Source organism: Hylobates moloch, unplaced genomic scaffold (assembly GCF_009828535.3).
Source record: "Hylobates moloch isolate HMO894 unplaced genomic scaffold, HMol_V3 SCAFFOLD_13, whole genome shotgun sequence".
In the NCBI taxonomy this organism is placed as follows: Eukaryota; Metazoa; Chordata; class Mammalia; order Primates; family Hylobatidae; genus Hylobates; species Hylobates moloch.
In genome coordinates this window covers 78,231,933-78,485,013 of record NW_026652288.1, presented here as the reverse complement: position 1 = coordinate 78,485,013, position 253,081 = coordinate 78,231,933, and the positions used below count along the sequence as shown (strand labels likewise).

Genomic DNA, 253,081 nt, shown 5'->3' with positions numbered 1-253,081 from the left:
GATTTTAAAGTAACAACTGTTCTTTCGCAAATTAAATCTTTTAATGTAAAGACACGTTTTATTTTGCCTATCTGTGTTTTCTGCTTTTTTTTTTTACAATAAACATATTTCAAGGGTCATAAAATATAATGAAATAAATAAGTTATTCTAAAATATTAAAGGATACACCTCACCTGGCATCAAATAAGTTCAAATCCCATTTCTGCAAGTCACCAGTTGTGTGAACTTGGGCAAGTTGATTAATCTACCCAATAACATTGTGAATATTATAGAAGATAAAATGTAATAAAGTGGTTGATACTATGCCTGGAATGTAGAAGTTGGACGAATAGATTATATTCATCGTTCTTCTTATTAATGTGAAAGACAATCTTAGTTGAAGTCTAGAAAAAAACAAAACCTAGAAACAGGTGGTAACTGACCCAGTTTATTCTTTCCCAATATTTGCTCAAGTATGAATTCTCTAGGCTGTCAGCTTTATACTGAACTCACTCAGAAAGCACCTTAGAGTTCACTGTCAGGGGGTGTCCAGGGCTTGGGTTGCTGTTGCCTCATGTTTTATCTCTAGTAGCAGGAGCTGGCTAAAACTTCAGCCCTGTTTCTAATTAGAGCTTTAGAACTAAGTGACATTTGCCATCATGTGAGTCCAACCTTGGGATTACTGTGGTCTATATGTTTCCCTCTAATTCAATCTCAAGGAGGGAATAAAATAGTAGTTTTTCTTTTTCTCCTTGTTTTGGCAACTTTATTTTTCAATTAAAGGTTATTCAGGGTAGAAGTGGTGAATAGTGACAGCTTCTTGTTTGCCTCTCCTCTGTTCTTCCCTCCCACACACCTAATTCTGGATGGGCTTTTGGCAGTTTCTTCCACACAATGGGGAAGTTAACTGCTGATTCTCCCCAATGTTCGCTGACTGCTAAACCAGGCTTTCTTTTGAGAGGAACCTCTTTATTTCTTTCTCATGACCAAAATCTATTTATACAAACAAAATACATCTATTTTTATCCAACTTAAATGTTCTCAGCCAGTTTTGTCAAACTCTTTTGACTTAAGTTTGTTTTCCCCAGGCTGACTATTTGAATAGTTTTAGAGACAGAAGTTACATCCTTGTATATAGCAATGCAATTGTTGGGGGGGTGGGGGGGAAACACACAGCACAATTCTCACTAATGGAGCTATTGGAAAACAGAATTGATGGCTCTCTAAATATGGAAGCTACTACTACTGGTTCTTAATACAGTTCTACAACTGGTTCATTTAATAAGGGCTTATTGTGTGCCAGACAGGGCACATGAATAATTTATGCATTCCTCTTAACAACCCTATGAGTTGTTATTATTTTCCATCCCATTTTACAGATGAGGAAACTGTGGTTTAGAGTGGTTAACTAATTGGGCCAATTCTACCCAGCTAGTGAGTGATTACGCCTGGGACATGCTAATTAAATTGTTAAGGTTAATAGATTCTATAATTTCCTCATGTCAGGCAGAAACATAACCATTGAATCAAATATTTTCAATGTGTACCAAAGTTTATTCACAAAAGTGTGAATTGAGCTCTAAAACCTATTTGCATTAAATGAACAACAAAAGGGGTTTATCAATCAATTGAAAGTATGTTGCTTTTTAAGCGTAATAAATGTAAACATAGATTACACTTAAAACTTATAACTGCTGTTACAAGTTTGTGGGCTTCTCAGATCTCTATAGCATTTTAGAACTCAAAGGGATTTAGAATCCATTTACTTCAGTGTCTGTTCCTACAATGCTCAGACGCTGTCTAGTTTCTCAATGAGGGTCTTGGAGGAAGGGATTGGGTTATTTGGCGCACCTGGGGTTGTCTGGCAGAAAAATTAATCCCATTTATAATACAACGTATAGATCATTTTCAGCCGTGACTGTTCTGTAACTAGTTGGTAAGAAACTGGTAGTTCAGTAAACTTAATGAAGCATTGACTAAACTGAGTGTCTGAATGTTTAAATGTTAGACCAGTTTTAGTGATAGCATTGGTTTTATGACTTGACAAGGAAGGAAAATAAGTCAGTCTTCCTGAGATTTATGTCCAGGATGTACAAACAACTTGGATTTTCTCAGATGCTCTTAATTTCCAATTTTCAGTTATTTTCTCTTCATAGTCCATTAAAATGTCCCCTAAATTCTAGTTTATAGAAATTAATACTGAATGAATTAAGTCAGCAAACACTACAATATTAACTAGCTACAAAAGATGATACAACACAAAATGTGGAATCATAAACCTGGGGCTATCTGGCTGCATAAAACTTATAATTACTAATAAAAATGCATGAATGTCTAACATATATGAGGCACAACTCTTTATGAATATGGTACTTTCCAGTCATAAAGTTTTATAAAACCATGACAATAAAAATGCAAGTGTAATTGAGATTGCAAAGAAAACTAATACAGTACAAGGTGTATGATGGGATAATCATTATGTCCATTATAGGCCATTACTTTGTCTATGGTAGGAAGAAGTTTGAATTATATTCAGAAGGATTTAGTGATGCTTTAATATATCATGCACCTAGGCAGAAATAAGTTTCAATTATTTCTGCAAATATATACGTGTATAAATACATACATAGCCACTAGAGGCAGTAGTTGTTGGAGTGTAAATTGACTGCCTGGCTTCAAATCCTGACTCTGCCACTTATTAGTGCATAGCTTGGACAAATTACTTAATTTCTCTGTTCCTCACTTTCCTCGTCTGTAGAATGGAGATAACAATAGAGCCTAAATCCTGTAATTGATATGAGGATTAAGGGACTCAAAATAGTATGAATATTTATTGAGTTCCTGCTGTGTGCCAAGCACTATTCTATATCCTGGGGATATGGAGCTGAATAAGACAGGGCCCATGCCCTCATCTGTTAAGACAACCAGTAAGCACACAGTATGAATAAGATAACTGAAGATTCTGAGCAAGTGCCAAGAAGACAATGGAAGCATCTTTTTAGAATGACTGAACTCATAATATAGCTTGAAGATATGACTGTTTAAAATATAAGTAATATAAGCATGCATATATACAAGTATCTAGGATTTACAGTTGGCTTTTGGCACCTACTCTCTAATGAACTTGTGGAATGGCTTTGCTAGATATATCTAATTAATAGTTTGGTTTCTGTTCAATACAGGCTGCTCATCTCTTCTTTTCTGTGCTCTCCAAGTCTGTTGCACCTTCTTCCCTGTAAGCAGCCCATTGATTTTTAGGGCTGTGACTTTCCTAACCCCTTGCCTTCACTGTGAATTACCCTACATTATCCTACCAAGAAGACATCAGAGTACTGCTAAGGAAGCTTTGCTTCACTCTCAATACGTTCTGTAAAAAACGCCTAGAATTAAGAGCTGTATTAACGGAGAATGTCTTTTCTCAGTATTTGCATCATGCTGCAGCTCTTACAGTCTATCTCTGCCTTTCTCTCCCTGGCCTCCACTGAGATTTTGTACATTGTCTTTTCAGCTGACATGACGGGTTATTTAGCTTAATTTGTCTGGAAGAGTGGCTTTCTTATGGGGGTTTGTATTGAAAGCAGATTTCCCTCATTAAACAGAAATGAGAATGCCATGACACTTCATAGGTGACACCTGTAGTCTTCCCTTGGCTGGCATGAGTCAGGAAGTTTACTGTTCAATCTTTTCATGCCCACTTTTATGTAGGCAACAAGAAAATATAGGATAGTTTCTAGTGTAAATTGGGTATAACAGATTGGACCATAATAGCCAATTACTGAAAAAATAGTTCTTTGTTAGGTCATTTATAATAAATTTTAGGTTGAAAATATCTTCTCATGGGATAGAAGTTTCTGATATTGAAATATTGTTATGCATGTAGCACTTATAAGAGCTTTTTACTGAAATAACTTCTAATTATTTTTCAGAATTGGTGGTGAGTTATAAAGACTGAGTCAGTGAGAATGGAAGTACATTTGCTAGGCCTATTTTAATGTCAATAGAATTGATGCATGGGGCAAGCAGAGGGAACATTCAAGAATTTTCCTTTGCTATACAACCCTTCTCAAGAGAATAAATTATTATAGTTTTCTTTTTAATGTAAGCTGGACCTTCAATGAGGAATATTTCTTCAGGTTTTTGTTTGCTTTGTTGCTTTTTTTTCAACTTTAACACACTTTTATAAAGACCATTCATTGCCTGTGAGTTTGCAGCATAGGAACTATGTATCTCAAAAGGCCGTATTAAGCACCTAGTTACAAATACTTGTCCATATTGAGCCTCAGAAAATGATACCCTGAAGTGAAGGATTCAGATGTCTCTTGCCCCTCATTCTCCCTCAAGGTGAACCATAGAAACTAGAATTCCTCTTCCCTAAGGTGGGTCATACAAACCATATCCACTTTTCCTCAAAGCCAAAAATAAAAGCTAGAATTCTTACTCTAACCTTGTACTGCCTTTCTATCTAGGAGCTGGCCATAAAGACATTCTCTGACCTCCCCTTATTTGATAGTAGGTCATCAAACCCTAATTCCAGAAGGAGTCTTGCCCCATATCCAGGAGGAAGAAATGCCACACAGAGAGGCCAAGAAGAATCAGAATATATAGTTCTTACTGGGTTTCCACACACAGTCCATTACTATTAGATAATTCCTCCTTTGTCCAATCACATTTCTACACAACTGTCCACTCCATTGAATCTAAGCATAAAGATGGATAGTTTTCCCTGGTTCTTTGAGCCTTCTTTCAGAAGTCTTCTCTGTCATGTAAAAGTATGATTAAATACATTTGTCATGCTTTTTTCTCGTTAGCCTATCTTTTGTTATAGGAGTGTTGGCCATGACCCTTATGACGGGTGGGGAAAGGCATCACATCCTTCCTCTCCTACTTGCAGAAATGTGAATACTCAAGGTTAATGTCAAGGCAAGAAAACTATTTATCAATTATTTAAAGTAACACAAATTGTATCTTTAAACCATGATTTAAAAATTTAGCTAGCATTTATTTGGCATGTTCTGTTGTAATCACACTTGTGGTGTTATTTTATTATCACAATTTCTATCAATTAAGTATTATCAATTTTTAACATGGTTAAACTGAGGCATAGAGAGGTTTCAGCAACAAAATTCTTAATCATTATGTTCATCATTAGCGCCATAAGGATTTCTAAGCAGGTGAAATTCAGGAAAAAGGTGCAAATTTGAATTAATAATTATGTAAGTGGGAGATTTTATTGTAATTAGCATTACCTTCAATGTCAAGTAATTCAAGGTTTAAAATAGAGCCTTCTAATTTTGTAAAGATATGATTTAGTAGGAAAGAAATTTGTCATTTGGGTAAAAGACTATTGCAGATGTTCATTGTATTTTGAAGGAATAGTTACTATGAAAACATCTTTATTGACAACCACCACAGTCAGCAGTAACATATCCTTTTTCATTTCGGATTGGTTTTGTTACTAAAGGATGTTTGTTCCACTTCAAAACTGATGATGTATTATACTCTGCATCTGAATTGACAAGGAATGGACTCTTCAGCTCTGACAGGCAAGTGAGAAACCATTGGCTGACAGGATCAACAAAGAGACAAGATAAAAACAAAACAAAACAAAAAAACCCACAGGAGTGGAGCTTAAAAATATATTTGTTTGAAACCCAGTCTCAGTAATGTCTTTATTTTACAATAGGAACTCAACTCTTAAGGGTTGCTACTGTTTTTCTTCCATAGCATATTATATCTATCTTTGCTGAAATAATGGCAAAGGGATGCTGGAATGCATGTCAGAACGGTGAGGGAATGAGGAGTCGTTGACTAGAGTCATTTTCCAACTAAAGTAATAACAAAATGTAGGCTTCAGGGAAAAAAAAGATACTTGAAAAGTTTAGAAGAGCTTTTTAAACCTAGAGCAGATAATTAGCAATGACTTTTTATTGCCTTTATTTCCTGGCAAGGCCTGTAATCCCAGTTACTCGGGAGGCTGAGGCAGGAGAATCCCTTGAATCCGAGATCATGCCACTGCACTCCAGCCTGGGAGACCGAATGAGACTCTGTCTCAAAAAAAAAAAAAAAAGTTTCCTTTGTTTTTATTAATTCAAAATTTCCTAAATTATAAATTTTTAAAACTTCATAATTGGGTGTTATATGTTCTACATGACTGTATTCAAGAATAATTTAGGAAAACATTATTGAGAAGATTGGTTAAAGCTTAATTTGGGTAAGCTGGGAATAGTGACATATACCTGTAATCCCAGCTACTCAGGAGGCTTAGGCAGGAGGATTGCTTGAGGAGTCCAGGAGTTCAAGGCCAGCCTGGGCAACACAGCAAAACTCCATCTCTTTAAAAAAAAAAAAAAGTTTAATATGGGTAGATATATTCAATATCTATCCCCTAAGGGCAACATAAATATTTTGGCTCCTTATGACAAGGAATTCTGCATCAAATCTGCTTTGTCTTCATTGCTAAAATAATACATTAGAATCATTCTATACAATCACCATAGACTTACAACTAAAAACACAGTTTTATCATTTACTAAATATTTACTTTTAGAAACCAGATGAAAGGTGGAAATCTCACTCCTGAAAGCCTGGCTACTACTACACCTCAATTCAAAGGACCAATTGTGTCCTGACCTACAGGGAAGAGGAGGGCATTGTAAGACTCAGGCAGGAATTGTAATATTCATGGAAGAGAAAGAAGACTTTATGTAACGAAGTAGAAAGAAGGAGGCAGACCTTATATTTGAAAAGGTTCAGAGGATGTCACCCCAAAATATGTCACTTTGGCCTAAGGACTATTTTGGGTCAAAGGTAATTAAACAAAACAAAACAAAGCAAAACAAAAAAAAAAAGAAGACACGAGAAAAACTCTCTGTTATCCCCCATCCCATCAGGAAGGGCAGGATGATTCTACATCACCAGAAACAGCTATAAAGTCTACCAGCCCAAGGAAGGCACCAGAGAGGAATCTACATAATATATAAAACAAATCTACTAACTAGACCTCATCCTCCATTAACTTTCTTTTCTTTTTTTTTTTTTTTTTTTTTTCTTTCTTTCTTCTTTTGTTTTCTTCTTCTTCTTCTTCTTCTTCTTTTCTTCTTCTTCCCTTCTCCTCCTTCTTTCTTTCTTTCTTTCTTTCTTTCTTTCTTTCTTTCTTTCTTTCTTTCTTCTTTTTCTTTCTTTCTTTTTCTTTCTTTTTGAGACACAGTCTCACTCTGTCACCCAGGCTGGAGTGTAGTGGCATGATCTTGGCTCACTGCAACCTGCGCCTCCCAGGTTCAAGCAATTCTCCCACCTCATCCTTCGGAGTAGCTGGTATACAGGTGCACCCCACCATGCCCAGCTAATATTTTGTATTTTTAGTAGAGACAGGCTTTCACCATGTTGGCTGGAGTGGTCTTGAACTCCTGACCACAGGTGATCCACCCGCCTCGGCCTCCCGAAGTGCTGGGATTACAGGAGTGAGACATTGTGCCCGACATCTTCCATTAACTTTTCCCAAAAATTTACCTTCCCACAATTTGCTGCCCTTGAAGCCCAAAGTTCCTTTCCTTTGTCCTGACACTTCTCAACATATTTATTATTCCTTGTTCAGATTGTTATATAACCCTAAGGTCTAACCACTCATTTGAGTTATACATTAGTGACAGTTCCCATTCTTATGTATTGTGCCTATGTTAATAAACTTCTGTTTTTCTCTTGTTTAATCCATCTTTTGTCAGTCTAAATTGCAGAGCTCCAGCCAATAGATGTAAGATGGGTGGAGAAACAAAGAATTTTTTCTTCCCCTATATAATCATAAATTCACAAATTTCAAAAATGCGATTTGAAATGCATGCTGAGAACATGCTTAAAAAAGGTTTCATTTTTGGTTTTTGTGCAGCAAAATATTAAGGATCTATCATTTATTAAATGGCTAACAATTTTTCTCTAACCTGTGGGTTTTATGAATCATTTCTCCATCTAATATTGGCTGTCTTCTTTATCATTAACCTATTGTAAAGCTCAAGAGTTTTTGTTTGTCACTAATATTTTAATTTATTAATAATTTAAAAAATAAAACTGTGGCTTAGATGCTAAATGTTAGTTTAATAGAAAGAGATATGTAAAATGAATAGTTTTTATATGAATAAATTGGAACTAATGCAATTACAGAAGTTTTTATTGAATATTACATCCTGCTTATTAATATGTGTTGAATCAATATATGTAGCCAGAAAAATGAAGAAAAGAGATTACATTTAAAATATCAAAATGTCAAAAATATTTGCCTTCTGTTTTTGTGAGCTCTTCCTCTCCTTCCCATTACTGGAAGGAGTTAAATGTTTCTACTGTATTTCTTTCATACTACTGTGAAGAAACACTACCGATAAGGTTTTATACTTTGTCCTTGCAGATATGTTTCCATGTATTCATAGGTGGGTATGTAGACATCTTTATATAGACATAGGGATATTTTTCTATATATTTATGCCTTTTAAATTGATTGTTGACATTATTTGATGTCAATACACCAGAGATTTAAGTGACCATTTTTAATGACTAAACATACGGAGGTAAAATAAATTATTTAACCAAGTCTTTCTTAATAGATGTTTATGGAATTTCATCCTTTTTTTGTATTGAGAACAATTAGTGAACTTAGTTTACATACATCTTTGCATAATTACCTAAATACTTTCTTGTAATAAATTGTAAATAAATTGGGATTAAAAAGATAGATTTTAAAAAGTGTACTCTTTAGAAACCAAGTGTGTACCTTTAAATTGTCTTCTAGAAAATCCACACCAATTTATACCTTTACTATTAATGAGGAGAATTTGTTTGCACATACCTTCAGCATCACCGAAATTTATACATCTTTTTATTTCTCCTAGCAAATCTCCCTTTAGAAGTCTGGAAAAGCAGAAAGAGAAGAGTGAAGAAATGTCCACAAAACTGCTCCTATCCTTTAGACCACATAGGACCAAACTCTTGCCTTTCATCAGTTTTCGGTTTGTACATTAACGTATCCTGGTGAAGTTCCTCAACCACTTCTGCAACATTCAATTTTAATTTATATTTGCCCACATTCTTTCATCTGTGATTTGGACACATGCAGGCTATTGAATATAATGGATACAAATCTCTGATTCCCTTGAGCTATTTCATAGTTCTGCTTTCACAGGGAGGAGAGAGTCAATAAATAATGATTCAGTTATTTCTTAATGATTTCACAATTCTACATTCAATAAAGAAAATGTGAATTCCTGGAAGTTATGGTATTTGTGAAATATTTAATGTCAGTTCCCATGGAAAGCGTGGACACATCAACAAGCCCAAGTCTCTTAGAATTTCTTTCTGCTAGTTCACTGAATTCCCAAATGGGATTTAAGCATCACCATGGGAGTTGCAGGTAACGTTAGCAGAAAAGGTATAAAAATATTTTAAAATAAAGTTTAACTGCTGACTAAAATGGCAGCTATGTTTTTCAGTTTGGAAGATCAATAAAGAGGAGGCTTGGTGGATACAATCTTGCTTATCTCTCTATCTGGATTATGAATGTGAAAGGATATTACTAAAATCAAAAGCATAAAAAGGCAATATGATGTGACACCTTGAATTTGTTTACTTACTGAATCATAGTGATGGATTTCCTAATGTTGAACCATGAGATGCCATAGATTTTAAGATATAGAGAAAAAAATGAATTAATAAAATGATACGACTGGAATATATTTAAATTTTAAGAACTTATTGCTAAACAGAAGAAATTTTTATCTCAAAAATGTTAGCCAGGATATGAAACGCTGAAAATCTGAAACCATTGCTGTAAACCCAAGTGTTGGCTACTGTGGAGGTGGGGAGTTTGCTCAGGATGGAAGAGCCGGGGCCAGTGGAAATGTCTCCTTTTTAAAGGGGCGGGAGGAATGGCAAATTAAATACTCCAGTGGTTACACTTATTATTAATTTTTATGTGTTAATAAATACACATAAATACACATAAATTATATATGATTTTTAGAATAGTTTATATTGTTAGAATAAGTTTATAGTTAGGGCTATGGGGAATCATAAAATAACATTAATTCAAAAACTAGGATGAGGGGATAAAAGAGAAACAATAGGACTAGCAAAAAGCTTAATATTATTAGCAAGAATAGAAAGAAAGGCAAAAATTGAAAAAAGGAATAAATAGTAAATAGCAAATAAAATGAGAACAACACAAAAATATGAATCTTCACACTGAATTCAAATGAACCAAATTTTCCTGTTATGAAACAAGGAATATCGAATTGGGTTTTTAAAAAATACAGACATGTGCTGTCTATAAGAAACACACTTGAAAAATGAAGGCAAATGTTGAAAAGACTGGGATGTGCAGAATTATAAAGTCAAATCCAAATTTTAAAAAGTAAGGAGGACTGACAATATCAATATATATAAAATGAATAAAAATTTATAACAAATGCATGGTAGAAGCTGTGGTTCAAGGAGTTTATAACTCACCAGGGACACAGCATCAAATATACATATACAAAACAATCCTCCAGAAAGAAAAGTAACTTAACCAAGTGAGGATGCAATGTATTAATAATGGAATCAGCAGACCCCCCTTTTCATATATTTAAAAACGTATATTTTTAAGTATTTGTATTCTACTAACAGAATATGTTATTTTCTTATGTTATCAGAACATATACAATTGTGAGTCATGTGCTGTACCTCAAAGAGGCCCACAGAAATAATTTTCTCCAGTACAGCAAATAAAAGTAGGAATCAACAACAAAATCATGAAGAAAAAAACCAAAACCACTCTTCTTAACAACCACTAGATCGAAGTAGAAATCAGATAACTATTAATGGCAAATTACCTTGCAATTAATTTTATGATCACTTTACTTCAAATATGGAGTTGCGGCCTTGAAAATCTTACACAAACAACAAGAAAAGAAGCCTGAAATTTAGCAATTAAGAATTCAACTTACGGAAGTGGGAGGGGACCAAATTCTGTTATTCGTAGAGCTGAGCTATTTTAGGCTTCTGACTTATCTAGTATATTTAAGGTCATACTACACAGAAATCAGCCTGGCAAGGATTCAGGTCTATTTTTGACAATTTCCATGTCATAGGCAGGAGCATTAATCAGGCAGCTCTTGCTCTGTGGGGCTCATGGGTAGATTCTCAGCCACAAATGCAGAAGAAGGTAGAAACTATTAGGCATCAGCCTACCACATTGGCTGCTCATGAACAACTAGGAGCATCAGCCTCCTTCTTGGTTCTTCTCAAGGCTTCCTGCAAGCCTTGCAGGTGGGTAGGCAGGGATCTGGAAGAAGCACCCTCACCCAAGAGTGGAGCTCCGGGCTCAGTGATTCTCAGCAAGCTGATGGCTCTCATTTTCAGCAGCAACCACCATGGTGCAGATTACACCTTGCCAAAGCCCACGAGGAGCCAGTCCAGTCCCACTTTACTGGCCAGGTCACGGCCTGGTTTGTCCCTGTCCTCCATCCCCACAAAAGGGTCACCTTCTCCCAATTTGCAGCAGAGGTGCAGCAGGGCCATAAATAGAATGGGGATGGTGATAGTCAAAGACTGCAGGTCATAAGCCGTTTCCTTTCTGGGCCCAGGTGGGAGCTTAGGGAAGCCATCCAGATGATGCAATGATGAGCTGAGGCGATGGTCAGGGGTCTGATCTGTCCTTCCACAGGAAGGTGGGAATGGAAGGAACGCATGTCTTCTAGAGAGTTAGACGCTAGGAAACCACAAAAGCAAGGTGTTAGCACTTCCTCCTGTTCTCCCCCTTGCTCTCCCTGAAGCAAGAACACCGTCTTTATAGGTCATGATGCTGTGCCAGGAAGGTGTGAATTCAAGCTCCACCATCTGAGCTGTGCCTCTGAGAACCCTTGGCCTCCAGCCACAGAAGGGGTAGAGCTGCCCTCTTTTTGAGCATGGCTTGTATCAAATGTGGCCCAAGCATGTGCCAGGTACCCAAAAACAGGATGGAGCCCTAATTCGGGCCTGAAGCCTCCTTTCAACTCCCTCCACCTCAAGGGCTGCTCACACCTGTTCATCTGCCATTGATTTAAAAAGTTGACTTTGAAGAAGCACAGGGATTTCCCAATACTTTGAAGCCCTATGCAAGCTCGTCCAACCTGTGGCCTGCGGATCGCAGGGAGACCGGGATGGCTTTTAATGTGGCCCGATACAAACTGGTAAATTTTCTTAAAATATTATGAGATTTTTTTTTGCGATTTGTTTTTAGGTCAGCAGCTATTATTAGTGTTAGTGTATTTTATGTGTGGCCCAAGACAATTCTTCTTCCAGTGTAGCCCAGGGAAGCCAAAAGATTGAACATTCCTGCTACAGATTCAATACACAACGTGGTGCCCCATGGTACTCCTGAAACTTGCTACTCAGTCCTAAAACCAGCAGTGCCAGCATCCCCTGGAAGACAAGACCACCAGGCGATGGGTGTGCACACTCAAATTTGAGAAGCACTGCCCTACCAGACCATTTTCTCTCTGCCCCAGTCAGAATTAGGCCGTGAGGCCAGGCGTGGTGGCTCAGGCCTGTAATCCCAGCACTTTGGGAGGCCGAGGTGGGCGGATCACGAGGTCAGGAGATCAAGACCATCCTGGCTAACACGGTGAAACCCTGTCTCTACTAAAAATAAAAAAAATTAGCCGGGCGTGGTGGCGGGCCGCTGTAGTCCCAGCTACTCGGGAGGCTGAGGCAGGAGAATGGCGTGAACCCGGGAGGCGGAGCTTGCAGTGAGTCGAGGTTGCGCCACTGCACTCCAGCCTGGGTGACAGAGCGAGACTCCGTTTGTAAGAAACAAAACAAAACAAAAACAGAATTAGGCCATGAGAAGGTAGAAAAGTGTCTTAAAGCTGAAATCTTTGAGTGGTGTGTGGTTTTACCAGTGTTTGCCTTTTCCTTAGGTTTAAGTTCCTGGAAAAGTGAAGAGTCTTTTAACATTTCATCTGTATACAGGACTGAGAATTGCTGTGGAGACACTTGGTTTGTTTAATCCATGCCTGGAGCCTGGAATCTGATTGTAACTTCTTCGTTCTCAAGGTTCTTTCGGGGGGGGGCTCTGCTGTTTGAAGAATGTAATGTGAATGCCACTCAGTTGGAAAGCAAGTGAGGACTTGCTCATGATGAATTTATTCTTTTCAGGACCCTGAACTAATTAGCTCTCATCTTACAAAATGTCATGGCATCATATTTTAAATTCATTAGGAAACACCGCCTTACAGTAGCTCTGTTTCCTGCAAGACAGTGACCTGTCAGATAAACAATGTGTTCCTCTCACTTCTTGCAAAGGAAACAATTCTTTGTGAGCAAGCCAAGATTTACCAAAAATGCTGAAATTAACTGCTCAGGAAGGGGCATTTTTGTTTCTTTTCTTACATTTCTGTGTTTTAGACATAGTCTATTATGTTTCTATGGCATGATTTCAACATTAACAGCAAACACTTAATCACCATTTTGTTTACAATGAAGTATAGGTTGACGAGTACTCCATTCATCATGATGAAGATTTCCAAACGCCTATTGTATATACATGCTTTGTTAGACCATTTTTTAAAAGAACTCAAAATGTATCTTTTAAAATACGGTATTTTCAAATTCCCCAGGTTACTCAGCTTTCTGTGTTACCATATAACTGAGGAAGTAAATAGGGCATTTTGCTTAACCAGCTTCAGTCTGATCTCTGTAGGGGTACAAAAAGGAAAAGAAAAGCCTTCTCTTAAAGAGTTTACAGTCTAAAGTAACATCCACAAGCCAGAGAAAATTGTATATTATGTTATGGTTGCTATCGCCTAAATTGAAGGTCAAAGAAAGGAGAAGCTGTTGCTTGGTGTAGGAGGCTGGGAAGCCTGCATGCAGAATGTGTGGCTTAGAAATTTCCACATAAAGAAAGTCAGGCTTTTCAAGGAATGTGGGTGTGGTAATAAAAAAAAATCAGCCAGTACTTGTGTGCAAATAAACTACAAGATGCCTTTCCCAGCAATTCTAATTTCAAATATCCTCTTTCTTTTATAGCTTAAATTTGTCACGAGGATGCCCTGCATGTGACAAATGGGAGCAGAGAGAAACTTGCAGGACATACCAGGACACACACCACATACACACAGCATGAGAAAGGCTAGAATTAGAACTTTAATAGTATAATAGATCTTCTGATTATCAATGTCATGCATATTTATTCCAAAATATTTGAAAACAGTGTGGAGAGTTGGGTAATTTTTGAGGGTGTGGAAGTAGGGTTATTACGTGAAGACTCTTAGAAAAGTCATAAAGAAGCGATTTTATTCTAATATTGCTTATCAGACGTAATTGCTGTAAGCATTTAGGACCACATTTTACCAGAATTTTTGGTGCATTTATTAATTACTAAAAATAGAACCATATGATATACTCTCTGTGTAACCCAGGTTTTTAAAAAATAGCAATGTATTCTAGATATATTTCTATACCAGTACTATAGATTTGTATGATAAAATTTTTAATATTTATACAGATTTTTAGAAGTAGAATTGCTGTTAAGGAAATGTATTTTTAGGGTTATATATAATATTCATGTTGTTCTCTAAAAATACATCAATTTACACCTCTACAAGCTGTATTTAAGAGTGCATATTTTTACATACTTACCAGCACCGAGTATTATCAATATTTTTAAATTACTGCTGTGAACCCTTAAAACTAACTTCGGAGGTGGGAGGAGAGGGATAAAGGAAGCTACAATTCAGTCTGTTTAGTCTCTTGAAATTGCTTTGTCTTGCATCAATTTTCAATGCTATCACTTTGATGTACAGTATGAGAAGTTATCCTCTTTAGCACCATTCAGTATTCACTTGTGTTATCTACACTGTTCTTTGTGAGGTTTGACAAATGCACATGATGAACAAAATGGAAATGATTCCCTTTGAGCTGTTCATGGCCTTTGCTTTAGTAAGCAAATAAAAGTTGAGAGTTTTTCAGCTTTTCCTTAAAAGGTTTCGAATGTCTTTATCTGCTTCAATATGAGAAAAATTTCAGCTCTTGCATGATGTATTTCTGGTGTAATTAGAAGAAACCTTTATGCTTGACTTGTAGGTCTCTTAATCCCGTCACCTGTGTGTTGCAGAATGAGCCTGCTTGACTCAGAGTTTCTAGATCCTGTGCAAGAGAGAAATTTGTATCAAACATGGGCCTCGACTCATAGAACTCACTATCTAGAATGGGAGCTATGAAGTATATGGAATACAGTATACTAATGATGAGCTTCATGATAGGTATGAATTCCAGCAAAAGACAGGGACGATTTGCCTTCACATCGTATCCTCTCTGAGGAATCCCAATTTCTCTTTTGAATTCTCTTGGGCACCATGTTCACCAGGAACCCTCTGAGTTCCCAATCTGGGTTAGAGACCCTTTTAGGATGCTTCTGTTAGACTCTGTGCATGTCTCTATCACAGTAAACAATCCCATTCTTTCTTGTATCTCTCTTCCTTGCTATACTGTGAGTAATATAGAGCAGGCAATAACACTCATTTTTACATTTCTGGGAAATGACACCTAGAACATAATTTTTGTTTTTTGTTTTGGAGACTGAGTCTCCCTCTGTCGCCCAGGCTGGAGTGCAGTGGGGCGATCTTGGCTCACTGCAGTCTCTGCCTCCCAGGTTCAAGTGATTCTCATGCCTCAGCCTCCTGAGTAGCTGGGATTACAGGCACCCGCCAACACTCCCAGCTAATTTTTGTATTTCTAGTAGAGATGGGGTTTTGCCATGTAGGCCAGGCTAGTCTCAAACTCCCAATCTTAAGTGTTGGGATTACAGGCATGAGCCTCCGCACCCAGACACCTGGCACATGAAATTATTTAATAAATGTTATTGAAATGTGTGTAATGAAGAGACAAAGGAAGTTCAGAAAGGGAACTCGTAGGTATCATTTTGATTCTGAGGCACCTGCAGCTTCCTGAAAAAGCCAACATTTAGGAAGCAATTATAAAGGTAGAGTGCAACTGAGAAGATGGTCTAGGGGCTCTGAATGTTGTGGCACGGAGAGTATTCACTTTCATCTGCAAGTGGGCTGCCTTGACTTGCCTCAGTAGACAGCAAATTAGATTGATGATTTAAGAGATAATAGTTTTAATTAATTTTTAAAAAGTATGCAAATTTCAAAGACAAATTAATTCTAGAAGACAGCCTTTATTTAAATGAGGCAGGGAGCTGGAACAATAAAATTTCCTTTAGAATTTTAAAACAAGTAATCTTCTAAATCATGGATGGCTTTTGATTATTTAAGGGATTGTCTTGCCCAGACCCCTTCCTGTCTCCCACATTACCTGCTCTCTTTACCACGCTTTTAGTCAACATTTTAAAAAGTAAATATATTAGTAATAGGCATTCAAGAGACATATGAAGCAATTTAGCTGTGAGGGGCTCCCCGAGGAAAGGAGAAGACCATATTATTTGATGAGGTTAAAATGCTTTTATAATATAGATATATAGAATGTAACTTATAAGAAAACAAGCAGTTACTTTTTAAGCTTACTTTTTGTTTATTTTAATTGACAAAAATTGCATGTATTTATCATGTATATGTTGTTTTGAAATAGGAATACATTGTGGAATGGCTAAATAGAGCTCATTAACATAGGCATTACTTTACATACTTCTCTTTTTTGTGGTAAGAACATTTAAAATCTACTGTCAGCAATTTTCAAAAATGCAATACATTGTTACTAACTATAATCTCCATGCCTATTCTTCCTATCTAACTGAAATTTGTTATCCTTTAAGCAGTTTATCCTCAACACCTGCCCCCAGCCGCTGATAACCACTCTTCTACCCTCAAACAAGCAGCTCTTAATTATCCTGAGAAACACATTTCAGAGCAAGTCTGAAAGAATGGCGGTTAATATATTTGAATATAAAATAGAAGAGTTTCAACTCACCATACAATTTCTGTCGTCTTAATACAATCTATAAGGATATGATTATTCTTTATTTTTATTCTCAAGGTTTTCATAAACCTTCTTTGTAGAACCCTTTAGGAAAGAGTTACATCGTCAGTACTATCTTTAGCCTTATTATCTTCATTTTCAAATTAAGACTCAATTTTCTGGAGGTTATCTTTGGATTAGAACATTTTATTACAAAATCAGAAAAAAGACAGTCTTAGAGCTAGAAGGGATCTTATGGCTTTCCTGAACAAATTGAATTGAAAGACAAATACCAGTCACACTGCTATGAAAAGAACATAAATTTCATAATCAAAAGACCTTGATTGGCGCCATAGTTCCAACATCTACCTTGTGGATTTTCTATCAAACAAAAATGGAATTAAAAGCAATAAATGCCTGAATTAAAGTAAAATATTTGATTAAATTAAATGTTTTAAATATTTTGATTGAGTAACTGTTGAAATAAATACTCTAATAGAATGTAGGCTCCATTAAAGCTAGAATTTTTCAGTTTTCCAGAGCCTAGAACCATGCCTGGAACATAGTAGGTGCTCTGTACTATACTCAATTGCTGTTTAAATGATTGAATCTGATAAATGAATAGTTTTGAAGAAATTAAACCTAGTTAGCACTAAAATAGTATTGAATATAATTCAATTTGAATAATTCAGAGTTAATATTTTAACTATTGTATATTCTGGTATTATTAAAGTTTTTTGAATTTGAGGTGCCAGAAGGTTATTTTAGGGGTTCTACTTTTATGGATTGATGATAATAGGGGCTACTGGACTTTAACCTCTGCTTTAAAACTTCCAGGGACAAAGGGCTACTATGTATTTGTTTAAACTTAGAATTGTTACTAATGTGAGACTATTTTCCTTGGATTCATAGGAGAAGACAAGGAAATATTATTTAATTATAAGTACCAATATTTTGGCAGTGAACTATCAAGTAAATTCACTCATTATTCTATCCAACTACTCATCTATTCATGATGGATCTGCACTGGAAGTTGGTAAAACAGATGAACCAGGAAGTGTATGGTGTTTAGTGGTTCAATAAACTCTTCCTGTTTAATATTTATTGGGCATTCTCAACGTGTTAAGTAACCCATAGAATACAGATTAGATCACAGTTCTCACCTTCAAAAAATAAGACATAAGCGCCTCATAAAGTCTGCGTGGAATGAGGCAACTTGCCAAACCAAAAAAATAAAAAATAAAATTTGAAAAGTAATGACCAGTATTTTACTCTATCTTTTCTACCTTGATTCTTTCTTGCTCAGTCTGAAGGAATAAATCTGAAACAGAGCAGATGGGGCACATCCAGCCTGTGTTCAGTTACCAGGCCATTGAAGTAGACCCATCAGTCTGCAAAGCTCTGTACTGAATTGCCTTTGTGGAAGGAAAGTTTGATTTGTGCTTTAAGAGGAAAAAATTCATCAGTTTTTAAAAGCTGTGATGCAAAGTTCAAAGAAAAGTTACTCTAGAATTTCAGCTGTATTTAATTAAGGCAGTGACCTGAGTCAGGAAAAACTATTCCTTTCAGAGTTTTAAAAACAATTAAGTTTCCTCTTTGTGAGCCAAGATGGCCGAATAGGAACAGCTCCGGTCTCCAGCTCCCAGCCTGAGCGACACAGAAGACGGGTGATTTCTGCATTTCTGCTTGAGGTACCTGTTTCATCCCACTAGGGAGTGCCAAACAGTGGGTGCAGGACAGTTGGTGAAGCGCACTGTGCGCGAGCCGAAGCAGGGCGAGGCATTGCCTCACTCGGGAAGCGCAGGGGGTCAGGGAGTTCCCTTTCCTAGTCAAAGAAAGGGGAAACAGACGGCACCTGGAATATCGGGTCAGCCCCACCCTAATACTGTGCTTTTCCAACGGGCCTGGAAAACGGCACACTAGGAGATTGTGTCCCGCACCTGGCTCGGAGGGTCCTATGCCCACAGAATCTCACTGATTGCTAGCACAGCAGTCTGAGATCAAGCTGCAAGGCGGCAGCGAGGCTGGGGGAGGGGCGCCCGCCATTGCCCAGGCTTGCTTAGGTAAACAAAGCAGCCAGGAAGCTCGAACTGGGTGGAGCCCACCACAGCTCAAGGAGGCCTGCCTGCCTCTGTAGGCTCCACCTCTGGGGGCAGGGCACAGACAAACAAAAAGTCAACGGGAACCTCCTCAGAATTAAATGTCCCTGTCTGACTGACAGCTTTCAAGAGAGTAGTGGTTCTCCCAGCACGCAGCTGCAGATCTGAGAACGGACAGACTGCCTCCTAAAGTGGGTCCCTCACCCCTGAGCAGCCTAACTGGGAGGCACCCCCCCAGTAGGGACAGACTGACACCTCAGTCGGCCGGGTTCTCCTCTGAGACAAAACTTCCAGAGGAACTATCAGACAGCTGAATTTGTGGTCTCACAAAAATCTGCTGTTCTGCAGCCACTGCTGCTGACACCCAGCCAAACAGGGTCTGGAGTGGACCTCTAGTAAACTCCAACAGACCTGCAGCTGAGGGTCCTGTCTGGTAGAAGGAAAACTAACAATCAGAAAGGACATCCACACCAAAAACCCATCTGCACATCACCATCATCAAAGACCAAAAGTAGATAAAACCACAAAGATGGGGAAAAAAAAGAGCAGAAAAACTGGAAACTCTAAAAAGCAGAGCACCTCTCCTCCTCCAAAGGAACGCAGTTCCTCACCAGCAACGGAACAAAGCTGGATGGAGGATGACTTTGATGAGTTGAGAGAAGAAGGCTTCAGACGATCAAACTACTCTGAGCTACGGGAGGAAATTCAAAACAATAGCAAAGAAGTTAAAAACTTTGAAAAAAATTAGAAGAATGGATAACTAGAATAACCAATGGAGAGAAGGGCTTAAAGGAGCTGATGGAGCTGAAAGCCAAGTTTCGAGAACTACGCGAAGATTGCAGAAGCCTCAGTAGCAGATGCGATCAACTGGAAGAAAGGGTATCGCTGATGGAAGATGAAATGAATGAAATGAAGTGAGAAGGGAAGTTTAGAGAAAAAAGAATAAAAAGAAATGAACAAAGCATCCAAGAAACTTGGGACTACGTGAAAAGACCAAACCTACGTCTGATTGGTGTACCTGAAAATGATGGGGAGAATGGAACCAAGTTGGAAAACACTCTGCAAGATATTATTCAGGAGAACTTCCCCAATCTAGCAAGGCAGGCCAACATTCAGATTCAGGAAATACAGAGAACGCCACAAAGATACTCCTCGAGAAGAGCAACTCCAAGACACATAATTGTCAGATTCACCAAAGTTGAAATGAAGGAAAAAATGTTAAGGGCAGCCAGAGAGAAAGGTCAGGTTACCCACAAAGGGAAGCCCATCAGACTAACAGCTGATCTCTCAGAAGAAACTCTACAAGCCAGAAGAGAGTGGGGGCCGATATTCAACATTCTTAAAGAAAAGAATTTTCAACCCAGAATTTCATATCCAGCCAAACTAAGCTTCATAAGTGAAGGAGAAATAAAATACTTTACAGACAAGCAAACGCTGAGTGATTTTGTCACCACCAGGCCTGCCCTAAAAGAGCTCCTGAAGGAAGCACTAAACATGGAAAGGAACAACTGGTACCAGCCACTGCAAAAACATGCCAAATTGTAAAGACCATCGAGGCTAGGAAGAAACTGCATCAACTAATGAGCAAAATAACCAACTATCATCATAATGACAGGATCAGATTCACACATAACAATATTAACGTTAAATGTAAATGGGCTAAGTGCTCCAATGAAAAGACACAGACTGGCAAACTCGATAAGTCAGGATCCATCAGTGTGCTGTATTCAGGACACCCATCTCACGTGCAGAGACACACATAGACTCAAAATAAAGGGATGGAGGAAGATCTATCAAGCAAATGGAAAACAAAAAAAGGCAGCGGTTGCAATCCTAGTCTCTGATAAAATAGACTTTAAACCAACAAAGATCAAAAGAGACAAAGAAGGCCATTACATAATGGTAAAGGGATCAATTCAACAAGAGGAACTAACTATCCTAAATATATATGCACCCAACACAGGAGCACCCAGATTCATAAAGCAAGTCCTTAGTGACCTACAAAGGGACTTAAACTGCCACACAATAATAATGGGAGATTTTAACACCCCACTATCAACATTAGACAGATCAACGAGACAGAAAGTTAACAAGGATATCCAGGATTGAACTCAGCTCTGCACAAAGTGGACCTAATAGACATCTACAGAACTCTCCACCCCAAATCAACAGAATATACATTTTTTTCAGCACCACACCACACCTATTCCAAAATTGACCACATAGTTGGAAGTAAAGCTCTCCTCAGCAAATGTAAAAGAACAGCAATTATAACAAACTGTCTCTCAGACCACAGTGCAATCAAACTAGAAATCAGGATTAACAGACTCACTCAAAACCGCTCAACTACATGGAAACTGAACAACCTGCTCCTGAATGACTATTGAATACATAATGAAATGAAGGTAGAAATAAAGATGTTCTTTGAAACCAACGAGAACAAAGACACAACATACCAGATCTCTGGGACACATTCAAAGCAGTGTGTAGAGGGAAATTTATAGCACTAAATGCCCACAAGAGAAAGCAGGAAAGATCCAAAATTGACACCCTAACATCACAATTAAAAGAACTAGAAAAGCAAGAGCAAACACATTCAAAAGCTAGCAGAAGGCAAGAAATAACTAAGATCAGAGCAGAAGTGAAGGAAATACAGACACAAAAAACTCTTCAAAAAATTAATGAATCCAGGAGCTGGTTTTTTGAAAAGATCAACAAAATTGATAGACCACTAGCAAGACTAATAAAGAAGAAAAGAGAGAAGAATCAAATAGACGCAATAAAAAATGAAAAAGGGGATATTACCACCGATCCCACAGAAATACAATCTACCATCAGAGAATACTACAAACACCTCTATGCAAATAAACTAGAAAATCTAGAAGAAATGGATAAATTCCTTGACAAATACACCCTCCCAAGACTAAATCAGGAAGAAGTTGAATCTCTGAATAGACCAATAACAGGTTCTGAAATTGTGGCAATAATCAATAGCTTACCAACCAAAAAGAGTCCAGGACCTGATGGATTCACAGCCGAATTCTACCAGAGGTACAAGGAGGAACTGGTACCATTCCTTCTGAAACTATTCCAATCGATAGAAAAAGAGGGAATCCTCCCTAACACAGTCTATGAAGCCAGCATCGTCCTGATACCAAAGCCTGGCAGAGACATAACCAAAAAAGAGAATTTCAGACCAATATCCTTGATGAACATTGATGCAAAAATCCTCAATAAAATACTGGCAAACCGAATCCAGCAGCACATCAAAAAGCTTATACACCATGATCAAGTGGGCTTCATCCCTGGGATGCAAGGCTGGTTCAACATACACAAATCAATAAATGTAATCCAGCATATAAACAGAACCAAAGACAAAAACCACATGATTATCTCAATAGATGCAGAAAAGGCCTTTGACAAAATTCAACAACCCTTCATGCTAAAAACTCTCAATAAATTAGGTATTGACGGGACGTATCTCAAAATAATAAGAGCTATCTACGACAAACCCACAGCCAATATCATACTGAATGGGCAAAAACTGGAAGCATTCCCTCTGAAAACTGGCACAAGACAGGGATGCCCCCTCTCACCGCTCCTATTCAACATAGTGCTGGAAGTTCTGGCCAGAGCAATCAGGCAGGAGAAGGAAATAAAGGGTATTCAATTAGGAAAAGAGGAAGTCAAATTGTCCCTGTTTGCAGATGACATGATTGTATATCTAGAGAACCCCATTGTCTCAGACCAAAATCTCCTTAAGCTGATTAGCAACTTCAGCAAAGTCTCAGGATACAAAATCAATGTACAAAAATCACAAGCATTCTTGTACACCAATCACAGACAAACAGAGAGCCAAATCATGAGTGAACTCCCATTCACAATTGCTTCAAAGAGAATAAAATACCTAGGAATCCAACTTACAAGGGATGTGAAGGACCTCTTCAAGGAGAACTACAAACCACTGCTCAATGAAATAAAAGAGGATACAAACAAATGGAAGAACATTCCATGCTCATGGGTTGGAAGAATCAATATCGTGAAAATGGCCATACTGCCCAAGGTCATTTATAGATTCAATGCCATCCCCATCAAGCTACCAATGACTTTCTTCATAGAATTGGAAAAAACTACTTTAAAGTTCATATGGAACCAAAAAAGAGCCCACATGGCCAAGTCAATCCTAAGCCAAAAGAACAAAGCTGGAGGCATCACGCTACCTGACTTCAAACTATACTACAAGGCTACAGTAACCAAAACAGCATGGTACTGGTACCACAACAGAGACATAGATCAATGGAACAGAACAGAGCCCTCAGAAATGATGCCACATATCTACAACTATCTGATCTTTGACAAACCTGACAAAAACAAGCAATGGGGAAAGAATTCCCTATTTAATAAATGGTGCTGGGAAAACTGGCTAGCCATATGTAGAAAGCTGAAACTGGATCCCTTCCTTACACCTTATACAAAAATTAATTCAAGATTGATTAAAGACTTAAATGTTAGACCTAAAACCATTAAAATCCTACAAGAAAACCTAGGCAATACCATTCAGGACATAGGCGTGGCAAGGACTTCATGTCTAAAACACCAAAAGCAATGGCAACAAAAGCCAAAATTGACAAATGGGATCTAATTAAACTAAAGAGCTTCTGCACAGCAAAAGAAACTATCATCAGAGTGAACAGGTAACCTACAGAATGGGAGAAAATTTTTGCAACCTACTCATCTGACAAAGGGCTAATATCCAGAATCTACAATGAACTCAAACAAATTTACAAGAAAAAAAAACCCCATCAAAAAGTGGGCAAAGGACATGAACAGACACTTCTCAAAAGAAGACTATGCAGCCAAAAAACACATGAAGAAATGCTCATCATCACTGGCCATCAGAGAAATGCAAATCAAAACCACAGTGAGATACCATCTCACACCAGTTAGAATGGCCATCATTAAAAAATCAGGAAACAACAGGTGCTGGAGAGGATGTGGAGAAATAGGAACACTTTTACACTGTTGGTGGGACTGTAAACTAGTTCAACCATTATGGAAGTCAGTGTGGCGATTCCTCAGGGATCTAGAACTAGAAATACCATTTGACCCAGCCATCCCATTACTGGGTATATACCCAAAGGACTATAAATCATGCTGCTATAAAGACACATGCACACGTATGTTTATTGCGGCACTATTCACAATAACAAAGTCTTGGAACCAACCCAAATGTCCAACAACGATAGACTGGATTAAGAAAATGTGACACATATACACCATGGAATACTATGCAGCCATAAAAAATGATGAGTTCGTGTCCTTTGTAGGGACATGGATGAAACTGGAAAACATCATTCTCAGTAAACTATCGCAAGGACAAAAAACCAAACACCGCATGTTCTCACTCATAGGTGGGAATTGAACAATGAGAACTCATGGACACAGGAAGGGGAACATCACACTCCGGGGACTGTTGCGGGGTTGGGGGAGGGGGGAGGGACAGCATTAGGAGATATACCTAATGCTAAATGACGAGTTAATGGGTGCAGGAAATCAACATGGCACATGGATACATATGTAACTAACCTGCACATTGTGCACATGTACCCTAAAACCTAAAGTATAATAAAAAAAAATTAAGTTTCTAAATAATCAATTAGAAATCAAGGCCATATTAAATAGGGTGGTCTTCTATGGTAAGAAGAGACCTGCGTCAGGTGACCTCCCCACTACCCTTGAAGACAGCTCCCTAAAAACAAATATATTTGTAATAGGAATTTGAACTTACCCTGTGATCAATAAGGAACCATTGCTAGCTTTGGTCACAAGTTTATCTACATCTGTATTATTCAAAAAAAATCTACTAGGCACTTAAAATGAGGCTAGTCCAAATTGAGATGTGCTGTAAGGACAGAACACACACAAGATTTTGAAGACTTAGTGTCAAAAAAGAATGCAATTATCTTATTATAATGTTTATACTGATCACTACTTATAATTGGCTACATTGGGTTGAAGCATATTTTAAAATTAATTCTACATATTTCATTTTACCTTATTTAATGTGGCTACTAAAGAAATTGTAATTGCATAATGTGGCTCACATTCTATTTCTATTGGAAACCAATATTGAATGTTGAGAGAAATTTTTTCTGTTGCCCTGACTTTGGCTTCTCGGATCTCTAGATGAGGACAAGAAGTGCTCATTGGCTCCACATTCCAAAGCGAGCAGCCAGCGATTTGGTTACCAACTCTCAAAACTAAGAGGTAAGGAGCTATTCCATCTACCATCCCAAATTCAACAAAACAATAACTTTTCTGGACAATGTTTGTGGAGAGAGGCTTTCCTGCTCACCTGTCTGTGTTCACATTCTATCCACCACCATGCCCAGTGATGACGCCTGGAGGTTAGGGATCAGGAACAAGAGCTTGAGGATCCCTGCAAGAGGTGAAGCTATGCATTTTGGTTCCATCCCTAGCTAAATGCTTGATCAGCTGCAAAGTCTGGGGACTGCACTGCATGAAATTGCAGTGGAGAGTGTGATGAGAGAGTCACTGGGAATGCTTGATGTGTGTACCTTGTAGGTGGCTATTGAACTGGAACTTGGAGACAGGTCCTTTCTTCTAGTCTAGGAATATATGAAGGCAGGTGATTTGCTGTAATAGTTTTGCTATAATAGTTCGGTAGTTTTCCTGTGAATAAAAGCCAAAGGGAGGGAGAGATCATCACACCAAGTCCTGTGGCCCTCAGGGAAAAAAGCGGAGGACCACTTTGACTCCCATGGCTCCCTGTGAAGGGGTATTGAGACTAGGGAGCAGAGGCTGCAGGGTTGTTCAGGCACCCTGGCTAAATGAAGGAACATTTCACCTCACCAAGAATGCCATACTTCCACAGGGCTGCGTGCATGTGTGTGTGCGTGTGTATGTGTGTGTGTGTGTTTGTGTGTGTGTGTTTGTGTGTTGGGGGCGGCAGGGGAAGTACAGACGAAGCGAAGGTAAAGCCTGTGATGTGATAATTGAGTGTTTTCTTCGTAATATGAGGTACTTATCATTGGTCCTTACCTATAAACCCTAGTTCCAAGCACTTGGAAAGATCCACTTAACATTTTACTAAATCCTCACCTGGGTCTCTGCCCTACTCAAATGCTATTAATGGCATGCCATTGTCTGCAAGACAAAATCCTAACTTCTCAGAAGGTAATAGTCATGGCATTTGGTCCTTACATACTTTTCTAGCTTTTCTCATCTGTTAATCCCACTCTTTCTGTGTTTCATCAGATAGAATAACCTTGAACCACCCACCTTTGCCTGAAATCATGCTTCCACTCATTCAGCAAATACATATTTATTACATCTTATGTATCAGGCATTCTTCTAGGCATTAAATGCATAGAAGGTCAATCAGACATTCTTCCTCCTATCACCAAGCTTATAGTCTAATGAATAGGATCTCTTGGTAAATTCTGCCCTTGAATCTTGAATATACTTCCTTTCCTCTTTCACCACAGATTAAATGTTACCTCCACCACGAAGCCTTTCTGCAGGTAGAATAAATGCTCTCTGGCTCTGTACTTTGTGTTTACTGTTGTCACTATTATTTGATTATCTCCTCACCTACCTGGAGATCTCAACAACAGGAGCTGTGCCCCATTTATCTTCGTATTCACAACACCTGGTACATTATGGGTTCTTAAAAAATGAACACTGAAATGCCTCAACCTCATTGTCTTTTGTGTAATTCTGTCTTTATTTCTTATTTTTGTATTTTCTCTGAGGTTATATAACATCCAGAGCTTAGCAAGCCAAGTTTAGTTCAGAACAGTTACACAATCCAAATATGTTTTAAAGAAGCCTATTCCAAGCAGCATTGGTTAGATGATTTAACATATTTCTTCCTGTATCTAAACAATGAAGTCATTTCTATTTTTTGGGCAAAAAGTAAAGTACATAACTCCCCAAATTATTCTCAAAATTAAGGATAAACAGCTGCTATCATTTTGAAAATTAAAAAAAACTATTTTGACCATCAGAGGCTCATTTTAATGCATACAAAAATAGTGCTATATATAGTTAACACAGACTTGCATGTTGCTAAGTTATAATCACTGAGTCACTGATTAAGAAGGAGCTTACATCTGGGACTTGTCTTGAAAACAAGATTTTTTTGCCATCGAAATGGTTATTTTCTTTTCTTTAGTATCTGATAAAAACTAAAGTAATACAAGGTTCAAAATGGAAACCCGTGACACTTTCAAAGCTAGTAGTTGAACTTTATTGATCTGCTTTATTCGTAGGGCTAAAATAAATAAGTACTTAATTGATTAGAGTTCCACACAAGCTCAGAATTTACAAGACATGGAAACAGCAGAATAATCCTAAGCATCTGAAAGTGTCAAAGGAATAAGAGTCTCAGCCTCCCATGGTATCTGGCAGCCCACGATAGTATGGGGACAATAGAAGCAGCAGGTGATGAGGATGAAGCAGACAGGATGGGACTGTGAGGAGAAAATCATGCAATGAGGCAGCAGCAGTCTGTATATAAAATCTATCAAGTACCAACCGAATGATGGCCAAGTCAGCAGATGACAGCATTAATGGGTTAAAGGCCAAATACTCTACACACACACATACACACACACATACACACACACACCCACACACACACCCCTCTGCTCTGTATGTGCCTCCTGGTTTTCAGATGCAACTGCAGAAAAAATATCAGGGAATGAATCCTGAAATAAATGAGATTTATTTTTACCACCTGGTGCAATGGGCTTGAAATATAAATCAAGTTGACTTATGGAAAAAAATTATATTTCTTGCATTCTTGAGTTTAGGAGCTGCTATGCAAATATGTTGCACTATATCCCTGTTTATTTGTGTTTATTTCTCAAAAATATAGTTCTAGAAGTGAAATTGCTGGGTCACATTTTGGTGGGTACTACCAAATTGCTCTCCAAAATTATGTATATGTTTATTTTTTCTGCTAACAGTATATAGGCCTTCCCTTTGCCTGATGCCTTTACTAGTGCCAGTCATTAGCTTCAAATGTTCATTTATCCAAAATATTCCCTTTCATTTACTTCCTCAGAAATACTCTTTTGGTTTACTGCCAGAAAAGCTTGTCCAACAATAATTACATTTAGCTTAGTTACATTTAAATCCAATGTCATCAATTTATTTTTGTCATCTATTTCCTTTCCTTTGAGGAGACGTGGAATAGAAGTGGAAAACAGAGGACTAATAGTTATTAGGCGGATACTTGGAATTGGGAACATTGCACATAGTGTTTCTAATCCTAGTAACATTATGCCAGTGATTCTCAATGTGTGGTCTCTAAACAAGCAGCATCTGCCATCACCTGAGACCTTTTTAGAAATGCCAATTATTGGGCCACGTCATAGACCCATTGAATCAGAAATTCTGTGGAGGGCCCAGCAGTCTACTTGTATTTATTTATTTATTTATTGAGACAGAGTCTCACTCTGTCACCCAGGCTGGAGTGCAGTGGTGTGTTCTTGCCTCACTGCAACCACTGCCTCCCAAGTTCAAGTGATTCTCCTGCCTCAGCCTCTCAAGTAGCTGGGATTACAGGAGCCTGCCACCATGCCCAGCTAATTTTTGTATTTTTAGTAGAGATGGGGTTTCACCATATTGTCCAGGCTATTCTCGAACTCCTGACCTTGTGATCTGCCCACCTTGGCCTCCAAAAGTGCTGGGATTACAGGCATGAGCCACTGCACCTGGCCTGCTTTCTCTTTTTACGTGACCTCCAGGTAATAATGCCAATGTACCCTAGAATTTGAGAACTACTGAATTATACCCATTTTATAGATGGTGAACTGAACACAGAAGTAAGCAGCTTGCTCAGGTCATCAGCCATAGAGTTTGGCCTGACTTCAAAGTCAGCACAATGCTTTCTCCTTGTGTGTAAGCAAATTTTATTAGGAAATAATATGTCCAATGTAAGATTTGCTCCTGGGGGACAACAATATAGTAAAGTGTGACTATAGAACTCTGAGAAAACCAAGAAGCAGAAAGATCTGTAGTTATCCAGCAGGTTACTGACTGAGAATGCCAGGTTCCCAAAACTGGGAGAGACAGACGTTGCTGATGTATCAGCCTGAAATTGGGCCTGAAATGAACCTTGGGTCTATTAATCCTTTCATTCTCACAAAGAGGGCAGAAATGTGGAAAACAGACAGTATGCAGGGATAGGCCCATTATTTATGGGTTAGAATTACTGTAGTACTGAAAACGTAGTAAAAGAATCAAATTTGAAAGAAGACAAATGTATTATATGCTAAAATTAGAGCATCTTTGTCAGAGATATTTATTAGTCAGTGAAATTTTTTGTTTATTTTTTCAGAAAGGAGAAAATACTGAAGGTTTTGTGGTAAAACATTTGGATCACAGAAGTATATGAGAAAAAGAGAGCAAAGGGCTCTCATTTTGGCAGAGGAGAGAGTACAGTGTGACTCGTTGTTAAGTATATAAAAATAAATTCTTGAGTTGCAGATTCACCGTATCTCCTTTTGTGTACTCAGGCTGTATATAGGAATAACTGGCCACTGCTCGTTTGATTCAAGAATGTAACCTTGAAAATAGGGCCCAATGCATGGATCCCAAAATTCAAGGGCCCTTTGAATCTGGAAGTAAGGCAAAGACAACTTTGACTTTTTGTGATGTTCCCAAATGGCCAAAAGGGACTCCTGAGTTGAACTTCAGCAAAACGCAATACTTTGCTTTTTCTGCTGAACCATATAACAACTGGAAAAAAAAATGTGATCAATTTAGCAGAAAGGATTGTGGACAGTAGTGTGTAATGCAGCAGTTCTCAAGCTTTAGTGTGCAAAAGAATCACCTAGAGGGCTTGTTAAACACAGGTTACCGGGCAAACTCCCAGAGAGTCTAATTTATTAAGTCTGAGGTGGTGCCTGAGAATTTGCTTTTCTCTAATAAGCTCCCAGGTGATGCCGATACTCTTAAGTACCACTCGTGAAGGGAAAAGAGTTTTGATTTGGAAATCAGAACACATACGTCCTTCTGCAAATCCTATGATTACCAAGTGCCTTTGGACAAAATCACTTAACCTTTCTGATTTGTGATTTCTCCTTTGTCAATTACGGCTGATGATAGTAACACCAACCTAGTGAGGTTGTCAGGATTGTTGGGAAAGCCAAATGAGTTGGTACAGGACTGTTTGTGAATCCTGGTTAATAATGGTTCCTCTCCTTTACTTTTATAGTTAAAAACAAAACTCCTTCATCCACAAGTGTATCTCCAGATGGTTCTGCCTTGCTTTTCTTGGGGCTGAGGTAAGTCCAAGTAGATAAGCAGTCTATCGCAGTGATAAATTGGAAATTCTGGTAGACAATGTTAGTGGCCTACACAATAGCCACGTCTTCCCCGTGTTTCTTGCTAACACAACATTAATTTTGTGGAAGAATGAGGTAGTTTTGTGCTCAAACATAGAGTCCCTTGCCTAGCCCAGGCCCATGACTCATGATTGGTCTATGCCTATCTTGGTAACCTTGGCTTTTTCTCATGTGAATAATGATGAGAGGACCAAATTCATCCATTCAGTAAATATTTATTTAATATCAAACACTGTTCTTTGTGTAGATGAACAAGAGTTACTAACAGTCTGGAATGGTAGGCCCACATTAAATAATTAATAACTCAAATAATTTCTCCTATGAAGAAAAAGCAGTCTGTGCAGTAATACTAAGTAATTGGAATCGTAACCTGCTCTGGGATAGAAGAGTGGAAATGGTTCTCCAGGAAACATTTAAGTGGTACTTAAGCTAAGAATAAGGATGGGTGGGAACAAAAATATTTTAAGCTTGTACAAAAGCTGTGAGATGAGAATAAGCCTTGTGTATTATACAAATTGGAGAGATAAAGTGCAGTCAGGTCACAAAAGGTTATGTACAGGATTTAGCCAAAGAGAAAAGTGAAAAATCACTAAAAGATTTTAGCCGGTAGCCATTAGAGCACATTGGGATTGAAAAAAAATTACTCTAGCTGCCTGGGAAGAATGAATTGAAACTGGACCAGGTGGGGATGTGTGAAACCCATTAACAGACACAACAACAAGAGGTGGTTGCAACTTGGACTAGAGCTGCTCTGTCCAATATTGTAGACACTAGCTACCTGTGGCTACTGAGTCCTTAAAATGTGTCCTGCCAAATAAAGTTGTGCTTTAAGTATAAAATACATACCAGATTCCAAAGATTTAGTAAGAAAAAAGTAAAATATCTAATTACTAACTTTTTTCATTGATGACATGTTAAAATGACAATATTTTGGATATACTGATATCTTAATAAGATGTTAAATTTGATTTTACCTGCTTTTCACTTTTTAAAATGTAATTATTGGAAACTTTAAGATTATATGTGCTACTCTCATGTATGGATTGCATGGTATTTATTGGACAATGTTGATCTAGAGTTTGACAATACAGATGGAAGGACGTAGGCACATTTTAAAAGGGTTAAGGACACTAAGACTAAATTGACTAACTTGATGATTTATTGTGAAATACAGGACCATCAAGGATAATATGTCTAATTCTCTGTAAAAAATTGAATGATAGATCATTTCTTGATATAGTGAAAGCAGAGCTGGGTTGAAGAGAATATGAAAGCTAATGTGTTCTTGTTTCGTCATATTGAGTTTGATATTCCTCAGAAAAGCTATCTGAGCAGTATATGAGAATTTAGGAGTTGGCCAAAGATGGTAGATAAAGCCATGGCAGTGGTTGAGTTCAAGGGGAAAATGACAATTTAAAGACAAGAGAAGGAGCTCATGAAGGAGCAGACAGAGGGTAGTAAGCAAACTAGGAAGAGGAATGTGTTATCAGAAGAACAGGAAAGAGAGACCATCATATCAAAGGCTATTGAGACAAAAGCAATAAAATGCGGATAATTATTGTAAATGAAATTTAGTAATGGACACATGGTAGTTCATTACTACTCTTCTCTCTATGTTTGTGCATATTAAAATTCCTATAATGTGAAGTTGCCGTTGAATTTTCTAGAGACTTAAAAAGATAGGGGCTGAAACATGTTCTTTGGGAAAAATTAAATGAAATCACCCATAAATTTCTATCAGCTTCACATTGTATACATTTACAGCTCAATTAATTAAATAATACAATAGATGCAAATCTTAAGACTCAAGGAGGCTTATCTAATAAAATATACGTTATATATATTCATTCTCCTATGGCAGTAACTGTTTTTTTCATGTAATTTGAGAAGGGGAAATGTAAGAAATGCAAGTACTCATTATACATAGATGAGCAAGAGGATAAGAATAAGTTATGATCATGTTGAATTTTTATTCATTTTCACTGACCCAAGGAGGAATAAGACATGTAGACATAAAACTGACATTTTAATAACTTGGATAATAACACGCAGAAGCTTAAATCAAAAATAATACATTCCAGTCTCATGGTTTCCTATTAAGATTTTAGCCAGCGAAGGGTAAGAATTGGCTAATTCTTTGTGCATGGTATCATGTAATTATTTTGCTTATAAATTCAAATTCCTGGAATTGTAAGTAAAATAATTTTAAATGACAGGAATGAATATATCATGTCCCAGTATGCTTTTCTTCGCTAGGCTTAAGTAGATTAGGATTTTTAAGAGAGTAAAAATAAGAAAAATCAACAGCTCCTCTTAGATTGCATTGAAATTTCTAATACAATGTAAATGCTAGGAAAACTTATTCTTAAGATCTGTTTAAAATGTACTAGAAATATATTTTTGTGGAAAAATAAATTCTTTTATTTGAGTTTGGAAAGAGAATAGAACATCTATATCCAAAATATATAAGAAACTAAAACTACTGTATAACAACAAAAAACAAATAACCCAATTAAAAAATGAGCAAAAGACCTGAATAGACATTTCTTAAAAGAAGACAAATGGCCAAGAGATATATGAAAAAATGCTCAACATCACTAATCATCAGGAAAATGCAAATCAAAATTACAATGAGATAACACCTCACTCCAATCAGAATGGTTACTATCAAAAACTCAAATGATAACAAGTGTTGATGAGGTTCTGGAAAAAAGAGAACCCTTACACACTGCTGGTGGGAATGTAAATTACTACGTCCATTATAAAAAAACAGTATGGGCCGGGTGCAGTGGCTCACACCTGTGGTCCCAGCACTTTGGGAGGCCGAGACGGGAGGATAACAAGGTCAGGAGATCGAGACCATCCTGGCTAACACGGTGAAACCCCTACTAAAAATACAAAAAAAAATTAGCCAGGTGTAGTGGTGGGAGCCTGCAGTCCCAGCTACTTGGGAGGCTGAGGCAGGAGAATGGCATGGACCCAGGAGGCGGAGATTGCAGTGAGCCAAGATTATGCCACTGCACTCCAGCCTGGGTGACAAAGCGAGACTCTGTCTCACAAAAAAAAAAAAAAAAAGGAAAAAAAACAGTATGATGATTTCCTATAAAAATTAAAAATAGTACATCCATGTGATCTGGCTATCCCAGCATTCCTTTGGGTATGTATACAAAGCATGGGGGGGAAATGTACATTCAAGGGATATCTGCCTCTGTTTATTGCAGCACTATTCACAATAGCCAAGATATGGAATCAACCTAAATATTTATCAACAGATGAAGAAAGAAAATGTGGCATAATACAAAATGGAATACTATTCAGCCACAAAAAAGAATGAAATCCTGTCATTTGTGGCAGCGTGGATAAACCTGGGGGATATTAAGTAGAGTAAAATAAGCCAAGCAAATACCATATGATCACATTCACAAGTGGAATATAAAAAGTTGTTCTGATAAAAGTAGAGGTAGAATAGTGGTTACCAGAGGATGTGGACGGTTAGGAGGCGGGAGATAGTGAAAAACTGGTCGAAGGGTATGAAGCCTCAGTTAGATCGAAATAAGTTCTGTTTTTTATTGAATAGTAGAATGACTTATAGTTAATAATAATGTATATTTCAAAATAGTTATGAGAAGCTTTGTTTTTGTATGTTTGTTTTGCTTGCTTGTTTGTTTTTTGGGAGACAGGATCTTGCTCTGTTGTCCAGGCTGGAGTGCAGTGATGTGATCATAGCTCACTGCAACCTTGAACTTCTGGGCTCAAGCAATCCTCCTGCCTCTGCCTCTGGAGTAGCAGTGACAGGGACTACAGGCATGTGCCACCATGCCCAGCCCAGTCTTTTTTTTTTTTTTTTTTTAGAGACAAGGTCTTACTTTGTTGACTAGACTGGTCTCAAACTCCTTGCCTGGTCTTGAACTTCTGGCCTCAAGTGACTCTGCCTTGACCTCCTAAAGTGCTGGAGTTACAGGCATGAGCCACCGTGCCCAACCTAGAAGAGAGGTTTTATAATGTTCTCGTGACAAAGAACTAATAAATGTTTAAAATGATAGGTATGCTAATTACCCTGTTTTATTACACAATGAATACATGTACAGAAACATGTTATACCTTATAAATATATACAATTATCATGGGTCAGTCTTAAATATTTTTAAAGTTAAATATTGAAAAAAATTTAATGTATTTTAGGCTATCTGGATTATTCAATAAATGCCCTTGAAACAGCTGATCAACTATTTGTAATAATTCATAATAAAAATGGAATTTGATTTCTAGAACCATATGTCCAAATATTCTAAAATAAACTCCATATGGGCTGAATATCCAAATGCAAAATGAAACAGAAATGCTAAAGATTGTATAAGTGATTATACATATTCAGCAGAAAACATAAAGAAAAATATTGATAGATTTAATTTTTTTTAATACAGGACATCAAAAACATCCTAAACTAAATTTAAAGGCAAACCAGAACCCAGAAGAAATTTTCACAATACATAAGAAAAGGCTGATATAATTCATATAAAAATCCTAAAGAACTATAGGGAAAAAAGACAAAGAGCTAGTTAAGATATAGGGGAAGGCATGAAAGAGAAATTTCCAAAAATGAAATTAGTAAAATCTATTTCATATAACTAGCAAAGATTTTTTTAAATAATAGATGCTACTCTGAAGCATGGGGTCTCTCATATTCTGCTGGTAGAATTTAATATAATCTTTTTGGATTATGTTATTTGAAATTTAGCGATTTCAAAACGTACTTTAAACCTAAAAAACTATATAAAGTTTTTGACCCAGAAAGTTTACTTTATAGATTATATTTCAAGAAATTCTAGGAAAGAAGGATTGATTGAATAAAACATGTTACAGATGTACAATGAAATTTCATTTGGGAAATATGTGAAAATAAATGGTTAATATTATGAAAATATTTTTAGAATACAATTTTTAAATATGGTAAGAGGAAGTATCATCTCATTTTCCCCCATATAACTGTAAAATACACAAAAAAATATAAAAGTGGTTATTTCTGAGTAGCAAAATAATGATAATTTTTTTCTCCTTTTGGCTTTTCAGAATTTTGCATTTTTTTCTCATTTCTACTTTTAAAAATTTACTTTTAAAATTGTGAAATAATTCAAAAATACAGAAACTTATAAAATATGAGAAATATCCCAGAATGGAAAACTCAACAGTGTCCAATATCAACAACATTTACTATGTTAATTTCAAGATTTTTTCTTTTTCCTTTTTTATTGGTTATTTTTCAAAATTAAAAGAGTACAGTAAGATTTGCACTTCATAAGGAAGTAAGAGAATAAGTCATTACTTTCTTACCTTAACTTAAAAAATGTTAAATTATAGGAAACAATCATTTTCTGACGTTGGACTAAGATAGTTAGTACTGTGATTCTTTAGAAAAGGCAAACAAAGCAGGTGAATACTAGAATCACCTGTACTTTCTGCCTGGAGATAATTGTTGGACTGCAAGACAGACACATTTGACATATTCTCCCTTGAATACCCTTTCTTGATTCCATTTCTAGTCTTTTTTCTCCACCTTCACTCTCCTGGATTTTTTTTTATTTAATCAATCCACACAGTTTTAAAAATACTTTTACTATCTATACATTTGGGGCTGCCATAACAAAGTACCATAGATTAGGTGGCTTATAAACAGCAAGAATTTATTTCTTACAGTTTGAGAGGCTAGAAGTCCAAGATAAGAATGGTCGCTTCTGGTGAAGGCCCTCTTCCAGGTTGCAGACTTCCATATTCTTGTTGTATCTTCATGTGGTAGAAAGAAAGTAAGCTCTCTGGGGCTCCTTCTATAAGAGCATTTATCCTATTAATGAGGGTTCCCTCTTCATGACCTAATCACCTCCCAAAGTCCCCACCTTTTAATATCATCACACTCAGAGTTAAAATTTAAACATATGAGTGGGCAGAGGAACACAAACAGTCTATAAAAGTACTTCTATAAAAATAGTATCACACCCTCTAGATAGATCAATAGATGATAGATAGATAGATGATGATAGATGATAGATAGATAGATAGATAGATAGATAGATAGATAGATAGATAGATAGATATACACACACCACCTAATCTATGGTACTTTGTTATGGCAGCACCAACGAAGAAATAATGTATAGATAGTAAAAGAATTTTTAAAACCTGTATATATATATATATTTTTTTTTTGCTCAATACTATTTTTGAGATTTTATTCATATTAATCCCTGAAACTTTAGTTGACTCTGTTTAACTAATACAGTGTTCTATTGTGCAAATCTATGATAATTATTCATTCATCTCTGTTTTGATGGACATTTAGTTCATATTTTATACAGTGAGTCAATATTACTTTTAAAAAATTACAAACATTATTGGGTTGGTGATGAAAAAATATTAAATGAAGGGATTCAATATATTTGAATATATTTGACTGCAGTAGCTTACAGGAATTATCTGACTTTGCCATCAAAATGCAAATATTCATTGATAAGTTCTGTTTATATAGATATAAACTCTTTATAACTCGTAACTTAAAATTCTTTTGTCTCCCATTTTTAAAAACCCTTTACTATATAAAAGACTAAAAAGAATTTAAAAGAAAAAACAGAAACCTATTTTTACCTGTTTGTAATGGAAGTTTCCTAGGTAATCACATATCCAGCAAAAAGAGACAGTTTTAGCCTTGTTTAAAGGTCAACTGATTATTAATGTGCAATTCACCATTAATTTGACATAAAGTTACTTATTTTTTTGAACCCAAATTTGGGAATCATGCTCATCCCTCTATCCCAGGGGTCTAGCAAATAATGGACAGCCAGTAAATATTTGTGGAATAAATTGATGTTGAATGTATTGATTTTTGGCTTTGAGAGAAAGTCTGGGAGAGGGCATATTGGTGTCAAATGTGGACATTTCAGACTGTTTTATAATGAAATTTCAGAGTGTTTTATAATGAAAATTTTGGGCAGATTACATTCTTTAAATGGGTATTATCCTAGAAAATCTGAGACTTGGTTTTGGTAAATTATAATAGATTCTTGTCTGCCTTGATGACCCCTTTACTCAATACCTACAAGACGACCTTAAGACCTTAATGAAGAAGAACCAGATAGCAATATGATGGCTTATAAATCAACCCTCATTTAGGGAAATATATATACAACATATGTGTATATACAGATCATATATATCATCCTTTTACTAGAAATTTCAAAAAGTTGATATATATTGATTCTTTTAAAATGTTATAGTTTTTGTTTGTCATTAGTTATTTTCTGTTTATACTTATTCTGATTTTTTCAATATACACACCTATGTAATTCAGCCATGTTCTGTTTTCAAGTTACAACATTTTTGTAGATAAGGTACATTTCCCCTCTTAACTGTCATATTTTATTTCCTGTTAAAAAAGTGATTTATATAGTCAGGTAATTTGGAAAGGAAGTGAAACTGATGTCTAACTACCGTATGGTTGGAGCCATTCTTTTAAATGTGCTGGTGAAAATTGTTTGCTGATCAATTTTTAAGGATTATGTTCCATGCATTTAGTTTTCATTCAGTGATTTGCTCAGCAATATTTTTGAGTGCCTAAAATATGACAAATTAATTGTAATAGTTTGGTGCAAAAGTAACTGTGGGTTTTGCCATTAAAAGTAATGTGCTGACATTACTGAATAATAACGGTGCTGACAATGCTTGGTAGTACCGAGCTTTGTGTTCTATGGTACCACAACTAACATGCAGTTTAGTGTAGTGATTAAGAACAGTGGCTCTGAAGAAGTGCCAGGACTTAAATTTTAGCTGTGTGACCCTGAGCACAACATACAACTTCTTTGAGCTTCAGTTTCCTCATTTTTAAGTGGAGACGGCGGTTATGTTGGGCCAGAGCTACATCTCTTCGGGTCTCGGTTTCCTCAATTATAAAATAGAAGGTTGAACTAGGTTCTCATTAAGAGCAAACAAATGATTATTTGTGGAATGAGGAGGGACTTCTAGCAGAAAGCAATTGTACCTGTATTGCCTTAGAATAAGTTAGACATGCTAGGAGATCTCTAAGGGCTAGTCAGAAGTGTAAATATTGTGCACTGAGATAGCTATTCTGTTCCTGAGATGTGCACAGGTTAAGCTTCTGTAGCGTTTATATTGCTATACCTGGGACTTATGCCAATTACTAACAATGATTATTCAGCCATTCTTTCTTTAACATAGTCAATAAAAAGTTATCTTTGTCAGGGCTGAAGCTGAACAGTCACTGCTGAAGGAATCATTGATTATATTTCTTCCCACTTTTAAAACTGTTAAGGAATGTCTTATAGACAGTCATAACACCAGATAAATTACTACTGCATATGTTACTCATAGAATTGTATTAGTCCATTCTCATGCTGCTATAAAGACGTACCCAAGACTGGGTAATTTATAAAGGAAAAAGGCTTAATTGACTCAGTTCAGCATGGCTGAGGAGGCCTCAGGAAACATAATCATGGCAGAAGGCAAAGGGGAAGCAAGGCATCTATTTTGCAGGGTGACAGGACAGAGTGATTGCAAGCAGGTGAAATGCCAGACGCTTATGAAACCATCAGATTCTGTGAGACATGCACGATCACAAGAACAGCATGGAGGAAACTGCCCCATGAACCAATCACCTCCACCGGGTGCCACGCTTGACACATGGGGATTATGACCCAATTGCCTCCACCTGGTCCCACCCTTGACACATGGGGATTATGGGTAATGTGGATTACAATTCAAGATGAGATTTTGAGTCAAGACACAGCCAAATCATATTAAATGTTTACTGAGTGTGTCAGAATTTTGATACTTAAAAATTAGAACTATTTCTTTTTGAAAACCACTTCCAAGTGTTTATTTCAAAGATCACATTTGATGGCTTGTTATTTTTCTATACTTTTATTTAAAATTGTTCTATTTTCATCACTGCCATTATAGTATTTGGAGTAGGTACTTTGTTTTAGACTATTGCTTTTGTTTCTTTGGTTTTGTTTGACATTTTGGGTTTTGGAGTTTTATCTGTTCTGTTGGATTTTGAAACTTATTTTCAGAACTAAGTTCTTAGAATGAATAACTTGAACTCAGTTTGTTTCCCAGGAGGAAAAATGTACACAAAACTGTTAAATTTGTCTGCAATTCTTCCCTCACCTGCACTGATATAATTTAGAACTTCCAAGGTGCTTTGTATTTTCAAAGTATTTTAGTGCTATTTTAATTTGTGTTATGCTTGTGAAATAAGAATGCCAAAAATACCCTAAAAGTAGGTTAGTTTATAAGGGATCTGTAAACATCTTGATTTTCCAAAAGAAAATAAAGGCCTAAACTAAAAATCAGAAATAATAGGTACAAGTATTTAAATAAATGGCGTATGAAAAAGAAAAGTCCTGTGACAGAAGAAGAGGAAGGCTATTAACAAATGCTTTTTTTTTTTTTTTTTTTTTAAGAGAAAGGGTCTCGTTATGTTGCCCAGATTGAACTTGAACTCCTGGGCTCAAGTGATCTATCACCTAAGGCTTCCAAATAGCTGGGACTATAGGCATATACCACTCACTGCACCTGGCTAATAAATGCTATTTTAAAAAAAGTAAGTTTAATGGGTTTCTTTTTAAACAGTACTTTAAAAATGTATTATATTGCATACAATAAGATGCACAAACACTCCATTTGCACTGCTCAATTAATTTTGACAAATACCCGCCTTTAGCATCCCTCCATCACACAACTTGCATTAAGATCCTAGCTGCCTACAGACACATCTGTCTCTCTCTCCCATCCCCTTCCGCTAGAGTGTAAATTCTCTCAAGGTAGAGGCTTAGGCTCACTTGCTTCCCTATGCCTTCACAGATCCTGGTGGGTACTCAATAAGTGGTGAATAAATTAATGAATAAGTACACATTCATTGATAGTGTATCCTATTAATAAGCCTAGTTACTTTTCTTAGTAGCTCAGACCTGGGAGGAGATGATAAGGTTGTATGTCCTCAATATCTTTAGCAGCCTCAGCCTGAGGGTGTTGGAGGGCAGTCAGTCAGGTCTCTTCTTCACTGCAGTTCAGAGCTCCTCAAAGAGAGGCAATTAGGCAAAGCATGCAAAATCATGGGGCAGACTTCTCCAGGAAACAAAAGGTTGTTTCCGATATTTGGTTTTCAGAGTCAGAAACAGAGAGGTGGTAAAAAACCTAATCAATACCTGCCAGTTGGCCTATGGGGGCTACTCAAGGGGCTACTTGAGATGTCAGGGCTTGAAAATCCTTCTTAGGACTTACTCTTCATTATTCAACAACGTTTAACGAGAGCAACCTCATAAAGATCAAGCATTAATTTAAAGTAAATTTGGGCCAGGTGCAGTGGCTCATGCCTGTAATTCTAACGCTTTGGAAGGTCAAGGTGGGAGGTTGGCTTGAGCCCAGAAGTTTGAGACCAGCCTGGGCAACATAGTGGGACCCTGTCTCTACTAAAAAATAATTAGCTGGATGTGGTGGCATGTGCCTATAGACCCAGATATTCAGAAGGCTGAGGTGGGAGGATCCCTTGAGCCCAAGAGGTGGAGGTTGCAGTGATCCATGGTCACATGACTGTACTCCAGCCTGGGCAACAAAGTAAGACCTTATCTCAAAAAAAAATAATAAAATAAAATAAATTTGTATTACTGATTGGAGACCACATTGTTATCTTGGGAAAGTATATTACATAGTATACTATTTGGTAAAAGGTAAAGGAAAAGAAAAATAGAAAAAAGTGAAAAGGTATAAACCATGCTTATGAGAATAAATTAGTTATATGCATGCTTGGAAAGGTCAAAATAGGCTGACATAATAAACAAACAGACTCAAATTTAGTGGCTTAACTGTACAAGCTGTAGGTTTTGCTAATGCGCAGGCCAACTAGGTATTCCTGGTTCCATGGCTCTTCTGGGCATTTCTCCTACAAGTGGCAACTCGGAGCCAGGCTCCTTCCCTCTTGGGGTTCTTCCAAATCCTAGGGCCCAGGCGTCTCTCTCTGGGCATGCTGCACCCAGCCAGCAGGTGATGGGAGAGAAAGAGCTGGAGGACACAGAAGTGACATATATATGTCTGCTCACATACCTTTGGCTAGACTTTGGTTCCTTGGCTGCATCCAGCAGCAAGGCAAGTTAGGACATGAAGCCACTGTGTGCCCAGGAGAAACGGGACCTGGTGGTGGAATGTTAGCTGTTTTTTTTTTTTTTTGCCGAAGGTCCACTCTTATTTTTCCTCATTCTATAAACTGTCAAGTTCCTTTTTATTTAAAAACTAATTATTTTTAAATTAAAGAAATAAAGTTATCTGAAGAAAATATGTTGTTTGAGCAGTCTCGAATTTTTACTTTAAGAGAAAGCTATAGCAGGTGCAAAACCAGAGTAAAGAAGCTGGTCAGAGTTGCAAGTAAGTGTGGAAGTCATTTGGACATAATTTAAGGTGCCAGCACTTGCGTTTATTTCCCAAACAGCAAAGAAGCAGTGCAAAGGGCATAAACGAGACCTGATGTGGGTGGGTGGATGCAGGATTCCCTTGCCTGTCTTATAGAGGTTGCCAAGGTTACTGGCATGGTAGCATTCGCGGAATGAGAACTCCCTGTAAGCTTGTCCTATCTCTAGCCATGTCAGTACTCCAAAACAGCTTATACATCTGTGCATGGTATAAATCTACTGCTTAGGAACTCTGTCATGCTGGAATAATATCCATGTTCAACCTTAAAGTTTTTTTCTGTTCCAGACCTGGAGAAATTGCCTTTACCCAGGCCTGAAAGTCAGGGCCAAGGAGTCTACCATTGATGTTTACACTGGGATTTCCCACAGGCAGGCAGAGATATGACTCACCAGAGATGAGAAATCATTTTCCCAACTTCAGAGACTAGGTTTTGGGGACCTAATAATGCTCTACTAATGTGGAGAGAACTTCTAGCCTCTAAGATAAGCTCACAGGCTTTGCTACATCTTTGCTGTCCATTAAAGTGATTTTCATTAAACCTTTTCCTTTGTTAAAGACTAGTAGATCAATAGATAAGCTTCTTTTTGCAAATAGCTATGTGCAGAAGCAAACAAGTGTGGAATTCAATAGAATTATGCAGCCACATGAGTATTACTTTAGAAAACATCTCTTTAGAAATGTTTTTATCTTCAAGTGAGCAATTTCTTACATTTCTTTCTTTTTAGCAATGTTGTGCAAATTAGAAATGGTTGGTCTTATTAAGTAAACTTGTCAAACTGAAAAGAAAACTGAAATCATGTGTTTTGACAGGTTTTCCTCCAGTAAAGAGGGAAATAAATGAGCATAACAAATGAAAAAACCACAATTGTCTGAAGATGTTTGTTGTCTCCTATTTGGGATTTTTATAGAATTAGACCTCCTTAACCAGCCTCCTGAGTTAACTCCCTATTTCAATGTCTTGGCTACACCCAATACTAGCTTCTCTCCTAATTTTATCTGCTAATACAGTTGCCTCCTTCAGCTAGATTCTAAGGAGGCAGGTAGATCTGTATTTAATCCATGTATTTCTAGTGCATAACAAATTAGTAATAGTCAAGTGAGTAAGTATGGGGAAAAGTCCAGTAAAAGGAAAAGTGATCATTAAAGTTACTAGTGGCAAAGGCTCTCATGTACATAGTCAACAATATTTGCTTTTGGAAATGTTTCACTAAGCCCTTTCTATTTGAAAAATGAGACAAAACTTAGAAAAAGAAAGTTTCCTCCAAATCAATGTGTGCCAACCACTTAGCCCCTTGTAACTAAAACCCAGGAACATTGTGAATATAACATTATTTTACGTGTTCAAAGACACAGAAGAGCTTAAATAAATGGTGTCCTATTAGCTCTTCTAATAGTGGTACAAGTGATCTTGGAAGAACCAAATAAACTCACTTTTCCCACCAGTTTGTCACTGTAGTCAAAACAGGTTTATAGATTCTGCTTTAATCTGTGTGCTTTGACTGTAAGATGTGAATCAGAAGACTTTCAACAGGGACATTAACAAGAACACTTAGTCTGGGCAGGGCGTGGTGGCTCATGCCTGTAATCCCAGCATTTTGGGAGGCCAAGACGGAAGGATCACTTGAGGTCAGGAGTTGAAGACCAGCCTGGCCAACACGGTGAAATCCCATCTCTACCAAAAAGCACAAAAATTAGTGGGGCGTGGTGACAGGCGCTTGTTATCCTAGCTACTCGGGAGGCTGAGGCAGGAGAATCGCTTGAACCTGGGAGGTGGAGTTTGCAGTGAGCTGAGATTGCGCCACTGTACTCCAGCCTGGGCAACAGAGCAAGATTCTGTCTTAAAAAAAAAAACCCCAAAAAACAAAAAAACAAAACAAAGAAAACACAGTTAACCTGTTTACAATACGTGTCACAGAGTATCTTACCAAGAGATAATTTTTTCTTCTTCTTTTTTTTTATTTGATAGCCCAAGCTGTGTTTTCTCTTCCTCACAATTTTATCTCCCTTCTGGCTGGCAATGGACTCTTTCATGTTCATCAAAGACATTATAGAATGTTTATAAGGAGCTGGTTCTTAAACCTTGGGTTTTATTTCCAATGAGTCAAAATTATTATGCCACTTTGAATCTTAATCAGAAATAGGCCAGATAGCACTGTGCCATGAAAATGAAGATTATTTACATCAAAAAAGTGAAAGATTCATATTCTGTTCTCTAAAAGTTGCCACTGAATGCAAGAGGCTCATTCTAAGGAGCATTTTTTATAGCTTGTGTACATCTGGATAGACTAATATTACCAACTGCTTTTGTGTTTGTCGTGAGGACACTTTTTTTTTCACCCAACTTCTTTAAATGTTGAAATAAAAGTGGTTACCACCCTTATCAGTTTTTAAAGATTACAGTGACATCTTGTGGCATATAATTTTCCCTTTTAAAATTCCTGACCAGGTAAAAGTTGAACGTGTCAGTTCTTGCCAAATAATTTTGGCTTTATTAATATAATATACATTGACCAAAAAAAAATCTGATTACTGATTACAGTAGAAGCCAAATGAACAAAATCCATTCTACTTTATTTGGTTCAAATAAATATTTCCGAATAATTTAAATTATAAAATAGATTTTTTAAATCTACCATTTATTTTAAATTTTCATCTATCAGCCTCATTATAACATAGGAAATGCCCTGGAAATCTGTTGTAATTTAATCCATGTAAAGACAGTGAAATTAAAAATTAAAAGTTTTCTGTTAAGGAAGTATTGTGTCATCATAACGTCTAAGAATTGTTATAATTCAGCTAATTAAAATAATCTTATTTGAGGAAAGATTTTTATTGAAAGAAAAATATTTTCTATAACAGAATCAAACTGCCATTTAAGTCTGATAATCATTAGCCTCTTCAAGGACTACCTCTAATTAGCAAGTGTAGTGTGTAAAGTGAGACTCCTTTAAGGTATAATAAAATATATAATTTTTTTAAAGACACGGTAGACTAGAATTAATACTTCCACCCTCCCACTCTGCAAACACACATTTCGGTCATTAATGTTCACTTCCAAATCATGATTTAGGGATGACCAATTTGAGTCTTGTTCAGGTAACACAGAGTCATTCTGCTGAAAATCATTACCATTTGCAGGGATCTTTTCTCCTTCCTTCTTCCCTTCACTCACTCTCCCACCTACTTCCTCTCCTTTTGATTTTGAACTTTAAAATGACCCGTCTCATGGCCAACAAAAGCAATCCTTTTTTGAAATTTTAGGTGATAATGTTTCTTCTTGCTATGTACTTTGATAAATATGATTCCTAGTAAGTCTTGTCGTAAATAATATACTATTTCATCTGATTTGAGACATCAATTGTTAGATACTCCTTTGTTTTATGTGCTACCAAGAAAGAAGAAAATCACTGTCAGCTAAATTGTGACCATTGACTAGAATAATTATTTTTAACTCATTCAAAATGCATTACATGTCTGTTAGACTTATTTAAATAAATTTTATTTATATAATGCTTATGCATATTTTAAAATAAAAATATAAACAAAATATAATATTTCTGAAACACAGAGCCCAGATCCAAGTCACTCTCCATGCAGTGACTGCTGTCTGGTTTTGCCCACTCCATTGCCCTCTATGCTAGTAAGGACATTGGTGATTCAGCTGTGCCCAAAGAGAGCCCCAACTTTTGTCTCAAGGACTTTCTTTCAAGCTATTGACACACATTCTGAATATTTTGAAACTAGCACTTTATCTTACAGAAAAAACAATGGAAGTTCTTTTTACAATGACTAAGATTTACAATTCTTCCTCAAATGGTCATTAGGATTCTTCCTCAAGTGGTTTGTAGACTGACATGCAAGAGATTACAGTTAGAAATGGTGATGCAACAAGATTACAACATGCACAGGTGATGGCAGCTAAGTCATGGCTGCCACCTGGCCACCACTGATTGTCAACACAACTGGCCTTTCCATTTTCATAAATGTTAAAGTGTGAACAATGATTTGCCTGAAAAGAGCTGAAATCTGGTAACATTAATGATAATAGGTAGCCTTTCCTGAATGACCGCTCTACTTATATTCTTCATAGGCATTATATCATTTAAACCTTAGTATAATTCTATGAAGTAGATGGTATTATTTGAATATATAGGTGGAAATAAACAACTTGCTCCAAGGACAGACATCTGGCAAGTGGAAAATCTGGGGTTTAAACTCAATTTTATCTCACTCCCAAACCAATATTTTTTTCCATAGTCATCTGGTTAAAAATAGTTAAACAAAAATACCAGGAGAGAGAGAGTCACTCAATCATATATAAAAGGATAATCTTTCCATCAGCAATTTTCCTTGAATAACAGAGCAAAGAGCAATTGTGTGAACAAATGTCAGCTTTATATATGCATGAATTATGAAAAAACTTCCAGAAAAGAGAGATGAAACATTGTCTCCTATTCGAGGAGGGGAAAAAACTGCTGCATCAGCTAGAAGCTGTGATTACTGCTGAAGAAACATTTTCTGGCACATGCCATATGTCACAAATAACCACTTTACTTTTCCTCAAGGAAACAAAAATTCTGCAATTTTCGAAGAGAAGAGAATGCATCTATATTTAATATATATAATTAAGAGTGAATTTGGGCCAGGCGCAGTGGCTCACACCTGTAATCCCAGCACTTTAGGAGGCCGAGGCGTGCAGATTGCTGGAGCCCAGGGGTTGGAGACCACCATGGGCAACATGGCAAAACCCTGTGTCTACAAAAAAAAAAAAAAAAAAAAAAAGAAAGAAAGAAAGAAAGAAAAGAAAAAATTAGCAGGGCATGGTGGCACGCACCTGTGGTCCCAGCTACTAGGGAAGCCGAGATGGAAGGATCACTTGAGCCCAGGAAGTAGTCTGGCCCTTGGAAGAGCCAAAATCATACCACTGCACTCCAGCTTGGGTGACAGATTGAGACCCTGCCTAAAAAAATAAAAAATAAAAAAAGGTGAATTTGGACCAAGAGCAGTATGTTTTTGGTTTGGGTCAGTTTTGTCTATTAAGTAAATGTACTTTGCACAAATCTTTATCTCACCAAAATCAGAAATCAACATGACTATGATCCAATTTTAAGTTCTTAGCTTACTAAAGTTAAATCATCTTCTATACTTTGAACCAAAGCAGTTAATAAAAAATTAAACTAATTCTTCTGTGGAAATCTCTCTGTTTTTCTTTATAAGACAGATTTTTAAAAGCTATTTTTATGTGCATATGGAGGCTTCTGCGTTCCCTCAAGAATAGCATTGCTGGCAGACATAAAACAAAGTGGCTATGCTAAACATCATGTTCTCTATGTTTGCACAAATAAAAAAAAATTTCAAAATTTGTGTACAGTTTGAAATAGGCATAGATAATCTAAAACTTACATTTCTTGTAAAAAATGTTTTTATCTAACAATATTAGAAATGGCTATATACTTGAAAAGCAAACAAATAATTATTCACAAATTGGAGATTTTGAGAACTGAGTTTTAGAAATCCTTGCGTCTTATTTTCCTATTTTATAGTGCAAATACTATCCTAAATGAAAGGGCAGAAGATTAATATTTTCCTCAATTCTTCCTAGGGAGAAATTTTATGATGGAATCTATAACAACATAGGATGTATCTAGCATAATCAAAATCATCTTAACATTAAGGTAAAAGTAGAAAGTTGAATTAACAAATAATCGGTCAGAAAATCTGAGCATTACATGACATGTTCTTTCCATAAAAAATGCAAAGCATTTTGCCCTAATTGCTTTTACTTATTTCCAATTCTAACAAAGTGTGTGAGCTTCTGGCCCACAGATAAAAAGAAGCATATTTAAATGTTCAGGGAAATACATTCCATAAAAAGAAGAGACAATTAAGAAGAAATAGACCAAAAAAGGAAATAAAGTGCTTGCATATATACATAGAAAGCATAAAACTCAACAAGCAACCAATCTTTCACCATTTTGAACAGACAGCATCGAACATCTCAGTAATCATGTGTGCACATTTACATGACAGCAGGTGCAATAACAGATGCTCATAATGATGACATGGAATTACTGGAAAGGTTTTTAAGTTCAGAATATTAAAAAATACTCAATAATGAATATAAGACATTTTGGGAAGCTTTTCATAAAAAATGGTCAAAGTGAGGCATGTTAAAGCTTAAAGGGAGACTGACACCTGAAAAATTTACTTTTTGGAATCAGATAAATTCCTGATGATACTAAATAAAAATCAAGAAATATTGACATTATACTTTCTTTAACTATGTTAAGAAAAAATGGGTGAGACATATTATTCAGGTTTATAGCAGTAACTTAGAGCTTTTCTACTCAGAGTATGACACATAGAGATACAGAATCCCAGTATTGACCCCTGGACCTATTTAATCAAAATCTAAATTTTACCAAGATTTCCACATTATTCTTGTACACACTAAAATTTGAGAATCACTGGTTTAGAAAACTTTAAAAAATCCATTGCAAAAAAATCAACAGATTCCGAAAGTTGAGTATACAGTGTTGGACAATCCCTAAACTGCTATGCATGTAACTGACTTTAAACAGGAGACCAAAGGCTTTGAATATGAAACTCTGATGACTTTATTTTTTAGGATCAACTCAAAGAAAACCTCACCCAAAATGAAAAGCTTCCCAAAATGTCACCCAAATACATCATAAAGAAAGTGTTGAAGACCAAAGAGAAAATCTTCAAAGAATAAAGATACAAATGACATATTACATACATGGCACACTAATTCAAATGACTGTGGAATTCTCACCAAAATTTGTGGAGGCTAGAAGACAATGAAACTTTTTTAAAGTGCTGAAGTTAAACAACTATCAACCCAGAATTCTATATTCACTGAAAATATCTTTCAGGAATAAAAGTGAAAGAAATACATTCTAAGATTTTAAAAAAAGACTAAAATATATTCTTGATAGTATTCTCATCCCAAGAGAAATGCTAAAGAAATTTCTCTAGGGTGAAGGGAAATGATAACAGAAGGAAAACTCCAGACTTTACAAAGGAAGAGCAACCAAAGTGGTCAATATTTATGTAAATATAATAGACTATATTTCTCCTTTGAAGTTCATTAAAATATGTATGACAATTAAAAGCAAAAATTATAATTTCTGTCTGATGGGATTTCTCCATTGCATATACATATAATGCATATAACAACAACCAGATAAGGGGACAGGGTAAGGGAATTACATGGTTATAAGGTTTCTACATTCTGCATGAAGTAGTGAAATAGTAACACTAAGTGGAATAAAAATTTAAGTTATAATCCCTAGAGACATCACTAAAAATTATCCAGAGAGAAACAGTGAAAAGCCAATAGGTAAACTGAAATGGAATAGTAGGAAAAAAATCAAGTATTCTCAAAGAAGACAAAAAAGTGGAAGCAGAGGAATAAAAAACAAAGTAGAAATGGAAACAAGTAATAAGATGGTAGATCTAAATTCAACCATATCAGTAATTACACTATATGTAAATGATCCAAACATACCAAGTAAAGATAGTCTAATTTGATATAAAGAACAAGACCAAACTAAATGCTGTCTACAAGAAACACGTTTTAAATGTTATTTTAAATGACCACATGATGCAAAAACTGATATAACTGAAAGGAGAAATAGAAAACTATGCAATTACAATTGGAGACTTAACACTCATGTCTCAGTAATTGGTAGGACAAGTAGCCAGAAAATCAACAAAAATATAGATGACCTGAACAATATAATCAACTTCCTTGACCTAACAATATAATCAACTTCCTTGACCTAATTGAACACTCAAACTACCTAATTTCAAGGTTTATTGGAAAACTACAGCAATCGAGACGGTGTGATATTGGAGAAAGGATAGACACATAGATTAATAGAACAGAATGGAGAGACCAGAAATACATCTACACAATATGGTAAAAATTAACTTTTTTCTATTAAAAATGGTTTTTACTGTAAAAGATTGTTTTTACTATCCTATAAAAACCAGTTTTTTACAGTAAAAAACTAATTTTTTACAAAGTAGCAAAGACAAATTGAGAAAGAATAGTCTCTTCAATTAATAACGTTGGAAAAACTGAACATCTGTATGCCAAAAAACAAGCTATATTCCACACCTTATACAAAAATTAACTCAAAATGAACCATATACTTAATTAAAAGCCATCAAACTATTATGAGAAAAAACAAGACATATTCTTCATGACTTTACGTTAGGTACAGTTCTTTGATACAACATCGACAACACAATCTTAAAAAAATTATTTCACTTTTGAAGTAAAAAATGTTTTAGTATCAGTATCTGTGAAAGACATTGTGAAGACAATGAAAAGACAAGCTATCGACTGAAAGAATATATTTGCAAGTCACATATTTGACCAAGAACTCCTATCTAGAAGATGAAAGAACTCCCAAATCTCAAAGACAAGAAAACAAATAACCTAATAAAAAATGGGCCACAAATTTTAACAGATTACCAAAGAAGATATACATATGAAAAATAAGCACATGAAAATATTCCCAACTTTAGGGAATTCAAATCAAATCATTAGGAATATACAGATTTAAAGTATGATTAGATACCACTACACAAGTATTAGAATGGCTAAAACATGCACACATATACAACCTGATACTAGCAAGTACTAGTAAGGATTTTTGGAATTATCTCATTTGGCTCATATATTGCTACTAGGAATGCAAAATGGTACACAATCATTTTGGACAACATTTAGGCAGTTTCCTGTAAAGTTAAACATACAGTTGTTATATAATGCAGCAATCTCAATCTTGGGTTTTTATCATACAGAAATGAAAACAAAAATGTTTCATACAAATTCACACAAAACCTTGTATGTAAATATTTATAAAACAGCATTATTTATAATCACCAGCAATTAGAAATAACCCAAATATCTTTCACGGGTGAGTGGATAAACAAATTGAACTACTGATACACATAACTTGGATGAATCGCAAAAGCATTATTGCTTAACAAAACAGTGTCTGGAAAGTATACATACTGTATCATTCTGTTTATATGATATTCTGAAAAAGACAAAATCATAAAAAGGGACAACAGATGAATGGTGCCTAGAGGTTGCAGGTAGGGAGAGGCTGTGACTAAAAAAAGAACAAAAGAGTTTATGCTAGGGAGGGAACTGTTCTGTATTTTGTTTGTGGTGAAGATTACATCAATCTACACATTTTAAAACGCATTGAAGAGTGCAGTAAGAATAGTGAATTTTGGTGTAGGTAAATTTTAAAAATCATAGCAATTTAAGATACTTTAGAGGCAGTACAATTTCGTTAGGAACTTAGTGTCATTATGTATCCTTACTTAAAAATAGAAGAACTGCAGAACTACCAATACGTTCTAAAAAGGAACTCCCAATGTACAAATGCTGGTGCAAGAGTCTAATCATTTTCCTTAAAGTACAAGTTTACAACAAGTTTGCCTTTTTCAGTGTTTCTTTCCTGGGTCATATTATGTAGACATAATACAAAATGTAATCTTTGTTAAATAGTACTGAGAGGGGAAAAATGAACATTTCAGATACTTTAATTGGCTTATGGTCTACTGGGACTTCTTTTGAAGGTTATTTCCCTTTATGGTCTTACTACAGACAGAAGCACCTGGTATGAATCTTTTTTTTTTGTGGCTGTTGTTGAGACAGGGTCATGCTCTCTTTCCCAGGCTGGAGTGCTGTGGCATGATCACAGCTCACTGTAGCCTCAAACTCCCAGGCTCAGGTGATCCTCTCAGCTCAGCCCCTCGAGTAGCTGGGACTACAGGCATGCGCCACCACACCCAGCGTGGTAGTTTTTGTAGAGACAGGGTTTCACCACGTTCTCCAGGCTGGTCTCGAACTCCTGAGCTCAAGTAGTCCACCCATCTTGGCCTCCCAAAGTGTTGGGATATCAGGCATGAGCTACCCAGTCCAGCCTGGTATGAATCTTGTTAGCAAGTCTGGCTTAATGGAAAAGCCATTTTAAAAATACATTTTTACTGGCAAAGGAACCATTACATTCATTCACTCACATATAAACTGGACATTTGGTAGGTAAAAGGCTGATAAATTCAATATGTGTGTCAAATAGAGTAATATAATTTAATAAACTATTAGTCTCTTTTCAGTTACCTAATTGCATATCATTTTTGATTAGTCATTTAATTTATCTAGATCTCAGTTTATACATTTTTAAAATGGCAAGAATATTTTTTGCTCTATCTTAAAGACTGTGGAATTTGAATGGAAAATTCAACAGGAAAGCACGTTACAGAGCAGAGAGTCTCTGTGTGAATGAGTTTCATGGTGTAAACAAATTTCTTCCTCTTTTTCTCTAAAGGGGCTTCCTCAAGTTTTGGGGGGAAAAATGACATCAAGCATCCTTGGGGGAGGGTAGATTGCTTCCCAGTAAATAATGATGGATGTGGAAGGACTTCTCTCATCTATTGTCAGACTGAGGATAAAAATCTTCAGTGCAGAGTAAGCCACTCAAATAAACATTTAAAAAAATAAGGAAAAATGCAGACACAAGCATGTGCATGCACACACACACACACACACACACACACACACACACAGAGAGAGAGAGAGAGAGAGAGAGAGAGAACCTAAAATGGAATGGAACAGTGTGATTTTCTGGTTCAGTTTTCAGGCAGAAAAACATACAAAGTTCTTCTAAATAATATATGATCTGGAAGTGGGCCAGAAGTTGCTGGTATGTGTGTTCCACTTATCAAATGGTGAAAACTTGTGGGATGCTGGTTTTAGATTTGCCCACGCAACTGCACTCCTTTATACAATCCTTTTCCCTGTCCTGATACATCATCCCTAGTGATTCTAGCATTTTTTTTGGAGAACAAGAACAGAATTAAAACAATGTATTTTGGGTCCCTGCTCATATGGGTCTGGGATTTCTTTTTAATGATGCCCTTTAGTCAAGCTGGAGATTTGTTTTTAGTTTAGTCCAATATATTTTTTAAAATGTGTTAAAGTATTAACAGGCAGTCTAGCTTTCCTGAAAGGAAACAGCTACATGGGAACCTTGTTCGGGTATTTTTTATTGAGCCTATACCTTGGGGCAGTCTTATAATGAAGCCGTTTAACTAAAGAAACTTGCCCTCTGTCTAAGGCATGCTTCTCTAAATGAATCCTCTCCGTAACAGACAGTGTTGTAGTGAGCCTCTGAGAATATGGTAAGGTTATTGATTTTTTTAGCAGCCATTTTTTTTGTATTACAAATATTCATCTTATTTTCTCAACATTGCAGCAAAGACCTATACTTAACAAAGATGCATTTCAAGTAATCTTTGGCCAATAACTAAAATGCCCCAAGCCATTTTGGTTAACAAAAAAAGAATTTTTTTTTCAGATAAGAAAAATGTCCATCATTATAAATCAAGACGCTGATTATATACCAAAGGCAGTGAGTTATAATATGTATAATGCACACATACTTAATGAGAATAAAATGTTTTCACCATATTTTCTTTATTCTAATTACTTTTATAACACACAACTTTTTCTGGTGCTCAAATAATCATCTCTATTTAAGACTGATTTTAACAATTATTCGGTTACTATGATGTTGTCAAAATTTATAGGATTATATTGTCTGTAACTATTCAGTCTAGTCTAGTGAATACATAAAAAGTAAAATCAAGATTTGAAATAAAAGCAAAATCTACATAATTATGTTGATTTTCTCTAAGAAAAAGGTTCAAAGAGCAAAAAGTTTTGGCAGACTGTACACTGTGTGTGTATTAATTTATTCGTTTAAAGGAAATTGAACTTGACTATGTTGCTTTTTCAAAGCAAACAAAAATACTGAAGATATTATAAACCAAGTCAAACAAAATGAAAAACTTCGTTTATCAAGTACTCTATTCCTAAGCATTCCACAAGCATACTAACAACACAGGAGAATCTTTTCTTATTTAAAGGATATCTCAATGGTATTGAAATATTTTAAGGTAAACCTTCTGAAGAGTAGAATTTAATCTTATATCAGCTAATAAAAGTTGCATTTTGGGCTTTATAAAATCCACATGATTGACCGGGCATTGTGGCTCAGGCCTGTAATCCCAGCACTTTGGGAGGCCGAGGCAGGTGGATCGCCTGAGGTCAGGGGTTTGGGACCAGCCTGGCCAACATGGCGAAACACCGTCTCTATTAAAAAATACAAAAACCAGCTGGGCGTGGTGGCAGGTGCCTGTAACTCCAGCCACTCAGGAGGCTGAGGCAGGAGAATCGCTTGAACCCAGGAGTCGGTGGTTGCAGTGAGCCAATATCGAGCCATTGCACTCCAGCCTGGGCAACAAGAGTGAAACTCCGTCTCAAAAAATAAAAAATAAAAAAAATCCACATGATTGCCTAATGACATTTACTCTTCCTTGTAGGTAATTCATTTCATTGACTGATGGCCATACAAATGTAGAAATAATGTTTAACAAGTAGTGATATGGTAATGAAGAATACCACAAACTCATAATACCAATACTGAAACAACATCAGTTAACCCAACCTGTATACATTATACATGAAAACAAGAGCACTTTTCTATAATAACCTATGAATAAACTATAAGTCTTCTGAAAATATAAGCTGTAAAAGATTGTGCTAGGTACTATGTCCTTGGGCATCCATAAATTCTTTTGTGAATAATACCTATAAATATCTTCATATTTTTAAAAAATATATTTCAAGTGTTCTAATATGCAGAGGAATTATGCATTTGTCCATAGCATGTAATAGAAAAAAAAACTTTAGAGTAAAACTATTTTTCCCCATTTTGGACAAGTATATTGCATTTTTTCATGCATACTGTCACCCCACACCCCCAAATCCCTCCAAACTCTATAAAGATTATACATTCTATTCCATTTATAAAAATATCAAACATGCAAATATTAAGTAGAGTTTTGCTAACAAAGTGGGAAACAGCAAAGTCTGTGGACAAACATGAAAGGCCTTACTAGGGAGTTTGTTAGAAACACACTCCAGGCTATTCAGACCACACCCTAGACCTACTGAATGATAAAGTGAATTTTTAATAAGATCCCCAGGTGATTCCATTACACAATAAAGTTTGAGAAGCATTGATTTAATACACTTGCTGATTGATCTAAGTTTCTATAAATTAACCATATCTAAAAAACTGGTTGTAAGTGAGTATTCCATATGTACCCTTTACTTTAGCATGTAACCGAATCACCAAGAAAGCTTGGGGAAAAAAGTGGATTTTCAAGTTTTTGAATTTAGTAGGTCTAAGATCAGGCCTGGTTTTCCCAAACTCTCATGAACTGAATTAAAGTTAATGATAATTGATAATAATAATTCTTGTAAACAGCTCCAAATCAGCACAATACCTAATACACAAGAAAGTAACACGCAAACTGTTTGTTAAATTTTGAAATATGTCAAACTTTTTCTGAAACTGTTCACCATAGAATTAAAAATTTGGCATTAAACAGAAATAGTTCCATTCATGAGATCTTATCAAATATTTTTTCCAAGAAATTTTAAAAGATAAAGTAATTTACTGGAGACTTTGAAGTTGACACTTTTGGAATCAACTATTTATTGTATTAGAAAATAAGACCAATATATTCTGCAGAGAGCTACTTATAACTCTCTCCACATCTCAAACACAAATGTGTCCAGTAGCCACTCAGGTAATTAACGGGAGAAACAAGGAACGTGATACTCCAATTACAGACATTCAAAATGTAAAAGCCCCATGCAGAGCAAACATGAACACTTGTGTGGGCAGCGCTCAGTCCCGTGACTTGCCATTTTCCAGTATACGTGCTAGCATGGTTTTCTAATTAACTCTCCTGTGACGTGCCAAAGTGCATATTTTTATTGTTAGTTTGCTCATGTGGTTCATTTTGGGTTTTTTGGGAAATTGTAGCTTGGATTTTACTAACAGCAACAAAACACAGTGATACACCAGACATGTAAACTCCTTTAGGCATATGAAGCCAAATGAATTTTTAATGATTTGGAAAAATAAGCTAGAGGTATCTGAGATTTGCATAGCTCTGTTTTTTTCTAAGAGGTCTTGTCATGAAGCAATACGGAAGATGTCCAGTTTGTATGCTTTTGCCTACACTATACACTTATTTCCAAGAAATGACAGTGAGAATTTTTGTGGAGTACCTGTCTTCACCTCACTTGTTATTGCTTGTTATGTATATGTATATAGTGCTATCTTACTATGATGTTTTGATCCTGCATAATTATAAGAGATTTAAATGTGCAGAAACATTGTTTCCAAAGTTCACTTAGAGATATCTTTATATTACAACTTCTAAAATAAAAAAATAGATCTAGTCACATGTTCAATAGGTACTTTTATTTTAAACAACAGCACACAAACACAATGACATAACAGGACCATTACCTTAATACTGATAACATTCCTTGACAAGTTACTTATAATTTACATATATTGTTTTTATCTGGAGCTATTTTAAATATTATCTTAAGATATACTGTAAAACACAAATCCTAAATATATACCAGTTGCAAACACAATGTGCTTAGTTACTGTTTTCCTTGTTATTCAAATAAAGTAACTTAAAGTTCTTCAAAGTCATGTCCACTTGTGTTCATTGTTTCAGGATGCATGACTCGTCCCATGAATAGAATTGTACCTGTATTGGTTTGGAAGTAAACAAAAGAGGGGGTGAACAAAATAATAAAATATTTATCTTCCTTCTTGCTTACAATTAATGAAAATATGTTATTTTCTCCTTCCTTCCTTCCTTCCTTCCTTCCTTCCTTCCTTCCTTCCTTCCTTCCCTCTGTCCTTCCTTCCTTCCTCTCTCTCTTCCCCCTTTCCCTTTCCTTTCCTTTCTTCTTTCCTTCTAGAGAAAGGCTCTTGCCCTGATGCCCAGGCTGGAGTGCAGTGGCTCCATCAGAGCTTACTGTAACCATGAACTCCTGAGCTCAAGCATTCCTCCCACCCCCAACACTTCTAGTAGCCAGGATAACAGGCATGTGCCACCATGCCTGGCTAATTTTTAAAAATTTTTATTTATGTAGAAATGGGGTCTCACTATGTTACCCAGGCTGGGCTTGAATTCCTGGCCTCAAGTGATCCTCCCTGTCTGGAACTCCTGAAGTGCTGAGATTAAAGTCTGAGCCACCTCACCAGCCTTATTTTCATTAAAAAAAATCATTTCAACATTATAAATTATCTGATAATTCAGTTGGTCAATCTCTGGAAAAAGAATAAATAAATAAAATTGTGAAAAGAAATTATATGATGAGTACTGAGAAAAAAAATCTCCATTTAAAAAAGAGGTTCTTTGTGACCTATTAAATAAAATTTTGTTTTCATAATAAACTTACCAGTTTTCCTGTTTCTGATAAGAAAGAAAAATGGATGGTCGACAATAACTTGAGGATACAGCACAGCCATCCTACTAATTGCAATCATTCCTACAGTGCAGAGAAAAAGTAATTATATGTCTGTGGATATGCAGAGACTAATGAGTAATTCCTCAAAACCCTCTATGCCTATCCACCTAAGACAAAGACAACAATTCACAGGAAACAAGATTTTAAAGACAACTGGAGAAAAATTATAAAGGTGTTAACATTTCTACTTGATCTTTTTAAAAAACAAAACGAAACAAACAAACACACACCACAAACAAAACAAACAAGCAATTTCTTCCCTCTACTCCACTAAAAATAATAGGACAATTTATTCTTCTTGTTACGAAATGTTTATTCTCAGCCTCACATAAATATGTGTGTCTTTACTAAAATGACTTTTGAGTAAAAGGAAGTAAAAAGAATAAAAAAAAATCCCCAAACAAAAACTGAAGAGAGTTTCTCTATATTTTCAAATCATTATTTCTTTCATCCGAAGTGGGTATTTTTACATAGGAAGTCACCAGGTTTCTAGTAAGTGGTCAGGATGGCAGTGATTAAAGGGAAAATATAACAGTGAGAGATACAACGAGGTATCCTATGACTGGGCTACTAAATTCCCCTGAGATCCTCATTATAAGATGATATATACTTGCTGCAGTTAATTGTCAAAAGAAAGTCCAGATTACATGTAAGATTTCAAGCTGTCTTGATGCCTGAGGATACTATGCTCTTATTTCCTTCTGAAAATACTATCCTAACATGAAAGTGATAGAGGTGGGGTATGTTGGGATAGTTAGTGGGTACGAAAATACAGTTAAATAGAATGAAGATCTAGTATTCGATAGCACATCAAAGTGATTATAAGTCAACAATAATTTGTTGTACATTTAAAAATAACTAGAAAAGTATGATTGAAATGTTTGTAATAAAAAGAAATGATAAATGCTTGAGATGATGAATACCCCATTTACCCTGATGTGATTATTATGCATTATATACCTGTATCAAAAATATCCCATATTCTCCATAAATATATACATTTGCTATGTAACCACAAAAATAAAAAATAACAACTTTTTGCTGACAAAATTAAGAATAAACTTCAGCAAATAATTTGGTAGGAAGAAAAATGTTTAAATGGGTAGCAGGAAAATATTTAAAATATTTAAACAGGCAGCACAGCAGAAAAATCTATTTTCGCAGAACTGCCAATGTCCTCCTGTCTCTCATTAGAGAGAAAATGAAGATGAGAGTTACCTGTAAAGGGGCACTGGAGTGAGTTCACACTTCACATTCTATTTAGAAAATTTCGGCTGGTTCAGCATTTGCTTGACTTCTAAGTTAGAGCAGAGTGACTTTTTTGGCTGCATTTTGAAAATGACCCCACTCCCCACTCAAGATTGCTCTAAAAATACAAATCTAGAAGAGGGGAGAAGATTTTAGCAAACAGTACCTGAGACAGCAGCAGCTTCTGAGCCTTCTTCATTAACCTCTAGGAAGGACTTGTGAATTGCTTTGGAAAGAAAAATCTCCTTGTTATCTGCAAAAAGAGAATCAATGTTTTGTTGTTTTTTTTTTTTTTTGTCATTCAGAGATAGGAAAATATTTTGCCCTTTTGTTAAATGGATTTTAGAGATCTAAGAGACTGGGATACTGAAGAAAACCTAGGAGATAATGTTACAAGATTTCATTTATGAGATGACCATTGAAGATGTGGTTTTTAATTTGCCCTCATTTTATATTTTTTGCTAATTTTCTTTTCCATTTTTATTGATGGCTTTCCCATATGTATGTCTTATATTTTCAGAAAAAGTGGAAATATTTTTAAATAGTGACTTCAAATTATTTCATAAGTCAAGATTAAAATATCTCACACATTGCTCTTTAATTTTAAATATTAAAAGTATGAAATGGAAACAGGTAAAAAAGCCAGAATAAAAAAAGTTTTTTTCCTTTTTTAACCTAATATTTAATTACTATGATAATGTAAATATCCTTGGCAAAGAAAAATGAAATTGACTTCTAGATTCATAATGTAAATTTATGAAAAAGTTACTTTCCATTACAATTAATTGGTTTATCTGAGGATTCACAAACATGCTTTATCCTAAGATAAGAGGAAGTAACACATTTTTTGCATTAGGAGGACTATTTTTCCCTTCCTATTTATGCCTGTTTTAAGATAATGGCTGTTATAGGCTATATTATGTTCTACCCAAATTTATACGTTGAAGTCATAACCCCCAGTACTTCAGAGATTGACTATATTTGGAGACAGAATTTTAAATTTAAATGAGGTCATTAGGGTGGGTCCTAATCCAATATGAGTAGTGTTCTTATAAGGAGAGGAAATTCGGACACAGACAGGTACAGAAGGAAGGCCTTGTGTAATGGTTAATTAACCGTATGTGTCAGCATGGCTGAGCCATGGTGCTCAGATATTTAGTCAAATTGTCTGGGTGTTTCTATAACAGTGCTTTTAGATGAGATTGACATTGGTAGACTTTGAGTAAAGCAGATTACCCTCACAATGTGGGTAAGCCTCATCCAGTCAGCTGAGGGCTTTAATAAAACAAAGATTGGCCCTTCCCAAGCAAGGAAGAATTCTGCCAGCAGGCTGCCTTTGGGCTGCAATTTTTTTCCAGGTCTCCACCTGAAGATTTTGAGCATCCAAAGCCTCCATAATCATGAGCCAAGTCTTTAAAAATTTTTCTCTCTTCATAAATATGTATATAATGACTAATTATGTATGTATATATGTTTGTATATTTACACATACATATGTTACAGGATCCTTGGGGTGTCACTTCACCAGCCAGAAACCTCTGTTGCCAGCGGTGCCTTTGCCTGAGTTTTGCTTAGGCCTGCTGGGTTCATTGTGCCCACTCGTCCTGGCAGGCTGCACTTGGCTTGTGCTACCAGCCCGGATCCCACACCTGCCAAGGGCGAGCCAGGTGTGGAGTGGTGAGAGGCATGTGAGTGAGCGAGCATGGGGTCTGTCTGCTGCACACAGTCAGGCACTCTGGCTACGGTGGGGCAGGCAGCTCCAGGCACTGGCATGGGGGCTGGCTCACTGCTAGGCTGCAGCTGGACCAGAAGTACCACAAGCAGCTTCCACTACTGGCACCAGGAAATGTGGTGGCGTTTGGAAGCTTGGAGACACCAGGAACTGCAGAGCTTCAAAGAGGGTGTCACAGTCCTGGCTCGGGAGCTACTAGGTCTGGGCTCCCTGAAGGGCCACAGCACTTCTCTCCTCTATTCTCTCCTTCTTGCTGCCTACAACATGGCGAGCAAGGGGCATGTTTCAGCCCTATTTGTGTTACAGCTCTTTCAGTCCCGCCATTTGGTGGGTCCTAGGTTCTTGTCCCACATCCAGGAAGAATGAGGCATGTAGACAAGTGGAGGGTGAGCAAGGCAAAGAGGTGCTTTATAGAGTGACAGAACAGCTCAGAGGAGAACTGCAGTAAGGAGCTCCTCTCTGCAGGCGGGTTGTCCCAATGAGTATCCAACTCTTAGCAGAGAGGAGACCCACAGTAGGTAGCTCCTCTCTGCAGGCAGGTCATCCTGTCATCTGCTCGAGTCTGACTGAGTTTGGGGGTTTTATAGGCTTCAGAGGGGAGGAAGTATGTGCTGATTGGTCCATGGGTGGCCACAGGTGGCCTGGAAAAAGCACCGTATAAGTTCTCATTCTGGTCTGCAGAACTGGCAGCCTGGACCCCAGTCCTCAGGTCATCCCTGGCCTGAAGGTGGGGTTTCAATGGGGACGCTCCCCTTTCCACCCAGGAGCCTGTCTGCCTCCTGCCACCATTGGCCTGCCCTCCACAGTACCCATGGCATCCAGGCTGTCCGTGCTGAGGGGTGCCTGCAGGCCTGCACTGAGCTGCGTTTAGCCCCCTCTTGGCCTCCCTCCCATGCTCATCAGTGCCCAAAGTCTGGAGGGGGCCCAGTCAGCAGGGGGTTGATGTGTCAGCACTGCCCCAGGCATGTACACAGCCAGCCAGCTCATGACAGCACCTAGACTCGGCCACAACTTTGCTCAGAAATCAGAGTGGTCTCCGGCATCAGGGAGAGGCCAGGCAGTAGGAGCAGGCACTTCTGAGCCTGCAGTGGGCGGCGGCTTCCTGGGCCTGGAGAGTGCAGAGATGCCCAGGTCCACAGCAGCTGTGCCCAGGTTGGCTGGGCTCCCACCTTTCCAACTCAGAAGGGGGCAGGCTTCCACTTGTTCCCAGCTCCTGCTGGCTCCATGGAGCATGAAGCCCTGGCTGCTCCTCCCTCCCTTACTGCAGCCGGGGTCATGGCAGTGGCCACTCCAGACAGGCCACCACTGCCATCACGTAAATATGACTAATATACCACGTGAAGATAGAGGGGACAGATGGCCATCTATACACCAAGAAGGGAGGCCTCAGAAGAAACCAACTTGCTGACACTTTTATTTCAGACTTACAGCCTCTAGAGCTGTGAGAAAATAAATTTCTGTTTTTTAAGCCACTCAGTCTGTTACTTGTTACAGTAGCCCTAGCAAACCATAAAATGGCATTCAATCTTGGGGTTTCAACTTTTCCCTAAGAAAGAAACAAAACAAACAAAACATGCCTCAAATACATTTTTTGAAAGAGCACAGGAGAGTAAGAAAAAGAATTACTCAAATTTATAACCCCCCTTTCAATTCCAGGAGATCTAATTCAGATTTCAGATAAATAATTTTGTTGCTGATGTCCAGCGCCATTAAAAGCACAATTGATTTCCCATTAGGTTGCTTAGTTAGACTTTGTAAGTATCAAGTCCTACCCACAAAATACATTTTCCTTCAAGCTTTGAAAAGCACATAATTATCTTGTATGTATATGGAAGGGTTTTCAACATTTTGGTACATCTGTTACAGAGGACCTGATTACTTTGAATAAGCCCCAAGACAACTAACAATGGCATCTCTGAATATACTTTTAATGGGAATATTACTTCCTCAGATCTTATTTGGTATTAAGATATAAGTACTGCATTATTAAATAGTCCATTTCACATATTATGATGTTTACTTCTAGAATGTATTTGTTGACTAGAAGAAAAATAAAAAAGCAATCAGGTTTTCACATTTAGTAATAAAGTATAATTAGCTCCCTCAAATCCAAAAGAGTAGTGTTTTTTTAAGAAAAATTTAAATTGTGTTAAGTAACTGAATATATTTAGTTGGTAAAATCAGCACATAAATTTCAAGACAGTAGCTGGGCGCAGTGGCTCATGCCTGTTATCCCAGCAGTCTGAGAAGCTGAGACAGGAGGATCACTTGAGCCCAGGAACTCAAGACCAGCTTAGACAATATAGTGAGTCTTCATCTCTGTGTAAAATAAAATATTAATTTTAATTTTAAAATAGTAATAATAAAAAATAAAATATTTAAAAAATAAATTTTAAGACAGTAAAATATATTAACTAGCAGCTATTTGATGCTGTATTATTTTCAGATTCTGCTACCCATTTTCATCAGTCTGTGAGTTAAGCATCAAGAGCCAATATTATGACCTTGAATACAAAGGTGCTAGAACCCAGTTCCTACAGGGTAATGAGTATCCACATTGTCAGCTAAGCCCTTCTGAAGAATTCTAAAAGGGGCTCTCCTCAAAGACACCACATAATATTCCAACTACATCAATTTGCACAAAGGAAACTGCCTCCAATAGCTACTAGGCTTGACCAGCTGGCTGCAGTAGGCACTTTGAAACAAGAAAAATCATCCCTTTATTTCTAGCCTCTGTCCCAAATGTTGTAATATCCTCTAGTCACCTATTTTCTTGCCTGTTCCCACTTGCCCCACCAAAATGATGGTGGTGGTAGTTGTGGCAGGGATATTGCAACGTACTTATGGCAGAAAGAGAAAGAAAACAAAGATGCTAAGGGTTATTCTCAGAGAGCTAGTTATTTAAAAGATAATGAAATGGACAAACTTTTCAACAAAATTCATTAAAAAAAAGAGATTGTCCACATAAACGACATTAAGAGCAAAAAAAGAACATACCCAAGAATACAGAAAATAATTTTTATCACAAAAAATACTATGTATAATTTTCTGCAGATAAATGTTAATTAACTTTATGAGATTATAAGTTATTTACTATGAATATCTATTTATTATACATGATTTGATAAGTTTTGATAGATATACATATATCTGTGAACCTTTCTCCACAAAAAAAATACAAAATATTTGGCTGGGCGTGGTAGCTCACACCTGTAATCCCAGCACTTTGGGAGGCTAAGGCAGGCAGATAACCTGAGGTCAGGAGTTTGAGACCAGCCTGGCCAACATGGTCAAACCCCGTCTCTACTAAAAATACAAAAAAATTAGCCAGGCGTGATGGTGGGTGCCTGTGATCCTAGCTGCTAGGGAGGCTGAGGCAGGAGAATCTCTTGAACCCGAGAGGCAGAGGTTGTGGTGAGCCGAGAACGTGCCATTGCACTCCAGTCTGGGTGACAAGAGTGAAACTCCATCTCAAAAACAAACAAACAAAAAAACAAAATATTTCCATCTACCCTAAAAAAGTATTTGTTCTTTTTTATGCAAATAATTTTGAAAATGAAGAGATTTGCCATGAGCTAGACTTTTTTTTGTTTGTTTGTTTTTTGTTTTTTTTTTTTTTTTTTGAGGCGGAGTCTCGCTCTGCCGCCCAGGCTGGAGTGCAGTGGCGCGATCTTGGCTCACTGCAAGCTCCGCCTCCCGGGTTCACGCCATTCTCCTGCCTCAGCCTCTCCGAGTAGCTGGGACTACAGGCGCCCGCCACCACGCCCGGCTGATTTTTTTAAATATTTTTAGTAGAGACAGGGTTTCACCGTGGTCTCGATCTCCTGACCTCGTGATCCGCCCCCCTCGGCCTCCCAAAGTGCTGGGATTACAAGCGTGAGCCACCGCGCCCGGCCGAGCTAGACTTTTATAGAAATGTATAAATTATAAAGTTGAGTCAAGGAAAGAAAATAGAATATTTGGATAATCCAGTAACCATTAAAGTAATTGAATCAGTATACGAAAACTTTCTCCACCCTTGAAATTAAAGACTCCAAGCCTAGATGGTTTTCTAGGTGATTTTAACCAAATCTTCAAGGAACAGATAGGATTGCCTGTTGTAAAACCGTTCTAGACATTAGAAAGAGAATAAAAGCTATCTAACTCATCCGTAGATATTTTACTTTGCTGCAAAAATTGAAAAAAAAAAAACAATATAAGAAAGAAAATCATAGACCAAACTCACCTATTAGCATGAAGATAAAATTCTTTAAAAATCAGAAAATTAAACTCAGCAACATACACAAATGATCTTTTTGAATGAGTTTCAATGGATGTTACAGTATGTCATGACTCAGCAGTAGAGAACTGCTCTCCTGACTGCCTCCAGTTCACCTTAAAGCTTCCTCCAGGATGATCTTATCAAAATACAAATCAAATTATGCCACTAATCCACTTAAAACACTTCATCCCCTCTCCTGCTTGCTCTCCCTCTCACCTCACCTTCAGTATATTGCAAACCTGCATACCTGCACAGTATAAACTATAAGGACCTCCATCAGGCTGCCTTTGCTTCCTTCAATTAGCATTCTTTACCCTATATGCTGTGTTTCAAATTATATGAACTGAAACAGCCTCATCATAGCATGCTTTGTCATTTCTGTATCTTTGTTTCCCTAGAACCTCCCTCAACTTTTGTTGTACAGTAAGACACCTAATCTAGTTTAGAAGCTCAGCATCTAGCTCTGTGAGGCTTTTTCTGCTCTCCTCTAATTCCTAAATCACTAAAGTAGATCTGATCACTCTCCTATTGAACCCAGAAACTAATTCTATTGAAGCCTTTCTAATGTCATATTTGCATTGATGCTTCCCTCTTCCTGGACAGTCTACTTCCTTAAGGCAAGGATTGTGTTATTTTTCTTAGTAACCTTGTCTTCTGGCATATAGTAGGGCCTAAAGAATGAACTAACCTCTAGGAAACCCTAGAGGGAGTTTCCTGGTAATGTTCAATTTTCCTGTCTTTAACCCAGTATAATGTCATAGACAGGATTTCAGTAATTGTTGAATGAAAGTGGTTAACTATTTCATATTATAAGACTTTGGGTATATAAAGTCTTTCAGTGTCATCTGATGTGCACTATGACCACAACTCTGTTCATAATTATGGCTACAAAGTTTATTCTTGTAATAGGCCAGGCATGGTGGCCCATGCCTGTAGTCCCAGCACTATGGGAGGCCAAGGCAGGCCAATCGCTTGGGGCCAATTGCTTGAGCCCAGGAGTTGGACACCAGCTTGGGCAACATGGCAAAACCCCATCTGTACAAAAAATTACAAAAACTAGCTGGGCGTAGTCCCAGCTACTCAGGAGGCTGAGGTGGGAGGATCACCTGAGCCCAAGAAGGTTGAGGTTGCAGTGAGCCAAGATCATACCACTGTACTCCAGCCTGGACAGAGTGAGACCATATCTCAAAAAAAAATTGTTTTTAAGTTTATTCTTGTAATAAATGAAACATAAGACAATAATCTAAAGTAGATGTTCCAAGAAAATTGACAACAGCAGCAGAGAGGGAAAAAGTGCAAAGGCCACAAACATGCTAAAAGACTTCAAAATCTGATTGAGTAAAAGAGTAAGGAGAATGGGATCCAGCAGACTAGTGCTGTTGTATTTATTTCAGAGAAAGCAAAACAAAGATTGAATGCAACCTTTGGATTCCCGTATCATGATTAATTGCTACATGAGGGATAGCAAATGTCTGCACCTGTAAATGAGACCTTATGACAATCAACCTTCAGAAAAACACCATCCCATTGGATACATAAGTAGAAGAAAATGGACAAATAAGAAGGCCGGGCATGGTGGCTCATACCTGCAATCCCAGCACTTTGGGAGGTTGAGGCGGGTGGATCACTTGAGGTTAGGAGTTCAAGAGCAGCCTGGCCCACATGGTGAAACCCAGTCTCTAAGAAAAGTATAAGAATTAGCCTGGTGTGGTGGCGTGCACCTGTAATAGCAGCTACTAAGGAGGCTGAGGCCAGAGAATTGCTTGAACCCAGGAGGTGGAGGTTGCAGTGAGCCAAGATTGTGCCACTGCACTCCAGCCTGTGTGACAGAGTAAGACTCCATCTCACAAAAAAGAAATCACATCACAGGTACTAAGGGGAAAAAAAGAAAATGAGGCCTTTTTTTCTTGAGACAAACTTCAAGCAGTCTCATTAAAATAAAATATAAGCAGAAAGTGGTCTAAGCAAGCATGTGTCTGCAGCCACAAAATCTTAGAAGTAGATCAGGTCATGCAGAGAAACAGGCAATGTCACGCAGTAGACAATCAAGACCATCTTTCCTGCTAGGCCATACACTCTTCAAGGCCTGGACTTTGCCTCTTCTACTTATCTCATCCACAATACCTTGCACACTGCCAGGTACCAGGTATGCACTCAGATATTTGATGAATTGAATCAGAATGCAAAGGGGTATTAAGGAGATTTACACTGATGAGCTTGTCTTGTTGGTTAGAGAAAAGTTAGCTATTCTCTCAATCAATCAAGCAAAGGCAAATAGTTTTTTGTTTTTAAATCTGCTGGCACCAAGCAGCCTTCTCCTTCTGGCCACAGCAGACAGTGCTGCCAAATGACTGGTCCTACTTTCCTCCAGGCAGCATGAGGCCAGGATTTTTACAATGGATGAGATGGGAACAGGGCCAGTAAACCCTAGGTTCCCCCAGAGAAAAACTGGGCAATAATTCAAGCTCTTCTGAAAAAAGCAGGGCAAGACTACAAAGGCATTCATTCAGTCACTTAGTAAATATTTATTCAGTACCCACTACATATGAGGTATTGTGCAGGGCTGCAAAGGCTCTAAGTATCTGAGATTAACATCATGCTTTCAGGATGGCCATCATGCAAGTGTAGGCCACTACTTCCTCTGTGGCACTGTTCCTAAATTCAGCCAATTTAAATAGATTTCTGCGTCATCAACGGCATGCTCAAAATAACAAAATGACGAGAGTATTATAACAGAACCCTAGCATACCAAAAGTGTCTCTGTGCTTTAGTTGCCAAAATATTTTTAGCTTCAGCCCCACCCATGAAATTTATAAAAGTTCCTAGAATTTGAGTTCTCTTACGATAGGAATAATGTTTCTTTGTTTGCTTTTCTGGATAGATTTGTTACAAAACCAGCAAACATTCATTTATTGGTTCATTCATTCATTCATTCATTCGTTCATTCATGTGCTGAGCACCTACTATGAGCCAGATGCACCAGGTATACTATGATGAACTAAATAGTTCCTTCCTAATGAGAGGAAAGCAGACATCAAATAAGAGAACAATAAAAAAGCGAATCAATAAATGACTACAATTTCAGGGTATCGTAAGTATAACTAAGCTAACAAGATAAGGTGATATGTTGCTTAGTGACTGAGGCAGCAAAGAGGAGCTACTTGACACAGGTTATTCAGAAAGGTGGGTCTGAGAGGGCAAATCTTAGCTGAGACTGAAGGAATACAAAGGAGCCAGCCACTGGAAGAAATAAAGGGAGAGTATTTCAGATGGAGGGAAAAGCTAGTGCAGAGGCAGATACAAACTGGGCATGTTTAAGGACCCAAAGAAGGGGCTGTGTGGCTGCAGTGGGGAGGGCAGGAAGTATGAGGGAAGTCCCCAATGCTTGTAGCCAGGTGGGGTACAGTGACATTTACTCACAGCACTCACCCACTCAGTATCTACACTGTCCCCCACCCCCCAAATTCTCTTCTGTGTTCTGGGGACAGAAAGATTTCTATGCTTTTGAATAGCTCTGAGCTCAGAGACAAGTATGTAAACAAATAGTCTAGGAGAAAATGAAACATGTGCTAACAGAGGTGTGTGCAAAGTGCTACCAGATTCCAGATAAGGAAAAGTAAACGATTTAGGAAGGAAGAGGAATGTCAGGTCAAGCTTCTCTGATGTGTCGACCTTTCAGCTTGCTCTTAAACAATTAGTAAGAGTGAAAAGTCAGAGAAGGCAAGAAGGACATTCCAAGCAGAAGATTCTATTTGTAAAGTGAGAGAAACTTTACATCCCCAGTGGGGATCTCTTGAAGGTCCAGTTGGAGCCTGAGCTATGAGGAGGTTGGGGAGTAGGAGAGGACATAATTTTAAGAGCTTTGACGATGATGCTAGAGAGCCTGGATTTGTCCAGAAGTAATGGGACGCAATGCTTTGATTTTAGAAGATAGCTGTGGCAGCTGCTGTGCAGGGTGAATTAGATAAGCAAACAGCTGGGGGCAGGAAGATGAACTTTGTTAGCTGCTGCAATAATCCAGGCAAGAAAGTAGAATTGGAATTATGGCAATGAGAGAAATAGAGCCTTGTAGTTTACAGGTGCAAGGAGAAAGAACAAACAAGGGCAGGGGGTAAGAGTAGGTCCAGCATAAATCAACAGCACTTGAGTCTGACCTGAATATGGCTTTTGGTGTGTCTTCTTAATTCCTTTATTTTATTGGCTCCTTTATTAAAGCTTGTACTTGATGCTGAAGGATTTAGTACTCTCTTTCTTCTTCCCCTTACACCTTCCAAGAGGATTATCTATTAATCCAAATGCTGACAGTCATCCATTTCCATTACAAAAATAGACCTTCTCTATAACAGGATCCTCACTGCAAGTAGATGAGCATTTTAAATAGAGCCTGAGAAGAAAATGATTCTCAGTATTTTCTATAATCCATGTTTATTGTATGAGGCTTTACTGTGTTTTATGTTAATGGAATTTACCAACAAAAGCAATGGACATCAAATTAAAATAAAAAATAAATGCAGTAAATATTGAGCATCTCATTTTATTCATTTCTTCATTCAGTAGGTGCTAAGAAGAAAGCACACTGCTGGGCACCATAGGACACACATGTAAGAATCAATCTTGGAGGGTTTAAATTCTGGCAGGGAATATTAGACACATAAATAACAATAATATGAGATAAAATGAGATATGTGCCATAAAGAAAGGCACAAGGTATCATGAATTTAAGAAGGAATGATTACTTCTGGTTGGTGTAGTCATGATGCCTTGATGAAATTGGGGATATTAAAGCTGAGGTTCAGTACAGGAGATTTTTCTTGTGGAAGAGACTTCACAAAGGCAGAGAGCTGAGGACAGGAGACACAGAATGAGTATTTAGTTTGGCTGGTCAGGAGTTGTGTATATGGAATCAACTAGAGTGAAGCCTGGTCTCAATGCCCCGCTGAGCAGCGGATGTGGCACAGCCGACTGAAGGCCGGCTTTGAACAGGAACTGGAACAATCTAAGAGTAAGTTTTTAAGGCGATTAATCTTGGCAGTGGTAGATGAAATAGATTAGATTGGAGAGAGATTGGAAACTGTTTAGAAGGCTATTGAAATAGTCTACAGCAGCAGTAATGAGAGTCTCAAATAAGAGTGGATGCCATGGAATAAAAAATGAAAGAGTGGACTTGAGAGGTCTTAGCAAAAGATCTCAAGTCACTCCGTTTTTCCAGAAGCAAAAGAAAGCAAAGCAGGTTTTATTTTTCCATACTGCTAAATCACAGTATGCTATTTTTGAAGAAAGATACAATTTTATCACATAATTTAAGAAAGTAACAGTATGACAATACTACTGAATTATTCTCTGGGTGATTTCAAATTTACTAATTAATTCTATTACTAATGACTTTTTTTTTTTTTTAATAAGAAACAAGGTCTCATTATGTTGCCCAGGCTGGTTTTGAACTCCTGGACTGTCCTGCCTAGGCCTCTCAAAGTGTTGGAATTAAGGCATGAACCACTGTGCCTGGCCTATTAATGATATTCTTAAAAAGTTTTTTCTAATTTTTAAGTAACAATTTTAATTAAAAAAGCAATACATATACAAGGTAAAATTCCAAACACTACAGAGCAGTATATGAAACGAAAACTGCTCTTTCATCTAAAGTCTCTGTCCCGTATTCCAGAGGCAACTGCTGTTATCACTTTCTAAGATATTGTTCAAATATTTTCTAGCCATTTAAAAGCCTATATACATACATATATTGTTCTCTATCTTTTCATTTCTCTTCTTTTTCTTTTTTTTAGCCATTTCATATGCTTGACTCCTCTGTCTTTTGACCTAATATGTTCCCATTCTGCCTTTTAATTTTTTTTTCTTCTCTGTTTCCACATGCTTTCTCCAGTATAGGATTTCTCAGCCTTTTCACTACTGACATTTTTGGCTGAATAATCCTTTGTTGTGGAGGAGCTCTCCTGGGCATTGCAGATGTTAGGAAGAATTCCTGGCCTCTTTGCCCAGATCCAAAATCTGGGCAAAGAAAATTTTTCTGGAAAGAATTCAGCATTCTAGATGCCAATAAAAACACTGATGTTTCATGGAAGGAGATCAAAATAGCAACATTAACAGGGGTCTGGAAGAAGTTGATTCTGACTTTTATAACTGACAGTTTCAAAATTTCCTTGAAGGAAGTAACTGTGGATGTGGTAGAAACAGCAAGAGAACTTGAATTAGAAGTGAACCCTGAAGATGTGACTAGATTGCTGCTATCTCATGATCAAATTTAAATGGATGAGGAGTTGCTTCACAGGGATGAACAAAGAAAGTGGTTTCTTGAGATGAGATCTACTCCTGGTGAAGATGCTGTGAACATTGTTGAAATGACAACAAAGGACTTAAACTCTTACAGAAACTTAGTTGATAAAGCAGTGGTAGGGTTTGAGAGGACTGACTCCAATTTTGAAAGAAGTTGTACTGTGGGTAAAATGCTATCAACAGCATTGCATGACACAGAGAAATTGTTCATGGAAAGAAGAGTACATGGATACAGCAAACTTCATTGTTGTCTTATTTTAAGAAATTGCCACAGCCACTCCATCCTTCAGCAACCACCACCCTGGTCTATTCGAAACCATCAATATCAAGGCATGATTCTCCACCAACAAAAAGCTTATGATTCACTGATGGCTCAGATGATCATTAGCATTCTTCAGCAATAAAGTATTTTTACATTAAGGTATGTGCCTTACTTTTTCAGACATAATGTCTTTGTACCTTTAATAGACTATGGTATAGTGTAAACGTAACTTTTATATGCACTGAGAAACAAAAAATTCATGTGACTCATTTTATTGGAATATTCACTTTAGTGCAGTGGTATGGAGCCAAACCTGTAATATACTGAGGTAAGCCTTCATATATCCTAAACACCATGAGATTCTCATTAAAGTAGAAACAAAATACATGCAAATAATTTTCCTGGGTATTTATGGGGGTTATGAAGAGTTATAGACATTAATCATCAAGGTTATGTTATTTGGAGAGGAAAAAACTAGACATATGAAAATGATACCAGCCTTACAAAGCAGAGCATATGGTGCTCAAATAAATGGTGAAGAGGCAAATGCTATTGAATTTAGAGGAAACAAGGAGGCAAGTTTTATAATTAAAACAATAATTTTTGAATGAATGATGGGGAATGTAAGGGCATATTGGTTAGGGTGGATGGCATACTGGAGCTGCTTAGACTCCGGCAAAACTAATAATGTAATAATCAAAGAATTCCCACTGAAAGACTGGGAAGTTCGCTTTAGATCTTTTGTCAAGTGATCCTGAAAACCTGAATGGGGTGGTATTTGAGAACGGAAAATCCAGGATTTTTTACTTATGTTTAAGGGGGCAAATAGTCCTTATACCGTATGTAATGTGGGGCCAAATAAACCTCTTGTCTTCTTCCCCTCATCCTTTTTACCCTTAAGTGAACATTTACTGTGTGTCAACTATATGTCAGTTCTTTACAAGGTACCAGGAATACAACTGTGAGTAGGACACACAGAAGGATTCAATTCTCATGGAAGTTTTGATCAAACAAACAGATACTTTGCATATAGAATGTATGAATTCTCTAGAAGATATTTCTAATCTCTAAACCATCTGTATTCATAATGCATATTTATGGTCTATTGTCTCTGTCTCTGTAAAGGCAATTAAATATTACCTTACAAACCTTCCAAATATGTTAGAAATTATAAGCTACACTGACCACAATAATTGATTTGCCACTGCAGTGCTACTCCGTCAGGACTGAGAGGCAGCAGGTATTCTATTTGTTTGAAATAACTTCCTAGATGTTTGGGTGAGACAGTGAGGAATTACTAATCAAACTGAAAATAGAGCCACGTGAAGAAAGTACAATGTAATTATCCAGTTGGAATTTGGCCAGTATGGTAAGACAGATTTCTCTCAATTCCTAAAGAAGAGAGAATGACAATGTTAAATTATGCTAAGCTTCAGCCATGAATATATTTCTGACTCAGGTACAGATCCCACATTATTTTTTGAATCTCTACCAGTCCTACATTCTTGATAACCCCACTGAAGAGTTCAGAGCCCTAGGAGCTTGGATATAAGCCATGAAAACATTTACTCGGGGAAAGCCCATTTCTCTTATGTGGACAGGAACATTTGTATAGTAGACATTTAGAAAAGCTCTATTAGTGTTTAGGGCTGTAAGCTCTCTGAATGAGGGGTAGAAGTTGTACCAAATATATTAGTATCAACTCATTGCTAGAAGCTGAGTGCTGTTTAGAAAACAACATGTTCAATCCTAAATCTGGGAGGACAACGGCTTTTTTCATCACAGACACATTGAGAATTTCTCAAAAGCTATTAATATGACCCCCCGCAAACTGTTTCTCTCTCACACACACCTACATGTATATGTGCAGATGCATTGTGTGCACACATTTATATGTAATTTCAAGGGTTGGAAGGCATCAGCTTCTCTGAATTCAGTCTATGGGCCCTCACACTCCAGGTTTAGAAGCTATAGTTTGGTCAGCTTGATTCTCTATAGGCTGCTGCTTCAGGCTAAGAAAACTAAATTCTCTCCTTTAACACAAGAACTGCTAAGGAATCTATCATCTCAGTGCTATTTGGAAATTTGGGTTAAATAGTTTGCATATAAAGAGGCTTTACATGTTGAGTTTCTTTTATCTTAATATATATCTATCTTTATCTCATCAGAAAACAGATTGTATTTTTATTTTCTCTCTTTCAAGGAAATGATAAAAATAATCCTTATATAACTTATTTACTCAGTCTTCAGTTCATTGTTGCCTTTTTTTGATGGCAAATTTCTTGGGGTTAGTTACTTAAAAATACTTCCAAAATTATTCTACAAATTATAAATGCTTTAACATTGCTAATATTTTGTGATTTTTTTTAACTCTGAAAAAAAAATAGGGTATTTGAATCAAATAATTCAATTGGATTTTTTTCTTGGGATATTTAAAATAAATTACTAGACACTCCAATGTGCCAGGTATACTTTGAAGTTACTTCTTTAAAACCACTGTTTATTTATTTATTTATTATTATTACTATTTTTTGAGACAGAGTTTCGCTGTTGTTGCCCAGGCTGGAGTACAATAGCGCAATCTCAGCTCACTGCAACCTCTGCCTCCTGAGTTCAAGCAATTATCCTGCCTCAGCCTCCCGAGTAGCTAGGATTACAGGCACCCACCACCATGTGTGGCTAATTTTTTGTATTTTTAGTAGAGATTGGGTTTCACTATGTTGGCCAGGTTGGTCTCGAACTTCTGACCTCAGGTGATCCACCCACCTTGGCCTCCCAAAGTACTGAGATTACAGGCATGAGCCACTATGCCCAGCCCACTGTTTATTTATTTTTTTATTAAAGAATTAGAACATGTTTATACCATCTCACTGGGTATTCTTTATTCTTTTAAAAAGGATCTTTGGTCTAGCTCTCACAGCAGTCACTCATTTATCCTCCCTTCTTTCTTGCATGATTTACTACAATGGGACATATTGAGATAGTCAATCAACACATTTATTATCTATTTTACAAGGTATTATGTCAGATGGGATGGGGAATCCAAAGATGTTTAAGACAGGTCTTCCGGAGAATATAATCTATTGTCAAAGATATGGTATGAACCAGATAATATAAACTTAATGTTAAGACTGTACCTATAGTTTTGCTTGTAGAGGTTAAATATATTTCATGCTAGATTTATTTGGCAAGTGGTAACTATATTTTACCCCAGAACTCCATAGTAAATAGAGGATTTAACATCATCTATTAAAATAGATGATTAAAATAGATAAAATAGAGGATTTTATCATAAATAAAGAGCATTTAATAAAGCTCTTATGGAATAACATTTTAAAAAATTTGTGTTTATTTCTTACCAGAGAGGCCTGTCAAATTTGCATCTTTGATGAAAATTTCAGTTATTCCAAGAGTCTTCAAAACATCTTTTAAATCAATTTCCTGTTCCACTGTGAACCTGGAGAACACATAGGGAGAAAAATATTTAGTTACAGCATCTTGTTACCTGGAACAAGAACAAAGTGTTAGATATGTGGATATTTAAAGTCTGCTTTATGGAGAGTAAATTATGCTAAAACTGGCTTTTGACTGCAATTAGCATTTGATTGAACATGGAAAAATAGGTGGCGTCAAAGAGATTGACATAACAAAATAGAATTTAAACACATAAATAGGAAAATATATGATATAGACACAAAACCATAATATATGGTACAACAAATGAGTTTTGAGATCAAGTATCATTACCATATGATTACTTAGTATCATAGTATTGAGTAAAACTTGTAAATGAGTAGCTTTCAAAATCCTTTGACATAGTAGTAATATATTTGATTTTTTTTTAAGCTGGAGATGACTAATCATACATTTACCTTGGTTATTTCATTCTCTTCTTAGTATCCTGGTCAATTTATGTTCCTTTCCCTCTGCCACTATGCAACTCCCACCCACATCAATGCCATGGACAAGGTTAAATTAGACCCAAATTCTGTTTTACAATAAATACATTTAGCATTTCAGCTCCCTACAACTCAGAGAAAGCAAAAATAAAACGCACTACATTAAAAAATGTATGTTTATGGTTATAGTGATCTCTAAAACATAAACCTGTTCTCATGATATCATCACACAAAAACCTATCAATCAATGGAGAGTGAGTTAAATATTATATCTTAAAAATCATGTGCTTTTACACTGAAGAATTTTTTTTTTTACTTTAAGTTCTGAGATACATGTGCAAAACATACAGGTTTGTTACATAGGTATACATGTGTCATGGTGGTTTGCTGTACTTATCAACCCATCATCTAAGTTTTAAGCTTGACGTGCATTAGGTATTTGTCCTAATGCTCTCCCTCCCCTTGCCCCCCACTCCCTCAGACAGGCCCCAAGGTGTGATGTTCCCCTCCCTAAGTCTATGTGTTCTCATTATTCAACTCCAACTTATGAGTGAGAACATCCGGTGCTTAGTTTTCAGCTCCTGTGTTAGTTTGCTGTGGATGATGGTTTCCAGCTTCATCCATGTCCCTGCAAAGGAAATTAACTCATCCTTTTTTATGGCCTCATAGTATTCCATGGCATATATATGCCACATTTTCTTTATCCAGTCTATCATTGATGGACATTTGGGTTGGTTCCAAGTCTTTGCTATTGTAAATAGTGCTTCAATATACATACATGTGAATGTGTCTTGATAATATAATGGTTTGTAATCCTTTGGGTATATACCTAGTAATGGGATTGCTGGGTCAAATGGTATTTCTGGTTTTAGAAAACAGCATGGTACTCCAAAACAGATATATAGACCAATGGAACGCATCTACAACCATCTGATCTTTGACAGACCTGACAAAAACAAGAAATGGGGAAAGGATTCCCTATTTAATAAATGGTGCTGGGAAAACTGACTAGCCATACGCAGAAAACAGAAACTAGACCCCTTCCTTAACACCTTATACAAAAATAAACTCAAGATGGATTAAAGATTTAAATGTAAAACCTAAAACCATAAAAATCTTAGAAGAAAACCTAGGCAATACCATTCAGGACATAGGCATGGGCAAAGACTTCATGACTAAAACATCAAAATCAATTGCAACAAAAGCCTAAATTGACAAATGGGATCTAATTAAACTAAAGAGCTTCTGCACAGCAAAAGAAACTATCGTCAGAGTGAACAAGCAACCTACAGAATGGGAAAAATTTTTGCAATCTATCCATCTGACAAGGTCTAATATCCAGAATCTACAAAGAACTTAAACAAATTTACAAGAAAAAGCAACCTCATCAAAAAGTGGGCAAAGGATATGAACAGACATTTCTCAAAAGAAGACATTTATGCAGCCAGCAAACACACGAAGAAAAGCTCATCATCGCTGGTCGTTAGAGAAATGAAAACAAAAACCACAATGAGATACCATCTCACGCCAGTCGGAATGGTGATTATTAACAAGTCAGGAAACAACAGATGCTAGCGAGGCTGTGGAGACATAGGAATGCCATTACACTGTTGGTGGGAGTGTAAATTAGTATACTTAAGAGTTTTTTTAAACAAAAGAATCATAGGTCTTTATTTTTGTTTTAATTGACCTTATGAATTATTATATATGTGTATCAATTTTGAAAAAAGAAAACATTATTTTAAAACAAAATGAAAATAAATATAGTGATCGTAAACAGAATATTAACTTAAAAAATAGTTTCCACAGCAAGCCAGATTGGTCTTAATATGGACTCTTCCCCAAACTAATGAATTGTATCACCAAACTTTCTCGTGAAAGACACGGACCAAGCGTGCCTGCATCAAGTAACACATTTTTGGGTGTGTGAGACAGGGTTTCACTCTGTCACCCACGCTAGAGTGCAGTGGCATGATCACACCTCACTGCAGCCTCGAACCCCCAGGCTCAAGCAATTCTCCTGCCTCAGCCTCCCAAGTAGCTAGGACTACAGATGCACATCACAGCACCCGGCTTCTATTTTTTGTTTTTAATTTGTTTGTATAGATGTGGGTCTCGCTTTATTGCTGAGGCTGATCTTGAAATTCTGGTCTAAAGCGATCTTCCTGCCTCAGCCTCCTGAGTAGCTAGGACTACAGACATGAAACACCACGCCTGAAAAAATACATTTTTATTTATTTATTTATTTATTTATTTATTTTTTTATTATACTTTAGGTTTTAGGGTACATGTGCACAATGTGCAGGTTTGTTACATATGTATCCATGTGCCATGTTGATTTCCTGCAAAGGCATTTATTACTTTTATTTTAAAAGTGAAAACAACTGGTTAGAACAAAATGCTTCACTTTTTCTAAGATGTTGCCTCCTAATTAATACAGATTATAAATATAAAATTTTAGGCCATAGGTTGTTCTCTTAACAGAGAAAAGTCCATGATAGTCAACAAAAAGTTTCATTAGCATCATTTCTAATGTCTGGTTTTAAGGAAAATGAGAAGGAAATGATGGCAGTAAACAAAAGGAATGATTAGTGGAAAACAGTTTAGCAGGTTCACAGTTATGGAAAAATATGATTGACAGATGAGTACATGTATCTGAAACAAACAAAACTGAGTGCTAAATTTTATCTAAATTTTGCACTTTGACTTAATATTCTTTATTTTGTTTTCTACTAAAAGCAGGTATGGACTGTGAAGTAGACTTGTTCTATGGTATCCATCTCAAAAAAGGGAATGAGTAAGAAAATACAGAATGTCTTAGATAATACATTCAATAGCTTAAAATATTTATGTATGTATGCGTTTGCTTATTGTTACTATTTATTTTTGAACACTTATGTGGAGCTTAGGATATGCCAGAAACTTGCAAGAATATAAAACAGGTATTAATTTAAATATCACCACAACCCTTGAAGCAGGTATTTTTGTTATTCTCAGGTAATAGAAAACATTGAGTAGCAGAAAGATGAAATAACCTGTATAACCAAGGTCATACAGTTAATAAGTGGCAAAGCAGGGCTATGGATCCAGGTGGTATTACAGTTGTCCTGATCCATTTAAAATAAGAAAGAGAAGGAAGATATTAGTCAGGGATTTTTTTTGCTTCTTAAAAGCAGCTTAGTTTGTTTCACACTTTGGTGATGAAACACTAATTAATCAGGTGATGATGAGTGACCGATCCAGGCGAACTTCAGCAAGTTTCTTAATTTCTGAGGCTCAGTTTTGGCACAGGAAAATGGCAATAATAATACCTATTTCATAGTATTGTTGGAAAGATTAAATAAGGTTACATCTTAGGATGGTGCTAGCATGCAGGAGGCATGCAATGAGGAGTAGATACCATTAATACCATTTATTATATTGTAGTTATGTATAACATGTCACATTATTATAGATGTTAGGGTGTTGTACGTTTGCATTCCAGTAGTAATTGGTGTAATTTGATTAAATAGCTATATTAATCCCTGCCACCTTAACTGTAAATTAGCCGAATCTATTGTCTTATTTATTCCAATATTTGCAATATCTAGCATAAGACAAACCACATAGGATGCAAATGAAATAAAATCTAGGTGTTTGTAAGACTTTGTTCAAAGTTGAAGATAGGGAGTAAATAATCTCCAGTTGTCCATTCTTGGACTTTTTTAAACATCAAACTATTGAAAAATAGTGATTATTTGTTTATTATTTCTTTCCTCTTAATATAAGCTAATATTAATATAAATAATCATTATCTCCCATATATTGAGTGCTTACTATGTTTCAGGCACTATGCAAATCCTTTTATGAATAATATATTATTTAATAATTTCTATGATGCTCTCGAACAACCCTATGAGATAAGTGTCATTATCTCCTGGCTGCAGAAGGCTAAACTGAAGCTTAAAAGAGCTAAGCAACAAGCAACTTTCTCTAATCACACAGATAAGAGATGGTAGAATGAGGATATGAATGGGGAGGTCTTTCTGACAGTCAAGCCCCCACATAACTAATCACTATAATTCCAACAACAACTTTTAAAAATAAAAAAAATTAGAAGTAGATTTTACATTTCATAAATTATAAACATTAAAAGCCATGACACTGCTTTTATAAAGCCAAAGGGCACGCCTGTTTTAATAAAGGCATACAATGTAATTTCTGCATTTGCAACTTTCTACCTGAATAAGTTGAAGAGGCATATGGAGGGTAGAGGTTTGAAGACCTGCAGAACAAGTGTTAGAAAATAACAAATATCTCCTAGGTAGGAGACTATAACACATATAAGGATTAAAAACCCAATCATACCCTTTGTAGAAAAATCTAATGAAAAGCACTCATGTTAATAAACAAAATCAGGGCCGGGTGCGGTGGCCCACGCCTGTAATCCCAGCACTTTGGGAGGCTGAGGCAGGTGGATCACCTGAGGTCAGGAGTTCGAGACCAGCCTGGCCAATTTGGCGAAAACCCATCTCTACTAAAAACACAAAAATTAGCTGGACATGGTGGCACGTGCCTGTAATCCCAGGTACTTGGGTAGCTGAGGCAGGAGAATGGCTTTTGAACCTGGGAGGTGAAGGTTGCAGTGCTCTTGCAGAGCCAAGATTGTGCCATTGCATTCCAGCCTGGGTGACAGAGTGAGATTCTGTCTAAAAGAAAAACAAAACAAAACAAAACAACAACAAAAAAAAAACAGACGACTTACGTAGTTTTCTTTACAAACATGAAACTAAAATGCTTTATTAATAGGCAATTATTTCAAAATATCAGGATAGTTTCTGGTTACAAAATAGAGAACCACTTCACATCCTTTGATGTCCAACACTCTGATCACAAATGACAAATCTGAGACTACAAAGCCAGAGTAGACTGATACTACATACAGCAAGGTACATCTGCTTCCAAGTATTAAAGTATTTGATGCTGACTTTAGAAAAATCTTTTTATATCTAAGCTATATCAGTAAAGACTCAAAAGGAAGCATATACACTGAAGAGGAGAAAATTCAAAAGAATCAAGTTTAAAAAATTCAATTTAGAGAGAAGTATATATAAAGCTACCTATAAGATTAACACAGCGTAAATACCAGGACTTAAAATGTACACTAAACAAATTACAATAATATTAATAATAGGTAATAATTACATAATGCTTACGCTGTAGCAGATTTTATACTTAAGTGCTTTTTGGGTGTTTTACATAAATATTTTATATATGAAACAAACTATTTTTGCTACCATGGATAAATGGAAGGATCTGGCAATCTTATTTAAATCTTAGAGATGTACAACCATGTATATAAATCTTGTGGTATTTCATTGGATTTGGTAATGGGTACAGCAATCTTAGCTTTTCTTGAATAGATTCTTATATTTTGGATAAAAATACAATTTCAATTCAGCATCTAATTTCTGTAGAACTTACTGTTAAGGGGGATAAATTGCTAAAATACAAAAGCAATTTCTTCTTCTGCATGACCCTCCCCTGCAAATACCCTCCCCTTTACCTCTTAAAGACAGCATTTTATATATTTTTATTATTTTAATAATAATCTACAAGAAACTTAAATTTACAAGAAAAAAACCATCAAAAAGTGGGCAAAGGGTATGAACAGACACTTCTCAAAAGAAGACATTTATGCGGCCAACAAACATATGAAAAAAAGCTCATCATTACTGGTCATTAGAGAAATGCAAATCAAAAGCACAATGAGCTACCACCATCTCATGCCAGTTAGAATGGTGATCATTAAAAAGTCAGGAAACAACAGGTGCTGGAGAGGATGTGGAGAAATAGGAATGCTTTTACACTGTTGGTAGGAGTGTAAATTAGTTCAATCATTGTGGAAGACAGTGTGGCGATTCCTCAAGGATCTAGAACCAGAAATACCATTTGACCCAGCCATCCCATTACTGGGTATATACCCAAAGGATTATAAATCATTCTACTATAAAGACACGCGCACATGTATGTTTATTGCAGCACTATTCACAATAGCAAAGACTTGGAACCAACCCAAATGTCCATCAGTGATAGACTGGATGAAGAAAACGTGGCACATATATACCATGGAATACTATGCAGCCAAAAAAAGAATGAGTTCATGTCCTTTGCAGGGACATGGATGAAGCTGGAAACCATCATCCTCAGCAAACTAACACAGGAACAGAAAACCAAACACCACATGTTGTCACTTACAAGTGGGAGTTGAACAATAAGAACGCATGGACACAGGGAAGGGAACATCACACACCGGGGCCTGTTGGGGGGTTGGGGGCTTGGGAACGGACAGCATTAGGAGAAAAACCTAATGTAGATGATGGGTTGATGGGTGCAGCAAACCACCATGGCACGTGTATACCTATGTAACAAACCTGCATGTTCTGCACATGTATCCCACAACTTGAAGTATAAAGAGAAAGTTCAAAAAATATATATAAAGGCATTTTAATATGAAAAAAATAAAAAGCTCAAAAAACCTTTTATTTTAGATTCCAGGGATACATATGTAGGTTTGTTTCATGGGTATATTGCATATTGCTGAGGTTTAGGATACAAATGATCCTGTCACCCAGATAGTGAGCATAGCCCACAATAGTTTTTCGACCCTTGCCCCCTTTCCGTCTTCCCTCCTCTAGACATCCTCAGTGTCTGTCGTTGCCATCTTTATGTCCATGAGTACCCAACATTTAGCTCCCACTTATAAGTGAGAAAATGCAGTATTTGGTTTTCAAGGACAGTGTTTGAAAGCTGTTTGTATAAATTCTAGCAAAATAGAAAGTAAAAGTACCTGTCAAGCAGGACAAGAATGTGGTCAAAATACAGAAATGCAAGTTGCATTTTCAGAGTAATATCTCTCTGTGGATAAAACTATGCAAACCATTAAAATTGATACTTGAGTAAACACAGAGTATAGCTACAAAAAACATTTTTACCTTTGCTAAAAATGGGTCACATAAATCATTACCATTATCAAACATTTAGTGGATCCTAATGTTGTAAAATGGAGAAGGTGGAGAGTTTCACATTGATTATTATAATATATAAGTATTTGAAAAGAGCCATTCTGTTAAAAGGGGAATCTAGAGTTATTTATTTTGCTATTTAGCCTCCCTATCTATGCATTAGCCATGTACAGGGAGAATTTATGGAACTCCTGGAAAAATTGATACATGATAATTACCTGTGCCTAATTTAGTACAGGCATTAATATGAGCAAGACAGCCAAACTATTTCATAATTGAAGAGTATCTCTTAGGAAATGAAAATTTAATTTTCTTCTGCTGCCACATTCAATTTCTCAGTGGACAGGACCTGGAGGCCACATTTTCTAGTGAATATGGTTGAATTAGAATGTATAATATTTAGTAAGCACTCATTTAGAATTCTGTTAATATACTCCTAAATAACTTTGCATCTTCACAGAATTGGAGCATTTGGAAGCATTGCACTTAATTCATGGATTTAATAAGAGAAGCATTAACACTGTACTGAATTTCTCATTTTATCAAAAGGAATTCTGCATAAAATGCAAGAAAAAATACAAAATTAATTGTGAAAGGTCATTAGATGAGGGTTAACGTGGACTAAATGTTTTGTAAGTTTAGGCCTGATTTACATAGTAATTTAAATTTAATCATTCATATTCAAAAGTAAATTGTTCTTTGGAATTAAGGTACATTGTTTATATATTTAGTATATAAATGTCAATTATCATACATAACAAAAAAACTCTTGGCAGGTATTCATTAACTACCTCTCCTTAAGAATAGACTTATAATGGAATATTTCTACATATATGTATTATCATGGAAACTTATGCATGCTAAATATCTTAGCCAAAAAGATTTGGGTTATGATTGCCTTGACTTTTGTATGCAGACAAGAAAATATGTGGCTATATATAGCCATATGCAGAAAATTGAAACTAGATCCCTTCCTTACACCTTATACAAAAGTTAACTCAAGATGGATTAAAGACTTAAATGTAAAACCAAAAACTATAATAACCCTAGAAGAAAACCTAGGCATTACCATTCAGGACATAGACACAGGCAAAGATTTCATGACAAAAACATCAAAAGCAATTGCAACAAAAGCAAAACTTAATAAATGGGATTTAATTAAATTAAAGAGCTTCTGCACAGCAAAAGAAACTATCATCAGAGTGAACAGAAAACCTACAGAAAGGGAGGAAATTTTTCCAATCTATCCACCTGACAAAGGTCTAATATCCAGAATCTACAAGGAACTTAAACAAATTTACAAGGAGTAAACAATCACATTAAAAAGTAGGCAAATGGCATGAACAACACGTCTCAAAAGAAGACATTTATTCAGCCAACAAACATGAAAAACAGCTCAACATCACTGATCATTAGAGAAATTCAAATCAAAACCACAGTGAGATACCATCTCACGCCAGTCAGAATGGCAATTATTAAAAAGTCAAGAAACAACAGATGCTGGCAAGGCTCTGGAGAAAAAGGAACGTTTTTACACTGTTGGTGGAAATGTAAATTAGTTCAACCATTGTGGAAGACAGTCAATCCTCAAAGATCTAGAACCAGAAATACCATTTGACCCAGCAATCCCATTACTGGGTATATACCCAAAGGAATATAAATCATTCTATTATAAAGATACATGCACACATATGTTCATTGCAGCACTATTCACAATAGCAAAGACATGGAATCAACCCAAAATGCCATGCCCATCAAGGACAGACCAGATAAAAAAAATGTTGTACATATACATCATGGAATACTATGCAGCTATAAAAAGGAATGAGATCATGCCCTTTGCAGGGACATGGATGGAGCTGGGAGCTATTATCTTCAGCAAACTGACACAGGAACAGAAAACCAAACATTGCATGTTCTCACTCATAAGTGGGAGCTGAACAATTAGAACACATGGACACAGGGAGGGGAACAACACACATTGGGGCCTGTCAGGTGTTGTGGGGAGGGAGAGCATCAGGATAAATAGCTAATGCATACAAGGCTTAATACCTAGGTGATGAGTTGATAGGTGCAGCAACCACCATGGCACATGCTTACCTGTGTAACAAACCTGCACATTCTGCACATATATACAAGAACTTAAAATAAAATAAAATATATAAAATAGAAAATATATGGCTACATATTATTTATAATTATATATTATGAATATATGACATGACGTGCTATATAATAAATTATGACATAACATAATATTCCATATTATGAATATATTATAAAACATAATTTTCCAGGCAAAAACTCCATAGTTCCAAATAGATCTCCTTCACTTACATAACAAACTATCAGCTAAGTTTTTAGAAACATTGATATTTACATAAAATGTAATCCTTAAATGATAATTCCTAAAATTAGAATAAATATGAATGGGTTAATCAGTTATTAATAATTCATCTTTAATACTAATAACTTATTTATCACCTTAATGCTCACAGTAATTAATCATACTTGAACAATTTTCTTAATATGGAATGTGTTTTAACTGTACTTTCACATACATACATACATACATACATATATATTTAGTCTCTTTTTATTGATATGTCTTGTTTTTGAGACTAAAATTTATATAGTATGCTAATAAACATGTTCCACGTGTTTACTGGCCTAGTTCTCCTACTAGGTTTTAAGGTATTCAAGGATAGAATAAACATTTTCAGTTCAGTTTCATTTTGCAAACACTTACTGTGTTCTTTCTATAAGAAGGAAAACTGGCTCTACCCTAGAACTTACAGAAAGGAAACTAGCCCTACAAAAAGATAATGTTATTATGGGATGGTAACAAGTAATAACAGAAATAAGTGAAGCAAAAATGAGGGTAACTTGCTCCAGGTAGTTCATGGGAGGCTTCAGAGAAGAACTGGTTCTAGAGGTGTACCCTAAAGGCTAAGCAACACTATCTTGGGAAAGAAATATGAGGAGGGCAGTTTAGGCCAATGCAAACACATAAGTGGAGATTCAGAGACATGAAAAGAGCATGTTGTATGTGGCATAATCACAAGCACATGGACAGAACATGCTACAACATGCTTGATGTGGTGAGTGGCCAGAAATGGGGTTGAGAAGGGGATGGCATTCAGGACATTAAAGGCATTGTGCGCATCTTATTCTTTTAGCCACAGGGAGAATTTTGAGCAGAGTTGCATCTTCCTGCTAATTTATGGTTGCATCTCAGCACCTAGCACAGTGACTTGTTTGCAGTTCTTCTAGCAATGTCAGAGATTGTTTCCTCTCCAGTCATAATCAATCTTAAGTGTTAATAAAATACAGAAGACTGTCAATGCAAATGATATTCAGACAAAATAGATAAATTTTCTAAAACAAAGACAAGAACGTTGAATTATATCTGAAACTAGGTCTTGATGAATAGCACCGAATGAACCAATAAGTGAGCATGTGTCTACGGGAAGGACCACATGAGTATGAAAGAAATGACTATGAAAGAATACTAAAAAGAAGAAAATCAAAGAAGAAGGAGAAGGAGAAAAAGAAGGAGAAGAAAGAGAAGGAGAAGAACAAGAATAAGAAGAGAGTGGCACAAGAATTATAATTTGAAAGCAGTTCCAAGAGTTTTTCTGGGTCAGATTTTCATTGATAGCCCATCATCCATGCTGTGGGAGGGGTGACACAGGAACCTCATACCTGGGCAAGTATACTTCTACTTTTTGCTTCTTCACAGAGTTTGCCCATTCTTCAATCAGCTGTGCTTTGACTAATGGCTCCAGAGTAGCAAGAGGAACTTCCTGTCTGGACAGCACCAGCATCATGCTTATTTCATTTCCTTCGTATGGTATTTCTAGGACTTGGTAGATACCACCAGCTTCATTGGAGCCATCACTAAATTCCCCTAAAAAAAATAAAGGCCATAAAAGACGCATATCAAACCTTAAAAAAAGCTGGGGGCGAGGGATGAAAGACTACATATTTGGTACAGTGTACACTGCTCCGGTACTTGTGCAACAAAATCTCACAAATCACCACTAAAGAAGTTTTCCATGTAACCAAAAACACCTGTTCCCCAAAAGTATTGAAATAAAATCTAAAAAAATGAAAATAAATCAAAAGGTTTACATTTGTTATATATGTTTCTTCCCAAATAGTATATAGAATATAAAGAAATTCAAGCATCTGATAAAAAGCAGGTTTATTTGAAAATAGGCCCTAAAATTCAAATAAGTTCACAGCCCTGTATAATTTATTTTATTTTAGAATCCACAGAATTATTTCACATTTGTAATAACATGTATTCAAGACTTGCTTTTTATTTTTAAATGAGATAATTCAATATATCTAAAGTGTAGCATTAGAAACAACAAAAAGCCCTGGTTAGAAAAATAAAGCCTTGGCTCCAAGTTGACTGTAAAGCACATTGATCAATATTCACCTGATTTTTAAGAAGGGAAAATCTGACCATTTAATACCTGGCACTTTATTATCACAAAAACTACAAGTTTTAAAGCAAAGTTTGCAGAGTCAAAATGAAATCTAAGCATTGTATAATATTTAGCTATTATATTTGTGAATATTGATATCTCCAAATCAGGTAATTAGGTAAATGAGGTAATCGGCTTTGTGCTCTATGAACTTAGCAAATTATTACAAGTCAATATAGTGGATAAGAAAGACTAATACCCTAAACTTCTGAAGAGTCCAATAAAACATCTTTGAAAATAATGCCAAAGATATTGAATTATATTAAAAATTATAGGCTCTCAACAAATTAAAGTATAAACAAACAATTATGTTTGGCCATACATACACATGTCTAAAATCAAATTTTTTAAAAAAGTCCTTGTATGAGAAGAACGTTTGTAATTTAAAAAGTGGTACAGAGCCCAAATCAAGTGCTTCATGGGACATATGGTTCACTAAAACCCATCCTAAACCCAATGAGTTTTTGGAGTAAATCAGAACATTCTCACACAATGTCAGGTATTTTCAGACGAATAAAGCTACTCTGCAGGTGTGGTCGACTTATGAATTTGAAAATACACTGGAAACCATCAATGAATATAAGATTCACTCAGAAGCTAATTAGAGGGTTTTTAAAATGGAGCCAAAAAAATTGAATTGTAGCCCGAGTTAGACTGACAAGGAGTTTGAGTAATGAATACTTCATGTTTTTCTTAGAAATGTGTTGATATTCTGCAAGAAGAGAGAAATAAAAGCAAAAAATGTCTTACCATAATAAAATTCTCCTTGTTGATACATCATCGGAATTTGGACTTCACTTTCATCATCTTTAGTGAAAGAAAAGGTTCTAGTATTTTCAGGCCTAAACTGTGACTTCCAGTTCCCCTTGAAATAGACAGCATTGATGAGGGCCAGATAAGTGGCAGCGTCAAAATCCCTTGGGGATACCAAATCTTTCACCAGATCTATTTAGGAAAAAATGAATAGATAAAAATTCATGTTAAACTGGAAGATTAAGGGGGACCAGAAGATTTTCAAACCACCATCTGATAGAGTGGTCCAGAGAAACTGTACACCAAATTTACAATGAAAATAAAAAGTATCTTACTTTCAAAGGGAAAAGAGTTACACACACACACACACACACACACACACACACACACACTATATATAAAAGCAATTAACGGCATTCAAAACACCCATATCACCTGAAATAGTACTAGTAGCTTCTTGATACACAAACTACAGAACCACATACAATATGAGCTTAGACTTAATCACTTTCTAGTTGCAATGATGCATGTAAAACTCTTAACATAGAGTAAACACTCAGTAAATGCTTCAAAGTTTATTCTGTTTTTTGTTTGTTTGTTTGTTTTACAAACAGTCTCTCTGTGTCACCTAGGCTGGAGTGCAGTGGTATGATCTCTGCTCACTGCAAACTCTGTCTCCTGGGTTCAGTGATTCTCATGCCTCAGCCTCCTGAATAGCTGGGATTATAGGTGTGTGCCACCACACCTGGCTAATTTCTGTATTTTTAGAAGAGATGGGGTCTCACCATGTTAGCCAGGCTGGTCACGAACTCCTAGCCTCAAGTGATCCACTCCACTTGGCCTCCCAGAGTGCTGGGATTATAGGCACGAGCCACCGCGCCCAGCCCTAAGTTTATTCTTGGACAGTGTACACGATTAAATTATCAATTTCAAATTCTTCCCTGTGTATACTGGACATCATTCTGCCAATATACCAGTTGCTTTTGGGTAGGTGAAAACAGATGAATGAAAGCCAGCTTAAATCATGATGCATTAGTGTTTATCATCTGAAGTATTCCTTTCTAAATCTATTTTAAAAGATATTGGGTCTTTGCTGTTTGCTAAATGTGTCTAAAGGAGTTTGAAAACAAATGGGTTTTAATAGTTGAATCTACTTCATATGGATTATCACCCTTGATTTATTCTTTGAATATTAAAAGACTACATTTAAGTTTCTTTTATTGTAACCTTTTTTTAATCTCATAGATAAAAAACATAAGACAAAAATTTGCTCTGTATTCTCTCATTGTATTAATCATGGTGCTTCTTAAGGTAAAAGATGCCTACATCTTGGAGATTAAGGGATATTGAGTATCTGTTCAGGGTTATTTTTGTTGCTGTTCCAGTGTAAAGTTCAAGATTAACATGATTTGGGTAGCTTTGAAAATATGGCTTCATTTAATGGACAGCTATAAAAACTTACTTTTAATTTAGTCTCAATTTTTGGACTGTGATTTCAATTATTTTGCTGGTAAAATTGGAAAATAAAATGCTAAAATAGGAAACATTTGGAAACCCTAAATACATTTGAAAAATATAAAATAGCAATAAAATTTCGAATGAATGCATCTCATTCTAATTCCTCTCCATTTTGGGGGGCTTAAAATAAGCTGCTCTTTTGAAAATGAATCATATACAAATGTTTTAAATTACCAGTGAAGTTCTTTGGTTCAAAAGCCAACAAACATGTATAAACTCTGATTTTTAACTCTTTTTTACTCTATTTTAATCACATTGTTATGACAGCCAACTGCCATTCTATCTAGTAACTAATTTATTAAATAGGACAAGCAAAATTCCATAAAGTGGTTAAGATTACAGAGGAAACTCATCAATCAGAGTGCAGATTTCAGATTATCACTGCCAAATTCTATATATGCCAAAAGATTTAACTTCTTTCTCAAATGTTCGTTCATAACAATGTTTCTCAAATAGACCATAATCTATACAAAATAATTATTAGATACCCAACTAAATGCTCTCAAACATTCAAAATGCAAAAGGAGCAAGGAGGAAATACTTTCAGAAGTTAAAGACAGTTAAAACTAAGCTACTAGAGGAAGAAAGGAACCAAGTGACATACTGTTTGTGTTATTCTCCACCCACTTATTGATGTAGTTGGCCACGGCTACATTTTGACTGAAGTCCACATGATTCACTTCCGCATTAAAATATTTTTTCATCATTTGTAAAAACTCCTCATTGACATGAAATCCATTTTGCACAAACAAGGAATTGGCAATTTTCATCACATACTGGCTCTGTTTAGCAGTTACCATGTTAGAAAACTCCTTCAAGAAAGAAAATTCTTCACCTGAAAGATGAGAAAGGATAAGTTTATTTGTAGAACAAACACAGTGAAATGTCAAGGAGAGTGGAGGAGCATTAAAGCACAGCAAGGGAGATTAACTGAACAGGCACCCAGGGGAAAAGTGCCAGGCTTTCCCCCACATTGATATGGTCCAATACTTGTACTATTTCTAGATGTTCAAATTAACGTTTTGCAAGTTAATATCAACTACTGATATTATTTTTTATTTCATTGCTATTTTGCTACAATCTATAGAGACTGTTTTCTTTCAAATTACTAGGTTACTTTGATGAAATTAAACTTCTTTTATACTGTTAGAAAAAAGTACCTAGTTTCACTGGTACCAAAACAGAGATATAGATCAATGGAACAGAACAGAGCCCTCAGAAATAATGCCGCATATCTACAACTATCTGATCTTTGACAAACCTGACAAAAACAAGCAATGGAGAAAGGATTCCCTATTTAATAAATGGTGCTGGGAAAACTGGCTAGCCATATGTAGAAAGCTGAAACTGGATCCCTTCCTTGCACCTTATACAAATATTAATTCAAGATGGATTAAAGACTTAAATGTTAGACCTAAAACCATAAAAACCCTAGAAGAAAACCTAGGCAATACCATTCAGGACATAGGCATGGGCAAGGACTTCATGTCTAAAACACCAAAAGCAATGGTAACAAAAGCCAAAATTGACAAATGGGATCTAATTAAACTAAAGAGCTTCTGCGCAGCAAAAGAAACTACCATCAGAGTGAACAGGCAATCTACAAAATGGGAGAAAATGTTCGCAACCTACTCATCTGACAAAGGGCTAATATCCAGAATCTACAATGAACTCAAACAAACTTACAAGAAAAAAACAAACAACCCCATCAAAAAGTGGGCAGAGGACATGAACAGACACTTCTCAAAAGAAGACATTTATGCAGCCAAAAAACACATGAAGAAATGCTCATCATCACTGGCCATCAGAGAAATGCAAATCAAAACCACAGTGAGATACCATCTCACACCAGTTAGAATGGCCATCATTCAAAAGTCAGGAAACAACAGGTGCTGGAGAGGATGTGGAGAAATAGGAACACTTTTACACTGTTGGTGGGACTGTAAACTAGTTCAACCATTGTGGAAGTCACTGTGGCGATTCCTCAGGGATCTCGAACTAGAAATACCATTTGACCCAGCCATCCCATTACTGGGTATATACCCAAAGGATTATAAATCATGCTGCTATAAAGACACATGAACATGTATGTTTATTGCGGCACTATTCACAACAGCAAAGACTTGGAACCAACCCAAATGTCCAAAAACGATAGACTGGATTAAGAAAATGTGGCACATATACACCATGGAATACTATGCAGCCATAAAAAATGATGAGTTCATGTCCTTTGTAGGGACATGGATGAAACTGGAAACCATCATTCTCAGTAAACTATCGCAAGGACAAAAAACCAAACACCGCATGTTCTCACTCATAGGTGGGAATTGAACAATGAGACCACATGGACACAGGAAGGGGAACATCACACTCCGGGGACTGTTGTGGGGTGGGGGGAGGGGGGAGGGACAGCATTAGGAGATATACCTAATGCTAAATGACGAGTTAATGGGTGTAGCACACCAACATGGCGTATGTATACATATGTAACAAACCTGCACATTGTGCACATGTACCCTAAAACTTAAAGTATAATAATAATAATAATAAAAAGAAAAAAATACCTAGTTTAAAATTCAAGATCATCCTTTACATTTTACTCAGTAGATCTTTTAATTTTAAAACTAGAAAAGCCATTAGAAATTGTTTTAATTTTTAACTTTTTAATGAGCTACTTCACATGTATATCAGAGCATTAAAATAGAAATCAAACATCATGTCAAAGTGATTACAAAATACCACTAGGCTAGAAATTTCCCCCAATACATAGAATTTTTATAAGATAATACTTCAAAAAAAATCTTGGATGCTATTTAAACAAGAGGATACTGCTGATTTTAAACAAAAATTTCTGATATTCTTAGCAAACCATGCTGTCTTTCTTTGTAGTACTCATCATATTTGTAATTTTTCATTTATTTGTGTGATAAATATGTGCCTCTCCCTCTACACTGAAAACTCCAGAATAATGTTTGCTTTTTTTAATCACAATGAGTTTATGTAAATCATAATAATTTTTAAAAGATGTAATTTCCTTGGATTAATTCAGCCAGAAATGGAACCAGGAATTAACACATTTCTTGGGTTTCCTAATCCTTCTAGCCACACCATTTCGATGAGATTATTTTTTACCTTGTGTAAATATTGCTGTGTCTGGAATAAGAATACAACATAACTGAGTCAAAGTCAAATTCAAAAGTCTTGAGAAATCAAACCTGATCACTCTTACCATTTTTCAGGCTGTCATATCCCATTGAGTGGCGGATTTCTTTCTGGGTAGACCCTTGGGCCCCAAGTTCCATCATTCCCATTGCAAGAGCAATACTCAATGGAGAGAAGAGAATATTTTCATCTTCACCAGTGGCTCTAAGACGATTATACATATTCACTGACAAGTCAGCAATGGTTTCCTCAGGGAAAGTGGCCCTTGTAGCCATACTTTGCAGAACCAGCAAAGAGAAGAGTCCAAGGAAAGCCATATTGTAATAGTTTGAAGCCTAAAAAAAATAATTTACATATTAATTATTAGTTATCTCTATAACAAAAGTATCATGGAAGGATATGTTGGGAGGTTCTACTTTTAAAAAGTCAATTAATAGTCAAATGAACAAATAACACTACAAAGTTCTGAGGACTCTCCCAGGAACAAGATACCATGGTCCCCACCTTCATGGGCTTAAGAGTATGTATAGTTACTTACACAACAAGTAATTACAAGTCATGTTTGGTGAAACTAATTTATCAGTTTTTCATAGCCTCGCCAAATACAGTTTGATCATGACTTTGAATGGACTTACTCTAGCTTCCACTAAACTACATAGGTCTAGGACAAGTATAATAAAAACCAAAAGATATTTGCAGGGCTTAAGAAGAACTAGCACCGCTAGGCATTTGAAAATGTCACTTCACCCATTTATAAAGTAAATGCACCTTGCAGCTGGGTTACCAACTGGTGAGCAGAGATCAGACATATACCTGCCTCAAATCCCAGTTTATTCATTCCAGGTTGCAGAGCCCACAGGAAGTGGTAACCCAGAGAAGGAGCAGACTCAGCACATCTTTGTGTGATTGTTCCTCACATATTGGTTCCTAGGAGGCTGCTCCTCTCCCGGTGACAATCTTTGGGCAGGGAGGAGCCCCCTACCAAAGTTGAGAATGAGGCTGAATTCTCGCTACAACACAGTCCATTTATATTCAGGCTTATGTTACCATTTCAGCTTACACCAAACAAACTGGTGTTTCTATTTAAATTAATATTTCTAATTATCAAGCTCATCAGGTTCTTGAACCAAATTGAAGGGCATCAAGGCCACATTCTCTCTTGGAGAAAAAAACACCATCAGTGCCCAGATATCTCTGAATAATATCTCTGCCTCTTGGCATGCCAGTGTTCCAGAAGCCCTGTCTTCCCACAAACAGCCTGACTTGAGCACACTGGGGACACGATTTCCTCTTGCCTTCGTATTCTCCCATTTTTGTCACTGCAGGCATTTGGAAAGCTAAACTGTTTATTCATACAATTAAGTAACTTGTTCTTGATCGTTTAAAAAAATCACTAAAACAACATGTAAAGTGATATTGAGCAAATGCATTTGGAAAATTGTATTTTAATTATGGTCGAGCATTAATAGTCTCCGTTACTCAATTAACAGAGTACATACACATTTAACTGAAGAGCAGAGTGATTCCAACAGGCTTATGAATTAGAAGATCCTACTCAGTCCTGTAACATTTATTTGTAACTCCAATTTCAGAGAACTGCCTGGTGACTTTGTAAGTCCTTCACATTTTCATGATAGAAGCATCCGTTTTTTTGTCTGAAAAGTTCCAAAGTCCTCTGCCCTCACCCCTTCACCCTCCTGCATTTTTATGCAAGTTTAAATAGTTATTGCTTGTTTAGGAAGGTAAGTCTCAGCCTCTTTGTAAATATGAACTCTCACCACCTCCATTGCTAATGGGATGACAGCTAATGGGAGATGGAGTGCACTGCTGCGGGGCAGGCTCTGTCACTCATGCAGCATTAGGATAAAGCCAGGTGCCAAGAGCACAGCAGCCCTGCCAGTCTACTGATTTCAGCCACCTTTGGGGGGCTGCCGCTGCTTTGGCATTCTTACTTCCTTTTGTACTCCAGAGAATTCCAGGAAAAGGCAGAAGCTTTACTTGTGGTGATGCATGCGATATGTTTAAACAAACCTACTGTACTGCAAGTTGTATAAAAGTATAGCACAATTACATACAATACACAATACTTGATAATGAAAATAAATGACTGTGTTACTGGTTTACGTATTTACTATACATACTTCTTATCATTAAAAAAAAAATAACTGTTATACAGCCTCAGGCAGATCCTTCAGGAGGTATTCCAGAAGAAGGCATTGTTATCACAGATGACAGCTCCATGGGTGTTACTGCCCCTGAAGACCATCTAGTGGGATAAGATGTAGAGGTGGAAGACAGCGATGTTTATTATCCTGATCATGTGCAGGCCTGGGCGAATATGTGTATTTGTGTCTTAGCTTTTAACAAAAATGTTTAAAAAGTAAAAATATAAAAATAAAAAGTAGAAAATTAGAAAAAAAGCTTGTAGAATAAGGATATAAAGAAAGAAAATGCTTTTGTACAGCTGTACGATGTGTCTGTGTTTTAAGTGTTGTTACACACTTACACACTTACTGAACACAGCTTGCAAGGTTAGAAGTTCTTTGGGTAAGTGAGTGAGTAAGAGGTAAGTGAATGTGAAGCCTAGGACATTGCTGTACACTACTGGAGCCAGACGTGGTGGCATTACAAAATGGTCAAAAAGTTTTTTAAACATTTAAAACTTCATAAAGTATAAAAGTTACAGTAGGTGAAGGTTAATTTATTATTGAAGAAAGAAAGGCATTTTTAATAAATTTAGTATAGCCAAAGTATACAGTGTTTATAAATTCTACGGTAACATACAGTAATGTTCTAAGCATCACATTCACTGACCACTCATTCACCGATTTAACCAGAAAACTTCTGCCCATGCAAGCTCCATTCATGGTAAGTGTCCTTTACAGGGACATCATATTTTATCTTCTCCAAGTCTTTTTTTTTTTTTTCGAGACGGAGTCTCCCTCTGTCGCCCAGGCTGGAGTGCAGTGGCGCGATCTTGGCTCACTGCAACCTCCGCCTCCCGGGTTCACGCCTTTCTCCTGCCTCAGCCTCCCAAGTAGCTGGGACTACAGGCGCCCGCCACAACGCCCGGCTAATTTTTTTTTTGTATTTTTAGTATAGACGGGGTTTCACCATGTTGGCCAGACTGGTCTCGAACTCCTGACCTCAAGTGATCTGCCCGCCTTGGCCTCCCAAAGTGCTGGGATTACAGGCGTGAGCCACTGCGCCTGGCCTATCTTCTCCAAGTCTTATATCTTGTCCCATTTATCCAAGGACTGGAAAGGCAGGTTATAGTGTATTTTACTATTCCTTTTTTATGTTTAGATACACAAATACCACTGTGTTACAACTGCCTACCATATTCAGTACAGTAACATACTGTACAAGTTTGTAGCCGAGGAGCTACGTAATACCATATAGCCCAGGTGTGTAGTAGGCTATGCTATCTAGGTTTGTGTAAGTATACTCGGTGATGTTGCCACAAGAGTGAAATTGCCTAATGACTCATTTGTTCAAATATATCTCTGTCATTATGCAATGAATAAGTGTGTAAGACCAAGCAATTAAATTTACTGTATGACACTTGCATCTGTCAGTCAATAACACAACCATTTGGAAACCACTGCATTTAACATGAATATCATATTTTAGGCTAAGAAAAATATTGTACTTGTATAAAACAAAATCCAACCTATTACCAATTAGCATTCCATAAAACAAGGCAAAATCTACTATGATCACAGGCATTTTTGTTTACAAATGAACGCACCATAAGATGATAATAATAATAGTTAACATTTGTTGAATACTTATAACAACTATCTTATTTAAACTTTGCAATCACCTTATAAGTACAGACACTTATTATCTCCATTTTATTAATGGAAATGCAGGCTTACAGAGGTTAGGAACTTGCCCAAGGTCATACAGGAAGTGCTAGAGCCAGGATTAGAGCCCAAGTCAGCTTTACAGGGCTTTACCTAAACTAACCTGGCTAAACTAACCTGGCTCTCCAGTCCTTGGAACAGTGGGACAATATATAAGATGGAGAACAAAGACTTGGATGTAAGTCCCGTTGGCTATCATGCTGTTTGACCCTCAGCAAGTCACATGAATTCTCTCAGCCCTAGCATCCTCATTAATGAAATAAAGGTATTAATCCCCACTCTGCAAAATTATTAAGGAAATAAATAAGAGAGAGTGTGCAAAGCACTCTTTTTTTTGAGACACAGTCTCGCTCTGTCGCCAGGCTGGAGTGCAGTGGTGAGATCTCGGCTCACTGCAACCTCCACCTCCCGAGTTCAAGCGATTCTCCTGCCTCTGCCTCCCAAGTAGCTGAGACTACTACAGGCGCATGCCACCACGCCCAGCTAATTTTCGTATTTTTAGTAGAGACGGGGTTTCACCATGTTGGCCAGGATGGTCTCGATCTCTTGACCTCATGATCCACCCGCTTTGGCCTCCCAAAGTGCTGGGATTACAGGTGTGAGCCACCATGCCTGGCGTGAAGCACTCATTTTAAGCAACAAGTTATTCTAACAGAGGACATTATGAAAAAATGTTTCCTAGGTATCTATATTTTTTAAGTTAAATAGGCCAGAGAACCAAAATGAGTATTTTTATCATTGTTATGGTTTCGCTATGTCCCCAGCCAAAATCTCATCTTGAATTGTAATCCCCATAATCCCCAATTTGGTAAAGCGCAGGACCAGGTGGAGGTAATTAGATCATGAGGGCGACTTCCCCATTGCTGTTCTCATAATAGTGAGTGAGTTTCACAAGTTCTGATGGTTTTATAAGCGTCTGTCATTTCCCATGCTTGCACTCTCTCCATCCTGCCACCCTGTGAAGAAGGTGCCTGCTTCTTCTTTGCCTTCCACCATGATTGTAAGTCTCCTGAGGCCTCTCTAGCAATGTGGAACTGTGAGTCAATTAAACCTCCTTCCTTTATAAATTACCCAGTCTCAGGTATTTCTTCATAGCCATGTGAGAACGGACTAATACAATCATCTCTGTTGCCCATCTAATGTAGCACCATTAGCCATTTATTCAGCCAAGACTGATCGAGTCCTTGAGGATAACCATGAGGTTATCAAAATTTATAAGGACAGGCTCTTGTCCTCAAGGAACTCACGTTATTTACAAGAGTGTACAATTAATATGACAGTTGCTCTTTAAGAAAATAGATCTTTTTAAGAATGAGAAGAATAAATCATCCCTGCAGGAAAATACACGCACATGGATAGCAGAAAATTATATCCACTGGCCAGAATATTCACTGATCTCAGGTTAAAAACCTCTGGTTTACAGAGGTTACAGATGGTCAGATAGAAAAAAAAGCAACGTTAGATGGACCTGCAGCTCTGCAGGTTTTTCTTACTGGGGAAAACGGGATGTCAAAACCACAGATGTATCTTTGGGCTTCTGGACTCCTGGAAAGAGCTCCCATTATGTTTGTGGGAGAGGGCTCTGCCAGGGCAGTGGGCAGCAGGCCACTTATGACACATTCTGCCAAGAAATTTGGACCATGTGGCTGTGAATTGTGGGAGCAGGCCTTGTCAGGGAACTCTTTCAGAGAGCTGAAAGAACTCTGCTCTGGAAACACACGTGTCTATCTACAGTTAAGTGATCTTTCTTCCTTTTGAAGGCAAGATGTCCAGCTTGCAAGCAAAATTACCTCTGCTAGCCTACTCTAGCCTCTCTGCTGCTGGTTGCTGGCTCCCTCCTTTGCCTCTGCTGCCTCTGACTTCTCCTGAATGTTGGGTAGTTATTTTTAGTTTCTAGGTTTTTGGCTGGGTGGGGGCTGAAAGGAGTGGTTTCCTTGTTCTACATTTTAAATGTTGATATTCTCCACAGATGTAGTCCTGGCCCTTCTCTCTTCTTGGTAGTACACTTCTCATGCCCACTGGTGAACTCTCAAAACAAAGATACTTCAAGTATTATATCTATTAAGATTACTCCTAAATAAGTAAAATTATAGCTCTGGCTTCATTTTTATCTTAATTTTTGATATGCATTGGTAATTGTTCTTGGGATATTTATTCGTTGATGCCTGCCAGCAGTTTGAATTCAAGGAGGCCTAAACAGGACTCCTTATCTGATCAAATCTACTCTTTTTTCTTTCAATGTCAAAGCATTTGACTCCCCTCCATCTCTTTTTCCCTCATGGTCAATTCATTGTCAAACACTCATTCCATGTTGCACCCTGGCACCTCTCCTGTTGATCATCCCATGGCCATTCCCATGGCCACAATGACAGTTCTTCCTCTCAGTGCATCTCAAGGACTGTACCAACGGTTCTGGTTCCCAGCCACTCTCTAAACTGCTGGTTATTGGCCTCTTCAATCCAACGTATGCTGAGCCTCCAGATCAATTGTCTTGATACTCCTTATGACCAGGCTATTCCTATGTTTACAAAACCTCAGGAGTTCTCTCATACCTGTAGACCAAAGCCCAAAATCTTTAGTCCTGAATATAACACAGCCTTTGTACTGTGACGCAGCATAACTTTCTACTTACTACTCCTTCATGGATCCTGTAACTCTAGCCAGACTCCGTTTTGCATCAGATACACCAGAATTTTCCTCTCCTGTTACTGGCTTGTGTAGTTCTCGTTCTGAAACTAATCTAGCCCAAGTTCCATATGTTCAAATCCAAAGCACTTCTCCAGGTTCTGTTCTATTTTCATCGCCTTCATGAATACCCACTTGATTCTTCAATTAAAACAGCAACTTCCTCCCTCCTTTGAAATCCTGGCAAGTTTTTACCTCTACCTCTCCAATAGCACATACCACTGCTTCCTTCTGTTACAGGTAATTTCGTACATGGATCATCTCTTGTCCTAAGCTTTTTGAGGACACGAGTGGAAGGATATTCATCTTTGTATATCTTAGGATAATCAGAATGAGCACCTAATTAATTACACATAGTAGGTGCCAAATAAATATTAAATTAATATAGTGTGACAAGTAAAGGCCCATAATGCTGTACCAGAAGGAACAGCAAGAGTAGTTGTCACTTCTAAATTATTAAGGCTAATCTACTTTGAGCCCAGGGGTAGTAGCTCAATTTTTTCTTCTCTTTGAAAAAGTGTTTCCATCTCTACAGCCCGACAAAGTGGTATTGTCACCAATGACTGGACACATAATATAATAACAAGTACACTACCTCGAACAATCGCAGAAGGTGGTACCAAAACATTACAATATTAACATTAGTCTACAAAATGCCAGGGCCCTACTATTACTCATAATAATCAATACATTCTCAAATGAGTTACTCTCACATAGATAATTACATTGGAGATTTATTATTTTTCTAGCTACTCTGTAAAATGCCTTTACATAAAAACAACAAGAGGCTGCAGTACCAGAATAGTAGTAGATAGTGCTATGGTAGTAGAAAAGGTAGAAGTAGGTTAGCTATGAATAAACTGCCGTTAATTCTTGCATTTCTCTCCTTTGTTACCAGTGGTAGAGTAAGTTGCATATAAGTGCATACATGTATACTACTTTAGAAAACACTTCATTAAAACAAGTAAGGGAACTAAATCTTCTTGTAATTGAGGTATGATGAATCACAAAACTGAAAGTCCGCATTATAAAAAAAGATAGTCTTTTTCAACTTCCCTGGTAGTTCATCTAATTTATAAGGGATTGATTATTCATAAATGCATCTTTTTTATAACCCAATTATTTTAAAATTATAAAAAATGGTTTCATAATTGTGAGTTGAGAAAAAGAGAGAGGTGTCCTTTGGTAGCTGAGAAAAATGCTTGAGGGAGGCCCTTTCTCCAGTAAAAAAAAAAAAAAAGCCACAAGAAATAACTAGGGAGAGATGCCTAACAAAAAGAACACTGTGTTAGAAGTTCCCTGCCTGTTAATTCTCAGACTTTTGTATGTAAAGGACTAGTAATTCCTTTAGTTGAAAGAACCTACATAGGACTACTAAATTTTTGTTCTACTAATATATTGGGGTGGCGGCAGAAAAATTTACAAAAATAATACCTCTTTTAATCATACAAAATAAAGAATACATCAATCACATAAAAAATGAATATTTCAACATGAAAATAAAACAATCCCTTGAAGTGGATATTTTTGAATTCATAAAAATTCACTACTTTGTTTTTTTCATTTTGCCACAGACTGGTGAAAACTTTATCATAGGTGTTTGGAAAACTGGGAGTTTGGAAACCATTGCTTTAACTTTGGTTAATACTAGCTACCTTGGTGAAAGTTGGAATAAGTTAAAGTTTCCAGGCCTGTGTTTCCCGATTTGCTAAGAGAAAGGCACGATTAGATCAGCAGCAATGAAGCTAGGAACTTTGTCAAAAAAACTTGTCAAAAAAAAAGGGGGTCACACTTTGTGAAACAATCTGTATTTTAGAAATCTGTAATTTTGCAAATTCCTCATGTATAGTGTTCCTTCCCTTTCCTAATTCTAATAAATCTTATAATCAATGTCCAAAGAAATCAGCTGATCATCATACAGACAATTATGTGTCAGAGCTGTCATTTCCTGTGCATGTGCCATAGCCTAGACAAGTGTGTGCTTTAAGCTGTTTGTTTATCCTTGTTCCCTCAGTTGAATTGTTTCCATTGGTCCTGCCTCTCACAGTAGTTTTCCTTAAACTTGGATGTGGACTTGTCCTCAATAGGACTGTACTGTGATGGCAGAACTGAACAGAAAAAGTACTGTGTATGCAGAAGAGAATGAAGAGCACCAGAGGATGTAAATTTACTGTAAGTAATGCAAATATTCATCACTCAAGAAATGAACCAAGTGATTCTCTTGTAAAATAACAATTAAATGTTTTACAGAGGACCCAAGAATAGAAAACACATGCAAGTAGATAAATCTGTGCAAGTTAATAAATCTTTTGGCCTTGGGTTATCCAAAAGGACTGTCTGTTGGATGCCAACCAGCACAGTTAAAGGCAGAAGGATTTGTCAGTCTTACAGAATAGATCACAGTGTTTTCAAAGCTAGGAAAAGTGAATACCCCGTGAATGCTATGCTGAGGACAACTGCTTAGGTGGTAAGCTATCAAAACCTTCCTTACAACTTTCAAAATTAGCTGCGTAACCTCAGGTATATAATTAAATTGGAGTGTGTAGAGAGAGTAGGAGTATGGGGTGGATTATGTAGAAAATATCCCAGTATTCTTTGAAATGCTTTAAGATTACATTTTCAATCACAAAGCTGCTAAAAAGGTTTCAATCAGGAAATGCACTATGAAAGTATCATGTCATATGCATGATAAATGATGGACAAAGTGATTCAGAAGAATGTTAAAAAGGTTTAAACTGTTGTTTACTGAGGGAATAATATGTCATGGTATAAATATACTCTGTTTTTTAAAGAAGTATATATTTTTTCCTTTTCAAATTTTCTTTCTCCTCCAAAAAACCATTACTAAATTAAGATGTCTCTTCAAGCCAATGGGCCAGAACCTATGAAATGAGGGACTACAAAGAGACTTAATTCTGTAATACTATCCATGAAATTATGATATAAATGATTTAATCCTTTCTCCTTTTTCTCTTTCTTTTGCCTCTCCCTCTAGCTACCCAGCTCATTGTGACCCTTCCCATACCTCTTAACTTGGAGTTTGTAATAGGAGACATGTTTGTTTTTTTTTTTTCTGTACTATTGAATCAAACAAAAGGGAAATCTCCTCAGATATCTCTCAAATAAGGTGAACTTGAGAAAATGGCCAGGTACATCAAAAGGGCATAACCATGGAGAGAGTAATATATGAAGAGTTAATTTACCAGAAAAAAAATTATGAAAGACTTGGGAATGGGCCAAGATGATTACTGGATGTCTTCAATGAAAACTAGGTATTATTGAAAACATACATTTCTAGGTTATCTGACTCTATGGGTTTTGAAGTTTTCTTTGAACAATTTTACAACTCTCTGTATTGTAGAAAACTGGTCATGAGACAAATAATTCTAGTCCATAATAATGCACAACATACAGGTATAGTGGAATGCAATTGATTATTGCCCTGTGGATATTGGCCAGTTTGCATCTATTAAGCAAATGTATTTTGGTATTTCTGAAGGCTTATGTAGTCATTTGCTTTTTGGATCCTTTCCTGAATCGGTTCTAATAGCTTACTGGCTATCTCATTAATTATTGAGCTAAAAAAATCTTTGATATATGTTTGTTTTGCATTTGTATGAGAGTCAAGATTATAACCTTCTTAAAAATAATTACCATTTAATTGGTTTAAAAAATTTTTTAAGCTAGAAATTTTTCTTTTAAAAATATGTATGTTCATAGAATAATCCAATAATTAGACTAGGAAGGTACTGGAATATTAGCCTTTTCTTAATCACTAACCATTCCTTAATCATTGCTTGAATTTGTACTGTATCAGTGATAGCCCAAAATGATTTGGTAGAACTCTGTAGCTTGGAATTACTGATCACAGAGCAACTGGCACTGACTTGGCTGTGCTACAGTTGAAATTGCCTTTGCAAAGATTATAGTAGCAGGATAAATCTAACACAGCTGACGTCATCTTGCTTCTAACCTCACAAGCTATCTGTCCTTGCTCATTCCTGGGCATAGGCCAAGCTAACTATGAGAGGAATTTAGCTTATGGTTTAACTTTAAAGAAATGATGATAATAGTCCCTTCCCCAAACTAACTCTTTTCTTGTTTGGGAACTGAAACTAACTGCCTTCCTAAAACTATTGAAAGTCCACAAGGTTAGAATTATGGTAAGGGCCTGAATTCTGCCAGCCTATAATCATAGTTAACTGATAATCAGCCATTGTTCTCTAGCTTGCTTACTGCTCAGGAATCATGTAGCCAGAGGTCACAAGATTTGGAACTTTCCTAATTGCTGCTATAAATCACATCACTATTATCAAAATCTAAGACTTGTCTTTGAGGTATTTTTCAGGCTTTTGAATACAGGTGGACCAACTGATGCCACCCAGATCAGTGACTCACACAAAGGAACGGACTCAACTGGTCCTGTGATCCCCACCCAGACACTGACTCAGCTTCCAAAGACAGTTTGAATCTCCTATGATTTCATCCCCAACCAATCAGCGAAACCCATTTCCTAGCCCCTGCCCACCAAATTATCTTTACAAACCATAGCCTTTGTGATCTCAGGAAGGCAAATTTGAGAAATATCTCCCATTCTACTGCTCAGCTGCTTTGTGATAATTAAATTCTTTCTCTGCTGCAACAGTGTTGTCTTAGTGTATTGGCTTTATCTGTGCAGCAGGAAAGAAGAACCCACTGGGCTGTAACACAGGTCTAAAATTCTTGGTTATTTTACATGCATCCAAGAGTACAGTAGGACCTGATGACCTGCTCATTTGGGGACTAACAAGTTGTCTTAGTCTCTTTTCTGTTGCTATAATAGAATAACCACAGACTGGGTAATTTATAAAGAAAAGAAGTTTATTTGGCAAATGATTCTGAATGCTGGGAAGTCCAAGAGCATGGCACCAGCATCAGATGAGGGTCATCCCATTGTGGAAGGCTGAAAGGTAAAAAGGCAAGAGAAGATGAGAGAGGGCAGTATGGAGAGGAAAAGGAGGCCAAACTCCTGCAATAACCAGCCTGCTCCCATGATAACAGCATTAATCCATTCATGAGGGCAGAGCCCTCATACCCCAATCACTTCCAAAGCCCCACCTCTTAACATTGTTACAGCAGCAATCAAGTTTCCAACACATAAACTTTTGGAGGGCACATTCAAACCGTAACACAATCTAGCCCTAGAAATGTTTGGAAACAACTAAGAATATGTAGTGCCAAAACTCCCTAGAATTTCTAAAGTACTTTCTTATATATTTAATATATTAAATTTGAATTCCTCAGCATTGAGAGAAGGGTGGTTGAAATGAAGATGAACTGTGACTCAGAAGAGAAGACTCCCTTTCTTTAGCAGTGTTTGAGACTTCCAAAAAGCTTTTGGGCTTTCCCCGGGTGCATCCCTGGACCACAACATCACCTGTGTAGTGGGAGACAGAGGGTTTTAACCTCCAAGAATATTTCACAACTACAATAACCTCTCGTGAAACTGTTTTGACTCAATAAATAAATGCTGAATAAATAAATCTCTGGCCAATCCTCTTCCCATCTTAGGTAATAAGAAATTTTTAAAATTAAAAGCTAAAATACTTGAATATTTTGTGTCCTTTTAGAAGTTAAGATAATGTCAATAAAGAAAAAACATACTCACGACATTGTCAAAGATGATAAGGAGGACTGATCAAGAGGGACTACTGCAGTGGGGGTTTTGCAGTAGTAGAGAGAGATCGGGTTTAACTCCAAATACCAGGACAAGTGGGAATTTATAGCCAAAGAGCAGAGTGGATGTCAGTGAATGGAAAATTACTAAGAGGAAAGATCAGGAATAAGGGGGCCCGTACCTAAACTGACCTGACAGGATTCCTGGTGAAGGCAGGCCAGAGTGATAAGATATGGAGGATGATGGGGGTAGGATGGGCAAGATGAGGAATTTCATCATATATCAAGACTAGGGGATTCTCACTATACTGACTCAGCAAGATTCTTACTAAAACTGGACCAAGTAGGTCAAGGACAGAGTCCAAGGTCAGGGCCTAGTTGAGAAGACAGTTCAGAGGAGTCTGACTCAAGTCCAGTCAAGGAGATAGTCTTTGCCGGTGTTGTCTAATAGAACTTTCTGTGCTGACAGAAATACTACATATGTGTGCGTCTCCAGTGAGACAGCCAGCAGCCACTTTTGGCTATTGAGTTCTTGCAATTTGACTAGTGAAATCAAGGAACTTAACTTTTAATTTGATTAATCAAATAGTCACATGTGGCTAGTGCCTACTGCATTAAACAGTGCAGACACAGCTAGAAGTAGGCTAAACAGACCAACTTTTCCTAACATTGGTTCTTGACCAAAGAGCCCGTAATTCAAGTGTTTAAAACAAAAGCAGAGAAAAATTAGTAGCATTAATCCCACAAAACATGTGTCCTTAGCTAAGATATTTTTATTTAAAAACAAATTCCCTTTCTTCAGGAGATCTCAAACGATAAAGAGGCTCCATCTGGAATTCCAAAGGCTTTTGGTTAAAAGCCTGGGGAAAGCAAAATCAATCAATGCCAACAAAACCCAGTGCGCTGGCAGGTCCCCAGCCCTCCTGGAAATAAGATTTGGGCTTTCCATAAAATGTAATGAATAATTCTCTTTGGCATAATTGGGGAGAATTTGTACTTGCCAATGAATGACTTCCTTTGGATTAATGTCAGGAGAGCTAAACAAGTGACACACAAGCCCTAAGACAAAAATCAGCAAGTAGTTTCAGAGAGACGGGTAAAAAGTCATCATCAATCAAGACTGCATGTGGCCCAAGGCCATTGTGGAATGAAGCCAGGCATTAATGGTCTTAACTTACCCATTAATGCTTTAAGAAATCCCTACGGTTTGATCTCTTCCCTAGACAGTGGGCTTGCCTGTTTACAAGACTGTGGAATATTTATGCTGGAAACACCTTGTAAGGCCTCCCCCCATTTTGTAGGTGAGAAAAGAGTATGTTTTTTTTCGCTTTTTTTTTGAGACAGTCTCGCTCTGTCGCCCAGGCTGGAGTGCAGTGGAGAAAAGAATATTTTTACTGAACAATTTCTTGTACAAAAAGGATATTTAATGAGCTAAAGACTTACATATTAATGCAATACTTAGAATTGCATTCACTCCATTCATTCATTCAACAAATATGTATTCTTGCCAGCTATGTGCCAGCCCCTGAGCTAGATGCTAGGGATACAGAAAAAACAGGATGAAACAGGCAACCCACCTTTGTGGTATTTTTCTTCATCTACTAGGTCTACATTGTTCAAGGAGATATTCAGCTTTTCATGAAGAATTTAAAAGAAATTACATTTTCTAATTTTTTATTATTAAAATGTTTTCGTGTAATAAAATTTTAAAAGTTGGCTGTGTCCCTGAAAGTCTAAAAATACTCAGATATAAAGTTGCTCCCCAATTGTTTTGCTAATAAAGAGAGTTGTAGCCTGACTCATCCTCTAATCATTCATGTGTTAAAGTGACACTTCAGGTGAAGCCCGTCTCTACTAAAAATACAAAAATTAGCCGGGCGTGGTGGCAGGTGTCTGTAATCCCAGCTACTCTGGAGGCTGAGACAGGAGAACTGTTTGAACCCAGGAGGTGGAGGTTGCAGTGAGCTGAGACTGCGCCACTGCACTGCAGCCTGGGCAACAGAGCGAGACTCTGTCTCAAATAATAATAATAATAATAATAATAATAATAATAATAATAATAAAGTGACACTTCATTGTACCCTGAAGGGCTGGGAAATCAGGTAAAATTTTCAGAGAAGTTATTTAGAACACACACTTAAAATTCGCACAGACTTTTAGAGCATTCAAAGACAGTTTTAAACTTATCTTGATAATGAACAGGCCGAACTGGAAATATGTTATTATAATATAATGATATCTTGATACAGGACAGCAGGATATAGGACTGTTAGTCATACGTATACATCAAAGCCTCCCATATTAAATGGTATTCGTATTATATTTGTAGATTGTTTTTGTCTTTTTTGCTTTTTTGGATTCTGTGTCTCTCTCCACTACAATGTCAGCTTCACAACTGTTATTTTACTCCTTTAGCTTTAACCACTTGCTGTACTTTGTAACAGTGGCCCCCAACCTTTTGGGCACCAGGGACAGGTTTTGTGGAAGACAATTTTTCAGTCGACAGGGGTGAGGGGATGGTTTGGGGATGAAACTGCTCCACCTCAGATCATCAGGCATTAGTTAGATTCTCATAAGGAGTGCACAACCTAGATCCCTCACATGCACACTTGACAATAGGGTTCAGGCTCCTATGAGAATCTAATGCTGCTGCTGATCTGACAGGAGGTGGAGCTCGGGTTGGTAATTCTCGCTTGCCCACCATTCACCTCCTGCTGTACGGCCTGGTTCCTAACAGGTCACTGACCAGTACTGGTCCATGGCCCAGGGATTGGGGACCTCTGCTTTATAAGATCAGATATGAGGTTTGAGAACATCTGTAAACTCTCCTGAGGTGAAATGGATAGGTTCACTTTGCTGCAGTAGCTACTGAAGCCATGCAGATACACTTTTATCTTGGCCAATAACCATAATTTTCTCGAGATCTGAGGGCCCTTTTGGTAAGGTGAATTAGACTAATGGGATTCTGACACCAATGCAAATAAGGAAGAATACTAATATTAACTTGAATCTCATGAAATTGTCATTTTTATAAGTCCAAGTGGTCAAATATTGGCAACCTCATATGCCTCAATCTGCTACTTACTAAGCATTAGCTGTGTGCCAAGCTGAAGATGAGAACTTTCATATGTTGTTTTGCTACTTTATATTTCATAGAGTTATTATGATGTTTTAAAAATGTATACTAATTTAGATATCTGGAAAAAAATCTTTATTATTTCCTCTAAGAACTCTTTAAAAAAAAAAAAAAAAACTTGTGGTAGAAATGCTAGAAATTGACAGAAGAAATCTCTAACTGATATGGAACACCAACCTAAGTTAAGTGGCTCTTTTTTAATCACAAAAATACTTGTAGCTGACACTTATTTTACCCTGGGGAAATTAAGTTACGTACGTTACTTTATAAATAGTCTTTTTCAGGACTATAGACTGTGGCGAAAGTCAAAGTAACAAAGAATATGTCAAAAGTAATTTTACTGTTTTGTTTTTTAAAGCTCCCATAAACTTAAAAAAATTTCCTTGACATTGACTATCACGTGCGGTAGCTCACGCCTGTAATCCCAGCACTTTGGGAGGCCAAGGCCGGTGGATCACGAGGTCAGGAGATCGAGACCATCCTGGCTAACATGGTGAAAACCCCGTCTCTACTAAAAATACAAAAAATTAGCTGGGCATGGTGGCGGGCACCTGTAGTCCCATCTACTTGGGAGGCTGAGGCAGGAGAATGGCATGAACCCGGGAGGCGGAGCTTGCAGTGAGCTGAGATCATGCCACTGCACTCCAGCCTGGGCAACAGAGTGAGACTCCGTCTGAAAAAAAAACAAAAACAAAGACATTGACTAACACTGTACTAATGCTATCTGAAAATACCTGCCTGTTAATTCTATTTATAAACCTGCCACACACATTGTAATAGAGGTATTTCTAAAAGAAACTTTGGTTTCCTGTTCCTGTTCATCAGTGTGAATGACTGAAAAGACAACTTATAATTTTTACTGCAGAGTGTAGGCAAACAACTAAAACGTAAGTAAATTTTAAAAAGGCTCTATCAAAGTATTCTAGTTACATTTGCTTGTAATTTTCGGAACAACATTTATAATATAGTAACAGTTTTAGGAAGTATGTAGAAAGATGTGTCAAGGAAATCAGCCAATGTTAATGTTGGTGTAGGTGAAAAAAAACGTAGGGGAAATATTGTAGTTCTTCACAAGGCACTTAAAATAGTAAATCGACCACTCTTATTTCTGGAGATCTCGAGAGAAATGGATTTAATTTATTTTTCTGTATCAAATCCAAGTATAACAGTCCTCACTAACCGGAAACTGTCTTTTATCAAGCTGCTTACATAGCAGCTTAAAGCTTTTCCCATCATTTGACAGGTAGAATGGGAAGTGTAAGTAATGGATCTTACATTGTGAGCAATAGCATTCACTGCCCTGCTATAGTTAGGATGTGTCCCTCTCCTTAGGTAACCACTGAAAGTTCTTAGAACAGTCATGATGAAATGCAGGCAAATGTGTTGGAGTCTTTTGGTTTTATAACTTTTGATTTGCTTCTTGTCTTAAGCACTACCAAATGTTAAAGTTAGTTGTGTCAGATAAACTTCAGGGAAATATATAGATAGATAGATAGATAGATAGATAGATAGATAGATAGATAGATAGATATACATATATATACACATGTATACACTTGTGTATATATATGTATATCTATCTATCTATCTATCTATCTATCTATCTATCTATCTATCTATCTATCTATCGAGAGAGTCTCAAGATGCTGCCCAGGCTGGAATACAATGGCTATTCAAGCAATTTTCCTGCCTCATCTTCCTGAGCAGCTGATACTATAGGTACACTCCTCTGCAGTTGAATTTCAGATAATATTTTAATGACTCCAAGGTATGTGTTAGAGACTGTCATGGAGATAAGACATGTCCATAAATGAATTAGAATAAAATGAAACAATTCTTTTGACTTAACTTTTTAAAAATACAGACAATTAGCCCTGCAGAGAATGACTACATGATGGACATCGGGTTGCCATGAGCATCATGGATTTTACTCCGTAACAGATCTATACAGCTACATTTGAATATACAATTTTAAAATCCCAATAAGAAAACCAATAAGAAGCAAAGCTCAACTTGAGGTAAGTGCAAGGCAGACTACCCAAACAGGTTGGGATATACAGTCATATTTCCTCACTTTTAGTATTGCTTGTAGAATTTTATAGGTGAGTGGATGGGAGGTAAAAGATCTAGAGAATTGTTAATAACATTCAGGAATATGATAGAAATATCTAAGTTTCAAAATGAAAGGAGAAGTTCCTCCCATAAAATATATCCTTTGACCTCAATTTTCTCCCCAAGGATCATTCATTCTTAGATCTGTGGAGATGGAAAATAATATAATGAACCAAACTTCTAGACATAATATAAGTTATTGCTAATGCTCATAACAAGCCTATAGGTAGATGGAAGCAATCCCATTTGTAGATTAAGAAACTGAAACCTATACTATATCGTGTTCATACAGTTTATTAAGGAGTGAAGAGGGGATCTGAACTTTCATCTGAAGGCTTCAAGTCTCGTACTATTTCACTATGCCATGCTGCCCATGTTGGATGATATTTAGAGGTCATCAGGTTCACTTCTGTTAATTTAATGCAAGAATTCCCTGTAAAAGACCGACTCTGCTAAATTCCATGTGTGCGTGTGCGCGCGCGCACACACACACACACGCACACACACACACACACAGTCCATCTAGTTTTAAACTGGCTTGCTTGCTGGCAAGGTATTCCTTAAGTGTGGATGACATTTAACATATCGGTCCTGCTTGTGCCAAATAATTCTACAACAGGTCTCAAACATAAAATATATTTATTGGGATGTTAACCTGTCATTTATTTCATTACAGTACTTAAACATTTTTAACTAAAAAAAAAAGTTAAACAGGTAAAACACTCACAGAGCACAAATGCAAAAGTTATAAAAAGGTATATAGTGAAGATTCTCTTCCCCACATTCCCTTGTGCCTTAGCCAGTTTCCCTCGGTGAAACCAACCAAAGTTATCTTCCAGAGATATCTTATGTATATACAGTATATGTATGGTCCCTTTTCTTACAGAAATGAAAACATAATATACATTAATATACACTGGTTTACATTTTTACTTTCATTTAACAGCATATGTTGGATACTATTTCCTAGCATTACATAAAGAATTTTCTCATTTAAAAAAATCATCTTTATAACATTTCACTGTATTTATTTAATTAGTCTTCTACCAATGGGAATTTAGATTATTGCAATCTTACCACATAAACAATACCACAACAAGTAATTTCAGATATATAGAATTTCACAGGGGGGCAATTATATCCACAGGATAAATTCTGAGAAGTTAAATTGTTGGGTCAAAAGATACAAGTACTTATAATTTTGATAAATACTGTCAAATTGCCCTCTACAGAGGTTATATTATTAAAAACTCTAAAAATATACTCAAACAGAAATAAGAAGGATCTATACAAAAGAACAGATAAAATGCTGCTGAGGAATAAACACGGAAAAGACTAGAATCCTTCATCTTTTAAGTAGGATTCTTAGCAAAATACGGACAGATTATCACGATAAACAACACCATGAGGGTACATCAGCAAGGTCCAGATGGTGGGAAAATGTACAGGACAGTTGATCAGTTTCAACAAACATAACATAGAAATAAAGGTCAGTGAGAGCTAGAGAAACAGGGAAACAGATGGCTTAAGAGATTTGAGATGCATGTCAACAAATTACTATGCCTGGGCTTTATTTTACAGTTGAAACAAATTGTAAAAGTCATTTATAGTAATTGAGACAATTGTGGAAAAAGACTAGAATAAGTGGAAATTGATACCTTATTCTTCAATAGGAATATGCAATATTGAAAAGATGTCAGTTCTCCCTTTATTATACTAAACATTTAATAAAATTTCAGTAAAAATAGAGCTTTAAAAAAATTAGACTAATTTTAAAGTTTATGTAGAAAAAATTAAGAATACCAAAGAAAATTTTGAGGAATAAAAACAGTGATAAGATACTAAAATGAATTAAAAAGCCACAATAATTAAAATAGGGTGGTTCAAAATATAATTTACTATATGATAAAACTTGGCATTTCAAATCAGTGGTTTTAAAAGAGATTATTCAGTAAATAATAACTGGTGTTGGGAGAACACGATATTTTTGTGTTAAATCAATAAAGAAGATTACCTTGTACTTCAAATCAAAATAAATTCCGGAGAGATCAGACTTTAAAAGTAAACAATGAAACTTAAAAGTTCCAGGAAAAAATCACGAACTTTTTTAAACATATACTTTAAAAACATATATTCATATGTAAATATATGCATACACATATTTCTACATATCTTTTCCATATATGCACAAACACATATATGTGTGCATATATATGCATATGTTATATCTGAATATATAAGGTTGCATTAGGGAAGGCCCAAGTGTGACAAAGACCTAGGCATCATTAAAAAAAAAAATGTAAACATGCCTATGTTAAAATAAAAATAATCCACAGGAAAAAAAAAACTATATAACTACAGTCAAGAGACAAGTGAAAAACTGAAAAATCTTAAATCACAGACAAAAGAATAATTTTCCTATTCTACAAAGGACTTTTATAAATTAAAAAATCAACAAAAATTCTATAGAAAAACAGGCAAAGGATATGAATACATATTTCATCAAAAAGATATTACAAATGGCTTTTAAACATGTAAAAACATGGTCAAACTTTTCAATAATTATTAATTAAAATAAACTACACTGAGGTACCATTGGTCACTTAACAGATTGACAAAAATAATATTAAGGGTCACACTATTAATATTAGAGAATGACTCTAAGGCATGACTTGTAAAAAAATGAACTGGGACAGAAAAGCAGTCACCTCTTAAAAGTTGTAGAATATGTCTATAATCTTTAAGGTTGGGATTTTATTGTTCTATCTCACTTATACAAAGGTCACAATATTAGATGATTTCTCTTATCCAAAATGCAACTGATAAACTAGAATAAGCAAAAACTTTAAGATCTTTAAATAGTCAAAGATAAAAATCCATAAAGTTACATATTTTGTATCAAAGTCTGTATAGTTAACTCAGAGGGGCAGAAGTATGTAATCCCTACCCTGGAATGTTTAATTTTATTTTATGTATGATCTTAATATACATGCGTGTTTTCTTTTGGCTTCCTGTCTTTGGCAATTAAAAGAACAAAATTAGGGCCAGGCACGGTGGCTCATGCCTGTAATCCCAGCATTTTGAGAGGCCAAGGCTGGAGGATCACGAGGTCAAGAGATCGAGACCATCCTGGCCAACATGGTGAAACCCCGTTTCTACTAAAAATACAAAAATTAGCTGGGCATGGTGGCGCACAACTGTAGTCCCAGCTACTCAGGAGGCTGAGGCAGGAGAATTGCTTGAACCTGGGAGGCAGAGGTTGCAGTGAGCCGAGATCATGCCACTGCACTCCAGCCTGGTGACAGAACCACACTCTATCTCAAAACAAACAAACAAACAAACAAAAGAACAAAATTAGAGGGAGGGGCTCCTGGAGACAGGCATACTGACTTTAGGGAGAAGCCATAAAAAAAGCTGGTCTGCAGCAAATGAAAAACTCGGCACACCTCAAATAAAGTCTTAAAGTCTAGGACCTTTACCATAAGCATATTTCCTATGCGGATCACGGTATTACTGCAGCAGCCAGTGCTGGATATTCATGATGACGCCCTTCAACCATCTCAGAAATAGTAACCTATTCTATTCAGTAGGATCTTCAGAGATGTGCATAATATGTGTTAGATAAATTCCATAAGTCATCTGAAACACAATATTGGAATATTCAACAGGATACATTTCAGTTTTCTAGAAAACTCAGATACACAGAAAAACAAATTTCTTTGTGGCTGTAGCTAGCTATGATATTGCTATAGTGTAAAAGACAAATAATGCATGATCACGGATGTGCTTTTGTTTTTAACCCACAAATCAGATTTTTCAGTCTTCTTCAGTTTTGAATTGAGTACAGGCATACCTCAGTGATATTGCTGGTTTGGATCCAGGTCACCACAATAAAGTTAATAACACAATAAAGTGAGTTATATGAACTTTTTGGTTTTCCAGTGTATATAAAAGTTATGCTTACACTCTACTGTAGTCCATTAAGTGTGAATAGCATTATGTCTAAAAAAATAAGGCACATACCTTAATGTAAAAATACTTTATTGCTGAAAAATGCTAATGATCATCTGAGCCATCAGCAAGTCATAAGCTTTTCGTTGGTGGAGGGTCTTACCTTGATGTTGATGGCTGCTCACTGATAAGGCTGGTGGTTGCTGAAGGTTTGGGTGGTTGTAGCAATTTCTTAAAATAAGACAACAATGAAGTTTGCCACACCTATGGACTCTCACAAAATATTTCTTCTGTATCATGCAATGTTGTTTGATAGCATTTTACCCACAGTAGAACTTCTTTCAAAATTGGAGTCAGTCCTCTCAAACCCTACCATTGCTTTATCAACTGAGTTTTTGTAACAGTCTAAATTCTTTGTTGTAATTTCAACAATGTTCACAGCATCTTCACCAGGAGTAGATTCCACCTCCAAAAAAACACTTCCTTTGCTCATCCATAAGAAGCAATGGCTCATCCATTCAAATTTGATCATGAGATTGCAGAAATTCAGTTATATCTTCAGGATCCAATTCAAGTTCTCTTGTTATTTCTTCCATATCCACAGTTACTTCCTCCACTGAAGACTTCAATGAACCCCTCAAAATCATCCATGAGGGTTGGAATCAATTTCTTCCAAACTCTCGTTAATGTTGACACTTTAACTTTCTCCTGTGAATCAAAAATTTTCTTTACAAAAAAGATAACATTTTTTCAAATGGCATCACTAAATGATGTCATTCTAGTGAATCCTTCCAGAAAAATTTCAATTTACTTTGCCCAGATCTAAGAGAGGAATCACTATCTATGGCTCTATAAACTTACAAAATATATTTTTAAATAATAAGAATTGAAAGTCAAAATTACTCTTTGATCCATGGGCTGCAGAGAGGATGCCAAGTTAGTAGACATGAAGACAACATTAATCTCCATGTACATTTCCAATCAGAGCTCTTGGGTGATCAGGTACATTGTCAACGAGTGGTAATATTTTGAAAGGAACCTCTTTTTCCAAGCAGTAGGTCTCAGCAGTGAGCTTAAAATAACCACTAAGTCATGCTGCAAAACAGATGCCCTGTCATTCAGGTTGTGTTGTTCCATTTGTAGAGCACAGGCAGAGTAGATTTAGCATAATTCTTAAGTGCCCTAAGATTATCCAAATGGTAAATAAGCATTGGCTCCAACTTAAAGTCACCAGCTGCATTTAGCCCATAATGAGAGTCAGCCTGTCCTTTGAAGTTTTAAAGCCAGACATTGACTTTATCTCTCCAGCTATGAAAGTCCTAGATGGCACTGTCTTACAGTATAAGGGTGTTTCATCGACAGTGAAAATATGTTGTTTAGTGTAGCCAACTTCATCAGTCATCTTAGCTATATCTTCTGGATAACTTGCTGCAGCTTCTCCATCAGCACTTGCTGCTTTTCCATACACTTTTATGTTATAGAGATGGCTTCCTTTCTTAAACCTCATGAACCAATCTCTGCTAGCTTCAATCTTTTCTTCTGAAACCTCTTCACTTCCCTCAGCCTTCACAGAATTTAGGAGTTAGGCTATTGCTCTGGATTAGGCTTTGATTTAAAGGAATTTTGTGGCTGGTTTGATCTATCTAGACCACTAAAACTTTCTCCATATCAGCAATAGGCCTGTTTAACCTTCTATCATCCATGTGTTCACTGTGTTCACTGGAGTGGCATTTTTAATTAATTAACTTCAGGATTTTTTCTTTGCATTCACAACTTGGCTTGCTCCTTGGCACAGGAGGCCGAGCTTTTGGCCTATCTCAGCTTTTAACATGCCTTCCTCACTGATATGGTTTGGCTCTGTGTCCCCACCCAAATCTCAAGTTGTAGCTCCCATAATTCCCAGGTGTTGTGGGAGAGACCCAGTGGGAGAGAACTGAATCATGGGGGTGGGTCTTTCTTAGGCTATTCTCATGATAGTGAATAAATCTCAAGGGATCTAATGGTTTTAAAAATGGGAGTTCCTCTGCACAAGCTCTCTCTCTCTTTGCCTGCTGCCATCCATATAAGATGTGACTTGCTCCCTTTGCCTTCTGCCATGATCGTGAAGCCTCTCCAGTCATGTGGGACTGGAAGTCCATTAAATCTTTTTTTTTTTTTTTTTTTTGTAAATTGCCCAGTCTTGGGTACATATTTATCAACAGCATGAAAACGAACTAATACAGTAAATTGGTACCAGTAGAGTGGTGCATTGCTGAAAAGATAGCCGAAAATGTGGAAGCGACTTTGAAACTGGGTAACAGGCAGAGGTTGGAAGAGTTTGGAGGGCTCAGAAGAAGACAGGGAAGTGTGGGAAAGTTTGGAACTTCCAAGAGACTTGTTGAATGGCTTTGACAAAAATGCTGATAGTGATATGAACAATAAGGTCCAGGCTGAGGTAGTCTCAGATGGAGATGAGGAGCTTATTGGGAACTGGAGCAAAGGCGACTCTTGTTATGTTTTAGGCAAGAGACTGGCAGCATTTTGCCCCTGCCTTAGAGATCTGCAGAACTTTGAACTTGAGAGAGATGATTTAGGGTATCTGGCAGAGGAAATGTCTAAGCAGCAAAGCATTCAAAAATTGACTTGGGTGCTGTTAAAGGCGTTGAGTTTTATAAGAGAAGTAGAGCATAAAAGTTCAGAAAATTCACAGCCTGACAATGCTATAGAAAAGAAAATCCTATTTTCTGAGGAGAAATTCAAGCCAGCTAAGAAATCTGCATAAGTAACAAGGAGCTGAATGTTATCCCAAAGACAATAGGGAAAATGTCTCCAGGACATGTCAGAGACTTCTGTGGCAGCTCCTCCCATTACAGGCCCACAGGCCTAGGAGGAAAAAGTGGCTTCATGGACTGGGCCCAGGAACCCCGTGCTGTGTGTAGCCTGGGGACTTGGTGCCCTGTGTCCCAGCCACTCCAGCTGTGGCTGAAAGGGGCCAATGTAGAGCTTGGGCTGTGGCTTCAGAGGGTGCAAGCTTCGAGCCTTGGCAGCTACCATATGGTGTTGAGCCTGTGAGTGCACAGAAGTCAAGAATTGAGATTTGGGAACCTCCATCTAGATTTCAGAAGATGTATGCAAACGCCTGATTACCCAGGCAGAAGTTTGCTGTAGGGGTGGGACTCTCATGCAGTACCTCTGCTAGGGTAATGTGGAAGGGAAATGTGGGGTCGGAGCCCCCACACAGAGTCCCTACTAGAGCATTGTCTAGTGGATATGTGAGGAGAGGGCCACTGTCCACCAGACCCCAGAATGGTAGATGCACTGATAGCTTGCACTGTGTGCCTGGAAAAGCCACAGACACTCAATGCTAGCCTGTGAAGGCAGCTAGGAGGGAGGCTGTACCCTGCAAAGCCACAGGGGTGGAGCTGCCCAAGACAATGAGAACCTACCTCTTGCATCAGCGTGACCTGGACGTGAAACATGAAGTCAAAGGAGATCATTTTGGAGCTTTAAGATTTGACTGCCCTGCTGGATTTCAGACTGCATGGTTCCTGTAGCCACTTTGTTTTGGCCAATTTCTCCCACTTGCGACGGCTGTATTTATGCAATGCCTGTACTCCCATTGTATCTAGGAAGCAACTAACCTGCTTTTGATTTTACAAGCTCATAGGTAGAAGGGACTTGCCTTGTCTCAGATGAGACTTTGGATTGTAGACTTTTGAGTTAATGCTGAAATGAGTTAAGACTTTGAAGGACTGTTGTGAAGACGTGATTAGTTTTGAAATGTTAGGATGTCAGATTTGGGAGGAGCCAGAAGTGGAATAACATGGTATGGCCGTGTCCCCACCCAAATCTCATCTTGGATTCCCATGTGTTGTGGGAGGGACCCAGTAGGAGGTAACTGCACCATGGGGGCAAGTCTTTCCAATGCTGTTCTCATGATAGTGAATATGTGTCATGAGATCTGATAGTTTTAAAAAGAGGAGTTCCCCTGAACAAGCTCTCTCTCTCTGCCTGCTGCCATCCATGTAAGATATGACTTGCTCCTCCTTCCCTTCCACCATGATTGTGAGGCCTCCCCAGCCACGTGGAACTGTAAGTCCATTAAACCCTTTTCCCTGTATAAATTTGGGTATGAATTGAGCAGCAGCATGAAAACGGACTAATACAAATGTGTTTGGCTTAATAATCATAGCAGTCAGCACCATCTGTTGATTGCTGTCCTCACTGCCTGTGGCAGGAAGGCTCTCTGTGGTCAGTTTTCTTTTTGGTTGTGGCTCTCTTGCTGTTCCTTACTTTTTAGCCATTATAATTGATGCAATTTAAAAATTATTTAAGTGTTTTTTGCAATAAAGATACCAGGAAAAAAAAGGTGTCCTTGGGGAGTGAGTTATGTTAAGATTTAGATCCTAGTATAATTCAATAGTGTGTCTCTCTAAAGATCATTAATATTATTAATGTGAAGCAAAAGTTCTAGATTAAATAGCTTATGGGAGAATATAATTTATTCAGAATGACATGACTTTAAAGTGTTTTCACAACCTATTATTAAAAAGAGAGACAATACAACTATTTCTCAAACCTGGCACTTCTGAGTGTGTGGTCTGGTGATTGCTACTTCAGAATTGCCTAGGAGATGGTTAAAATCCAGTTTGGGGGCCACATCACCAAACTCTTGAAAAAGAAATTCTACATATTGACCTCGCTTGCCTGTATTTTTAACGGATATTTCAGGTGATTGTTAGACACACTCAAGTGTGGAAAACGAGCTGGTAGAATACCAACTAGGATATGCCTGTCAGTAAAATTGTGGTATACCAGCCTGAGCAACATGTTGAAACTGCATCTCCACCAAAGATACAAAATAAATTAGCTGGGCGTGGTGGTGCACACCTGTGTTTCCAGCTACTCGGGAGACTGAGGTGAGGGGATTGCTTGAGCCTAGGAGGTGGAGGTTGCAGTGAGCCAAGATCGCACCACTACACTCCAGCCTGGGTGACAGAGTAAGATCCTGTCTCAATACATACACACACACAAAACTGTGGTTGAAATATGCCAGTGGTGGCATGAGAAGAACGGGAAATGAGGAAATAATTGAACAATAATTACAAGCCAGATCACTTATTCCTTTGCAATCTACTAGCTGTGATTTTTACCTTTTTTTTCTAGCATTATTGCCCAATATCAATTTGCTCCCTAGACTGCAAGCTCCATGAGGAACAGAAACCACATCCGACCCACTTAGGACTACTAGGACCTAACCCACTGCTTGGCCCAAGTCTGCACTCAATGTTTGCTGAATGAATGATTTAGGTATATTATTCCTACTTACACCTGAGCCAACTGAGACCTGGGGACTTTGGGTAGATTACCTAAAATGACATAGCTGAAAAATAGTAAGCAGAGAATCAATGGGTCTGGCTCCAAAGTCCAGACCCCTTCCCTCCCAACATCCCCTCCTTGAATTGAATGTCACCGGGCATTCAATTTGTTCGTAAAGGAGACTTCTATCTACTTTGCCTGTTAAACATTCAAGTCTTCAAAAACCTCTGTAAGGAATTTTATTTAGAAAATAAGTCACGTAGTATATTAGAATGTGATAAATATCCTAGAAAAAAAAACCTCAGTGAAAGGGATAAGAAAGTAAGGAGGTGAGAGGGAGTATTGCAATTTTAAATAAAAAGATTAGGAAGCTTCACTGAATAGGCGATTTTTGAACAAAGGTTTCAAGGAGGAAGGTGAAGAAGCTAAACTCTGCATATCTAGGGTCAGAGGCCAGGGATTAGCAAGTGCAAATGCTGAGGAATGAGTCTGGTTAATCCAGAGATCAGCAAGAAGCCAATACAGGTGGAATGGAGAGGCTGAGGTGGAGAGTGAAACTGAAAGCCTCACTAGACTGAGTTAAGGAAGGATGGGGAACAAAAATTTAGAAACTGAGCAAAGAAGACTCTTGAAGAACAGTAGCTGGGTGGAGAAGGGAGTAGTCAAGAAAGAGTTTTCTTTGTTTTCTAGTTTGTTTAAGACAGGAGAAAAAACAGCACGTTTGTTTCCTCGGGGTAATGATCTAGGGGAGGGGGAAGTGGATTATTTGGAGAAGGGCACTGCAGGAGTGGTATCATGAGGACAGGAGAGGGAATGAAGTCTAGAACACAAGTAGAGGCATTGATCTTATAGAGAAGCACTGACAATGCATCTATAGAAACAGGAGAAAAGGTAAAGTATGTGGGTACAGATGCTTTTGGGTGGAAACATGTGGTAGTGAGTGTGGAGGTTTTCTGAAGGTTTCCCTTTTCTCTGTGAAATAGGACATGGGGTATATCATAGAGACCAAGGGTGGAAGGAGGTGCTGGAGAACCTGTCTTAAGAACATTTTTTCATGGCATTCTACTTATAGGAAAAGTACCATACTAGGTATTTCTGCTTAAACATATGGAAATATCTTAAGCACAGACTCCTGCCAAGGTAGTATTACTCATCTTTGCTTAGAATTAGTTTGGAAAATAAATTGTACAAGTAATGAATTTTGAAAAATAGAGATTGAAAACCTTCTCCTCTTGCCCATTTGTATTGCAAATTTATTCTCCCCAAGTTATTTCATGTTCTGAATGTCACCGAGAAATTTGGTAGATTGCTGAGCTGCACCCCAGAAGTGAGTTTCTAACAATAATTTAATTACAAGGGTCATAACTATGCTTTACCATGTGGGGCTGCCAGATGTAATCAATGCAATATAAGTTTAAAGAAGACATTATTGACTACGTTGAAGCACATTTTATAAGCAATGAAAGCTATCATTTATGCAACAGAAATTAATGTCTTATGGAATTAGAACATCAGTAGACTATACAATGGTTGGAGGTTTAAGGTGGAATGAGCCTACGTAAGTCAGATAATAAAGGTATTACTAACTAGTCCTCCACCCCACCACATCAATCAAATCTTTAAGGCAAACAAGGCTTAAAGTTTTTATGCTACTACATTTGATGATACAATTAGAAATTGTTACAATTGGGAATTTAGTTTTATTAGCAGAGAATCTGGGCAAAGGCATCAGCCATTAAATAGAGGCCCATAAAGTTTTTAACCCGGGGACAATGAATAGTTTAACAAACTAAAATTTCTATCACTAAACTTTTCATCTTTTTATTTGGGCTCTTCAAGCCTCAAAGCTGTTGCAACCCAGTGGCTAGTCTTGCAATGGATACACTTATAAAAACACCTGCAATCCCAAATGTATTAAGTCTATTGTTCGAAAGTCTGAAGGCAGGCTTGGGGCAAAAGATCACATGTGAGTAAACCATATGAGGCACTGTTTTCTCCCTCTCTAGTTTATGTTAAAGGTTCTTATACAAGCAAAGAGTTCATTTGTTCTAAGGAACAGCTGTTGTACTAGTGTTAAATCTTGTTCAAATACAGATGCATAAATTGCGCCTGTCACCAAAACAATGGCACAAGCTCAAGATCCAAAACCACCCACCCTGCAGAAAATAATCATTTAGTTTTACTCTGCCTGAACTTGCCTTTACACTGTTATTTTCAGAACTGTGGTGATGAATTGATCTTAAATGTTAATGCCTTATATCTCCCTTGTTGAACTTATCCTCTTTGTAGGCTAATCTGAACACGTTTGAAACCAATGAAGGAAAGGACAAATTCAGATAATCTGAACTGTGTAATCTTCGGCCAGATTAGATAAATCCAGAGAGATGTTCCACTTAAACAACCCATAGTGTTTAAACGGGTTAAGTGTTGTAACACAGTTAAGACACACACACACACACACACACACACACACAACCACAATTTGGAGTCAGGCTTCCAGAATTGAGGAAATTCTTGTCACCAGCTCACCAATTAATGCTGAGGCAGCATGTTCAACCCAGAGACATAGTATCAGAGGATTGGAGGTTATATGTATTCTCTGATCAGATGCCTTATGCTGCTGCCCTGGTGCCAGAACAGCATGTGATCTCACAGTTCCCAAGCCAATCAGGAATATATATATATATATATTTGAAATTATATATATATTTGAAATTAGTTATCCAGATGGCAGCAGGCACTTCTTTTACCAGAACCATTGCAACTATGGTAAGATCTAGTTGATAACTCAGAGGAATTGATGAGACAGCATAACTAATTTAAGCTTGCCAGAAGCAGAATTTTAAGCACTATTCCTACTTAGAATGATATTCCTAATTCCTTTCACCTGGCCAACTTCTAATCCTCTTTCAAAGCTCATCTCATTGAAGATGACCCCCAACAAGTCATATCCATTTTCATATATATACACATATGTGTTCAAAGGTATGATGAGAAACAGAATATTTGTATAACCTTAAAGTATCCAACCACATGACACTTTTTCACAGATTGGAGGAGACTAAGGACACGTGGCATATATATATATACATATATACACACACACATACATGTATACATATATATATATACATGTGTGTGTGTGTGTATATATATATATGTATATATAGTGCTCAGTGCAGTGTCTTGACTACAGAAATGTCTGTCTCTTGGAATTCTACAGAAATACCTGTCAGAATATGAATAAAAACAAAACTGGATTAAGAGTGAGAAAACTTGGACTTAACTTCTATCTACTCACTAATCTGTGTTATTTATGGCAGTTTTTTACTCTAGCTGGAACTCAGTCTCATTCATTACTTCATTTATTTTTATTTTAGTTTCAGGGAGTACATGTGGAGGTTACATGGATATATTGTGTGATGCTGAGTTTTTGGCTTCTAGTGAAAATATCACCCAAATAGTGAACATTGTATCCAACAGGTAGCTTTTCAACACTCACCCCCTTTCACCTTCCCCAGTTTTGGAGTCCCCAGTGTCTATTATTTCCATCTTTATGTCCATGTGCACCCAGTGTTTAGCTCTGACTTATAAGTGAGAATATTTGGTATCTGATTGAGTTATTTTAATTAGGATAATATTAGGCCTCTGGCTCCATCCATGTTGCTGCAAAGTATATGATTTCACTCTTTTTTATGGCTGCATAGTATTGCATGGCATATATATATATATATACCACATTTTCTTTATCCAATGTTGATGGACACTTAGGTTCATTCCATGACTTTGCTATTATGAATAGTGCTGTGATAAACATATGAGTACAGGTGTCTTCTTGATAAAATGATTTATTTTCCTTTGGGTAGTAAAAAAAAATCTGTAGTCAGATTATGGGTAAAATGATAGCTCTATTTTTAGGTCTTTGAGAAATCTCTGGAACTCAAAGTCTATAAAATGGGAACAATATGCCTTCTCTGTCTTTGTAAAGTAGTTACGAGAATGAAACAGTAAAGCCCAGAAGTTTCTGTAGAGAGGAAAATGGAATCTAACAGAACACCTGGCTCTATAATGGGTGGCCTTGGGCAAGTCACTGAAATGACTAGAATCTATTTCCTGTGTCCAGTGTGGACCATGAAAACATCTGTATCTCTTAAGCTTCTTTTATAAAGAGCCACTCAAATATAAGAGAGTGTTATAACCTTTGTATTTATTTTTAAAACATTTTAAATTTTAATTTTGAAATAATTTTAGACTTACAAAGAAGTTGAAAAAAAGTAGAGTTCCCATATATCCTTCATTCAGTTTCTCCAAATGTTAATATCTCACTTATAACCAATGCATAATCATCAAAACCAGGAAGTTAACACTGATACAATGTTATTGAGTAATCTATAGACCTTGTTTAAATTTTTTCAATAATGATCTTTTTCTGACCCTGGATTTTATCTAGGATCCCATATTGCATTGAGTTGCCACGTGTCCTTAGTCTCCTCCAATCTGTGAAAAAGTGTCATGTGGTTGGATACTTTAAGGTTATACAAACATAATGTTACTCAACATATCTTTGAACACTAATTTTAATCTGTTAATGATTATCTGCAACAATGATTAATGCCATATTTGACACACTGTGATTTTTCTATTTCCATCATTCTTTCTACATTCATCAATTGGAATTCTACTATAAGAAATAGCTGTCCCTTTGCTCCCATTTACTTATGTATCAAAATTATTTTTGTGTCAGTAGAGACTCATAGGTATTTATTTTATTCTACAGGCTATAATACATTGCTATCATTACTTATTTTTCAAATTGTCCCAGATTTGTTATGGACTTTTTAGATGGTCCAACTCACATAGATCAATGTCTTGTTAAAATCAATCCATCCAAAGAAATGCTTGTTTAAAAATGTAGCTTGATTAAAATGTAAGCTTAGACAAGAAAAAATGTGTAGGGTCAGGGGATACAGGGCACCGGATCCACACACCTGCAGGTCCAGAATGAAGACAAAAGACTTATAAAGATATGGAGACATTCAAAATATGAATCCGTGTAAAGGAATTAATATTACTTCCTGTCTGTAATGGGAATTTGTGTTACATAAATCAGAATGCTGAATACCCCTGACATTTATACTCTGGCTGGAGATTTGGTTTTCTGACAATTGTCAAGAAGAACATTTAGGAACATTTATATTTTTCTTTATTTTTTGAGATGGAGTCTCACTTTGTTGCCCCAGCTGGAGTGTAGTGGCGCAATCTTGGCTCACTGCAACCTCTGCCTCCTGGGTTCAAGTGATTCTTCTGCCTCAGCCTCCCGAGTAGCTGGGATTACAGGCGCAGACCACCAAGCTCAGCTAATTTTTGTATTTTTAGTAGAGAAGGGATTTTGCCATGTTAGTCAGGCTGGTCTCAAACCCCTGAACTCAAGTGATCTGCCTGCCTTGACCTCCCAAAGTGCTAGGATTATAGGCATGAGCCACCACACCCAGCCACATTTAGGAACATTTATATCCCTGGTTCATTTGAATATACAGAGGCCAAAAAGGAGTATGATTACAAGTTCAATGACTATATCTAATAGTGTAATATATTTAGTGTGTGTGTGTGTGAAAGAGAGAGAAAGAGAGAGAGAAAGAGAGAGAGAGAGATCTCACTAATTGAGGCTCCTTTAAAAACGAGAGTACTTTTTGAAAACAGGTAACATTAACCTTCATTATGATTTATATAACAGAAATTCCTATGTAACACCAGGGAGATCATATTAATTCCTTTACTCATGTTTGTTTATAAAATCACTTATTAATTCATCATGCAAATTCATATTTTCAATGTTTAATACATCCCAAGCACTGCACAAACACCATGGATATAAGCAACCATTATACACTGCCTTCAGTGACCTTGCAGTTTAGTGTGAGGTCCTTTCAAAAGCTGGTCTTAGAAAAAGCTCTAGGCTTCATCAGTAAAACAGGAGGGTTGGTCTTTGATCTTTCAGATTCCTTCCAGCGCTAAAGTCATTTGATACTGTGATTAACTAACTTGATTATTTAAAGGTTGCTGTTCAATGTGCCTTTCTCTAAAAATATCCTAATCAGTAATAGATGCACTTTTCTCTCTTTAATAAATCCTTTGTAGCTGTTTTAATACTCACTGAATTTCACAGAACTGATTGCCTACAGGCAGAAAACCTCATTTACATAGAGTCACTAAGTCTATTTTTTACATGGTGGCTTAGACTTGTGACATAACGAAGAGTCAGCTGAGACACAGAATACATTATTTACAAAGTCTGAAGCAGAAAGTTGGTTGCATATTATAGATACTTAGATGTTCTGGTCTTCTTTGGATTAATGGAAATCAAATAGCTAATCTAAATAACTGCAGTGGTGGACTAGAAATTGCTTTTATGGCATGACTGCCATAGTCATTACAAGGGGCATATGCTTATATATATTTTTCAAAATATATAAAGATGACTTATCTTTTGACTAATGGCCAGACATGTTTATTTGGAAGTTTAATTACAAAAGCAATTTTAGGTCTGGGCATGGCGGCTTACGCCTGTAATTCTAGCACTTTGGGAGGCTAAGGCGGGTGGATCACTTGAGTAGAGGAGTTCAAGACCAGCCTGAGTAACATGGTGAAACTCTATCTCTCTCTACTAAAAAACAAAAACAAAAACATACTAGACGAGTGTGGTGGTGCATGCCTGTAGTCCCAGCTACTTGGGAGGCTGAGGTGGGACGATGACCTGAGCCTGGGAGGTCAAGGCTGCAGTGAGCTGAGATCACACCACTGTACACTAGCCTGGGCAATCAGAGTGAGACATTGTCTCAAAAAATGTGGGGGTTGGGTCAGGATGGTGGGAGAAATTGTAAAATTATGGGAAATAAACACAAACCTTCTTGGAAGGCCTGGGGGTTTATATGGCTTCAGTAAAGTGTTTGGCTGAAAGCAGCTGAATTATCTTAAAAGCCTAGGGTGTGGATACCTAGGAATGTAGAGGAGTTTATCTAAATAACTTGTTTACTCATGTGGTCCTAAAACTAACCTTTGATCCTTCCTGGGCAGGATGGCTCTCTGGGGTTGGAGGCAGGGGGCGGGAAGGGCGACCAGGTTAATTAGCCTCTAGTGGTGCTGACTCAAAGCCTTTGTCATTTAATGTGCGCTGAATAAATGTCGGAGGAGCCAGCTAGTCAGGGTCATGGCTGCTACATCTCTTTCAGTCAGCAGCCTGGTCCCCTAGCCCACTCTTTCACTGAATATCAGTGTCTGAGTATGTTATTCATCCATCATGCACCTGGGGTCTGCGGGACGGACCCCAAGGGGGAAAAAAAAAAATCAGCAACACCTACTTGTTTTAATAGCTAATAATATAGGCTTTAGGTTTACAAAGCTAAACTATTTCAGTAATACTAGAATCTGAGAGATTACAGAAGAAAGTGAAAAACAAATGAAAACAAAGACATTTTTAAAAGACTATGCCATAATACCAAGGTCACATTTTACATTTATTGTAATTTCAAGTATGAACAGTCAGTGATTTTGATCTGCATTTTACAAGGTTCCAGTACCAACCACAGCCTTCTTATGGTTTCCTTTCTCTGAATTGCTTAACCTAAAATAACAAATCTTTTTACAAAGCATAGCTCTATCATAATGGGCCCTTTTGAAGTACTATAAGACCATCATCTATTTCCTTGAAACAAGAACTGATTTTTACTAGTAAGTTCGTTTTAAAATATTGAATCTACCAGTATCCTTGGTCACTTGCTACTCCAAATCAGGAGTGAATGTGTACTGCTGGTGAAATTTGAAATGACTTTAAAAGGAGGTCCATTTGGAGTGATCATGATAATGTCATGTGCTTTCTTTGAGAGTTTCTTAATTAGGAAATACTTCCAAACTACCATCCTGAAATAGGTCATGGATTAATATGCCTGATTCTTTCCCATACAGCTAAACTTAAAAAAATGTAGTCGTGGAGTTATATCTTAATGCTTACAATGAGAGCTATGACCCAGTAACCTGGTAGGATTGTTGAAAGACTAGAATAAAAGTCAAGAAGGAATGGGATTTGTTGAATGAATGTTTTGATCAGACAGCAGAACAGCTCATTGAGCTGCCTGAGGTTGCAGGAAGGAGCTATCAAAGATATTTGTGAACAGGAGGAAAGAAAGAAAGAAGCAAGAGGAGGCCAACTAGGTGGTCAGTTAATAGGGAATGAAAAAGTGCTAGCAGGGATCCAAGAAGCAAGCACCTACTCAGGGTTGGGTAGGACATGGACAAAAATAGCTTGAACCTGAACTCCATGGTGGACATGCAGACCAGCAAAGATTGAGAACTCCTGAAGTGGAAGAAAATGAAAGGATTTACCTGGATGAATCTGGAAACCCTATAGTGTGGCAGTTCTGCTATAACCAAATAATGCAGTTGTATTCAATCAACTTCCCTTCTGGATTACACCTCTACCAGAAGTTTTTCTTCTAATGGATTTATCTGATTAGTGACACTTCCAGTATGTTCCAAGGATGTGAAAATTCAGATTTTGCACTGTGGATTTCCTTATGGGCAAGTCATAAACATTAATGTTATTCTTTGTTGACATTTAGAATATTCAAATTTGAACAGTGTCCATATACTAAAGAAAGCACAGATAATAGAATCTGTAACTTATGAAAATGTATGTGCCACAGAAGTAGGGCACTGAAAGTTGCTTATTTTTGTTGTATATACAATCAAAATGCTTGTAAACATTTTACGATTATAGATCAATAGAGGGCTTTAAGAGACACTTTCATCTATTCCAATTGCTGAAGATGCATCTCTGTAGCCCAGGGTCTGGCTGTATGTAATGTGTGGTTCAATTGGTTGGTGAATTTTCACTTCCCCTATTTCTGGGATTTGTGACAGCCTGTGGTGATTCTAACCTTCATTCCTTTATCCCTCCTGGATTTCCTGCCTAATTAACCAGTATAAAAATGAATACAGAGCTTACAAATTCTTAAACTGGATAAAACAAAGGTAAATGTGGCATAACTGCATCTCTTCCAACCAGTCACTGGGAGTATAAATATTTCCCTTGAAAAAGAAGCTTGAAGTAAGGTTAATATATGATTTTGGAGAATAAGAAATCGATTCCTCTCCTCCTTTTAAAAAACATTAAGGGCTAGCAAATGCCTTTAAAATTGAATCCAAGGTAATATACCCAGAGAGACACTCTATCAAGCACACATTCTGATATTTCTTACCAGAAGAGAGACAGTAGCATCACTATATAATTATTTCACAGTTGCTTTTTTAATATACATACTTTAGTCAAACAACACTGATAGTCTTCTGATATGCAGTTCTCCTTTATTAGCTATTATTCTTGTGACATGGGTTCTAGGCAAGATTTAGACATATTTTTCTTAATCTTTGCCTTAGCACACCTGAGGAATATGATATATTCTTCATCAAAAAAAAAGACAGTCTGTAGTAGGCACTGGACATGAAGTATAAGTTTAGGTAGTTTGGAAAAGGCCACAGGGGTAAGTTTAAGATACCCACCTCACTGCTCCCCACCCCCAATCTTCATAGGGTCCCAAGGCCTCTGAGAATCACTCTTGTAAAAAATGTGGGAATTATGTTTTGAAAAACCCACTAGGGTTTCTGGCATTATTGAGTACCTGCTATATATTAGATGCTTACTATATTTTCTTTATTTACCACCCTCATAGTTTCATGAGAAAGGAACTTTGTGAAAGAGGAAACAGTTCATTTACTCAACAAATATTTACTGAACATCCCTAATGATCAAGCACTTTTTTGGGCACTGGGAAGAGTAGTGCCCTCTACACAAAATAGACAAAGTAACTGCTTTGAGAAATCTTACAATCTAGGGGCTCAGAAAAGTCACCGAAAACAAAGATGAGATTTGAAACCATACCACATTTCCAAAAGCCCCTCACATCCTCCTCTGAACATCTGGTTTTCCTCAAGCATCAACATCCAATACACACTATACTTTTCATTTCAAGCAGATAGCATCCACTGTGTACTGGGCCCTGGACATGGAGGTGAAAGCAGCAGACAAAGGCTCTACCTTCACAGAGCTTACATTAAACAAACACACATTCATTAAAGTACCTAGTTGAAAACTGTGTTAAGTGCAATGAAGAAAAAGTAATAGTGTGTCATATAAAAGAATAAAGGGGACCTATTTTAGCTTAAGGAAAGAATCAGGGAAGGCCTCTCTAAGCAAGTGTTATTTAAGTTGAGAGTTGAGGATAAATAAGAGTTAAGGAGGGAAGCAGTATTCCAGACAGAGGGAATGATATGAAGGCCTGATGGCAGAAAAGAGCTCTGTGATCAAAGAACTGAAATAATACAATGAACAAAGGGAAAGAAGAGGCTGGCTTATGAGGTAGGGGCTAGGTTATCTAGGCCCTTGTAAGCAGCAAGGATGTTGCATTTTGTCCTAAACACAGTATAATTTATAAAGTTATACAGGAGAGTAGGGGGAGTCTAAAGTAGAAGCTCAAGAAGAAATTGGGTGGTTATTGTAACAATCCAGGTGAGAGAAGATAGTTGACTATGGGGGTTGCAGTGGAGATAGAAAGGGGTAGTTAGATTATGGATAGAATAATTTAAAAAATAAATTGGACAAGACAGAGGTAACAGTGAGGAAGGGTGAGTCGGGATTACTCCCAGGTTTAAACTCAGCCAGCTGGGTAGGTGGAGCTGTCCTTTGTTAAGATGGAGAAGGCTGGAACAAAACCAGAGAGGGGTGAGATAGGGGATCATGAATTTTGCTTTGGATAGGTAAATCTGAGGTGCCCATGCGACATCCACTTGGAGAGTTAAGAAAGTAGTTAGATAAATGAGGTCAAAGTTCAGAGTGTAGGTCTGGGTTAGAGATACATTTAGGAGTTATGAGCACATTTGGATTAGAGTTTCTGGGGAGTGTGGAGAAGAGGCGCCCTATGGCCAAGCTCTGGGAAATCCAAACACATGCAAGACTTAGGAGGATGAAGAGAGAAAATGACCTTCCTTGAGAGCTCAGGGTCTGGCAGAAAGCAGGGACACAATGCATGTTTATTACTAATCTCAAAACAAACCTGTATTTCAGTTTCTGTTGAAAAACATTTTCCTGATTTGGCATAACTATTGTATTAGGTTGAACCATATAAATTACCTTTTTTTGGTAGGTCAAAAATTGTCAAATATTGGCAATTTCACAAAGTTCAACTTCATACAACACAATTTGAAACAAAATCCATTTATATTGTGGGACAGTATACAGTTTTGAAATGTTACTTCACACATGAAGGAGAATCACTAATATAGGGGGCTTTATTATGGTACATGGAAAAGATACTAGATATCATACTGGAAAAGATATTAGAACAAATCATACATGATAATGCTGCATATGATGTACCAATTAGTTTCATCCTGACAGTTGAGTTGACAGCCTGAAAATGCCATTGACAACCCATCACCATGTTCTGTCAATAACCTCAACACTATTCTCTGATAAATCTATATATTTAGCAGAGTAATTTAACACATCTTGCAATTTAACACATCTCAAATTTTTCATCTGGCTTAAGAAAAATCTCTTATTTCCTATTCCTTTCCATGTGGAGAAAACATTTAAAGGAAGTTAACAGATATGGTTGACTGCTTAATAATTTAATCTTTGCTTGTACAGACTAAGCTTTGAAAAACTATTCTGATACAGTTTGACTTACTTTGTGTAATTACAGGTCTACCTCATTTTATCAAGTAGACATATTCCAAAAACTATGTTAATAATTCAATAGCATATTTTAAATTTACCAAGGGGTTCATGATTGAAAGTTCTGACAAACTCAGAAGTCTGCAGTTCCTTAGCAGATAATATAAATGTGTGAATTGGTCCAGTATAATGGAGAATAGTGGAGTCTGCGGCAACTGAAGAGGATATTCCTTACCCAAAGAAAATCTTTTTTTTCCTAATATAATAAACTCTGCAAAACATAATTTAGCTGGCAGGAGGTGAGACAGAAAGATTTCAGTCTGTCAAGCTGCCAGTTTGAAATGCCTAATTTAAAGTAAGCTTGCAGTGGATTTTCTATTCTTTTTTTAATATTATCATGAAACATTCTCTAGTTTTTGTCTGAAGTTAGAGTTTTTATATATTGATTTTATTATTTTTATAGGGTTTAGATATGTAATTGCAGCTGTCTAATTTTTTAAGAATGCAAGAGATCATAGTTGCAGAATGCAAGGTACAATATACAAATACTGTGAAGTAACTATGGACAATTCCATAGAAATACACAAAATATTCTGGTTACTTCTGGGGTCATAATTATATTGCAGAACTGTTTTGGCTGGAAACAAATGCAACTAGGTACTTTGTGGTGATACCTGAAATAACCTATATAATTTTCTATGCTTCACTTTCCTCATCTATGAAATGAGAATTATGATAGTACTTGTCTCATAGGATTGTCATAAAAATTAAGGGTGATAATGTATAGATGTAAAGATATTAGTGCTTAGGTCACAGCAAAAAGTTCAGTCTCAAAAACAGTGAAGTAGTTCTGGACTTCCTTCTAGACAACACCCACTGCCTCCTGTAAACCTTTCACTTTCTCTTCACATACTAATAATAGTCTTCACGTGATACACAAATAGTCTTCACCATGAACACATGATGGCAAACCCATTGCTCCATGTTGCCTTTTCCATTTCATTAATTTCTATGTGCAGTCATCTTGTTCTTACTTTCCCATGCTACACTGCATGGCTGAAAAAATATTTCTCATAGAGCTTGCTAAATTCAACCTGGAAAGAAGATATGTTACATAATGAGTAATTAATCATTTCATATACACATTTCTAAAACAGACATTTCAATGCTGTCATTTTAGATATTTGGGTAACATATACATGTAGTGACATCCAGAAAAAAAGCAAAGCTTTGGTTTCTTTAATTTCTCTGAAAATAAGTCATCCTGGCTGGGTGTTTTACCAATAGCTGTGAATTTACTTTTTAAGCACCAAAATTTATTTTTATTTTACCCATTTACATGAAACTTTAAGAAAATGTATAATTCACTTAGTTTTTAAAACTTTCTGGCTCTGTCCTTCGTTCACTCAGCCAGTATCTACTGAGCATCACATACTGCCCCACAGCTTATGTCTCTGCAAATTCTCTGAGGTCAAGACATGAACCCTTCAGGCAACTTACGCTTTCTTAGTTTCTTAGCTTTTTTCCCCTCTCATCTTTTGTTTATATTGAGTCATTGTTAATTTGTCTAAACATATAAATAGCATTCAATAGTAAATTAAACAGTTTATTAACAGTAAACAGGTTCTGCATAAAGGCTAATGGATAAATAAGGTGAATTTCACAGCAAGGAATTTGGCTGGGTTTGTAAGCTTATTTCCTGCATTCTAAGGTGTGTTACAGTGGAAATTCTGGATCCTTTTAATAAACAAGATATTCTTGTTAAAGTTTCTCATTTATAAGTCATTCTAAAAAGAGGAAAAGAAAACACTACTTAAAATATCAGTTGGTGCACTATTAGATTTAAAGTGAGACTGGGTTTATGGTTTTAAGTCATCAGCCTTATAGTCACGATTGTCTTGTATAAAGATAGCAATTACTGTACTGTAGCTTGTCGCGTATGGTTAATGGTCCTCAGTGACGGATTATTCATGCCAGGCAGCTAGCTGAACATTATGTTTTTATGATGGTAAAAAGCATAGATGTCTTCATATGTTTTGTGGATGTTGAGAAGGAGTCAAACCAAAAAATAAAATGTTCCCATTAGAGTAAGGTAAGACATAAAAGGAACATTGTATGAGAGTAAACTAGAGCAAAAAAACACAAACAAAAATTTAAGACACAGAAGAGAGGAAATGAGATTCGGTATTTTAATGAAAGTTGACTTCCTTAATCATAAAAGCAAGGGGATAATTTCAAAATAGTGATATATCAATATCTCAGTGAGTCATTTTTAATAACATGAAGCAAACTGAATGTACATAAATACAATCCTTGTAAAGATTTAAATGCTTTATGTTTTCAGCTCATTTGCAATGGTTACATTTTGAATTTCTACAATTATTCTTTCTTTTCTTGCTGCTCGACTCAAAACTTACTTACTCCTCTTTATGAGTTTCTCCTGTATCCCAAACTAGGGGTAACAAACCCAAATGCCTACAGAGGCCAGGGAGGCTGGGAAAATGACCAAAAAGCGCTCAGTGTAAGACAACAGAGCATGGTAGTCACTGTGGAGAACTGGCATTTAGATAACAGTTAACACACACACACACACACACACTCTAACACACTGTCTCTTACCTGTGGGCTGACTGCTGATCTATTTTGTAATCCCTGAGCTAATTCAGGGACAAAGCTAGTTGATTTTGTACTCAAATTCCCTCAAATCTGCATCATCAATGCTACCACCTCTGAGACACTGTCATCTCCATTTCTTCCAAAGTCCCTTTTTATCCCTTCCTTATTGTTAATGTTGCATGACTATTTATTTTTTTTCCCTCTTGAATCAAGATCTGGCACCAAAGGCCATGTTTACAGTTCTTTTTCAGACTGGTTTAGCTACGTTAGTTCTATGTGACTGACATAAATAGGCTCATGGCTAGTCAGTCTTCACTATGCATTACACCTTTATCAATATAAATTATCTTCCCTGACCTTAAAGGTTTTGCCTCGAATTCTGTCTTGTCTTATACAAATATAGCTGCCTTACATTTTAAAACTCATTTTTGTCTATTATTGCTTCATCATCCTTTTAAACTAGTATTCTTTTGCTTAACTTTCTTTTAAATATTAAATAGTTTTTTTTTTCTATCCAGTATGACGGATTTTGTGTTTCATTAACGGACTAAAGCTGCTGATAACTGCAATATATTTGTTTAGTATATGTCATTCTATTTTAAAGTTCTAGTTTTTTCTTTTTCTTTTTGTTTTGATCACATTTCTTTTTTTGTTCCTAAGTATTATATTTTCTATGAATGAAAAATAAGATAAAAAGAAGTATTACGATAAGCTGATATTTCTGCCTCCTTTATTTTTATCTGCTTAAAGTTGCTTAGGTTTTTTCCTTGCCTTCATTTTGAAATTAAAAAAAAAAGCAACAAAACACAAAAAAAACTTTAATAAAGTGTGGGTAGGTCCTAGTTTCTCTTCACTAATTTTTCATGGTGTTCTGTGAGGCCAAGTGATGTAAAATGAATTTTTTATTCTACATTACTTTTTATCTGCTAGTCTGGGTTCCTCATAATTCAATCTTCCATAACTCTTTCCTATTTTTAAAAAAGTTTTATATATTCACTTAAAAAGCAGGTTTATTGAAATACAGTTAACATATCATAAAGTTTACCGTTTTAAGGTGTATAATCTAGTGTTTTTTTTTTTTTTTTTTTTTTTTTTGAGACTGAGTCTCGCTCTGTTGCCCAGGCTGGAGTGCAGTGGGAAGATCTCGGCTCACTGCAAGCTCTGCCTCCCGGGTTCATGCCATTCTCCCGCCTCAGCCTCCCCGAGTAGCTGGGACTACAGGCGCCCGCCACCATGCCTGGCTAATTTTTTGCATTTTCAGTAGAGATGGGGTTTCACCATGTTAGCCAGGATGGTCTCGACCTCCTGACCTTGTGATCTGCCTGCCTCAGCCTCCCAAAGTGCTGGGATTACAGGCTTGAGCCACCGTGCCCGGCCAATTTAGTGATTTTTAATAGGTTCATCAAGCTGTGCAGCCATCACCAAGATCTAATTTTAGACCATTTCATCACCCCAGAAAGAAACCCTGTAACTATTTGCAGTCACTTCCTGTTCCCCTTTGTCCCTTACTAGTAGTCTACTTTGTGTCTTTATGGATTTGCCTATTCTAGATATTTCATACAAAATGTGGCCTGCTGTGTTTGGTGTTTTTGCTTAGTATGCTTTCAAGGGTCATCCACGTGTAGTATCAGTACCTCATTCCTTTTAATCGTCAAATAATATTCCACTGGATGGCTATACAACATTGTGTTTATCCACTCATTAAATGACGAACATTGGGTTGTTTCCACTTGTATGAATAATGCTGTTATAAACACCTGTGGATGTTTTTGTGTAGATAAACATTTTTTCTACTCTTTTTGGCATATACCTACCGTGGAATTGCTGGGTCATAGGCTAACTCTGTGGCTAATATTTTGAAGAATGGCCAAACTGTTTTCCAAAGTGACAGCATCATTTTACAATCTCACCAAAACCTTACGAGGGTTCAAATATTCCCACATCCTCACCAGTACTTTTTATTGTTATAGGTGTCTGTCTCTTTGACTTCAGCCATCCTAGTTTGTGTGAAGTAGTAGCTCATTGTGGTTTTGATTTGCATTTCCCTAGTGTCTAATAATGCTCTGTATTTCTTCGTATGCTTCCTGGACTTTTACATCTTGTTTGGAGGAGGAAATGTCTATTCATATCCTTTGCCTACTTTTAATTGCGTTAAATTGTTGAATTATAAGTGCTCTGTATATAAGGTTCTTCTCAAATACCTGATTTCCAAATATTTTCTCCCATTATATGGCTTATCTTTTCAATTCTTGTGTCCTTTGAAACACAAAAGTTTTAAGTTTGATGAAGTCCAATTTGTTTTTATTATATCTCTTGTACTTTTGGTGTCATAGCTAAGAAACTACTGTATAATTCATGGTAATAATTTACTCCTGTTTTAAGTTTTAAAGTTACAGCTCTTACATTTAGGCCTGTAATCCATTTTAAGTAACATTTCTGTATATGGTGTGAGGTAGAGCCCAATTTTTTTTTTTCCATGTGGATATCCAGTTTTCTCAGTATCATGTGTTGAATATCCTTCCCCATTAAACTGTCTCAGCACCCTGCTGAAAATCAGTTGACTGAAAATGTAAAGAATTATTTCTTGACTCTGAATTCTGTTCTACTGACACATATGCCTGGGTTCCTTGCATTTCCATGTGAGTCCTAAGATCAACTTGTCAATTGCTGCAAAAAAGGTGGCTGACATTTTGATTCATTAAATCTGCATATTAATTTGGAGAATACTGCCATCCCAACAATATTAAGTCTTTCAACTCATGAACGTGAGATACTTTTCAATTTATTTAGGTCTTCTTTAATTTCTTTCAGTGATGTTTAGTACATCATTTGGTGTTTTTGTTGTAAAGTTCTTGCACTTTCGTTAAATTTATTCCTTAGTATTTTATTTCTTTTTTATGCTGTTTTAAGTGGATCTTAAAATTTTGATTTTGGATATTCACTGTTAGTGTATAAAAATACAGTTAGTTTCTTTATATCAATCTTGTATCCTGCAACCTTAGTGAACTTGTTTATTAGTTTGAATAGTTTTTCACGTGGATTCCTTAGGATTTTCTATATACAAGACCATTTCATATGTGAATAGAAATTTATTTCTTCCTTTCTAATATGGGAGCGTTTTATTTCTTTTTCTTGCCTAATTTCCCTGGCTAGAACCTTCAGTACAGTGTTAAATAAAAGTGTGAGAGCTGACATCCTTGACTTTATTCCTGATCTTAAAGGGAAATATTCAGACTTTCACTATTAAATATGTTAGCTATGTTTTTTTAAAAAAATTATGTTTTTTGTAGATGACTTACCCCGCTGAGGAAGTTTCTTTTTATTCCTAGTTTGTCAAATGTTTTTATCATGAAAGTGTGTTTTGTCAAGTATTTTTCTTCTTCAATTGAGATAATTATGTGTCTTTTATTTCATTGATATAGTATGTTACACTAATTGATTTTCATGTTAAACCAACCTTTATTCCTGGAATAAATCTTACTGGATCATGATATATAATTCTTTTGTTGCCAGATTGGGTTGCTAGTATTTTGTTGAGCATTTTTGAGTCTATATTTGAATTTTCTATTTCTTAAGTTGGTCTCAGTAGTTTGTGTCTTTCTAGCAATTTGTTCACTTCATCTAGGTTATCTAATCTTTTGCCATATAATTGTTCATAGTGTTCTCCAATAATACTTTTATTTATGTAAGACTGGTAGTGATGTCTCCTCTTTATTATATTCACCTTTAAATATCATTTTCTTCTAAATTCTGAGAAAGTATCTTAACTTACAAAGAACTCACTGGCTTGGCATCCTTCAATACTCAATAAGCTATTCAGTCTTAATTAACTATATTTTAAAGTGTAGCATTACTTTTTCCATACATTTAGGTCATTTGGCTCTTAATCTTACTGTCCTAGTACAATATTCTGTGCAACTCTTCTAAATTTCTCACAATTAGATGATACCCTTCCTAGTGTCCTGAACATTATTTTAGCAGTTTGAAGAGGAGTTAAAATGAGAGCTGCAAATCCCTATTTGAGTAAAAAAAGTTATAGTTCACTTACAAAATAAATTATAATAAAATAAAACCTAACATTTAATAAAATAACATTTAATGAGCATTTACTACATACCAGGTACTGTGTAATGCACTCTATGTAAAATCTCATTATATCAACATAAACAACCTTTGAGTAAAGTTACATATCACAAAACCAAGGTTTAGAGAGATTAAGTAACATACTGAATATCATATAGCTAATGATTATGGAACAAAAATTTGAATCCAGTTTTGTCTGACTGTAGAGCTGACATTCTTAACCAGTGTTTGACAAATTTTTTTAAAAGGGCCAGATAGGAAATACTTTAGTCTTGTGGTTCACGTCTTCATTGTAATGACTCAACTCTGCTGTTGAACCGAGAAAGCAGCCTTAACAAGATGTAAATGAATGGGCATGGTAGTGTTACAATAAAACTTTATTTATAAAACAAGGTAGTGTGACTGTAGGCCCTAGCTTGCAATCTCCTGCAATTAACCAACATAACAGCTGCCCTAATTCTTCCTCAGAGCCTTTCCTGATTACCACATAGACCAATTTCTTCTGCTTCTGGCTTTCTACCATAGTAACTGCTGTAATATCATAGCCTTAAGTCATATATCCTTGTTGTAATGTAAATGTGTCTTCCAATGCCTTCTTTTATTAACTATATTGACAAAAGATTATGCCAAACAGTAATTTCATATATTTTGTTATATTCCGCTATAGCATTCAAACTCACACTGGAGATTGTTTGTAGAAGAGTTAAGAAATTTACATGTGACTGTAATCTGGAAAGCTTTATCCCAATAAAGCCATTCACCTAGGGTAACATGATAGAAATTAAAAATCAGGCAGTAAAAATGTTGATATTGAAATGCAAAGACAACTACAATTTTGCCAAGTCAGTATGTTTGATTACGAGAGTTTTATAGGCAAAAGTTAATGTACTTGTTTACATTTTCTCAATTTCAATTTTCTTCTCAGACTTTCCTACCTCAAGGAATCATAATTCACCAAAACCGTGAGTATCAAAGTGTCGCTGTATGAATGAGTCATAATTTAGGTAATAATCACTCTATAGATGTTCATATTTTTCACGTTTTTGAAATGGATAATAACACCATTTTCTAGGGTAACAAATTTTTAGAGTAGGCTCTCCTCTAGGGAATAATGGCTTATTTTGCTTTTTCACACAGCTAAGAAAATCTTCATAAAAGAAATCCTAATACTCAATTTTTCTTTTATTTGCATTATACCCATATTTTTTAATGCAGTCTATATGGAGAGATTACTGAATATTTTTAGATTTAAAGAAGATTTATTATAGAACCATCAAGTTTTACAGAAAGTGTTTATAATGCAAAGTACAGGAAAAATATTAGATGCAATATTAGCTAGAGGGCCTTTTAACTGGAGATACCATCAGTTTCTGAGGAATGCCTTTGCTCAGGGACTTAAAATTTGGAAGTCACTGAAGTGAACACTTTGTGTGGGAAGGTTACAGTTGCTAAACTTCTACACACACACACACACACACACACACACACAAAACAGCACAAAATTGCTAAGAATGAGAAGAAATAAAATTTAAAATAAACATGTTTTAGTCATCAGACTATGGCTGAAACTATTGACAGTTACCCAAAAGTCATTCTCAAACCTTTGTTCCCCTGCTCCATCTACCACAGAAGCCAAAAGTCTTTGATATCTTCACTTCCATTAAAACTAGGACAGCCATATGACATGAGCCAGTTAGTGCACAGTGGACATTTGCTGGGGATCTTTGGGAAAGCTTTTATTTCCTGATTAAAAGAGAAAGACTCAACAGGAACAACTGTTTCTCATTCTTCCTTCTTTGAATGAGAGTGTGATATGTGGATCAACAGAGGCATCTGTCTTACAGCAAGCACAAGAGAAATCACAAGGACAAAACCCTGAAAACATCGAGCTTGTAAACAAAAAGCAAACAACTACTCTCCTCAGACTTCTTGTTCTGGAAAAATAAATCCCTATTGTTTTATCTCATTGTGCATAAAACTTGTAGCTGAAAGCGTTTCTAGTTGATCTGTACTTTACAATTATTTTTTAAATTGTTAATCACTTTTGGGCCACGCAATGTGAGGAAAAATTTGCTTTTAAGATAATCCTGGACAAGATTTCTTTCTCTCCCTTTCAAAATGTTCCATTTTATATTACTAATTATTAATTAAATCTGCTATTATATTAACAAATAGCTATTATTTACACCTTTAAAGTTACTGGCATTTTTAATTTTTATTCCTTATTTATTTTTTTTAAATTTTAAGGCTTTTTCTTCTTATCTAGATAACTAGTTATTTGCATTTTTAAAAGAACATATCAGAAACTTTGAAATACAAAAACAAACTTTGTTGCCTTAGATTTAGTTAATATACCTTGTGCTCAAAATCTCATATTTTTTAAAAAAGTTTCCTAATTTACCAAAGCCAAAAATTATTCTATGACATTATTGGTATTATATAATTTCATCTGGTATTGTATGTCAAAGGACAGACGATATAAGATACTATTTAACCTGCCATAGACATCGAATAAAGGATTTAACATCCGTAAGCAATTTAGGAGACTAGGTACAGCTTTCTTAACTGGAAGGCTGAATATATCTCAAAAACACTAATTGCTTCAATGATTCTAAATTGCTTCGTGAAGTACACAACAATTAAATGCTCCAATAACTGATTTAATTCAAGTAAAGGCAAAAATTATACATCACAATGTGGTATCTCTAGCATACTACTAACAGGTATAAAAACAAAATTAGCTAGCTCTTCAAGTTAGATCTGGTTAAAAGACCTCAAAGCAACAAAATTTAGGTTATCAAGAAAATGACAGAAGCAATCCAATGTGGGTAGAATATCAGAAATGTTTTAGTGGGCTCTTTGGGGTCTGTTCAAGAAAAGCCAAGATGCTAGGAGTGGACTACAAGTTGATAGGTACTCATTGAATTGCCTGGCTGTGCTATAGAAATCACTGTGTGACATTTGAGCTACTCTTACTGGGAACCCTGGTGCGAGATATACCTGGGAAAAACAATATAGTTTAACAAAATAAGGTTATTAAATGAAAAACATTTCATCTGTTTTCCTTCCCACATTAAGTAAGAGCTGTGAGGAGCTCAGAAGTCTCCTTTCCTAGGCAGAACCAGAAGGGGGCCTCGAAGCAGTGGCTGAAACTGAAGGTACCCTGTAAACTTCCGCCACCAAGCTATACATAGAAGGCCAACACTAAGCACTGTCAATGCCAAGTCTCAAAACTCATTCGTTCCCCATGATGGCTCAGAGATGACATATACCTGTATAATTCAGGTACAATATAAGCTTTACTAAGGTCTCTCAATGCAGCCTTTTCACTGAAAATGGAACATTTACGACCAGTTAAACTTTAGTTAAGGCCTCATATTACATTCATCTATTTATTTTTCTCTATTTGTTAAGAAAAAAAGTAATGGAAATCATGTGTAGGGGAGGGGAGGTATTACATAAAAGCACATCTTTAAATCAGCAGAGTTCTGGAGGCAAGGAGAGAAAAGGACCACACAAACCCCAAATAGCATCTAATGAATAAATTCATGCCTGAAGCATGCGCCCATGCACGCACGCATGCACACACGCGCGCACACACACACACACACACACACACACGCAAGGTTGCAGTTAATAACAAAATTTGTTCTACTCATTTAGAAATCCAACAAAAGATAGCAATATTTATATTTGGCTGTAATATAAGCAACGGTTGTTGGCAGAGGGCTGAATTTGGTACTAACACAGATGTCTAAGAAAAATTCATTTTCCTAGTTGTTATTTGTTTGCAAAATGATGTTTCATTATAGATTGCTAAATAGTTATCCAAATTGTTACTACTTACCAAGTATGAACTATGTAAAAGGATTCTCAAAATGAATACAAAGGTCAATGAAACTCAGACTTGGCTCTAAAGATACCAAGTATCTGGTGAGAAAGAATAGTATGAACTAAGTTTACTCTACACAAGGCACAGTGCTAATCATTAAATAATATCAGCAAGGCATGGTGGTTCACACCTGTAATCCCAATTCTTTGGGAGACCAAGGTGAGAGAACTGTTTGAGGTCAGGAGTTTGAGACCAACCTGGGCAACACAGTGAGACCCTCATCTCCATAAAAAGTTAAAATTAGCTGAGCATGGTGGTTCTTGCCTGTGGTCTTAGCTACTGGAGAGTCTGAGGTGTGAGGAGTGCTTGAGCCCAGGAGTTCAAGGTTACAGTGAACTATGATCAGGTCACTGCACTCCAGCCTGGGCGACAGAGTCAGACCCTGTCTCAAAAAAAAAAAAAAAAAAAAAAGAAAAAAATAAAAAAAAAAGAAAAGAAAAAGGCAGGTTAATTATCAGTTCTAAGCAAGCCAATTTATATCACTCAACATGAAGGTAAAAGTAAACAGAAGATAGTTAAATATGTGCTATAATTAATTTTACTACTAAAAAACTATATACAATTAACTAGAATTGTATAGGTCTTATCATAATGAAGTAAAAATTATATTAGATTCTTAGAATTCTAACACCAGATTAATTTGTTTCTATAAGGTCAAATGCAAAAAACAATTAATGACCAACTCCACACATGCTTAAACAAAATCAGTCTACTTTTTTTTTTTTTTTTGGAAGAAATAATTAGAAAAACAGAAGAGCAAATTCAGTTTTTATACAATGAAATACGGTTTCTACAGATAAGCTTCAACGAAGGTATAACTCCAGGGCCTCGAGGTTAAATGGTGGTTGAGCCCTAGGTTTTCCTGTCTGTGAAATTCAGACCTTAAGTGTCACCAGTTGGAGACTCCTTTACCGTCACCTATATATTCTATCTCTGAGATGAATTTGGAAATGCTGGCACTCAAATCTGTAATGTATTTGCAGTGCACACAGTGTGAATCCAATTGTGCTCAATCAACACTTTTGCAAAGGCAAACTAGCATAAAGACATTCTCAGAAGGACTAATGTATAAGCAATCATTCTGTGAGGTCAGTTGACTCTGTCTGTCAAAGCGCAAATTGTCTCAATGTGTGTATTATAGAAGTATTGTCCAATGTCCAATGGTTCTAATTCAGTAACTGGTTACTCAATTTCTTTATGCTGAATATGACATAAAGTGATCAGGACTAACAGGAGATAGAAAAGAAGTATATGGTCTCTAAGAGTTAATAATGTAGTTACTTAAAACACACCTTCCAAATTTTAAAGACTAAATTCTTAGAGGTAAGATTAAAAAAAAAAAAAAGAAACAACAAAAAAATCTCTCCCTTATTTGTGTATGTTAATTCTGATCCCAAAAGCAGTGTTTAACCTTTGGAATTTGCTTAATTAAATAAATGGGCTCTTGCTCATCTTACTGTCTGGTTCAAGTACCTTTATTATTTTAAAGGGGCAAAACATCAGTTTAGGTATTTACTTTTTGATATTTTGTCCAAATAATGTTTCACTTAGAAGTGAGTGTATACAGGTAGGATTTTTATGCTTTAATAACCTATGAATATTCAAAATCTAATGAATACCAGTTTGATTCCAGTTAAAATGGCAATTGACTGGAATCAGACTGGTATTCATTAGATTTTGAATATTTATGGGTTATAAAAGCATAAAAAAGGAAGGTTAATCATCCAAAATTTATTCCAGTAAAAATTGCCATTTTAACTGGAATCAGACTGGTATTCATTAGGTTTTGAATATTCAATTTTACTTAGAAAAGTAATGTATCCCAGTATGAATACAGGCCTCTACAAATTAATGACTGGGGGAGAAAAGGCCATGGAATCATGGATTATAGGTATTTAACAAAAAATATAAAATCTTTTTTCTCTTTTGCTAAAGGTGTGTTTCTCAAGTAGTTTTCTTTGTATCTATTCCCCTGTATCCTTCTTTACCAAAACCATTTGATCTTGAACCTTTAAGTCTTGCTCTTTTGTGCTGCATGCACCAGTGAATCTTCCTGTTAAAGAGAAATCCATACTAATTTATTTTTACCCAAAAGGCTTAGAATCAGAACTCTAAAGACCAAAGGATATCATAATTTGAAATTAACCAAGGTTTTTGGCTAAAGAACAATCATCCCCAGAGCAATTTCCATTCAAGAGAGACATTCTGCACTCTGTTGCTTTTCCTTTCTCATCATACATATTCACTGACAGCCATACACAAATAGTAAAATTAAAGAGCAAAATAAGTAATATGCTTATAACATAGATAGCATTTTACACAGAATTATGAACTGCCATACAACGAACGAACGTATTCAACACCAATCAAGAAAAATCTTCAGATTACCTGAGATTGAATGTGAATATTAACTAACATGAATCACGAGTTCAAGGTAAAAAATAAATGCCATATATTGCAATGATATTCTCTCATATAAAAACATGGTCTTTTTTTCAAATGATATTGAAACCCAATGTCTTTTACTGACACAGTAAAAAGGATCCAAATCTTGGAAATAGGTGAAAAAATCAGTACTTTAATACCACAAACTCATTCATTCCTAATCAGATTCTATCCTTTACCATGCCTCAGAGCAGAAGACCTATAAAGAGCTGAGATTCAAAGTATATCTTAATTTCAACTGTTTAGATATTTATCTTCTATCCATTTGCTTGCTTATTAACTGTTTCCCAATAAAACTCTTTCAAATGGATCTTTTAATCAAGGCTCGGAAAGAATTTCATTGCTAGTATTATAATTATTACATGGGGGAAATAACCCAGCGACAGCAATTATTCAGCTTTACAAAATGAATTAGTAGTAGGGTCTGAGAAAGAATCTAAGACTGATTCAAGACAATCACTTAATCACAAATAACAAGGGTGAACACAATCTTTTCCATGTGTCACCCTAATACCCACTTTTTTTTTTACCCCCAAAATCATTTTCACAGGGCCATATCAGCTATGTGAATTAATAGATTCTCCAGTGCTGTAGCAAAGATAAAACCTGATCCTTATAGTGGTTAAGTTTAGCAGCTACTGTTGCTTTTTCTTTCTTCTAAGCTCTTTGCTGTTTTTGATACTTAGCTGATCTGCTTAGGGATAATCAAAAAGCAGCTGTTTTTCTAAGATCTATCTGTCTATATATTTCTATGGTATGTGAGAGTGTGAGAGGGAAGAGTATACACACTGATAAGTCACTTAGGCTTATCGGTAGTAGCACTCAGTAGGACTGAACTTTAATCTGGGAAGAGAATTCATTTGAGCCATTTCTTTTCGAAAAGAAATTTGGGATGCATTACAAAAATAAAATTTAAAATCCCGAGAACTCAGGAAAGCATAGAAATAGGAGAAAACAAGACAATTACTCCATTTTATTGACCCTGGTTATTAAAAAAAAAATAGATTAAAGTATTGAGACAGACTCTGAAATATGCAACTGTCACAATGAAAGCATTTCAGGGCAAAATTTGCTGCAATATGCTACTATGATTAAAAGCCATGTAATCTGGGAACCTCTGTAACAAAATGAAAAGGAACTAGGAAAATAGCTTCTTACTACTTCTCTAAAAATAAAAGGCTGTAATTTTGTCATAATTACATAAAGGTAGGTGAGACTTTCATCTTTACCCAGCATTACAACGTATTTCCATCCATACGTATTACAATTACGTTGCTTTGAATACACATATAGTTTAATACCGAGAATAAACTATTATTTTACGACACTACATGTGTTTTAAATCTGAACCCAGTATCATAACACGTATTAAGGGTAGTCCTTCAGCACATACTCTCTATCCAGAGAAAAGATTCCCACACAGCTTTCCATGTACTCTTGTTTTTAAAATGTACACATATTATCGGACACAAATGAGAGACTAAGGAGCAGCAGTGAGGTACACCATATGTTTCCATTGTAGGCTGAATCCAGGTCTTTGTTCCAATATTCCAGAGCCACTGGGAAGAAAGCTGACTATCCACTCATTAAAATTCATTTTTACATTATTGCTGGCAAAAGTTATACTTTTGATAGATTAAGTCAGAGCCCATCCTATCCTGACTATTCCTGCCTGCATTTGCTTCTTTAATACGGATTTCTTGCAATTCTAGGAAACTGCAAAATAACCACCCTGGATAACAGGTCGGTAGCAGGACAATCTGATAAACCAACGTAAAGGGTAGACACTGAAGAAGAACGCAAAGTTATTTTCCTAGTGAAATAGTTCAGAAGTCATTCTATATCAATAGCAAAATTTTTGCTTTTTATAGGCTACGCACCTATAACATCCACCAGATAACATCCACCTCGTCCTCAATTAGCAGGATTTTTCTCAATCTTCAGATCTCCCAGAACAGTTTTACTGCTGCAACTCAAACCAAAAACACTAACCACGCCCTTTATACCCAGAGTCAAGCTTCCTTTTGCTTTTTTGCCCTTAAAGTCCAAAAACGTAAATCTTTCACCCGAGAGGTTTTGCACCGGTTTCCTAACCCAAGGCGGACTCTTTTAGCTGTGTCTTGATGTAATTCCTATTGGAAGACGTTTTCTCCAGGGCAGTGCAGACGCCCCGAAGAAGGACCCACGCTTACCTCCCACACACCTGCAACCCCTGACGGGATGCTGGAGCTGGTGCTCGGAGGACTGTGCTCCGCTCCGCTCTCGTTCCTGCTTTCGTCTCTCCCGGGAAACTACAGTCCAGACTGCGCCTCTGGCTTCTACAGAGACCCAAGCTCCTCCTCTCCCTCCTCTAGTTGGCGAATTTGGCAGCTGTTGCTCCTCCCCCTGCTGTTTCTGCAGCTGCCCGGGCCGGAGGCAGCGGAAAGCAGCTGCCCTGGTACCTTCCCGCTCCCTACACTTCTGCAGCTGCTCTGCCACTTCCCCTCCCCTGGGGGTCCCTCTCCCCTCCTCTGTGGCTCACACCTGGAGCGGCCTCCTGCCCCACCCAGGCGTCTCTGCTGGCAGCCCCGGCTCAGCCTATCCTTCCCCGACTTGTGTGTCTGGTTGCCCGGTGTGCCTGGGGCTTAGCTGCTCTCAGGGAAGCTGCCCCTCTGCCCAGTGCAAGTCCCCACACCAAGCCCTCCCTTCACCTGGGCGATTTCCCCAAGGCTTCCTCTCTACCCGCACAGCATACTCAGCCCGACAACCCCAAGATCCCCACCACGGGCCCCTCACCCCCTTCCTTCCTCTGCTCTGTCAGCCCGCCCCCTCAATGGGTGAGGCGCCTGCGGGGCCTACCCCGCACCCTGATTGGCGCAGGTGAGGGCTTGCCCCGCCCTTCCTCTCCTTTCCGTGCACCATCTCTCTTCATCTCACCTCCTCCCGCAAAGGCAGGGAACTCTCCTACTATTGGCTAGAAGTGTCCCCACCCATCGCCTCAGGATCCCCCGCACGGCCTGCCGGGAAGTATAGTCTTCCGAGTGCAGGAATTGCGGACAACGCCGGCGAGCGGGACTACGAGTCCCCATAGGCCTCTGCGCGACTCCGGCTGGGCAGGATTCCGGACAACGCCTGGTTCCTCTCGGGTCCTTCCGGCGTCGCCGGAGTGAATTGATCCGGGAGTTGAAGAGGGCTGCAAGGTGGGAAGTGAAGTCAGTGCCTCAGTTGCTGGTAAGGTGTAGCTGTTCTGTCCCAGTCCCCGTAGCTCTGCACCGAGCAGAAGAGGTCTAGGGTCACGCAGGGGCCACGGCTGAGGCATTCGGGCTTGGTTCTGGCAGGCGGAGCGGACGGGGCTGAGAGCGGGGCCCTACGGGCGTAAGCGAGGTTACCCTACGCGAGTGGCGTAAAGCGGGTTTGTAAATGCCCCCTGCCGGCTTGGGCCCGAACGCCTCCAGGAAGTCTCCTCTAGGCGGGGGCGGGAGGGGAAGGGCGAGGTTGGCCCCTGGTGCCCTGGGAGTGGGGAGAGGGCGGATGTGCCTGGGGTGGGGTCCTTTGAAGGTGTGGCTTCGGACCGAGAGGTGAGGTTGCTGTTTTCCCCCTGCTTTGTAAGTAAGAGAAAGGGAGGAGGAAGGAAAGGGTGCTTGGGAGTCGGCTCTTGGGGGTGACTCGGGTTATGCCCTTTGAGGGAAGAGGAGCACTGGAAGAAGGAAGAGACAAATGTTGGGGTCTACGGATTCAGTTCCAGTTTAATGATGTGGCCCTCTAAGGAGATAATTTTGCCTTAAACAGAAAGGCTTGACCCTCTTAGGTGTCATACCTAAGGTATGTTTTTACTCCTTTACTGCTTTCAGAGCGCTTTCATTTTGGGATGCTGATGAGGAAACCGAGGGATTATATGACGTGCCCAAGGTCACACACGTAGGGATAGACTTTCTGAATCTAGTCCGGTTCGAGTCCAGCTTCTAGAGTAGGGACGTTGGTTGTGCTTTTTGAAAGGGGTGGAGGAAGTTGCAAAGTAAATGTATTTTATATAGTACATCTAAGAAGCCATTGTGAGATAAAAAGTTTCTTGAACTGGAGTGAAATTCCTCAATAAAGGAAAGAACCTTTTGGAAAAAAAAAAAAATGGCCAGTTTCAACTTTCACAGATTTTCCCCCCTTTTTTAGGGGTGTATTAAATGATAGACTCTACTCTCACTGTTCATTTTTAAGGGTAGATAATAGGATGGGAGAACAACAGTTAAACAATATATCTTATCCTTAGAAGAATATTCTTTTTCTACCTTAGGACTGTTTTTACTCTTATTTTGTAAAACTGATAATAGTGGAATTTGAATTCTTTCACAAAACTTTACACTTTTTTCAAATAATGTAGCGTTAGGAGAGTTTAGTGTGCCCATTACTAGAAAAGAAGGTACTTTGCATTTCTTGGAGGTAACATCGTCTTTTCTGAGATTTTACTTTTCCCCCATTTTCTTGACTCTAGGCTGTATTTGTGTGTGTGTCTGCAAATAATAAAATCGGGCTCTTGCATATTTTTATTTTTCTTAGCATCAACTGTGACTTTCAATTCATTCTTATTTTACATTAAGGAATGAAAAAACACTACACTTATAGTTCATATCTTGCAGAAAGTCGTGCCTTTATGCAAGTCTTATCCTCTGTAATTATTATGACCAGTTATAACTCATGACTATTATTATTGGATAAGTTTTTAATAGAATTGTAAGAGTATGTTCATTGATGGCAGAGTTTATTTGTGATAACTTTATATCCATACAGGTTAGCCTGTAATAAATCATGGCTTACTCTTAACATGTAATAAATCATAGCTTACTGTTTTGTATGTAAGTTGATCATCAGACTGCTGAATTTTGAATGTACTCTGCAGTTACTATATTATCAACAATGTGCTTCACTTTTTAATGCAAAAACATTTTTTCAGAACAGAGGTATTATCTTCCCTGATGGTTGAAATTAAGGTGGTCTGGAAATTAATACGATTTTTAAAATAGAAAAAGTATGATACTATAGAATGAAGTAAAATCAGGAATAATGTACCATGAGTAATGTAGTACACAGACAAGGAAGACCCAATTAAACAAATGGAAAATTATGTGGTGATAACTGACTTTGTGCTGGATTAAGAAGGGTGCGGTGGTGTAAGTAGATCATAAACTGAACATGAGTCAGTGATGGCAAAGCAAGAATATTAATCTGTTTTCTAGATGACAATGTAGGTATTTGCCTTTTGTTGAAGGAGGTATGAAATAAGTTCTAACCTTTGGCATGTAACTCTGTCATTACGGAAAGAGCTTTTGAACTATGAGGAAATTTTGGAAATTAGTTAATATAATGCATTTGTTCAGCGTGTTTTAGATTTTGTTCTTGGTTCATTTCTGCCACTACTCTTTATCTCTGAGGCCAATTATGTTTTTGATATTTCTTCTATTGGGATGGTGGATTAATGTTTGTATTGTTGTTATCATCTTTCAGTCACATGCTGCAGTATTGTCACTTTAGATCTCTGCACGTTGGATAATTAAGAGTTCACAGAGTTATGTGTACACGTGTAGTTTGCAGCTCACCAGTGTCTGCATTTCTTCTCATTTTGAACTTTGCAGGAGCCTTATGTCAGCTTTTGGACATTGTTTCTTAGAGGACTTGGGATGTCTTTCGTGTATGATACATCTGACTCTCTCTCTTAAGGATGTAAGGTCTGTAAGAATAGGGGCTGTTTATTATTGTAGTCTCAGTAGGTAAGATAATATTTACAAAGAGAATGAAGAGGCTCAAGTTGGTTAAGTGACTTGTAACTGGTGGTAGTAAGACAAAATCGAGATCTTCTGACTACAGATCTTTAATATTTTAGAGTAAAGACTTAGTTCCCTTAGATTATTTAAATGAGAAGACAATGTGACTTAAATATTCAAGTACTATTACCTTCTTACTCTGTTTAACACTAAAAATTTATCTCTTCTCCTATCCAGCTCTCTGTCCTTATCTCCAGCCTTTCTCATTTACCATGCCTTTCAGTTACTACATACATAAGCTGCTTCCTGACTTGGTGGCCTTTACATATTCCGTCTCACTCCTTGGACTGTTCCCCTCACACCTACCTAAATGTGGCCACCTGGTAGTCAGTTTTCACGTCTCAATTTAAATATCGTTCCTCAGGGGAGCTTTGCCCGCTTTCCCAGAATCAGAATAGGTTTCCGCCATGTATTCACCGTACTGTGTACTCCTGTGTGGCATCATCATAATAGAAACTTAATTATTTCTGTATTTATTTGACAAATACTGTCTCCTCACTGGACTATAAGCTCCCTGAGCAGGGCCCTCTCATTTGTCATGTTTTACCCCACTGCTTACGTAGTACCTGGCACATTGTAAGGGTTCAGTAAATATTTGCTGAATGAATGAAGGAGTGTATTCATGCACAATGCTTCCAGCACTTCTCTGGGGATAGAAATAGAGAAATGAATAAAGCGGATACGCTTTCTGGATTGAAGTATATAAGAACTTTCAAATGAGCCATAATGCTTAGGCAATTTAGGTTATATGCAAAGGAGTCATTGACAGAATTTTAATATAAATTGTAGAAAAATGTTTGTTCTTTTTGGAGGTGTGTGAAATCAGGATTAATTTTCTAAGTGGAAATGATAAAAGAATCACTTTCATTTACAGCAAAATTGCTATGTAACACGGCATTTTAGAGACTTAACCACTGTCCTGCTTTTTGCAAGCGATATTCATTATAACAAAATATAGACTTGGAAGAAACTTCTAATGGACTCTTCTTCTCTATTGTTATCTTGTGTTGCCCTAAAAACCTTTATTTCTTCTAGGTAGTAGTAGTAATACTGTTTTATAGCAGAAGACATCAAGAAAATAAGTAAATTTACTTATTAAACTAAAAAAAGTTTAATTGAATTGCTAGAGTTTCCAGAATGTTGGTATTGGAACCATGGTTAGAATCCGGATCTGTCTGCATATTCTAAAATCCATAATTATTCCTTTTTCTTTGCTTTTTTGTTTTATTTCTTGCTTTTTAACCTTGCTATTTTCCTATGAATTATACCTTTAATATCACTTGATTTAGACAGGGTGGCTTTGTAAAATTGAGTAGTTTTTGTTTCAAAGGAACTTACATTTTGGGTTTCCTGAAAATTTTTCTAATACTTTTCTAATCTTATTTGCTTTATAGCTGGAGACTTAAGCATAAAAAGATAATTTTTAAAACGTGCAAACTGAATTTTAGGGATAAATTGTGTTAGGTTTTGGTCTTGAAAGCAAGTTCTGCAGTCATTTGTAGTACCACGGTATGGCATAGAGTAAGGTCAATAACCCTGAGTTTCTGTAGTCTTGTATGCCCTCATGGGTTCACCAGTTTACTCTTCCACAAGATCTTGTCAAAAAGAGATTGCTGATATTTGGCTTTAAAATTTGGTAATACTATCCATTTTATTATTAAAAACAAGTCTTTGCTAAATCCTAAACTTACTTTTTAAAAAGTCAGTGTTGATGTTACTTGAATCTTGGATAAAATTTTCATATTTACCTAGCGTAACCACTATGTGGAGGATAAAACTGAAGTACTGCTTTTTATGTGTTGTTGGACGATTAAGGTCATTATGATAGGTGTTACTAAGAATTTTAAGCCACTTACATGACAAGTAATTTTTTTCCATAATATAAACTGTAAAAGTGATTTAGAAGTTTAATGTCATTGTTATCTATGTTATTGCATTTGAAATATTATAGTAAGCTGCAGTGTTAGAGGGTTATTCTTTAGGGACACACACACAAACAATGCAGAAAATGAAAGCACATTTATTATAGCAATTAGAAATAATTTATGTGCTGAAAGGTAAACACTGTGGTTTGGTGGTTCATTTTTGTCTATATGAAGATGGAAATTTCAATTTTGTCATTTAAACTACAAAATTTAAATGTGTCTTAAGTGTATTATATTACACTTATTTTTCAAGCTCACTCTTACATTTTTGGTTATGTATAACCATTTTTAACATCACCCAAAAGTGATTTTATGCTATTCAGTTTCATTCTTTTACAGTTGATAGAATCAAGGTTGCCTATAGGGTTAAAAGAAAAAGAAAAGAATTTTATTAACAAGCTTATGAACTATTGGGTAACAGCAGTGGAACATGTTAAGTGGTAGTCACTAACATAGACTCAGGCCGGTCCCTTGGGAATAAGTTTACCAGAGGTTAGTCTAAATAATGATTTTTTTATTCGTTTACTTATTGAATGCATATTACCTGTGAAATTGCCTTAAACCTTCGTTGGAATGAACTGGAACCTAATATAATAGCTAGCATTTATTGAGTATTAAGTAACTAAGTGCCAGGTCTCATGCTAAGCATTTTACAGGATCTCTTATAATCCTTACGACAACCCTTTGAGGTAGAGGCACTATTATCTCCAATTTTTAAATGAGGAAACTAAAGTACAGAGAGGTTAAGGAACTTGCCTATGGTTGCAGGAAAAATTGCTTGGAATTAGGAGTTGAATCCAGGCTGGCTGACTCAAGAGACCATGTTTTTCATCATTATAGTAAAAATGATGTTAGTGATTGAACTCCATTGGAGAGAGAAATTAGCATTAAGAGTTGTAGTTACAGAGAAGTTATGTCTTAAATGCTAAGGTCAGTGTGGCAGGCAGAAATTACTTAATATTCAAACTTTAAAAAAAAACCTGTTAGGAAATACATGTTGTAGACTAACAACTTCAACACAGCCAGTTTTTTTCTAGCATTGGAGTAGATTTCTTTTGCGTACCAGGTGAAGTGTTTGACTTGTTATGCAGAGACCATATTGAAAAAAGAAATATGTATATTATAATACAAGAGTCACAATCAGTGTGGCAAGCTACTCTTTGTGAGAGCTCACTGTGGCTCTCAGTCTGGTGTGGGGAGTGGCAGTCCGTGTTTCTTATCTCTCTCATTCTGGGACTTTTGCATAGGGAATGGAATTATCACATACTCCAGTAGTTATTTTTAATAAAGTTATTTTTTTGTTTGTTTTCTTCAAACAAATGTTCACCATGTCTGTTGAACTTACATAGGGTAAGAGTATCATGTGAAGCAGGTGCGCTCCCTGGAGTGTTAATGCCAAGTGGCAGTGTGAGTGTGACATGTCACTGTATTTCTTTACTGTCTCTCTTTCCTGCAAGACTACATACCCTCAAGGGTATGTGCTGTTCAACTTTTCATCACCATATCTCCAACTAACACTGTTGCTGACTTAGACTGACTATGCAGAATACTGTGTTGGATACTAGGAAATAGAGAAATGGATACAACTTCTCTTTAGGGAGTTTATACTTTAGTAGATACAAGGGGAAAGGGTTGAAAGACCATTGTATGGACATTTAGTCTTTCTAATATAGTAAGTACTTCCATGTGCATCAGTTCATTTTATAATTTTAGGTTAGAGCTGATAGAAAAATAAATGATTGTTTCTCTAACTGCCATCTGGTCCCTGGCACAGAAATGGGTCTCCCTGTCTTATTCAGTCATTCTCTCTTACTTCAAGATAGACTGGAATTCAACTGAAATTGAAGTTATGGAATGACAAAACCCTAAGATGTTACACACCGGCTGCCTGCTCAGACTTATATAAGGTTACTACAACAGAAGCCAGTTGGGAATGTTAAATGAGTCAGACCTGGCCTCTAGACAGCAACTGCACCCTATACGAGTTTAGATTGTTGCTAGGCTTTTTTCCATTTAATTCCAAAGCATTTGGAATCCTTTTTTTTTTAATTGAGAACTGCACATCTTTCTCTATGTCTTTATCCATATTAAAATTGGCATTTATGCAGTACTGTCAAAATTTGAGAGATTTCCGAGGTTCTACCTTATTTTTGGTATGCTTCCTTAAAAAATAAATCACGCTTTCGCGAAGTGTAGGTTACAGGAGGAATAGTAAATGCAGTAAAAACAGATACTATCCTGGCCCTAATTTCTTCCTGTAAGCAATAGTGTTTGTGTTTGAGATCAATTGGGAGCTAAAGGTAAAGTTAAATGGCATCATCAAGATAGAACCTTGGCCTCATTAGCACCTAATGTTAAATAAGGTGGAGGCTATTTATTGTCTGGGGCTAATACTTTCTATCAACATTTGAGTGCCCTGTGGCAGTGTTTTTGGTGCAAAAAAATTGTGTAAAGTAATGAAAGTACCTGTTGCATGTTTTAGAGGATCTTAAGCCATTAGGAGTCATTAAGTTAAATTCTAGGTATCTAAGATTATAAGTGATACAAACAAGTAGCTCTGATCCAGGGTGGTACAGATTCCTTTAATTCCTTTAAGCAGAGAGGACATAAAAACACCCTGAGGAATTAAGTTTAGTTGAATTTCTAAGGGATTTTAAAGGAAAGCTTTAATTAACATCGTATTGGAGAAACTAAGACAAGGAATAATACTAATAAAAAGGAAAATAGACATGTACTTCAATTAAACACCAAACAACTATTCAGCTAGGCATTATTCATGAACCATTAGGTTGAGAACTTTATGGGCAAAAGATGAACATATTCAAGAAGACAGATTTGTTTCCTGTCTTCCAACAAGTGTTTTCATTTAAATTTTACTCAGATCAGAATTTACCAAAAATTTAGACATAGGAAAAAAAAAATGAGGATTGTCACAACTAAAGAGATGTATGTTTTTCCCCTTGAACAAGTTGCTTTGAAATGTCGTAGGAGCCAATTGTTACTATTTTGTTACTGTTTCCATTTCCCATCAGCTAATTCAGAGGTAATGAGCTCTTTGATTTTGTTGTCAACTTTTGATTATCTTGTACAGATTATAACCTTTTATGAATTATCTCAAGGGCTTTGATCACATCTTGATTTCAGTCTGCAACCCAGCCTGCTACCCAGCCTGCTTCTAGGCCATGGTTTCCTTTGTTATCTATGTACATTTAGAAAAAGTAATTTTAACATTGGCTTGGCAAAAAGTTTTAAAATGCACCTGATGGCCAAATTCTTTTATGTAAGCCAAAACTTAAGTTTATTTATGCATCCATTTTGGCAAATGGGAGATAAAAGATTTTGAAAATATGCTATGTAGGTGGCCTTTATGACATTGTGATATCTGTTTGACTCTCATTGTGTATGTTATGCAGGGGCAGGACTAGGGTGAGGCAAGAGATGTGCCTAGGGTACAAACTTTGAAGAAGCACTAACTCTCCAAGTCATGCAAATCAGAGCAAACTTTTGTGTTCTAGGCATCTGGTTTGCCTAACCCTAGTTGCAGTCGATTCCATGTCAGGTTCCTAGAATTTTGGCTAAAATATTAATAACAATATGAATAGAATGGTTATTGTGTGTTAGCCACTGTAGTGAGTATTTTATATGCATTTAGTACTCTTAATCTGGGGAAGTGAGTACTTCAGTATTTCTGTTTCTCACTAGTTTAGAAATAGAAATTTACAAAACTGAAATGATAGTATCCAGCTGAGCAAAAATTCAAACTGAGGTTTTTTTTTCTTCCAGTCTGAGCACTATCTCCTGCTGTATACTGTCTATCTATGTGTAGAAAAAGTTACTTCTTACCCATTTTATACATTTCTGTATTAAGAAACAGTACTCTGGCCAGGCACAGTGGCTCGTGCCTGTAATCCCAGCACTTTGGGAGGCTGAGGCGGGTGGATCACATGGTGAAACCCCCATCTCTACTAAAAATACAAAATAGCCAGGCGTGGTGGCAGGCGCCTATAATCCCAGCTACTTGGGAGGCTGAGGAAGGAGAATCACTTGAACCTGGGCGGAGGTACGCCACTTCACTCCAGCCTGGGCGACAGAGTGAAACTCTGTCTCAGAAAAAAAAAAAAAGATAAAAAAGAAACAGTACTGTACAAAATATGTAAGTGCATACACTTGACATGATGCAGTTAACTTTTAAGGAGAGTTGGAAGTCTCAGCAGCACCAAGTTGAAGATCCACAAGCTTGTGCTGCTAAGTACCCTAGAGTTGTCAGACATATTGAAGAAGAAACTAAAGGATAGAGAGGTGAAATGACTTGTTCAGAGACAAAGATAGTTTATAAATGACAGGACCAGAATTTGAGCCCGTGCTTTGAGACTTTAAATGCTTATGCTTTTTCCCTGTATCTTTCTGCACAAATTGTCCATTTAATATTTTTAAAGCATATATATATATACTATATATATATAAACAATACAATGGTAAAGTGCTATATACACTTACCATTAATAAGAGATTGCTTCTAGATGTCCCTAAGTGTAAAATTCTATAAGTACTAAGCTGACAGTAGTGTATGTTCAGGGAGGTTAGGTTCCACTTATCCTTATTAAGAAAACTGGAAATGGAAGACATTGAATTATAGAAGATGTAATTTGCAGGTCAAGGAGAGAGATGTGGGTATATCCTTAAGACATCAAGCTCATTTTACTCTAAGTAGGATCACTGACTTACCCTATTCCTCTGCCTCCCTTTTTCCTAGCTTTCTCCTCTAAATCTTGGTCTCTTGTTTGGAAGTGACTAACAGCATTTTGGCATGAGAAAGCCCTAAAAAGGTACGTAAACTGTGTCAGCAAATGTTAACCCCGCCCAGCTTTGTTAAATGGCCAGACTGCGATCTATACAGTCTTTGTATAAATCCATTTTCTCTAAAAGTTTGATGAGTGATTTTTTTTTTTTTTTTTGAGACAGAGTCTTGCTCTGTTGCCCAGGCTGGAGTGCAGTGGCACTATCTCGGCTCACTGCAACCTCTGCCTTCCAGGTCCAAGCAATTCCCTTGCCTCAGCCTCCTGAGTACCTGGGACTACAGAAGCCCACCACCGCGCCCGGCTAATTTATGTATTTTTAGTAGAGATGGGGTTTCTCCATATTAGCCAGGCTGGTCTTGAACAATCCTGACCTCAAGTGATCCACCTGCCTCGGCCTCCCAAAGTGCTGGGATTACAGGCATGAGCCACCGTGCCCAGATGATGAGTATAAATCTCTATGTTATATTATTGAGAGAAAGCAAGGAATTGTCAGTTAATTGAAACCCTGGGTTAACCAACTCTTGGGGAGGACCTCCTTAACTAGAATTTGTAAATAATTTTTAATGATATGATGCTTAAAGAAAAATTTGTCTTAAAAAAAATTCCTGTTAGATTACTTTGGAAAGTATAGCTGATAACAATAATGAAGTCTTATTATCACTGAATTTTGGTTCCAGTGATAATGTGGCTGGGTCCAGGCTTTGTTAATAGAATTAATTTGATTTTTGTGTGTGTTTTTATTTTGCTAGGCATGCTATTTGAAAAGTATTAGCAAGACTGATTCAATTTATAAATTGCCCATCTCAACTCATGAATTTGGTCATTCAGCAAACATTAAGTGTCTGTTATGTGCCTGCTATGCTGACTCTAATGTCTCTATTGGGAAGAAGAAACACACTTATAAATGGGAACATAAACATAGGATTCTGCTCACTGCTAGAATGAACACACTTCTCTTAACTGAATGTTCATGCACATTTTGTTGGAGATCCAGCGTACATCAATCAATCAATCTTTCCCTTTTTAGAGAGAGAAATTATAGGAATTATAAGAATTTAGGCCAAGAGGGCTAAGTACTGGATTTTACTAGAGGGAAAAACAAGACAAAAAGACCTGCCTGCCTACAAATGTTTTAAGTGCAGAATTACTTAAAAAGCCATTTTTCTAACCAAGAAGTGCCTGTACCAGTACCAAGAGCTTCTGTTGGTCCACTCCTTTCATTTGATAGTAAATAGCTTTGGCTCTAGACTTATCTCAAGTCCTGGATGGAGTAAAGTAAGGCAGTTTCAGGAAATACTGATTCTGAGCCCTGAGATATACCCATGTGTAGCTCTTTAAATGAGCAGACTCGAATTGGTTAGGGAGGGCAGAAACACCAAAGATTTAAGAGTTTGGCAGTGGAATGGCGAATACCTATGTTTTTGGGCTTCTTATTCTAAGCAAGTGATAATTATCTTCAGCTCAGGAAGATATTTAAAGCTGATTATCTTCTGTTAAAAATTAGCAGTGCTATTTTGAATATTGAAGAAAATGAGGGGGAAATTATAAATGGGAAGATTGCTTATACTCAATGTTGATATCCCGATATCACAATGGGTGTTTTTGAAGAAAAGTGTTTTTAAAAATATGCCTTTTGTCTAGGTTCTTATCAACATTTCTAGTTCTTGGTTTTTATTCCGTGGATGCTAACAGTACACAAAGCTTACTTTGAACTGAAAATTTCCCTGCAAAGCAGCACATTTGAAATCTGAGATGTAAAGTTCTTGCTATGTTGCCATCATACCAACATTAAATTTTTATTATGTATTTAGTTATTAGCTAGATGTTGTGACCAGGAGCAAGTCACTACACTCTTTTTGGACTTCGGTTTCTGCTGTAGGTAGTGGGATGGATGAAATAACTCTTTAAGGCCATTTCAGATGTGGGATTTGTAGTCAGTGATCTTCAGTTTTCTGTATGTGCATAATCAGCACCTGCTCCGGAAAATAGTGTACCTTAGAGGGCGGAAATTTTGTTAATGTGCTACCCAGCTGCTGGGACTTGGTCACACTCATCCTAAAAGGAAGGCACCTTGTCAAAGGGGGCCTCAGACCTCACTCAGCTCAGCCAACCCTTGCTGTTTCCATAGCAGGCTCTTCGTTGCGTGGGGTAATTGCAGGTTGTCCCTTGAACTATTTCAAATGAAGAAGCATGTGGAAGAAATGACAAAGGCATATTTTAACTTGAAGTTGAAATTGACAGTAATTCAATATTTAAAAAGCCGTATTGGAATTGTTGATTTTTAATCTCATGTAAATGCTACTAAAACTGTGAGTGACCCCAGTTGTTAATGTGTGTTCTAAAAAGTTCAGTTTTAAATTGGTTCTTTGGAGCATTTTTCATAAGAACAGTATTAAAGATGGCATGTATGCCGTAGGCCAGCCACTTACGTAGCCCATGATGTTGCCAAAATACTGTTCTTTTTGTTGACAAAAAAGCACTGCTAAAAAGGACAAAATACTGTTCTTTTTGTTGACAAGTACTGTAAAGTTAGTTATAGAGACTATTTATTAAACACCAGTTTAAAAAATATTAAATGCCAGTATTTACAAAAGGTAAAAATTAAGTATTTGAGTAGGTTTATAGGGGGTATGTAGGTAGAGATGTCAGCAGTAATTCTGAAAGTGACTCTAGCCACTTACCTTATCCCTTTACCTCTGGCAGCCTGTACATCTGCAGTTACATGCGTATGTGTTCAAAAGAGTGAAACACAAAAGTAATTCCATTGTGCTTACTTTTCTCATAAGTATTTCACCTCCTTTATACCGAGATTCTTGAAAACTTAGACTCCTTTCTTACCAGCTCACTCTCTTAGCCCCTGCAGGGATTTCTCACCCCAGTATATAAGTACTCCGCTCTTTGAAGGTTACCTCTTTAACCTCATCAAGAAATCAAATAATTTTTTAAAAGTTACTTTCCATGGCCGGGCGCGGTGGCTCACGCTTGTAATCCCAGCACTTTGGGAGGCCGAGGCGGGCGGATCACGAGGTCAGGAGATCGAGACCACGGTGAAACCCCGTCTCTACTAAAAATACAAAAAATTAGCCGGGCGCGGTGGCGGGCGCCTGTAGTCCCAGCTACTCGGAGAGGCTGAGGCAGGAGAATGGCGTGAACCCAGGAGGCGGAGCTTGCAGTGAGCCGAGATTGCGCCACTGCACTCCAGCCTGGGCGACAGAGTGAGACTCCGTCTCAAAAAAAAAAAAAAAAGTTACTTTCCATACTCAGTAGCATGTAAAACTTTTGGCTACCTTCTTCTCCTTGAAACTTGTTTCGTGATGCTGGTTTTCTCCAGTTCTCCCATAGCGATATAGCAGTCTGACTTCTCCCTTTTGTGCGCATCACAGTTGTACGTTTTCTGACTTTCCTTTTATAAAACACATTTTATGGGGTCAGAGACTGTCTTGTCTTGTTCACTGCTCTATATTTAATACTGTGCCTCCTTGTAACCAATGAAATATTTATTAAATAAATAATTTTTTTTTCTGTCACATAATAAGAGAGCTCTTCAAGGTCTGTTCTTGTTTTCGTTTGGCCATTTCTTACTTGATTTTTCATTGATGATACCATGCCTTCTGCTGCTGTCTATATTCTGCATTCATTCTGTCCGTTTCATTTTAACTGATATCACTGCATTTTAGCCATCCTCCTTTTCCCCAGGTTTTTTTTATTATGAAGTTTTCCCAATTTATTTTGAAGCAGAAAAGCAGATTACCAAGTGACATTATGTAGTTAAATAGGAACAGCAGGGCCACAATTGGTATTTATCTACTTCTTTTTGCTTATTATTTTGGTCCTGTTTATTTCTGACATAGGTATACTAAGTCTCTTAAGTTTTCCTTGTCGTTATTCTTCCTCCATTCTCTCCATCATGCTGTGACCAAAGCCATCTACTTAAATAAGTTACATAATCAGGTAATGGTGTTCTTTTTCCCCATAGAACGAAATTCAGGAACTCGCCTTTTGCTCTTTTTGTTCTGTCAAGTCATGGAGTAGGTTTCAGGTGAGAAACAGGAAAACTCTTTGATGTTTAGAACTGTCAGCAAGGGGACTAAACAGTTTCCGTAGGTGTTGCGTTCCCTTTCACTGGTAGCGATACGGTGGAATACTAAGCAGCTTTCCAATGGAACAGGTTATTGGAGCTTTTTGAAGCGTCACTGCAGGCCTTTGATTGTATCTTTCAATCTCGTTAGGTCTTACACATTCTGGCACAGATTAATTTTTAATGATTAGGAACTGCATTTCATACCTAGCGGTGTTAAACATACTCTAAACATGTTTAGTGAGTAATAAATTCTGGGTACTTTTCTTGAGTAGATGAGGTGGGGTTCTTTATTTCCACTTCAAATTTGGTTTTGGTATGTGAGAGTATAAGATCTGTATTCAGAGTCCTGGGATCAAGTCTTGGGTCTCTACCTGTTTGATCTTGGGCAAGTTATTTATTATCTCTGAGCCTGCTTTACACTTGTAAAATTAGAATTGCAGTTTTTTAAAGCACATGCAAAATGTCTTATGCTATGAAAATGCTTTACAAGTAGTAGAAATTAATCAAAAAATGGCTTTTTGTTTAATATAGGTATGTCACTACTGTTATTCACTTTATGATTAGGATCTTTTTTTTAACCATAGTAAAGGAAATAAATAGTTGTATTCTCTTTAAAAACTAACATATTTCCTTAACACCTCAAGGCAAAATTTCTTTTATTGTTGAATTCTTGATTTTAATCCCAAACTACCAGCCTCTCTGGGTTTTTCTTATTTCTCAGTTTTTGTGTCAGATTTGGACAACAATTTCTGTAGTTCTTCTAAATACCAAAAGGTATCACTGGCACAATGAAGTAGCAAGTATTTTACCAAGTGGATCACATTTGGTAGAATTTTTTTCAATTTTATGTTTGTCTGACATATTTGGTGCTTGTTATGTTTGTGTTATTTTCAGGTGACAAAATCAATAAACAAGTAGCAAAAAGGGTTTAATAAAAATGTTAAAACACCCTAGTTCGTTCTTCTTTATTGATTCTTTAATTTGTTTTTCTGCACACCTTACACATCATGCATTTCCTGATAATAATTTTATATTATGTATAAATATTATAAGTATGTGTCTTATTCATATGTTCTCTTAGATTGTATATGGTGGCATGACATACATCATTATTCCGTGGTGCTTCATAGAGAGCTCTCTGAGTTCAGGTTAAGCAGTGTCTTAAATCACTGCTTTGTGAGGTCGTACCTAACCAAGGACTTTAGGGAAGGGCAGTTGTTGAGTCTTTGGAGGAAAAGGTAAGTTTCTTGCCAACTAGGTTTGCTTTCACAAGTAGAAGATATTAAAAAATAGCTTTTCATAAGATAGGAACTCTGTAATTTGGAAAGGAAAATTATTGGTATTTGTTGTTTCCCCTTAATATGGTAAGTCTCTGTTCTTTCTTCCCCTTTCACCAGATCAGTGTGTTTTTTGTGTCCAATTCTTTTATCACCAAAAAAGAGACGAAATATTGCAGTGAATGAAGATTCCTCTGCATTTTAGCACTGCTTTTTCAACTGTAGTTGGCTTTTGAATGAGGATGACAATGGAAGAGATGAAGAATGAAGCTGAGACCACATCCATGGTTTCTATGCCCCTCTATGCAGTCATGTATCCTGTGTTTAATGAGGTGAGTTGGGTAAACATGTTCTTACTTGAACTCTGCAATTCTTTAATTCCTGCTTTATTTATTCATCTGCTTGTTCTTTTGTATAACAAATACTAGCATGAATGAACTCTTATCTCTGTGTTAGGCATTGTATCAGGGCAAAAAATAGTGAAAACAAAGCCAAACAGATATGCCTCTTCCCTCTAGAGATTATGCTATAGTGGGAAAAAGACATTTAATAAAAGAACACAAATAATTATATGAATGAACAATGGTGATGAAGTACTATGAAGTTTAAAAGCAGAGTATGTTAAGAAAGAAAATAGGTGGGACCTACTCTAGGGGTCAGGACAGGCCTCACTGAAGAAGAGACATATATCCTAAGACCTGAAAGAGATCTAAAAGAGATAAATAGAGTTAATTGAAGAGTTGGAGATAAGTCCATTCTAGGTAGCCAGAATAGCGGGCACAAAGATCTTAATCAGATATTGTCAGTGGTGACAAAACTTTTTAAACCAATATTTGGAAGATATCATTGCTTTGTATCTGGAGAAGGTGTAGTTGCTTTTTAATTTGAAGAATTGTCTTAGACTTAATATTGATATATTTTGGGGTTTTCTTTTAAATTAATATTAACATGCTAAGGTATGTAGAGAATTCTGGAACTGAAATTTTCTTAGAGATTATTTAATTCCTTTTCTATAATGGGGAACTAAGGCCCTGATATGTGAAATTATTTTCCTAAAATTACCTATAACAAATCAAGATCTCCAGACTTCAAATTTAATGGCTTCAGCCTTTTAAAATTTTAATAATTTTTTGCTATTTTATTAATCTAATTTGCCTTTAGTACCATTAACCTTATTGTTACTATTATAGTCCATATGCTCTCACCATTTCCAATGAGTTTTCGTCTCTCTTTGTAAAATACTTTCATTAAAGTAAGATTCTGCATTTCAAAACCATTTTTTTCCACATTATTGGATTTGATTACAGTTGTATTCTATAATCTTAAGTCTTAGGGGCAGTAGAGAGTGATCCATTTACACTCGTTGCCATGAAAGCCACAGATTTAGTTGCCAATGCAGTCAACATTTTAAATTTTCAAACACTGTCTCTCAAGTAATGTTAGGTTTGACAACCATAGAAGAATGGACAAAATGATGGCTTGGATAAAAATTTATTTCTCTGTCACATAAAAGATTCTGAAGATAAGTGGTCCAGGGCTAGTATTGTTATGACTCAGTATGAGAAACTCAAGTTCTTATCTTCTGCTCTGTCATCCTAGCATTTGGCTTCCATTATCAATCAAGGTCACCTCAGCATACAAGATAGCTGCTGAAGAGCCACCCATCACATCCTAAGTTGTTGCCTGGAAGGGGAAAAAGTGGGGCAGAGAGTGGGGTCCTGCATCTAGCTGAGTTTGCTTCCTTAAAGTAGCCTTTTTGAAAGGCCTACACAAGACTTACACTTAATTTTTTTGTCAAGAACTTAATTCTAATGACCAAACCTAGCCACAAAGGGGTTGAGAAATTTAGGAGTGTTGTTGTCAAGGAAGAGGCATCTTTTGAAAAACCTCCTGTTATACTGCCACCATGGTAGCACTAGAGACACTTTTTAGTTCTGGTTATGTCTCGCTTTGGCAGCTGTAGCCAACACCAGTAATTAATTTCACCATTTTTGTTCTGATACTTACCCATTCATTTCAAGGAGCTATTGTTAGAAGCAAGTGGCTTCAGTTATGTTTATAGTAAATACTTACTGAATGCCAGCCATTTGTTTGCTGAATACTTCTGTTAGGGTCTGGAGGTGTGAAAAAGGCTGCATGCATGTTCTTAATCTATTCGGAAACACAGACATTTAAGCAAGTAAATTTTTAAATTATTCTTGCCCTAGAAATTTGATAAGGAGACAGATCCTATAAGCTAGTGAGTAACCTATCTTGGTAACAATTTAGTTTGACCTTCTCAGTTACTCCAGGGACCATTATCACAATTCCACCCAGAGATACTCTCTCTTTTCATGTCTATATTCTGAGTTGATAAGTTATTGGGCAAAGTTGTTTGGAAGAATTTTCTGTATTTATCTGGTATTTTGAGCCTTTACTTGAATGGAGGGAAATTTACATTGCATATCTTCAGTTTAATCCTCTAGTGAATGAAGAGAAATTAGAAAAGGTTTTTGTTCTAACAGTTTGCGTGGTCTTTTTCCTGCATAATTCTCAAATTGAATTTAACGATCAAACATTAACAGCATGGTGTCAAGCTTTTAAAAAAATTATTTCTGTCATGTATTCAAAAGCATGTTCAGAAGTATAGGGTTTTAGAAATAGGGATGGTACTTACTGGGGTTTCCTCTTTGATATAGAGATGAAATCTAGGGCTTGAGTTGGGAGTGGAGTATAATAATTGTTCCTTCAAATATGAGGTATTTGGTTAAAAAAGAATGAAATACTAGGATTATTATTTGGTGTTTTAGTTTGTTAAAATAACATATAAATAAGATACCTAATCGGTTAAACGTTAGTGTTTAACTATAGTTTACTTATGAAATTCTCTGTATCTAATAGGGAAATTATATTTTAGTTTGGTTTTTTTCTGTGCTGTGCAGATTTAAAGGTGAAAGTGGTTGTCAAATTGATCTGCAAAATTGTACCATAGTAAAGATGACTGTTTTACTCTGAAGCTAAATGATTCACTAAATCTTGTCTACAGTGTATTGTAAGAGTTAAAATGATTACTCCTTCTCACCTTAACGTTAGATCCATGATAGCTACAATGGCAGTCTAGTAATCATCTTTTAAAGGATTTCTAGCTAGTAGGACATGTTTACACCTGGGGAAATTTTCGTACTGTTACTACAGCTTGCAAGCCAAAGTTATTTATGGCATTCTGGAAGCTCGATGTTTGCTAGACTTAATAAAGCTATTCCAGGACAGCTGAGAAGAAGTAGGCTTCTTGTTTAATCAGCTGCTGCGGAGTTCAGAGTCCAAGTTTATTGCATGTGTTGTAAATGTACTGTGAAATAGGTCCCCTGATTGCATTATGGAATAATGGATTTCTGGAAACCTCATTTCATGTCATATCAGGTTCTCACATAACTATTACTTTGTAGTGATTCTTTCTATATTGGGGAGGAGAGAATGGTGATTCAGTTCTTGATTCCAGGAAAAAATAAGGCTTGTGTTTTCTTTTTCTAAGACCATTTAGAGGAATTGTTTTCTCAAGTAATATATGTTATGTTTTGAAAAATAAACAATTTTGCAACTCAATGTGAATTTTAGGTCACCAAAGGTTTATATGTTTGTTTATTAATAAATTACACAAAAGTATGCTTCTGTGTAAGTAATTAATATGTTTCCATTCAGAAGCATCTGAATCAGCTATTTCTGCCAATTATTGGCAGATATGGAACTCTTAATTTTTCTTAGTTAGCAAATGAAACCTGGAATACCTCTCCAACATTACCTACCTACTTTTTTTTAAGAAGATAAAATCTTATTTTTATTATTTTTAAATTTTTTTAAATTTTTGTGGGTATATAATAGGTGTATGTATTTACGGAGTACGTGAGATACTTTGAAACAGGCATGCAATGCATAATAATCACATCATGGTAAATGGGTTATCCATCCCCTCAAGTATTTATCCTTTATATAACCATCCAATTATACTCTTTTAGTTATTTTAAAATGTACAATTTAGTGTTGACTATTGTAACCCTGTTGTGTTATCAATAGTAGGTCTTATTCATTATTCCTATTTTTTAGTACCTATTAACCATCCTCACTTCCCCTCCATCCCCACTACCCTCCTCACCCTCTGGTAACCATCCATCTCTCTATCTCCATGAGTTCAGTTATTTTATTTTCTAGCTTCCACAAGTAAATGAGAACCTGTGAAGTTTGTCTATCTGTACCTGGCTTATTTCACTTGATATAATGACCTTGGTTCCATCCATGTTGTTACAGATGACAGGATCTCATTCTTTTTATGGCCAAATAGTTCTCCATTGTGTATGTGTACCACATTTTATCTATTCATCTGTGGATGGACACTTAGGTTGCTTCAAAATCTTGGCTGCTATGAAGAGTGCTGCAGCAAACATGGAAGTGTAGAAATCTCTTCTACATACTGATTTTCCTTCTTTTGGGTATATACCCAGCATTGGGATTGCTGGTACCAGAGGATCATATGGTACCTCTGTTTTTAGTTTTTTGAGGAACCTCCAAACTGTTCTCCATAGTGGTTGTACTAATTTACATTCCAGCCAACACTGTACCAGGGTTTTCCTTTCTCTGTATCCTTACCAGCATTTGCTATTCCTTGTCTTTTGGTTAAAAGCCGTTTTAATTGGGATGAGGTGATATCTCATTGTAGTTTTGATTTTCATTTCTCTGATGGTCTATGACGTTGAGCACCTTTTCATATGCATGTTTGTCATTTTTATGTCTTCTTTTGAGGAATGTCTACTCAGATCTTTAGCCTATTTTAAAATTGCATTATTAGATTTTTTTTTCCTGTACAGTTGTTTGAGTTGTTTATAGATGGTGGTTATTAATCCCTTGTTAGATTGACAGTTTGCAATTTTCTCCCATTCTGTGGGTTGTCTCTTTGCTTCGCTGATTGTTTCCTTTGTCTGCAGAGCTTTTTAACTTGACGTGGTCCTATTTGTCCATGTTTCCTTTGGTTGCCTGTACATGTGGGGTATTATGTAAGAAATTTTTACCCACACTATTGTTCTGGAGAGTTTGTGGATGTTTTCTTGCAGTAGTTTCATAGTTTGATGATTGAGTTTTAAATCTTTAATCCATTTTGATTTGATTTTTATATATGGCAAGAGATAGGGGTCCACTTTCATTCTTCTACATAGGAATATCCAGTTTTCTGTGCACCATTTATTAAAGAGACTCTTTTCTCCAGTATATGTTCTTGCGACCTTTGTTGTTATTTAGTTCATTGTAGGCATATGCATTTGTTTCAGGGTTCTCTATTCTGTTCCATTGGTCTGGTTTTTTTTTTTTTTTTTTTTTGCCAGTAGATGGTGTTTTGGCTACTATAGCTCTGTAGAATAATTTGAAGTCACGCAGTGTGACTCTTCCAGTTTCATTCTTTTTGGCTATTCTGGGTCTTCTGTGGTTTTATATAAATTTTAGGATCGTTTTTTCTATTTCTTTGAAGAATGTCATTGGTATTTTTCTAGGGATTATATTGAATCTGTAGATTGCTTCGAGTACGGTTGGCATTTTAACAATATTGATTCTTCCAATCCATTAACATAGAATATCTTCCCCTTTTTTGTGTCCAATTGCCTTCATCAATGTTTTATAGTTTTCATTGTAAAGGTCTTTTAGTTCCTTGGTTAACTTAATTCCTTGGTATTAAATTTTATTTGTGGCTACTGTAAATGGGATTACTTTTTAAAATTTTTTTCAGATTGTTCACTGTTGACATATAGAAATGCTGCTGATTTTTATATGTTGATTTCGTATTCTGCAACTTAATTTATCTGTTCTAATAGTTTCCTTGTGGAGTCTTTAGGTTTCTCCAAATATAAGATCATATCATCTACAAACAAGGATAATTTGACTTCTTCCCTTTCCAATTTGGATGCCCTTTATTTCTTTCTCTTGTATAGTTTGCTCTAGCTAGGACTTCCAGTACTGTGTTGAATAATGGTGACAGTGGGCATCCTTGTCGTTTACCACATCGTAGAGTTTTGAGAGTTTTTATCATGAAGTATGTTGAATTGTATCATATGCTTTTTCAGCATCAGCTGAAATGATCATATGATTTTTGTCCTTCATTCTATTGATAAGATGTATCACATTGATTGATTTGCATATGTTGAACCGTCCCTGCATCTTGGGATAAATCTCCTTGGTTATGATGAATGGTCTTTCTAATGTATTGTTGAATTTGGTTTGTTAGTATTTTGTTGAGGATTTATTTATCAGAGATTGGCCTGTAGTTTTCCTTTTTCTATGTGTCTTTGCCTGGATTTGGTATCAAGGTAATACTGGCTTTGTAAAATGAGTTTGGAAGTATTCCCGCCTCCTCTATTTTTTGGAATAGTTTGAGTAGGGTTGGTATTGGTTCTTCAGATGTTTGGCAGAATTCAGCAGTGAAGCCATTGAATCCTGGGCTTTTCTTTACTGGGTGATGTTTTTATTACAGCTTTGATTTTGTTACTGGTTATTGGCCTGTTCAGGTTATGGATTTCTTCCTGGTTCAGTCTTGATAAGTGGTATATGTCTGGGAATTTATCCATTTCCTCTAGATTTTTCAATTTCTTGCCATACTGTGGCTCATAGTAGCCACTAATGATCCTTTGAGTTTCTCTGGTATCAGTTTGTAATGTCTACCTTTTCATCTCTGATTTTATTTATTTGGGTCTTCTTTTTTTCATAGTTGGTTTAAAGTTGTGTCAGTTTTGCTTATGTTTTCAAAACAAGTTTTTGTTTCATTGATATTTTGTATTTTCTTTGTTTCGATTTCATTTATCTCTTATCTTTATTATTTCTTTTCCTCTACTAATTTTGGGTTTGGTTTGCTCTTTTCTAGTTGTTTAAGATGTGTGTTATTTGAAGTGTTTGTTCTTTTTTGATGTAGGCACTTAAAGCTATAAACTTCCTTAGTACTGCTTTCACTGTATCCCATAGGTTTCGGTATGTTGTGTTTCTGTTGTTTCAAGAAATTTTTCATTTTCTTTCATAAGTTTTTGATATATCCACGGTTAATTCAGAAGCCTATTGTTTAATTTCCTTGTGTTTGTATAGTTTCAAAAATTTCTCTTGTTATTGGTTTCCAGTTTTATTTGATTGTGTTTAGAGAAGATGTTTGATACTAGTTGAATGTTTTAAGACTTGTATTGTGACCTAACATATGATCTGTCCTTGAGAATGATCCATGTGCTGGGGAAAAGAATGTGTATTCTACAGCTGTTCTGTGGAATATTCTGTTTAGGTTCATTTGTTCTATAGTGCAGATTTAGTCTGACGTTTCTTTGTTGATTTTCTGTCCGAAAGAGCTGTCCAATGCTGAAAGTTGGGTGGTGAAGTCTCCAGCTATTATTGTATTTTGCTCAGTCTCTCTATTTAGTTCTGATAATATTTGCCTTATATTTCTGGGTACACCAGGATTGGGTGCATATATATATTTACAATTATCATATCGTCTTACTGAATTGACCCCTTTATCATTATAAAATGACCTTGTCTCCTTATAATTTTTGTCTCGAAATCTGTTTTGTCTGATACAAATACAGCTGCTCCTACTCTTTTTTTGGTTTCCATTTGCATGGAATTTCTTTTCCCGTCTCTTTATTTTGAGTTCAGATGTCTTTATAGGTGAAATGTGTTTCTCGTAGGCAACAGGTTGTTCTTGTTTTTTAATCCATTTGCCACTCTTTTTCTTTTGATTGGTTTAGTCCATTCACATTCAATGCTATTATTGGTAAGTAAGGACTTAGCCCCGCCATTTTGTTACTTGTTTTCTGGTTGTTTTGTGGTCTTCTCTTCCTTCTTTCCTTCCTTTCTGTCTTCCTTTTAGCGAAGGTGGTTTTCTCTGGTGGTATGTTTTAATTTTTTGCTTTTTTGGTGTATACATTGTATGTTTTTTGTTTTGAGGTTATCGTAAGGCTTGCAAACACTATCTTATTACCTATTATTTCAAACTGATGTCAGCTTATCACTGATTACATAAATAAGCAAAAAGAAAACTAATAAAATCTCTGTACTTCATCGCTCTCATTTTTTAGCTTTTGAAATAAACAAAACTAATAAAATCTCTATACTTCATCCCTCTCATTTTTTAACTTTTGTTGTTTCTCTTTATGTCTTATTGTACGGTTTGTCTTGAAAAGTTGTTATAGTTATTATTTTTGATTGATTCATCATTAGTCTACTGAAGAGTAGTTTGCACACCACAATTACAATATTATAATATTCTGTGTTTTTCCGTGTACTTACTATTACTAGTGAGTTTTGTACTTTCAGAAGATTTTTTATTGCTCATGAATGTCCTTTTCTTTCAGATCAAAGAACTCCCTTTGTTATTTCTTCTAGGACATGTCTGGTGTTGATGAAATCTTTCAGCTTCCATTTTTTTGGGAAGGTCTTTATTTCTCATTCATGTTTGAAGGATATTTTTGTTGGATATTCTAGGATAAAAATTTTTTCCTTCAGCATTTTAAATATATCATACTACTCTCTCATGGCCTGTAAGGTTTCCACTGAAAAGTCTTGTGCTAGGCAAATTGGAGCTCCATCGTTTGTTATTTGTTTCTTTTCTCTTGCTGCTTTTAGGATCCTTTATCCATGACCTTTGGGGGTTTGATTATTAAATGCCTCGACACAGTCTTCTTTGGGTTAAATCTTCTTGGTGTTCTATAACCTTCTTGTACTTAGATATTGATATTTTTCTCTAGGTTTAGGAAGTTCTCTGTTATTATCACTTTGAATAAACTCTACCCTTATCTCTTTTTCTACCTCCTCTTTAATGCCAATAACTCTTAGTCTCACCATTTTGAGACTATTTTCTAGATCTTGTAGGAGTGTTTAATTCTTATTTTTACTTTTGTCTCCTCTGTGCATTTTCAATGCCTGTCTTCAAGCTCACTAATTATTTCTTTCACTTGATGCATTCTATTAAGAGGTTGATCCATTCTTCAGTATGCCAGTTGCATTTTTCAGCTCTAGAATTTCTGCTTAATTTTACAAAACGATTTCAGTCTCTTTGTTAAATTTGTCTGATAGGATTCTGAATTCTTTCTCTGTGTTATCTTGAATTTCATTGTGTTTCCTCAACACAGTCATTTTGAATTCTCTGTCTGAAAAGTCACATATCTGTGTTTCTTCAGGATTGGTCCCTGGTGCCTTATTTAGTTTGTTTGGTGAGGTCATGTTTTTCTGGATGGTCTTGATGCTTCTGGATGTTTGTTGGTGTCTGGTCATTGAAGAGTTAGATATTTATTGTAGTCGTTGCAGTCTGGGCTTGTTTTTGCTCATCTTTCTTGGGGAGACTTTCTAAGTGTTCGAAGGGACTTGGGCCCCAAGCCCAGTAATGCTATGGTTCTTCAGTCTTGTAGAGATACCACCGCCTGGGTGGTGTTGACTAAGATCCGGAAGAATTCTCTGGATTTCCAGGCAGAGGGTCTTGTTCTTTTTCCTTACTTTCTCCCGAACAAATGTAGTTTCTTTCTATCTCTGTGTGCTGAACTTCCTGAAGCTGGGGGAGGGGTGACACCCCTGTCTCCACCACCTCTGGAATTGCACTGGGTCAGACCTAAAGCTAGCACAGCACTGGGTGTGACCCAAGGCCTGCTGTAAACACTACCTGGCTAAAGCCTATGTTCACTCAAGGCCCTGTGGCTCTACAATCAGCAGGTAGTGAAGCCAGCCAGATTTATGTCCTTCCCTTCAGTGTGGTAAGTTCCCCAGGCCCCAGATGGTCTGGAGATACGGTCTGGGGTCCGGGAATTAAGAGTCAAAAACCTTAGAAATCTACCTGGTGTTCTTTCCTACTGTGGCTAAGCTGGCACTGAAAGCACAAGACAAAGTGTTTCCCACTCTTCTCTCTCCTTTCTACAGTCAGAGGAGCCTCTCTCTGTGGTCACTGGCACATGGGGAGTTCTGCTAGGCCACTGTTGATGTTCACTTAAAACCCAAGGGCTCTTCAGTCAGCCTATGGTGATTGCTGCCGAGCCTGAGCTTCACTCTTCTGGACAATGGGCTCCTCTCTGGGCCAGGACAGGTCTAGAAATGCTGTCCAAAAGCCTAGGCCTGGACTCGGGGACCCCGAGATCCAAACTGGTACTTAAGATATAAGACAAAATCCCTTTTATATTTCCTTTTGCTTTTTTCAAGCAGGAGTCTCTCACCATAGCCACCACAATGAGCCAGGAATTTGCTGGGTTTCATCTGAAACCAGCATGTCTGAATCTCACCCAAGGCCTACAGTGTACTACCTGGGTATCGCTCTCGGTTATTCAGGGCCTGAGTGCTCTTTAGTCAGCAGGCAATGAATCCTGCCAGGATTGGATCCTTCCCTTCAGGGCAGTGAGCTCCATTTTGGCCCAGGGTGTGTCTAGAAATGTCATCCAGGAGGTAGGGCCTGGAATGGGGTCTCAGTACTCTGCCTGTTGCTTATCCTACTGTGACTGAGCTGGCATAAAAGATAAAAGGCACACTCCTGTTGCCTTTACTTGTTGCCTTCCTATCCTGAAGCAGAAGGAAGGAGTCACTTATTGCTGTGAGCTCTGCTGCCTGGGATTGGGGGAGGAATGACACATCCACTCCCTTGGTCGCCCTGTCTGGGGGGTCACTTGGTTACATGCTGTCCTAGTCCACTGACTCTAAGCACAACACTAAGATGTGCCCAGGAATTACAGTCCTTGTGTCCTAGACTGCCTTTCAAGTTTATCTGAGACTCTAGAGCACTTTAGCGGTTGGTGGCAAGGCTTACTCAATTTCCAACCTCTTGGATCGGTGATTCTCCTCTGACCATGTCACGTCCAAATGCTACCTTTTGTGGGTGGCTGCTAGCTGAACCCAGCACACTTTTGCTCTCCACCGTGATTGATCAGCACTGAGTTTAATGCAAAGTCTCCCAGTTGCTGTGCTGTCTCCACCCAAGTGCACATATTCTTTGTCCATGCCACGCAGCTGCCATTGTGGGATGGGGGAGGGGTGGCATCAGCAATTGAAGATGTTCTTTCCCACTCTCTTTATTGCCTCTTTCAGCAATATGAAATTAAAACTAGGTACTATGATTGCTCACTTGATTTTTGGTTCTTTGGCAGTGCTTTTTTGTGTGTAGTTGGTAAAATTGGTATGCCTGCAGAGCGGACCATTAATGGAGGCTTTGATTCGGCCATCTTGCATCGCCTCCCCTCTTAGTTTTTTTTTTTTTTTTCCCTGTTAAGATAAAATAAACCAGACCTCAAACTTTGAGCATAGTAAACATTCTTCACAATGCAGGTAGGGATTTTATCTACAATCCTACCATCCGGAAGTGATCATAATTAGCATTTTGAGTTTGAATTACTGCTCTTCTTCTTAGTAGGCTATTTAATCTTATCTGTTTCCTTATTTATAAAATGGGGATAAACAGTGGTGTACTTCATTATCTCAGCAACTCTGTGAAATAAGTAAGTTGATGTAAAGGTGTTTAAAATAGTACTACTTATATAGTAAGTGTTAGTTATTGTTGTTAAGGAATCTTTCACATATATGTCACAGTTTTGTATACTTGTAGGCAGTGTTTTAATAGAATATTTTTATAATAGGTGGTTCTGCTTACCTTTTTTGCCAGACAGCTTGGCAGCCCACAGAACTGATTCTTTTAGAAGCATGTGTTGAACTTCACATGTACAAAATACAGCTGATTGCATTTTCTTTCTCTGTGACAGTTCAAAAACTAATAAGTGACTTCTTGCTTCCATTACTTCTGTCTTTCTAGCAAGCTTATTTACTTTTACCTGGCTCACCTTATTTTTATTTGAATTGCAGGAGATGTATTTGAAGTTTTTATTCTTGTAACTTGGCCCAGTTTAGTTCTTTTTAAGAAATAAGATCAACAATCTCTGTTCATTGCGGGTAGGGAGAGGGGCGTGAACATGGAAAAATCAAACCTTGCCTGATTTTGAGGAAGCAAGTAGATCGTACACAATTCAAAACCAGTTAATCTAATTATTTTGACCTTTAAAACAAACAACAACAACAAAACACACAGCTTTCACAAAAGTGTGAAAGCAAGAGTCTTTTAAAACTTGAGTAACCAAAGGGCTAAATAGCTTTTTTTTTTAAATTATGGTTTTAGGAAACTTGATGCTAGAAAAGTGTAGAAGAAACTGATACTTTTGGAGAGAGCAAAACAACAAATGTCCTCTCCATGGAATCTGAATCATGTGGAAGCTTTTAAAATATTTTTATAAGTGGACCAGAGTAAATTTGCCTGGTTTGTGGTTGACAGTAAGTGTAAGTGTTCTTAAAGGCTATCAACAGTAAGTTACAGAAGGAGTTCACAAAACAATAGGCAGAATGGGGGTTGAGGTAAGACCTCCTGTTAGGCTTACCCAGCGTATCCATTGTCTCCAAATGTGCTTCAGGAGGCACTTTTCCTTCTCTTTTAGGAGAGACGAAGTATGTTACATACCTTTTCTGTCACTCTGATTCTCTTATTTTCTCTCCTTTACTGGTTACATGGACATACTGTATAACTGAGGCCCAAGCAGTGCTTCTCACTGTCGCAGTATCCATTAATGCAAGGTGCAGTCATATATTCCTCCTTCAGGGGACCCAAAATACAGTGTATACACTGTCAGTTAATACTAAGAAGGTTATTGTGTTTAATCTTTTTTTTTTTTTTTTGAGATGGAGAGTCTCGCTCTGTCACCCAGGCTGGAGTGCAGTGGCGTGATCTCGGCTCACTGCAAGCTCTGCCTCCCAGGTTCACACCATTCTCCTGCCTCAGCCTCCAGAGTAGCTGGGACTACAGCCGCCCGCCACCACGCCCAGCTAATTTTTTTTGTATTTTTAGTAGAGACTGGGTTTCACCTTGTTAGCCAGGACAGTCTCGATCTCCTGACCTTGTGATCCACCTGCTTTGGCCTCCCAGAGTGCTGGGATTACAGACGTGAGCCACCATGCCCAGCTTTACTGTGTTTATTCTTTAAAGTTACCCTAGCCAAAGACATTATCCCTAAAGTTCAGAAAGTGCTGGACTCTAAAGAGACTGAAAACAAAGTGGAAATTCTTTTCTTTTCTAAATTTACATGAAATCATTACATTCCATGTGTTACCAACCCTGAAGAAATTTCTGAGTGGGAGAACTCCCCAGGAGGATGATTTTAAGAGGCCGGAACACACTTTTTAAAAATCAGTTCAAATCCCATGTTTATAAAGACTCTTTTCTGCTTCAACTGATGGCAGTCACTCCACTTTTCATATAGCTGCTTTACGTTGTACATGTAGGAACTCAAGTACATGGTAGGAACTCAAAAATATGTCAGTACTTAAAGAACCAGGTTGAAGAGATTCAGTGACAGGGTGGACTCCAGTCTGGAAGAGTGAGTACAGGGAGTCAGGGTAGCATTAGTGGCTTGTATACAGGATTCAGAGTCAAACTGAGTTTCTTCATTTGTAAAATGGAGAAGATAACATATCTTGCTACCTAACTAGTACAGGCTGAAATTATCAATAGATTTAAGAACAGTTTAGATAAATTTATGGGTAAGAGATTAAATTCAGTTCAAACCATAGATACATGCCTGGTACTGTCCTGGACACCGTGAATATATCAATACCATATGAGTAAGAAAGCCTTTTGACTTTATTGTAAGGCCTATGGGTATATGCAGTCATGTGGCACATAACATTTCGGTCAGTGGTAGATGGATGGTATATATGATCGTTGTCCCATAAGATTATATATAATTGAGCAGAAAAATTCCTCTCACCAAGTGATGTTAAAGCCATTGTTCATTGTAGCGCAACACATTACCTCTTTTATGCTTACATAAATACATTGTGTTACAGTTGCCTATAGTAGTCAGTTCAGTAAACATCAGGTTTGTAGCCTAGACACAGTAGGCTGTATCATACAGCCTAGGTGTGTGGTAGGCTATCCCTGTAGGTTTATGTCAGTACACTCTGTGATGTCCACATAATGATGAAATCACCTAATGACATGTTTCTCAAAACCTATCCATCCCCATCATTAAGCGATGCATGACTGCAGTGTATCTCCAAGTGACTCCCAGCAGAATTTTGGTGAAGTGCTTCTCAACTCATAGATTTTTGATTTAGTGTATGTCTGACCTTCCTGTGACTTATTCTTTTTGTAAGGTTCACGTAATTAAAATGAGTCTAGAAATCTAGAGATGCTGATATCTATCTCAGATAATCTTGTTAGCTCTTCATGAACTTTCTGGGCACTTTTACTTGTCTGGATCCTTTTACATACCATTCAGGGCTATACAGAATGAACTAATAACGCTGATACTTGAAGGCACACAGCTGACTCAGACCTTTTTAAAAGAGGTCAGAGTGTGGTGTAAACCTAAGTAAGGAAATGGGTTCCTATCAAAATGAAAACATTCATTCTTTATGTCTGTCCCTGCCTCTCTTGAATAACAAGAACTTGAGATTTAATGAGCTATATTGTTATTTTAATCTTAGTAATAGTCACTATAATTATATTAATTACTTGGAAGTAGGAAACTTTTTTCATTTTTTGGAAACATATCTTTGTTAATGATGAACTACTTATATAGTTATTTCTTTCTACATTTGTTCTTTCTACATCTGGGCTCTTTATGCCTTCTTTTTTATCTACTGAGGCAATATTATATTTTACAAGATTTGTTAGAAGTCATGTTAAATATTAAGCTAAATGGTTCATTGTTTTTTGGCAGATAAATTACCTTGTCAGATTCTGTTGCTTTTGCTTTGTGCTTAAAGTTAGTAATTTGTGGGGAGATAAGGTTCTTGGCATTTGTAACTGTCTTGTTTAGAAAATAAATTGATTTAACGTGTTAGAGATCCCATACAGGAGATTTCTGAAGCAAAACTTACACTTTTGTTGCCTCAAGGAAAGACTTTATTGCATAATATCATATATGTTCATAAGATTTGTGTAGAAATATTCTACTTGGTAAAAATCTATATAGCTTACATTGTTTCCAATTTAATATTGTCCCAAGTAAAAAATATATACAATTGAGTTTTATTGAGTTAACTAGCTCAATCCTTAAGGACTGAAAAAATCAGAATTTAACAGAAGCTACATTTTTTAAGCCTGGCAGTTAACTCTTTACAAATGGAATTATTTTTATGAAATTATGAAGTTCTGTGCCTTTGGTTCGCTGAAAACTGAATTAACGTGTGTAGTAAGGATGTTAATCTTTTGAAATTATAAACCTAACATATTTGATATAAAAATTAAAAGCATATGGGTTGCTTTTAATTTTTTTATAAAAAATTAAGGACATATTTTTTCATTGAAAATATTGATAGCCTAATTGAAGAATTACAGTGATGTACAATTGTTAACAAGAATGTTGATTAAATGTTTAATGTGTTCATGTGATTGCTACAGAATGGAATCTCAGAAATGTGCTTTTTCCAAGAAAGTTGATATTCATAATAATTTAAAATTTTTATTGCAGCTAGAACGAGTAAATCTGTCTGCAGCCCAGACACTGAGAGCCGCTTTCATTAAGGTGAGGTGCAAATAATTTACTATGATTATTAAAGTGTATGTTCTTTGTAAATATAAGTACATGTGATGGTTGCCAGTTTATTTTCTTTTAGGGAAAGCCTTTTTAGCCATCTTATGCCTGTTTTACTGTATTCCATAAAGCTTAAAACACTTCCAAAAGATGAACTAGAACAAATGTTATTTCGTTAGCATTCATCTTTTCATCACTTTGTGCTTTTGAAACTGAGTTTTTCAGAGTTCTCTCCTTAGCTGTAGATTATATATTTGAGGTTTTTTTTTTTCTGTTATTTGACCTTTTGAAAACTTACATGGCTGGGCGTGGTGACTCATGCCTGTCATCCCAACACTTTGAGAGGTTGAGGCGAGAGGATCACTTGAGACCTAGAGCTCAAGACCAGCCTGGGCAGTATAGCGAGACCCTGTATCTACAGAAAATAAAAATATTAGCCAGGCATGGTGGTGCGTGCCTGTCATTCTTGCTACTCAGGAGGCTGAGGCAGGAGGATTGCTAGAGCCCAGGAGTTTGAGGTTACAGTGAGCCATGATCATGCCGCTGTGATCCAGCCTGGGTAACAGAGCAAGACCCTGTCTCAAAGTAAAAATTTAAAAGTATTTGTAAAAGTGTAACTTGAAAAGGTATTCTTTCTGTTGTTTAATTATAGAACATGAGTCTAATAAACGTTTTTCAGTGGGAAAGTAATACCTTCAAATATGGTGAATTGAATATACTTTGAGGATATACAGTTAAGTTACTCAAAATAAATGTTTTCCTTGTCTTTAGACCTGAGCTGTTCAGTGGGTTATCACTAGCCACATGTTGCTTTTGAGCATTTAAAATAAGACTAGGTCAGATCAAGATATGTTCCAAGTTAAAATACACACAGATTTTGAAGACTTCATATAAGAAAAAGAAAGTAAACTAGATTAGTAATAAGTATTTTATAATGATTACATGTTGAAATAATATTTTGGATGTACTATTAAAATAATTTTACCTGTGTCTTTTTACTTTTTTTTAAATGTGGCCACTTAATATTACATAGGTAGCTCATAGTTGTTGCTGATATTACATTTCTGTTGTACAGCCCTACTCTAGAGACTTACCATACATGTTGAATGCATTCTTTAATAAAACTTTTATCTGGTCCTCCATCCTAAATATATATCATGGTGCCCAAAACTTTAGTTTTTATTTTTGTATTCCTTCCCATAAGTAGCTTAAATAACCTGTGTTTTAGGTAAAGTATTTTAATGTTTAAATGTGGAATACATTTATATTTTAATTGGAGTTGAAACTATAAACCCATTTTGCTTGATTTCTTCCATGTCACACAAGTTTATTGATAACACTCTTTTCTGGTAGCACAGGTCATGTCACTAGGTATCTCATATTACCATAGTAATCTACATTACATATGTTAGAATAGAGCTTTTTAAATTTAATATTCTGTGATTCAAGGTGAGTAGATATATATATTTAGTAGCTTCATTAAATTGCATCCTGCCAAATCATTGGGTTAATGAAGCAACACCATAATCATTTTCTTTTTTTTTATTGTTGTTGTTTTCTTCTTTGAGTGTCAGTTTGGCTTTGGAATAGTATATTTGGTCATTAGGGAGGCATGATGCTGTCTTAAGCATCTTTGTGGCCAAAAGAAGAAGGAAAAGTAATCTGTACAGTAGTATTGCTAAGAGAAAAGTCAATATTTCAGCTTTTCCAATGCCAAGAACAGAGAGAAGAAGACCCTGTCCGAAGGAGTAGATAGTATCTTCAATGACATTCATAAAATAAAATAATAAATTTCATGAGGGTTTTTCTCGTAACATCCTAACATATAAGCTAATTATCTAACACTTAAGTACAATTATGTGACCGTGATAGATGTGGTTTGATCCATGGATAAAGTTTGTTGTCCATGGCATAGATATTTATTTTGGAAGAAAACAAAGTAATGCACTGATGTATTTTTAATTATCACATTTAGTTTGTTACATTTCAAGTGAAATTGAAGGAGGACATGTGTTAAAAATGTAAAGATGTTTGTATTTTTTAAATTACAACTTTTGAAAAAGATGAAAGAAACCTCACCAGTCATAAAATCTTTTATATTCATACTTCCAATTATTGGTCCGCAACAACAATAATTTTCATCATAGTTTTTGTTATTTGGAGGAAGAAGAGGATTAAAAGAGTTTTTCCCAAGATAATACTATTGAATATTTTAATGTATATACAGTTAACCTTTGAACAGTGTGGAGGTTAGAGGTGCTGACCCCCTGCAGTGTTGAAGATTTGAGTATAAGTTTTGACTTCCAAAAATCTTAACTACTAAAAGCCTACTGTTGACCAGAACATCTTACTGGTAGCAGAAACAGTTGATTAACATATATTTTGTGTATCCCATATATTACATACTGTATTCTTAAAGTCACAGAAACGAAAATGTTATTAAGAAAATCATAAGAGAAAATATATTTATTATTCATTAAGTGGAAGTGTATCATCATAAGGTCTGCATCCTTGTCGTTTTCACATTGAATAGGCTGAGGAGGAGGAAGAAGAGAAGGGGTTGGTCTTGCTAGCTCAGGGATGTCAGAAGTAGAGAAGGTGAATGGGGAGGCAAGAGAGGCAGGCACACTTAGTGTAACTTTACAGAAATATGTTTAATTTCTGACTTACTTGCTTTGTCACTTCTCTAAAAATGTTTCTGTACAGTACCAATCTTCCAACATTTGCTTTAGTTTCAGTGCTCATATCAGAGAAGGTTCCATGTCATAAAGCAGCCTTGAATAATCGGAACTCTTCTGCTGGATTGTCTAATGTCCTTTTGTTTTCTGGCACTCCTTTGTCTTCTTCCTCATTATCTATTAGCTCTTAAATTTCTCTGATATCCATATCTTGAAACCCTTCATCCTCTACCATTTTTTTTTTTTTTTACCATATCTACAATCTCTTTCATGATTTCCGTGGCTCTGTTGTAAATCCTGTGGAGTCATGCACAACATGTGAACACAGTTTTCTCCAGAAGAAATTTATTGTTTTAGGCTCGATGGGTTTTTCTATAACAACAATAGCATCAATGGTGTAATTCTTCCAGACTTTCATGGTATTCTTTCTACCAAGGATTGTTGACAGCCCTTTCCGTAGAGGCCTTATGGTTCCATGTATAATGAGCCTTAAAGGTTCTTGATCCCGTGATGTAGAGGCTGATTTAGAGGTTGGTGTTTTGGGACAAGTAGGCCACTTTGATGCCTTTCAGTGTTGAACTCATGGGGTTCTCGGAGGCAAGGGACATTATCCAGTATCAGAAGAATTTTTTTTGAACAACAATAATAATAAAAGAAAGGCAAGGTGCAGAGGCCCGTGCCTTGTAATCCTAGCACTTTGGGAGGCCAAAGTATGAGGCCAGAGGCCAGAAGTTCAAGACCATAGGCAACATAGGAGGACCTTGTCTCTAATTAAATCTACATATACATACATATGTGTGTTTATGTATATGTAGGTATCTCTGATATCTATATATATATCTCTCTATATATATCTGATATCTGTAGATCTGTCTATATAGAGATATATAGGTATCTCTATAGGCATATATACACAATCAGAAGAACTTCAAAAGACCGTCCCTTACTGCCAAGATGCTTTCTAACTGCAGGAACAAAGCACTGATGGTACCAGTCTAAAACAAGGGTTCTCTTTGTCTAGGTCTTCTTGTACGACCACAAGACTGGAAGCTGGTGTTTTTCTTCTCCCTTCAAGGCTCGAGGGTTTAGCAGCATTATAAATAAGGACAGTCCTGATCATAAACCAAACTTCATTTGCACAGAACAGTAGAGTTGTCGTATCCCTTCCTGCCTTAAGTTCTGGTGCTCACTTCCCTGCGTTACTAATAAATATTCTTTGTGGCTATTTTTTCCTTCAGAATAGGACACTTTGATCTGTATTAAAAACCTTTTCAGGCAGATATTTTTTTCCTCAAAGATTTTCTTAAGGGTGTGTGGGGACTTATTTGCTGCCTCTTGGTCATCAGAATCTGGGTCTCCTGTTTTCTTGACATTTTTTAAGCAAAACCTCTTTCTAAAATTATCAAACTATCCTTGGCTGGCATTAAATTCTTCAGCTTTAGACTTTCCTTTTGCTTTAAGTTGTCATAGAATGACTTTGCTTTTTCTTGAATCATATTAGGGTCTATAGGTATGCCTTTCTTATAGATATCCTGCACCCACATAAAAGCTGCATTTTCAACAGACAAAAAGGTATTTCACAAAACATGCAAGGTTTTTGTACCTGCTGATGTAGCTGCAACAGTGGCTTCCTTTCATGAATTTCCTTTTTTTTTTTTTTCTTACAGTGAGTCTTAGGCTGTATTCAAGCAATTCAGTATCATGCAATTCACCTTCTTGTAATGTCATGACTTTGCTTCTTGAGCACACTTCCAACATCACTAGTGGCACTTTGTTGGGTCCCATGGTATTATTCCATGTTTAGAGTATTGCACTAAATAACGATGAAAAAAATATGTGAGGGCTGGGAGGTATTTGTACTGGGATGTGCAGTTTGCTGGAGAGATGAATTGTTCACATGGAGATGATTAGAGAGTCACATGGCGTTTAATCATATACTTACTAATACTTTAACTCACTGCAATAGCAACAGGAGGTAGCTTCAAAATTATTACATATACATATGTACTTCAGTTAATTTTGTGCAGTTATGATTTAATATTGCATCTGTGTATTTGTTTATATTTATTTTAACTGCAAGTAACATCATGTACAGTCTGTGCGTGTGAGTTTTGATAAGTTTTAACTTTTTAATAATTTGTATCTATTTTATGATAGTAAATACTAAAATAGACTAGTGGATACCTATATTTTATGCATATATAACAAATGTTTTTATTATTTTTTTCACTACTTATAGGTTACTCAGTTTGTAAGTTTTTTCAAATTGTTGCTGATCTCCAAAAATTTTTCCATATATTTATTGAACAGTATCTGCATGTAAATGGACCTGAGCAGTTAAAACCAGTTCTTCAAGGGTCAGCTATATTCTACTTGATTCCCTCTCCCTCTTATCCTCTCTGAGAGGTTCCGATAGGTTGTCCATCTTCCAGGTTGAGAATCACTGATCCACAAGAGTGTATGTTACTTCCCCTCGGTTTATTTTTTTCTTACAGCTGGATTCTTTACAAAGATTAGACACCCTACAGGGTTCATGTATTCTGAGGGAAAACCTAGAGTTGTAGATTGTCTCTCTGATTTAAGACCATATTTATTCATTTTGTCAATCAGAGCCATTTGGTAAATTGAAGCTTTTGAAATAAGAATTAGCTTAACCAGGTTTTTAGCCAGGAGGTACTAAGACTACTCCTTCCAAACTATGTACTGAGGTACCTGGTGGCCCATAGCAAATTCAGAGGGGTGCCACGAAGTATTTTAAAATTGTGAAGGTGTACAGTGATACTCAACATCTGTTTGACACTGCATGGACTCCTAGATTGAGATGGATTGTAATTCAGCATATTGGATTGTCCTTCACTGCTTTCATTGGTGTTAGATCATTGAGAAGCTGGACTTTTTGGCCAGTGCTATGATCTAACAGAAGTACCAGAAAAAAGTATATCTGCAAGAGGAAATGAGAGGGACAAGGTCCAATCTAAGTCCAGTGTTTGAGAAATTATGAAGTGCCCAGTAGGCACACACATCCCAGTAATAAGTGACGATAGTTATTTAAGAACGGAGTAAAAATTGGTTTTTTCAATTTATGTGTATTTTTTTTTAAAGGCTAAGTAGTTAGGACACTATGCTTATTAAGTTGTTTGGACCTAAGTATTTAATAAACAGTACTGTGAGGTTTATCTTTTGTCACCAAGGGCACTGAAAACTGAGAAAGTTAGGGACCTTTGTGAGACTTTTGTAATGCTCTAGCTTTAGCATTTTGGGGTCCCAGACCAGCTTGGTATTGAAAACTTTATTCTCAGACTTTCAGCATTTAAACCTTTCAGTACTTTATTATAACTTAATCAGATATATGCTTTTCTTTTTTTCATCCCCTACAAGCACATAGAGAATGCTCCCCCTCTCCCCAAGATAATTCATTATGTAGGAAGATTTATTGCTAGATAAGATAAAGTATTGTTATGAATGCTACATTATATGTAATTTTGTGGCAGTTCACATTAATGCTATAACAACACATCTTAAGCCATATTTGGACATCTTATAAAGGAAACTCCTTTTTTAAAAAACACAGTTTTTTTTTTGTTTGTTTTGTTTTTAAGACGAGGTCTTATTCTGTATCACAGGCTGAAGTGTAGTGGCATAATCATAGCTCGCTGCAGCCACGAACTCCTGGGCTCAAGCAGTCCTCCCATCTCAACCTCCCAAGTAGCTGGGACCACAGCCACACCCCACCATGCCTGGCAAAAAAGTAGATTCTTTTTAAAATATATATCCATGGAAGGAAAAGTCAACATAGGCTATAAAAGAAACAGGATTCAGTCAAACACAGTTTATTGTTATTAATCATCTATCAAAATGATTTTCCTGAATAGTATTTGACAGCATTTAAAATGATCCGAAGATTGGGATAAATGCGTGTATTTTCTTTTCTCATTTCATCCCACAACGCTTCAGTTTTTGATACTTGAGATCTAATGAGGAACAAGATGTTATAATGGAAAGAGCAATAGGAAGAGAAGAAAACTGTATCTGCAGTGATAATCAATGGAATTGAAGAGGCAGAGGTTAAGTGTGCTTGACACATAAGGAAACAAAAAGATTGTCATCTGATTAAGATCGTAAATTGTGTTTCTATTTTGCTGTTTAATATTAGGGCAAAAAGGAAAGAAAATCATGAGCATAATGATTAAAATTGGCAGGCATCCTACAGGAAACAAACATCAAGTGTGATTACAGAATTTACTGGGAAAAACTGAAATCTGAAAATTAACTCTGGCTTTGGTAAACTGAGAACTCTATGCCCAGTCTTGAAATGGCTAGAAAATTTTAGTGTCCTGGGGAGTCTAAGTAACATAGAACCAATGCAAACTCAATGAAACAAGCTCAAAAGGTAGTAAAAGGTTTAATGATATTCTAGAAACCAGTGAAGGAAATATTCTTGCTACAAAAATAAAATAGGAAATGAAAATCATTGTGTGGGAAAATAGTTAAGGTATTATTATATAGGTTCAGTAAAACCTTCAAAATAAATCCTTTTTTGTTTTTCCTGGCATTCTCTAAATATAAATGGAAAGAATATGCAAAACACTAGTCAGATGAGTTATTACTTGATCCTTGAGTTGCGGTATTAGCACATTAAAAAAAGCTTAAATTCTCAAGATATTTAAAGTAATGAGAATAGCAATTTGATGGATTACTAAAACATATATAATCCTTATTTCTATCTGTTATTAGTTCAATTGCAAAAGAGTACAAAGAAGAGTAGAAAATACTAAGTTCTTTCTGTTCAGATGGAAAATGGAACCTTAGTCGTAGTAAAGAGTCGGGTGCACAACCTCTAACAAAGCCTTAGTGAATGCTATCATGACACCTGCTTTACAAAGATTTCTGCCCTTAAAAGTTATCAGTGTAAGACGTTCCCAGCAGATTCTAAACAATTAAACTTTGGCTTTAAAATGTTGATTCCTTATCTGTATTTCAAAACTAGTTTTCTGTTTATTATAGGCTGAAAAAGAAAATCCAGGTCTCACACAAGACATCATTATGAAAATTTTAGAGAAAAAAAGTGTAGAAGTTAACTTCACGGAGTCCCTTCTTCGTATGGCAGCTGATGATGTAGAAGGTAACAGACAGAAGAACCTTGTTTAAGTTATGCAATTGTTGAATAGCACTTCCTCTAAATCATTACTATTTGACTAAAGGATCTTCCTTCCCTACTGTTTTCCCTCCCTCCCTTCACTTGATGATGGTGGTGGTGGTGGTGGTGGTGGTGGTGGTGGTGGTGATAGTGGAAGCTAATGTAGATAAAATAGAAAAATGGTTTTTCTTGCTTTTTATATTTGTGAGATTTAATTACTTGAACTTTGTTTATGCTGCATGCTTTAATTTTTCCCCCCTTTATGTTTGGTGAGTTTCAGTTTTACTAAAAGATAAGCTATTTGGAATATGTTGACTTTAAGCAAACAACAGTTTGAAAGTAGTGAGGTTTTTGTTTGGTTGTTTTTTTAACTTTAGTACAGCATCTATTTTTCAAGCACAGATTTAAGAGAACAATATAACCATCCTTTTTGCTTTTCTTATTTTTTTTACTTGAAATTATTTAGACATTGGTTTTACTTAAGTTCAGTAGCAGTTTTCCCACTAATTTAGAAAAATGTGGACATATAATTTCCCATAATTATTAAGGAAGAACAAAAAGCAGGTATTTTAACTGATTCCATGATTATAAGAAAGCCCTTATCATTATTTAGAGTTGAGCATTTGCAGCCCATTAGGCCATAATATATTGATGAACTGATAGAGTTGTAATGCTTCCAAGTCTACAGTGAATCTGGTGAAGTCTCCTTTCCAAAATTGGTGTTCTGTGATCCCAGCTCGTGTGTTGGATTTGTGCTGGTGCTTTTGTTTTTAAGTGAGATTTCAAGAATGTGTAGAAGATTTTATTAGATTATTTGGGGTTTTAATATAATGAAGCAATGTATATTAAATATAGGGGTTTTAAATTTTTAATCTTTCTAATTGGCAAGTATATATTACCTTTGCACTAGTTATGACACTCATTATTTAATTTAAGGTTTCCTTGGGAAATGTAATGTCAGAGTAGTGATGAACTTAAGCCTCCCTTTTAAATCTGTTTTTTTTTGTTTTTTTTTTTAAGATTTCATGGGATTTCCTTTTATCCCAAATTGAAAATATTTATTCTTTCTTTTTGTGATACTTTACTTGAAGGGAGCCCTGCTGTTGTTACTGGACTAAGTTGAACGCTAATGAATTCTGCTTTGCAACCTTGTCTTTCCTGATTATCTGGCCTTTCACTTCCCCCACCTGCCTTTGACCAACATTGGAAATTCTTAGATGTGATGAATTGGGCAGAGAGTCACAGGATGTTTTTTATTATGTATTTATTTTATCAGAGTATATGATTGAACGACCAGAGCCAGAATTCCAAGACCTAAACGAAAAGGCACGAGCACTTAAACAAATTCTCAGTAAGATCCCAGATGAGATCAATGACAGAGTGAGGTTTCTGCAGACAATCAAGTAAGCAATTATTTGTTTTGTTTCTTCTTTTCTTAAAAGTACTTCCAAGGAACTACTCATCTACATTTTTAAATTTTGGTATGACATTAACTTGAAATGCTTATTTGAAATAAAATCTCAAATTTTTAAATACCACATTTTATTAACTTTATGGCATTTGGTTTCAGAGTACAACATTTTTTAGAATGTTTAATTTAAAAACAATAGTGAAATGTGCGTAAACTGGAATGTAGTTTGAACTACATAAATGATGGGAAGATATAAATGTCAGATAAATGAATAGAGAAACTGGATATATCCTAGAGATTGGTAGTAAGAGATACCAAAATTGTTTTTATTTCAGAAATGGCAGCAGTCATTAAGGTAAGTAATGTACTCTTAGGCATGAGTAGTGTTTTCTAAGACTGACCAAATAGCCTCTAAATCCTTGCTTTTGCGGAATATAGGTTAAATAAGACCAAGATTACGCATGGGGCCGTAAGGCTGGCTGGTGAGCAGCAGCCAGAAGGGTCATCCTAGAGCAGTAGTTCTCAGACCAGGGACACTCTCTTCTGGAGTACAGTGAGGGGTGACAGGGTAGGGGATTGAGTGAAAACATAATCCCTACATAAGTATCTTTAAACTAGAGAGTCTGATAATTTTCTTCAGCCTCAGTGGATAAAAAACAAAGAAAGCTGGGAATACTTGGCAGTGTCACTATCAATGCATGGTTTTGGTGAAACCATAGGTAGATATTGCTGGGAAGAAAAGATTTAGCACAGGTCTTTTTCTGGAAGAGGCTGTGACATATGTGGTAACTTTGAAGAACCTAAGGAGACTCACTTGGAATAAATAGTAACATTCATCTTTTCGAGCTTGGGCAGTGGGAGGAGTGGCAGCAGCCAGGCAGCCCAGCTTCGTGAAGGCCCTCAGCATGCCATGGCCCACATGCATCTGATATGCGCCTTCCCCACTTCCAGGATGCCCAAGAGGACGGTCAGCTCAGCTGATAGGACAGTGAAGGAAGAGCCCAAAAGGAGATTGATGTGGTTGTCAGCTAAACCTGCTCTTTCAGTAGTGGAAATTGAAGCCCCAAAAGGTAGCAGGAAAGGATAAATCTTCAGGCAAAAAAGTGCAAACAAAAGAGAAAAGAGTAGCAAAGTGAAAATAAGCCAAAGTGGCTAAGAATAAAGATTTACCTACAGAAAACAGAAATACTAAAACTGAAGAGAGTCCAGCCTCTGAAGCAGGAGAGAAAGAAGCCCAGTCTGATTAATATCGCATACCATGTCTTATCAGTGGTTCCCCGTCTCTCTTCTTACATAATCCAGGGGAATATTTTTATCAACTATGTTGTAAATGCATGTTTTTTAGTAGCTCTAATGTTTTTTGGCAGCTCTAGAAACATTTAAGGAGGGAATTCCACCACATCCCATTTTTTAAGTGTAAATGCTTTTTTTTTTTTTTTTTTAAAGAGGTGAAATAATTTAATTTGCTGGTTATTTTTTGGTACAATGAGAAAATAATGTTGGATATTGAATTATGGGAAGCCTTGACTGTTATGGGTGTCAGCTTAACATTCCATAGATGGGTGGTTAGTTTTTATATCCCATAATATAAAGCACACTAAATGGCAAAGTGGAGTCACAGTCCTGCATTTAATGTCTTGAACATTTTTAATTACTTCACTCTGTCACCCTGTCACCCAGGCTGGACTGCAGTGGTTTGATCATAACTTACTGCACCCTCAACCTCCTGGGCTCAAGCAGTCCTTCCACCTCAGCCTCCAGAGTAGCTAGGACTACTGGTGTACACCACCACAGCAAGCTAATTTCTTTTTCTTTTTTTTTTTTTTTAATTTTTAGTAGATACCACGTCTCCCTACATTGCCCAAGCTGGTCTCTAACCTTTGAGCTCAAGTGATCCTCCTGCCTTGGCCTCCCAAAGTGTTGAGATTACAGGAGTGAGCCACCACACCTGGCCTTAAATTACTTCTTCTCTTCATGTTGTTTTTTAGTGGAATTGTTTCCTTGGGCAAACCACTCCTTGAGCCTGGCTCTCCCTATCAGAATTGTGTGCACTCTGTAGCATCTTTGGTCATGGTAGTCCTGTTTTTCTAATAACTTTGTTAATCTGCTATGAAAGATTAAAGTATATAGTGTATATGCTATTAAATTGCGAATTGGTGGGACGTATGTGACAGTTTATCAACGTTTGAAGGTACTGGTACTTGATAGCCTTTTAAGGAAATTTTGCCTCAATTGTAAGCTGGAAAGTCACTGGAATAACTTTAAAGAATAATAATGATATGTGGCTTTTTAGATTTTGCAGTACATGTGTTCAGAATTGTGTACAAGTTGAAATGTCTATGTACTGATCCTCAACACAACTGATGAAATCTCAATTATGAAAGAAAAAGAAAACATTCATCTTTTGAAAATAGTATTCTTTGTCATTCACATTGAGAAATGCTATTTTAGCTTGTTTGGATACCTAGCTAGTTTGGATACTCTGAGTCACATGAAGAGAATATGTCCCATAGAAAATAATGGTTCGTGATAGGTATGCAACCCAGCTATCAAGGAATGACCCTACTCTTTGACAATAATTAAGGGCCAGGAATATAAAAAAGGCTTTTAATTGAATAGCCAAAGTCTGTGTCACAAGCGACAAACACTAAGGGTTTTTTTGTTTGTTTGTTTTGTTTTTGTTTTTGAGACGGAGTCTTGCTCTGTCGCCCAGGCTGGAGTGCAGTGGTGCCATCTCGGCTCACTGCAAGCTCCGCCTCCCGGGTTCATGCCACTCTCCTGCCTCAGCCTCCCAAGTAGCTGGGACTACAGGCGCCCGTCACCATGCCTGGCTAATTTTTTGTATTTTTAGTAGAGATAGGGTTTCACTGTGTTAGCCAGGATGTTCTCGATCTCTTGACCTTGTGATCTGCCTGCCTTGGCCTCCCAAAGTGCTGGGATTTACAGGTGTGAGCCAACGCGCCCGGCCTAAGGGTTTTGTATTTTACCTTTCCTATAGGAAAGCCCCAGCTTCCATTTCTACTTTTAATATGTGAAGGAGGAAGGTAATCAACTGTTTATGGAGTTTTATTTTTAATCTGGTACAAGTTGAGCATCCCTAATTTGAATATCAAATTCTAAATGTTTCAAAATCCAAAACTTTTTGAGCACCATGACACGACACCATAAGTGGAAAATTCCACGTCTGACCTCATGTGATGGATGGGTTGTAGTCAAAACACAATCAAAACTTTGTTGTACGCACAAAATATATGCATATATGATGCACTTTATGAAACATAAATGAATTTCATGTTTATACTTGGGCTTCATCCCCGGGTCTAAAGACTTCTGGTCTCAAGCATTTTGTTTAAGGGATACTCACCCTGTATAGTTAAAGTAAACATGTTTGGCCTGTAAAAGGATAAATTGTCAGTGATCCCAAACTTGGTTGTTTAGACTATTTATTTCTAAAGTTTTCAAATAATTTGGTAAGTTTTTGTTTGCTTTGATAATCGTGTACTTGTTGATGAGCCATGATACATTTCTATGAAGATTTGACATTTAAAATAATATTTGCAGCAGATTTTGCTTCAGATCATTGAAATAGGTTTATATAATCAATGTCATCTTTTTTTTTTTTTTTTTTTTTGAGACGGAGTCTCACTCTGTCGCCCAGGCTGGAGTGCAGTGGCGCGATCTTGGCACACTGCAAGCTCCGCCTGCCGGGTTCATGCCATTCTTCTGCCTCAGCCTCCGGAGTAGCTGGAACTACAGGCGCCCGCCACCGTGCCCGGCTAATTTTTTGTATTTTTAGTAGAGACGGGGTTTCACCGTGGTCTCGATCTCCTGACGTCGTGATCCACCCGCCTCGGCCTCCCAAAGTGCTGGGATTACAGGCGTGAGCCACTGCGCTCAGCCAATCAATGTCATCTTAATAGCAATCATTTATATAGGACTTATTATATGCTAAGCACTATTTTAATCACTTTACATATATTTGCTTATCACAACAACCCAGTAACAAGTGAGGAAATTGAAGCAGGCACAGAAAATTAGGTAAGGCCACAGAACTTACCTATTAAGTGGTAGAGCTGGATTTGAACCCAGGCAATCTAATGCCAGGTGTTCACTGCTGTTTCCCAATCATAGACTTCCAATGTTGATGTAATCTGGAGATTGAAAAATAGAGTTTCTGCCATTTGAAAGAAGTGTGAAAAAGGATATTTTAACATAGAATGCCAGTACGTGAGAGAGATAACAGTATTGTGGTTGAAGCTGGGATAGAAATGTAGGCCCAGAGCCCTCATCCTGTCACTTTGACATCCTCTTTCCCCCTACAGAGTCCCTGAGACATCTCTGCTAAACCATCTGTGACTCTAGGGAGCTGCAGTTTGAAAACCACATTATTAACAGCACATTTTAGTCATAAGGAAATTGAGCTTAAGAGTCTTGTCCATAGTCACTGACAGAGGCTTTCTTTAGGGTGTTGTTTCCTTTATGAGGGAGTAATAATACTTCAGTTCTGTTTTCTAGAGTGTACTAATTTAGCACAATTGAATTAAGAGTAGTGGTGGCAATGAAAATTTACTTCCTAACCATTTGAGGAGGGATAATTTGCCCTGGCAAGTTTGTTGATATGTATGTTATTTCTGAGACTAAAATTCAGCCGCATATGAACAGCATAGATAGGGTAAAGTATAATTATTTGTATCACTGTCATATATTGGTACATTTTCATGTATGTTCTTACCACTATTAATTGACAAATTAGTGGATAAAATTGCACCAAAATAGAAAATGATTTCTTCTTCAGGCGTTTCTCCGATATTTTACTTTCTTATATCTAAGGTAGTTATCCCCTTTATTCATTTTAGCAACATTTTTCAATAAGCGTATGTCATATACGTATTACACCAAGTACTATAGGTAATGCTATAGATTGTATCAAAGTACAAGTAAAAAAGAATCCTGGCAGCTAATAAATATTCAGGCAATTTTGAATATATTAGCAGACCTAGGTTTGAATCTCCATTCCAACATTTAGCTATGTAACCTTGGATATAAGTTGCTTAACTTCTGTCATTTTAGTTTGTGCCTCTGAAAATGATGGTAATGACTTGTGAGAATTGAAAGAAATGATGTACATGAAGTGCCTAGCACAGAACCTAGCATACATTCAACAGTACATGCTATAATAGCATTGTGAAATGAGGATTTTCCTCCCTTTTCTCAATGGAGTTGATTAGGAAAAATGATCCAGCAAATATTTTAAAAGGCCTTTTGATCAATGAATGTGTGTGCATGAGTACATTTGAGCTATGCAAATATGTTATAAAATTAATCTGTATTTTTTTTGAAGTCCAGTACATCTCAACTAATGGAAAACTAGTGGAAACTCGTGATTTAACAGACCAAAATAAAAAAGCCAGGCATTTATTTACTGTTTGTAATCTGCATTTGCATATTCTTAGGCTAAAATTCAGCAAGGTTTGTTTTAAGTTAGGAGTTTTCATGAAGGGTTCAGAATAGATTTTTTTCAGAGTTTTCCCGTCTAAACCAAACTCAGCATAAAGCACAGGGATTCCCTTTCATTAGCATATTTGGATAAATACGTATCATGCAAATTTGGGTGGCACGATTAGAAACTCTACTTTTCCATGCAGTTTTTTGATAAGATGTATGTTTACATTTCATCTGAAGCCTTTGCCTTTCAGTGTATGTTTCGCAAAGCTGCCCTATTAGGTTGGTGCAAATTGCTAAGTTCCTTCTTTTACTCAAACTATCTGCCTCTTATCACAGAATTCATCTGCATGAAGTTGCATTCATTAATTATGTGATATTTATTTTACCCTCAAGTTTTTTCTCAGTTCTTTATCTGGTTAGTTGTCTGTAGTGGTTTTTTTGTGCTGGTATTTTCTGTCGTAGGAAACAAACTTTCTGGTAGTTACTAATATAATTTAGCTTCCCTATGTGCACACCTTGGTGCCATAAATGAAAATACTTTTCTGTGTACATATGTATAACATAATATTTGACATACATTGCTGCAGATTGTTTCTAGAGAACATTTTTTCTACAATTTGGTAGGCATTTAACAGTCTTTTGCCTCGTGTCCAAACAGAGGCTTAGGAATAAATGGCGTTGGTTGACAGAGAGCTCTGTTCCAATAAGGCATTAAACCTTAGCTCCAAGTTTTCAAACCTGACTCATCAGCAGTCACCTGAGGAGTTGCGCCTCCCCCCATCCCCTTTTAAAATAGAGATTTCAGTATTTATCAGCAGGTCTCTCTTTTTTTGTCCATCAAAACCCTCCCTTCTCCTCCCCTTGTCTTTTTGTCTCCCTAGGTGCATGAGGCAACATGTTTCAGACCCACTCTTTTGACTCGTAGAATCTAGCCATTGTTATTGTATATGAAACATACGTTCATCTTGATGACTAGCCCCGGAAACACATTCTATTCCTCTTTATCAGAATATTGAAATATACTACAAAGTGAGACTATATACTTCTGTCTGATCACTATGTAATTTGCTCCATTATATTCCATTTTAAATAACTCCATTGTGGATTTGGAGAAGCTTGCAATTTTGGAGATTTGACATTTTTTATTTGTTGAAATTGTAATTTTTCTCACAGAATAGTCCTATGACAGCATTTTGTTAAACAATGGTGGGTTTATGTCCATCACACCAATATACAGAGATTCAACTTACTTAAGCCATAAATGAAAGGAATAGTTATCTAATTAAAAACTGCTGTTACTAAACCAGAGGCAAAAAAAAATTAGACAGATAACATTTACGTAAGACTTACTGTCCTACTTGAATATGTAATGTTTCAGTGTTTCAGCCCAATACCAGTGTTTGACCTGAGAGAGGTAATAAGTAAAATATTATTGAAATAATCAATGAAAATGTAATTACTACTTCAGAGTACTCTAAAATACTTCTTAAAAAAATATCAAAATTCTGTATGCTTTTAATTCTTAAAATTTCTACATGCTTATTTACTGAAAAATATGCTGGGAAACACCCACATGCACACAGAAACCTGGACACTGAGGTTTTTTCTCCTTGAAATAGGAATGTTGAAATGTTTTAGGTAGGAAATAACTGAAATCTGGCATTTGTAATTAGTATTAGTAATAAAATATTATGTTTAGGATGGTGCAGATTTCCATCTTATTCATCTCTTCACAGTTGCATTTGAAGTTTTTGTTGTGACTAACAGCTAAGAGAATGGCTGTGAAAAAGAAGGTTTGTCGTAGAGAATGTGAGACTATTTGAGAATGCAGAATTACATAAAGTTCAATTTGGCAGAAAAAAAATTGCTATGAGGTTAAAATGTGGAAATCGAAAGGGGCTAGATAGAAAAGCAAAAAAAAAGTTCAGAAAAAGTGGTGCATGGATAGGAAGAACAACTCAAATGAGAATTACTGATTTCCTTTTTTTTCTTTAGAAAGGGGAGGGAGGTGATGATGCATATATAGTCAAAGGATGATTGCTGGGAAGGTTAAAGTCGAAGAATATTGTGATGTTGTCTCCCCCAGTAATTTAAATATTATATTTTCCAAAGGGAATAGTGACTGACAGCAAGTGTTTGAAAGAGGAGGATATTTGGTTGCTAGATAGAAGCTAAAAGTGTCTATAAAAAAGTAAAGGAGGAGGAATATTTCCTCAGGGGAGAGGAATATTTTCTGAGGAGGAAATATTTTATGTTAAACATCAAAACTAATAGGTATCTAGCATACAGCATTGTTAAACACAGAATTGAATTATATGTAATGCAGAATATTATAAAATTGTTCCTTGTTCAAATAACAAAAAGTAGAGAACATGGTAGCTTGAATATAGCTACATTAGCCAGAGCTAAGAAAAATTTTAAAATGGGAAAAGACAGGCATAGATAATGTTTATCTTTTTATAAATTTGAGTAAGGAACGCTTAATGAAATGCGATTGATTTGAGAAAGCTGGTTTTGGTTGGCAACCTTTGGTCAGCAGTGCAAGAGAATCAGGATTACAGAAGGGTACAGACTAAAATCCCCACTCCAACTAGCTAGCCGAAAAGGCTAGCTGTTCTTGAACTGATTGCACTTAACCATAATTAAGAGTGTACTGTGATTAGATTAAGAGTGTGCTTAATTTCTTTCAAATGTAGCTGATGTTCTTTTCTCTCACAAATTTCTTTCTAATGTAGCTGATATTCTTTATTCTTTTCCCAACAGGGATATAGCTAGTGCAATAAAAGAACTTCTTGATACAGTGAATAATGTCTTCAAGAAATATCAATACCAGAACCGCAGGGTACGTTTAGTAGAAGCCTTGCTAGTTGACATCCTAGATGTTGGTTTATGCCTAGTTGTTTTATTGACTTAAAAATAAGATTGAGTGTTGGAAATAGTTTTGTGTCATTAACCATTGAGTTTATTCTTGAATTTAAATATGCCTTTTTATTTAAAAGTAAATACTCCACGATTGCTTATTAGTAATATTCATATAAAGTGCATCCCATATCCTGTATAATCTCTTGTCCTTGCCTTTGGCTTTTGTGATTATTTCTCTTATTTAGTACTTTATTTCTTATTATATTTTGTGGCTGTAGGCACTTGAACACCAAAAGAAAGAATTTGTAAAATACTCCAAAAGTTTCAGTGATACTCTGAAAACGTATTTTAAAGATGGCAAGTAAGTACTGTAATTTATCCTTTACTTTTAAAATTAAATAGATTATGTGGTTTTATATGATATGAAAACCACATAAATTAAGCCCTTTTACTTTATTATTAGTACTCCAGGCAACTGATAATGAAGGCAGACCGTTAACAATAGAAAATGAATGGTTGCTAATCTAGCCATAACTCCTTTCTAGAACAGGAGTTATCAGACGTTTTCTGAAAAGAGTCAGATAGTAAATATGTTAGATTTGGTGGGCCTGTTGCCATTATCCACCCATCTCTGCTGTTGTAGTACAGAAACAAGCCATAGACACTGTACAAACAAGGGGGTGTGACTGTGTTTTAATAAAACTTCATACAAAATTCAAATTTCAGTATCTTGAAATAATTTTTACCTGTCATGTAATATTCTTCTTTTGATTTTTTTTTAACCATTTGAAAATGTAAAAGCAATTTTAGTTCATTGGCCTACTTTAAACACTCCTGAAACAGTGGTTCTCAAACTTTAGTGGCATCAGAGTCATCTGGAGGACTTGTTACAGTCAAATTGCAAATTGTTCGAGGGTCCCACTTCTAGAATTTCTGATTCCGTAGGTCTAGGATGGAGCCCAAGAATTTGCATTTCTTAGAAATTTTCAGATGATACTGACATTACAGGTCTATTGAGAACTACTGCACTAAAGTTAAAGCAATAGTTGTCAGTCCTTTCTGTGCATTAGAGTCACTTGAGGACAGTTTTTAAAAAATTCCCACTGCCTAGGCCCCACCTGCAGAGATTCTGATTCAGTTGGCTGGGAGTGGAGTCAGGGTTTAGATGTTTTGTAAAAGTGCCTCAGATGTTTTTAAAGTGCTGTAAGGTTTTTGACCCACTGTCCTGGAAAGAGGCTTTCACAGCATCATTCTATAAAATAGGAAATATACTAAAATGTAAATTGGATATTATTTTTTAATTTACATATAATTGGTTGTGATGCACTATAGAAAACCAAGAGATTTTATACATTTTAACATACATACATGCATATGTATAATGTATAAACTGATGGAAAGTCTGGCCATGTAGGTAGTTACTTGCACTTCAAGTCAAATGTGAGAATTTTTTGAACAAGATTATTTTTTAACAGTGCTTAAAGTCAGAAAAGTAAATAGAGACCTCAGTCATGCCGTCCTGCTATTCAGGTTTTAAGATCTCTATATTCATGTCACATCATTACAGAATTATTTTAGTAATATTTAAAAATGATAAAAAAACATTAGATAGAATTCTGTTAATTTTCAGAGTCATTTTTAACAGTTCAAACAGGTTGAAGTATTTACATTTATATTGTGAATTAGAGATATCGAGCTAAATTTTGTTATTTGTTTTGTGGTGGTGTTCCACACACAGGTTTGTCTAAGGGAAATGCTCCTTGATGACTTAGTTTAATAAGCTGGCATTTGTGTTTTGAAAATAAACTTTTATTTGCTTTTTCTTGATTTATGCTAAGCTCAAATAATCAAAAACACATTAAAATAATAATTTACATGATGGGATTATTATTTCTGATTTTAATTACTATTATGGAATAAGCACAACAAAAGGTAGACATTAATTTAGAGCCTAATTTTCATTAATTAATTGAAATTATTTACTCTGCATATGGATTCAGTGTCCTTGCTGCTACTTTCTCTGCATTCAGCAGCTTTTTAAAATTCCAGTTCTTTGTGTGTCAGTAATGTGCTTGAGTTTTATACCTGTTTCCTCAAAACAGAAAATTGTTGATAGAACCTGATCTGTAGGCCATCTTTTAGTAGGGGGATGGATTTGCATTGATTCAGCTATTTCTTCCTGGCCCTTCTCTCTTTTTTTTTTTTTTTTGGAGACAGAGTCTTGCTCTGTTGCCCAGGCTGGATCTGGGCTCACTGTGACCTCCAGCTCCTGAATTCAAGCAGTTCTCCTGCCTCAGCCTCCTGAGCTGGGATTATAGACACATGCCACCATGCCCAGCTAATTTTTGTATTTTTAGTAGAGACAAGGTTTCACCATGTTGGCCAGGCTGGTCTCACACTCCAAGAGACCTCATGATCCGCCCACCTTGGCCTCCCAAAGTGCTGGGATTACAGGTGTGAGCCACCGGGTCCAGTCCCTGGGCCTTCTCTTTTGAGAAATGTCTAGGATGCAGATACATGCTAGATGTGATACTAGGAAACTGTTGAGGCCACACAATGGGACTAGGGCATCATCTCTGAATCCCAGCTGCATGAAGATGAGCCATTAGGAGAATGTGGTCTAGCTCAAAGCCAATTTTAAAGAATATATTTTTATATGTTGTCAGCTCCCAGATTTTGAAACTGCGTGATTATTTTGTTTTAAAAGTATGTTTATAGTAAAAGTAGTTTGTAGTAGTTTGTGGTTTAGAATTTCTACCTTTCTTTAAGGAGATAAGAGATTGGGATGAATCAGATTAGAAATAATTAACTTTTTCTTGAGTATGATGCCCATTAATTACAGATTTTGAGATTATGATACTTTGTTAGATTTTACTTGTTAACTTTTATGAAACCACAGCTGGAGACCGCATCTGAATCCTCCTTTTGGCCAGTTAACTTGTTCCACCTATAAATGAACTGGGTTGTTGAGGCGCCACCTATCATTAGCAGTCCTCCAACATTTTATTACCAGTCAGAACCACCAGGGGGCAGTAATTACTAGATAGTTTAAAATGATGCAAGACTATTACATCCTAAATTAGAATAAAAGTTTTAATAATACTAACTTGTCTTTTTTTTCTAAAATTGATTTCATTGCTGCTGTTAATAGTAGAAATCTTAAAAGGGTGAATTTTTTGGATGAAATTAATGCTTATTCTTTTCTTTTTAAACAGGGCAATAAATGTGTTCATAAGTGCCAACCGACTAATTCATCAAACCAACTTAATACTTCAGACCTTCAAAACTGTGGCCTGAAAGTTGTATATGTTAAGAGATGTACTTCTCAGTGGCAGTATTGAACTGCCTTTATCTGTAAATTTTAAAGTTTGACTGTATAAATTATCAGTCCCTCCTGAAGGGATCTAATCCAGGATGTTGAATGGGATTATTGCCATCTTACACCATATTTTTGTAAAATGTAGCTTACTCATAATCTCACACTGAAGATTTTGCATCACTTTTGCTATTATCATTCTTTTAAGAATTATAAGCCAAAAGAATTTACGCCTTAATGTGTCATTATATAACATTCCTTAAAAGAATTGTAAATATTGGTGTTTGTTTCTGACATTTTAACTTGAAAGCGATATGCTGCAAGATAATGTATTTAACAATATTTGGTGGCAAATATTCAATAAATAGTTTACATCTGTTAAACATTTCTTTACTTGAAAAAATGCATATATATATGTGTGTATATATATATATATATATATATGAACAGAAGACCAAGACAACTTGGTGTAATGTCTAAAAAACTTCTAATGGGAGCTTATCAGCAGTTTATCAAATAATAAAGCAAGAATTTCTATTTTTGTCCTTAATCACTTTGGACACAGAGTAGTCAATGGAAATATTTTTGTTAATTACTTATAAGGTACTGAGTATTTTTATATGATTTCCAACCTGTTTTAAAAGACTTATGAGTAAGAGATAGCATTTTCTAGTGTTTTTGCACTATAATGCCACTTTTTGAACTCTTGTGACAAATGTAGATTTGACTCTTAAAAATTAAGCCTTTGATATGCTGGGCCCTCATAAGCTTTGAACAATTTTTTCCCAAAAAATAGCCACAATTAATAGTAATTTGAAGCTATATCAAAGGTTGGATTGAAATTGTCATGAGTGTTAACATTATATACACTCTTCAACTAGGTACAGTTTTATTTCACCATAGAGAAGTTTTAAGGAAATTGTGTATCAAGTGTTCATGTTAAGTGGTTTCATTTTTCAATTATAAAATAAAGGGAAAAAATCAGAATTTGCTTATCTTTTATAAAGATTTTAGATGTTAAACTAAGTTTCTGTTGGCAGTATTTTTTTTGCTGTTAATGCAACTCAGTTATTTTATTTTTTTCTCCATTTTAAGAAACAGATTTTTAAAGAATTATCATTGGCACCGTAAAAGTAAAACATCCTGTTAAATGTAAATGAAAATATGTTGAAAGGAGCAAAAAAAATAGACAATTGAATGAAATCTCTTAATTAATGAACATTTTACTGACTTGATTTTTTTTTCTTCAAAGATACATAGCCAGTAAAACAAATAGAATACTGATCTTTATTTATTTTTGGCATAAACTGTCATTCACTCTTGGAAGGAGATGGGTGATCATTTGCCGAATAGACTTGTGGATATATGAAGAAAAAAGACACTGTTTTATTTGCAGCAGACTTTTAAAACATCATTTCTAACATCATCTAACATCATCACTCCTTCTGCTGTCTTTACCCTCCTTAAAAGAACTCAACCAGTTACCAGACATGCCTCAAATCACCTGTTTTTATAAGCCTTCTATATTATCATTCCACTATGCATTATCTCTGGCTTCTGTTTTCATGAAATATTCCTCCACAAAGGAGGTTTATTCTTAGAGTACTTTAGTTTCTTATGTGATCCTTCCAACAGGGCTGAGTTTGTGTTAAAAGAAGGCCAGAGTGGCCCCAGTTAGATTCATTTCCAGAGAACGGAAAAGTGGCTTCAGAGGAAAGGAAGAGGAGGAAAACAAATTTGTTGGGCACCTTCTCTGTGTCAGGCACTAGTTACATAATTCTCTTAACAGTCCTATGATTTAGCTATCTTACAATTGAGGAAACTGACAGAGCTTAGGGTACACAGCTGGTAACTGCTAGGGCCAGAGTTTAAATTTGTGTCCAGATTCCATGTTCTTTCCACTGAACTGTACTCCCTCTATTACTGAAAATATGTCTTGTTTAGGATATTAGTTCCCAAACACCAATTTGAGAAACATCTCCCAGGACCACAGGAAAATGAGAAAAATTAGAGCAATGTGATTGTTTTTTCATAAATCTAACTGTACTCATTTTAAAGGATCATGGAGATTATTGCTGTTTTAGATGTTTAAAATACTGTCTTTCCACACTTTTAAAAAATGATATAATAGTAATTTTTTTAAAAATGACTTTTAAAAGCCTAATCAGGCAAAACAGGTTGACAACTCATTATTGAGCTGTCTCAGTTGATTTAAACGTTTTATATGGAAATAATTTCAAATTTACAGAAAATTTGCAAGCATAAGAATAGTGCAAAGAACATCTGTATGTCCTTTAAGACTCAACTATTATTCAGATTTTACCCTCTTCATTTTATTGTTTGCTTGTTCATTTGTCCTTCTTTAAGTCTCCTTTACTCTGGATCATTTCCATAGCCACCTTGGTCTTTTATAGCATTGAAGCGGATTTAAGTTATGCATTCTTGGTGAGAATACTCTGTTGATGGTACTATGTCATGATGGTATGATATTGGGGGCACACAATGTCCATCTTATTGGTGATGCCAATTTTGATCACCTGATCAAGGCAGTGTTCAGTTTCTCCAGTGTATAGTTACTGTGTTTTACATTGCAATTAATAAGCAACCTGTGGGAGACTCTATTAAGTCCATGCTAACAACATTTTCATTCAGGATTTAGCATGCATTGATGATTCTTGATTATTCAGTCTTCAACTTCAGCATTCTTTCCACATGTACCAGTTGGCAATAAATATTTTATTGTAAGCAGGAGCCCTCCTTTCTCCCTTGATCCATCCATTCATTCATCCATCTGTATCCATCACATTTTTACATCTGTTATTGTTATAAACTCATGCTTTTTAATGTTTTTCCAGTGCTTTTTAATTAATTTTACCATACTTACTTTGATGCTCAAGTTGCCTTAGATTTGGCCAATAGAAACTATTGAGCTGGCTCCCATGTCCTTGTGATATCCTCTGTCGTTTGTTTGAAGCACTTCATAGGTTACATAAAAGATATTCCAGGATTTAGAGTCAGCAATTTCTCCATAGAACCCTAGGGAATATTAGATACCTAGATCTGGTTGCTGGATATACTCATTGCTACTGGGTGTCTGTTTCTAGGCTGTTCAGCAGACAGAACTAGAAAAGTCAAGTATGTACAGTTGGCCCTCTGTATCCATGGGTTGTGCATATGTGGATTCCACATCCCTGGATTCAACCAACTTGGGATCGAAAATATTCAAGAAAATAGAAGATAATACAATGATAATTTTAAAAATATGGTATAACAGCTGTTACGTATTATTTACATTGTATCAGGTATAAGTAATCTAGAGGTGATTTAAGGTATATGGGAGAATGTATATAGGTTATGTTCACATGCTATGCCATTTTGTTTAAGGGCCTTGAGCATCCTTAGATTTGAGCATCTTGGGGGGTCCTAGAACCAATCCCCCATAGATATCAAGGCATGACTCTACATTAACACTCAGATATGCATGTCCAGATAGCATTTACATGTGCTCATATACATGTTATGTTTGATTTCAGAAATGAGTTTATACCAGTGCCTCCAATTTCAATCTATTATCACAGGATTCTTTCTCACCTTCGCTATTCTATATTTCTATGTCACTCCTTCCTCAAAAGTCCTGGATTCCCCCAAAAATCAATAATTTATTCACTCTATTCTGTAATATATCTGAAATAATTTGAGAATTGCTTTTGCCTATATCACTGTAAAAACAAGATTTATTTGCAGTTCTATACCTATATCTTGCTCAGGATGAAGGACAATGGCTACATTGTGCAGTTATAAATTATTTGTATTATTTTTTTCTCCTTCACTGATTATGTTATTTGAAAGACAATTGAGTTCATTTTCTCAATTCGCCTTCAGGTTTAAAGTCTTTCTCCCAAACTCCTCCCATTCTTGTTGATCTAATTTTATTTAAAAAAAATTTATGGAGCCATAACATGCCTCTAGCAGTTAGAACCTTACCAAAACATATACCCCGAAGTGTAACTTTCTCTCATATCTGTTCTGCCCCATTCCCATCTGTTGTAGGTATCCAACTTCACCAGTTTTGGTTTTGAGGCTTCTTTTTTATACAAAAGGTAGGCTACCTGAAGGGAGACCAGCCATCTTAGTTTGCCTAGTACTGAGAGGTTTCTTGGGACATGGAACTTTTAGTGCTAAAACTGGGACAATCAGGCAAACTGAGATGGGCAGGTCACCTTACATACAGGTCACCTTACATACACATTCTTTGTTAAAACAGTTTTGTTGATGCATAATTTGCATACCATAAAATTCACATGTATGTCCCTTTAAACATTATTAAGGTATAATTTAATGCCATAAAATTTACTTATTTTAAGCCTGTGCTATTCAGTGATACTTGATAAATTTACAGAGTTGTATAACTTGACCACAGTCATACTACATATTTGCATCATTACTATAAAATATGCTCAGTTACAGTTAATCCTTGTTTCCTCTTCCAGCTCCAGGGAACCACTATCTACTTTCAGTCCCTATAGATTTTTCTTATCTGGACATTTCGTATAAACAGAATCATCTAATATCTTTTGAATCTTTCTTCTTTTGCATAACATGTTGTTTTTGAGGTTCATCCGTGTCATAGCATATATAGGCATTTCTGTAATTATTGTTATTGCTGAATAGTATTTTATTATATACCATATTTTATCCATTTATGTGTTGATGGACCTTTGGACTACTTCCTTTTTTTTTTTTTTTTTTTTTTGCAGTGATGCATAATGCTGCTATGAACATAAACGTGCAAGTCTCTGAAAGTGGCTTTTCATTTTGGGGTAGGAGTGGAGTTGCTGGGTTGTGTGGTAAATTTCTATTTATTTAAGAAATGGCCAAACTGTTTTCTAAATGGCTGTATCATTTTACATCCCCATCAACAATGTATTAGGGTTTCCTGTTTCTCCACATCCTTACTATTTGTTAATGGCTTTTAAAAATTACAGACATTCTTGTAAGTGTGAAGTGGTGTCTCATTGTAGTTTTAATTTGCATTTTCCTAATAATGATGTTGAACTTTTTTGTATGCGCTTATTAGCTGTTTCACATACATGCTCTTACACATATTCCATTTTTCACTTACTGTTTCCATAAATCACTCCATGTAAATTCAGAGGTCTCTCTCTGTCTCACTTTCTCTTTTGTTGTATTCCATGGCATGTAGGTGCCAGTTTTTTCTGATCAATCTGCTATCTATGGGCATTTAGGTAGTTTGTAATATTTTACCAAAATACAAATAATGCTACAATGAATAGCCTTACATATATATTTCTGTTTAAGGTATCTCTTCAGACTACAATCCTTGAATACTAAGTCAAAGGATATTTGCATATGTCGTTTTGTTGGATATTGCCTTTCCATAAAGGTTGTGGCATTTCAGATTCTACCAGCAATGCGTGAGACTGTTTTCCCACAACTTCACTAACAGTGACATACTGTAAAGCTTTTGAAGTTCTGCAGATCTGACAGTTGGGAAGTAATATCTCATTATAGCTTTAATTTGCATATTATGAATGAAGTTAAACATCTTCAAGGACTATTTTTCTATTTTTTCTGATTGTGACTTTGTTTATGGTGTTATTTTGCCATGCAAACTTTTTATTTATTTTTGGTAGTCAAATTGATTAACTCTCCTGTGAAACCATCTGAGTTTGGTGGTTTTTGGGAATTAATTTCTTGATAACTTTATTTCTTATATTTAAATTGATTTCTTTAAGTTTTTTGGCTTAAAGGGGTGAGTTTGCTAAACTGTATATTTTTAAGAAATTATCCATTTCCTCTTAGTTTTCAAATGTATTTCCACTGAAGTAATCTTTTATGTTTTTTAAAAAATTCCCTATATCAAGTTATTTCTCCCTTGTTATTTTTTATTCTCTTTGCACTTTCTCCCTTTTTTAAAAAATTAAACTAGCAAGTCATTTGTTTTATTGTTTTGGTTTTTTTCAGGACTTTACTCATTAATTTGATGTACTGTTTTTCTATTTATCTCAGTTTCTGTTGTAATAATATTTTCTTCTTTGGACTTTTTGTATTTTACTTTGTTGTTCTAGTTCTTTCAAGTTAAGAATTTAGTTCTTATTGATACAGGTATTTAGGGCTATGTTTTTTTTCCTGATTACTGCTTAGAGTGTATCTCATAGATATATTTATTACCATTATTTTTCAGAAATTATGTAATTTTTGTTTATATTTCCTATTTTGTCCAAGAGCTAAGTTTAACAGAATATCTTTAATTTACAAGTAGAAGGGCCTTTTTGGTTTCATTTTTAATTTCTATTTTTATTGCACTGCGATCGCTGGTATTGTTTGTAATAATTTAACCTTATAGTTCCTGCTGATATTTTCTTTGTGCCCTAATATATGTTCAGAACTTTTAAATATACATGTGAATGTATGTATATTTAAGATTGTATAGTCTCTATTATTAGGATGTAGTATTCAGTATATATTCAGACATCTACCTTATTGATTGTTATTTATTTCTTGTATGTCTTTACTTTGTTTTTTGTTTGCTTGACTAGTCTTCTTGTGTGTTAATGTCTCCTTTTAGTAGTATGTTTGTCTTTGATCTTTTTGCATCTGTTGTAGTTTCTGTTTTATGTAGGTGTTGCTGTATGGTGGTATAGTTACATCCTAAATGTGAAATGTGGATTTTAATATTATAAAAGTGTCCTCCTTTGTTTTATTTAATGACTTTTGAAATTTGTCTTTTGACCTTGAGTTAAACCCATTCACATTTATTGATATATCTGTCATGTTTGGGCTTAATTCTGTTATTTTTAAAAATAATACGCCATAGTTATTGTGTCTTTCAAGATTTGGTGTGTTTCTGCTTTTTTACAACATTTTGTTAGGAAGATTTACATTTTTGTTCCAGTGGTTGCTTTGTATTAGTATTTTATAGTCTTTTAAATGCTTTTTTTTTTTTTACTTTTACTATCAGTTATGTTGTCTTTAAAATATACCCTTTAACTCTCACCTTTTACCTAAATGATAGTCAGTATTCTCATTCATACTTTTCTCTTTTTCTCTCCCTTTTCTTTACATTTTAAATTGCATTTTTCTACTTCATCAGAACATCAAATGTTATTATTTTACCTGTGTTCCTATCGTTATTTCAGTCTAAACTTTTCAATTAAATATATGCAGTGCTCACTGTCAGTCCGTTTGCCAGGGTTTTCTTAGTCATGTATTGGTTAGATGAACTTCATCTTTTAGCAGATTCCTCAGGAAATGCACATCTATACAGTATTCTTTGAGTTCTTTTGTGTTCAACATGATTTTCCTATAGTCTTGATACTTAAAGAATACTGTGGTTGTTTATAATATCCTTGGTTCACATTTTCTTGCCTTAAGTTTCTTGAAAACATGGCTGTACTGTTGCCTGCTTTGTATGTTATTTTGGCAAGTCTGCTGTCAGTCTAATTCTCTTGCTTTTAAATTGTTTCATCTTTTTGCCTAGAAGCCATTCAGATTTTTTCTTTAATTTCAGAGTCTAATAGTTAGGATATGTATCGCTGTGGATTAATCCAGATCAGTTTTCCCTCTACTTGATGAACATTTTCTGTGTGTAAATAGAGGTGGCCTACTTCTTTCTTCTTTCTTCTGTCTTATGTCTTCTTTCTTTTTTGTTCTTCTCCTTTCTTCTCTTCCTCTTCCTCCTCCTCCTTCTTCTTTCTCTTCTTTTTACTCCTCCTCCTCCTCCTTTTTTGTTTGTTTGTTTTTTGTTTTTGAGACAGGGTCTTTATTGCCCAGGCTGCAGTGCAGTGGCACAAACATGGCCCACTGCAGCCTTGACTTCCCGGGCTCAAGCAATCCTCCTGCCTCAGTCTTCCAAGTAGCTGGGACTACAGGTACATGCCCTCATGCCTGGGTAATTTTTGTATTTGTTGTAGAGACAGGGTTTTGCCATGTTGCCCAGGATGATCTTGAATTCCTGAGCTCAAGCGATCTGCCTACCTCAGCCTCCCAGATGCTGAGATTACAGGCATGAGCCACTGCATCTGGCCCAAGGTCTTCTTTTATTTCTGGAAAGTTTTCTTAAATTATAGTTTAAAATATTAGTTTTATTCCATTGTTTTTGTCTTTCTGGGTCATCAATTAAATATATGTTGGACCCTCTTTGCCTGTCATCCATTTCAATCACTTTATCTCTGGCCATTTTTACTCCTTGCCTACCTCATTTTTGTGATCATAGTTCATGGTTGTTTTTCTGCTTTTCTTCAAGACTCTATTACTTTATCCAAATATCTTCTCAGAGCACCTTGTAATTTAATTTGTATTTTTGTTATATATTTTTTTCTATTTCTTTCTTGCATTTAGTCAACTCTCATTTTATTTCTTGTTATTTTTGTGCATTCTATTCTCTGTTTTTAGTACTTCTGATTCAGTCCAATTTTTTAAATATACTTGAGAATATTTTGTTGGAATATGCTGGTACAGTTTTCATTGGCTTCTTGTATTTTTGTTTTTGTTTAATTTCTTTTAGATAAACGGAGATTTTCATCAGCTGAAGTGAATTGTGTTGACGTTGGGAAAAGAAGGAGGTCAGCATGCTTTGTTCTTTTTATAACACCAGAGATTTAATCTTTCCTTCTTATTTTATTCTTCCCTTTTACTGCCTCATTGTCCTCTGGAAGCAGTGCTTCACTAAAGCTTCCACTTCCAGTCTTGCTTCTTAATATGTAAGTAGTGTTGTAAACTATCAAATACTCACCTGTGTTCAGAATTTTGGACTTTAATATTGCACTTTCCCTTTTTAGGCAGAATTTTTCCTTTGCTTTGTCTAAGTCGTCTGTCCCCTGTACTCCTTTTCACAGAATCCCTTAAGACTCCCTTGCCTGCTCTCCACACTTACAGGCTTACAGCATCAGGGGAGCAGTAGGAGCTCTCTGTTGGAATTTTTCTTCTCTGCTTAGAGGTGACTTGAAGGCTGCAGTGTTTTCTGTCTCCTAGTAATACTGAATGCATAGGTCACCTAAAGTTTAATTTATTCTCTTTGTTCATATATCATTTCATTTAGTAGGATGTGGGGAAAATTCAAAATTAGCTACCATTGTTCTCTAGAGCTATAAGGTTCTTTTCCAGTTTTTAAAGTAATTTTGCTGGTTTGTGTAAATTGTAATTCCTGAAACCTATGGATTAAAAGACTGACCCTTAGAGATAAACTATCCTGTGCTGTCTGTTGGGGGGACAGATTCAGCAGAAAGTTATTGGCTCTTCTCAGTTTTTCCTTTTCCCTTCTCTCTCACAAGCAACAAGAGTAGGAAATAAGCTCCATTACTCTCTTTTCCTGGTGTGTTTGCTGTTAACTTGCAGGTTACCTTGGGACACAATTATCTTTCTGAGGAAGTTCTCAATGGCATGCTCATGTTGGCTAAAGTGGGATATTCATGGGTTTCAAATTAAGAAATAATACGTCTATTAAGTCCAACAACTATTTCCAGTCACCTGACACTATTTAAATCAACTGTGATAAATGATGTAATAGTGTGCATTTTGAGTAAAATTCAGTGTTGTTAATGATGGCTAAACCCATTTATGTCAGTCTGCTGGGGCTAGCGTAAAAAAATACCATAGACTGCGTGTCTTAACAAAGTTACTTTCTCACAGTTCTGACAGCCAGAAGTCTGAGATCAAGGTGCCAGTATGGCCTAGTTCTGGTGAGGGTTCACGTTCTGGCGTGCAGACAGCTTTCTCACTGTGCCCACACATGGCAGAGAGAGGGACAGAGAGAAAGACAGAAAGCTCTCCAGTATCTCTTATAAGGGTAGCAATCCCGTTATGAAGGCCCCATCCTTAAGATCTCATCTAAACCTAATTATCTCCCAAAAGTCCCATCTTCAAATACTATCACATATGGAGTTAGGGTTTCAACATATGAATATTGAGGGAATGTAATTCAGTCCATAGCACCACTCAAGACAGTACCTGCTTGGAGTATAGAATTCAGGATTCTAACAGGGCAAGGAAAGTCTGACACTGGTGGTTGAAAAGAATAGTATTCTTAAAAAGAACAGAAATAAGTGTATTGTTGATAGTGTTAGCTAAGTATCACAATCAAATGGAGATGAGTTCCACAAAGAGTTGAGAAAGAGAGAGCACGAGAGACGCCAGCCAAAAGAAATGGTGAGTGCTTATTAATGAACTGCAGCATAGCAGGGATAACGCAAAAGAAATCAGTGAGAAATGAAGATCATATATTAATATATTAGATATTCCTGAAAAGACCCCAGAAGATAAAAGAGCAACTCAGATACAAAGACATAGAAAGTTCTTCTTTTCCAGGATGTTCTACTTTTCCAGAGGGCTATACATAAATGGAAATTATGTTGTAAATTTTATTTCCCCAAAACCTGTCTGTGGGTGGGATAGCTAATCAGGTTCTTATTAGCTGTGAGCTCTTATATAAATCATAACTTTCGAGCTTTAGTTTCCTCACATAAAATTTGGGGGCACATATGAGACTTTCTTCCCAAAATATTAGCCCACTCCCTATTTGCTTTCTTTTAAGGAAACTATCCTCATTATATTTTGTTCTTGGTTCCCTCTGCATTCTCCCAGTAGAAGATGGGATAGAGAACAGGCAGTAGAACTGTGTATGAGAGTTCTCCAGAGAATGAATAGGATATAAATATATGTATGAAATTAGCTCATGTGATTACAGAAGCTGATAAGTTGCAAGATCTGCTTCAAGGTAGGCTGACAAGCTGGAGACCCAAGAAAGCTGATGGTTTAGTTGCAGTCTGAGTCCAAAGGTCTGAGAACCAGGAGAGCCAATGTTGCAGTTCCAGTTCAAAGGCCAGTAGGCTCAAGACCCAGGAGGAGCCAGAGTTTCAGTTCAAGTCTGAAGGCAAGAAAAAAGCAATGTCTCAGTTTGAAGGCTGTCAGGCAAAAAGAATTTTCTCTTAGTCAAGGGAAGGTCAGCCCTTTTGTTCTAATCAAGCCTTGAACTGACTGAATGAGGCCCAGCCACATGATGGAAGCAATCCTGTCTATCCATGCCACTGATTTAAATGTTAATCTCATCTTAAAACACTTTCACAGAAACACCCAGAATAATGTTTTACTAAGTATCTTGGCACTCTGTGGCCTAATCAAGTCGACATGTAAAATTAATCGTCATAGTTGACAAGAAGGGAGTCTCATCCTGTTGGCAAGACTTGCCGTAGAGGGAAGGGAAACAGCAAAACAACCTAGAATTGGCCTATAAGTAATTTTGATTTAGAATTTAAATCACGGGAAATATTCTATTGTTTTTGAAATGTGATTGTAACATCACCAGTGAGGTCAGTCTTTACAGTAATTTTGTTTCTGAATATGAAAACCCTTAATTTTTAAATTTGGCAAATCAATGGTCTATTTTGGGACCACTTCCCCCACTACCTCCATGAAAGCCAAACTTTATAGCAGGGGAGTCCAATCTTTTGGCTTTCCTGGGCCTCATTGGAAGAATTTTCTTGGGCCATAACGATAACTGATGATCTTTAAAAAAATACATATATCACAATAAAAACCATAATATTTTAAGAAAGTTAACAAATTTATGTTGGGCCCCATTCAAAGCCATCTTGGACTACATGTGGTCCATGGGCCACAAGTTGGACAAGCTTGTTCTATAGCTTACCAACAAGTAGGCCTAAAGAAAGATGAAATATAGTTCATTTTAAGGGGAAAATAGCCTACAAAAGTTTAACCTTCTGAAGAGTCATTTGAGGCTGTTGAAATAAACTGATAATGAACAGATTAATTGGAGAAAAGGCATACAGATTTATTAATATGCACAGGAGCCAAATAAAATGTGAGACTCTGAGAAGGGCCAGATAGCTGAAACGTAAATAGCATAAAGGAACACCAGCTTGAAGCATTGTGGGGAAGTAGTAACAAGTTAGGGGAGGGAAAGGGGAGGAACCAAATGATGAGCAAAGGCTGTCTTATTATTCAGATAAAAGTTCTTTTAGAGCTGCATCCAAAAGAATAAGTGATAGCCTGTCTGCCTGCAGTGATGAATTAATCTCCTCTGTGGTGATTAATCTTTCCTGGTTGCTTAATGAGTTTCCTAGGGAAAGGATTCGAGACCATTCTGCTCCTTTTGGAAGAACTTCCTTCCCTCAGTCAGATAAGGGAACTTCAGAGAAAGGCCCTCCCTGCACTTCAGAAGAGAAGTTGTGGGAGGAGCAGAAGGTCAGAGAGAAACATTGGTTCTGAGGCTTCATTCTGGAGCATTTTAATCTCCTTTGTACAAAGCACTCAGCATGTTTTGGGGTGTCATTTTCTGAGCCCCAGTACTACTAAATTACATTTGTCAGATTACTGACCTTACAATGTTGAAGAATGTCATCTTCCTAAAACATACACACAAAAAGATACAGAGACCAGAAGAAGGACAGCATATTATGTAGCCAAGCATCCAGCACAGTGCTTAACACTTAGTAGGTACTTTAAAAATATTGAAGGAATGACCCTTTAGACTTCTTTTGCTTCAGTAATATCAAATATGTATTATTTATAGAAAATCTGTAGGAAAGATAAAGAGGAGATTAAAGGTGTTAAAACGAGTTTTTTCTTGCAGAGAAACAAAAGAATAATCAGGGAAGAGAATGCCAAAAAATTCTAATGAACCTTCAGACATCTTAAAGGAAACCTAAGATAGATGGCCTCTCTTGCTAAAATTAATACTAAAGAAAGGAGAGGAAGCCCGTGGCAGGGCGCAGGGCAGGTGGGGTGGGGACCAAAAGCCACACAAGAATGCAAAAATGAATTTGTATACCATACCTTTCAGCTATAAGACTTATAAAAGAAGTTAGGAGAAGAAGGAAAATGTCCTGGACAACTACTCTAAATAACATTACCTTATAAATGTACTGAAATGTTAACTCAGCACGAAATAATTGAGATATTTGTTACTGTTTTGTAAAGATGCTAAATAAGAGGGCAAACAGTACTTCAGAGAAGATGTCTCTTCATCTGGGCACATTGCCTAAAAAGCTGAAAATTGTCATCAACAGATATTCTAAATGGGATTTGGAAAAGAAGAAATTTTGTGGATTAAATTCCAAATGAAATTAAGATTACTGTGGGAGAGAAACTGCTGACTACAGGTCTATTTCACCTACTTTCTTGATTAGCATTTGTATTTGACCTCTTTATCATATTTATACATTTCTATTTTCGATTAGGCTTTTCCAAAAAATTGTTTTATAGAGTTTTTATGATTTTGACAGTTCAATATTTATATTCCAAGCAAAAATTAAAAGCTTTTTCACGCGTGTGTTACTAAGGTCTTAGAGAAAATAAATCCAGTCATTTGATACAACAGCAGGGAAATAGGAGTCACCTTTCTAAATCAAACCAGCTATTCATAAACCTATTTATTATCTAATTTTATTCTACAATTATCCTACATACCTGGTTTTTCAAGTGTGGATAGGAAGTTATTCTGTGCATGCCAGTATACTCACTCTTTCTTAGTTCTTTCTTTTTTTTTTGAGACGGAGTCTCACTGTGTCGCCCGGGCTGGATCGGAGTGCAGTGGCGCAATCTCAGCTCACTACAACCTCCGCCTCCTGGGTTCAAGTGACTCTCCTGCCTCAGCCTCCCAAGTAGCTGGGATTACAGGCCCTGGCCACCACACCTGGCCAATTTTTTTTTTATTTTTAGTAGAGATGGGGTTTCAGCATGTTGGTCAGGCTGGTCTTGAACTCCTGAACTCAAGCAATCCACCCGCCTCAGGCTCCCAAAGTGCTGGGATTACAAGCATGAGCCACTGCGCCCGGCCAGCTTTTTCTTTTTTTGATGATAAAGTGCTAAATGAGTTAGTTACGTTAGTTTTCTCTAAAGTCCCCTTCTGAAGGAAGCTGCCTCACCTATGGTCATTGCAGAAAGAAAGAGATCTGGCCTATTTCTATGTGACCCTTCCCAGCTACAGTGATTAACTGGACCAGCAGCAGAATCCTTATCCAAATGAAAAAAAAAAAAAAAAAAGCTGACTTCTGGCCTTGGAGATAGCTTTCCTCAACCATGATGAGCTGGGTCACTTCACATCCTTGCTCCAGATTCTAAACCAGGTAATTCTAAGTACTGGCTGGCAGTGAGAGAGGAAGCGGAAAGGATACAAAGAGACTTTAAGCAGAAGGAGGCACACAAGAGCCAACATTCAGAGAAAGCAGAAAACATGAGTAAGAATGAGGTGGAGAGAATTGATCAAATGGTAAGTTGTCTGTTGATAGAGAAAAAGCAGAGTATAGAAACACAGAAACAGCTGGAGAGTTGCTTAAGTTACATTGAGATGAAAGTTCACTTGGCTGCTGTTGAGATAAAATAATACAAACCCCAGTTCTGGTTTGTTTCCAGAATGGCCTTCCAGTTCCAAACAGAATCAAACTTGGCTGTGCCATAATTTCTTACTTACCTGTTCCTTTGCCTCCTTGTGTGTTCAAAATACAAAAACAAACAAACAAACAACAACAACAACAAAAAAAACAGAGAAATATCGGCAAATGATTTCAGGTATAGCTGCAGTGAATAGTGAACAAAATGCTGATCTGCACTTTATAAAACAAAGAAAAAATTGGGAGAAAGAAAATGTCCTGGATGACAATTCTAAAAAACTTTAGTTATTAAATGTACCAAAATGTTTAAACTGAAATGTTTAAGACTGATCTTCTGATCTTATATTGTCCTCCATTCTACTCCCTCCTCCCTCCATCCTCCCAAAATACAAAACACTTTGATACACATAGCCAATTTTTGATTGGACATCCCATTGAGCTGGTTCTCAGAAGCCTAATATTACTATCATGTTCCTAATTGCTGTATTTGTTAAGAATGTATTAGTTTGTGTGCAACAAAACTAAGTAATGTTTAAATAAATAATTTTTTTAACAAAGCAAGAAATTTAGAATAATGCAGTTGCAGATATTGATAGTGTCTTAAATATAGACTTTGGGAGACTTTCATAGGCTTTTCCTCAGTTACTCATTCATGTCCACATTTGAGGCAGGATAAAGGGAAGAGGGATCCTCTTGTCTTACCAGATAAAGTGAAAGTCTTTCCAGGGCCCCCAACAGTCTTCCATGTATGCTTTCATTGGCAAGAATTGTGTCACATGGTCATTTCTGCTTATTAGGGAATCTCGGGAAGTACTCGGTAATGACTGGTGTTGGGCACCACATTCTTCTGCAGGAAAAGGAGTTTCTATTAGCAAGTAATAGATGTTATAATAGAGATGATAATACTGATGGAATGGACTCTGTGACAATATGACACCAAATTATAAACAAGCCCCCTAAGGCCATGCTTTGAGATAAGCCATATTAAAACATTTGCAGCTCACTGACTGCCAGATGCTGACTGATACTCTCCCACCCCTATTCCACAAGCCATAAGTACAGCTTTGATTTGACAAGAGACTGGTTTCAGTAACTTTCTGCTGATGAGAGACTACTGACCTTGAACTTGTTCTGGCCAGTTTACAGAGGCTGCACACTGAGTGTCTTAGCCTCTGCTGCTTCACCTTTTGACGTATTGAGCTTCACCTTTTGACATATTGGGCCTAAATACGTTTAAATGTTAAGTCTCTATGCCAAAGATGCATGCATGCACGTTTGCTTAATACACATGCAGGTGTCCCCCTCTTTGTCAATATTCATATCTCCTCTTATAAGCTGTTGAATATATATACCTAGCTAACCTGCCTAGCACAAATTCCTGTCTTACCTTTCTTCCAAAGTGACTGTTTTTGGCCTCTGCTGGAGGGTATCTATGCTTCCCTGCAGGCTGCCAACACTTTATAAGAAATAAAGTTCTCTTGAAATTTATGAACCTTGAGACGAATGAGATGCAGACAGACAGCATGGAGAATGAACACTAGTCATGGACGCCTGGGCATAGCCCAGAGCCAGGGACTTCCCTGGGTGAGGTTGTCCTCATATTCAACTAGCCATCTGTTGGTGCTACAACGGCTCAAGCCTAAATCCTGAAATTTGCACTTTTCTTTTAGCTTGAAAAAAATTTAAAGCTACAGAAGAATTGCAAGAATTGTACAATAATATGTCTATATGTATGTATCATTGTTATATAATATATATTATCATCATTGTTGAACTAATTTTAAATGTTGCAGACATCATGACCTTATCCTAAATACTTCACCATATATCTCTTAAGAACAAGTATATATGTTTTACATAACTTAGGGCAATAATCATTCAGAGAATTTAATATTGATTTAATACTGTTATCTAATATAGAGGCATATTTCAATTTTGTTTATCCTTCCAATACTGTTCCCTCCCCACCCTCCCACCCCAATTCAGGAGCCAATCTAGGATTATGACATGGATTTAGTTGCCACGTATCTTCAGTTTCAATTTTTCTTTGTCTTTTCATAACATTGACTTTTTTTTAAGAGAACAGCTGGCGGTTTTATAGAATTCCATCAATTTGGGTTTGTCAGATTATTGGTTTATGATTAGATTCAGTTATGAATTTTGGCAAGGATATTGCAGAAGTTATGGTTGGTTTTTCTTAGTGCATCTTATCAGGATACACATGATGTCTGTTTGTCCCATTATTGGCGATGTTAACTTCTGTAACTTGCTCCATTGAAAAGTACCCCCTTCCTTTCTGTAATTGTAAGTAATCTGTGGAGAAGATGCTTTGAAATTGTATACATATTTTATTTCCTAAGAAACTTTCATCTATTGATAATCCTTTCCTGAATCAATTATTATTAAAGCTTTTTGTAAAATAATGAATTTCTAACTCTATCAAAATTTCTTTACTCCCTTCCTTTCTCCCCTCCGTCTTCGCTTGCTTCCCTCCCTTCCTCCCTCTCCTCTTTCTCCCTCCCTCCCTTCTTTCCTCCCTTCTTTCCTTCCTTCCTTCCTTCTTCCTTCCTTCTTTCCTTCCTTCCTTCCTCCCCTCCCTCTCTCCCTCCTTCCCTCCATCCCTCCCTCCCTGCCTACGAAACTGCTACAAGGAAACATTGGAGAAAATCTCCAGGACATTGGTCTGGGCAAAGACTTCTTGAGCAATACCCCATAAGCACAGGCAACCAAAGCAAAAATGGACAAATGGGACTACATCAAGTTAAAATGATTCTGCAAAGCAAAATATGCAATAAACTAAGTGAAGAGGCAACCCACATAATGGGAGAAAATATTTCCAAGCTACCCCTCTGACAATGGATTAATCACTAGAATATATAAGGAGCTTAAACAACTCTATAGGAAAAAATTCTAGTAATCTGATCAAAACATGGGCAAGAGATTTGAAAAGACATTTCTCAAAAGAAGACATACAAATGGCAAACAGCCATATGAAAAAGTGCTCAACATCACTGATTGTCAGAGAAATGCAAATCAAGACTGTAATGAGATGATTGTCTCACTCCAATTCAAATGGCTTTTACCCAAACAGCAGGAAATAACAAAGACTAGCAAGGATGTGGAGAAAAAGGAACTCTTGTACACTGTTGGTGGGAATGTAAATGGACACAACCACTATGGAGAACAGTTTGGACATTCCTCAAAAAACTAAAATTGAGCTTCCATATGATCCAGTAATCCCAGTGCTGGATAGGTATCCCCCTCCCCCACCGGAAAAAAAAATCAGTATATTGAAGAGATATCTGCACTCCTATGTTTGTTGTAGCACTGTTTACTAAGCTAAGATTTTGTTACAGCACAGTTTACTAAGCTAAGATATGGAAACAACCTTAGTGTCCATCAACAGACAAATGCATAAACAAAATGTGGTATTTATACACAATGGAGTACTATTCAGCCAGCCATAAAAAGAATGAGATCCAGTCATCTGCAACAACGTGAGTGGAACTGGAGATTATTATGTTAAGTGAAATAAGCCAGGCACAAAAAGACAAACCTTGCATGTTTTCATCTATTTGTGGGATCTAAAAATCAAATCGATTGAACTAGTGAACATAGAGAGTAGAAGGATGGTTACCAGAGGCTGGGTAGTGTAGAGCGGGGTTGGAAGGAGGTAGAGATGGTTAGTGGGTAAAAGCAAACAAACAAAAATAGAATTAATAAGATCTAATTTTTGATATCATAATAGGGTGACTATATTCAATGATAATGTATATTTTAAAATAACTTAAAGTGTAATTGAGTTGTTTGTAACTCAAATGATAAATGCTTTTGTGGGGATGGATACCCCATTCTCCATGATGTGCTTATTTCACATTGCATGCCTGTATCAAAACATCTCATGTACCCCATAAGTATATGCACCTACTATGTACCCATAAAAATAAAAAAAAAATAAAAGTTGAAAAACATATTTTTTAATGATCCTGATTTGGTCAGTAGGAGCACCTTTTTGGTTTCTCTAATTTTCTTATCATTTTAAAAGCATTTTATTACTTTCTAGGCAAGAAAACATTCCAGATTTCTTACATTAACCCAAGAATCATTCATTTCTACAAGTAGAATGGTATTTAGAAATGAAGACTTGGGCTGTAGGTGTCACTTTGTAACTGAGATATCTCAACAGTCAGTGCTAGAAAATAAATGTGTGTGTGTGTGTAAATTTATACTGATACTTCTCATTCCCATCCAATAGCACAGAGTTCTTCCTTGCCTTTCTCTGTTCCATATTTGTATCTCTCTTCTGCTATAATGGAAACCCTGATTCCTAAAATAAAACAATGTTTATTTATTGGTACAATTCTATAATAGGCTAATTTCTACTCCCATACCACCACAATCTAGAAATCTATTAGAGGTCAAAATTTCTTTGCACAGACTCTAAAGTTCTTTGGATTTTCCCCTCCTTGTGGTTATGTCATGCACTTGGTTAGGTTCACTTGTTTCTATTTGTATTCGATTTTAATTTGTTCCCCACTTTTGTTGACTTATTTTTATTTCTTAATGTTTGAAATATTTACATGTTTTCTGAATTCAAAACTTTGCAAAAATATATTTCAGAGTTGTGCTGATCCATTCTTGATTCTTCTCTCCTCTATACTCATTGGATACTCTTTCTTGTATTTCTGATATTTTTCTAGGCTGTAAATAAGCCATCATCACCTGTCAACTTGATTACCTGTATTGCCTCCTAGCTGGTTTTGCCCCTCTTTCAATCCAGTAATTCAAACCTGGGCTGCACAGTAAAATCTTTTAAGGAACTTTAAAATATATTGGTGCCTATATTCCACCTCCAGGGATTTCAAATAATTCTTCTGGAGGGGGCTGTTATTGGATTTAAAAGAAAAAACTGCCTAGATCATTTATGAAACTACCTAGAAGAAAACCACTGGGCAATTCAATGATTTTTTGTCAATGAACATCTCATTATGTTACATTCCCAGCTTAAAATTTCAATAGCTTCCCAGTGTCCTGAGCATGAACACCTAGCTCCTTCCTATGTCTCCATGATCTAGGCTTACTTCTCCAGTCACACTTGTGCCCCTTCTCCCTAACCTTCCTTCCCTATGCTATAAGAGCCACCCAGACTAAACTACTTTTATCCCCAGGAATCCACCAAGGGCTTGGCCACCTCCAGACCTTAGCACACACTGTATCTTCTACTTAAACCCTCTTTCTCCTATTCTTTATCTGGCTAATATCTAATCATTTGGGTGCCATCATAGATATGACTTAATTTAATCACATCTTTCTTACCTGATCTTCCACGTCTGGTTTAGGAGCCTGTGCATGTTCTTCCTTGGACTCCCTTATCACTGTTTTAATAAAAATGTGTAGTAACCTTCTGCTTTTTGCTTATCTTACCCTACTAGATTACAAACTTCATGGGAGAAGTGCCAGCCTGTCTCTGTCATCATCCGTGTCTATCACCATGTTTGGCCATTGTGGCTGCTCAATGAACGAATGGGGAAATAAATAACTGAGTGGATAAACAAATAAATGTAAATTGCATTCTTTTGATAGAATCCATTTGCCATAACCAAGTTCCAAAATCCTCACTGGTAATCCAATAAGAGAAGCAAATAGTGCAGGGCTAAGTGTGTGGCAGGTGGCACAGATGTTTGACTGACAGGTTGACTTATTTATCCATATGACGATTTCGTTTATAATTATCAAAAAAGTATTTAAAATGTCCACAGTCATGTTCTGAGTACTTCCAGTATAAATGCAATAATATTACCTGGGACATAGCATCTTTTGTTTTTCTGTAGAGCTCTTAGGATTCTTACACTTTTCCTTCCCTGTCCTTCTTAAAATAAGTACTAGAGGAGACTTTAAAGACCATGTAATTTATTCTTTTAATTTTACAGATAAAGATTCTGAAACCAGAGAAGTTAAGTAACTTACCCAAGATCATGAAGCTGTTTATTGTCATATATCTGTATCATTTTCCTCCTAAGTGAAAACTTGACTCACTTCCCTAAATTAATGCCCCCCTTGGTAAAGTTGTAAGCCCCATGATTTCCTCCACTGTATTTTCCCAATAGGTACATGAGCTCTTTTTCCTGAGCTAATCACCACCCCACCCCTGTGTAGTGGACATGAACACAACAATTATCACTTGTACCATTTGCTCTCAACATACAAGAATGCGTTTTTAAAGCTCTCCTAAGAACCTCATATTGTTTCAGACAATGGCAAGAGTTAATCTTGAAAATTACAAAACCAAAATGTGTTGAGTAAATTGAGATCCATTTTCTCTGACAGCATTTGGCCTAGGCGATGATTGCAACAGCTCCATCTGCATTTTGTAAGATGTCTTCTTTATGAGTACACTTGCGACAACGTGATTTAGGAGTGCACTTCTGATATTAATTTCATGATTGCTGCTCCTGCTGTGGAGAAATAGAGGCCCGTGGTCTTCACGGCTTTCAATCAGAGGCACCATGCTCAGGAGGCACATTGTGTTCTGTGAGAAATATTTATTGTGCCAGTATTCTTTCTTGGGACTATAGCTTTCAATCTTTCAAAGTGCATTTTGTTTCAGAACTTTGATTTTTACAAGTGTAAAATTCCTTTCTATTGCCCTTTTTCCCTTTTATTTCTCTGTTTTCCTAGACAGAATTTCTTAAAGTAAACAAAGGTGAAGTGGTAGCATTTTTCATAGAAATGTGGATGTTTCTGATTTTTTTGTGGTTAATAGAGGGTTTGCCCAGAAAAAAAAGAGTATGAAACAGATTAAAACATATATATTCGATGCCAATCCATTCCTCTTTCTGTGATCTCCTTTTTGTTGGTTAAAACATTCATTCAGTATTTATTTGGTGCCTACTATGTGTCAAGCACTGTGCTAGGTGCTTAGTATTGTAGTTATATTATTACAATATAATGATTGTATTTATTTCTATCATATTAGTTTAATAATAATAAACTTCAGCAACATAGATTTCTATCCATAAACTTTCTTTCCTGTGTTCCCGTATAAAAAAAATGTATTAGTTTCCATGGGCTGCCATAACAGAATACCACTAACTCAGTGGCTTAAATAACAGAAATTTATTGTCTTGTTTCTAGAGACAAGAAGTTGACATAAAGGCATTGGCAGGGCCATATTACCTATGAAGGCACTAGGAAAGGATCTATTCCAGGCTTCGCTTATAGCTTCTGATAGTTCTTTGTCTTGTGACAGCAAACCCCAGTCTTTACATGGCTTTTCCCTGTGTGTTTGTGTATGTGTGTGTGTTTATAGACAATTTCCTATTTTTATAAGGACATCAGTCATATTGGATTAGAGCCCACACTAGTATAACCTAATCTTAACTAATTACATCTCCAATGACCCTATTCCAAATAAGGTCACATTCTGTGGTACTCGGGTAGCCCCAGTTGGGACTTCAACATATTAATTCTGGGGGCACACAGTTCAAGCCATAACACCCATTCAGATGTCACCAATTGCAAAGCTATTTTTACTCCATCTACCATGTCTTCTCAACCATATATAATTAAGCAGTCTTTTCCTTAACATGCATGCCATTTCATCTACACCCTTTTTTTACCTATCTGATTTATATAGATGGCTTATGTCATTTTCTAGACTTTATGCTCCTTAATATTAAGACCCATAACTGATAGCTATTGGGTATCACCAGGGTAATGCCCTACATGTTAAGTCACATAAACATATAAAATGAATGAATGATCCAACCAAAAAATAAATATTTACATAGCCATTTCTGGCTAGAAAATGTCTCTCTATACGTGATTTCGTTTTAGGCTTAAAGTAATTATTTGCACTGTGCGTGTAGGAATCATTTCCACTTAGGACCATGGAAACTGACACCCAATGAGGGTAAACTTTAGAGTCACATGGACATGGTGGAGGCTGCACCAAAATCCAGGTCTCCTGACTCTAAATTTAGAATTACTGTTTCATTGTATTTTATTCCCTTCAGAGATACTCTTATTGCTACCTTATACCTCTGCCACCCCAGTTAGTGGTCAGTGCTTGCCCGAAGTACTGTAACTGCCCACAGTTTCCCCATGTGAGGCAACTTATCTGAGAAACTTCTAGTCTTACGCCCTGACATGTCTCCCCTTCTCTCTCTTTATCTCTCTCCCTCTCTCTGTCTCTCTCTGTGTCTCTGTCTCTGTGTGCGCGCGTGTGTTTATATGTATATATCTCTTCCTTTGGGGTTAGGCCATTCAGTGAGACGAAATTTAATTAAAATCCACTTTCCTTCTAGAATAGAGTGTTTAATGTTTTAGGAACAAAACGTCTGATTCGGGGGATTCGGGCACTCAGACAGTCTAAGAGGGTCACATTATGATAGACAGTAGTTACACTGCTTTGAATATCATTTCTGTTGTTATTAAAAACAGATTCAGACAGTGCCGAACAGACCAGGCCCTCTTAGGGAAGATGTCTATAGTTGACATTAACTCTGACTAATCATAAGGAAGAAAGCATTTTTTCAAAATGATAAAACCACACATCTACTAACTCATACAAATGTGTGTGCACACACAATCATTGCATTTAATAACTAACATTGAAATATTGATATAGCATTGCTCTCTGGGATAGATTTAGACATAAGACCTTCTTCGTAACACAATGAAAATGATTGCAGAATCTCAGCTTTAATGTGAAACATCATGATGTAGATAATTTTGCTTTATTCTGTTTTACAATCTAATATTCCAATCTCTCTGTGAACTCCTACCTTATTTTCCCAAGGTTGCAGGAAATTTACCTTCTTCCAACTGTGTAATAATATTAATGTTAATTCATGTGCATAATGTTTTAAAATTTACATAGAGTTTTCACTGTATTTTCTTTTTAACCTTGAAACGATTCTATGGGATAAACAATTCTGCTATCTTCATTTTGATAAATGACTCAATCCGCCCAAGATGATAGGGCCGAAAATGAGAGAAACAAGACTTGAACCTGGTATTCTGACTCCAAATTTTAAGCCCATTTGACTTTATGTCCTAGTATGGGCTTTCTTATTTCTTTACTTTTTGCACGTTTTAGCTCCTGAGCTGGGTTAGAATTTATTGTGGTGTTTAGCAGTCTACCCTGCACAGGTCTTTATACTGTGGAGAAACTTGGGATTTGAACTCCAGCTTTTCTACTTCTTGCTGCATGATCCTAGCATGTCATTTGCGCTGCCTAAGACTCAGTTTCTTCAGCTAAAAATGGTGACAATAATAGTGCCCATATCATAGGATTTCCAGGAAAATTAAAGGAACTAATCTATGTAATGTTCTGAAAGTGCATAGCGTCGTTCTATTGGCATTGCTACATTATACAATTTGCAAGTTGTGTGAAGTTGGATGAGATATTTTTTGTTTTAGTTTCCTCATCTGTCAAAAAAAGAGAGAAAACATTAGGTATCCTGCAGAGATATCACGAGAATTAAATAAAATAACATTTGTGAAAGTGCTTAACACAATGTTTGGCATATACTAGGAGCTCAATAATTTCCCACCTAACTGCTTTTTGTCTTTCTTCAAGGAGGCTATCACTAAATGCTTACTGGATTATCAGTGACTCCTTTCATGCAATGATTTATGACTGTTTTCTGGTGGCTCTAAACATGAATGCGAGTGTTCGATATCTAGATGGCTTTGACAAACTGTTCTAAAGCCCCAGGTAGAATAGCAGGCAGTTTTCTCAGAGAGGCAATGGAAAGGAATTTAGTAAGCTCGTTCAGAGCAATTGCCGAGTAAGTGGCTCCCTTACGAAGGCCCCACTGATGACTGAGAGACCCACGTGTGACTGAAAACAAGGATGCTGGATTTCAAAGTGAAGATATGTTAAAGCAAAGAGGGACAAATGTGATTCGTTGTTGGAAATACTCATCAGAATTTGCATAAATAGATTGACCTTCTGAATACTTTTTTTTTTTTTTTTTTTTTAGACAATCTCACTCTGTTGCCAGGCTGGAGTGCAATGACGCGATCTTGGCTCACTGCAACTTCAGCCTCCTGTGTTCAAGGAATTCTCCTGCCTCAGCCTCCTGAGTAGCTGGGATTACAGGTGTGTGCTACAATGCCCGGCTATTTTTTGTATTTTTGTAGAGACAGGGTTTCACCATGTTGGCCAGGCTGGTCTTGAACTCCTGACCTCAAGTGATTCCACCTGCCTTGGCCTCCCAAAGTGCTGGGATTACAGGCGTGAGTCACTGCGCCCAGCCATGAATACTTTTAAGCACTGATTTCAATATTAAATTCAGCGTATCCTAAGTGTCTGCTGATGAAGTCTTAGTGGGCTTTTTTCCAGTAAGTTAGAACATTTAAATCAATAATGTTCTCAGTTTTACCATCTTTTTCCACATCTATGTTTAAATTTGGCTACTGCTGCTTGCTTCTTTATTATATGTAATTTACTGCAAAATTATATATTTAGTTGTTTTAGGATATCATTATTTCAATAATTCTGTGTTCAAATACTTGAAAAGTTTGAGAAATGCTGTTATGAAAATACAGTTTTGTCTGGGTGCAGTGGCTCATGCCTATAATCCCAGCACTTTGGGAGGCTGAGGCAGGGGGATGGCGTAAGCTCGGTAATTCGAGATTGGCCTGGGCAACATAGGAAGACCCCGTTTCTACACAAAAGTTTTAAAATTAGTCAGGCATAGTGACACATTCCTGTAGTCCCAGGTACTTGGGAGGCTGAGGTGGAAGGGCCTGTAAAGAAGTGAGCTGTGATCACAGCACTGCATGCCAGCCTGGGTGACAAGGCAAAACTCTGTCTCAAAAAAAAAAAAAAAGGGGAAAGAAAGAAAATAATTAAAAAATTACGGTGTTGTTAATTTAACAACGGAAACTGCTTTCTCAAAAGATAGGATTAATTCAAAGCCAACATTTACTGTGACATGTGTCTCTGAGCAATGGTGGGCATAAAGATGTATCTCATTTATCTTTGCTTTTCCAGTGTTCAGAAGCAGCACCTGGGACAGAGTAAAGCCTCAACAGATATTTGCACATTACACAGAAATTGTATGAAAAAAATGCATTTTTTCAAAAAGCACTTGATAATTTTGTTAAGTGGCTTGACGATACTGTCTCAAATTCTATTTCTGTCACTAATTTTCTTTCTCTCTTTTTCTTAATGATCTTTGAGTCATATGATATTCTTTTTTCACAGAATTCTGCTTCTCTTTCTGATTCAATGCCGCCTATTCCCAGGACCCTTGTTGATAACTCAAGGTTATAGGTGAATGTCTCCTTTACCCACCTTGTTTACAAATGAGCATACATTGCTGTGTGTCGAGAAGTTTATGCAACACGCTATGTTGGGCAATGTAAGGCTGCAGCATTAGTGAGGTATCATCCCTGTTCTTAGGAGTTAATCTAGTGGGAGAGAGAGATACACAGACAACTAATTACATCACAAAGCACGAAGAAACAGTGCTGTGGTTAAAGTCTGAAAAAAATGCTGTGGTTGCAAAGTGAAAGGAGTAATTAATTCTAACTGGGAGGATAAGGAACAAAGAAGGAAAGAAACTAATATCTGTTGAGGGCTTAAAAGGTGCCAAGGGCAGGGCCAGAGCTTTCCCGAGGCTTTGAGAGGAGTTCCCTTTACACAGAGCCAGCGGGTGTTTGGGGCTTTGCTGGGAAGCCATGAGGTCAAGAGGCAAGAAGATGATGGGAAAAACATCCTTTCTTTCTCTTCCTGGAGAGATGAGGACTGGAACAAGGAGCAGTGAGGACTTGCGAAGGCTTGGCTGGAAATGAGGTTAGTAAGGTAAAACTGGTTTCAATTGAAGTGAGGAGGTGGAGGGAGAATTTAGGCAAAGATTAATGAGTAAGAACAGGCTTCAGTGTGAATGGTGAGCAAAGAAAGGAAGAGGAGTTAGAAAAAAAGGAAAAGGGAGATCTATATGTTGATGGGGATAAATTGTGGGGGTGGGGGGAAGGAGAATGGGGATAATGATTATAACTGTCTTGTAGGGTTGTTTTGAATCTTAAGACAATGAATGTAAAGTTTTAGTGCCTAGCACATGGCAACTACTCAAAAAAAGTTAATTTTTCTTCTTTTTCTCGTCCTTTTTATTATTAGCTGAACCAGTTTTATCATTAGATTTATTATATTATGGTATACTGTGTTTTTCTCACATTTTCAATGAGTTGGAAGCTTTTTGGGACCATTTCTATTTTATATACATAGAAACTAAGACAAAAGGAATATAAGGAATGGATTCCTATCCTATGAGAATAAAACATTTTCTCTGTGTAAAACATACAATTCCAGAATTTCATGCTCTTTTCTTTGGCTAATCGTATTGTTTCACAATATGTATCCTACTTTGTAGAAAATATAATGGTAAAAAGTAGTCCTTAAATAATATAAAAGGAAGGTCTATTTTTATGTTAGTGGCAATAAATTGTGGGGGAAGGAGAGAGCAGGGATTTGGGTGTGGAATGTGAATTGTGATAAAGACACAGATGGGTGTGTCTATTCAGTGGAGAGAATTATTCAGTCCCAAAGTGTCAAAGGCCAATGGACGTATCAGCTTACTCTGCGCTCTTGGGGCTTAGGGCTCCACTATGCTGGCAGGTGTTGTCTGATCCCTATAGGAGAAGCGAGCAAGTGTCAATCTGCTTTTTGGCCTTCTAAAGGTGATTAAACTGTCACCATCTTGATTTTCACAATATCATAATTAATTCATGGCAAACAAGAGGGAAAATTTCACCAGTCAAGAGACCAGTTATGGATTTTACAGTGCCGCAGGAATTTAACCTGAAAATTAACCACACAGTTAGAGAGAAGGTTAGAGCCATTTAAGACTTTATGATCAAGAATTATTTCTAATGCCATAATTTTATAGCAAGAAAACTGTGTCAGTTGATTAACTTCTACTGTAATTTGTTAGCTGCTCATTATACTTTCCTGTTTTGACTAATGAAAACATTTAGGGCTGCAACTTTATGGAAGCGAAGTAGGCCAGGCAGCTTGTCTGTCTTAGAATAATTAGAGAATTTTGCATTGTCAGCCAGTGGGATACCCACCTCTCATGGTGCGTCTTTACAGAATGTTTTTCCTATTTCCTCTCTCTTCCCTCATTAGTGTCTGTTACTGAACTAAGCCCAACTCTCTAGAATATCACTATAAAACATTTTACAAACATTTATGGGGCTGATCCAGCTGATTTAAACTATTATTAACTTACTAACTAGGGTCGTAAGAAGACAAATTGTGTTCCCATGTAAGATAACTTAGGGGAACTCATAATATTAGGGCTTAAAAATGTTTTCCTAACTTACAAGAAGGGCTTATCTAAGAAAAGCAAATCTGGTAAATACACCCCTGTTCTGTGTGTGTGATACATATCAGTACATATATAGATATCTATAATGCCACTCTTTCCCGTCGAGCCTAGCTATGGCTTCAGAATGCTCTGAATACAGCACTGTAAACAGCAAGAGGTTGGAATTGGCATTAAAGATGATCTAGATGGATAATTACCCTGACTAGACTGTAAAGCCCTCATGGCAGGCACCAGGTCACAATTCAGGACTTGACATATATTAGGCATATATATATATATATATATATAGAGAGAGAGAGAGAGAGAGAGAGAGAGAGAGAGTCTATCTCTGTCACTCAGGCTGGAGGGCAGTGGCGCGATCTTGGCTCACTGCAACCTCCGCCTCCCAGGTTCAAGCGATTTTCCTGCCTCAGCCTCCCGAGTAGCTGGGATTACAGGCAACTGCCACCATGCCCAGCTAATTTTTATATTTTTAGTACAGACAGGGTTCCTCCATGTTGGCCAGGCTGGTCTCGAACTCCTGACCTCAAGTGATCTGCCTGTCTTGGCCTCCCAAATTATGGGATTACAGGCATGAGCCACCGTGCCCTGCCTATTAGGCTTTTAATAAATGGTTTTTTGAAAGAATAATGAGAGATGGATGAATAAATGAAAGCATGAATAAAACTTCATTTTTTTCTATAATGGGTACAGGAACTCCCACAGGATTCTCTTCTCTGTGTTCTGTACCATGCCTCTAGTGAACACCAGCTCAGAGAATGTTAGAGCAGGAAGAGATCCTAGAGAAGATGTAATGCCAACTTTTTAGTTTACAGAAATAAAAATAAAGTGCAACGGGCACATCCATCTAAAGTGCAGTGATACAGTTTGGCAGTGTCCCCGCCCAAATCTCACCTTGAATTCTAATAATCCCCACATGTCAAGGGCATGGCCAGGTGGAGTTAATTGACTCATGGGGGCGGTTTCCCAATACTGTTCTCCTGGTAGCGAATACGTCTCATGAGATCTGATGGTTTTGAAAATGGGAGTTACCCTGCACATGCTGTCTTGCCTGCTGCCATGTAAGAGGTGACTTTGCCCTCATTTGCTTTCTGTCATGATTTTGAGGCCTCCCCAGCCATATGAAACTATGAGTCAATTAAACCTCTTTCCTTTATAAATTACCCAGTCTCAGGTATGTCTTCATTAGCAGTGTGAAAACAGACTAATACATGCAGTATCTGAAGTTTGGGAGCCATTCTGTTCTCTTCCATATGTTACTATTTGTGTGACCTTTGGCATTTTCTTTGCTTTTTTTTTTTTTTTTTTTTCTTTTTTGAGACAGGGTCTCATTCTGTTGCCCAGGCTGGAGTGCAGTGGCACAATCTTGGCTCACTGCAACCTCTGCCCCCAAAGTTCAAGGGATCCTTCTACCTCAGCCTCCCAGGAGCTGGGATCACAGGTGTGCGCCACCTTGCTTGGCTGATGATTTTTGTATTTTTACTAGATACAATGTCTCATCATGTTGCCCAGGCTGATCTCAAACTGCTGAGCTGAAGCCATCCACCTGCCTCAGCCTCCCAAAGTGCAGGGATTATAGGCGTGAGCCACTGTGCCTGGCTTTTTGCTTCTTTATCAGTAAAATGGGGATAATATCTGCCTTGTAGGATTGTTGTGAAGCTTAAACAAGATAATGAACATAAAGTTTTAGTGCCTGGCACATGGTTAATACTCAAAAAATGTTAATTTTTCTTCTTTTTCTCCTCCTTTTCGTTATTATTAGCTGAATCAGTAATGACACTGCAAGCAATTTTATCATTAGATTTATCATACTATGTTATGCTGTGTTTTTTTATCACATTTTCAACAAGTTGGAAGCTTTATTGAACCATCTCTATTTTATATACACAGAAACTAAGACAAAAAGAATATAAGAAACAGATCCCTATTATATAAGAATAAAATATTTTCTGTGTATAAAACAAAATTCCAGAATTTCATGCTTTTTTCTTTGACTAATCATATTGTTTCATAATATATATCCTATATAATGGTAAATTTGTCTTTAAATAATACAAGATGTCGTTTAATAAAAAATGAGTGGAATGAACTGTCCTTTTATTTAAAAAAAAAACATTTCAACATTTACATTATATATTTAAACTTTCAGTTGGAGAGGGGAAAGTGAAAGGGAAAGTTTTAGTTGGCTTTGTGTTGGTTGCCAGGAAACATACAAAAGGATCAGAACAGATGAAACAAACAACTCCACATTGCTGGGAAGGTGGCCTTCAGAGTCAAGTACTTCATTCGTAGGGCAACTCTGCAGCTTTGTCATCTAACTCTTCCAGACAAGAAAGTGGAGTTGAAAACTACAACATGTTAGTGGAAGCAAGGTTAGTGAAAGATATTTTTGGGAAGGTGCTTTTCTAATGCATTTAAAATGAGGATTGGAAGTTGTTTTCTGTGTCAGTTACTATAAATGTGGGGAAAGCTTTACACATTTTTAATCAAGCCAGGTTAAACAGAGTATAAGGAAGGGGTAAAAATACCATTTTAAAACCATTCAACTGTAAATTTTGAAAATAAACTCTAGAATCAAATAAGTGAGAGGGTTGAGGGCTTTCATTTCCTACCTCAGCTTAAGCATTTTGCCTCCTGATTGTATGCCTTGAAAGGTTTGTACTTTCATTTTGGAATTTTATTGCTAAGTTGAGTTTCTTTTCAAAGGCACCTGTTGAAGGAAAAAAAAGATCCATCCTTATAGAAATAGTTGAAGGCAACTGAGAAAAGGTGAAGCCATTATGAGTTGCCAGAAAGCTGCACTTGAGTTAAACACAGGGTCACGGCTTGGGCCAAAGAGCCCTGAGAGAACAGAAGGTGTAACTGCATTTGAAGACTATGGTACAGGCCTGCTTGAAAACCAACTCAGCGTGGGTGACTTTGTAAAAATACAGAAGGCCTTTGAGGTAAGTGTGAAGCTTATTGACCAGATAGTTTGAGTTGTTCATGAAGGAGCCTAGAATGAAACACAGAGATATTTTTCTTTAAGCATTAAAAAAAAATACACTTAATGGTTATAGCAGAGAATGAAAAATAATTGGTTAGGCATGGATTTAATACACTGTGCTTGGTAGCTTTGCCCCTCAGTTCTTTGGGCCAAATAATATTCTTTAGTTTGAAATTGCTTCACTGAATTTCATTACTATCAAGAAAGAACTATTTATTCTTGGAAAAAATTTTTTTCTTAGAGATCAACATATTTTGGGGAAACAAAAAATTATGGTTGTGAGTGAAGAAAGCCAGATCCCTAAGGTGACCTCCAGAAATAATTGTTCTTGCATTTAATATGGACATAGAACTCAGGAAATGCAAACATGCGTACCCAGTTTGCAAAAATGTCCTCCTGTCTCACTCACCCTAAGTGGCACAGCTCCTTTTCTAAGCTGATTTTGGCACTTTGTTGTCCCAAGATCCCTTATGAGGGACAAGTCTCCCACTCATTTTGTAAATCCTGGAACAATGCCAATAAAAACAAAATTAGAATTTTTCATTTTAACTCTACATAAAAAATAAGCCATACAAATTTAACTATAAATGAATAATTTTCTTCTTTCTCTCTTAGTCAATTAATTTTGAATTCTGCAGCTATGCATAATGAATAGCATACATCAAAGTGATTTTTAGTTTCAAATATGGGTAGAAAGAAGTGCTCTTCCGTGATGTAGAATTTAGGTAGTCATGAGCCTCCAACATTTCTACTATATTATGTTTACTAAAATATGATCTGGGGCCTTCTTTTGTTTTTTTTTTTTTTTTTGAGACAGAGTCTCGCTCTGTCGCCCAGGCTGGAGTGCAGTGACGCAATCTCGCCTCACTGCAAGCTCCGCCTCCCGAGTTCACGCCATTCTCCTGCCTCAGCCTCTCCGAGTAGCTGGGACTACAGGCGCCCGCCACCACGCCCGGCTAATTTTTTTGTATTTTTAGTAGAGACGGGGTTTCACCATGGTCTCGATCTCCTGATCTCGTGATCCTCCCGCCTCAGCCTCCCAAAGTGCTGGGATTACAAGCGTGAGCCACCGCGCCCGGCCGTAGGGCCTTCTGAAGATTGTCCATGGGTGTTTGAAGTATCCATACTAATTTGAAATAGAAAATATTTTGGAATACCACCTGGAAATTAATAAAATATAATAAAAGCTCACAATATATTGGCCTGTAATAGGCACACATTTTTATCTTTAGATATCCACAAAAGAATATAACAAGTTGGGTTCCACCTGTATTGATAAATTAATGTCCCAATAGTATCAATCTTTTCTTTATAATAGAACTTATCATATTTAGTAGCAAGACATGCTCTGTCCTACACTTCTCTCATTTTAACCTTCATATGTTTGCTATTCACCCAACCTCATTTGTCTGAAAGATTTCACTGCTGCTGCTCATGCTCAGTGCCCCAAGTAAATTTGGCATATTTTGATAGACATAGCAAACATTTTGACAGCTTGAGGACATTCAGTAAAATATAACAGCGGATTATGACAGCTTTGACTCTGTAGTGAACAGAAATGTGGCAGTTTTGTTCCGGTGCTAAGAACACAAAGAATTTGAATGCTAGGGCCTATTAGGAGAGGCTACATTATAAAGTTGATGTGTTGGTGAAACTGCTTCAGAAGGTTAGAGGTGGGTGTTCTTTCCAAACTACAGATTAGTCTTGAGTGAACCCAAGTGAAACTGGAAAATTCAGCCTCAAGTTTTAATTTAATTTTATTTTATGTTAAACATTTCAAAGGCCAGACCACTTATTTTTACATTACCAGTTGGAAAAGCAGGAACTCATGGACCAAAGGGGAGAAGAGAAGGTAATTCAGAGCTTGTATGAACATAGACAGTTTTTCTAAAAAAAGAAATTGAGCTTCGCAGGTGTACCTTCAAAAAAAAAAAAAAAAAAAAAATGAAGTTCATCCATTTTAGCAGACTCAACAGCCAGAGAATGGAATAATCCCATGGCAAACGTGCAGCCAGTACTAAAAGTTAGACCTTTGAGCCACCATGATTTCCAAACACAGCATGGCCACCTCAAGAAGAATGATGCACTAGATGATTTTAATGGTATCCAGTCCATCTGTCATGAGTTTTAGGCCCAGAGGCCACAGGTATAGATTGCTGTAAAAGGACAAAATGCCCTCAACAGCATTCCTGCAACTTCGAACTCTAAAGGTAGTGATTTGTGGTCCAATTACTAAGGATATGCTCTTAGAAATGTCAAGATTCTGGCACCAGATTCCTTTATATCTTCATTTTTTTTTCTTACACAGATTGCTTGTTTGGGGCTGAAGAGTTGTCAGATATTAGGTGAAGTACGTCTCCTTAAATAGCAGTGGCAATTCTTAAGTGAAAAAACAGGAAGTTGGGTCTTTGAATTATGCAGTAACTGTTTTACATGCATTTCCAAATAAAATATCACATACCGTATTGATCGTAGTAGTAACATTTAGGAATAAAGCAAGTAGTGCTTTTGTTCATTGTGCAGTGGTACAAATGGATCAGAATCATGCAGTGTTTCAGATCTAGGAGTCAGATTTCCTGAGCTTAAATCCCAGCTTTGCCACTTACAGTGTGACTCTGTGCAAATACTTAATCTCTCTGGGCTCAGTTTCCTTTATTTCTAACACAAGGATAACAGAGTTTTCATGACGATTAAAGGAGGTACTATCTGGAAAGCACTTTAAAAAGTGCATGCCACAGAGATTAAGTGCTCAATTAACATTAGATAATTGAGCTAATTATCTCATTTAGTAAGTAGAAGTTAAACCATGTGACCTCTGACAGTGCCTTGATTCTAATTCATACTTTTCTTAAAGGAAATTAAACTTCAAGTGACACTTGCTGCTATGCGTCTTCATTCCTATTAGTTGTGGAAGGAAGTGGTAAGAGCTGCAAAGACATAAATTCACATAGAAGAGTCAAAAGCATAATTGTTCTATCTCTCACTTCATATTTTCTTAGCAGGCAAAAATTCTAATTGATGTCTTGATTCTTTTCTTTGGAACAAAAAGTTACCTGGGTAGAAGGACAGAAAAGTAACTTGTGGATTTCATTTTCCTTTAAGTGATGGTGTCAAAAAAGCCATATATCAGCCTGAAGGGAGAGAAACTTGCATTATTCATAGAATCGTAAAATGGTTGTTACTCAAACTTCCCTGTAGCACTTACAATACTTAGAGAAATGACATGGTCTCTGGATGCTCATATTATTTTGATGTCAACCATATTTTACATTTTCTTTGAAATTCCAAAAGCCAACTATTGTTTGAGGAAGAGTAGCTGTGGTTTGCTGATTTTATAGGAGTGGTGAGAAGTAAAAATTTTGGTCTAAGGAAAATGGAATTTTGGGAAAGCCATGGGGTCTGATATTTATTGAGCTTCTCCTGAGAGTCTGGCTATGTAGGTGTCTGAGTATTTCTTTTCTTACATTCTCCACTGTTGATCTCTGTATGTCAACGATGGTTTAACATTAGACCTTGATTCTAGATTAATTGCTGCCTGTTTGGTCTGAGACCATAGTTTGCCCTGTGCTTCTGGGCTCTGCAGGTTAGGTCCTGAACTGCCTTTATCAGCAACTGTGTCTATATCTTCTCCTGGCACATCTGTTCTGGCCTGGTTGTAAGCTGAGAGCTAGGGGCTGGCCTTACCCTGTCAGCTCCATGCTATCATTTGCTCAAGCCCTGCTAAATCTTTAGCTTTAACTATAACTAGAAGCGAAACCTCCTAAGCCACATGTAAAATGTGAGGTATTTATCCTTAAAGTAGGAAGGGCCAAATAGTTTAGTGTAAGAAAGGCACAGTAAAAATCCTAGCAAGACTGCCCCAGAGACTGTTCGGTGAGAATTCTTAAAACAAATTTGTCTTGGAGGTGAATGAGATCTAAACACAATGCACTTATTCAAACTGAATCTCAAAAGACCGGAGAAGTTCAGTAGTCAATTCTGCAAGTTCTAGAATTGTGCTTAATGGGTAATACAATTACATTTAAAGAATTTTGATATTCTCATCCTTGATTATCTTGTTTTTTTTTTTTTTTTTTTTTTTTTTTTTTTGTTGCCCAGGCTGGAGTGCAGTGGCGCAATCTCGGCTCACTGCAAGCTCCGCCTCCCAGGTTCACGCCATTCTCCTGCCTCAGCCTCTCCGAGTAGCTGGGACTACAGGCGGCCGCCACCACGCCCGGCTAATTTTTTGTATTTTTAGTAGAGACGGGGTTTCACCGTGGTCTCGATCTCCTGACCTCGTGATCCGCCCGCCTCGGCCTCCCAAAGTGCTGGGATTACAAGCGTGAGCCACCACGCCCGGCCTCCTTGATTATCTTTATAAAATTGCCAAAACACCTGAACAGTATCTTGGGGATTTTAGAAAGCATTCTACAGCAGGGTCTATGAACTGTGCTTGTTTGCTTCAAGACAAAGCTGAGGATGTTGATGTCCTGCCAGGCAAGCTAGGCTCTGCAGGAATATAGAAAGTCAGTATGGGCCCTTTCTTACCTTTTTTTTACTTATCCTGCTTTCTAAACTGTCAAGCTTCCTCCAAATTTATGGAGGACCCATCCTTCTCTAGGCCTTCTCATTGCCCATTGTACCTTCACTACTAAGGTACCCAAATGAACAGGTCTTCCTAGACGTGTCTCATACTCCAAAACTGTTCTTGTATCTTCCTTCTTTCCTTTCTACCCAGGCACCACCATCCCAAACACATAAATAAAATTACTCATTTTTGTTTCATTCCCTTTCCCCAAAAACTTTAGATGTTCTTATCTCTGATAAAATGAAATGGTCCATAAAGTTCATTTAAAATTTTTTCTTAGATAAAACTGTTAAGGTGTAAAGTTGGGTATTATGCTATCCAACAATGTTGAGAATTAGAAAATCTTTTTTATAGTGTATGCAAACTGTGTAAAATATATAATATCTGCAACATGACAGAGGTACTATTTCCTGTTCACATAAAGTAAAAAGCAGGTATTTCTAATGGGTAAGCAGTTGCAAGCAGGGATTCAGATCTCAGGCTGTCCCCACCTTCTGCCTTCTGCACAAGCCATGGATCAGCTAGTAGCAGTGGGGAGCACTGGGGAATGTTTTTTGTGGTCCAGCTCACATCCCATTGGCTAGCACTCAGTCATATGGCTACATGTAACTTCAAGTTACTTCAAGTCGTATGGCAAGTAGGGACAGCTGTGTGCCCACATAATGATCTCACCCATGATCCTCTTAGAATTTTGTGGAAGGAAAATTTCCTTCTCTCCTGATGAACCAGCATGCTTCAGTTTGTAAATTATGGAGACCTTTGTGTCTAATTGTATTTTGTGTTCTGTCTTAGCTGCCAGGAAGTTCAAAGCTAAATTTAGTGTTCAACTGTTACAACTATGCTTAACTTAGGTTTTCTGGGACAATTATCTGCTCTTTTTAATTATATAATTCTTGTTCTTTTATCTTTGTTTTAATAGTCCTATCCTATTGCCTATGTATCTTCTGTTGTAACTGAACTAAAATTCTTTCTGGAAATCAGTGTAGGTAAAAATGATGAATAAAAATTTAGTACCTTTCAAGTACAGTAAGATTTTATAAGGCACTTATGTTGGCATCGTGTTATTTGATCCTTTACCAGCCTGAAATGTAGGCATGGCATACATTTTTACTTCCCATTTACAAATAAGGAGATGAAGGACTAAAAATATTCAATTGAATTCCCCCATGGGCAGAGCCAGAACTCAGAGGCAGATCGTCAACTTTGGAGTCCATATATGGCATGACTTCCACTGGCCACAAGATAACCTTCCTTTGGCATGTTGCTCTAAGGAACATGAATCTAACAGGATAAAGATTTCCCAAACAAAATCCATGTTAAATTAATAGTGCACAGGCCCTGTGCTCTGCTAACTTGGAGCTAATGCATAATCAGCAAATAATCAACAACTGCTACAATGAAATCAATGTAGAGAAAGGGTGGAAGAATGAAAAGGAAATAATAACCAATTGCTTTTTTAAAAAATATTTTTTTCTTTCTAAAGGCATCTCAATGGAGACTTGTGAGAAGGTAAACAGGTGAAGCTTAGTCTCACCTGTATATAGTAAAAAGTGCATTCTGCAGCCTCAGTCAATTCATCATCTGCTAACCAAAGACAGCAGGTCGTAGCATTTCTCACCCATTGCTCTTAGTGCAATCAAAATACCTATTTTTAATGGCAGCAGAAAACATTAAGGTGATAGCATGAAGACAAATCCAATACCACTGTAGTTGGCACAATTAGAAATGGCAGAGGAATTCTGTGGTAGTTTTATCTGATTTGTTAAAATTCATGAATAATGATAGCAAATGGTGTCATCACCAAAACTCAAGGAAGTGAAGTTGTATCTCACTACAAATGAAAAATTTGCCTTCCCGAATCCTGCTGCCTTTGTGCTGAATTTTGTGACAAGTTCTAACAGTTTCCTGCCTTTCAAACTCTCTGTGAACTTTTACAACAGGCACTTATAAAAATTAATCTGGATCAGTGTGTGATGAAGAGTGCTTTTAGTAAACAAGTGGTTTAACCTCGAGCGTTGGCCAAAACTGGAGAAGTGAAGACAACCAAGAAAAGCTTGTTACAGAGGAGGGAGGGAGAAAGAAAGCAAAGATGTCTATTGCTGTTCATGTGTAGTGCATCAGTTTAGCCAGACTTGTGAACTAAGGGCACTGCTACTTTTGAAATTTTCCTGAGAGTTAAACAAGAAAAATGAATAAAAGAATGAAAGAACCATTATTTGTGGCATTTTGGCTTCAATTTGTCACATTTTGCCAAGTATAACATATTAATGATGACACAAGACACCCTCACTCTATTGCTAGAAATAGGAATCCTCTAAACTGTCCCTTAGTGATTTCTGACCATTTCCCAAGGCTCTGCCTCATACTTGTGCAGGAAAAAGTGCCTTGGGGTCTTTTCTCCTTTCATCATGTCTCACCGACATTCTATGGATGTGGCTATTATGAAATCCTGATTCTCTAGGCACTGACATCTCTGTCGAGGCATTACCAGAGACATTATGTTCCTCTACTGCTTCACTTCCCATGTGTACATGCATACACCTTTCTCTAATTTTCTCGATAGACCCAAGGCCAAGTTATCACACTAGTTTTGCTACAGACATGTACTCTTCAATATGTGCTACATTTGGTTATTTAAATAAAATAAGAATTTCATAAAATAAAGTTCAGTTCCTCACAAGCACCAGCCATTTCAAGCACTCAGTAGCCACATGTGGCTAGTGGCTACTATACTGGCTGCAAAGAATATAGAACATTTTCATCATTGCAGAAAGTTCCATTGGACAATGCTGCTTCCAACCCTTTCTCATGACTTTGTACTAACTTGTTCTGCTTCCTCACTTCTCGACATATATTTGTGGCCAAGGAGCTGCTCTCAGCTCCTCAGTCCCACTATAAACACATCAGACTGCCCATGTCTTAGAACCCAGAGGCCAAACTGATTCTCGGCCCCAGAGATAGCAGAAATTATTTCTCTTCACTCTAGTCTAAGACCTATATTTCCATGTTCCCTTCCTAGGACTGTAAAGAATGGGAAGATCTATTCCTTTCAGGGGAATCTTTCCTTCTTCCTTCTGGTGCAACTCCCATCCTCTCAACTCCCAACACACACACAGGTGTTTAGTCTAGATTTATGGTTCCAACGAGTCCATCACGAAATTATCTGACCTGGACCATTACCCAAAGCGTTCCAGTCATGCTGATCATATTTTACTTACTCCTGTTTTAGGGCCTACGAGATGCTGGTGCCTCAGTTTGGAATATTTCTCTCCCATCCCCAACAATTTCCTGGCTAACTCCTACTCAATGTGTGTAAATACCACTGCCTTAGGAAAGCCTTTTCTTACCATGCAGGCGGGATTAGTGCCCTACTATGACCCTGTTTTCTCTTCTCATAGCTTCCTATATGTTCCTTTGGTTGCTTTCATCATAGATGCTCTGATTAGCACAATGCCATTATTTGTTTAAAGTCAAATAGAAGTCCCAGGCAGGCTATAGAGACAATTGAATGTGAGAGAATTGCAACATAGATTCTGGAGGAGAGAGGCCATGAGAGGAGATATCTGTAGGAGAGAATAGACAGTTTAAGACTGGACCTTACAAAATTCTTCAAGGCAGTGGAGAAACAACTGGAGTTGGTACAAGAAATAAAGCAGCTGAGTTATTTTCCAGAAGTAGGAGAAGAAGCAAACAAACAAAAAAGGAGGATATAGCCAGCCATATAAAATTTCATTTATTTTTATGATTCCTATTTAGCAATCCTTGTATCATTAAAATAAATAAGGCTGGGCATGGTGACTCACGCCTGTAATCCCAGAACTTTGGGAGGCCAAGGCGGGCACACTACTTGAGGTCAGGAGTTCAAGACCAGCTTGGCCAACATGGCAAAATCCCATCTCTACAAAAATACGAAAACTAGCCAGGCATTATGGCAGGTGTCTGTAATCCCAGCTACTCGGGAGGCTGAGGTGGGAGAATTGCTTGAACCCGGGAGGTGAAGATGGCAGTGAGCCAAGATCGTACCACTGCACTCCAGCCTGGGTGACTGAGCGAGACTCAATCTCAAAACTAAAAATAATAAATAAATAAATAAATAAAATTAAATAAAATAAATATAAGTAACACATTATTCTCATGGTAAAAAATCCAAGCTAAACATGAAATTTCCCCCTTAGCTTGGTCCATCCTCAGTCATTATACTCCCCTGGAGTATAATACTCTTAATATTTTCTGGTGTATTTTAAATGCATTTTTATCCATGTATACACATACACATATCACATGTAGCTTTGTTTTATGTAGAATATATTTACATACATTATCATATTTTATGTATTCAAGAAAGAATGCTACATAAATAGCTGCTGATCATGTGAAAAGGCACCTGAACTTCTTAAGAATTTGATTTGATACTCTAATCAAGAAAGAAGACATTCTTTTTACAATCAACAGATTGGCAAATATTAAAAAGATCAATAACATTCACTGATGGCAAAGAACCAGGGGAATAGGCACTCTTACTAAGATTGTAAATTGACAAAGCTTTTCTGGAAGGCAATTTGCCATTATATATCAAATATAAAATGTACCACATGTATACTTTTTAATCAGCAGTTCTAATCCTCCAAGCTACCCTAAATACATTCTGAAGTACAGAAAAAAATACATGCAAAGCTATGATTGTAGTATCACTTACAAACCGGAATATTTACAACCCAAATATTCATGAATTGGATGAATGTATAAATAAATTATGGTATACTCCTATTACTCAGCTATTAAAAAGAATAAGGAAGACTTATATAAGATTGCCCAAGATTTGATGTTCAGTGAAAACAAGAAAATCACAGAATAGTGCATAATCATATTCTAAAATAAAAAATGTACGTATTTATGTGGTCTAGAGGTTATAGAAAAAGAGAACTGTGATTGTAGTGGGGCAAGTTATAGCAAATGGGTTTGTGGCCACCTTATCTATACCGTAATTCAATGCAAACATAAATGTTCTTAAAATGCTGGCGTATCTTCATAACCTAAAGACTCTGTGGTACTATTTCTAAATGTATGTCTAGCAATGCTGAAATTAAGAGTGCTGAATTTAAAAGCAGTGCCTTTTATAGATACTATGTCGTTCTACTCAGAGCATTAACTTCCTTCCATTGAATTTTAGCATTAAGAGAGAGAACATAGAGAACCACTCTACTGTCTTTATTTTACAGGTGATGAACAGAAATCCAAAAAAATAAATAAATAAAAAAGCAGGGGTGGGGGGATTTTACAGGTGATGAACAGAAATCCAAAAAAATAAACAAATAAAAAAGCAGGGGTGGGGGGGATTTGTCGTTTTCTATTGAGTGATTTGCAGAGCCAGAACATTGTCCAACATGGTCGGGTAGCCAGTTTTTGTTTCTTTTCTCTAGTGAACAATTTAACTCTATTTTAACTTATTTATAATTTCCCAAAGTTATTTTATACATTATTATTCTATAATCTTGGCCATCATTCACCATTATGACCCCCTCCCCAAACTTGCTATTATCAGTAAAATAGACGAATATCTCTTCCTCAATATAGAAGAGAATATTTGCAATATATTTATCATTTACTCATTCTTACAACAGATATTTATTGAATGTCTACCCTGTGGCAGTTAAAAGCTGCTTAGACCCAGGCCTTCCTTTATGGAGGGCTATATTTTAAGTAAACTTCCCTAGGAACAAAGGCATTCCTCTAGATAACCATAATGCCATTTTTGTACCAGGAAATTCAACTTTATACATTACCTAATGAAAAGGTTGATATTAAAATGTCCCCTTTTGTCCCAGTAATGTCTTTTATATAAAATCACAGATCCAATACAGAATTATACATTTACTTTAGTTGACACATCTCTCTCATCTGTTTAGTTTCCCTTAATCTTGAGGAGTCCCCCACTTTTTCTTGTCTTTCATGACATAAACATTTTTGAAGAATTCATGCCAGTTACTTAGAACATCCCATTAGCTGGGTTTTCTTATTGATTCTTTACTGTTAGACTCTCTACCATTTTTGGAAAGAATACCGCGTAGTTATCTCCACCTCTTGTGTGGCATTGAGAGTCCCATTATGTCAATTTGTCCCATTACTGGTGATGCTATAAGTTGGATCCCTTGATTGAAGTGGATCCACCAGAGTTATCCGTTGTAAAGGAACTTGTGGGCTGATACTTTTTTTTTTTTTTTTTGTGGGCTGATACTTTATACTATATTGTGAGTATTCTTCAACAAGATTTCATCCACTGGTTTGACTATTGATTGATTATCTTTGCTGGAAACAATGACTCTACTGATGGTTGAAAAATGGTGATTTTTAAATGCTGTTGATTCTTACTCATTTTCAGTATGGCATTTTTCTTTCTGTAAGAGAGAGTCTTCGGCCCCTCTTCTCTTTCACCCTCTCATTCTCTCTCTCTGCGTTGAGTCTGACCACAGATTTGTGGATTCGTTTATTCTATTCAATGTGCTGTTTTCTATTATGGTCATTATTTTATGATACTCAACATGCCCCAAATTTGGCTAGTGTGAGACCCCTTCAAGCCAGCTCTTGTATCCTTTTAACATATTTGCATCAATCTCTTATTACTGCTTTGCTTTCTGGCACAAGATGATGTGCCCAAGACCTGGAACCAGCCATTTCTCCAGGGATCCCCAGTTCCATTGATTGGAGAATGGTATTTAGAGTAACAGGATCTGGGTAGTAGTGTGTTCATTGCTATTAGGGGTGTCATTGCTTCCAGTCCTTTCAGTTGACGTAGCTAGGATATATCTATACTTATCTAAATCAATATTTATATTTATTGATCTATACATATTTTTAAAACTAATGAATTTATACTAATACTTCCAATTCAATTCAAATACCACAGGGTTCTTCACCTCCCTCTGTCACTCCATATTTGTATCATTTGCATTTCCATGCTCTCACATTTTGAACCTTTGTTCTAGCAGCATTAATATATTTATTTGTATGCTTTATTCTGTAATGTATATGAAATAGTTTTGGAACTATTATATCAACACTACTCCAAAGATGAAAGTAAAATTCAAGACTTATTTGCAGTTTTTTTGCATTATATTGCATTACGGGTACATGGGTTAGAGAACTGGGCTTATAGATGATACTAAAATTAATTTCTCTTACTGTGTGGTTGTGTAAGCTTGTTACATGGTTAGGTTAATATATATACATATTAAATTTTAGAGTTTAAAAAATCTCTGTTTTGATTTTGTTGACTATATGAAACATTTTTATAGTTCTCAAGTCAAAACAGTATAAAAATGCTTACTTAGAAAAATTTTACTCTCTTCCCTATCCTTTTCTTCCCATCCTCTCATTCTGCCTTGATAACCATTTTCATTAACTTCTGAAATTTTTTTTCTGTGGTTCTGTTTTTTAAATACATGTATGTCTATGTGTATTTTTTTTTACCTTTTCTTCTCACATAAAACGTAGCATACATTTATTCTCTGTGGCATTTTAATTGTATTTGATTAACAATGTATCTCCATATAAGTTGGTAGAGAGTATTTTCATTTGTTTAACAGCTGTATTATACTCTTTTGTTAAATGTAGTTTGGTTCATTCAACCTCTGTCATATTCATGGACCTGTAGGCTGTGTTTTCCCCCAGTGTTTAATTCTGAAAATATTTAAATCTAAGAAAAAGAGGAAGAAAGATTATTTTTGAGGGAAAATGAATTGTTATTTAGACATGTTGATTTGAATTATCTATATAGGACTTCCAAGTTAATATATCCAGAAGGGAAATAGGATATAAAGGTTTAGTGCTCAGAAGACAGGTCTAGATAAAGATATTTCTTTGGGCATTCTCAGCAATTAGACCATGTTTGAAGCCTGAGAAATTGGGTCATATGAATCGCTAGGGTATATGATGTGGGAAGAGAACAGGTCATAGGGCCAAAAGCTAAGATATACCAATATCTTACCCTATCTTATCTTATCTTCCCTTATCTTATCTTTATCTTACCTTTCTGTAAGTACCACAGAAAATGTGGTACTTAAAAGAGATACTGAGAAGGAGTGATCAGAAGTGTTGCTGAGAAACACAGTACAATGTAAACCAAGGAAAGCAAATGTTCTTAGAAGTAGGGAAGAGTCAACAGAGGCAAATTCTGCAGAGATACATATTAAAAACACATAACTCATGGGTGGGAGCCTTCCAAATTTGGAGATATGGAATCATTGGCTCGAACCCTTATGCCATAATATTGGAAATCCAAAGCCCTTTCCAAATTTCTGCAAATGTAAAATCACCTCTGCCTGCCTTCCATTGCAGCTGCCATCTCTGTTCTCTACCAGATTAACACATGCCTGAGACTCAGCTCCTTACGTAGTTATTCAGGACTTTCCATTCAGAAAGCATTTACAAGTCGAGTAGATGCAACTGAAGGTTTTTGGGAAGTAGGTGTGTGGGTCGGAGTGGGAAATATGTCAGAAACACACGGACACTTCCACTATTAAAATAATTTTAGCCATATTGCCTGTGGGGTTTTCTCGATGGCACTTTATTACCATGCAACCCTCTGCCATCTTGGAGTCTCCCATCCTTTCCACCTCCCATTTCAACCACCATTTCCTTCTCTCTCCCTCTGTCTAATCAAATAAAAAAGCAATAAAAACAAATACCAAATTATTTTCCTCTTTTTTACAGCAGCTTGATCCCTGTTCTTTCTTGATTGGGGTGTTGCACATAGCTCAGCTTTCATTTTCCAACTAAATGGGAATCTCAAGGTATTTTCTCAAACAAAGATATTTTGGCACCAAACATTAACTTGGTACATTTTCACTTTTATCAGATGAGAACCAGAAAAAAATGTATTGAAATGTTTAGCCACGGGATTTTTGGTCTTCTTGTTAAGAGCAGCTTCAGTGGAGCTGCTGGATTGCAATAGGTTGAGTAAGCTGGAGGTAAAGAAATTGAGACAATGTGAGAACATGATTATTTCAAGTTGGCTGTGAAAGAAGGATGAGACAGTAGCAAAAAACAGATGGCAATGTCAAGGGAAGATGGTTAATAATTCGAATGACTTGATCATGTTTAAATGCTGATGAAAAGGAGTCAATAGAGAACAAGAAAGAATAACAATAGAAGAGATTCTCCAGGTGGTGGGAGAAGGATGTATCCAGAACACAGAAGTTCTGCTGTCACAGGGGAGAAGGAGATGGCTGCAGATATAGGTCATTATATATGTGGGTGCAAAAACATTGAGGACATTTCTATCTAATTGATTCCTCCATTTCTTTCTCCCCCTTTTCATTCTCTTTCTTTTGTTCCTTTTCCTTGTGAGTTAGAAGTGAAATTTCTTTATTAGGAAGGGAAGGGAAATGATAAAGTAGGAGTTTGAAAGAAGTAAAGAATAAGAGTGAGAGTTCAGCAAGAAAACATGGAAGGATTCCTAGTAGTATAGAAGGATATTTGAGGTTGGAGATCATGTATTTTGTTGTGGTGACATCGTTCTGCCCTATCCATTAGTGTTCAGCAGCCTGGGTATAGGCACAGAGAGGATGCTTTTCCAGTGCTGTGTTTTGCCAGATATCTGGGATGAAAGGATGGCAGAACAAAAGAATGAAGATAATTACCAGAGATTGGTTGAAGTTGGATCTTTGGTTTGAGAAGGATGTGACAGCAAGAAATTGCTGATAGTTTGGTGAAAAGGATCCCCTCAGAACCTGGATTAGAATCTTTCTGACTTTTTATGTTTATCTTATCGATTCAAAGTTTATATGTGAAATGTAAGTATATCATTATAAAGCTTTAGGCTTCTAAATAGATAGCTTTTATCAAAACAGTATGAAATTATTTGGGAGTATACATTCCAACTTCATATTTTTCTGGTTTGTTGATGACTGTGTTATCCTAAAGAAAATCAGATTTTGTTGAAGCCAATATATTTGAATTGTGGTAAAAGTGGTTAAGAATTGGAAATTCTTGGTTCTAGGTCTGTTTCTGCTAATAGTGAACTACGTGACCTCAGAGAAGTCTTTTCTTAATAAGCCTGAACATCAGTTTCTTCCTTTTAAATGAAGGGTTTGGTATAGATTCTCTAAACTTTCTTCTAGCTCCGACATGGTATTAATCTATGATCCTATGGATGCATAAACTTCTTTGCCATAATCATGGTCTCCAACAAAAGAACAGCAATTTTAAAAAGTATATCTTTGTATTGCTACATTGAGCTTTCCAAATGAAAATCAATGAAGCTCAGTTCTCTGTTGGCTGCACCATTTCACTGGTCAGGCTTATTCCCCCAAGTTTCTAGCCTAGGCACAAAAGATGATAGTGATAAGCATCACTTTAGATGTATAGCAGATATTGAAGAATTTCAAGACTTAGAGAAAATTAATAAGAACAATTATATTTCTCAGGGTGATGATCATTTTTATTTAAAAGAGAAAGATTTATTGATTTTGTCCCCCTTCAGCTTCAATTAACTTCTAATTCACCAACTGGATAGGAAATTGAAATGTTGAATTTTTGGCTTGTGAGAGTGTGGTTCCAAACCTTAAATTCAGTCAAGGTCTGTGTCATTGTTAGTTACAAAACTTTAACTTTATTCAAATTGGTGAGCTCTTGAATAATTGATAGTATAGTATAAATGAAAATTAAATTCAACTAAAATCTATTGAAGCAAGGAAAAAAAGAGCGCTATGGACCTTGACTAGCAGAGTAATTTTCTCTGTTCTGTTGTTCACTTTCTCATAAATGTTCATTAGTAGGTAAAAATTGCAGGGGATGATATAAACAGATGCATCTGTTTTGCAATAACATATCTAATCTTCTGCTCCAGGAGACGTTCACAGAGTTTGACAGCAAACCCTAATACATATTCATAACCAATATGCTTTGTAACCAAGGGAAATTGAGGCAAGTACAACAGAATGAAGCATGAGAAACTAGCATGTTAATTTTAAATTTAATTATAGTTATGGGGAAAAGGCTGCATTTTGATAGTGTATACTCATTCCGCTGTCATGGAACATTAAAGAAAAATCATGCTAAATGTCTGACAAAAGAAATATTAATTTTGGTGAAGTGGTTGATAAAACTAGCAGGTTATGAAGAAAATAAAGTTTTGAGATCCTATTATGAGCAATTTTTCATGTAGAGAGAAAAAGCATTGCAGGATTCTAATGATATGCAATAAAATCAGACAACTTCAAAATTATGGAAAGGTATCCAGTCCATACAAGATACCTTTTAATGGAATGTTTCAGCATGCTTAAAGGCTATATTCCATTTAAAATTAGGAAAAACAATAGTTAATGTGATGCTTGTTACTTTCTTATAACTTTCGATAACCTAAAAACATGTGTTATTAGTAACCAGCACACCTAGTCTCTACACTGAAGTGTACATATTCAAAGAGCATTGATCTTGCCATCTTGTTCAAAGTAATTGGTAAAGAGAAAGTCAAACTGTTGCTGTTTGCTGATGATATGACTCTATAAATAGAAAACACTAAAGACTACTCTAAAAAGCTCCTGGAACTGATAGAAGAATTCAGCAAAATTTCCAGATACAAAATTAATGTACATGCATCAGTAGCACTCCTATACACCAACTTCAACCAAGCTGAGAATCAAATCAAGAACTTAACTCCTTTTACAATAGCTGCAAAAGAAAAAATTAAATACTTAGGAATATACCTAACCAAGGAGGTGAGGTGAAAGACTTCTACAAAGGAAAACTACAAAACTGCTGAAAGAAATCATAGATGACACAAACAAATGGAAACACATCCCATGCTCATGGATGTGTAGAAGTAATATTGTGAAAATGACCATACTGCCAAAGGCAATCTGCAAATTCAAAGCAATTCCTATCAAAATACCACCATTATTCTTCACAAAACTAGGAAAAACAATCCTAAAATTAATATGGAACCAAAAAACAGCCCATATAGCCAAAGCAAGACTAAGCAAAAAGAACAAATCTGAAGGCATCACATTACCTGATGTCAAACTACACTTTAAGGCCATAGTCACCAAAAACATCATGGTACTTGTATAAAAATAGGCACACAGACCAACAGAACAGAATAGAGAACCCAGAAATAAAGCCAAATACTTACAGCCAACTGATCTTCAACTAAGCAAACAAAAACATAAAGTAGGGAAAGAACATCCTATTCAACAAATGGTGCTGGGATAATTGGCAAGCCACATGTAGGAGAATGAAACTGGATTCTCATGTCTCACCTTGTACAAAAATCAACTCACCGTGGATCAAAGACTTAAATCTAAGACCTGAAACTATAAAAATTGTAGAACATAACATTGGAAAAACCCTTCCAGACGTTGGCTCAGGCAAGGATTTCATGACCAAGAACCTAAAAGCAAATGTAATAAAAGCAAAGATAAATAGCTGGACTTAATTAAACTAAAGAGCTTTTGCATAACAAAAGGAACAGTCAGCAAAGTAAACAGACAACTCACAGGGTGGGAGAAAATCTTCACACTTTATACACCTGACAAAGGGCTATTGTCCAGAATCTACAATGAACTCAAACAAATTAGCAAGAAAAAAACAAACAATCCCATCAAAAAGTGGGCTAAGGACATGAATAGACAATTCTCAAAAGAAGATATACAAATGGCTAACAATCATATGAGAAAATGCTCAACATTACTAATGATCAGGGAAATGCAAATCAAAACCACAATATGATACCACCTTACTCCTGCAAGAATGGCCATAATCAAAAAATCAAAAACTAATACGTGTCGGCATGGATGTAGTGAAAAGGGGACACTTCTACATTGCTGGTGGAAATGCAAACTAGTACAACCACTATGAAAAACAGTGTGGAGATTCTTTAGAACTAGCATTTGATCTAGCAATCCTACTACCGGATATCTACCCAGAGGAAAAGAAGTCATTATACCAAAAAGATATTGCCCACGCATGTTTATAGCAACACAATTTGAAATTGCGAAAATGTGGAAGCCACCCAAATGCCCATCAATCAACAAGTAGATAAAGAAACTGTGATATATAAATATATATATATATATATATATATGTATATACACACACACAATAGAATACTACTCAGCCATAAAAAGGAATGAATTAATGATATTTGCAGCAGCCTCAATGTAACTGGAGACTATTATTCTAAGTGAAGTAACTCAGGACTAGAAAACCAAACGTCGTATTTCTCAGTCATAAGTGGAAGCTAAGCTAAGAGGATGCAAAGGCATAAGAGTGATACAATGGACTTTGGGGACTCAGGGAAAAAGAGCGGGAAGGGGTTGAGGAATAAAAGACTATAAATTGGGTTCAGTGTATATTGCTCGGGTGATGGGTGCACCAAAATCTCACAAATCACCACTAAAGAACTGACTCATGTAACCAAATACCACCTCTTTCCCAAAAACCTATGGAAATAAAAAAAAATTTAAAAATTTAGTGGTGAGTGCTTAGAATAATGTTTGGCATGGAACAGACACGTAATAAATATTTGTTGACTGAACTAATAAGTATACCTATGTGCTGCTGCTTTATATGGTATACATCTTTAATATATATTTATTAATGAGTAGATCAATGGGTGGAAGGATGGATGGACGTATTTCTCCCAGTGGCTTACAACTCATCATTTGACATTTATTTTCAGGATCTGGAAACAAATACTCACCAATGACTTAAGGGCAGTAAACCTCTGGTCAGTGAAATGTTAACTCACTGCCAACTTTTGACAGAGGAGAAAATACCCAGACCAATGTGGATTGTTCTCTCCCAATAGTGTTAACCTGGGACTTTTATCTTGTCTTGGTCAAGTTCTTATTTGCAGAGTAGGAGATAAGAAAGTATTTCTTTTCTCATTTCATTATGAAATACGCTATTGGAAAGAGGGGACAAAAAATATAAACAACATTTCTAAGGGTTGGCAGATTTTGAAAGATAAAATGTCTGCTTTAGAAATATATTTTTCCTCCAGAAAGTATGTAATATTTAGGCTTATTATTAATAGAACTATACTTTAGCAACCAATCAATAAGTCTTAAGAAGGATAATACCCCACCTTTATGAGGGTCTTGAGTACAGGCAACCTCCTACTTTGTTGATGGGAATGTAAATTTATTTAACCTTTTAGAAGAGAATTTGGCAAAATATATAAAAAATCCCTTCAGGACATGTAAATTCTTTGATTCAGTAATTATGCTTCTAGAGAATTTGCCTTAGGAAATAATTGGACAGCTTAGCAATGATGTGTATGTAGGAATATATATATATATATGTTGCTGGGTTGTTTATATAAAACTGTAACGCATTGGAAACAATTGAAATTTTAAATAATGGGGTTATAAATAATTGTATGTCTTCTCTATAAAATATTGTGCAGCCATTAAAAATAGTAACAAAGACCTATATATTATAAGACACATAGCTTTATGGTATGATATAAGTGGAAAAAGCAACATAGTAAGATATGTATGTACATCATGACACTATTTTGTAAATAATACGTGGTCGTTTCTGTTTCTGTCTAGAAATAAATCTGAAAGGCTGATGGCATTATAAATGATTTTAATTTTTAACTTATCTTCATTTTCTATAATAAGCATGGATTCTTTTGTGCAAAAAAATAAACATTTGTAAAAGTATGTTGGCACACTCACATGTTGCCAATGGCACACGATCTCTTCTTAATGACAAAAATGCCTGTCAAATTTCAAGGTTTTTAAAAAAATTTTGCACTTACGGTTAGAGCTCAGTTTTCATATAAGTTATGGCTAAATCCAAATCTTACAAAGCTCAGAGCTAAATGAAATTTTAGAGTTTATGCTTTTTCTAAATAGACAGGCAGCTCACTAGAACTGACTGTAATTGCAAAACATGCTTTTTAGGCAAAAGGAAATGATTTTCAGAATATTCTTTGAAAAGATTTCAGGAAGACAGGAACATTTTCAAAAGGTCTAAAGATGTGTCTAGTGATATAATCAGCTGGACATTCTGAGTATATTAGCTTTCTGGCTCTTGCAACAACAATTGTAGACAATTTAATAACTGGTTATTGTCTTAGCAGTTAAATAGATGTAGCAAAATAAATGTACAAACATTGTACCAGGAAGAGCTGAATGAGATTATGTTTTCTAATGGCTCATATACTTTTCACCTTTATTAGAAGAGGAGTTCTAACAGAGGCATGGGTACTAATTATTACCTCAAAAAGACCATATAGATAATATAGATTAATAAGAATCAAGGGATATATCTTTAAAACACTATTAAGCAGTTTTTATTTGAATGTCTACATTTGAATGGGAACACATTGTTTACTGGAATAATAAAGGTTTTATTAAAGCCATAGTAATTAAACTTTTCATTGAAGGAAATGAGAATTATTTTATGCTCTATGTTTTATAATGAAGTAAAATTCCCTAAATTCCCAATATTTCCCTATCTATATTAAGTGTATACTTGTGAATTTGTACTGTTGTAGATGTGTCAACAATAATTAATGCTTGAATAGAGTTGCCTAATGTAAAGAAGATGGCCTTCGTACAGATTGTCTCATTGGTACTTCATGCAAACCCTGAGAGAGGTCATGACTGGCTTAAGGGCATACAAATGTTGTGTGTCAAATCCAGGCATAAAACCCAGACATTAACTAAATTAGCACTAATTTAAAGACGTGTGTCTATGTATGCATATGTATGTATATCCCTAAAGAGAGCTCAGTGGTAAATTATTTCGCCATTCAGTATTGAATCTAATGCAAACTAAGAGTTTGTAGCAACTGAATGATGCTATATGCAAGTTCATTTTTTAGATTGAAAGGGTATCTTTGCTTTCTTTCTGTGGAATTACTTTCTGCCAAGTCCAGGATGGGGATATTTGGCTCACAGAGCAGCACTACGAGTGGCTAAAGACAAGACAGAAGCTGGGATTACTCACATGGATGAAATGTCGCTCTTGTATATGTGAAAGAGCCATGGTTCTGGGAACAGGTAAACTTTACTCTCACCAGGCTCACTTAGGACAGCTTTCTATTTGTGCCTTTGAGGAAGAGCAGCTGAAACAGTGTGTACAGTTGTTTCTTTTAAAGACAAAAACTAGCATCTGCTGCTATGATGGTAATAGTCATAGAAGCAGAGGATTTCAGACCATTCTGCTGGTACAGTCTCCTGCACCTATTCTCTGGGCTCCTAAGAAATCTCTAAGAACTATCTAGTTAGCAACTAGCCACCCTGGTAGAGATTAATTATGAACACCTCCAAAGCCTTACACACACACACAGACACACACACACACACACACACGAGTTTGGCTAAATTCTCAGAAAACCGTCATTGCTGACATGATGACTCAATTTATCATTCTTCTATTCTCTAAACCCTTTAGCAAGGCATTAATATTTATTCAGTATAAATGTGCCATCCATACATTAAATTATCCCATGTGCCATATGTACATTAAATTATGAATAGATCCTCATAACAGCACTAGGAATTCGTTATTATTATTCCTACTTAGAGGTGCCATAACTGGGGCTAAGACTTAGAGCTCCACCTTCTTCACTACCTCACAATTTCCCAACCACAGTGTATGATATATATAGTATGATGAGATGGATGAATTAATTCCAGTTCCAGAGGGTGGGAGCCACTGATAAAACAAGAATTAATTGTGTGGTAAAAGTTAATGCATTTGTGCTTTTAAGCTTATATAAAAGATCAGTTACCTTAATTGTACATTTAACTAATTTATTCAAGTTGGCATATGATAGAATTAATAACATATTAATCAAAACATCATGCTTCTTGAAAAAAGTTAGGATTTTTTAGTAAAAACAAACTGCTAGATTTTAACTGGAGGTATGGCAAAAATATAGTTTCATTTTCTAACTTAAGCTATTGGGTGAACAATTGGTAACAGAACTGCCAGGGATATCATACAGTTGTACTTTTTGGGTCAAATTTCATAACCTAAGCATATTTCTTGTCTCTTTCCCCAGTGGATATTGGTATTATCAATGTGTAGAAAAGTACGTAGTTGATTGCTTATATCACTTTGGGAAAGAAAATTTGTCATTTACAATTTGTTTCTAATTCTACATTCTTAAATGTAAAAAAGAAATTATTTTGATATTTGTCCGAGTAGTTTCTTGTTCTTAGAAATAAAAAATAGCTACCAGCTCACAGGAAGAAAATACAGAGATCCTGCTTTTAAATGTTGTTTTATTGACGAGACAATCTAAGAGATTGATTGATGCCATTATGTAATAGTTTAAAATAAAAATCCACATTGCCTTATTTTTCAGAAATAGTTTGCAGTTTTGACACAGATGGAGCACTTTTAGGACCAGGTTTCTTTCTCTACCCTTAAAATCTGTGTCACTAAAAAGTGTCCAGCTATCTAAACATTTTAGACTACAAGTAACTGAACAAAGATAAGAATAATTAACTTGTGGCTGGTTCAAAGGGCTTGATATCAATTATTTTTCAGAAAGTTATTTTAATTAGTTAAGTGCCTGGACTAGCCTCCATTAAACTAACCTCTGTTATCTCAGCTAATCTTCATAACAATTTTCTTGCAACTGATACTGCTTTACCTACTTTACAGATGGGAAATTATGGCTTAGCAGTGAAGTACCTTGCCAGTAGTTCTCACAATCTCTGGTGGAACCAGGCTTAAACCTACATTGGTTTGACCTGCTCCACAATATGCTGCCTCTAGTGCTTCTTCCAGGCCTGACTCTCGCTTTGACGTGGTGGGAAAAGTTTATTCTCTCATAATGAATCTCACTGAACTAAACAGCCCATCAATGTGAAGCTAAATATTTGCTTGAAATACAGTTAATCTTCATTATTTGTGAGTTTTATACTTGCAAATTTGCCTACTTCCTAAAATTTATTAATCCCCAAATCAATACTCGTGGCACTTCAATGGTCCTTCTCAGACGTGTGCAGAGTGGCAAAAAGTTTGAGTCTCCCAATGTGTACATTCCAAGCAGAGATCAAACAAGGCAACACTCGGCCTTCTTGTTCCAGCTCTCATATTGTAAACAAGCGTCCTTTTTAACATCTCTTTTTAAAATTATTTATTTTTTACCATATGGCAATTTCTTTTTTACTTTTTTTTTCTTTTTTTATTTATTACACTTTAAGTTCTAGGGTACATGTGCACAACGTGCAGGTTTGATATGTAGGTATACATGTGCCATGTTGGTTTGCTGCACCCATCAACTCATCATTTACATTAGGTTATTTCTCCTAACGCTATCCCTCCCCCAGCTCCCCAACCCCTGACAGGCCCCGGTGTGTGATGTTCCCCACCCTATGTCCAAGTGATCTCATTGTTTTTAACATCTCTTTAGCGCCACGTTTTTCACACGTTGTGCTTATTGTTGCGGATTTCACTGTTTAAAATGGCCTCCAGGTGTGGTGGTGGAGTGCTGGCTAGTGTTCCTAAGCCTGAGAAGGCTGTGATATGTCTTACTGAGACGATACACAAGTTAGCTTCATTCAGGCACGAGTTGTGATGCTGTTGGCTATGAATTTAATTGTGATTAATTAACAATATATTAAATAAGATGTCTTTCAACAGAAACACACATAAAACAAAATTATGTAGTGAGCAGTTGTGCAGAGGTTTGCAGAAACTTAATCCTGTGTTTCCCGTAAGAGCAATGGTTCAGTATCTGCTAATTTAGTGTTCTCAGAGAGTTTACAGAATATAGCTACCACGAACAGCAAGAATCAATTGCATGTGGCTTCACTGTTCTTTGTAATGGCATATGTATAGAAGTTAAATTATTGCCCTTTGATTAAAGTTTCACCATGGGGTAATTTTACTGGCTTCACTAAGCACTCTTCAGGGATTCACTCAATTTTCATCAACCACTTGACAGGCACACCTCAGAGATACTGCGGATTTGGTTCCAGACCACTGCAGTAAAGTGGGTATCAGGATAAAGTGAGTCACACACATTCCTTTGTTTCCTAGAGCAAATGAAAGATAAATATTTAAGCTATACTGTAGGGTATTAAATGTCCAATAGCATATATCTAAAAAACTGTACATATCTTAATTAAAAAATACTTTATTGCTAAAAAATACTAACAATCATCTGAGCCTTTGGCGAGAGGTAATGTTTTTGTTAGTGGAGGGTCTTGCCTTGATGTTGACGTCTGCTGACAGATCAGGGTGGTGGTTGCTGATGGTTGAGGCGGCTGTGGCAATTTCATTAAAGAAGGTAACAGTGAAGTTTGCCACATCGATGGATTCTTCCTTTCATGAAAGATTTCTCTGTAGCATGAGATCTATTTCACAGTGTTTTACTCCCAATAGAATTTCTTTCAAAATTGAAGTCAATACTCTCAAAACTTGCCACTGCTTTATCAACTAAATTTATTTAATAATCTACATCTTTGTTGTCATTCAACAATGTTTATAGCATCTTCAACAGGAATAGATTCCACCTCAAGAAACAACTTTCTTTGCTCATCTATAAGAAGCAACTCCACATCCATTTAAGTGTGATCATGAGATTGCAGCAATTCAGTCACATCTTCAGGCTCCACTTCTAATTCGAGTTCTCTTGTCATTTCTACCACATCCGCAGTTACTTTCTTCATCTAAGTTTTGAACCCCTCAAAGTCTTCCATGAGGGTTGGAATCAACTTTTTTCCAAACTCCTGTTAATTTTGACATTTTGACCTCCTCCCATGAATTATGAATATTCTTAATGGCATCTGAAATGATGCCATTCTAGTGAATCCTTTCCAAAAGGTTTTTAATTTACTTTGCTCACATCCACCGGAGGAATCACTGTCCATGGCAGCTATACCATACAAAAGATATTTTTTAAATAATCAGAATTGAAAGTTGAAGTTATTTCTTAATGTATGGGCTGCAGAATGTACATTGTGTTAGCAGGCATAAAAACAATATTAATCCCCTTGTACATCTCTATTGGCGCTCTTGAGCCACCAGCGACATGGTGGAGCAGCACCCTTTTAAAAGGAATATTTTTTCAAAGCAGTACGTCTTAGCAGTGGGCTTTAGTGAACCACGCTGTATATTCAGTAAACCATGTATATTCAATAAACCATGCTGTAAACATATGTGCTGTAATT

At 36.5% G+C, this 253,081-nt stretch overlaps 3 protein-coding genes across 7 annotated transcripts in view; 2 read left to right on the top strand and 1 right to left on the bottom strand.

The window, feature by feature from the left end:
• Nucleotides 1-56,216: 56,216 nt before the first annotated feature.
• SERPINI1 (serpin family I member 1) lies at nt 56,217-146,079 on the bottom strand. 2 transcript variants are annotated; one of them, XM_032173957.2, is made up of 9 exons: nt 145,285-146,079; nt 92,002-92,269; nt 89,377-89,607; nt 87,252-87,446; nt 85,711-85,915; nt 74,462-74,559; nt 58,723-58,809; nt 57,240-57,329; nt 56,217-56,539 (listed from the first exon to the last, which is right to left on the bottom strand). In XM_032173957.2, the coding sequence occupies exons 2-9, from the start codon at nt 92,249-92,251 to the stop codon at nt 56,463-56,465; spliced, it is 1,233 nt and encodes a 410-aa protein (XP_032029848.1). In that variant the 5' UTR covers nt 92,252-92,269; nt 145,285-146,079; the 3' UTR covers nt 56,217-56,462. The 2 variants fall into 2 exon arrangements, with proteins under 2 accessions (XP_032029848.1, XP_032029847.1); XM_032173956.3 differs by having other exon boundaries at nt 145,597-146,078.
• Nucleotides 146,080-146,484: 405 nt separating this feature from the next.
• On the top strand, nt 146,485-198,052 carry PDCD10 (programmed cell death 10). 3 transcript variants are annotated; one of them, XM_032173952.1, is made up of 9 exons: nt 146,485-146,614; nt 155,875-155,947; nt 161,399-161,610; nt 176,758-176,811; nt 184,503-184,620; nt 185,912-186,038; nt 194,255-194,333; nt 194,632-194,714; nt 197,569-198,052. In XM_032173952.1, exons 3-9 carry the CDS (start codon nt 161,515-161,517, stop codon nt 197,648-197,650), a joined length of 639 nt encoding a protein of 212 aa, XP_032029843.1. In that variant the 5' UTR covers nt 146,485-146,614; nt 155,875-155,947; nt 161,399-161,514; the 3' UTR covers nt 197,651-198,052. The 3 variants fall into 3 exon arrangements, with proteins under 3 accessions (XP_032029843.1, XP_032029846.1, XP_032029844.1); XM_032173955.2 differs by lacking the exon at nt 155,875-155,947 and having other exon boundaries at nt 146,497-146,614; XM_032173953.2 differs by lacking the exons at nt 146,485-146,614; nt 155,875-155,947 and adding an exon at nt 147,068-147,205.
• A 29,592-nt stretch (nt 198,053-227,644) lies between these two features.
• The window catches only part of WDR49 (WD repeat domain 49), a 175,437-nt gene continuing 150,000 nt past the window's right edge, over nt 227,645-253,081 (top strand). For both annotated transcript variants that reach the window (XM_032173951.1, XM_032173950.1), the window contains exons 1-2: nt 227,645-227,753; nt 228,088-228,326. In XM_032173951.1, coding sequence (XP_032029842.1) covers nt 228,162-228,326 — 165 coding nt within the window. In that variant the 5' untranslated portion in view covers nt 227,645-227,753; nt 228,088-228,161. The remainder of the gene's footprint in view (nt 227,754-228,087; nt 228,327-253,081) is intronic.

Bases quoted from the DNA above. Each gene is read 5' to 3' on its own strand.
- SERPINI1 (XM_032173957.2), bottom strand. From the start codon at position 92,251: ATGGCTTTCCTTGGACTCTTCTCTTTGCTGGTTCTGCAAAGTATGGCT. The intron at 74,560-85,710 runs GTATGAGGTTCC...TGTGTTCTCCAG, and splicing joins GTAGAAGTATACTTGCCCAG to GTTCACAGTGGAACAGGAAA. The intron at 56,540-57,239 runs GTAAGTTTATTA...AAACCAATACAG, and splicing joins TATCAGAAACAGGAAAACTG to GTACAATTCTATTCATGGGA.
- PDCD10 (XM_032173952.1), top strand. From the start codon at position 161,515: ATGAGGATGACAATGGAAGAGATGAAGAATGAAGCTGAGACCACATCC. The intron at 161,611-176,757 runs GTGAGTTGGGTA...TTTTTATTGCAG, and splicing joins TGTATCCTGTGTTTAATGAG to CTAGAACGAGTAAATCTGTC. The intron at 194,334-194,631 runs GTACGTTTAGTA...TTGTGGCTGTAG, and splicing joins ATCAATACCAGAACCGCAGG to GCACTTGAACACCAAAAGAA.